We start from the raw sequence: 238,275 nt of genomic DNA, 5'->3' as shown, positions 1-238,275 counted from the left end.
CACAGTAAATGAATGTGTCTTTTATCTGGAAGCTGATCCTGAATTATCTCTCAGTTATTATCCACTGATTTCTGCTGGCTCTCATCCCCAAAGGTTGATACCTCACCTGTTCGTCTCTCCCTGTCAGTGCAGCCGTCATTCACCGTCGCCAGTGTCAAGACCCCATCAATGGTTCCTTGATGAAAAAGTGCGAAAGAATGATTTCCAGTCCATAAATCAATCTAATTGAAAGGTGGAGAGTCAGTCGAGACTAGTGGCTGCTGGGAGAAAGTCGCACTGGAATAAAATCCCTAAAACAGATTTTATTTTTATTTTCATAAAATATGATTTACAGATCTGGATACATTTATATTTACTATATACTATTTACTATAAACTTGCCATTGGATACAGGGTCCTTTATGTCCAGTGTCAGTCTATATAAAGGCATCATACTAATAATTTATAGCCTTAAATTATTAACTGTTAATATCAGAATCTGAAATACTTTATTGATCCCTGGGGGGAGATTTGTTACAGTAGCTAGAAATAATAATAATATAACAATATCTAACACAATATATATATATATATAGAATAGAATGTATATATAGGTAAATATTAAGTAGTAATATATAAGTATAAATTAAATGGAAATAGAAATATAATAAGAGCCAAAATATATAACAGCTATCAACAACATTTTACACAAATTTCACAACTTTTTAGCCGATAAATTGGATAAAAAACAAGATAAAGCCACTTACTTGCCATAAATACCAGTGTGTACATGTAATTCCCAGTAAAAAAGGAGAAAGTCGTTATAAGTTTAAGGATTTTTTTTAACTAATGGTTTTCATTTTCAGGGGTACTGCAGCCCCTTCGCTTCCTACAGTTTCAGCGCCAGTGGGTCGATTTCAAAGTCTCTCACACTGATAAAGCACATTGTGTCTTTCCTTATTGAGGTGCATTTACACGTCACTTAATCACTTCTTAAATAGTCCAACTCCTCATATAAAGGGGTCTGTAAAAGCCCAAAGATATGTAAGGATTTGTGAACCACAGAGGACCTCAGTATGTTCCCTGAGGTACTCCGTCACACAGTCCTGAACTCTCCTGCAGTACGTTCACAGATTATTCTCGGCAACGCGGCAACATATGTGTTTGTCTGCACATGCATAAAATAGAGTATCCTGTGATTCTGTGTGTTTGAATGTGTGTGTGTGAGTGTGAGGGATTGAGAGAGAGAGAGAGAGAGAGAGAGAGAGAGAGAGAGAGAGAGAGAGAAAAAGCAGTGTGTTACACAGTAAGAAGAGAGTGTCTCTCAGTAGTTCAATAATAGTCCAGTTTTTCTGAGAGGTGCTTCAGTATACTGCTGCCTGCCAAAAGGACAGCCAGCTTCTCATTCCACAGCGTGCACACACACACACACACACACACACACACACACACACACACACACACACACACACACACACACACACACACACACACACACACACACATTCATACACAGATCACTGTGTGTCTCATAGCAGAACTTGACACTGAGTTGGTGGAGGGGAGGTTGATGTGGAGAGAGAGAAAGAGAGAAAGAGAGAAAGAGAGAGAGGGAGAGATGAAAGCCGGTTTTTATTCAGCAGTGCAGCCCACACAACGGGCAGGAGAGGGCTTTGTTAAAAAACTCTCATCTCTATATCTCTCTCTCTGCCTTGCTCTCCTTTTCAGCTGTTCCTTGAATAAAATAATAATACATTCAGATTATATAGCAGGTTGTTGAAAAGCTCTCGCTCTCTCTCGCTCTCAACACATAGCCGGTTTTTAAAAAAGAGGCAGCTTTTAACAGTTTAAACTCAAACGCATGTACACAAACACTAAAACTGAGACAATGACATCGACCTCACCACTAAAAGCACAGCAGACGAGTGAAAGAAGAGAAGAATCAGAGGCTTTTGTGTTGGAACAAAACATTTTTTCATTAAAAACTTTGCATTGAAAATCTACCTTTTATTTTTTTACATCTCGCTCCAAAAAAGCCTGATCATCAATAATGTATCACACATTTTCTTCCATAAAATAAAAGTATTTTCCCCTCCACTAAGCGCCACCGCTCTCAGTTGCTGTTGCTACGCCCGTCAGGCTTTCTGCTCAAACACACGTATTCATGCAGCCAAGTTTTACCATTTCTGTAGAAGGAATGCAAATGAATGTGTGTTTCCATCCACTGCTGTTATACAAATATCAGATGCATCAAGATAAACATTTGGTGGTGCTGAATCTTCAGTCTAGCGCCACTGAACCATTGCGGTTGTATAAAATGTGACATTTATATTCGTATTAATTACAGTTTCATTATCGCTTATCAACTTTTCCACCTCAGCCAAGCCTAAAAAGGTTTTTTGGAAGTGCAACCGCTTCAAATTCATAGTCGTTTTTAAACAATGGTTCTTCCATTTCACAGAGAAGCAGATTTTGGGCAGTTTAACTAATTATGTAACTAATTACTAATACATTTCAGTAATAATATTACAGTTACCTCCCCAAATAATAATTAGTTAGAACCTTACTTTTGTTGTGACCCCTACTGACAACAATCCAATCACATCCTTGGATTCATTTTGTAATCGTGAACATACAACAACAAGCAGGAAGATGGAAACATTCACATTACTTTAAACTGAACAAATAAAACTGGATTTTAATCATGGACAGCTGCAGGTTATCAGCGACAAAGCAACTGAATATGTGGTGGAGGAAAGGTTTGACTCTCCGTCTTCCATCCTCGGGAGGTTGCACACAGGCAACAGAAGACCAGCAGGTATAAATAAATTGCAAGTTGTTTAAAAGATTGTGTCTCATCAGTGGTTTGAGCAGGTGTGGTTTTAATCCAGTCTGTAATGTTTATGGATTCAGGCTACAGAACAAGAACATTTACTCTATTCATCCCCAATGGGGAAGATATATGTGATATATTTAGCGGCACTTACCGAGCTATTACCCTGACATTCTCACAGAGGGGAAGTCTGAATTTTGGAAAGAAAGGACGCAGTGTAACTAATTACTATTGACAGTAATAAGTAAAGCGGAGAAGTAAACAAAAGCAGGCTTCTTATTTATAGCAAATGAGTTCAAAGAACAACCTGGAACCCAAAAACATGATAAAAACTGACCCCAGACCTGGCTGTTCACATATCAATAAATATACACAATCATATAAATAAATCACAGCACAGTACATGTAACCCTCCACCCACTGCTTACATAAGAAAATTCACTGCATTTGACCTGATTTACACGGATCCAGCCTATATTTGTCGGTAGAAACCATCCTCGCAGTTTAAGCAGGTTTCTTACAAGTCGCTGCACTCGCTCCGTCAGCGGAGACAGTCAGAAATCTCAGAGCGAGTCCTCGTCTCAAAATGTGGCTAAAAATAACCCGAGCTGCAGAGCCGGAGCAGACAAAGCCGGCGTTGCTGTTAGAAGTGACTTTTGTCAACGGTAATTCAAATTTAAAGCTGCTCTCTAAAGACTTGCAGCAAGTGTTTGGGTCTTAAACATGTGGGAGGGATTCTAGGATGTGATGGGAGCAATGGAGGGCAATGGGTAACAGTTAACCACCATGACTTCATACCAAACTCTTCGTGCTTTTGCAAAATCAGTTTCCCATCGTGTCACAATGTTCATGTTTTTTTGTTTTAAGCAGTATACTTAAACATAAAAACTGCTGGAGATGTAAAGAGAGACATTCATACCTGTACTAGGGCTGTCCCCTTATAGAAACAAAAACAGCATCAAACAGGAGCTGTGTCTTGATGCCGTTCTTTGTTTTTCTGACCTTTTCTCTTGTAACACAGCACTTCTGAGTGTGCTCACCACATACAGTATATATAGCTGCTAGATGCTAACTGTACGAGCTGCTGCCACTAGCTGTAGCGGTCCTATCAGCTGACTGTAACCGGACTGCGGCCTCCCAGTGAGCACAGACAGACAGACACTGCGGGGGGTCCAAATGAAAACCCTCCACTAAAACTGTTTTTATTGCATTTCCCACAATTCTTCATGAACGTTTGCACATTTAGAACATTTTTGATGACTACACTGACCTTTGTTTTGACATTTTCAGGAGTCGTGGACCGCTCTGGGCAGCATTAATCACTAAAATTATTTTATTTTATGTTTTTTAGTCTTTTCCCTGGTAGTTTGAAGAAGTTGCTAAATGTTTTTTTGCTGGTGGCTTTTAAGAAATAAAGTCACTAAGAGTATCTGAAATGTTGGGCAACAATGGATGTGGTGAATTGGGCGAAACCAAGTGTGCAGATGGCTTTAACAAATTGAAATAAATTGAAAATAAATCAGAAACGATAAGAGATAAATCCATTGACATCGCTCAAAAGAGGACATATTTAACATATTTTCCACTGTATATTGGGGGGCAGGGGCAGATGGGTACTTTCTCAGTACTGGGAGGGACACCTGTATGGTTCCTTCCTAAATTGTGTTGAAAAGTATATTTGTTTTTGGTAGGTGGAAGAGACTCGTGTGATGTTATATTTTGACGCTTTTTCCATTCGCATTTAACAGGCGGCTGATAAAATATATATATTTAAATAATCAGTTTAGCATCATAAACGTTTGACAACTTGTCAACTAGGAAAATGTTTAGCAATTTAATGAGGAATCAATGTTTAATAATCAAAACTGTCGTAGGAGTTCAGTTAGGATGAGACAGGCACTAACAAACCTCTGCAACACATTTCTCTGAGAAGCTTCTACCAGACGACAGGGAAAGGAAATTGTGTTAGTAAGAAATCATAATAATCTATGAACTTGGCACAAATCCAGATAACTAGAGTTCCTATTTGGAGAGTGTTATTTCTCTAATGTTTGTGTGAAGACGAGACAGTCGTTCACAGTTGCTACCGTCCTCTAGTTTTAAGGATCGAGAATCAAATACCTGCAGAATCAATGGAAATCAATGATTAAGGAAATGTACATTTGACACCAGAGACAAGAAAGGATGGAAGTCAAATAAACAGTCCGACAACAACCCAGTTTTCTAAGGATGCCTTTATTAAAGAGTCAACAACGTGCGCTAGCCGTCCGCTTCTAGAAAAATAACACAGTCATACATTCATCCATGTGGAAATCCAAAAAAAAGAACAAAGAAAAACAAGGACAGGTTTTTATTTTTAAAGCTCAAAATCCCTTTAGAAGGTGAGAGGGGAACCTGAATGATGCCATATATATGTACTGTATCTGTGTGTGTGTGTGTGTGTGTGTGTGTGTGATGAGTAGCCGTACCAAGTTATTTTGCAAGTCAGATTTTTTAACTATCTCTTAGCAACATGCCGTATGTGCTGGGGCTCGATTATTGATCAGTACCAATAACTGAAGCATTGCCCCACAAGGTGTTCTGGCTTCTTGACCAGAACGTTTCCATTTTTAACTCCTGTACATTGTGTAAAACAAGTTAAGTTTTAAGAGTAGTTGTAGATTTAGAGGTTGCAGATCAGTTTGGAGGATCTAATGGCAGCAATATTCATAGCGTATAACCTCCTAAAAGTGACTTTCAGAGGGTTATACACTAGTGTTCAGGTGTTACAGCTTATCTTTGGACTGTACGGACAAAGCAGGCATAGCAATACACATCGAGGTAGCGGTGGTGAAACAGGTGAAATGTGCCCTTAACATTACCCAAACTGTTACAGCGGCTACGAACGTGTTGGGTGGAGACAACCTGGGGGTTATTCAGACATTCCCAAAGCTGGATGAGATACACAATCTCTCCAGCATGTCCTGGGTCTTCCCCCGAGGCCTCCAACCGTGTCTGGAAAACCTCCGAAGGATTACGCCCGAACCACCTCGACTGACTCCTCTTCGACGTGAAGGAGCGGCGGCTCTACTTCGAACTCTCTTTCTAGAAGGTTTTTTCACAATCAGTACAGTTTATGAATCAATCATAAGCACATCATTGGCAATGGTTTTAAGACTCAAGTATAAACTCATTAGACACAAGGGAGCCTTTCTACCTTTGAATCCATATGTGTGAACGAGGTGTGACGGGCTAATGCTACCGTGATTGACCTGACAAAATCTGTGGAGTCTAATTTTGATGAATGTTACATTTAACCCTTCCCAAAAAATCCCATTGTGTTGCACAAGAGCTGTTCTTAATTCAGGAACCGTTCTGTATCTCCTCCTACGTTGATCCTGTTTCAGTGCGGACACTGAGTTTGTGTCTTCAGTGTTCATAACGTCACATTTTAAAGGCAGCCTTTGAGTGTTTGTGTTGTGTATCAGTGCACGTATGTGTGTGTTTATCTCTGCAGGCGGCCTGTTCTGATGGATTCAGGATCATGTGATGCAACAACCCTCCCTCCCTTCACATACACACACACACACACACTTCTAAGATCTATACTAGTGGACGAGGCTGTTGTCCTTGGTTGCCTTGGAGGCACAGTGAAGCCACACAGGACTATTAGCTCTCTCTCTCTCTCTCTGTCTGTGTGTGTGTGTGTGTGTGTGTGAGATTCACATTACAGAGATCACACAGGGTTATTATAGTGGACTGGAGGCTGCAGCCGCCTCAAACAATTTACAGTCAGAACCTGCAGCTGGTCAGTGGTCATATGTCTGCGTGTGTGAATAATGCATGAGAGGAAGCGCGTGCCTTTCTCTTCCTCATGCCTACTGCTATTAAAGTCTATGTGTGTGTGTGTGTGTGTGTCCCATCTGTCTCTTTAGAAGACACATCATCTTTAATGATGCTCAATTTGTTTCTCTATTGCAGTTACTGCCTCTCACACACACACACTGTCTTATTTCAATAAATAAGGGATTAAGCCCCTCGAGGTGTTCATTATCAGGAATTAATGTACGATGTGTACGAGTCCAGAACCGTCCGCCTCCACAGAGTCCGTTCATTCCTGATAATGAACACCTTAAAGGGCTTAATCCCGCTTATACGATGGTCAGCAGCTGAAGAAAAATTATTATATTTTCACGTGTTTTGCAGTTAAAATCTAATGTTTTTCACAAGCCACACCCTCCGTTTCCCTGGTAACACCTGAAGGTTTAAAGTATTATGTTTTTGGCCTTTTATGTCTTTTTATTGACAGAGATAGCTTGAGACAGAAAGGGGGGCAGAGAGAGAGGGGATGACACTGCGTATATGGGTCGCCAGCTCTACCGACTGAGCTAACCGGGCGCCCAAAACCTGAAGGTTTGACCAGTGCTGTAGTCAAGATCAAATACCAAGTACAAGACCAGGACTAGTTGAGTCCAAAAAGGGCTTGAGTACATGTCGAGACCATATGACCGAGACAGAAAAGTAAGAATGTGTTTGCCAATGAGATGAGAGGATTTAAACTAATATCTGTTTATTCAATCAGTGGATCAGAAAGAAAAAAAATCTTAAAATCATATATTACGGGACTCAGTCGAGAACAACTAGAACATTTGGTAAGAGTGTGAATACTACAGCATTGTGCTTGACTAATATCTGAAACAGTCATTACCATCCCTAAAGGTTCTTATGCAATAGAAACGTTGTTCACTAATCCAGGAAACAGGACGAATCCATCGCTCAGCTACGGGCCAGAGAGCGGTATGCTAAGAGTCAAAATCAATAACGCTGCGTACGATCAACAAACAGTAAATATCATCTGAAAGTATGTTTAACAACAAGACAACCTCCCTATCAGTCACTGGAACTACTTAGTAGGCGTCCTACATCAGTAATTAATGGGCAACCTGCAGCCAATCAGAACAGAGTATTCGTCCAGAGCCTGGTATAAATACATATCAATCAACAGAATTTAATTATGGATTCTGGCTGGATCAATAATCCCTGGGCGACACACACAAACACACACATCCTGCAGCGGGGTTAAAAAGGCCCAGGATCAGACAGCCATTATCAATATTGATCTATCAGAGTGATTGACTATCAGTCCTGTGTGTGTTTGGCGTTAATAACAGACGGTGAGCCTTAAGCCTTAGAGACAGCACTCGCACACACACACACGCTGTCTGCAGTATCAATCAATCTGTCCTTTCAATTAATCAATCGTCTTCTGTCTGCATCCCTGCGTTTATTTCCTATATTTCTAAATAAAACTAGGACGGGTGGAAGCACCCTTTAAAACTTTCTCAAACAGCCGACCGTTGTCACAGCGATTGATGAAGGGTGATTGATTATTAAACCCTCCGGCTCGGTGCATGCGTGGCACTGCGCGGCCCTGATTATGGGGTGGTGACACGCAGGCTGGTTGCCGTGGTAACCAAGAGAACTCAGGCTTGGTTTTTTTTTTGGTCTTTTTTACCCTCCAATCCCTCCCTCCCTCCCTCCCTCCCTTCCTTCCTCTGCTTTATCTGCAGTCTCCATGTATCTTGTTGAGTTGAAGGCAGTGAGGAATAGCAGCATTGTTTCCAGCTTAATAAATGAGATTTTTATTGTTTTGTTTTAATGGTTAATCAGTTGCAGCAGCACCAGACTCAGCTCAAATATAAAAATGGGTGAAATTATGAGGATTTAATATCATAATAAAATATTTTAATTAGATTTTTTTTTTGCTCCCCTTTCTGTTATTTTTCTCCCATTCCTATCAACCAGAAGTTGCAAACAGAAAACACTTTGGGACCCGGAGAGGTCACTTTACTGTGCCGAGTGCGGAGCATAACAAATCTCCACCTGGACTCTCTCCTTCCTTTCTTTCTTTATCCTCCTTCCCTGTCAGACACAATCACTCTCCTGAAACAGTACGTTGTTCCTTCTGTGGCTCCGACTCTTGACTGAACAGCTGTTTAATCCAGAATGTAAAGCTCACCGTTGGACTTTAATTCCTCCACGTACAGTTTGTCAATGATGCTGATTACGGGTTATTTCTCATCAAGAACCCCTTTTCAGAAATCAATAAACTCCCAAAACCCCACTTGCTCAATGTGAGACTGAGCTAACGAATAAAAACCATTGATTTATTAAATGCCTGGAGCCTTGTGGGGGATCACAAGAAAATGTAAATGTTAATTCACATTTTTCTAATATCCCAATGCATTAAAGATGGATTAACTCGTTTTTATTTGGCCTCCTGGAGGCGGTGCAACAGTTTAGCTCAGCTTTGAGGAAGTGAGTTTATTAGAGACCGTTTTTTGATGAAGACAAACAAGGTTTCTTGAAGCCACGTTTTTATGATTCACTTGCTGGTTTTTAACTCCAGATTTGAACCGGATGAAGGATTTTAGTCATTGGACGTCTGGATCTTAAGTTATCAGAGAAACAAGCTGAGCTAACGTTAGCAGCAGCTCGGCTCGCAGCCCTGTTCAGTGTTTTTGATTGTTTTAATCAGCAGGCCTGTTTGTTTTGGAGAGGAGGAGACCTCTGTGGATAATTCAGCTCCTGAACGATGAACACTGAAGGAATCCTAACCGGGAGAAGCTGACTGCAATGATGTAATGGTGGTGAAGACAACAACTCCCATGATCCCACGCTGCTTCACAATGTCATCAAACTTCACATTTTGTTACTGCTTTTCTCTGACAGACCTCCTATAGCAAGAGAAATCACATATTCTACGTTTAAATATTTATGAGTAAATGGGTTTTAAAGTTAAAAACACATCCCTACAGTAGGTGTTATTTATTAAGAGTTTAAAAGTGAACAACTGTCCTGGTTTTAACATTTGGCAGAAGACTAATTATGGATTAACGCATCTTTTATTTCAAACAGATTCCTCTAAAACTTCGATAATTTTTCAGATTGTGTACATAGCAAAACCAAAACATCTATTTTATATTTTGTCACCCAAAGTCTAAAGCAAGTTACAGGCGGTTTTTCCTGGCGCTGCATCCTAGGCTTAGATAGATAGGCTTAAGATTGGTTTGAAGAAAGACAAACCAGCACAGTGTAAAAGAAGAAGTGTGGAGATCTGGAGGTCTGGCTGTGTGAGACTGGTTACAGGTTACCTAATCCTTACGTTAAACAGTAGTAAGTAAGAAACACCTTTTTAACAACAGGTGAGATTTTAGTTTTAAAGTTAGAAAATGATTAAAAAGGTCAAGAAACTGTTGGAGAAACAATACGGTTGACTTTAATACACACTTTGCTGACTAACCTTTTCACCCTGCTCCCTTTGGGCTCCTTGTCAGGCAACTAAAGGTCAATTTAAGCTTTTGGAAAAACAGCAAGCATGTTGTGGTTACAGTAAGGGTTAAAAGTTAGATGTTAGTCACGTCTTTTGCACATTTGTCTTTCTGTGTTGTTGGTGGGATGTAAAATGACATCAAATTGATTGTTTTCAAATACAAAAGAGACGGGTGTCATCACTAACCACTGCCGCGCAGAGCTTTTCTGGCTCTGGACGTGACATTATGATTACAGACATGTTGAGCGGGTAATCGGGTCGCCATGGTTACGCCATGACATTTTGGGACGTTGATTCATCAACGGGTAAAAGACAGCTGGTGGTGAGGTCGCGGCGTCTGCCGGAGGGGGGCGTGCGTGTGTTTGCGGAGCATCTGGTTGGAGGTTAGGAAGAGAAATAAAGGTAGGGAGGAAGAAAAAGGGGTGAATCAATCAAAGGGAAAAGGGGGTGGAAAGAGAAAGAAAGAGGAAAGACAAAGCGCTGATGTCATCCCGCTGAAGAAGGAGACAGTGGAGGACTCAGGAGAGACCTTGGGAAGGGCAAAACACTTGGCCAGGAGCTACTCATCACACAAGATGGCATTTTGAGTGTGTGTTTGTATGTGTGTTGCAGGTAACGGTGGTTTTTTTTTGATCAAACATGCATAATTTCTATACTTCATCGCTGACAGTCGTATATTAACCAGAGTAAAATTTAACAGCCTCTGCTCATGCCAACCTTTTTGAAGTCACCGTGCCAGGCGACTTCAAGAAAAAAAAAAGAAAAAAAAATCATGATGAAATTCTGGTGAAATTTCCCTTTAAAATAGATTTCCCAGATCGAAAGGCAACACTTTCTCCACCTGTTCCTCACTCAGTCCTCCTCTTTGTCCTCTCTTTCTCCCCTTTCTTTCATCCACACAACATTCTCAGTTCGTCTTTCCCTGCCTCTCCCCTTGCCTTCCTCCCTTCCACTCACTCACACAGCCGCCATCGCTCCGCCTCACAATAAATATCACCGTATATTTTAATTCATCAGGTTAAAGTGTACTTATTAAGGAAGAGCTGAACGAGAAGCCAGAATATCGTAGGCAACTCAAATAGAAGCAAAGACAGTCTTTAGAAACCAGAATAGTCCTCGTAACTATTATTAGAAGTCTCTTATTATTATTATTATCGTTATTATTATTACTAGTATAACTGTTATTAGGATAAAATAAAGTTCCTTGGCCCTTGTTGATGCAGAGAGAGAGGGTGCGGGCTATCGACAGCAGAGCAATGGTTCCAATGCCTTTCCATTTCCCATCAGATTCCAGAGTTGAAGGGGAGGTTATTCCGTTTGTTTGCAATTTCAGTCACATTTCGTTTGGAAGCGGGATTCAGTCCATTTGGCTGAAGGTAAAATGAGTTGAAGGGGTAGTTCCATTCAAATTCCAGAGGTCTAAAGAGGGTTTAATTCCATTTTTAATCCATTACAGATTTGAAGTTTGGTTTAAAGGGAAAGAAAGCATTGTGTGTTGAAAATCAAACAGGGATTTTTAACGATATTTTCCCTTCTGAAATGTCACTTTGGCTACTTGTAATTCCATTATAATCATGCGCGTTTGAATCTCCAAGAGGAAAGAAGAAAAAAAGGTTTGTACTCTCCATTTTAAATCCCATCCTTTGCACTCTTGCGGCATGCAGAGGAAATGGCAGACGTTTATACAGACAGATTGGCCATAAATAGATGCCCGTTAACCTCGACGGGACCATAAATATGATGAGCTGAGAGATGCATGGAAACAGCACGGCGAGTAAGACCTGAAGAAGAAGAAATCCTCAGAAGCTCAAGAGCAATTGGCCCATAGACCACGATTAAACATGAGACAAACCGCTGACAAATCAATTATTACTCTTTGTGTTATGAACTTTTAGATCATGAGGGTTTAATGAGTGTAAAACTTTCCCAGAGACTAGAAAAGGTTGTTTCTACCTGATGTTATCGCTATGGAAAGTTTAAAGTGGGAGAAGCTCAAGGGAAAGAGACTAGCATATGCAATGAGCCGCACAAAGTAAATCCAGTAAATCCAGTTTTTATGATAAAATACGTCCAATTCAGGGATGTCATGAACGCTTCGCATCGCTATCTCGTTCGCTAACTCACTGACAGTTTATCTCACTAGCAGGTTACTTTGGTCGCTCCCTCACTTACTAGCTAGTTAGCCCATTTAGTAGCAGGTTAACCTGGTACCTCACTTTCTATAGTGTTGCTAGTTATTTAGCTCACTGGCTAACTTGTATAGTGCCGGACATTCTTCTGAAACTGATATTTGGTAGCTCTCTAGCTAGTTAGCCCATTTAGTAGTAGGTTTGCCACTCTCTATAGTGCTTGCTAGCTATTTAGCGCTTGCTAGAGTTGATATTTGGTAGTCCCCTCGCTCTCTAGATAGGTAGGCCATGTAGTAACAAGTTAGCTTGGTACCGCCCTCGCTATAGTGCTCGCTAGCCATTTAGCTTGCATTCTTTTCAAACTGATATTTTGGAGCAATGAGTGGACGATGAGCCTGCGCCATATTCCCTGGAAGATCCCTGACAGCCAGATAATCAGAGGACGTCAAACTGCCTTGATGAACATCTGCCATTTCAGGATCCCTTCTGTCCTCTGCCGGTGTTACCAGAACCACCACGGAACCCTGTTCGCAGAAGTGTTGCATTCTAGAATTCCGCCACAGAATTCCGGAATCCACACCGATGAGTTCCAAAGCGGATTCCGTTGGATTCCCACCCTCCACCTCTCTCTCTGTATCTCTCCCTCTGGATGCGTTCAGCCATTTGCAAACAAACAAACAAACCAAAAAAAACCAAAAAAAACAACAGTTCGGTTCTCCCTCTCTCCTATAGCTGTGTGGTGACGGAGTCCTCTATGACCTCACAGCTGTCCTCTATGACATCATCGCATGGTCCCACCCACCCGCCCATCATCATCACCCCTACTCTTCCCCCTCCTTCATCCAAGCCGCCCTCGCCCGCTCCTCCCACGCCTCCGCCCTGGAAAACGTCCTCGCTGGAGTCCAGGAGGCGCGAGCTGGACTCGGACATATTGGAAGCACAGTGCAGGGATTGGCAGGGGCACGGGGGCGGGAGGGGCAGTGTCAGGAGCGAGTCCCGCCCGTTTGTTCTCCGCGGGGAGAACGAGGGGTTATTGATGTCGACTGAGCGGCCCACCTGGTTCAGGTAAGTCTCGCTTCTGGTCACGTTACTGAGTCCGTAGTCGGAGTGGCTGTGGCTGTGGCTGTGGCTCCCCAGGGGGCGGAGCAACCCGTCGGAGATGGTGTAGGAGGGCGGGGACTGGAGGGGGAGAGGCATGGGTGGGGCTCTGCGTTTGGAGCGTGAGAACAGATAGGAGAGGCGTTTGAAAGAGTCTGTCTTTGCACCCGGAGCCGAGAAGCGTTGCAGGCGGGTCCGTGTACGAGCGAGTGACGAGGTGAACGACGAGGAGAATGACGAGGACGGGGAGGGCAGGACGGTGGTGGAGGACGGAGGGATGACGGTTGTCTTCAGCCCGTTGCTCTTTGGTTTCCCCTCCTCTTCCTCCTCCTCCTCCCCCCCCCATCCAATGCCCTCCTCCGCCTCACCCTCCTCACCCTCTCCCCCTCTTTCGATCTGCGTCATTCCAGATATGGAGCGCACCAAAGCAGACACGCCAAGCGTCGGCCTCGTGTCGTCCTCCACCGGCGTCATGAATGTCACGCCCTTTGACCTCTGACTTCCACCTCCACAGCCGTCCCCTGATTCGCTGTCATCCTCCGAGGCCATGGCGCCGTCGTCTCTCGCTGTCTCGCTGGAGGAGGAGTAATGTCGCCGGGGAGGACGCCGGTTGCCGAGGAGATCCAGGACCTCGTAGCGGAAACTGGAGATGTCCTGCTTCAACTCCTGGAAAGAGATTGAGAGGAAACTGTTGGTAATATTTAACATGTGAACCCTGCTGCTTTAGTAAAGGAAGACAGAAAGGAAGAAAAAGTCGAAGAAGAAATATAGAAAGAACACATGAAACTGTCATGTTGCAAAGTTTATTCTCAAGCTGAATAGATATCTGATGTTCAGAGGATAAACACGAGACAAAAAGCGGAGCAGAAGAAGAGGGTGAGGAGGGGAAGTGGGAGAGATGAGACTGGTGACTGAACGAGAGAGGGGGAGGTGAAACGTCAATTTGTAGAGGCAGAGGGTGAAGAGGAGGGTAAGGACTCGGGAGGATGGTGGTGAAGAGAGGGAGATCGAGGTCAAGAGACAAACAAAAGAACGAGAGAGAGAGTGAGAGAGTGGATGAGTGGAGACTAAAGAGAGAGGGGTCGGTCGAGGGAAGAGACTCCAGTAAACTGATTTTTTCTAACTAAATAAAATTGGTTAACTCACTTAAACTTGAAACACTGTCTAATGTTTTAATAAGGGCCCTTCTGGAGGTGGACTCGCTGCTGGAGCCAGCCTCAAGTGGCCGTTAGAGGAACTGCAGTTTATGTTACTTCTGTTTTGGTGTCAAGTCCCAGCAGCGAGAGTTGCCGCTTGGTTACGCCAAGCACTGGTCGCTAACTAGCACAACACACCTAAATATCTGGCTGACCTGTTGGCAGTCAAGTTGCATTGTGGGTAATGTAGGCAGCAAGTTTTGACAAGAAAGAAGAACAAAAAAAAGACGATATATCTGGTTCTGCTGCATCGATTTAAATCCAGCTTTAGGATCCATCAAGTCCACTTCCGTTAAAATTATTATTATTATTATTATTATTATCCTATTTTTTATTTATCCTACATTATGTTTTTTGTGACCTCCAAGCAATACCAATCAAATCCTGCTCTTTTGATAAGATAAGTCATTTTAATAAAAACATTTGTATTGTATTGTATTATTTTGTGATGAGTTTTTCAATATTTCTTTGTTATGAGTTTACGTTAAAGAGTAACTCAACGACGTAGTATTGGACTAAAATATATAAAGTTGGAAGACTTGGAAGATTTGAACCAAGGACACATTTAAAAAAAAAAAAAAAGAATATTATTGGTTAATATTGATGCAGCAGAGAGCTGTCATAATCACCAATACCAGTAAACAGACCTTTATGTAACAAATAAGGGAAGTTCCCCTTTGAAAACCCACAAATATCTGCTAATATGTGCTTTAATCAAACACCAATATCAGCATCAGCCTCAAATATTTTATAACATTTTGTAAACTCCACCAATCAATTTATAACTGAACATAAATAAAATGATCATGTGATCTGTCATCAGTTCACCACCATCTGAGAGTGTGTTTATTCCCTTATATTCTTCTTCTTAATGGGAATTAGATCATTTTTAACCAAACCTGCAGCATTTAGCCTGAAGCTTTCAGACAATTAACATAAATTCCTAAATAAACACTCACTCTGTTCACTTCTACACACACACACACACACACACACACACACACACACACACACCAAAAATAACTCAACCTGATTTATTTTCTTTTTAAAATATGATCACAGCTACTCCCTGTCTTTTTCTTTCTTTTTTTTCGCTTGCCATATGGGATCCAAATGTGGCACACGTGGTTTTATTCCTCAGAGAATAAAACATGGTTTTACTCCAACATGCACCTGATGTTAGTTACACACTCTCTGCCTATTGTGACCACTCATATCTCACTTAAAACACACACACACACACACACACACACACACACACACACACACACACACACTGATTCAGCCCGATGTGCACCTGATGTTGTTTTTGCATTGAAAAGCCCAAAGGAACTTTCCACTTCAAAAGCCCAGGCTAGGCTCCAGAGGCATCATGGGAGCTAAAACCACTCGGAATAAATTACGGCTCAAAAGATTTTTTGGGAAAAAGAAACTCTCCTCAAGGATTATTGACTGTGAGCTGTTGGTATTGATCAGAGCTGTAGATTTTTTGGGCAGCAGACGAGGAGAAAGAAGTGCTCGAGAGCTGGCAGGTGGTGGTTATTAAATATCTTTTAATCTTTTAATAAATCTTGGTCGCCATGAAGCACAGCTCTGAATTTGGTATCAATAAAAGCTGCAAATAAACAGCAGAGCACTGCGTCCAGCTACAGACCACAAATCATTTACTGTAACACGACACAAAGACTTATTCAATATTTAAACTCTTTCTGTTTTGGTTTTTTTCGATCCACATAAGCCGTCACCATGACAACAGCTGCACCTCGAAGGTCCGGTGTGTAACATTTAGGAGGATCTATTGGCAGAAAGGGAATCTAATATTTATAAGTATGTTTTCATTAATGTTTAATCACCTGAAAATAAGAGTCATTGGGTTTTTGTTGCCTTAAAATGAGACGTTTTTTACACCGCTCTAGATTTCTCCTTTTCCCTACACACTCTCATTCCTAGTTCGTCAAATACAGACGCGAGCAGTGTTCAGTTAGTCTGCCACTGCTGCTCCTTTTAAAGTACCCACCTTAAAGTTCTCCTCCGTCAGTCCCTCGTCTGTCTTGGCGCTGCGTATCATGGCCGCCACGTACCTCTTCACCAAGCTCCGGATCACTTCCTGTTGGGAGACAGTTGCCACGGTTACTTACTACGCTTTTTAATGCCTTATAGCTAAAACTCGATTACACGGCTTCAGGGTGTCCAAAACGCAGCCTGCCAGAGTTTTAAGCAAATCTAGAAAGCATGATCTCCTCTGTTTGAGCTTCCCAGCTGCCTCTCCGTTTTAGAATTGATTTTAAAGTTTTAACGTCTTAAGTTTGAAGGCCCTGCGTGGTACGGCTACCTGGCTGAGCCTCTAACTCATGACACTCTAGCCCATAGCCCGAGGTCCTACGGTGAAGAGCTTTATATCCATAGGGCCTCCGACCCTTTGGAATAACCTGCCTCAGGAAATAAGTACAGAAAATTCACTGGCCTCTTTTTAGACTCATTTTTACCATCTGGCCTTTTTTAAATTGTTTTTATCTGTTTCTGTTTTTAAACTTCTATCTGTCCTTCTATCTTTTATTTTATACTAAAGCATCTCCTGCTTGTTTCGTGAAGCACTTTGTAAAGGTAGTTTGAAAAGTTATTATTATCAATCAAATTTTATTTGTAGCTCCTTTCATACAGTTCAGTGCAGTTCAAAGTCCTTCACAGATGATTGGTAAGACGATAATTAGACTGACTGGAATAAAAACTAATTAAAGTAGATTGAAACATAAAATACATAGATAAAAATGACAATTAACTTTATTTTATAGACATAACAAGAGTGTTTAATATAAGTTATAATAAAAACTAGGTAAAATAGATTTAGGTGGCTGGCAAAATAACAAACAAATATTATTATTATTATTGTTATTAGAATGCTCAGTTCATTATTTTGTTGCTTTATTCAACATATTGGCTTTATTTTTGAGTCCCTAACAGTTTAAAAAAAAAAATTCTTATTTTTAATTCCATCGGTAGTAAGATTTCATTCAAGTTTAAAGAAAGAGGAAAGGATACATATTACACATAAGTCTGGGGCTGAATCTGAATGTTACATCTTTGGTTGAACACTTGAGAGCTTCTATTCAAAAATATTCATCTGTAAAGTGAGTTTAATTTTCTTTTGTGTTGTTCATGCTATGATGAGTCATGAGTGTCAATTTACATAAAATAGCTTGAATAGCTCAAATATTCTGGTGCACAGACGATCAAAAACTGTAATTTATTCTCAGTGTGTTTAATTTGAACAAACTTTTGTTCAAAAGCCTGTAAAAGAAGCCAACACCGACTTTAACGAGTATTTATCCTGATTTCCCGTTGTTGTTTTTTTTTCATGATTTATGAGTTTTGTTGTAAACATGAAGATCTGAAAACATTCAAATTTGTGTAATTGTATCATAATCATTTATATATTGTTCTCGAGGAAACTTTTGAAAATTAGAGTTCAAGTCCTGTGCTATATAATATTTTAACTATTTGAGACTAAATAATAACGGAAAGGAACAATTCCCATTCATAGTGTTTTTTATTGGTCATGAATAAAACCGGTGTGATAATTTTAAACTTGTTCCCTTGCCTTGTTTTGTCACCAAATGCAGAATAATTCCACCAAACTGATGAATTTAAATGTTATTGTCTCATTAAGTAATCTGCCAATGAGGCGGGTGACCCTTATTGATTTAAAGAGCACAGACACATTTCACCAGCATTTGGTGCTCAGTAGGCGGTAATTCAAACCCTGACACACTGCTACACACACACACACACACACACACACTGCTACATACACACACACACACACACACACACACACTGCGTCCTCCCACAGTCAACACCTGTGACTGCCAAACGGGATGGTCTGGCATGCTGTCACTCTCCGCCTCTGCCAAAACACACCACACACTCCGTTAAAGTGAAGGGCAGATTCTCCACAACAATCCTTTAAAAACATGGACGGGTATCAAAGTAACAATCAGCACTGCCAAAGACAAAGTACTGGCGATGCTGCGTTTGTAGTCGCTGCCAGTGCTGAGGTGTCAAAATACAAGAGCTGCGTCTTGGTTGATTTGCTGCACAAATTCTGACAAAAATCCGCCCAAAAAAAACAAAAAAAAACTGGACATCGGAATTACAGTCGCAGCTGCCAAAAGCAATGTTCAGTGTTTGTGAAAGAGGTGCTCAGTTTAACTCAGATCAGAAGACACTTTTATGGAGGAACTCTAAAAATACAAATATGTGTGACAATCAAACCTGCTGTCACTTTACTGTACTTACATTATAATGTATGTAACATGCAGTAAAACAGTAAAACTACATATGATTTCTCTGTTGTTGTTACTGGGTATCTTTACGTTAAACAAGTGATAAACAAATGAGCAGTCAGCAGTCCGTCTGTGCTCTCTGCGGCTCAGTCGCTGTGACATATTTTACGCTGAACAGATGATTGTGGGTCAGAAACGTCAAGAGTAGAGCGCTGGCTTGCATACGGCGAAATGCAGCTGTATGCAGTAGGACACCCTGGTATCTTTGGCATCTGACGTGTTAAACATACTACTTATCGTGCTAGTCCAGCAACTGGCGATTTGCATGTGTGTGTGTGTGTGTGTGTGTGTGTGTGCAGCGCTGGTTGCCTGGAGAGGCTCTAGGAAGTCAAGGCACCCAGCCGAGAAGCACATTACTGCTCGTAAAACCATAACTTGTTCTTTTTACACTTTTTCTTCTAAATAAACAAATAAAATGTGATGATTTGTGAGTTTCAGACGTGCTGGTAACAAAATCCCCCCTCTCATCCTCATATTCTCTGGGAATAAACCCCTAGTTAGCTGAGAGGATTGATACAACTCTCATATCTGTCAAACTTTACATAGCTTGTTAGCTTTTGACAGAGCGAAGCTAGTTGTTTCCCTCCATTTCCAGTCTTTATGCTAAGCTAAGCTAAAAGTCAGAGTGGTGTTGATCCTTTTATCCAACTCTCGGCGTTTAAACAAGCGTATTTGACCAAAATTTTAACGTGTTGGATCAGGTTCTGGGTTGCTGTGGAGACTGTATTCTGTATTTACATGCAAACACACCTCTACACACACTAAACAAACAAACAAACAAACAAACAAACAAACAAACAAACAAAGGCTGTGATGGGAGTACAGACCTGGTAATGCTGATTCTGTATCAGACTGTCCGCGTGACGTTCCTGCAGAAAGAAAAAGAAATCATATTAAAAGTTTCTGCATTCATCAACACAATACTTTGTTTCTCTTTCTCTTTGCTCTCATTTACCATTTTTTTTTCTCCTGATATTACACACACTTACAAAATCAAACATATCCACACTTGTTTTTCTAAAACAGTGATGTCCTCTTCTGAAAAATGATTAATTGCAGCAAAAACTAGAACAAAAGAGGTAACAAATTGCCTTTGGCTGACAGAATGACACTTTAACAGCCTGGATCCTCCATATTGGAGAGGTGCTGAGTAATGAACTCCAGTTAATCATTCTTTCTCTACTCAAAATATTAAGTTCTGCTCTTCATTTACATTTTAGACCTTTAATTCACGCTTTCATCCATAATCGCAGTCATCTAGGTGACAAATATGAGCGAAAATGTGAGTATATTCTCTTTAAAACGCTCCTCTCACCCCCTCAAATGATGGAACCGATTGAATCGAGAGTACTGAGAGCGTTCAGGTTATTTTTAGAGAGCTACAGCATCAAATCAGACCTATATAATTCACTGTTTTCACTCTGCAACTTACGCTGCAGACTGAGAGCGCCAATAAATGTTGTTCACGCAGCTTTTTCTTACTAAATACTTTACAAAAGGAAGATGATAAGGAGAGAAAATAACAGACAACATGATAAATGTGCATTCAAATCAGAAACTATTATTTCAGTAAAAAGGCAATTATTTCTATTCAATGCAGATAGATATGCTTCCACTACTTAAGTGACAACAAATTCAAACTCCAGCAACACAAAAATCTCAATAAAGTCTTTTTTAATTTTATTCTAAGAATATGTTTGGATCCAGAAGTGATTGTTATGCAGGAGCTTTAGATGTTGTGGTTTTTAAAGTGAAAAGTATGTTTGTATCCCTTTGATTAAAGCAGTAGTTTCCATCCTATTTTATTCTATTTGATCTTATAATTGACATTGCAATGTGGCCAAGTGCATAATCCAAGTTGCAGAAGCTGCAATTTTTAATAATATAAAGGTAAAATGTGTGACAAACAGCCTTATAATGAAGAACTGTGGCCTGCAAATCTCCAGATTGAAGGAAACATGTTTGTTTTTGTTAAAGACCCATGAAAAATATTTTTAAAAAATCATAATTCTAAGCGTTTTCTGTGAAAACGAAAATTGTGATGCAAAAAAGATCATTCCCATATCGCAATATGATGTTTTACCATATCATGCAGCCTGCTACCTTTACCTTTAACCTCTACCGGATGCTATTAAATACTATTAATTGTATAAAAAGTGGATAATGTTGCAGTCAAGAAACAGTGAAACATGCTGATGTTACGTTTTACTCTCTAAGCTGGACGTTTTATCCAGCTCCCTCAGCTCGAGTCCACCTAACTCGCAGTGTTTTATATAATAATAAATATCCTAAAGATCAGCCTCACACCAATTTGTAATCCCATTTGTGTCTTTGTTTGCCTCCCTAACTCCCAAGTGTGTGGATATATGTGTTGTTCTTTTTCAAATTCACTGAGCTGCTCCACAGTTTTTCCACGTACGAGTACCTCCTGGCAAATGCAGAAGTACCTCCAGCAGTACTCGTCCCCTGGGAATCCCTGGATGAAAGTATCTATTATGTATTATTTAAGTTACTACCTCCCCTACACTGTGGATGATGCTCGCTCTCTGTAAAAGGATGATACCTCGCTTCTGTTGCTGTGATGAAGATTTGTCAGCATTAGGAATGAAGTGATAAACTGAGGCCGCAGTAATGAGACGTTCGAGTGCTGCGGAAGTGCTTTCAGACGCATTTTAATAATCAAGACTGGTTTTGTATTTCTGACACGGAGGTAGGAGGTAAAGGACACTTGAGTCACACTGAAGATCTTTTGGTTATGTGACAGTCTGCTCCTGGACACTACTCGTCGATGGTTACTTAACAGTGTTGCGTTCAGGTGCTGCTGCGTGAGAGAAATCAAACACAGGTGAATCTGAGCTTTGAAGAAAAATAGCGTTAAACCCTTTGAACTCTTGAATGGTTCGCCGCTACCTACATTGGTATTTTTGCTTCCTGTGATGCCATTTCTTTGAGTATCTTGAAATGATTCGCAGCTAAAAGGTTCTATAAGTCAATAAAACCATAATAATTGAAAAAAAATTTGAAATTGAATCATAAATATAAAATAATTATCAAATTCTATTAATAAAAACAAAAAACATAGTGAGTCAAAGGAGTTCTAAATGTAGAAACCTGAACAATATATTTCTGCTCTAGCGACAATAGTTTTTATTCTAGATGGATTTAAACAGGATAATGCAAAAAACGAGGTCTGTTTTTCAAGAATTAATTAGATTTGGATTTTTATTGGAAAATATTCTGGATTTTATTTCTGTTTCTTTTGACGTTTGAACATAAAAATCCGAGTTTATTCATGAAATATGAAACTGTATCAGCTGTAACTCAGTGTTTTATTCTTCTTAAGATGACTGAACACTATCTTTGAGTAGGTTCTGGTTGTTAAACTTTATTTTCTGACTTACACAGTATGTGTGTGTTTGTTTTTTTTATAACATATACTACTATATGATATACTGAACCTTTACAATATCCATTCACACATCCATCATTCCCATCTCCTCTTGGGTTGTTTTGTTTCATTTCCTCTCTCCACGTTTTCATTTTATACTCAATTTCAGTCCCATATTCAGCATTCCACCTCTCTGCCTCCATTTCCCTTTCATCCTGTTTTACACTTGTCATACTCCGTCCACATTTCTAATTTGTCTTCCGCTCTCTCCCTGCTGTCCACTCGCACACACACACAGTAACACACACACACACACACACACACAGTCACACACACACACCCCACATCTTCCTTTAACAATCTATCTCTCCCCCTCTTCAGAGCTTTCATTGCCTTCCACATCTCATGCTGTTTTTATGCTTATACTGTCAACACACACACACACACACACACACACACACACACACACACACACACACACACACACACACACACACACACACACACACAGGCTCTCTCCCTTGATCAGATCTCTGCAGTGCTGTGTGGCTCTGTGAACCTATGTGGGCTGGTGGGCTTATATAACTCAGCAGCTGACTTCAGTTGAGGTGAACATGGCAGCTGCACTGTGTGTGTGTGTGTATGTGTGTGTTTGTTCGTGTGTGTGTGTTTATGTGTGTGTTTGTTCGTGTGTGTGTGTGTGTGTGTATGTGAAAAAGCCTTATCATCCTGCTCTGCCTGCTCTCACAGTCTCTCTCCAGATGACTGGACTGTTAAATGTGTTCATCAGGACGTGTTTATCCGCTGATGTTCCTTCTGTGCTCACAGACTCACAGCTGATGTCCGTCTCTGTGCGATTGTATTTCTGTAAACCGATACGTGATCCACTTCATCCCCACACTGCTCCGTTAGTCTGAGCAGGTCGGTCGATGAGTCCTTCTGCTCTGATTGATCGCAGGGCTCTGAATTTATTCATTTTTTTCATGCTACTTTATACTTCCGCTGCACTGTATTTCTACAGTTGACTCGACAGATGTTGATTTTATTTTGCTCTGCCCCTGTCTTCACTTCCCACAGTGCATTTCTTAGGAGCTCTCCAGACTTGCCTTTCTATACCTGTCCACAAGATACCCTCGGACTTTCCCACCTGTCACATGACTCCAACATCCACCTGCTCACATGTCCCTAATAACCCTGTCAGTATTTAGAAGAACCCAGTTTCCCCAGTCAGTTGCCTGAGTGTCTATCAGTTGCCCTCTCATACTGACTTCATTTGGTCTGCGCTTTCAGACCAAAATTATGGTCTTCCAACCACTCCCACTTTACACTAAATGTCAGCATCCAGAGCAATCTGGGGTTCAGTATCTTGCTCAAGGACACGTCCACATGCAGCGGGAGGAGCTGGGGATCGAACTGTCAACCTTCTGATTAGTGGACGACCCGCTCTAACTCCTGAGCAGCCCTGACAGTTTTAATTAGAGGTGTGAAACCTCCAGGGTCTGGACTAAACAGCCAACCAAAAGAGGGGCTCTCGGTCTAGATCTACATTCATAGAGACTCTGATGGTGCTGATGCAGATTCGGTGATGACGGCAGGTCACAGTTCTTTAGCGTGCTCGCAAAATAGCAACGTTAGACCAAAACTAACTGGATCCAATCTATGCCACAATCAATGCCACAAAAAGAGGCCCAATGTTGCTTCCTGCCTTTGCTTTCCAGCCCCTGAAACCTGGATCCTGTACCTGCCTGTGCCTTTCACTCCTGTTAACCTGTGCCCAGTTGTGATGGAAGACGTCCAACTGGTGTTTCTGTGGTCAAGAATCAACTTACAATCTCAATATTCTTCGGTTAATTTAGCAAAAACAAACCAAAGTTGTAAAACACAGCTGACTCAGGAAGTACTGAGGTATAAAACCCAGATTTATTCTTCCAACAATTCTGGTTTGTTTACAGTCTGTTATCATCTGAGCTTCTGGTGTTCCTGCTGGACTCGAACTGAAAAAAACAAAACAGACTCTTGAAGCATGTTTCTTTAACTTGTGAATGTACAGTTCACAGTAACCCATTTGCATGTAAAGCCTGTGAATTCTCCAGTGACTTGTTGACATGAATGTCAGCATATGGCCTTTTAGCCTGTGCAGCTTGTTTGCATGACTGTTCAGTGACAGGCACATGGCCACGCCAACATATTAAGCTACACATGAATAAATAAAATATTTGCATTTGTGTTTTATTCTGTCTCAACTTTGGGATTTAATCTGAAGTGGAGCAGTCAAGAGACAGAACACTGCAGTGTTCACTGGTTTGGTCACAAGCAATCACATTCAAGTTCAACTTCAATTTTATCGCCATTTCTTCACACACAGATGAATGAAACGTCATTCCTCTCTGGGGGAAAGCACACAAAGCGTAACATTGATGACACAAACAATAAAGCAACAACCACGACAGCCAGAAGCTGAGACGCCTGCTGTATATTCAAAGTGAAAGTTAAACTGGACATAAGACTATAAATACTAAATACTCTCTGTCAGATGTTCTCAACCCCTGGGCTGGAGACTGGTAGGCCTACTGGCTTTGGAAGATACCAAGCCGAAAGGAAAACAGAGGTTGAAACTTTGAAGGCTATTTTTTGAGGAGTTAACTTGGCACAGTGTGTGGTGAGTTGTCTTCATCACTCCTGTAAAGTCTACAACACTATACTGACTTTAAATTAAATATAGGTCATCAGTACGACCCTACCAGAGTGTGTTGCTGAGAGGTCTTTCTGCTTTTAAAAACAACAAACAAGGAACAATCAAAGTTTTGATTTCCTTTTAGTTTCAGTTTTATGTCTTACTCTACATCAGGATGTGTTGTTAGGATAAAGAGCTTTATCTTTATACCTATCGACAATAATTATGAGTTCCACAACAAAATTGTTACACGAAACAAACATGAACATTTTTGACCTTGCTGACTCCCAGTGTATGGAGTAAAGCAGTGGTTCTCAACCTTGTTGGTACAGATGTCCTGATCAATCTCAAAGATCAGTATTGCAGCAATATTGAGCTATAATAAACCTGATTGATCCTTTGATTTAGCCTCTGCTCGGAATAGAGAATAGACAGCGGAGCACGCTGACCACACCACTGCAAGCAGTAAAAGCAAAAAGCCAAAAACAGTAATTTCTTGATTGGTGACATTCCTACTTTTTAGTGTCAAGGACCCTGAGATTGATGACATCAGGTAGTATATATGATATATATGATATGTGATAAGCCTCAGGGATCCTGTCTGATTATATTTAGTTATTCCATCAATACTGTAGATGGGCAGATTAACAGTAAAGAGTGTGAAACTTATGAACAAAAGAAGAATAGTATTTCTTATACGTTCTCTCGTTGGGCTAACTTCTACTCAATAAAATAACAGTGAAATTAAAAGATTCCCCATTTTTCTGGAGACTCTGGAAGCCCTTCAAGGACCCCTGGAGAGCCCAGACCGCAGCTTGAAAACCAGTAGACACATGCAACTGATCAGATCTGCAGACTGCACAAATTTAACCCATGATTGTTTATTCTTTTTTATCTGAAAGATGCTGAAAGCAGATAAATATTGTACACATCGGGGCTTTAAAAGATAAAAAAAAAGCTCTGTCCTCACTTACCGTGAACTCTCTGAGATTTTCACATTTGTGCGAGTCCTCCCCAGGCGGCTGGCCTCTCCTGCACAGCTTGTTGTGGAGCCACATGAGCAGGTACCAGATGGACTTGGGGCTGGGGATGATGTTGAACGGGGGCGGCAGCGTGCCACCCTCGTCAAAGTAACTCATCCACAGCTTGGTGCGGGCGAACTTCCACTCGATGTCGGCGTGGTCCTGCAGGACAAAAACAAGGACGGCTTGTTGAAAAAGTCACGTAACACTGAGAGGTGATCTTTTTCATTTTTAACTGGAAGCAATTAAAGTTCATTAGAGCAGACAGGACTTGATTGTAGGGACCTTTTATTGTTATTAATGCTGTTTGGTGAAGCTTAAGACAGTTTCCCACAGCAATGTAGTTCTTTATAATAAAGGCGCTCATGATATTGGTTGGAACAGACCTTTTCTTTTTTGGTATCTGATCTAATAAACAGTTATTCTTATTTTTCATTAACTTCATCAGTTTTTAATGGTTAAAAATTATAGATGACATATTTTGAAGATAATAATAATATCTTATTGTCAACACTTTATAGATTAATCGAGAATTATTATCAAAAAAAGTTGAAGTTTTAGTTAAAATGATCAATTTACAATGATAAAAACAGAAAAGGCACAAAATTCTCACATTGTAAAATCTAGAACTTATTATTTTCGTAATAACTAGATAATTCTTTCAGTTGATTAATCCTTTCAGTGCTATTTAATGTGACTCACAGCGATGAGTTGGTAGGAGTTGTTCATCATGGCGATCAGCATGTTGAGCAGAACCACCAGCGAGATGACGTTGTAAGTCCCGAACATGGTCGCCCCGATGAACTCTGTGAACTCGTGCCGGGCCTTCACGTTGGTGACGTACAGGTTTAACAGCCCGAATATGGACCAGAACAGAGACTGAAGAGTCTCAAATAACCTGAAGACGAAGAACAAGAGAAAACGTATTGTAATGCAGTGTTTATCAAAAGTTTTACACCGTGTACCACCTAGAAAAACTAGGTACTAGAGTACCACTAGTCGACTTTCCAGCGACATGAACCTAAAAATACAGAGTACCCCAAAGCTTTATGTTACAAATGTAAAGTATGGGTCCCAAACATTTAGAAACTGCTGCATGCTAACTTGCATATGTTTAAATTGTATATATTTCAGCCACTGCTTGCCCAATTTTGAGGCAATATTGAGGCGGTATTTAGGATGCTGAATCCCCAAGTACAAAATTACTGTTTAAACCAGAAGTGGCCATATTTCCACCATATGCAAGTATACAGACATATTTTTCAGTCACCATTGAGTATATCCACTTCTAAATGATGTAGTTGTCCAGTTGTTTTAACCATCTGTGGGCCAGTACTGACAGCAAAATCTGCATCTCTTCTGTGGTTGATGTTCATTTTATAATTATCCTTTACTGCCTCAATTCAAGTACCAGATGTTGAGCAACAATATGCAAATACTACTGGGTCATAAATTACACAGATTTTACTGATTTCAACTCCCTGTGGATCGATTTGGATTCATGTGGAGTCGATTTTGAGGTTATTCATAGGCTTTAATACTCTGGACATGCATTATGGAATCCAGAAAGCTCAATTTCATTGGTGTGAATGTTCAGACGTTAATATTTCTTGAGTTCAAAGACTCATCTTATCTCCGTTTACTATCTGACCATCACACTTAAGCTCAGAACTACTCACAGATATATGCGGGCACTACATGCAGCAGGCTGATATTATAGGAAATGCAAAACTTATGTTTTAAGTCTACTCATTCAAAACCTTAAAATAAGAGAAAATTTAAGAGATTACTGCTGCAGGAGGCACAATGTTTGTGCTATCTAGCTGACGAATTACCGATCTCTCCTCTGTTTCTCTCACTATTTTTCACCCTCCCTCTCTTTCCTCCATCTCCCACTATCTGTCACTTCGCCCCTCTGTTTACCTCCTCGTTTTATTTCCTGCTCTGATCAGTCGTCTGTGTGTCTGTCTGTGTGACAGTCGCGGTTACAGAGGACGTTATTGAATTTTTGATGAAGCAACAATCGGCAGAACCCAAACATCACCAGAGAGAGAGAGAGAGAAAGAGGGAGAGAGAGAGAGAGAGAGAGAGAGAGAGAGAGAGAGAGAGAGAGAGAGAGGTTTTGTCTGCAGGGTGTTTGTTATATTTGTGCTGCAATAAATATTCAACAGTCCCAACAGTGTGTGTGTGTGTGTGTGTGTGTGTGTGCGTGTGTGTGTTGCTATAAGGTATGTGGCTGTGAATGATCACTATATCAATCAGTGTAACGAGTGTTTGTGTGCGTCTGTGTGAGCGATGGTGTGAATTTTCTGTGGACGGAGGTGAAGTGTGTGTGTGTGTGTTCAGAGGGCGAGAGACTGAGGTGAAGTGTGTGAATAAGAGAGAGAGAGAGAGAGAGAGAGAGAGAGAGAGGGGGAATTTAATCAACGATGAATGAAGCAACCGAGCGTGATATTGTGTCGGAGTTATGAAACGAGAAAGAGGACGAAGAGGAGAGGAGAAAGCGAGTGAAAACAAATAAACCTCTCTCGCTCTCTTTCACACCTTTCCTCATGAAGCACAATTTAATTAATCTCTAGTATCATTATCTCCCCTTCTTCACCTCCTCTACCTCCCTTCTCTTCCTCACACATTTTTCTGTAATTTTTCATTTTATCTCACCTCACTTGTCTTCCTCGTCTCCTCTTTCTTTTTTTTGTTTGTTTTTTTCTTTTGCTACATGTAAATATTTGCACTTAACAAGATCAAATTTACATTTTTTTTGTTGTTTTCTGGTGCTTTTGATTAAAAAAGCCATTTTTAAAATTCAATTCTTTCCTCCCCTCTTCTCCTCCTCCTTGTATTCTCTTTTCCATCATTCCACCTCCTCTCTGATCCTCTCCTCCACTCTCCTTGTTTTTCTTTCCCTTGAAAACAACTTTATTGATGAATCAGAAAAGGTGAAATTAAATAAAAAGTCAGGGACAATATTAAAAAAAAGTAAAAAGTTCTTCATGATGTGCTTTTATATTACTTCCTCCTGTCCTCTCTTCGCATTGTTTCTCTTTCATCTCCCCTTCCCAACTCTTGTACCATCTCCCTTCCTCGTCTCCTCACCTCTCCTTATCCCCTTCTTCCCTCTCCTTCTTCCTTGAGCAATGCATTTATTGATTTATCATTAATACAATCATCAGCATTGATATGAAATATGAAATATAGGACTCCTGTCCACGGTCGGTGTTTATATTATCTCACCAGCCAAATGTTTAGTTTTTTCTTAAATCAATTAACATCGCTGTACATGTATTTATCAACCATTTATTGACCAACAACAGATGTATTTTTAGGCTGTATGTACAGAGACACACATTTATGCAGGTGTTATCCCCCCCCCCACACACACCTTTATTCAGCAAACAACCCTCCCCTACTCTGCCTCTGGTTGGCTCTGACCCTGACATTTATTTCTAACCCAATCATCTCACTCCTCGTGCATAAACCCGACCAACCAAACGAACACAGGATCTTCGCTGAATGAACAGGGGTGCGTAGACTCACCGGGAGGTACTCATGTGGACAAAAATCAGACCGGTACTCTACTCATGAGCACTGGCCCATTTCAGGAACTGATCCAGGCACCAACTGTAGGTGCAATCTAGCAGAAGCTATCACCGGTTTTGCCTGTAAAATATCAAAATCAGTACTTTTATATTTTTCATCCCTGTTTCCTCCCCTTGCCTCCTTCACTCTCCTCTCCTCTCCCCCCTTTGTTTCCTCTCCTCTCTCATCTTTCTCTCCAGTGAGCCGAGTCATAAAATGCTACAGCGGATCCTCACAGCCACTCAGTCATTTCACCGTTATACTGGTACAGTTGTGTGGGAGGCAGGCCGAGAGAGAGAGAAAGAGGGAGAGAGGGAGGGAGAGTGTATTATTGTGTGTTGGTGTGTGACACAGAAACATTGTGTGCAGTGTTTCTGTGTGTTTAGAATTGGCAGCCCGACAGTGTGCAATTAAATCATTCCTATAGTGCTTATCTTGCTTATGAATATGTTAGATTTTCTGTGTGTGTGGTCTTGGCACCAGTTTACAGTGAAGTCGCTGCAGCTTGTTGTGATTATGAGCGACTGCAGACTCTGTATCGTACAGAGGAACAGTGGATCACTGTTATCAGGGTTCCCACTCCTTTTAACAAATCGTTTCCGGGGACCTTTCTTTGACATTTTCCAGAAGTTTTTACAGGACAGCACTCACTTACAAGCGGTCATAGGAGCTGCACTTTCAGGGCAAACTGACTGTATTAATTAAGTAACATTTAAAATCAAGTACAATTAATTTCATTTTACAGAAAATGCATATCCTGCAAAGTTAAAGTTTTCATTGAACGTACAATTAACGTCACTGTGCATGTATTTATGAACCACAGCAACAAGAAATGTGTCATTATTAGCCTGTATGCATGTAGATATTAAGATTTTGCTCGCAGTTCTGGAAAAAACAGACTGATTTTTAATGGTTTCGGACGACACCGACAAATTATGTCCTCCTGCTGATAATGGCGTCAGATCAGAGATCAATTCTTTTTGTGGTTCTATAAGGGCATGGACAAACAACTTATTTTGTCGTTTAATTTGGAGGACCTTTGACGATAATACCTCTCTACTTTTACTCGTGATGGATTATTTTTACATTGTTTTATAGTGAAGGATCTGTGTACTTCTTCCACCAATGCTGACAAGGTTGCACAAAAAAGTCAAATTACCAACTTCTTTACAGAGAGAACGTGAGCCAGATAAACACCACTGAAGCTTTATTTTGCTTTAGTGCATATCTTTGCAGATAAACGCTTAAGAAAGAAAAACACCAAAATAAAACACAGTAAATCGAATCTATGATGTAAACGTCTCAATCACACATCAAAAGTTGTATCTCTTCTCATTTTTTTTAACGTGTTTCTGGTCTAAACATTGTTCTAGAAAGTCACCAGTCAAACAAACGCGCTGAAATAACTTATTTACTTTATTTTTCTGGGACTATTTTGTTGGAAAGCTGTGTACGTTAGATTTGGGTTAAAAGGCCTCGTCTGGTGAGAATCCAAGATGTGTCCCTGCTGAGAGAGAGAGAGACATAGAGAAGGAGTGCAAATCCCAGAGAGAGAGAGAGAGCGAGAGAGATAGAAAACTGTGTGTGTGAAAGAAAAGTGGAGGAGTATTTACAGCGTTTGTGTGAAGGCAAAAAAAACAGGGAGAGCGAGGCAGAGACAAACAGAGAGAGAGATCATGCTTCATGGTGTAAATTGATCTGACACATTAACGGTGATAAGTGTGTGTGAAGTACTGATGAGCGAGGAGAGGAGGGAGGCAACGCAGAGGGGGAGACACCTGAGCAGAAACAGGAAATGATCTCGCAAAATAAGTCAGAAATGTTGATAAGTGTGTGTGAAATACAGAGCGAATGCAAAGCTCACACACACACACACACACACACACACACACACACACACACACACACACACACACACACACACACACAGAGGAAACAATCTTTGCATTGTAAACTCATGAATGCTGATTGGGTTCGCTCTGTTTGCACAATGCATCATCTCAGCCGTCATCGCGTCGATCTGCTCGCTCGTTTAGCTCCAGCACGAGGCTGATTTCTTTCCCTCCGACCCACCAGCAGCACGGCCGACGTACAGATGATTTTTTACTGTGTTTGTTTGTTTGTTTTCAGCGTCTCAGCCTGGAGGTCAGAGTAAAAAGCAATGACTTTGACTCCTGAGCTCAACACTATTTACTCCTTACTCACTCAGGTTTCCTTGCCACTGTTGCCAAGTCTTTGCTCGTGGTTGGAATTGGTCTGGGTAAATAATTTAATAGTGTCTGTTATGATTTGGCACCGGACAAAGAGGACCTGCATCCGGAAAGGCATACAAGTTTATGGATCTGTATCCAGATGAATCATATTATATCATATTAGAGACAGGGTTGTTTGTTTATTTACATAATATATTTACAATTAGAACATTAATATATTTACTTCAATCAAAAAGGATGCACCTTGCAGTGAACATATGACTGTACATTATTTATGAACGCCTTGTTTACATGTTGATATAATCTGGGCAGCATTGCATGTTCTTCAAAAAAAACTATATAGCTAGTGTGAATTGGCTTTATGTAAGTTCACGTAATTCACTGAAGTTATTTTCTTAATAATAATAATAAACACAAACAAGTCCTGTATAAGACTTTAGCCTGTTTTTCTAATTGCACTCTTCCGGTGAAAGCTAGTATTTTCCTGAAAAGATCTCTGACTGGATTCTACTAACCCGTGAAAAAAACATAAATGTTCGGAAGTCACAATCCCGACATGGGTGACAACTTGCCAAAACCACTTTGATTAAGGTTGTTAGGGCTGTAAAATATATACATTTATCGACTGGTGGTCGGGACCTGAAGGGATGGTGTGCAACGAGAGAAAAAAGGAACTAAAATAAAACAAAAAAAGACAAATACTTCAGGCACATCGGTGGTTGGGGGATACTTCCTGCGGCTATGTATAATCGTCTGAAAGTCACAAGATACCACGGGGCACCTCTTTAACAGAAACACTGGTGAGTCGCGGGACGCCACAGCTGTTTTCTACTATGAGACTGCTGCTGTTTTCTCAGCACGAGAGAGACAAAGGCTGTGTGACTTTTTCCTGTGAGGGAATTGTGGGATATCGAGTAGCACAACGCTGTGTCGAGGCCTCGGCGCCCTGAAACGCTTTCTCGTCGTGAAAGACTACTGGCCCTGAAGGTTGGTGCACTTTTGTTGAACACATTTTACCTGCGTGATATCCATTTAGAAGGTTCATCTACGGACTACAACACTTTTTAATAACACTGTGTGATCTGTTCGGGCACTGCAGTCCTGTCATTGTCCCAGGTGCTTCACTGTAATGGGATCAATCACAAATCAATACAGCTATTATCTAACACAAACCACACGCCTCATCAATATTCAGCCCACTGACTGCCTGGCTCTCACTTGCCTCCCTCAGAAAAGATACACTGCATGTGTATGCTCTGTGTGTGTGTGTGTGTGTGTGTGTGTGTGTGTTGCAGAGCTGCCATATGAGGCATAATTCAGACTCGGCCTCTCAATAAGCTCAACCCTCGACTCAACAGTCTCTCGCTGTAAAAAAAAATTCCCACATTAATATTCTTCCTGTCAACCGAACGAGCCCGAGCTCCTACTCCACACCAAAAATCGTTTCCATATCATTATCTGGTGCAACGACGCATGTGTGAAAGCTTAAATTATCGTCGATGCAGCATCTTGACACACACACACACACACACACACACACGATGATGATGATGTGGTGATGTGTGTAGTAAAATATTCAGTCATTGATCCAGACAGCATTTAAATGGGTGTTTGCATCGCTGGTGGCTGATATTGTCACAGTTTTTATTAGGAAACATCACCAAAGCATCAGTTTATCTACCATCCAGAAACTGACTAAAGTTAGTTTTGCAGTCCTGATGATAAACTACAAGCATTACTCCTTAATTCTAGTACAGTATAGTAGTATAATGAAATTTGCCCTCTCATTTAACCCTTCCTAAGAGCAGTCGCCACTTTACAGCACCAGGGGACCAATTCCCGATCTTAGCTAGTGCCTCGGTCAAGGGCAATAACTGGAGAATTATCCCAATAAAACTCAGACAGACACACGGGGAGAATGTGGAAACTCCACACAGAAAGGCCCTGCCCAAGTCGGGAATCGAACCCCGGACCTTCTTGCTATGAGGTGTCCATACATTTATGGCCATATATAGTATTTTGAATGCCGAAAAATATATATGAAATTCAGATTTAAGGGCCAGTGTGTAGGATTTGGTGGCATCTAGCGTCTAGACTGTAACTCCTACATAGAGTATAGCTGTACTTCGGCCTACTAACAGTGAGCTGAATAGTAACATCAGCAAGATAAGCAGGTATAATGTTTACCATGATTACCATCTTAGTCTAATGTGAGTTTGTTCCATTTCACATCCGGTGTGAATAACTACATCGACTGACAAGGCTGAAATGAAATGGGAGCTTTTAAAATGTTCTTCTGTTGCGCTTCACATCTCTAACCCACTTTGAAGCGACGTACCATCTGCCAACAGTCGAGTTAAAAACAAACTATGCACCCAGGGTTACATAGGGGATCTGAGTGAGGGGCTACAATAATTATTTACAGGATATTTGGTCATTTTAATCAATTTTAATAGTCTCTAAATGCCCAGATCTTCCAGTGGGAACCCTGGAATTAGTTAGAATAGTTTGTATTGCAGCTATTTAGTCATAAAGGTTCGGGTTAGGTAGATCAATAGACACACATTGTCCAGAGACGTGGTGCTTCAGCATGGCTAAAAAACATAAATAATCATCGCAAGGTGTTAAATCTGAAACAAACATCGCTTTTTCAAGAATAAAATGAGGGTCACAGGGTCACCAGGTGACAACAGAGTTAGTTATTTAACATACAAATAAAAGTTATGTAGAGCTATAAAAGAACAAAACAGGAACACATACTAAATCAGATTACAGCTAATGTTTCCGTTATTATATTTTATACACTGAAGGCATTTTTAGACCAAGAGAATCCAAAACAAATAAAGTCATAACTGCCTATAACTCACAATTAGATTTGTCTCTTGAGCAGGAGATAAAGCACACACAGATATGGCCGCTGACAACAACACCACCATTAATGAGCAACACTAGGGACATTGTTTCCCCTTTGATATCTCCAATGAAGTCTTCACGTATGTCCACTTTTACTTTATGTGAGTATCTAACCGGCGCAGTATCCTCCTCCTCCTGTTGTGTTTCACTCCTTTACGGACCATTAAAGACAGCACACATGGACACACACTGCGTTGTTATGGATGGTACTCACGTTGAGAAGGCGTTGTTCTGCCTCTCACAGCGGATGCCCTTGCAGTTGTTGTGTTCTTCTGAGGCCTTGGTCTCGTAGTAGAAATAGAGCTGGTTCAGGCCGTTTGCAAACGCCAGCAGGACCTGCGGAGCGGAGACATCATTCAGTATCACTTTAAGCATGGTGGTGTTGATTTATATCACAGGAGTAATGACAGTGTACGGAAACAGAAGTCATACGAGCAGGTTTTTCTGGATTACATTTTGTTGTAGTGATTGACCCTCTGGTCCTCCGGGGTATTTTAAAACACGGCTTTGTTCTCAAACAGGACACAAGCACTATGGTGTTACGTAAAGCTGCTACTCAGCGAGCATGAAGCAATGTGGCTCCTGTGCCTCGGGCTCACTGGGATTGATTTTGGGACTTCAGGGAGCTAAAGCAGTCCTCGTGTGGATTGTGTTGTAGGTTAGGAGCTCCCCTGGGAAGGAATTAATGAGTTCTGAATGAAATGAAACAGGCCTGTAATGTCCTTCTGCCATCACTGAAGGATACAGTGTGCTGAGGATTTCTGTCTCTCTCTCTCTCTCTCTCTCTCTCTCTCTCTCTCTCTCTCACCGTCATCAAAGACTCGGTTTGAAAATAGACACAAAGTTTTAATAGAAAAGTATTTAGACTGAAATCTGTTCAGAATCGACAGCTTTACTCATCTGGTTTGTCACAGATTTGTGATGCATATATTCATTTGCCTCCATACAGCTGGTTGTCATCGACACGTCACTCCTGAGGTCTTACCAGACAGTAAATAAACAGGAACTTGAGGATGTCCAGCAGCATCCTCCCCAGTGAGATCTGCAGTGGCCCGAGGTGGGAGTTGGCGGTGAAGAGGGAGATGAGTCTGAGGGAGCTGAAGATGTTGGCGATGGCGAACAGAGCTTCAGCTATCAGCGTCGGGTGCCACATCTCCCACTCCTCCCTGGGACGAGAGGAGTTATACTGGAGGAAGGGGAGATACGGGGAGGAAAGAGAAGGAGGAGGGAGGAAGAAAAGTTCTGTTAAGATTGTGGAAACACAAGAAGCATCAATGAAAAACACACACAAGCTTATATATCTGAATTACAAACAATTAGAAGGCTTCTTTAATGGAGCAAGCTGTTTCCAGTCTTTGTGCTTCTGGCCCAATATGAACACACAGAGATAAATTGAGTCTTTCTTCATCAGAGAAATAAATGACAGTATTTGCCATTTGCTCAAATGCCTATAAAAACCTAAAGCCAAGTTTATATCCAATTTTTCTTTCTAAACTTTATGTGTGTATTGCCCTTTAAGCAGGGACCGGTGGCACAAGTGGGCCACTGACTTATGCAGAGCTGGCATTAAGTTTGAGTCTCAGCTTTAAAGTCATTCCCAATTTACACAGTTCTAACACTGTTTATGGATCCCAGTATGCAGAAATATTCAAATACACTAAGAGATAAGTAATAGATTTATTCCAGAGGCAAAAAAAACTGCATGTGATTAGCATAACGCAAACTTGTGGGTATCCATAGGGACCATTTTCATTCAGATATCATGAGTTGGCCATGTTTTTCCTTCGCCAAAATTTAAATTTAGAACCTTGGAGCGTTATTTAGCTCCCTTACCGACATGCTAGCAGGACATAGCTGGTAGCAAGGTCAACTGGTTTCATTCAGTATTCAGTATGTTCACTATCTAGCTTTAAAACCCGAGCCAGTGCCACCACAGACCCCGCTTTGGACCGCATACTGACAGAAGAGATCAACACTGATGTTCCCATAACCTGAACATGTTAAGTTAGTAGTATACTGTAGGTCGATTGTATCATTTAACCCGCACTTAAATGGATTTATGGAGTATTCCCCGACAGATAAACGTCATAAATCTCCCTCAGGCTCGCTGCAGATCGCTTGAAGCTCCACACACCTTCCTCTGTGTTTCTGTTATGTGTGTTTCTCTGGATTCTTTCTCTCCTTCCGTCTATCAACTGTCTTTCAAGCTCTCATTTTATATCCCCATCACCCTCTTTTTCCCGCCCCAGCGTTCTCTGTTTCTGTTACTTTATTTTTTTTTCTTGCTTTATTCATGTGTCCGTCTGTCTGTCTGTCTGTCTGTCTGTCTGTCTGTCTCTCTCCATCCCGTTCCCACCGTCTCTCTCTCCACATCTCCCTCGGTTGTCTCATGCTTGGCTTCCTTCTCATTCTAAATTCAGCCATTAGACTTCCACGGGACGTCTGTCTTGTTAACTCTGCCTCTATTAGCATTCACCGCACACACACACACACACACACAAACACACACACACACACACACACACACACACACACACACACACACACACACACAGGGGCACTGCCAGAAACATGCACACAGATGCACACTCATTAATTTATAGACTCTCTCGCACCTTCTCTCAGATGCACTTGCACTGTCTGTCTGCATGTCTCTCTCTCTCTCTCTCACTCTCTTTCTCTCTCTCACACACACACACACACACACACACACACACACACACACACACAATGACAGAGCAAAATTTTGCCTCTCAGCTCTCCAGGGGTTGTTAAATGTTGATCAATATTTAAAGGAGAAATGAAAAATACAAAAAAGTAAAATATATTGTGCCAACAGCTGCTTCTGTGTGTGTGTGTGTGTGTGCGTGTGTGTGTGTGTGGTAATATTATAAGGATCCAGTTGTGTGTATGTGCACACTTTATATCTATATGTGTGCGCTTATAAAACTGCGTGTATGTATATATGTGTGGTTGGGACCTGTGTAGGAGGACCACCCGCCACCATCGGTGACTCACAGCTGCTGCAGATGGCCCGGCCGTCTGGTGTGTGCGCGCGTGTGTGTGTGTGTGTGTGTGTGTGTGTGTGTGTGAGTGTGTGTGTGAGTGTGTGTGTGTGTGTGCCATTCGCTCTTAATAAATAGATAAATCTTTGTATGCATGCAGAATGTGCAGCGATATAAAGTTTTATTGACGCTGAGAGCTTTGCTGTAAAAGTGAGAAAATGACTGCATCAAAGCAGCCAAGTGGAACTCTCCAGTTTGTTGTTTTACAGGTCAAAGGTCATGGTTGATGTTCACAGTTCATATTATTCAGATTGTTTGTTGTATTATTGCTCTTTGCACGTCAGTGTTCAGCTCTCTAATGAAGGTTCTTGCTGATGTTGCCAAAATTACTATAAAGGTGTTAAAAGGAATATTTTTATGACGTTGTTTCATTAAATTTCCTTTAATTTTTCAGCCATCTGTATCGTATTGTATCACGTTACTGTAAAAACATGAACCTGGTCATAGATTTTGGGCTAAAGTACTAAAAGTCTGCACAAAAAACCTCAAGGACATCTGACGGACTCTCCGTCGTGCAGATTCTTGCAGCTTTGCAAACAGGGTTTCAGTTTAATTTGAGCTCACTCTGGAAATAAACACTTTAAAAAATGAATGAAGATTTGAACACAGCTTCACTTTTTGCCTGTGGTAAGGACTCATGACCTCAGAGCCACTCTGAGCTGTGAGACTGTCAGTGGGAACAAAGTACGTTTACTCAAGTACTGTACTTGAGTAGTTCCATTTTATTTTAACTTTATACAACTTTACTACATCTCAGAGGCAAATATTGTACTTTTTACTCAACTACATTTGTGTGACAGCTTTAGTTACTTGGTGATTATGAATGTTTATAATAAGCTGAAGGGTTAAAAGTCCAGTGTGTAACATTTATCTACGGGAAGAAACAGAATATAATTGGTGTGTTTTCATTAATGCAAAATCACCCGATAATAAGAATCATTATCTTTTTGTTACCTTGGAAAGAGCCTTTTATATCAGCAGACGCTGTGGGTCGCGTCCCAGCCATGTTTCTACCTGAACAGACAAACCAAACACTAGCAGTAGATAGGCCCTTTTGTGATTTTTGTGAGTTTTGCAACCACCGTAGTTTCTCCTTTGAGCTCATAACGAGAGGGAGTTACACTCTCCAAATACAGACTGGATCTTTAAGCGTTTCTTTATGATGAAAACATTGCTCCATAGCGCTACTAGTGGTCACAAAGTTCGCTGCAAGGGGTGTGAACAGCTCTTAACTCACACGGGAGCAGAAATGGAAAGTGTTTTCCGTTCTGCTTTGCATCTGGTAAACCCGCCTTTAAGTGTCATAGCGTGCAGTTTAACCTACCAACAGTTGAATCTCAATCGAAATACACACCTAAAACATAGTTTCCATAACTGGAAAACTAGTCTAGGCGTGGGAACCCTGCTATTCAGTGAGATGTATGTACTGTATATGTATATATTCTAGCATTGTATTGTGTTTTGTTGTTTAATGTCACACTGTAAAGCACTTTGATCTGCATTTAATGTGTGAAAGGTGAAATATATAAACACACACACGATCTCTACCTTAACGTAGGCCACGATCTTCAGTGATATGGTCGCCAGGTACAGCGAGTTCATGGCGAAGTCCATCAGGTTCCACCAGTCATGGATGTATTCTGTGAATCCCCCGTCCCACATCTCCTTAATCTCTGCCCAGATGAAGCCTGAAACACACACAAACACAGACACTGAATATTATTTACAGGCACACACACACACACACACACACACACACACACACACACACACACACACACACACACACACACACACAGAGTCATGCATGTGTGAGCACACTAATGTCATCCATCAGTGGTTTCTGTTTGCTTGGTTTCTGCTCTGTGACCAAACTTTCTGTTGGCTATTTCCTTTTGGCAGCAGCTTCGGGCGGTGAGCAGAGAGCCAACACAACATTTGTTCTATACGAGGGACTTTAAACAAACTCAGGTTTTATTCTAAATTATTCATAAGTGATTCTGTATTTGATCTGTTCTCCCTAGAATATCAGCTTTTTATAGTTTTCAATGATTATATTTAGACAAGTAACATAATTAAGATTGTGGCTTTGGTTCAATACAAAAAAAATCTAAATCTGTTATCTGATTGACAATGTGCAACATATTCTACTCTCTCTGTTAGAGAACGATAGCAGCCTGCGATGGTTAATAGGAGCACTTAGAGCTTAAAAAATTACGGTATATTTCTATGGGTCATTGCTTATTTCTCCATTTTAAGTCTGATTAAAGGTCCAGTGTGTAACATTTAGGAGGCTCTATTGGTTATTAGTGTACAATCACCACAAAATAAGAATAGTTGTGTTTTCATTACCTTAGAATGAGACGTTTTTATATACAGATATGGAAGCCACTGAGTCAGACGATAATTATATTAAGGTTTTGTGTCTACTTTAAAGGACCTGTGTGTAGGACTGAGTGGCATGTAGTGGTGAAGTTGCAGATAACTAATAACAGGCTGCACAAAAGGCCCCATCTAGAGCCAGTTGACGTCTGTAGATAAAAACGTCTCATTCTAAGGTAGCGAAAACACAGTGATTCTTATTTTCAGGTGATTATTCACTAATGAAAACATACCTGTGAATATTATATTACATTTGTGCCCAAGTAAATCTATGTGTGGGAAAGACCGACTATAATGTTCTTGAGGAATAAAATGAATGCGTCATCTGATTGGCAATCAAACTAATTAATGCAAATACAGAAATAATAATAATAAAAAGTAAAATCACTTGACTTGACTAATGTTTGATTGGTTTTAAATGGTATTTATTGATAACAACGACATATACTTTTCACAGCTGACATGAAAACTCTTTCTCAGTTTAACTACGATAGATGTATTTTATGTATGTAATTTAGAGACTGTGAAGATATTTGAATGACACATTATTATTCTTTAGCATTTAGTTCCCAACCTGGGGGTCGGGACCCCACTGGGGGTCGCCAAAGCTTCATGAGGGGGTCGTGAGGCCTAAAAAACTAGGTTTATATCTCAGCATTTGGTTCACTTCTGTGAAGAAAAGTAAAAGTAAATTGTCTAATAGAACAATGACCAAACATCAGGGACAAGTAAGTTATTAAGTCTGTATGATTGTTAAAAATTATATAAAATTCATAATACAGACAGATTATTGTGTAAAAAGTTCCCTAAAGAGATAATAATCTGCTCAAAATTCCTCCAAATCCTCTCCTTTTACACAAACTTCCTGAAGTTACTGAGTTCATTATTTGGGTTCATTGTAGTTCTGAATGTAAAATATCCATAAAATATGTCACTCAGTCAGGAGCTGTAACTTTAAAAGGTTGGCCACTACTGATATAACACTTTGATAGAGAACAACTACAACTGAAGGAACGATATATGCTCTCACTCTAATAATAAACAACACAAGCAGCAAACGGTCAGTGTTGTTTCTTGTAGTCCAAAGTGTTTTGTAGTGTTTCATGAAGAAAAAAGGGGCCACGAGCAGCGAGCGGAAGAGACGACGAAGGAGAACAGATGGTTTTGTATTTTTCCAAGTGATTATGGTTATGATTTGGAAATGATTGGTGTCAGCTCAGAGAGAGAATATGGAGATGTAATCACTCATTTTCACACCCACCCACCCTCAGACACACACACACACACACACACACACACACACACACAACCACCTCCTACACACACTTGCAAGCATCCCACCACACACACCTACACACACACACACACACACACACACACACACACACACACACACACACACACACACACACACACACTTGATGAATAGCAATCAAAGTAAAAAAAAAAACTAAACAGATAAGAAGTATTTTTTTCCCATTCAATTGAAATCTGGTTGTTTTTTACTGTCTGAAAGAGATATTTCTTCATCAGAGTACGGCTGCTTCCTGGACACACACTGATTTATTAAAGTCTTTGTGCATGTGTGAGATATGAGTCATTTATTAAAGAAAAGAGGAAGGAAAGGAAACACAAATGAACGAATAAAACTGTGATATGATGACGTACAATATCAAAACTTTGTCACTGAATCCCAGAACGACTCCGCTGTTTAAGGTTTCGTTCACGGCTCCACAACTGATCCAAATCACAATAATGTGTAATAAAAAACATTGCATTGCACAAAACTTGCATTGTGGGTAATTTTGATTAAGCACAAATGACTTACAGTACATTTTAGCCTTACTGGATTGTATATATATATAATACTACTACTGCTACTACTAAAAATAATAACACGTATCGATTCATTCTTACAGAACAACACAATATAATAAAATACAGTAAAATACTGTTTTGTAGTGATATTATATTGTTCTATATACTGTAATTAGAGTACGATTACAGTAGTTTATTGTAAATCAAAATACAGAAACCTGCTGCCAGTACTGTAAATATAAGGAAATAGTTTACAGAGTAGTGCTGTTTGGTACAGAGTCACATAAGTCCCACTAATCATAACTCATATAGCAGAAAACTAGAAAACTTTGAGGCACATTTAACACATCGGAAGTAAAAAAATAAATAAAATCCTCTCAGGAAGCATCAAAGTTAACAGACTGAAGTATATAAGGTTGTTCGTACATACCCAGCACCCACGGGAGAATCATCCACTCGACGATGGTGGGTGGGGGTCCCTGCATGTGCAGGTTGGTGCGGGCGATGTGCTGCGAGGCCAGCAGCAGGAGGAAGAGGAAGGTCAGGTAGGACGCCGTGTGACAGATGAACTTGATGAAGGGCTTCTTGATGAAGTTTCCCAGAGCGCTCTTAGGAGCCAGCAGGTAGATCTGAGGAGAAAGGAGGCGGAGACAGAGGGAGTTAAAACGGCGGAGACAGAAGACGAGGGACAAGAGAGATCATGAGAAAGATTAGGAACCAAATCAATGCTGGTGTTATTATTGACATTCTCATCTAGTTCATGCTAGTTTTTGCTAACCCTCTACTTGTTATCTTTCTATACTGGTGCAGTGGTTCGGACTTTAGACGGCTTTAGAAGCACCACCGGACTGCAGTCTTTACCTTGATCCCACGCGCTGACAGTCCCCCCACAGACACACTCATCCTGGACCAGTTAGCCTCCCTGAGACATTAGCTTAGGTACAACAACATGAATGTGCTTCTAGTGACTGTAGAAGCTTCAGAGGACTCACTGTTTCCAGAGCGGACACAAAGAGTCTGACAGCAGCTGCTCATTAGCTCTGTTAGCTCTGACTACCAGCTCGCTGTTCCTGCTACGCTGCTGTGGTCAGTCTGTCAGTCACTCTGGTCACTGTTAAGGCCACGCCCCCTAAGGTCAGTGTCCTTCGCAGAGAGGGAGGGAGCTAACAGAACTGAACACAGACACAATTCCTCAAACTTATTAGTGATATTATTTAACCTATAATGAACCGTAAGAAAGGCAGTGACAACCATTTGCTCTAATGTCTCTAATGCAGTTCAGATTTTTTAACTTTTTGTTTGAACTGTGACGCATTGAGAAAGAGAGAGACTGTACATAAGTCCATGGCGTTCTTGCTCGTCACCTCGCGTTATTGGAAAGCTTCGTCTCACACTGCTGTTACTGCTCGCGTTATTGCTGCTATGATGCTTGTTTACTTGTTCTGCTCATCTACTCGCTGCTGGCATCCTCAACTTACTCTGAGTCATGCCAGTGGGGCTTTTAAAGGAATTGAGTAACAGAGAGAGAGAGCGAGAGAGAGAGGGTCAGAAACAATAAGGAAGACAGAAAGGGAGAGAGAGACAGAGGTGTGTTTACATGCATTATTAAATTGTTAATAACTTAATCACATTAAGGCAACACTCTGATTATTGCAATGTAAAGACTTTAAGTGAATTATCTTACTCACATTAACAATAAAGTCAGAGTAAACATAACTGAATTAACATTGGATTACTCCCTCTAATCATGTGTTTAGTTTGGTTTATTTTGGTATTTTTGAGTCCTTGAATGCACCACAAAGGGCACTGAGTTAAGTGAGAGGCAAAAAGGTGCAAAAAGATGGGACATTTGTCTGTTTTAACATCTATAATAGTCTGAAAATAAAATATTTTGGTGTAAAACTTGATACTTCTGTATATGAAATCATGAAATTGTCCTCCCAACAAAATGGTTTTAAAACAATACAACAATAAACATTTATATTTAGATCACCTTAACACTATAACTAGATGATTTTGGGTTGTAGGTGGAGGTAAACAAGCTGTTTATTGTTGTGGTGGCCTCTCAATTGTAAATATACATGATAACACCCGAATACATTAGATTAGATTAGAATCTAAAATACTTTTTTAATGAAATTTAGTCGAGTTTTAACATCTGCTCCAACAATGAACTGCTGATTCCAAGCAGAATCCACTGGCCTTTGATCCATGAACTGATTTCAGTTTATCAACATTGGTTTAAAACCACACACAGTACGCCTACAGAGAGCCGACGGTGGGCCACCTCCCTGCTACGCCCTTATTAGCTGGTGCTCGCTTACTTTTCCTGACTGAACGTCCACTTTTACAATTTCACAGGTTTCAGATTCCCATTAAACGTACTGCAGAGAGTTTGATCTGGTTACGCCTCTGTATGACCTACAGAAATGAACAAGACCATCAGCGAGAAGACTATTTCTATGTAATTATTCTTAAAGACTGCCGGGTCAGATTTGATCAGATTCAACCGAAATCAATGACAAGGAGGAGGTGGAAACACTACCACTTCTTTCCACAGGCAGCGCCAGAATCAACACAAAATCAAAGCTCCTCGTTCCTGCTTCAAAGGACGTCTTTCTGATGATTATAAAATCATGGATTAAAACTTTGATGATTTATTATCACAAGAAGAAGACACACACTCAGTGATTATTTACTCTAAATGAGTCATAATCATCTTCACAAGAGTGTTTTGAGCCTGAAGAACTTCCACATTTACACAGACTACCTTCATCTGTCGAAAACACGTAAACAGGGTTCACCCCGTCATTTTCCAGGAGTTTTCTTGACGGCACTTCATCACAAGGAAGAGCCTATTATGTCTCTTCCTCCCTGCTCATTTCCTGTTTACAGAAAGTCTGAAAGTGTGTTTGTGTGTCGACTTGTGATGGAGGAGAGAGGCTTCTTACACAGTATTCTCCTAATGACATTTCTTCTTAGTTCTTAGTTCCTCCTTTCACTGATGCCTAGCAAGGGCTCCTCCAGCCAAAAAACATCTTGCTTAATTGCGCCGAGAGCAAATTTACTTTGAGGAAGGAGACTTTTTCTTCTCCTTCTCTCTCCTTTTCCTCTTTCCATTATTCTTTCTTTACCTTCCCTCCACTGATGCTTCCTCCCTCACTTCCTCCCTTCCTCAGCTCCTTTCCTCTCTTCCTCTTTTCCATCCTGCCTTGCTTCCTTTGAATTTTCCTCAATCCCTTCCTTCCTCGCACACTTTCCTCCTCATTACATTTATTTCCGCCTTTATCTCCCTATAGTTTCCTTTCCCTTCTCCACACTCCCACTTTCTCCCTCCTCCCTCCGTACCAGTGAGAAGACAGGAAACAGGAGTCCGATGATGAAGCAGGTGACGAGTTTGACCGCCCAGTGTCGTCTCCTCCAGCCCGGGAAGCCGTCGTACCACAGCGTGGCCAGCAGCTGCTGGCAGTTCGGCTGGGCCACAAACTGAAGAGAGAGAGAGAAAGAGAAAGAGAGAGAGAGAGAGAGAGAGAAGGACACTGTTAGGAAATAGAGTTTGAGTGTCCTTTTCTTTAAATAAATGAGGGTAACATTGTTATCAAAAGGGGAAAAAATGAGCAAGAAAAACCCTGAAACCACAACACTTATCTCCCGCCATGACACAAGCAGTTTTAAAAGTGGCTCATATATCATTTTTTGGGAATAAAGCTGATAAGAAGCAGTGTAACCTTCAAAACACAAAAAAAGTTGTTTCTTTTCTTCTTTTTTTTATGCAGAGCTCACTGTACATAACCTTCAAGTTTGTCCAAGTGAAATATTAAAATTGTTGCAGGTGTTTCTAGTTCATGTCAACCAGCAACTACTTCTTACTGCCTTCTCATTGGTGGCTGATATCTACAGCTGGTGGTCTTATGAATGAAATATTCACATTTTCAGCTCCAGATCCATTTCAACATACATTTGTTTCATCAGCGTGCGATTTAAGACTCATCAGGTTGCTTATTTACACATTAAAACTATATAAGACTAAAGAACACGTGTGCAGTCTCTCAGGTTGGCATATATGTGTCATACTACAGGACAACTATAGTAAACTACTTGTTCTTTTGCCTGTATTTGTTAGCACTTTGTAACTTTTCTTTCGATTTAAATAAATTATATTTTAGCTTTTTCTTTCTTTCTTTTTTGTGCACAATGTTTTTATTGGGCAACATTTGTATTATAGTTTTATTTCCATTCTCAAAGAAAAAATATGAGTACATTGAATGCAGCGTTGTGGGTTACCGAGGGCTTTCTCTCACATAGCCAGACCTGTCTCCATACTGGCTCGACCCTTTATCATTCTGGTATTGGGTGAAATAAAAGGCACTGGTTTGTTTGCATTTCTTTAAACCAATCACAATCTTGGAAGGCACAAAGCTCCGGGATGTAGCGACGCCACCTTTGCAAAACAGTGTTGCAAGATAGCGTAACATATGGAAGCTGAGAGCTAGATTTTTCTTCTTATCTGGAGAAAACAAGAGTCTGATTCCCCAAGATAATGCGAAAATATATAATAAGTAAACAAACTTTAGTTTTCTGTAAGATCACAGGATAACTGCGAGAACTCGAAAACAAGTGTCTGGTTCATTTGATCACGCCTGATGTCAGCCTTCAAGTGTACATTTTGGCTGTTGCCAGATAAATATGGTAAATATTTTATTACCATTTTTACAAACTATATTCGTTCAGATGCTCCAGACTTAGCCCCTGGCGGGTAAATGCGTCCAGTTTTATCTTCCTCCGTGAGCTGTTATGACAAACCAAAGGTTACTTCCTGCCCTGAGAGAGAGGTAGCTGCTCTGTTGTTCAGGTCGCTTCCATTTACATCTCATTACAGCTCATCCACTAATACTGTTGGCGTCGCACCAGAGGCTGTTTGTCCCCGTCAGCCCTTCAGCTGCCCTCTGAGTCACCAAGAACCAGCTGAGTCCTCCTTTCTGTTTGTCTTTCCTTTTCTTTTCCTTCCCATTGTGTCTTTCCATTTCTTCTTCCCTCCAGCCCTCTGCTCCTTTCACCCATCCTCTTTGCTCCCATCTAATCTCTTGCTCTCCTGCCAACTTCGTTTTGTCTTATTAGTTTCTTCCCTCATGAGCGATTCATCTGGTCCTTGTCGAGAGGTGTCACACTCTAAACTGCGAAAAAGAAATCTCAAGACATTAAAAAAAGCCTTGTTTCCAGGAAATGAGTCTAAAAAGAAATATAATCTTGTCAAGCAATTTTTTGCATTAGAAAAGTGATCTTGTTTTAAGAAAAGATATCTAACTTTGTCTTGATGAGACATTACAGCTAATATTGAGCTACATTTAACAAGTTCCAACAATAGTTTTCATAATATCCCAGCAGAGGAACAAGATTATTTCATTATTTTAAGAGTAAGTTTAAGAGAAGGTCACCTTGTCCCAGTGTTGGAAATGAAGCAGCTGTTTTAGTTTTTATTGTTTTAATAAAAAAATACTGAAAATAAGAAGTTTCTGATGCCTTCATTTCAGACAAAGTCATTTATATTTATTATGTAATGAATGAAAAAAGAAATTGCTAATTCAAAATGAATGTTACATTAAGATAAAATTCTTAAATTCAGCTCAATAAAGTGACCAAAATACTTTAACTTTAATAAAGTTTAGTTCATTGCTTGTAATAAGCACAACTTGCTTACATTTTGTCATTTTTTCTAGTTTTAAGGCCCATTAGAGTCTTTCAATGGTTAGATGTTTATGTTAGTTTTAGGAATTGTAGCCAAGATAAACTTCCTTACTTCACTGGCAGATTTCCTGCTCAATACAAGTTTATCCTTGTTTCTAGAAGGGCTGCTTTTGCAGTGTAAAAAGATTTGAGAGACAGTCGGTAATCCATCACATCAGCTACGTGTGTGTGAGAATGTAAAAAGTGTGTTTTCCTAATAAACAAATGGGCCAGATAAACCTCCAGCTCAATTCCTGCACATCCACCTTCACACAAGGACACACAACAACAACTGTTCAACCAAACATTTAGCTAAAAGCTTAAAAAGGCAATCTGCCAAAAAAATAAAAGTTCAGGTCTGCGACTGAAGCTGTCAATCAATCGTGATGCTCGGGGTACTTTTTCTAAAAGGTGGCTGCAGATTTTCCACCCTTCCTTGTTTTCTTGCAAGTGTGGGCTTGTTTCATAAATAATTGATCCTGCCACATTTTATTAGCTCAGCCCAGGACTGAGTGTCAGATATATCTGTGTGCGGCTCTCACAGCTTCTGACTTTGCAGCATCACGTGGCGGCGTCGGGAAGAAGATACTAAATGTCACAAGAGATATTAACGGCGAGGCCCCGGAGCAGACGCCAGCCGTCCCTTGGTGTTCCTGCCGGTGGGTAACGAGGTATCAAACCCCTACAACGCTCCAGAATATGTTCTCACTTTCTATTAAATATGGTATGATGAAGGTTAGAGATTGGAGCTACGACGAATACATTATGGAAAACATTTTTTTAAATCGTTGAAATCCTTTCTCATGCTTTTTAATATAAGTGATAAGAGACTAAATCCACCATCCTCGTTCTGTGCTCAACTTAAAATGAGGCTTCAGGCTTCAACGTTACAGTCTCTTCAGTCACAGATTCCCAGTTTGTGTTTCCCCCGGACAATGTTTCCTTGCTGAGCGGGAAGAAATTCAATCAAATTCAATTAAATAATGATATTTATAAAGGTCTGTTGTCAAAAACTGAATATAATATTAATAGGTATACTTTCATTAGTGTATAATCACCTGAATATAGTCACTTACACTGACTCCATGTAGGGCCTCTCAGGTTTTTTGCAAGTCACGCGGCCACTTTACTTTCTCCGGCACACTTCACAGCCCATTCTCATTCCCAGATACAGACGCGAGCAGTGTTCAGTTAGCTGCAATCTGCAACTTCACTACAACTACTAAATCATCCACACTGCTCCTATCTTGATTGATGACTGGTTCCTATATTATTCTAAGACGTTTTGTAATGAGGCACCTGGTGAATATATTTTAAAATATGCACGAGGAAAACATATAACAAACATATAAATAAACATATATAAACTATATATAAACATATATAAACATATATATATGTGTGTCTTATTTGTGAGAAGCCATAAACGAGCAACAGTGTTTTTATCTTTTTAGCGTGGGAGGGTTTTCATTCTCAATTTAATCATTTTATGTCGCCCTTACACCTCCGATAACCAACAACCTGAGAGAGCAACAACAGATATGACCTAAATACACACACACACACACACACACACACACACACACACACACACACACACACACACACACACAGATAAACCTGGCGACAGAGCAAGTTGTTCAACCTCTTATCTGGTTATGTGTGTGTGTGTGTGTGTGTGTGTGTGTGTGTGTGTGTGTGTGTGTGTGTGTGTGTGAGGATATTGGATAACGAGTGGATTTAATTATAAAGACGAGAAAAGAGGGGAGAAATGTTAGAAGTCAAACCAAGGTGGCTTCTCCCTCTTCCTCCTTTCTTTCCTCCTCCTCCTCATCTCCTCTTCTCTCCTGTCACTAATCCTCTTCATCCTCAATGCTCCTCCTCTTCTTTTTTTTGCCCTTTTCGCTTTCCCACTCCTTCCTCTACTCCTCTTCTTGTCTTCCCATATCCATTCTCCTCCACCTCTTTTTTCTCTTCTATTCTTGCCTCATCCCCTTCCTCTTCTCTTTCCTCCTCTTCTTCCAAAACTCTCCTTTATTTTCCTCTTTTGCATTTACTTTCCTCCTCCTCTCCTCTTCTTCACCTCCTCTATTTCTCCAGTTTTCCTCTTCCCTCCTCTTCTCAAACACTTCCCCTCTCCTCCTTCCTCTCTTCCATCTCTCTCTCTCTCTGTCTCTCGCTCAGCAGCAGTTTGGTTTCCTGTTGCTATGGCAGCGGTATGCTAATGAGGGAGTTGATCTCCGGGCTCCTCTAAACTACAGCAGTCTGCTCCTTCCTCTCCTTTTCCTTTCCGCTTCAGTCTCGAGCTTCAGTCGGCAAACATCCTCGTCATAGTTTACAATTCAGACAAAAACACTCGACGCTGACGTAACGCCGCCGTTCAAAACAGCTTCCCGACCAATCAGAGAGCGGGATCAGATTGGGAAGGAGAAACCAAAGCACCCCAGTGGGAACAGAGTGAACAGGTCTGAGACATTGTCCTGGGTTTTTTTTGGGAGGGTGAGACATACATAGATTATTGAAGTGACCTTTTGAAACTAACAACCCGTGAATCAGCTTAAATTACACAACGCATGAGTGAGAGCCGAGTGGTGGGTGGTCAGTGAATATCAGCCAGCATCAGCCGGAGTATCTAGATAATAATAATGAACGTGTGGTGGGCGATCAGGGAGGTCAGTTGTGACACGGATGACGTCGTTTTTTTTCCTGTCTGAATCCGAGCGCTGCGTTTTATCTGTGTTGAAGTGGATGGAAATAGGGTAAAAAACTTGAATAAATGAGCAGAGAAACATTTCTAGAGAGGCCAGGAAGACTAAAAAAGAAATTTAATTAATATGTTTTAACCTTTGTCACCTTCTCTATGTGACCACATTGACATGCTTCATGTCATGTCAGCAGAAAAACAGAAAACCCTCCGATTAACTCGATATATTCAAAGATAGATTTGATTATTCACTCTTCTTCTCACTGGTTTCACTTGCAATCGTATGCCTGGCTGCCAAAACTAGATAGATAGAACCAGATAAATGTAAATTAGCTGTTTTTATTATGTTACATGAAGCTAAAAAAAGCTAAATGTGTTACTATGGTCATATTAGAGAGTATGCCAGTTATGTGTTGCACATGTAAACATCCTGGTTTCACAAACCTGGATATGCTACCTGAAGATACTCCGATAGAAACTAGCACTATACAGTACATAGAAAAGTTTGTTGACACCCAAATACTCCACCCATATGTTGGATTAAAGTCTTCACACCTTGTTTCTCCCCGAAAAACCCTGGAAAAGAGCCACTGAACCACCAAGATAAAAGTTCCAGTCCATCCTCGATTGATTACCACGGTCTGTCTGTCTGTCTGTCTCTGTCCCAACAGACCAGGTCAGTGATGTGAAAACTGCAGAGGATAAAGTCTTAAACTTAATCTCAGTGTGCCTGCAGCACAGAAACCACACTCTTTCATGCTAATCCAACAGCAGCTTTTACATAACACACGCACACACACACTACTTTCACTGCTAGCGATGATGTGCTGGTCGGGGTGAGAGGAAGAGTTGTCTGATGTGCCTTGAAGGAAAGAGAACAAGGGTGTTTTTTTTTGTTGTTGTACAGTAACACAACGTTAGACATTTGAAGAGTTTCACACACATTTTTACATGTTTAAAAAAGGCAAAACAAATAAATGTGTAAATTTTATAAAACTATAATTACTGTAGATAATTATTCCAGTGACTGTAGGATGTGATATGTTTTCCTGCACAGCTGGGTCAGATGTCAGATGTCAGCTACTCGAGAGCAAAGCCAGAGCCGGTTGGTTCACTATTTGCTGATGCACAGTCTCCTTTTTGAGTCAACAACCTTCAAATGTTTAAATGTGTAAGACAAGCTTTCACTTCTACTGTTCTTACAGACAGCAGACAACATAAAAAAAAACCCAACTTACACCCACGCAGCGACACATGCACCCACAATAACAACAACCAGAACAAGATATACCATGAAATCTGCACTGCTGGCAGCCCACTGAGTTTCAAGTGACATTTAAAAATCAATCACCAGAGACACGGGAATGAATCAGAGAGTGAAGTATTAGCTGTGGATTACAGCTGAAGGGAAGCATAGATGCCAGTTGATGGAGGCTCACTCACTCATATTAAATAAGATTTGCTTGCAACTTGCCGGAAATATTCTGGAGAGGTTTTTCTTTATTCACACTCTGCTGTACGAGTTGCAGCGATAAGGAACTAAAGTTTATTTTTGATTTTAAAAGAGACTCTGGGGAACTGGCACAGACAAGGAAATTAGCCGAGTGGAAAACCTGACTCTCCAAAGAAGGCCCCAAACCCCTTTTTATATTAAAGTCTTCATGGAGAGGAGTTCTGATGACTCATGTTAACCTACTGAATGAAACCGCAGCCCGCAGTGCTGCGAGATGAATAGGCTTTTTACGTTACATTTGCATTTCCGCTGTTGCAGCGACTTGCAGAGCAGGATTGTTCAGGCAGCTTCTGTCTGATGAATGTGGACGGGGGGAATCAAACCTACGGTAACTTCTGTGTCTTATTTTACAAAGGCAGGAGTTGGAAACATGTGACCAACTATGTGAAAATACATTTATATTCACAAACATCTCAGCTCAGTTTATTATGACTGTATACAAGAAAAGTAATCAACAGTAATAACAGTATTGCTGCATGTTCTCAGATCTCCTTTCAGAATGTGTGTGTGTACTTCTTTGTCGATCTCTGTGAGGAACTATTTCAGGATTAAATATTGCTGTCACTTAATAGTTGAGTAAACCGTTAGTTGTAGAGTCGTAGTCGATGGTTTTAGGGGATTGTTACAACATGCAAATAGGATCTTGACCAAGGTTGTGGTTTCTTGGCTGCCGTGATTGGTTTATCTCAAGAAACAGATTTATTCTTTATTTCCAAATGAACATATTGGTATATCTTCCTATTTACTGGGGAATCTTAAGGGATAAATAAAGGGGAAATACAGTAGTATCCAAGGGGGATATGCATTAGTATATGGACAGATACCGTCTGTATCAAGATTACAGACCGGATCTTTGACAGATTTTATTTTTGGTACGATACGATATGCAGATGTGGATGTGATACTGTTTCTGTACAGATTGTTCATAGTAAACATAAAGCAGTAACACCTACCAACCCGATGCACCACCCTGGTGGGATTGATAAGGTCAGAGCCCAGACGCCAAACCTCAACGCTACAAACAAACACAACCCATTCCACACGAGCCGGCTGCCCGAACTGTATACATGTGAATGATCACCTATCTGGCAACCTGTCCAAGGTATCCTTTTTTTTTTTTTTCACCAGCTTTCTTCCTGGTGCATGTTGGGATAAAAGCATCCTGTAATGATTCTCAACAGGATTAGCAGGTGTAAAAGGTCTCTGCTACACAAAAGCACCACAAACATCAGCTAACAGTTCAGTGTCACATTGCTCGGGTCGCTCCTCTTCATTCTGCCCCGGACATTAAACTACAATCTGCTGCTCTAACGGCTAATTTAATTCACGGGCAATCTGCCTTGACCACTAAACTAAGAAATATCCTAACCGCGGCTACGCCACGTAGCGGCGAGTAATTCAATTTCTCCGTGGTCTGATCCAATCTACCCTCTCCGCTAAACAAAGCGATATGCTAACCCAAAGCTATGCTAACACTAATTCAATCTGGCTGTGCACAAGCTTGTGATTTATATGCAAATATGGAAAACGTTAGTGTGTGTGCTCTGTGGAGCTTATTCAGTCTCTCGCTTATTCATATTTGATCTGTCTCTCGCTCCGTCTTTCTCATGTTAATCCACTCTGTCTCATAAACACATTCTCTAGCTCTCTTTCCCGGTTCTACCCATTCGTTTTTTGTCCGTCTTTCTCTCCACCCACTCCCCTCTTTCCACCGTTCCTGTCAGTCTCCTCCTCTCCCTAAATTCTGTTTTACTCAATTCATTTAAGCTGTGAAGCATATTGGTTTCCAGACCTTACATATAAACAGTAAATTAATATTAACAACAATAATACACAGAATTAACTATTTTCTGGAAACAGATAAAGTGAGAAACATTCAGAAAAGTTAGATTCTGTGCAAAACAATCTCAATTAAAGGACAATACATGGCCAAAAGTATACGGACACCCTGATATTACCCCCTTTTTTCAGTACTTTCACAGTCTAGCTGTTTGTTGCTAGTTTCTCCAGTGTTATCCATAGCTTTAAGATTACATCAACGAGTAAAATCAGACCGAAAGTGCATAAAACTATGCAAAGATGGGTGTCCACATACTGTTGACCATATAGCACACTATAGACAATAGACAGGCTGATTAATCGGTCGTCTGCCTGTCAGCGTGGCTGCTGTGGAACAATGTTAGTACTTCCCCGTTGTGAGTTTTAGTAAGGAGGTAAAAAGTCCTGTACTGTAACTCTCATACATCCCACTGTAAACACCTACATTTCCTTACTACTGTCTTTTCTAAACGTTAAGGCTTTCCTTTTTCAAAATGACAGCAAATATAACCTCAAACCGTTACTGGCTGGCGTTATACAGTTATATAGTTATATAAAGTACAGTGTCTGAAATGGGCCACTGAAAACGTCCTTGTTAAAAAGGATAAAATAATTAGGATTAGGCTTGTGCTGAATTAGGGTACTGGCACCTTTTTGGGTCCAATTCAGGCACTGGTTTTATACATATAATGTTATAAAAATGGAAATGAATGACGTCACTTCTGACAGACTATAAATACTCAGTCAAGTTCTGAAATCTACAGCGTAAATGTGTTTTTCTGTTCATTAATGTTAACCAATTACAATATAGACATGATGAGGTGATGATAATCGGATTCAAAGAGAAAAGGCAAACGTATTCCAACAAGTTAAAAATAAAAACAGTTAATCGATACACCAAAGTCAGCCCTCTGTCTCTGTCTTTAGATCCAACCTCTCTTCTGGCTTACAAACTCTAACTGAAGCTATCCGCTGTGCTCCGCTGTGCAGAGAGTCAGACTGATCAGATTAGAGAGATATTATGTGCAGATTGGAGTTCGGGCTCTCATCTGATTTGGCCGAGGCCGCACAATGTGTGTGTGTGTGTGTGTGTGTGTGTGTGTGTGTGTCTACGAAACAATGGAGTATTTGAGGAAAGGCGATCGACACGAATGATTTACGACGATAAGATAGAGAGTAAAAACTGTGTGTGTGTGTGTGTGTGTGTGTGAACCCTTTTAATTGAGAACACATGTTGATAGATTAATTAAAGCAATAATTCATTTGGATGTGGTGAATAAAACATGAATGAAGGTAAATATACTATTCAGCTGCTGCTACGGATTACTGAACCACACACACACACACACACACACACACACACACACACACACACACACACAAACAGTGCAAACAAATATGGTCACACACTTGAGTAGACACATGTCAGCGCACAGGCCGCACAATCCATTTATTATTGAGACCACTGTTAATGTTTAATTCATCAGGACTGAAGGTATCACAGGCCCGCAGACAAAAAAAGACATTTAAATGATTCAAACGCACACAAACAAGCACCGCTCTCCCTCTCACGCACACACATTAATGTTTCAGGGAGTTTATCGAGGGTTAAATGGCGGTTAAATGGTGAAAACGAGTTAAGGCTTTTTTTTTGTGCTAAACGTCCCCTTTAATCTGCAGGTAAGTCGGGAGAAGAGACAGATAGAAACAACGAAAACAACAAAACTGAGGAGAGACAAAAAATAAGAACCATAAACGTCAATGTGATGTTCTTTCTTTCATTTACAGAGGCTGGATGACTAAAAACGAAGGAAAAATGGGCTCCAGGAAAGAAATCTATACAGAAAGTATGACTTTGAAGACAAGTTTTGTTTTTATTTTTAGATTTCTGCCTGTGAAAGGATCTTCATTTGTGCCGCTCTGCATCACAAAATGACATTTACAAAAGGCAATGTGCTTACGAGTGGTTACTTAACCAATGAGTGAAGCTCTGAGGGTCTCAGGGTCTCTTGGTATCGATCATCTCTACCTCTACGGCAAGAGAAAAAATGGCGAACTTTGGTCATTTGGACTTTTTTAAAAATTCTTTATTATTTAAAGGACCAGTGCGTAGGATTTAGTGCCATCTAGAGGCGTAGTTGCATATTACAACCCCTCTCGCCTCACCCTCCTGTTTAAAAGCATGTCGGAGAAACTACGGTGGCTGTGAGACTCACAAGAAACACTCAACTCCCAATCTAGAGCCAGTGTTTGCCCTTCTGGGCTACTGTAGAAACATGGCGGACTCCAACTCTGCAACGATTCTTATTTTCAGGTGTTTATACACAAATGAAAACATACACACGAGTATTATATTAAAGTTCTGCCAATAGATCCTCCTAAGTCTTATATAATGTAAGATTTGTTCCCTCTTGCTGTTTTATGTGTATCTGTGACTTGCTCTCCTGTTTTTGGGATGTTTTCCCCCACATTCCCCCGTCTGCTCTCCCTCAAAATAACTCCATGTACTCCCACACTTTTAATATCGCTTTCCTCTCCCTCGCCGCCTCCCTTTTGATTGCTGTCATTCATCAAAAATGTCGCACACACTTCACCCCCGTCCGAACTTCCTGTTTGTGCTTTCTTCCTCCGTCTGTACTCCTGTAACTATTCTTTCTTCTCGTGTCGCTGACAGTACTTTTTTCCTCTCTCGCTTTCATCCTCACCTCTCGGTTCTGTCTGTACCTCTTACACAAAAATCCTCCACTTTATCTATCTTTCTTCTCCATCATTCTCCGCTCAGGTTACGTACACCGAGAGGGAAGCAAAACAGAGCAAACAAGGGAAGATATATTCCACCGCCCCGCTGTTTGTGACTCACTCGTTCTTTTGCTGACTCTATTTCTGAGTCGGTTTCCTCTGTTCCACCTCTCCACCTCGCTCTGGGTTTTTGTTTCTTCTCTCGCTGTTCATGTCTTTCCTCCACCTGCCATGTCAGCTCCATAACCACCAGTCTGTCTAGCGCTCCATCCCTCTTTCATCCTCACCTTCCCGCTCTCCCCTACAGGTTTTATCATCTGCTCTGTTTCCTCTCGCGTTCCATCAAAAGAAACCTTGTAAAACGTTTAAAATGTCACAAGAGTGTTTTACCGCTGAGTTTCCCATCAGCTCCGCTGTGGTGAACACAGACACTTCCTGAATGTCAGAAATAAACAGATCAGCAAGAAAGCCGGAGAGTATTTCGAGTATGGATCGGTGTTGGGGAAGCTGTTTGTTCTTTATTGTACTTTAGAGTCAGTGTTTATGCCTTTCTTACAGATAACAAATAAAATGGACTTTTACTGTACAGCTCAGCTGCAAACATTGTGGAGACTTACACATGGGAAACAAATAGCCTGTGTGAGTTATTATTTTATAAATTATGCACAATACTGCTTCATATTTCTGAATGCACACTGCGGATGTTGTTGTTGAGTTCCAGTAATTTCTGCATGAGGTTTGAAACATGTGGTGTAATCTAATGATAAGGGTTCCCACTCTTTTTTAAGAAATCCTTTTCCAGGACACTCTCCAGGAGTTTTTCTCGACAATTAAGGACAGCACAGTCATATAATGTACTATTCATGCCTTAATTTTAGTGTCTCAGGTTCATTACGACACCGCAGTCTGTTGCATGTCTGTTCAACTCTGTGTCTGGTGTGAGCAGCTAGAAGGGAGCGTTTAAAACGTTTTTCCGTTCCACTTCAAGTCTGGTTAACCCGCTTTGAAGCATCATACTGCACCAGCTGTCTAGTTTGAAAGAGAATATGAATCCAGGTTTATTTAAGTGATCTGAGTGAGGGGCTAAAGAATAATAAAAGATTTTTAGTCACTTTTAATGTGTTTCCATCGTTGTTGACATTTTTATCTGGGAAGTTTAACCAGATTGTGCCCTGTTTTGTAATTCACAGCATTATAGATAAAAACTCTCCATCTCCCTCTTCTCCTCCTCTGTTCTCTCGCTTCCGTTTCTCTGCAGCAGCAAAAGAGGAAAGTGAATAATTTGGGCAGGTTTGGAGAGCGTCCAAGCTCTCTCTCCCTCTCCCTCTCTCTCTCTCTCTCCATCAGCAGTGTTTTGGACGGATTAACACACACACACAAACACACACAAGCAACACTTAACAGTGCCAAGCAACACGGTGAAGAGAAATTGATTTATGGTTTATTATTTAGCAACAATTAGCTCTCTCTCCATCCATCTCTTCCTTGCTCTCATCACTCCTTCACTCTTTGGATCAGTCACTTCATCTCTTCCTGTGGTCTCTTCACTTCCTGTCCTTTATGTCTTTCTTTCTTTTCTTCAGTGTATGTCTTACTTATAATACAATGATGTATGATTAAAACACTGTCATATTATAAAAACATCAAACATATCAGATGTCATTTACTGGCTCGCTGACTTTTAGAACATATGGAGGGTGAAAGGATCTTAAGTGTATGAATAAGAAACGCCAACAAAAGCAATTTGTCTCAATTTAAAGTCTTTCAGCAAAGACTTGATTCATCATCGCATCTCAGATTGTTTCTCATTCTTCGTTTTATTTGATTAATCTTTTTTGTTCCCTTTAAGTAGGACGGCTCTTCAAGTCTCTAAACTGCCCACAAAAGAACGCACGCAAAGCTTTCAGCAATGAAGAAAAATGACGTTTATTGGATTTATATCAATTAAATATGCGTAAATACAAGCTGGGCTGGAGACAACAGCAGTTCAGTCGGTTCAGTTTGTCTATAAGGGACTTACATAAACATATTACTCATTACAATACTCTAAATATAGCTGATCAGACCAGAATTTTACTGTATTTTTAGCTGCATAAACAATATCAGCAGGGGAGGTGGCCCAATGGGAGGGTGAGGGTCTGGGGGTGTATTTTCAGCAGCAAAGACACTGATCATAGAAATATTGTAGGAACACTACAGGCAGCAGGGTGTCTCTACGATCCTCTCGCTCCTCCACGACTATCGCTACTTGAAGCTGACGCCGCTCTGTACAGTGTAAAGGCTACAATATAGAACTGCACTGAGTAGAGGTGTGAATTGTCACTGATCTCCGGATTCGATTCGATTACGATTATCACATCAGCGATTCGATTCGATTCGATTCCTCGATGCATCACGATGCTTCAAATAAATGTTTCTATTAAAGCCATATAAGATATTTTACTTGACGGAATGCATTAAGATACTGTATAGTTCAATATAATACAGTTTTCTATATTACTTCATATGGTTGTTTTCATCCAAAAATACAAGTAGTAAGATATGAACAATCTTTTTTATTTAACAGTCTGAACACAGCAGACAGCACACACACACACACACACACACACACACACACACACACACACACACACACACACACGTCTCCCGATCGTGTCATTGGACAGAGGGACAGTATTCAGTGTCTCAGCACTTTTCTCACCTATGATTGTGACCATGTCCAATGCTGCCGGAGTAATAGCTCCTCTGCTATTGTGTGATGGCTTTTTGCACATGGCGATGTGGCGGTGTTTGTACGAGGCTAACGGTGCGTTTTTATTTACTGATGCCGCGCTCACTAAATGACCGGCCTGTTGGTGATACTCATCGAGTATCCGGTGAAAAAAGTCCAGTGGCTTATTGACATAACTGGGGTGTAAGGTCTCCAGGTGCCGTCTTAATTTGTTTGGTTTCATGCTGTCCGCTGCCAGAGTTTTTAAACGTAAAACACACACAGGTCTTTCCTCATTTCCGACCGTATTCACGGTAAACTTAAAGGCTATGTAGGCTTCGTCGTATTTCCTGCTCTTATTAGGTTTATGCCGGTTACCGTCACTTGCTGTTCTTGCCTCTGACGTCTCCTCCGTTTTTCTTTTTACTCCTGTCAGAAACTTCTCCATCTCTCCTCCCCCGTCAGTCCCCCCTGCCTGTCGCGCCCCACTATTTGAGAAGTACTGGTCTAGATGAAACGGGTTAGGCTACTGAGAATGTTATTTTTCATTTGAATGTTTATGCCGCAGCCAGAAAATTAAAGAGCGACATCATTGCGTTATAATCGATTATGGTCGGCCACTGCATCGATGCAGCATCGTGATGCATCGATTGTTTGATTAATTTCAACACCTCTAGCACTGAGTATTTATAGTATATAGTGGAGAATAATATACAGATACAAGAGAGAAGACTGAGAGAAAAAGGCACAGTTACAACTCTGTCTGCTACTTCAGCACCACGGACAGCGCCACGCATTTATCAATACACAGATATTTGAGAGCCGAGGTCAGGGCTGTAAACCTCAGTCAGATAAATGATCAATGAGTCAGGTACGCGAGACTAATATATTCCACTAAACAACCCCTCTGCCCTCTGGAGAGAGGGAGGTTAACGAAAGGAGCTCGATTTCAGTCATTTTGCTAACAAATGGGATGGGGCGGCCTACTGAGTATCAATAAGGAAGGAGAAATGATTCAGTCCACATTTTCTTAACTGTGAGCCTAAAATCCAATTATTACAATCAAACATTAACTGCCATCATGAAGTTAAACTAATATTAAAAATGACTATAATCTTTAAATTATATAGTACAGCTCCATCACACGCAGCTTTAAAATCAGCCACACTGACAGTGAGACACCGACATTGGGTCAATCAGATCAGAAGATTAGGATGAGGACAGGATCGGGCTAGCATCTGGTTCAGGGGTCAGGTTATGATCTGGCCAAGACTGGGCGAGGATCATGTTAGGAGTTTACGACCTGGGTTGGACTGAACCAGGATCAGGTTACAGTGCCCCTCCCTCTGGAACCTCACACATCATCCCATGTCTTAAAAAGCTTAAATCTTAAATCTGTGATCTATTACCATCTTTTTTTTCTTTGTAGTTGTTATAGCAGTTATTGATGTCGCCTTTGCTGTTTCTGTTTCTGTCTTTTTGTTCCCATGTAAAGTGCCTTTGAAAAGTAAAGTGCCACATAAAATAAATGTATTCTTATTATTACAATCAGGATTTGTAGTGTAGTGTGTAAGTTGTCTATAAGGACTGTAGGCTGTGCGGTTACTTTAATTTAAGCTCTTTTCTCTCATGTCTCCAACATCTCTGTTCTCCTTCACCACTCCTCTCTCTCTCTCTCTCTCTTTTAGCCATTCATCATTCATTACACTGCGGCCATCACTTCTCTGTCACCTCTGACCCCCCTCGGGGTGCCACGGCTCAGAGCGGTTGTCGAAATACAAAGCTCCAGGTTTGATTCCCAGCTTCTCCAGAGAGAGTGTCGAAGTGCCATTGAGCCAAACACTGAACCCCTAACAGCTCCTGATGAGCAGCCTCTGCCATCAGTGTATGAACGGGTGAATGTTGGCATGCGTAGATTACATGAATGCAGTACATTCACCATTTATCCGACCTTCACTGCTCCTTCCTCTCTTTCTCTCATCTCTCCTCCTCTCTCACGAGGGATCTTGCACAGGCTTCCATGCGGTTGATCAATAGAGCAGCCGACCCTGGGGCTATATTGCTGCAGCATGTACGTGGTTGTGTGTGTGTGTGTGTGGAGTTAAAAGCAGTTCATCTGTTTACCTCAGGAGTTTCAGTTTCACTCAGTAAAACAGCATTTAGTGTGTGTGTGTGTGTGTGTGTGTGTGTGTGTGAGTGTGTGTATCTATATTTAGTTGTACGCATGTGTTTATCTTTGTCACTGCGCTCTTGCCTCTCAGCTAATAAACACCAATGATCCGTGCAGACAATTCCCATTAAAATAGCAGCTTTAATTAATAAAGGTGCAGTACGAATACTCTCAGCATGAACATACAGTGGGGTCTAAATGTGGGACTGGGTTTGATTCCAAAAGATAGAAACTTAAGGGCTCCACAGGATCTAACAGCAGAGCTCTGCACAAACCGACCCGAGACCTGAACCCAAACAGCGCCGTTGATTACGAGGCGACCCGATTGAACCAAACTGCAACAAAAAAAACAACAAATGTGAGACCTGAAGCAGACCCGGACTCCCTGCTACACTTCAATTACTCCTTTTTTCCTTTGGCACACACACACACACACACACACACACACACACACACACACACACACACACACACACACACACACACACACACACACAGGCTTTCACAGACGGAGAAAAATAACAAATCTGGCAACAATCCTGGAAAAAAACTCGCTCTCTTTTCCTCTGCTTTTACTTCCTCTCCTCCCTCCCTCCCTCTTTACTCAATCCACACCTCTTCTGCTCTTCCTCTTTCACCCGTTCACACTTCTTTTCTCCTGCTACGTTTTATTTATCAGAACAACCCCCGAATGCACCGCAGAGGTGTTTGCGAAAGGTATCCGCCACTTTCCCACACCTCTCTGCCAGCCAGCTGGACACTGTTCATAACTTCCTGTTTGTCAAACAGCCAATCAGAGAGTTTATTTCGGGTTTAAAGCCTCTCGGCATGATGGGTAATTTACCCATTAAGTTGGAAGCACTGAGTTGAAAACCCAAATACTTTTGCGTTACGTAAGTCCTCACACTTCAAAAACCCTCGACTCACTCTTTTACCTCTCCCTTTTCCCTCACCCCTCTCCCTCCCTCTCTCCCTCTCTCTCTCTCTCTCTGTCTCTTTCTGTTTAGGAAAGGTTGAAAGTCGGATCAATAAACATGACCACATCTACAGGGAGAGGAGACGAGAAAGGAGGGGAAAGGAGAGGGGAAGACAGGAAAACAAGGGGAGAAGGAAGGAAAGTACTTAAATGAAGGAGAGTCGAGGAAACGTGGGAAGAGAAAAGGAAATAGGGGAGAGCAAAAGAGAGGAGAGGAGAGGAAAAGAAATGAAGGAGAGGAAATGAGAGAAGGAGGAGAGTTGAGGAAACGTGGGGTAAGGAAAGGAAATGAGGAGAAGAGAGGACATGAGAGGAGAAAAGAGGAAAAAAGAATAGAATAGAGGAAATGAGAGAAGGAGGAGAAAAGAGGAAACGTGGGGTAAGGAAAGGAAATGAGGAGAAGAGAGGACATGAGAGGAGAAAAGAATAGAATAGAGGAAATGAGAGAAGAGAGAACAGGGGTTGGATCCAGGAGAGAAGAGGAAACAGGGAAGGGAAGAAGAAGTTGAAACACAAAAGGAGAATAGACAAGAGGAGAGGACGTAGGAGGGTAAAGGAGAAGAAATAATAAGGAGAGGGAGAAATTAAAGAACGGAGGACAAGTCAAATGGATGAGCAGGTTTCCCAGGAGACAGAGACACAAGGTTAAAAAGGCAGAATGGAGAGAGAGAAGCAGAGAATGAGAGGATGAGGAAGGAGGAGATGGAGGCTGAGATGAGTGTATTGAATGCTGAATTGGACTGTCGGTGTGTGTGTGTGTGTGTGTGTGTGTGTGTGTGTGTGTGTGTGTGTGTGTGTGTGTGCGTGTGTCCGGCAGCATGTATTGATCCCACAGAGACATAGAGAGTATATTGGAGATGTAATTTGCATTGATCACATTGGAGAATGCTGACACACACACACACACACACACACACACACACACACACACACACACACACATATATTCATAATTAGATCAAACACACGTAGACACAGTGTCATGTTCAATAGAGTGTTGTCAGGTGTAACACCCCTCTGGCGGCCATTTAGCTCTCGTTAGAAAACTCTAAAAGCTTGTGGTAGAGACACACTGACAGGAGACATTATGGGTGTTACTTTTTGTCTGCATTTAACATTAAAACTGTTAAGAAAATTCCATGTGTCAATATTGTGCTTGTGGTCGCTGCATATGTACATATGGTTCATGCTGGGTTGTGAGGGGTTACTTTAAAAATGTAATCCATTACTTGTTTAGAGATGCAGTCAGTAACCTAATACGTATCACAATATTAAAGTAACATAACTCGATTACTCTGTTACTTTTGGATTACCTCAATACCAAATATGAAGACTTTAAACATAAAGACAATAAGGTGACTTTTACTAAGTGTTATTATGTGAACTCTATAAGATACCACAACAATGTAACCTTAGAAAACCTGAAGATTTTTAGCATAAAGCGTATTAAAGAACATTTTCCCAGCTGTAACTGATTGTAGTTACCTTTTAACCTGTCTACAATCTTACAGCGTGTCTCAAACCAACCACACATTGAAGTCTGAGTAGGAATCTGAGTGCATTCATGTAGCAAAAATAAAGTATAGGCTATTCAAACCAGACAGAATGAACACTCAATACGTCCTATTTGTGAGCGTGCTGTTGATGTACACTATTCTCCCACAGTGCACTGCACAAAGGAAATGGAAGAGCTGCTCTCAGCTGGAACAATTAAAATAAATTGTGGGTGGTTGTAGTACGGCTCTGGAAATATCTTCGAAGCTCAAAAAAAAAGTGTTTGACATCTAGTCAAGTTTTAGTTTGATTGACAGCCGACACACATTGTAATTTCCCGTTAGTAGGAAAGTAAAGTATGTTGATATTTTTGTCCATTAGCAGTATGGCCATCAGTCTGTAACATCTGCTAATTAGTAGTGTCCTCTGGTTTGCAGCGTTTTAGTCATAAAATCGGTTATTTTAGACTTGTTCAAGACGTTTTCTGGAAAGATATTTTAGTATTTGAAGACAAACTGTTGAGAAACCTCACTACTTAATGACCAAAGCTATACAAAATCTATTTGTTATTCATGTTTTTTGAGAGTTTAAGCATCAATCAGCGGTATTAAAACACAAATGTTTGATATAAAATACAACATTAGTCCACACAATTACTCAATAATGCATTAATGTGTGAGCGTAGCGAACACAGTGTGACTTCCTGGAGGAAATATAAAGAGACAACAAAGGCAGGTCTCAGTTTCCTATCACCACCCCCCCACACACACACACACACACACACACACACACGCGCACACAGTCACAGCATTATATAATTTGCTCTAAAAGCCTGGTGTTGGTGAAACATTGTGGCGTCTCTTAGTGTGTGACACCTCGACCTCCATCATACAGAACACACACACACACACCAGCAGACACAAATTTAAATGCAGAATGAACACACACACCACACACACACACACACACACATATATATACACACACACTATAGACGACACATGAAGGAACACAGCAGAGAGCTGAGAGGAGGTTATCCAGAGTGACAAACAGAGCAGATACCGGAGATACCAAAGAAAGAGAGAGAGAGGCATCAAAGGGGTAAAAACACATCCAACGAGTCAGCAAGAAAAAGAAGAAGAGCAGAGAGAGAAAGAGAGAGAAGATGATGTGGCAAGATGGAAAAGACGAAAGGAAAGAGGTACGAAATGAAAGGGACAAAAGGAGGGGAAGATGTAATATTAACGGAGAGAGTGATGGAGGGGAAAGAAAGACGGAGCGCGCGAGAGAAAGAGGGTGACAGCCAAGGTAAAGAATGTGACAGGAAGCGAGAGAGAGAGAGAGAGAGAGAGAGAGAGAGAGAGAGAGAGAGGGAAAGAGGTTGCAGTACGTGGAAGGCTTACATAAGTGTCCTGGCAGTGTGCGTCAACTGTCTCCCGAGACTGACACACACGCACGCACACACACACACACACACACACACACACAAATTAAAAGATAAAATTTCATAAATGCAAGACGAAAAGGACAAATAACACACACACATGCCAAGAAACATCTGTACACACAAACACACAAACACACACACACAGAGGGCAGCTGGAGAGGCTAATGTGGCATCTGTTTGTTTGTCAACATCTGTCGTCGTCATGGCGCCCAGGGGCCAGTGATCCTGCCTGCATCCTTTATAACTACATGTCTCTCTCAGTGCATCTGTCTGTCTCCAGTGTCATTATATCTTTTTTTCGTGACACAGCGAGAGCGGGAGACGTCTGCATCTTCGTTACGTGAGTGCACACATAATGAAACCACGTGTTGGTTCACATTGCGCGGGGAGAGTCAGAGAGCGTTTAAAGAACCCAGATTGAGGTCTGAAACAGAACAGCGGTGGATCGTAACTGACTTAAGCACAAATCTGAGCTACCTGTACGTTACTTGACCCCGAAACTCCACCGGGCATTGGCTTCAGGATGACGCTGTTCGACTCTGTGATCCACACATCTTTAAATCTCACCGAGAGCATTTTGAGCATCTTCAGAGCGTGTTGCCTGCCTGATGTTGTTAACTTGTGTATTTTGTCCCTAAAAAGTATACAAAACAGTGTCTGTTTCTGCTTCAAATCTCCTCTGACTGACGTGTGGTCTGGTGCATCTCGAGCACCATCTAGAACGGGCGCGATCAGCTCCAGCAGCCACAGCCCCGTGTCCGTTGGGATTTACTCCACTACATTTCAGAAGGAGCTTTAGTTACTAGTTGCTAATTAAAGTGATTAGTTTGGGGTTGTATGAGGTGCTTATCCAGTGTGCCCCCTACTCTGGAGAAACAGACAGGAGGCCCGACAGGGAGGCGGCACATTTCCTCAGGTCATTCAGTATCCATCTGCAAACAAAGGTGTCCTCTTGCTTCCACACTGAACGGCATTTCATCATCTTCAACTATCCCTTTAAGATTTTTGCATTAAATAACTTTACAAAATATAATGTTTTGTTTTATATAATACTACCCTACTACCACTCACTGCTTTTCCCCTTCATCCTGCCCACTTATCTTTCCTCTCACGTCTTCTCATCTGTCTTGGTCCAGATAAATAGTCAGTCAGTCATTCCTTACCTACTATATGATTCTCTCTTTGTATCACTCCACCTTATTTTTTGTTGTCATCTGTCTCTCTTTTCTAAAAATCCATTAACTCCCCCACTCTCTTTTTTCTCTGTCTTACTCTTCCCATCCCCCCCGCCCTCCTTTTCTGTCTCTCACTTTAACAAACACTTCACAATATGTCAGAATTTTGCTGACAGCTGTCTCTCTCTCTTTCATTCTCTGCATTTTCTTTCCATTGTGTGTCCTCCTCCATCTCTGTCCATCTTTCGCTTTCCCTCCAAGCGTCTGTTTCTGTCAGTTCAGGGACTTTTACTGGCATGAGAGCTTATGTGAGACACTTCTGCCAAACAAGGTTCACATTTGTCGAGGCAGCTGCAGTCTACAGACTTTAAGACTGTGTGAGAATTTTAATGCAACCAAGATTTCAATGTGTTTACAAAGGAAAATGGTTGTTTACTAAATTTTATAGTGCTGGAAAGTAAGGCGGTAAGTATATTTAATTGAGTATTGTTGATATACTTCTACTCCACTTCAATTCAAATTCATTACTTTTTACCCCAATACATTTATTTAATAACTTACGTGGCTTTGCAAATTCAGATTCATTATATTAATAATACAAAATCTACAAATAAATGACAGTGTATGATTATAAGAGTTATTATAAGGACTTTATTAATCCTTGGGGGGAAATTCACAGACACTGTTAACAAATAAATAATCATAATCAAGTAATATAATTCTGAAATAGGCCATTTCTGTATAATGAGCACTTTTACTTTTGGTACTTTAAGTATATTTTGATACTATACTTTTACTTCAATCCCCTACTTTCATTCTGTGTTGATTCTGTTGCCACCTGTGGACAGTAGTAGTGTTTCCACCTCCTTGTTTCATTGATTTCAAGGGGAATCGGACCTGCCAGACATTAAGACTCACTACACAGATATAGCCAACCTTCTCACTGATAGTCATTGAGAGCAGTTGTTGGCAACCTTTTTCCTTAAGTGACATATTTTATGGATATTTTAAATTATATTCAAACAGTGTAAAACGAGTGATTTGGATGAATTTTGAGCAGATTATTTCCTTTTTAGGGAACTTTTTATACATTTCTGTCTGTATTATGTATTTTTTAAATCATTTCTAACAATCATACAGACTTAATAGGATTTTCTTCACAGAAGTCAACAAAATACTTGAGATTCTTTTAAAATATTACCATACGACAACAAATAGTTGATACTAATATAAAAATATTAGGTTGGAATATATCAAACATAGTTCTGGGTAATACTTTCTGAGTACAGATTGAATTGTGTCTGTAGCATTAAGTATAGAGAGCTGTTAAGTATGAAAATATGGCAAAAATTCTTACTGTTCTTTATGTCTTTGACCAGATTTTCCTACATTTGAATGGTAGTTTAGTCAAATCTATACCATATATTTAGACAATGAAAGTGTACAGCTATTTAAAGTTAACATTAAGTTTATTTAGTTAAATGTAAAGAAAATACTCCTGGTGCTGCAAGTTCTGTATCATGTTTGCAGTGGGAGCAGAACATTCACACAATATGCAGCCCTTATTATGCAGAACTAAATAATTCAATACAGTAACATAAAAATGGTTGTCCAAATGACACAATATACTATTTCCAGCACAAAGAACATGTAATATCTCACCCATCTTTCTCTCTCCAACCCTCCTCTCGCTTCTCAACAATTTAAGAAACCTTATTAAGAACTGACAGCTCTCTCTCTCTCTCTCTCGATCTCTCTCTCCCTGCTTCCTTTTCTGTTGCCTTCAAACTCCTCACATCTTCTCATCGCACTCCTTATTTCCTCCTTTTCTCTCCCCTTGGTCTAAATTTGAGAATGTGTCTTATTTTAGGAGAGTCACTGCTGCAGTCTCCGGGAACGCCACGGGATGTTTTGACTTTCTACTTTCTGTACGGGGTCTTGCTCAAAAGGACTGCTCTGCCAGAGCTGCAGCCAATTATACCTCCTCAGCAAGGTGTAGTAGACGGCAGCCAACTTCAGTGCGAGCAGACAGCGGAGACGCAGTTCCTTCGAGTTTATGTGAATCACGAAAGCATGACGGATGTTTAATTAGCCTATTACTGTCTAAAGTGCAGAATATGACCGATTCCTGGGATAATAATGAGATTAGCACCAGAGGATTATTTGGATCAGATACTTTTTCCAACATTTTACAGAAGCTTAAACTACATTTGCTACAACTTTGACTCCTACAAGTTATGTTTACATACTAAACATTTGTTTTGCCCATTAAGGGAAACGTAATTGATGGCTGGATTATGTTCACAGGAATATGAATGTGCCAGATACGCTAATTAACATTTCCACATTATGTTGACAAAAGGACTAAATCTGAGCTGCATTATGTTTCTCTCAATATGTATTTGTTGCTGCAAATTAGCAGAATACAGGAGACAGGGGTCCTTATTAACACCACGAGACCCCTAAATCTTGTATCCATGATGTTTTAATTGAACAAAATCCTTTATAAATCCATCCGTGCAGTGAACAATCCTAAAATACACAAACCAGGAAATTCACAATTGGGTTGCAGCTTTCCTGGTCAACAATCAAAGTCTGTTCAAAACACTTAAAAATCCAATATAATCCCAGTATGACACTAACTCGAGCTCATTGCAATGACTTACTCAAAAACAAGGCAAGCTTCTGCACTGGATGACAACAAGGGTAAATCAACCAGTTGTAAGTCAATGCTGACTTTCATTATGGAGTTTGTTTTTTAAATCTTTACTCTGGTAACTAACTAACTAACTAATTAACTTATTAATCGATAGGTCGATCAACAGAAATGTAGTTCATTATTTAACATCTCATAATGCAATGATTTGCTGCTCTTGTCTGTTTTATATAATTATCTAAAGTGCTTTTGACTATTTGTCCAAAAAAAGAATCAATTTAATTTAAATTGTTGGAAGTAATTAAAAGGAAAAACAACAATTCATCACCTTTAAGAAGCAGAAAAAATTAAATGATTCAAAGTTGACTGATTGTATCAGCTGTTTAATTTGTAAAATAACTTAAGTTGTGAAACAGCCTAGTTGTAGTGGAGTAAAAAGTACACTTTCTCTTGAATGGTAGTGGAGTAGAAGTATGTTACAACAAACACCTGCTGCACTCTTTGTGTCACTGTGACATGTGACTGTAGCTTTTACTGTGTTTGAAAAGATGTTCAAATGTATTCAAAGACAACCAGGACATTGAGGTTGGTTTGGTTTACAGATACGAAGTTTAAAAGTACTGTGAATATCAACATAAAAAACAAATAACAGATAAATACTTAAGTCACTGGGGGCAATTGTTCCACCGTCACAAACTGTGAGCAGTGATAGAAAATGTTCTGGTCAATGAGGAGTTGATGTTTTAGCTGCACATTGAATTATCTATTTAAAGCTCTATTTTTTTTTGTTTGTTCTCAATTTATATGCTAATTTCTTCAGTCATCTCTCCCTCTACCACTTCCTCTGCCTCTTTACTAAGCCTGCATTATGTATTAAATCATCACCTCTGTCACTACTACACAAGGGCAAGTAAGCAGTTTTTAACACGTCCCATTCACCTCAATGTTCTTCACCACAACTACTCAGCGCAGACACCCTTTAATGCTCCATCTATCCCTCGCTTTCCCTCCTTCCCTTTGTTCGGGACATAAAGTTCCTCCTATATCTTAACCTAAGTCACCAATCCTGCCTTACCTCCATCCTCCTAAATCCTTTAGCCTGGAAAAGCACTTCACTTCCACCAGTCTTCCCTCTCATACATCCCTCCATCATCTTTGTCTTTTGCTGTGTCACCATACCTCCAAAGGTGAAAAAGTCATTCACTCCTCCTGTTCTCTGTGTTCATCATATGCGTCTCTCTGAAAAGCCTCCAAAGTACATGTATGTTATCCAAAAGTGTCCTGATGTTTCGTCAGTTTACAGATTAACTCCGTTGTCTGTCTGAACCTTTAACTTCTTTGGACTGGTTGCACATTTGTTTGTTTGTTCCAAAAAGTTATTTACCATGCTCAAAATGCTCAAGTGTGGAAACATTTAGGAGGATCTGTTATCAGAAATGGAATATAATATTATTGGTATGTTTTCATTAGTGTATAATCACCTGAAAATAGGAATAGGAAAGAGTTTTTGTCTACAGAGGGAGCGGGTCCTCTTCAACGGGGGCCGTCATGTTGAACCACTTTGTTTCTACATTAGTTCAGAACTTACAAACCAAACAGTGGCTCTTACACTTGGAAGGCGAGCAGTATTCAAATGATTGGAATCTAAAAGTTCACCACTAGATGAAACTGAATCCTACACACTGGCCCTTTGAAGTATATCGGCTTATTAGCATGCACGATTTAACATGTGACTGTAGCTGATGTTAACATGCTAACAGTTAGTTTAAAATTAAAATGTTAGCACGTTAAGATGTAACATTCAGCATGTTTGGATAAATTGTATTGCTTTTATTTAGGCAATTTAAAGAAGTTTTTATTCCTCAAAGCAAAATATCCAAAAAAGTATCACTGTGGTATCAATATGGGAACTCCAGCAGTAGTTATAGGTGAACTCTATATGTGCACTTTGCCAGGATGATACACAGTGTAGCCTTTTCTCTATTTTATTTCTGTTGTTTGTGCCTGCGTGTCTATCTGACTCTTTAAATCTCCATTTTTAATCTCTACGCGGGGAATGAAAACACGTCACCGTACATCTAGTATTCCTTCTATCTACCTTCCCTCTTCATATCTTTACCTGTGTCACCTCTCCTCCTCCTCAGAGAGAGAGAGAGAAAGCACTTCACTTCCTCCTCTTATCTCCCCGTCTCCCTCAATCCATCTACGTATCATCCCGTGGTTTCTGTCATCCCTCCTCTCCTCCTCTCGCTCTGTCCTTTCACATCCGTCTGGCAGTAGTCCTCTGTTGCAGAAAGCTGCAAACAGCAGGGAACCGACAGGCAGACGGACGAACGGAGACGGAGATCGCCTTGGGGTTTTCTAACTCTGTTTCTTTCTCTAACTCTATCCCATCAAATCTCCATCTCTTTCTCACTCTTGCGCTTGCTTGATCCCTCCAGCTCTCCATTCTTCTCTCTTTCTGTGCCATTAAATCTCTCTTTCGCTTTTGCTCGCTTTGTATCCGCTCACAGTTGCTCCGGCTCATTATCTCACTCAGTCCAATGCTTTTCCCTCTATGTGCCATTTATCCCCCCCCCAAACATACCTGCCCAAAAGCCCTTCCTCTGTTTTCCACTTTCTTTCTGTTTCTATTGCGTAAATCCTCTTGCACTCTCACTCTCCTCCGACAAGCCCCAAGAGGAGAGTAACAAAGTCTCTCAATTCCTCAAAGACAAGGAAATGTACTGCGTTATTGTGTGTGTGTGTGTGTGTTTTGATAGATGTAAGTAGGGCAGAGAGTTCTTGTCCATTATCATGAAATGGCAACATACAGAAAAATGATACAGATCTAAGCATGACCCTATACCAGTGACATTGTGCCATATTGCCTATGATATACTGTATATGCAGCGCTCGGGCAGATTACTTTGAAATATAGTCACTGAATACAAATTACATGGCAATTTTTGTAATTAATGTAATCCATTGGATTTCAAAAAAGGACTTTTCGAGTACTTCAAAATCAAAATGTAAAATATATACCTCATACCTTATGTACCTGATTATACTTACTTATTTGCTGTAATTTGATTTTGTAATCCTGATTATATGTAATCAATTATGACCCAACACTGTATATATGGACATATTGTAGTTCACCATAAGACAATTAGCATAACATACTTAACTTTATATACACAACTATCTATATGCCTGTACTGTCTGTAACATCTGAATATGTACACCTTGTCAATGAGGATGTTGAAATGCAATGTTTAACAATGCAGTGTTAGCTTTTTAGTATTGACGTTAAGATAAGAACCTAAGGATATTTAGTTTAGATTAGATTAGATTAGATGTTCGTTATTGTTCCCAAAATGAAGTTCAATTTACTCAGTACCAACAGCAATAAATAAATAAAATTAACATGCTAAGTTAGAGCACTAAATGTCAAAGTTGCGCAATATTTCACTCCCAAAGTGTTGTAGCCTACTGACAGTTCAACAATGCCATCCCTAGAGCCACGCTGAAAGTGTGGCTATAAATAAATATAATGACTGTGTCTACTCTGTCTGCTGCTATTTGATAACCAACCTTGACACCAGTGAGGGTGCACATACATAAATAATACAAACTACATATGCGAGCACACATACGTAGCCTACTATACTCTCGCAGTTCGCAGCAATATATTCAGACACTCTGCTGTCAGGTGAACCAGCTTGCTCCTTAAAACTGACAACTCTAAGTAACTATGGAAACAATTCAGCTCGATGACGGCGTATTTGAGAGAAGTTTGCAAAAAGATCAGCCTATTAAAATGTCACTCCTCTCCTCCCTACCTCTTTTTGGTGGTATTTGATGGCCAGTTTGAGCTTGGCCAGGTCGTGGCACTGTCTGGGGTCCAGTTCCTCGCTCTGGTCATTGTCTCTGTGGTTCAGGATGGTTTCCAGCTCTCTAGAACTCCTGGCCTGGTCCAGAAGGTCTTTGGCAAAGCGTTTGCACTGCTGCGACAGCTCCTCGTACTCCTGGCGAAACTCATTCTCCACCTGAGGAGAAAAAAATGTTTCTTGTTACCGAAGATTTCTTAGCTTAAAGGAATTACTACAGTTTATGATTAGGTGTGAGGATTCTTGCGATTACATTGCTAGATCTTATAGCAAATGAAAAGAGAATGTACACAATAAAATAAAGGTAAACATTTATAATAGAACAAGTACAGGAAACACTTGAGGCAAAGGAGTAACATTAATTATATTTGATGTTTGCTGCTTCCACAGCAGTTTTAACAGCTCATCAAGTTTAGGATGTGGCATCCCTCCAGTAGGGTTCACTTGGGTGCTCGGAGAGTCGATGCCAAGGAGGACTGAGGCTGCCCTGGAGGCTCCTGGTGGACCAGCTTTTTATTGTGTGCCGTTTAATTTGACAATAAGCTGTATATTGTGGAAATAAAAAACTGGCAGAAATCATGGAGCCAATCACTCCCTGGTCCAAATACTTCACTGACAAGTCAGTGTGCAGCAGACTGAACCTTCTGGTTCAAACAATTCCTTTTTCCTTTTCCAGTAACCACTCAACCAGAAGGCATCAATGTCGATACCTTGCTGAGCTCTTTGAGTTCCCAGCCCAGTCTGAAGGCTGTGAGGATGGGATCTTCACTGGACAGCGCGATGAGGGACGGCGAGGCCAGAGCCTTGTAGATGTTGAGTCGAGACCGTGAATGCCGAAGACTGTCAACCTACAGAAGGACACAAAGAGAGATAAAGAGGAGAAAGAAAACCATATTGCACCATAATCGGTCAATCAGTCGATCTTAGAAATAGTTTACAAAACCCAGTTTGAGTCTTTGCTGTATACTCACAGTATTTACTTAAAGGTTATATATATGGGATATAGCTATAGTATACAGTGTCCTCAGCAAAGAATGACGATGAAGACATCATTTTCCAGGACTATTCCAGGACAGGACGAGTAGGCATCGTATTTGCACGTTCCTTGAATTACCCTCGGGATAAATAAAGTATCTATCTATCTATCTATCTATCTATCTATCTATCTATCTATCTATCTATCTATCTATCTATCTATCTATCTATCTATCTATCTATCTATCAGATACAGCGTTTTTTCCTCTTCATCTACGTTGGTGAATTAAGGATTTATTTAGACCAAAGCAGAGTTGGTGATTGTTGGAACAGTGGAAAGACTAACAAAGACAGTTAATGGATTACTAGATTACCATAAAAATAATTACTTACCTCTGAACTGGACACACACTCAACACAGTCACATCGTATCTGGTGTGGTCTGGGAATGGTGACCTATAGAGAACAACAACCAAACAGAGGATAAATCATCACATCTAATTACTGACTGAAGATTTAGCTGCTCTAGAGAGAAACTTGTGTCTTCACCTTCCGCTGGACGAGGAGCTTGATGATCTCGTAGTTATTGGTGTGAGCAGCGAGCATGATGGGAGTTATGTCTGGGGTGAATTCTGAAAACTGACTGTCCATCATCAGTGAGGGAACCTGGAGAGGAACAAAGAACAAAAAAAAGAGCCTTCATAAAACGCTCAAATCAAATAATCCCATGCCAGGCTGATATTTTGATTTGTTAGAAGTGCAGCTAAAACAGAGAAATATCTCAAATCCGAAACTCTAATGAGCTTTTATTGTGCAATTTAAAAGCCACAAAGCGTAAGGGGAACAACTCAAAGCAAAAGACAAATTGGCCGAATGACGAATCAAATTAAACTCACTTGAATCAGATTAAAACTAATTAAATTAACGTAATGCATTCGACAAAAGAAGTTTCCTGCCCGACGACGCAGCAGAGGTACATTTATTTTAAAGTCACATCCTCTACAAAACTCATTATATCCCTCATTGACACAACTCTGAACAGCTGCTGCGGTTTGGGAGAAACAAGAGAGTGAAAGAGCGTTTTATTACCGAGCGACAACCAGGTGGTCCGCCATTATGGGCGGATGGGAAAGAGAGGATAATGGATATATTATGATAAGAGAGTTTAAAGGTCCAAAGCAGTAGTTGCGCTTGTTTGAGTCCATTTACAATAAATGGTACAGAAGAGCAGACCGTTCTCCAAACCATGTGATATTTGGATCATTTTTTCCTGGTTTACCAAGCAGCCATTCATTCCCACACAATACAAATATATATTAGCATACTCTTGACACTTACAGTATGTCATCCATATTCCAATAAATGGAAACCAATGGCTGCCTGGAACGGAACGAATTACCAAAGTCAAAACTAAAACTCAAAGTCCAGTTACAAACAATAATAATATAAAATACAAGATAATTGTTACATGCAGCAGTAGGTGCTTTTGACTGCATGTGCCTTTCACTTGATTTAAATATTTTAGAGATATATTATTTTATATTTTAGAGAGTGTTTCACAAAAAAATAAAACAAATAATACAGAAAATGTGTGAAAAAAATACATTTCTGTGTGTTAAAAATATGTGTTTTCTTCTTCACTAGCTAATAATAGACTGCAGCCATATGCAATGTACTGGAGGAGGAGATCATTTCTCTCTTAATTGTCCACATTTTGGATAAACTCCTAATTAAAATACAAGAGATATTCAACACAGGTGCTGTCGAATGCAACAATTCAACAACAAAACAAACTGCAACCTCAGTAATTTCTGACTTGAGAAATAAATAAGATTGAAGTAACAAATTAAGACTTTAACCTTTTGTATTTAGCATTTAGAAGTATATGAATATCTATTAAAGTAAATTAAAGTGATTATTTACAGGCAGTTGTTGTGAAGTATCACAATATATTGTAATTTCACATTAAAATACTGTTATAAGTTATGTAGCCTAATATTATGACTAGTTACTGTAGAAACACAATAACTTACTGTGATTTTCGTCTATATTACTGTAAATTAATAATAAGATGAATTGTGAATTTACTGCATTTATTAGCCCATAATTTACTGTAAAAGTAAAATATTGTATTTCACAGTGTATATTGTCATTTATCTGTTCATACACCAGTTGACACTTATCATAGTTGTTGACAAATATGTTCATAAACACATTATAGTGTGTTATAAACTATTTATTAAATGTTTATATACTGCTTACAAATTCTAAATATGCGACCAGATCCTACGATACCGCCGCACACACACACACACACACACACACACACACACACACACACACACACACACACTCCAAGACATCAGAGGAAGGAGTGAGAGGAGCAGGCTTGAGGAAGTGAGGAAGAGGAGGGAATAAGGGAGAAGGGAGGAGTGGAGCGAACACGTGTGGACTCTCTTTCATCTCTCAGAGGGAGAATGAAGCAGAGTGCTTCTCTTCATCCATCTTATCTTATCTCCACTCTCTCTACCTCCTCCTCTGTCTTTCACTCCTCTCACCTCCTTCTCCTCCTCTTTTTCCACCTTTCATCCCCCCCCACGACTCCGTCTACCGTCTCCTTCTCCTCGTCTGACCCCCTGCCATCTTTGTTTTTCTACCTGTTTCCTCTTTCTTGTCCTCTTCTGATCGACTCCCTCCTCCTCTTTCTCTCCTCTCTGCTGCCAAAACCTTTTTTCCTCATCTGATCTCTCTACCTCTAACTCCCTCTCTTTTCTTTTTTCCTCCTCCTGGCGTGATAAGGAGTGTGAGAACAGCTGCCACGGGCTTGGCATCACACACTGATTAAAGAGACGGGGAGAGAACACACACTCAGGTAAATATGAACAAACTCAAGTCAAATACACTCCAACAGAATTATCTACATACTGTACAAGAGTGTTTATTCGTCTAAAACTTGATTAATCATGCATTAAATCTTCCCGTGTCTCCTGCTGCCGGTGTTGAGAACGGTTCAGAATACACTCGCACAAGGACCGATCCATATTAGAGAACTTAAACCTAAAACATTAAACTTTATATCAGAGGTCTTCCACCAAACTCTAACTCCACATGCATTACTTTACACCAAATGGACCAACTTGGTCCAAACTGATCCACTGATAATCAGACCTGACCTCAACTGGAGCCTTAAGCCTTAAATAGTTCAACAGTTTGTGAAATACATATATTTATTCACATTTCTGTAACTTCTTGGAGTCTCTGCTGGTTTCCTAGCAAAGAACTAATGCCGCACTCCCTAACAGTAAAACAGTGCCATTCTTGCTAATGTTGTCAAATCTATCTTTACTTCAATACTTTTTCAATACCAAAATCATATGTTAAATAACAATAAAAGTACTGAAGCTAAATTAAAAACACAGATTTTTAACCGAAAGGCTGCCCAGATGAAACAACGAGGAAGAAAATCAATCGGTTTTCAATTAATAATGTTAATTACCATTAACATATGTTCAGTGACTTTTTCTGCACCAACACAAAATATTTGTTCATTATTATTTAATTTTGTGTGTCTAGGACTCATTTTTACTAGTATTGTTTCAAAATTCTGTTTTTTTTTTTTTTACAGATTAAACAAACGAGATATGATGTGCTACTTAATGAGTTCTAGCTGTAGGGGTTTGGTACCATTCACATTTGAACCAGTAAGGGTACCTTGAATTCGGTACCAGTACCTAATGGCTTCTTCTGGTACTTTACTCTCTTTGTAATCCCAAAAATGTAACTCATTTAAAAACATGCAACTTGATAGCTCTGATGTAGTCGCCTATCTTTGTCTGTAGTTACCTCTCCGTAGTCTTGCTTAATGTTTAAAAAAAAAGTTTATTTCGCTTAAGAAGTAGGAAAATGTAGTCATAAAGGAACACTAGAATCTTTAGTTTATCAAAAAAAACCTGAAAATCACAAAATGTGGAGTTTACATGATTTTCACTAGACAGGAAGGGTATGAAAAGTTTTAATCTGAAAAGTAATTAAAGCAATCAGAGAATGTAGGGAAGTAAAAAGTACAACATTGATTGAGATGTAGAAGTATAAAGTTGCATGGAATGGAAATACCTCAAAACTAACTTAAAATTACACTTACGTACTCACTTAGTAAATGTGCTTAATAACACTAAACCATTCATATTTTGCAACCTGAGAGATAAAAATAAAGAAAAACTCCCACAAAGAAGCTGCTGATTGACTGGAACTGCGGACTGATCGGCCCCGTGAACTCTTCCAATAAACAATAAACAGTAAAACGTTTGTGCTGCAAATCATGTTTTTGTGTTATTAATCTGTTTTTTTAAGACTAAATAAATACAGAAAACACTAATTTATACAATAATCAAAACTGACTGCTAATATGTGCATCCACACAACCACGAGCTCACACACACACACACACAGAAGCACACACGCAGACACACAGATCAAAACAACCCAAAAATCATCTTCGACTCCAGCGACACAAACACACACATGCGCACTTAAATCTTTTTTTTCATACACTTCACACATCAAAGGAAAGTGTGAGAGGGAGCCTGAAAAACCTTTTCTCATCTGCATAGCTCTCTCGCTCTCTCTCTCTCTCTCTCTCTCTCTCTCTCTCTCTCCTGATCTCCCTCATTTCTCATTCCTTCCCTTTCTCTCCATCTGGATTTCCTCTCTCCCTCCCTCATACATGCAACTCTCCCTCCTTTCCTCTCTGCACGCTCAAAGCAAAGACTTTGAGATTTCATGCTCCTCTCCAATGTTTAACACTCCCTTCCTTCCTTCTTTCCTTCCTCGAGTGCGGCCTCTTTCCTTCCATTTCTGGCGAGCCGGTGATGTAGAAAACCGCATTTGGTTATTGGTAATCGGGGGGAGTAGGAGAGGACAGGACGGGAGAAAGAGGGGAGCGAGGGGGGTGTTGGGGGGGAGGATGAAGAGAGCGAGGTAATACAAGAGAGAGAGGGGGAGTCAGACTGAGTCAGACGGAGAGGGATGGCAGAAAGGTCAACAGTTTTGCAGAGAAGATAAAAGGCATCGACTCCACCTGTCAGCTGAGAAAGAGCAGTTTAGAAAACACACACACACACACACACACACACACACACACACACACACACACACACGTCAGCTCTCGATATAGGACTCACATGCACACACACACACACACACACACACGGACGGGTACTTTAAAGCAACTTTATGTAACTTTTCTACCTTAAAATAACAGCTTTAAAATCATGTGTCATTCTGTCGCTCCCACTCTGAGCCCTGTTCTCCTTCTTCGTCTTACGTAACATTTTACGGCACCAAGTCACACTTCATCACATTGTTGGTGCTTTCGCTGGTAGCGTAACGTGGCTGGTTTGGATTAACTCAGACAGTCGAACGCAGACATCATAGGTGAAGTCTCTCATGTGGATGTCAGTCGGAGTATCAGCGTGCGTACAACTCTGCAGTACATCACAACAAAACAAGGAGGCGCCACCTAGTGGTGTTATTTGGTATTGCAGCACACTTACAGACTGGAGCTTTGGACCGCGGGGAGGGGCAATGTAACCGTGCTCAGCAGCTTCTAAGAACACAGCTAATGGCAGAGGCAAAGAGACCACGGAGGAAGTTAGAAGTTAGAGAGGAGCCGTCGGACATGAGCAGACAGATCTCTGACTGGCTTTTAGTTGCTGGCGAGAGTTTGGTGAAATAAAAAGCTGAAAACTCGCCGTCGGTGGGCCTTCTTGCTGTTGTTTGGCTGTTAGCAAAGCTGTCAACTTGTTAGGATTTAGCACAGTGGTATTAAACTGGGGGTGCGAAATACATAATACATAAGGCTGTGATGTTTCCGCGTCCAGATTTTATTCTTTTCATGCAGTGAACGATGATTGGTTTGTGATTTGACAGTCCTATAAATACGTCTGTGTCTATTGGTTACAAACAGCCGATCTACCGACTGTACAGTCAATCTTTCTGTTCTTTTCCTCCAGTCTGTCTATAAACTGATACGACCGTTAACTCAGCCCGGGCGCTGCACCGTGGGGGTCTTCTCATGGATGTATTATGAGAACTTAGGTCTTAATTATTAATACAACCACAGGATCTTCTACGAATAGAGATGTCATTTTCCGAAGGGACGTGATTGGTCAGTAGGCGGTGCTTCTATGGCGTCGATGTGTTGAACGTCCAGAGCAGGAGCATATGTTACCATGGCGACCTGATGTTTCCTCGCTCACCCCAGCCTCAGGAGCTACTGAGCAACACTCACCCCCCTTTTTATACAGTTTATAATAAATGGTATAGTTATTATTATTCAACATCAAAAAGAGTACAGAAAAATGAGAAACAGAAACACAGCGAGAGCAGATTTGTTCCCATCCTCGTCCAACTGAGAGGCGACCAAAACCTTCCCACAATCCTCTGCTTCGGCCAAGGGTTGGTTGCCATGGTGACGTGGACACCTCGCAGCCTCACGCGGTCCAGGAATTAATGTACAAGGAGAAGTCTCTGTTCTCCTCTCTTATCTTGTCCTCTTCCTTTATTTGAAAATATCTCCCTGTTCCCTACTCTTTCTCTGATCTCTCTTTTCTCTTCCAATGTCTCTCTCACTCTCTTCATCCTGCCCCCCCCTTCCTTCCTCTTCTTCATCTCTTCTCCCTTATGACTTTAAATCTTGCTCACTCTTTCACTTCCTCGCTCTGAATCTCTCCTCCTCGATCCCCCTTAACACCTACACGTCAACTGAACTGTGCAACATGTTCTTTTACCCTCTCTCTCTCTCTCTCTCTCGCTCCCTACACACACACACACAAACACACACACACACACACACACACACACACACACACACACACAAACATACACACACAAACACAGCAGGCAGACAAATATACTGTCTGTCTCTAAATCCTATTTCACAGTGTGTCTATAAAATGAGCTGTTTAATCTCCCTCCTCTCAGCAGAATGTGGCATGGAGCATTACAATGAATGGATGTACTACTCATTAACATACACAAAACACACACACACACACACACACACACACACACACACACACAGCACATACAAATGGAAAAACACACAAATGGAAAAACACACACGGACGCACATTTACAGATGATTAAATGCAAACACATGCATGCATGAATGCGTCTGGATGCAGCACATTGACATACATCCATTGAGAGTACGTTCTCTCTCCCTTGTTTAAACACACACGCACACACACGCACACACACGCACACACACACGTAGACGTCCACACACACACCTGTTTTTCGCCACTGGGCCTCCTGTGCGACAGCAGCAGCTCCACGGCGCCCACCACCTCCTTCCTGATGGCGTAGAGCAGGGCGTCGCCGGTGTGGATGCCGTGGTCGAGCAGGAGCTCCATGATCTCCAGGTTCTCGTTCTCGATGGCGATGAGGAGCGCGCTGCGGCCCAGCGGGTCCAGGCAGTTCACATCCATGTTGTAGTAGACCTCCGCCTCGCGGAGGGCATGTTTGACGCCCGCATAGTCACCTAGAGAGGCAGAGGGAGGGCGGAGGGGTTGATGGTTGAAGGAACTGACAAGCAGTTTGAAATGTGTCAGTTTTCCACAGGGCACAATAACTGTGACTGTTGACATGGTGTCACAAAGTGGGAGCACCAATACCTCTGATTAAGAAATAACTTTCCAGGACATTTTCCACGACCTTTCCAGGACATTTTCCAGGAGTTTTCTTGACAATATAGGACAGCACTTGCTCACAAATGCTCATAACTTGTATTTAGGTAGTCAGAGTTTATTGGACATTGCTGTTCTCACCACCAACGGTTTTTCTGCAGTCTCTGTGGATTTGACTGCAGTTTACTACAGTTTTCCTCTATAACCCAGGTTTACATAGGCGATGTTGTGTTCCAGGACAACATGGATTATTTTCCAGGATATTTGGTCATTTTAAGCAATTCCCAGGTGTTTCCAGGACTAGACAACAAATCTTTAAATATCCAGATTTTCAAGGTTTTCCAGTCTGGATAGTTTATTTAACCTAATTCAGCCCAGGATGCAGAAGCAACGGGGGCCCTTGCAGATAGGACTAAAATAGTCGGCCAATGGCAAAGCCTACTTCCTGTGAGCCAGACTGAAGAATGAATAACCTCAAAACAATTAAAATAAATATTTATTAAGAGAAATATGACTTTTGTTGTGTGATTTCAAATACTTAACTGCATTCATTTGAGTTCCTATCACCCAAAACTAAATAGGAAGAATGTGATTCTCCTACTGAGTGAACAGTTTGAGTTTCAGTATCTTGTTCAAGGACATTTAGTCAAGACAACCGTCTGCTGAAGCACTTGTCAGCTGGTGCAGAGATGACACCTGTGAACTGTGTGGCTACCAACCAGCTGCTGCCACCGTTCAACAGATCACCCGTTTAAAAGGTGACTGGAGCTGTAATATATTGCTAAGAGAGATAAGAACGTACCTTTCTCCACAGCCGTGAGGTAGGCCCTCTCCTCGGCAGACAGCTCCACCTCAGCCCGGACGATCTGAAGCGGGATGCGATCGCGGTACGGCGAGTACGTCGCCTACAACAAACAATAACAACACAAAAAAGTTGCACATACAGAAAATGTAAGCCTGTAAAAAAATACAAAAACTTGCCAATAAAACTTTTTTAAAGCACAATTTTAGTTTTAATTTTAACTAAATCATTTGCAATAGTTGGTGTTCCTTTTTCACAAACAGTGACTCAGATATAAACCAGAATAAATCCATAAATGAGGAGGCTTTCCTGTAACTTCAGTGATTTATTAAATCTGACAGGCTTGTTTTAAATGTGCAGACTGTCAGTTGCTAATGGGTTGTGTGATCTAGAGAAGAAAATAGTTTGATGTGACTTAGATGATAAGGTTTAGGACTTTTAAGACAACACATCAGCTGAAATAAAGAGCATGTTCTGAAGCTATGATTACACTTTTATTACGTTAAACTTCAGGGGGAAATGAGCGGAGCTGCTTCCGCATACAGCACATGTCCGCATACTTAATGAGTGAGGAGATTGTATCTAGAAACTCCACTGATAACGAGATGAGACGCGTCAGGGTGTGTGTGCGATTCAGCGGGTGATGATGATTGATCGATCACATTCACCACTGCGTCACGGTAATTAATCAGGACAGCAGTGAAAGAGGCTTTTGAGACCCGGGACTGACACCGCTGTCCCCGGAGCCGCGTGGCTCAAACTGTAAATATTTGATTCTCACTGTTTGGTTTAGGGCTTCAACTGGATTATAAGTCAAATAAATCGGCTGTTTGTTGATTTGCAAAAATGAAATTCTCTGTCGTATCAAGTTCACTCTGTGGTGGATGTTTGATTTTATAAACCAACTCTTCAAACACAGTCAATTATCATCACATAAGAGCTGAGGCTATCTGTGAGTCTTTTTCCCTCTTTGTGTTTTCTTGTCCATCTATCCTTGTGAGGACCAGTGACTTGGCAATGGTATGAAAATTTAATTTCAAGATTATCTTGGCCAAAATATTTTATAATACACATCCTGATTAACTTTTGTTTGGAGGGGATGCAACAGGCAGGCAGGAAAGATGTGGGCTCCCCCTTGTCCGCTTGTTCAAAATAAATCAGGAAATCAATATAGGACTGTTAGATAGTGAGCTGGACAGCTTTATCCAGTCAAGCTAAGTGAGGATATTCATGATTATCACAAAAATGGAAATGATCATTGTGTGTTTTTTACTGCGATACACGATATCGTATATCATCCCAATCCCTACCAATGAGAGTTTTAGACCTTTACAGTGAGGATGTTTTACATTGTCAGAGGGCTGTGTGAGTGTTAAGACTTTAGGGGCTGCGACGACATTGTCTGTGTGTGTGTTTGACTCACCTTCTTGTAGTACAACTGTGTCATGGGATTCATCTGGCCAGCCTGGAAGAAAGAAAGGCAGACGTGAGAGTTACTACGGAGGATGACCAGGAGGAGGAATATCAACAGTACTGCAATAAATAGAAGTGGATGAAGTACAGGCTCATTAGAAAGAAAGCTTAAACATCTCACAGAGTCATGAGAGAGAAAGAACACAACGAAACGGAGCGACGTTTGCATCAAAGGAATCAAATCTGAACACACACGTATGATCCTCATAACTACAGAATTTGCCTGACAACCATCATTTTATAATTAAGTGATAGTTGTCTGTAAGTCTTTGGGCACATTGCAAACAGGAACTGCTAACAGCTAATTCGGTTCCTTGTGATGGTGCCAATTTACAAAATCGAAACACATTCAGGCCACAAGAAAAGGGCTGATGTTGCAGCACGGAGCTTTAGCTGCTGATGATTTGAGCTCTGCTGACATCTTAATGCAATGGAAGTAGTCTTGTGATGGTAAACGAATCAAAGCTTACATTAAAAAAAACTTCACAGAAACAACAACACTGTAAGTCATCATAATAAGACTTCACCTGACTGAGGACACATTTTGTTTTTTACTTTTAGAGGGAAATAGTTCCCCGTGAAAACTGCTCACACTGTGTTCTGTGAAGTATCTTAACTTGCACATTGCTGTTTAGATTTTTCTTTTTCCAGTGCTGCACATAAACAAACTCCAGGAGGTAGAAATCCCAGCAGCAGCAGCAGCAGAGATCTCAAAACCACAGCAAATAAAACTGAAACTGTCTGCATGGCTTCACCACTATGGGGTGAGTGAACAACTTTCTATTATTCATTTAGACCAAAATAACATTTATAAAACAAAGTTTAAGACTTAAAATTGTACATTTCACTTCACTAAAGACCTCAAAAAAGCCTCAACTTCACCTAATTCTATCTGACATTTGAGGACTTGCAGAGAACCAGCAGACAGCAGGAGCCCAGTAGCTGGGTTTCTACCAGAGATAAAACCCTCCAACCTGAACGTGAACTGACAGTGATGGACGGACAGACAGTTGAAGCAGTGCAGATTAGTGACTCCACATACATTTAGCAGACCAAGGCTAAGCCTCATCCCGCAGTATTAGTGGCTCTAGTCTTGTTAATACGTGTAATCCCTGTGAACCGCTGCCTCCTGGAGAAGGTCTAGAAGCTCTGCTTGTTTGCGCGTTTATGTTTATTTGCGTAGGTTTTATCATGTTGACTTATTGCACCATAATTGCCCCACATTTGTTTATGTTGGGAGCAGGCGGTTTGATTGTTTTACATTTTTCCACGCAGTGTGGGATTAAATTTCAAGCGGTAGGGAGCCGTCAAGATGAATCCAGGGAAAAAGAACTGCTGATAACCATCTGCATGTGTGTGTCAGTAAGAACGAGCTAATTGCTGGGTGTGGAAAATAATTAATAACACCCATCTTCCTCAGTAAATACTGCTATGGTACCAAAAGAACAAAAAGATTGAACTTGCGTGCATAAAAAATTTAAGTTCTGGTCCAAGAAACACTGCGATGAACTGTAGAAGACAAGGTTTACATCTGATTATTGTTATGACACGTGTTTGGAAAGTAAAACAGGGAGGCGAGGAGCAAACAGCAGTCGGCACAGATGTTTCCAGTGGTTTCATCACTGGTATAAGACACCCGCTGAGGGAGAGTTAAGCACAGATTGCAGAGGTTAGCATATTTAGCTATAGATCGAGTTTGGTTCTTGGACTTAAATCACAAAAATGAGGACTTGGATTATTAAAATAATTTCAACAGTCAACATTTTGCACATCTATTTCATGAGGCAGATGCGTAGGAGTAGGATGAGGCCAACCATTTTGCCTGATGAAGGTCTGGTACAGAGGTGCTGTTAATAAATGTAGTATTGCAAGTTATACAGTGTGCGTGTCTTTACAACTTCGTGTCTTGAAATGCAGTTTTCTTACGGAGTCAGCAACTAACAATTGTTATCGATTAATGTAGGATGGGTGATACGGCCAAAGAAATGTCAATTTTAATCTAACTTGTGGAAACCATTCACTAAATATTGCCCATCCTTAAATATTATTATTGGCTTTTTGAATAGTCAATTAAGTATTTTTTCTATAAAATGTTAGAAAGTGGGCAGAAATACACAGATTACACTTAAAGCCTTTTCATCAAGCTCATGGTGACATGTATGGCTAGTTTCAAACCCCAAAATGTACTATAAGACAAAGAAAAGCAGGAAATCCTTAGAACCGAGGAGCTTGAACAAGATAATGTGAGGTAATATTTTGCTTGAAAAATGACTTAAACAATCAGTTATACTAATATTTAATTAACTTTCTTTTACTCAGTATTTAATTTAGTGCTCCTCAACTACAAAATGTTCAAAATTCCAACCAAAAAGTGACGTAAACACAAACATAAATGACGTATCGCAACAAAAATGCAACCAAAAAAACAAACCTCAAATCAATCAATTTGCAAATATAGAACGGTAAACAGTTTACAGATTCAACTGTCAAAACTATATTTGCATCAACAGGAAACTCATATAATTGTACCCAGTTTCTGAAGGCTTTGAATGTGCTGTCTGGCTCATTATGGACAAAACCTTGCAGATGATGATAAATATGCTAATGTCACACAAGTGGGTTAGGACTCAGTCTGACACTGTAAATTGAACCTATTATTGCAGCTGCGATACAGATCTGCATTTCAACAAGGCTGTTCTGGGGGGCGCGAGGGGAAGAGGAGCGGGTGTCAAACCACCTGAATGCAGAGAGAAACACTTACGATGCAGCCCCGAAATCTCAACCGAAGTACTGAATCATCCTAAACAAAGCTGCACCGCCAACCCTGCTGCTCATTTATGAAGTTACACGTACCAGCAGTCAACACAAACACACGCACACACATAAAGCTAGTCACCTTACATGGTTTTTATTGCTACTTTGTGTGTGTGTGTATTGATAGTATATGTATATATGGGATAATGCACAACTAAGGTGTCCATTATCAGGAATTTATGCACCATTGGGAGGCCAGAAAGTCACAAGCCAAAGATAGACAATTAAGATCATAAATTAAGATCATTTATTTATTTATTAATTTCCCTGGTAACATCGAGGGGTTGACTAATACCTGAAACAATCATCACCATCCCATAGGGTTCCTATGTAATGCAAACATTGCTATCTACTCTAAAAAGTAAAATAGCAAACTTTAGATACGACTTGGTAACGGGAGAGACTTCTAGTCCGCTTCGCTCAGCTACGGGCAAGAAAGCTAACGCTTTGCTAAGTCAATAACACTGCGTACGGTTGACAAACAGTAATTATAATTTGACAAGATACATTATCCAGCCACGTCTTTGTCCCCAAATCAATATCAAGCCAGAAGGATGTGAGATGACTGCTCATCCAAAGTGTCAGTAAGTTCAGAGCTTCTCGCAGATTGTGCAGCTTTTTGAAGAACGAGCCAAATAAGACAAAAAGAGGGAATGAAACAAAAAAAAATCCATCCATTCTTTGTAAATTTGCCCTTCAGTGCTGTAAATAACATATTCATCTTTTTCATTTAATTAATTTATAGTGTAGAGGTATCTGCAGCCAGCTGCTGCCAAAGCTGTGCATTAATTTAAACCGTAATTATCACCCTGCAGCCAGTCTGAGTCGAGTATTCACACAGACTGTACCATAATTGTGCGTTATTTATGCATCTAAATACTTGAATCGTCTGAGAGGCATATATTCAAAGAGCGAGGTGAGTTTCCTGCTGCTTTCTTACAGTCAAACGGCTCTAATGAAGCTGGAAAGAAAAAGAAACATTCAGCGCTGACTCACTGCCCCAGCTGAAGTGTTGTTGGTATTTTCAAATAGAAGTCCTAGTCGAGACCCTAAACCTTTAAAATACTCAAAAGGCCACAAACACGCTCGTGGCTCATCCTCATCCTGTCGAGTTCAAACACAGTTCGGCTTCAGAAGAGGCGTGACAAAGCAACCACTGCCAGGAAGACACAGGTCCTGAATCCTCAATCTGACCTTGGACTCTCAGTCTCAGTCTGCTGCGGAACAGAAATCCCCCGAACGAGCGGCTGTCAGGTTATCTCTGCCGGCAGATAGCGGAGCGCCGTCACGGTCAGAAATGGGAGATTTATCGGTCAGAAAGTGATGTAAATATTTTACTCTGTCGTCTTTTTCAAAGTATTGTGTTTGCAGGAACAAAAATAAGATGTCTCCGCTGTCAGTGGACCCCTTTATCAACAGCTGACAGACAAATGAATGCCTCCAGTTACCGGCATTGTCAAGTGGACTGAAGATACTGACTCCAGTTTCCATGGTGCTTCTGAAGTATAAATGTTATCAGGGGTTATTTACAGCCGTTGCGAGATTGACCGCCATTCCCAAAACCTGTAAGTGTGTGAATAATTTTACTCGTTGTACTTCAGGTAATTTATTTCAGCAATAATGAGGCTGATTAAACTCCATTAGCCACAGAGGAAGAGGCAGGAGGAACCATCGTGACCCCAGCATCTTGTATGTGTCTGACCTTTTTGTAATGAGCTGCAGTTTGCCGTTTTAATTTAGCTGATTTATTTGCAGTAAATTAATTCACATCCAGGTTGACCTTCAGTGACCAGAGCGGGACTGGGGGGCTGAGGACTGGAGTGAAGAGAAGAGATCTGAGCTGAGCTAGGTTTTAACTGGACCAGACAAGATTAGACTGTGACAAACTGGAAATTACTTGACCTGTCGTTAACTCTATTAGTCAATCTGACTGGGAGCTGACAAGTGAGTTCCATTAATCAGCTGGTAGGATAGAGGACAAAGACAGACTGCTGGGAGGCCCAAAAACTGTTTATTTACAAGGTTTACTGTATGTTATGGAAGATTTAAAATGCATTCAGTTTGATTGCTATGTGGCAAAATGTCGTATCACAATTAAAATTACAATTCAGTTTGAGAAAAACTGTTTAATTATGACTCAATAAACGCATTCCTAAATTATTTCTTTGATTTGTTTCTATTTTGGCATTGAAAGTCTTGCACAACTGCTACAAACATCCTGCTAAAAATGTGTTAAAGCGAGAGCAGAACCTTCTCTATCTAAAATACTGCACGCAGCCAAGCAGAAAACTAGAATTAAACACTATGAAACAAAGTACACGGAGCAACTACATCAGCTGAAAACTACACAACAGTGAGGAGGTTCAAAAGGAAACATGCCAAAGGAAATATCTCGGTCTCTTGAGCTGCTCCAATACGTTCACCAGTGAGTCTCTAACTGTGTCTGCCTGCTGTTTGGTGCTGAGCAGGTAGCGTTCAGAGGGTTGCCTGCCAAAAACAACTCTACTCCGAGAGCTGAAACTCACTATTAAGCCGATTTAAGTGATCATTCTCTCTACCTCTACCACACTTTCTGATTAAATTATAGACGTTTCGCAGTTTTTTTGCCTAAACCATCGGCAATCCGGTACTTTGAACGGCCACCATCCGCTTGTACAAATTCTGTGTGGTACAAAGTAGTTCAGAACTTCCTTAAACAAAATCATTTAGTAGTATATGAATGAGATTGGGATGAGACAGGGTTTAGATTTGTGTGCTACTAATTAGGGATGTACGCACTTCTTCCAGACCAGATGGGGGCAGTGTCTATGTGTATGAGTATTATTGTCCCACATGTTCTCACGTATTGGTTGACCGGTTTATGTGAGAGGTTAAGCCTGCAGAGCACGCAGGAGAAGAGGAGGACTCGAAATAACAATTTTTGTGTTGATATCGAGACAAATACAGGGGATTTTACAACTGGACTATGTGAGCAAAATGCTGACTGTTTAGAAATCTGATGATTTCACATCAAAGAAGACAGAGAAAGGTATTAAAACGTGCTCGGATAAAAACCAATTACTGCTATTGCACTGAATACAAGCAGCTTTAAAACAACATACATAAAGATGGCTTTTCCAGAAATGTCACAAAAAGCTGATTTCAATGTATATTTGGTCATTTTTCACTCGTGTTTGTCAGCAGATAAAGAACTGAGAACACATTTTGTTGTAATTGTTGTTGTAAATTTATTCTATAAACATGTTTTCTACATATTTATTTTCATTTGCCACATACATGATACTGTATGTTGGTTTGTTTGTTTGTCTTGCAGGCTGTTTTGACGTATTATCTGTAAAACACTCTGTGGCTGTTTTGACAGTGAGGCAGTGCGACAAATGACGTTTTCATGCGTCCCAGTATGGATGTTTTGCTCTGGGAGGTCGCTGTGTGCCAGCAGAGACCTGCTCACAAGAAATGCCATTTTCCGACCGTCCGGGAGAAAGGAACGCGTCCTGCTTCAGACTAAAACCAAATGTAGACCTTGTGATTATTCCTAAAAGCTGCAGAGCTCATACTGCCCCTTTGCTCATTGAGATTTCTTTGCAAAAAGAAACTCACACAGAGCTGCTGAGTCTGCAGTTCTGTGTTTCCTGTTAGTTACATAAAGCAGAGCTAGTCCTGACCTCAGGGTCCTGCACTAACATTCTGGGGTTGAAATAAAAACGATCGAGGCCGTCTTTCCTCAATTCTTCCGAATGATAACTTCACTTAACCTTTATTTCCTTGAGAATAAAGCGTTGCTGAGGCTGTGAGCTTATCTCAACCTGTTTCACACAAACACCAAGGAGTTAATCTGTATCATCTTACATCATTTCATATATTCACTTTCCAGAAAACATAATCCGGGGTTTACAAGGTTGTATGGAACGGAGCAGCTTGAATTTGGTGGAAAAAAAACCTTCTGCAGTGGCACTGGAAGTGATAAAGATCCGCTCACGCCTGCAGGTTATGCCGCTGAGGGTCTGTCGACGCCTAAATTACGCGGATGAGATTAAATTATGAGGCCGAGATGAATCCCGCAGTGGCGTACGTGTAGTTGCTGGAATGCAGATGCGTTTAAGATCTGCATAGAGAGGGAGAATTTATGCTGACGGCTTTACAATGCTCCACTGACTGTGGTACGGCAATGCAGATAAACTCCCCGCTCGGCTCCTATCTCACTCCATCGCTCCCTCTTTCTTCCCCTTTTTTCCACAAGTTTTTCACCAGACAGAACTCCCCCTCTACCCAACAGAAATTTCCCAACAACCTTTACTCTCTTTTTCTCTCCCACATTCAAGTTAATTCCTGTCCATCCCACAGCTCTTGTCTTCGTTTCCCTCCAGCCTGAACACGGCGTCCCTTTTAACTCACCCGACCTACCCTCATCTGCTCTCTCTCTCTCCGGCCTGCTTTCACACCTGCATTTTGTGCGTCTAGCTATTTGTACCCGCTCTATATTTCTCCCTTTCTCTCTCCTGCTCCATCTTTCACTCTCTGCATATTTCAAATTTTCTGCTCCATTTTCTGTCTCTTGTTTCCATCCTTGGGAAAAAACAACAACAACAAAAGCACTCCATCTTGAACTCGCTCCTCCTCATAATTCTCATCTCTCCTCTCTTTCCGTCTCATTGCCTCTTCTAGCTCTTGTTTCCCCTCGGCTGCGGTAGAGACAATCCGACTCTCCACATCTGTCCCTCTCTTTTCTCCTCTTGCATTTTTTAAGCAGTTCTGGTTGTTTACAGCGAGGGTAGAGTATCAGAACCACACCATTATAATGAGCTGCCCTCTTTTTTTTTACAAAAATCATCATGAACGGACGGATCCTGCTAAACCAAACATATGCAACTAACAAATGCATGTGAAAGAGGTCAACTTCAACTCAACCGAACACAAAGATTTCACAATAAAGGGCGAAACACACTGGTAGATTAATGTTCCATCATATGATGTCTGTCATTTAATGCTTATAGCACACAGTGATGCATGACAGGCTGAAGAAGTCGGGGTAGAGTAGCCGGGATGTGCCGATAATAGTGTGCCAACAATTGCTGCTCTTCTGGAGCGTTGGAGTAAGTGCTGGGAAATAGGATAGGGACGTATATACTGATGCTGCATCAATCTGCAGTCACGCTGCTCGCTGCCAGCAGACTCAAGCAACTGTGGCCCGACAGGCTGCCGTTCATTGTGAAGTCGAGAGAGGGTCTACTCTGTACCAATTTCCACTGACGTGTGGGAGCCAGAAGCCACAGACAACCAACCAATCATGTGGATAGCAGCTTATACGACCATCCAGCTTTGTATTTTGGCCTCCATGTTAGAGCAGCAATGCATCACCAGAGAGCAGAGGTACTGAAATTTGAAGACATTTTACAATGCTCGGTTGTATCGGCGCAATTTAGTTGGTGCCAAAAGTATCGAAGTCCGGTACCCATACCTAACCTCCTGTATCCTAGACTAAAAGTTCTCTATCATCTCTGTACACAGAATCCATTCACTTGTTAACAAGGCTTTTCTTGTACAGTATTGTATTAATCAAAGGCAAACAGTATAAACGTGATGGCCGTCACAGCTGGAACCCGCAGGTAGAGAAAAACACATTGCTCCTGTTTGATTGGCGCTAAATCATCGCAGAGGGTTTTATGACACTTGTAGTAGCTGTTAAAGACTTTGATGGACTTGGCTCCGAGTGTATTAATGACCCGCCTGCTGCTCTGACTGCCTGCCAAACCCCCCTCAGATCCTCCGACTCTGTTCTTTAAGCCCAAACCTAAATCCAGGACCACGTCCTCACAAGCCTCAGTCAGCAGCAGAAACCACAAGTTTAAGACGGTTCTTATTGGCCTCACTCATGTCTTTTATTTTTTCCTCTTGTCCTGTGTATTCCTGTTGTTCCTTTTATACGTGCGTTTGCTTAAAGTTTGTTGTCTCATTTATCGCTAGTTTGCTTGATTTTCACAATTTTTTGACATTTTATTGACTAAACTCGATTAATGTAAAAAATAATCATCAGATCATCTCACATGAATAATAATCAGCCTTTATACTTTATAGCTTCACAACACTGCATTTTGATCATGTATGGACCTTTTCGGAGGAATTTCAATTCCCATCACCTTTTTAATTAAGCACATGTATCAGCAGCAGCCATTAGATGTACGTCTGAGGGCCAAACGGCAGCAGAAAACAGTGGAATAAGCAGAAAGTGTCCTGTCGTCTTCAGCCAGTCAGCAATAAAGCTGGAAGTCTAATGAGAGAAAGTGCTGCGAGCAGAACTTAAGAGCCAAGCGTTTACCGCTCTTTATTATCTGTGGGTGGCTCTCTCTCTCCCTCTCTCTCATTTTTCCACCCATCTCTCTCTTCTCCTATGGACAACCTCATCTGCCTCATTCTTCCTTTCCCTTCCATCTCTGTGCTTTCATAACTACGTTGTGCAAACTTGTTGGTCACATGCAGCTTCTACAGTAATCAACTTTAAATATATCCATAAATGCAAGCAGGGTTCGTGCTCCTCGGGTGCTCAGTGAGCCCTCGTGAGATTTCTGGCTCATTAACTCGGTGCGAATGGGAAATCTGCCCTATAAAACATTTCAGAGGGGCAAAAAGTCCACTAAATTTACAAAATACATAGTGCAAGATAACATAAGTTAGAACTTAAAAGGTCCAGTGTGAAGGATTTAGTGAATAAACTGTTGTTGTAACTGGTATTTGTATAGACGACTATATTTCTGGTATCGTAACGTGCCTGCCTACTAATGTTATGTTCCATTTCTGCCAATAGATCCTTTAAAATGTTACACACTGGACCTTTAACTGAGGGAAATGGTTGCCTAGCAGTGGCAATACAAAGTTGGAAAGAGAGCAAATCCCCAAAAAAGTCTCAAAAATAACAATATAAACAGTTTAATGGTAAGGATATTTATGATGTGAATAAATATGCCCTTCACATGTAGACTTCTCCAGTAGGGGTGCAGGAGGATTGGATCAGAGATACCAAAAGTATTTTTCATTTTTTATCATTCGTAACATTATATTAACTCTCAAACTCAACCGCGAGGGCACCTACAGAGTGTACATTGTCTCTCACTACAGAGTTATCTGATCGTTCACCTTCAAAGCAGGATTTAATGACAAAGGTAAAGTTTTAACAAATCATACACCTAAATCATCTGAAATCTCAAACTCCGGCAGTACAGATCTTATACACAGTAATACTTTTCAAAACTTTTATCTAACTCCACAGTCTATTTCATTTTAAAAGCCCTGCACTAGTACAGCTTTGTGGATAACTGTGGATTTCACTCCCACTTTTTAAAGCTTTATTTTTCTGTTCACTGGACAATGGTCTAAGGACACAAGTAACTTGTTTGTGCACTGAGTAAGAGTCTTTTTTCTCTGTTTTTGTAAAGTTTAGATGCAATTTGGCAAATTACTGCCCCCTGCAGGATAACAAAAGAATTACATCAATCAGAGATAATGTATGAACCTAAAAGAAGCCAAATATTTGTATGCAGCACCAAGTGGAGAGTGTTTTTTTCAGACTGGGCTCTGAATGCTGTCATGTACTTGTACCGCATTAAAGTCATATTTAATCTTCCTCTTCTCTCTTCCTCTTCTCCTCTCAACCCTTATTCATCCTCCTGCTTCTTGTGAACCCTCCTTCACTCCATTAATTTCACCTTCTTTTTTAATCTTTCTCTCCCCTGTCACCCTAAATATCAACTTTCTGCCACCTCATCTTTTTCCAATCCTTCCTCGCGTTTTCTCCTCCATTGATCTCCCACACCTCTCCTGTGATATCACCTCTCCTTCTCTCCCCTCTCCCGCTCCTCTTCCATCTCCTCTTCTTCCACTTCACTTTTACTTTCTCTTTATTCATCCCTACAATATTCCCCCATTACTTTAGCCATTTATCTCGCACTCTCTAACTCCACTCCATCACTCTCGTTGCCCTCTGGTAGTTTTTCTCCGACTGTCTCGCTCCATCTTTCCCCCACTTCATCAAACTCTCTCCCTCCATTTTTTACTCCCACTTTCTCTCTCGGTGTCGCTCCCTGCCTTGCTAATTTTGTAGTTCTTTACTAAACCTCTCTCTCTCTCTCTCTCTCTCTCTCTCTCTCTCTCTCTATTTCTCCTTATCTTGTTTTTTCTCTCAATTTCTCCGTTTAACTCTTTTGCGTCTCTCTACCTCCTCTTATCATCGGTTTCTCTTTATCTCCATGTCTCTCTCCCTGTTTCTCTTTCACGCCCATAGACTCTCCTGATCTTGGATTCCTCTCACAACCTCAGCCGTCTTCTTCTTCTCCTCCTCTTTCTCTCCCTGTTCTTCCCCCCTCTCTCCAGTCCCCAAGGACCTCCTGTCTTCCTCCCTCTCCTCCCTCCATCTTGCACATTTCCTCCTGTCTATGAAGAGATGTGTTTGCATGAAAGAGAAAAGGGCAAACACACTGATGTGAAAATATGACGCACTGCTAAAATGATATATATAAAGTATGTGTTTGGATAAAGTTGTTTAGTTTCACATCCTGATGGGGCTAAATCCTGGCTTACTGGTAAAAGAGACCCATCCTAACACGGTCTCTGGAAAAAGAACGACTAACCGAGCCCAATCTGGTAGCAAACAGTAATAGCTGTCGCTGCAGGACAGCCCAAACACACCATAATCAAAGCGAAAGGAAGGAAATGTTAATTGCCCAAAACTGCAATCAGGTAACCATTCCCTGAGATTCCAGACCCTGCTGGGTGACAGCTGCAGGAATGCAAAAACATCAAATTAAAGATTTTGTGAATTAGAGGGTTTTTACACCAACAGAAAGCCTGCGGCAAAACACGACTCCTCACTCATTGCCGTGAGACCGCAGGGAGCGATGCGGCGAGGGGTGGCGTCACAGGCGGCTACTTAGCTGTCCTTTCGCAATAAAAGGCAAAAAGGTTAATAAATAAATAACATTTAAATAAAGTTCAATGTCTGAATGTTGGAAATCTATAAACTGTAAAATGCAGCAACAAACAAGTGAAGGAGAAGTCTTCAGCTTCAGAAATATTTCCATGTGAAACAGAATATTTAGGGGGAGTGTCAGACTGTGGCGAACACAATGCAGAGCTATAACTGTAACTGGCCTCCACCCAGACCTTCATCAGCACATTAAATGAATAAGGAGGAGTGCGTGAGAAACATGAATAAATTAGACCTCAACCATGCTTTCTTAAAAACACGCCTGTCTGTGATATCGCTCTAGCAGCCAGTCTGACCAATGAGCTAACAGCATCGTATGTTTTATATGACGGAATGAGTCAGCTATGAGTTAGAATGAGTCATCAAAAATATAGTTGTGTATTACAGGACGAGAAAGTAGAGGGTTTTTTTTTTTTTTTTTTTTTTTTACATATATTTGATATATAACAGGAAAGTATTCAACCGGAAGTCACAGTGCCTTTACCTTCTGTTAAAGCTGCTTTTTCTCATTCCAGAGGTCTTAAAAAGAAATTTGGCAGAGCTGAAACTATTACTACTAACTATTTTATAATGGATTAGGTCATTTTTCAGGTGACAACATCATCCATACTCTCCAGTTTCAGCTTCTGCAGTGTGAAGATCTCCTGCTTGTCTCTGTTTTATATCATGTTAAACTGAATATCTATAGAGTCAGTGAATCAACAACAAATCAAGCAATAATATGTCACTTTGGGTTACTTGTGAAACTAATAGTCTGATGTATTATGTTTTACATTTATGAATATGCAAAAGAACATAGATATTGTAGATGTTGTCTTAAGAATAAAGGATTTATTTCAATTTGTTCAGATGATAGTGAGAAAACCGTATCGTGAACCCAGCATTGTGAATTGTGAACTGTGAGTGCATCGTTACGTCCCTGGTCATAGCATGAGGTTTTTCCAGTAAATGGCTTGTTGCTGCCTCCAGCACTACAGGCCTTAATAACTTGTTGCATAATTTGGCTCATCTCATTAGTATTAACAGAGAGGACGTTCGACTGCTGCTGTGATAAACTCTGCAGAGCTTTACAGTCCTGACTCACGCAAGAACAGAGACACGAACCACCTTTTGCCATTTTAAGTCGTCAAAATAGACTTGTTGGTTTCTACTTCATCTTCTTCATCTGTGGCAACATGAACACACCAATGTGAGGCATTGATCCTCAGGCAGAAATAGTCTCTCCCTACTTTGGTAGCGAGGGCATCACTCACCCTGTGACTCTAGGCTATTAATGTGAGACATAATGAAATGAAATGACGGATACAGCTGCAGGGCAGAGGTAGAATGGATTTTCCTTTCTAATGGGAGCAATTAGAAGAAGAAGGGAATTTAAAGAGGAGGATCATAGACCAGAGGATGATATAAGCAGAGCAAAGCAGAAGAGAGGATAAAAAGGGAGGTCATAAATAAGAGAAAGTCTCCCGCTTGGTTTGGAAGAGGTGTTTAAGGGCACCCAGAAATAAAAATCTACAACTTATTCAGTTCCTTTTCAGTGCTCAGACTCAGCCGAAACACTCAAACTTGTTTGTTTTTGCTCTAAAAAAAGGAATTTAAAAAAAGGTATAAAGGGAAAATGGAAGACTGATGGATAAACAGAGGCGGAGAAGATAGTGTTAACATTGGGAATGTCATGTAAAACAAAGAATAAAGGAAAACGGAGGATAATCACTGGAGTAGAGACGGAGAGGGGTAACAGAGGAGGAAGAAGAGAAAGAGGTGAATCTTAATGAGCGTCCTCGCTTCATGTTCGGGAGAGATAACCCAGGAAGAAAAACCCTGCTCTGGTGTGTTGTGTTCGAGGACTGTAGAGTTGCTTTGATGAAAAAGGGCAAAAGTGGTGAAAGGCGGGGCAAAGGGGGATCTTAATTGGAATCTTAATTAGTCCCCAAACAACTTGAACTCTGAAAATCTAACCTGAGGAGCCCGAATCTGCTCGGCTCCGGCTGCTGAGCTGCAGCTTTGATGGAGGGTTGAGGTGGGTGGGTGGGTGGGGATTCTGAGCGCAGCCTGCAGGGGGTTTCCTCCGGCTGATGGAAGGGTTTAAGGTGTCGGGCGTTGCCAGAAGGGAGGTTTGGCAGGAGCAGGCGTGGGATTCGGCATGCAGACAGGAAATCAGATAGTTAACACTCCGCTGAGTGCAGAAGCTGAACATGCTGAGCCAATCCATATGCTGAGTGAGGCCAGCCATTAGAGCCAGAAGAGACACAGAAGTTCTGGCTCTCTGGGACGATCCTCGGTGCGGCGGGAGTTCCTTTTCGCAGACTGTTACTTACAGTATGTGGGTGACCTGCAGTAGAGTCGGGGCGTTAAACAAATTAACTTAAACAACATGATGAGCTTGTCTGCGCTCTTTGCCATTAATTACTCTCTCAGTTATTATCAATATTTTAAGGTTTCAAACTGGAATAAATGCGACTCATAAATGAATGTAGTTATTTAGATGAGGCTAGGTCACATGTTTCTGCACTTTAATATTTTGACATTTAATGCTGTGATATGCACTTCTTAATCTGGTTAACTTGGACTCCAGTGTAGGCACGTTAGGAAGAGATCTACTCAGCGTGGGGAGGAGGAACGATTGCAGCAGCTCTTTCAATGCAAATGTGGTGGTTTACAAGGTAGCGTAGAGTCTACAGGGGTTGGCTGAATTTGCTTGTTCAGTTGTTGTTTATTGTGCTGTATCGATCTGCTCTGTACATGTGACATCTATTGTATGTCTGTGCGAGATTTCAACCAGTTAATGAGAGTTTATTTAGTGGAGTTTGACCTTATTTGAACGGAGGGTCTAAGGGCAGAGGGTGTCGTAAACCGTACAGATTACAATGTCCCTTCAGGAAAATGTAGGATTTTGAGTTACATGAGAACCGAAGGCACTCGGTGGAACACACAACAAAAGAAAAGGACTCCTCGAAAAGAGCTTTACAGAACACATAAACAGTTTATCTTCTCGTTTAACCTCCGTTTAACAGGCCGAGTTAATTACACACAAACTTATTTACAACCGCAGCCTGGCACGAGGCAGAAGGACCACAGAGGAAGAGAAGGAGACAACGGAGAAGATTCTGGCAAATAAAACTCTGTTGGCAGATGATGCAATCCTTTTGTTGTGTAACGCTCTAAATATAGATCCAAACGACGTTCGGCATTTGGGGAGACGAGGCCGCCAGCTGAACTGAAAATATCTCAACCCCGGCGCTACCTAAAATCCTGGGGGAGCCTCTGCCTGCGCCTCCCTCCGCCTCTAATCCCTCTATCCCCTCCACCCCATCCTCTCTTTTCTTCCTTCATCCCTCCTTTGGTTTCATTTCACCGTGACTAATTTCACCCTCCTTCACTTCTCCTTCAGCCGCTCCATTCATCCCTTTCTCTTCTAATCCCACTTCTTTTTGTTAATTCTTCTCCTTCTTTACCTCCCTCGCGCCATCTTTTTGTAATCTCTCCTTCCTCCAGTGCTCCCCTCTTCCAGTTCATCCATCCTTCCCGCCAGCTTCTCCGTCCATCCCATAATCCCTCTCTGGCGGCCCCTCCACCCATCTCTCCATCCATCCCGCCTCTCCGTTCTCATCGTTCTTCCACTTTGATTTCCGAAACTTTTATTCGTCCTCTCTTATTTCTCTGTCTTAATTTCCTGCCATCCTTCACCTCTCCTCCCTTCATCCATCCTGCCATCTGTTATGCACTCCCTCCATCATCCTCACCTCTTCTCCTCCACCTCTCTGTCTTCTCATTTATCTCCACTGTCATCTCCTCCCTCCATCCTTCATCCCCACTCCTCGTCCGTCCTGCCGTCCCCCTCCTCTCCTCATCCCTCCTTCTGACATTTAACCACCTCTTCTCCCCGTCCTCCGTCATGAATCCTTTATTCCTCGATCTTTCTCTTTCACCCCTTTCTGTCATGTTTCATGATTTATCCCCAAAATCCTCAACTCATCCTCTTCATCCCTTTCTGACTCATCTTTTCATCCATTCATCCTCTCTCCTGCTTTCAGCCTGTGTTTGATTTAATTAACATTCCTCTACTCTTCCTCCATCTCCATTGTTCTCTCTCCTCCTGTTTTCTTGCATTTTACGCATTTCGCTGCCGCTCTCACCCAGAGGTCGCGGCACTCAAAGTAAACACGGCTCGCAGCGAAGTCGGCGTTTTAATAAACGCCTCAGACTTCCCAACAAACAAGCAACCACAACAAAAACCTTTCCTCTGACAAACGACTGGAGTGACTCTCGTTTTTCATCAAATATGTCCTCGCTCTCATTTAAATTCCGATGCACTTGAAGAAACTTTGTCTGCCGTGGAGAGCGAGTCAGATTTAATTAAAACTCGACTCATCTGTTTATTCACCGCTTCAGCCAGTTCCTGATGTGACATATTTTAGTAATTTTGGTGGGTAAAAAAAAAATAAAAATCTTGGCAGTCTTTTCAGTTGGCACAAAAGACAAAAAGTTAATTTTGGATGCTGGTGGTGGAGCTCTAGATGATTCACTTTTAAAGTGGCCTTGATTTGAAAAAGATATATGTGTTTTAAGCTGCAGCACATTGTCAGGTTAAAGTACGAGACAGAAAAACCTAATGCGAGCTCTGTCCACAGTGTTTTTGTCCCGGGACGTCCTCACAGAGATCAATTTAACTTCGGTCTATCCTTCTCCTTCAACCTAATCTCAAATCAAGTCAGTTAATCTATCAAAGGATCGCAGACTGAGCAACAAACTGTACAACAAAGTAAGACTGTTACCGAACAGGTCCCAAACACTACAAGCTTATGGCTCAGTCCCAAAAGAACTCAAAATGGAAATCACTTAATTCCAGTGAAATCACCACAATTAGTGGATGTGCTTGTGGGTATGAAGTAACCTAAAGTAAAAATCTTTACATTTTGGTGAACTTTATTATCAAACCTATCCAACGCCAAACTGTACAGACAGCACTGACCTTGGAGTGAAGGGAGAGCTGGAGAGTCCAAAATGGAGGACCCTGCCATAACTTATCATCTGTGTCGCACCATCCAGAGATAAACTGCTCCACTAAAGAGGACAGTTATGAGACAGGATGTCCTGTTACCACCTGGTTAGTGCATTTGCCATTCGCTTGCTGGCTACAGTAGTTCACCTCCTAGCCATGTACTAGTCACTATGTCACCAGTCCTAAGTCCCAGTCTAAACATGCACCACTAAAGCACAACGGCCAGAGCCATGACAAGAGACTTTATGTAATGGATGCTTTATATGCTTTAAAACCTTCCTTATGTCAGTTTTGTCTTTATATATTAAGTATTTTCTAAAATGAATGTGTTAAATAAAATCTGAGACAAGATCATATTACAGCAATGGAAAAACTGTACACAGTAGACAGAGTTTGAACCAATGAGTGACACTCTACTCGGGATGTGCTGATCAGGAAAATGTAGGTCAGTGGTGGAAAATGGAGGTGATTATTTCTCCAATATCTGAGCTGGAAACAACATTTAACCAGCACAAAATTGATGGGACACGGCACTGACATTTGCCGATAGGTCAGTGTCAACGAGGCAAATAATGGCCGATACCGGCGTCCAACCGATAAATCGGTGCATCCCTACGCTCTACATCTCAGTCCTGACAGGAGTGAGTGGTTAACTCACTCATTTAATGCTTAACAACAGAAAAAAGGATCCCTCTTCCACCACCCTGACCCTAAGGACAAACATGCATCAGGTGCTGTATGTACCAGAAGGTAACGGCACTACAAAGCAATAAGAAATGTAGAATAATTTCTTCTCCTCCTCCTTCCTTCCTTCCTTCCTTCCTTCCTTCACTCTGTCCTTCCCGACTTTAATTTAGTCATACGTAATTATACGATGAGCCATAATTGAATTTGTTGCGCTACATCAGTCTTCTTAATTGGCCTGGTCTCCATGATTCAGTGCTGTTCAGTGTGTTTGCGGAGGTTTTACGTGGCCCTGCATGCAAATGTGAGGTTGTGAGAGTACGAGCATCGGTGAAAAGTGTGCGACTTTCTCTCTAATCAGTGAGTCTAACTCTGCTCTGATCTGCATCATTGGACCTGGCATTAAGGGAGCGAAATGTACACACACACACACACACACACACACACACACACACACACACACACATACAAACACACACACATAAGCATACACAGAGGGAATTTTGCTAAACAGTGATAAATTGAGCTATTATCACATCTACGTGAGGCGACAGGATGTGTAGTTTCTGTGTGTGTGTTAGAAGAAGTGAGGACACCTGGGATTGCAGTAACACTTTCAAATTCTTAGAGCGTTCAATTGTCTGTGTGTGTGTGTGTGTGTGTGTGTGTGTGTGTGTGTGAGAGAGAGAGAGAGAGAGAGAGAGAGAGAAAGAGACTTAAAAACAAAACCGATACTTTCTGTTAAAGTGGCCGCTGCTGTTTTCCCAGCATCCACAAACTCTCTCTCTCACTCTACACACACACACACACACACACACACACACACACACACACACACACACACACACACACACACACACACACACACACACACACACACACACACACACACGTACGTCTCTTGTGGTGCTTAGTCATGACAGACGGAGGCAGAGAGATCGCCATGGAAACACTACTCAGAAGGCAGCTGTGGTTTCTTGAAGCAGCAGGTTTGTTTGTGTGTGTGTGTGTGTGTGTGTGTTTGCTTCGCTGCTGTCACTTTTCATTTGAAATTATAACTTCTGTTTGATGTAGAAATAAATTAAACACTCAGACTGTTTTTACCTGATTGAATTTAAAATGTATAAATCTATAATCCCGACTGAAGGACCTTGCCTTGTGGTCCAGCAGAGGGCGCATTATTGCTGGAAAAACAGTTTCCAATCCATTTTTATTCGACCGATCCTTTCAGCTGTAGTTCTAAATAATGTTAAATATTTGTACAAACATGTCAGTTTGTTTTAAAGTTGCTGAGGAGCATTATTAAAAAAATCATAAGTTATTAAACTCAGAAGCGAGATGATAAAATGATCAACAGCGAGTTATATCAATATCAGAATTGAAAGCAATCCGTGTGACTAACGAGTTCAAAAAGTCGGACCTCACAATAAAAGCAGCATTAATCACTTTGTTTTATTGGCTAGAAACATCCTGCGTTAACTTTCATGTTTCCAATAAAAAGGACAAAATGTGTTATTTGTTCAAGAAGCTTTAAAACCTTCAGTGTCAGAGGATGAAGCAGCACCTCTACAGGACTTCAGTTCAGCACCACGGACAGCTCCACAACATATCTGTTGTCCTTATTTCCTCATTTTTGTTCATTTAATTTTACTATTTCATTATTTCTTTAGCAAGCAAAAGTACCACTTGTTGTCAGTTTATAAGCCTGTCCAGCTGTGTATGCCGGTTTAGACGCGGCCCAAGTGGCAGTGAGAGCGTTTGTTTTTCCTCAAAGCGTAACTGTTCCCAAACTTTAACCACGTGTTTATTATTGGAACCATATCCAGGTAGTTCCCTTAACCTTAATAAAGTATTCATTTCAACTCAAACACACACAATGTTTCTCTAAATCTAACCAAACCGGCCGATACGATAACCACTACCTGCTTCTCAAGGCCGATCCCAATAACATAACAGATCATTTCACACCTTTCTTTTTAAAAAGTAGTTTATAACCTGTAGTTTATGCACACCTGGTGGTCAGAAAGGCTCAGATTTAGTGAGCAAAGGTGGCTGATTTAATGTTCCATAGCTCTCAACTCAACCAAATCTGACTAATCTCTTTTGTTTGCAGAGAATAAACTGTTCTGACAGATGTTTGTTTATTTCTTTTTTTCTAGTAGTGTCCATCAAAAACCTTCACACACTTGGTCTTTCATAAAACATAAAGCCTGTCAAACAATAAGCATAACAATAGCATAATAATAATAATTATAACAGTGTTGTGTGTAAAGAACAGACAAATGATGAATCAGAAAACACTTTGTCATTTGATTGGGAGAACTTGTTGCTAAGTTCCAGTGAAGAAAAATCTGAATGCTACAGCAAACAATGATTTTTTATACGATGGTATAAAGTGTTTGTCCCTTCGTCCGATAAACATCAGGTGGAAAGACTGAAAGCACAAGAGATCCGGCTGCAGCAGTTGAAGGCACAACACACAATATAATAGATATTGTTAACTTTGGGTTCTTTTAAACATTAAGATGATCTGAGGAGTTCAAACGCTGCTCGTGTGTCTTCAATTAATGATCAGTATTGTTGTGTTATCAATGGGATCAGTGTTGATGTCACTCCTGTGGAGGTGTAACGGGGTTGAATATGTCAGCCCCCTTGTTTACACACTCACAGTGCTGTTATGATTACTGTGAAAACACACACACACACACACACACACACACACACACACACACGTAGGCAAGTGTCCATAAAAACAGGCCACAGGCTAATTAGTCTCCCCTGTGCACACCCTGTGTGTGTGTGTGTGTGTGTGTGTGTGTTTGTGTGTGTGTGTGTGTGTGTTGTGTGTGTGTGTGTGTGAGTGTGTGTGTGTGTTGGGTTAATTAGCCAGGAAGACAGCAGGCAGACGGTAGACGGCTTCCTTTGATCTGACGCAGCTAAGTACTTCCCGGAGATACACACACACACACACACACACACTTTCTCTACAAGGATGACAATAGCAGGTTTTATTGCGACATCTGCAATCACGCCTCGAGTCAACACACACACACGCGCACACACACACACACAAACACCATATAAAAGATTCCATATTCTGTCGTTGTTACTCTGACAGCAGAAGAACAGCAGGTTTTCTAATTATGGAGCTACACACTCAGAGTTACACTGTGTCCTGAGTTACCTGAGTGTGTGTGCATGTGTGTGTGTGTGTGTGTGTGTGTGTGTGTGTGTGTGTGTGTGTGTGCATGTTGCATGTTGATGTAGATCTACAGCACACAGGTCAAAGTGAAGGGCAGCGAAGCACTTTGCACTTGAGCTTGAGCAAGTGAATTAAGCAGAGATGGGATGAGAAAATATGGTGAGAGAGGGAGAAAACAGACGAATGAAAATATTCGGGAATGGAGAGACGGAAGGGGAGAGAGACAGGAGAGAAAGTCGGAGGTATTCAGCGTGGTTATGAGTTATGGTTTGCCTCATTCTCTCTGTTCCCCCCCTTTCAACCCTCCCTCCATCTCCTCCTGTGAATCTCCTCCTCATTATTAAACTTCAGCCTTTAACACCATAAACAAAGTATTCACCTCAACTATTTGTAGAGTATAAATAACTTGAGTGTTTTGTATATTATGGCTCCTTTTATTTTAATGCTGTCGTCATAAAAATGTAGAGCAGTAAAAAGTAAAATACTTCTCTCTCAAATGTAGCAGAGTATAAAATAGCTTAAAATAGAAATACTCAAGTAAAGTACATCAAAATTGTACTTGAGTAATTGTACTCAGTTACTTCCTACCTCTACTGCTCAGCCACAGCCGGTTTCCACTGACAGGGACAGAGAAGGACGGAGCCCAACTTCACTTTCATTCAAAAACCCTGATTACATAAGTAATAATTGTTAGTGCTGTCAGTGGAGTCTGGCCTGTGTGGTACAGCGTGTAGTCTGCCACTGACAGTATGTAATTAGTGGACAGAGCTTCCGGGTCTGTGAAATGAAACCAATGTGGAAGTTAAACCTGCATTTTTTATAGTGGCCAGCAGGGGGCAGCTCCATTGGCTGCAATAAAGAAGTCTGATAAAACTGAGTCTTATGGAAAAATGAGGCGACTTCTCAGTTGATTTATGAGCTCAGTAAACAGTTTCCTGATGACTTTATGGTCTCAATCTCTAGTTTCAGTCTTCTTCCATACAGCATGATGTTCATTTAGTAACTGATTGTCCCATTTAGAGTAAAATAGACCATAAAGCAGGGTATGCTTTAGGGCGGGGCTACCTTGTGATTGACAGCTCATTCTCAGTGAGTCCGTCCAGCTCAACGCACCAAACTCAGATCAAACTGTCAAACAGTGCTGATCAGATCTGGATCCAGATTCTGTTCCTGTGTTGACTATTTCTCTCTAAAATCTGTTCACAAACATATTTCAGTGAACTGTTTAGCTGTAATATGAGTAAGGCCTCCAGGCGAGCCGCCATCGTTTCTTTCTACGGACGAGTCGAAACTGCGCAGCTCAACTCGCAGTGCGTGACCTTGCAAAAAACAAACATGGTGAAGGCCATAATGCCGAACCCAATAGGTGACATCACAGTTGGTTCAGACTTAGTCACAGCAAGAATTTATGATTCTATGAATGTCCGAGCTGAGCCTGTGACAATCTGAAAAGATAAAAATCTAAAAAAAATAGCTCTCCCAGATGTGTTTACTTGTATTTGTTACGTTTCTCCTTTCATTTATTCAACTCTTACTTTCAATATGTCACATGTGTCAGACAATGGATCAGTGCCGCCACGTCTAGATAATCAGGACAATAATATCTGAGCTTTAGAGAGAGATGATATTTTATATTTCTAGCTGCTTGGTGCGCACAGAGGCAGCTCATCCACCAGGCAGTTAGAGAGCTGAAATCATTTGAAGAAGCACAAAGATAAACAATATGAATAATTAGCCCTATACATCATCAGCATGAACGTGTCATGAGAGTGTGAACAGTCTGTTCCTGTTACAGCACAGAGGCATGATGGATCCTGCAGACGCTGCCGACGGTTGTTTTTCATACCCTGATCCGTATCAGCTTAAGTAACTTTTAATGAAGTGGGTTTTGAGATTAAATTCTCTCTCTTTCGCTCTTTTTCTTACAAAAGTAAAGCGACGTGGTCTTCTCTGTCCATTAGGTAGCTATTAGCCCAGTGGAGCTCATTACAGACTCTGCTGGCAGGCAAGCGACAAAAACATCAAATCCCGATCGTAGGGAAGGGAAGGGAGGCTGAAAGGAAGAGTTATCGAGGAACAAGAGAGACAGAAGACAGATGTACTGAGTCAGCTGTCCTTTTACAGTCTATCTAAGGTCCTGTCAGCTCGCGGTTGTCAGAATGTCAAAATAAAATTGCCCTGCCAAGACAGAAATAATATCTAGTAATCTAGTCGAAAATGATATCAATGTGGGAAAAAATGACTGACAGTTTAAAAATAACAGAAAGGAAAAACGTTTTCTTTGACAGAATAATGACTTTTAAAACTTTCTATCACAAAAACTAAATGAGGTTTTGCTCCCGAATTATACCCGTGTTTTGTAAAATAACTTTTCACATGCGGAGAAAATGGGAACTGTAAACAGGGGTGGGAAAGAGATTAAAAAACACAAGAAGAAATAAGAGAGACAGAAAAACAGACAGATGGAGGAGATTCACTTCCTCCTCCAATGTGAAAAACAGTCCTCAATAAGAGCCGTTCCAGACTAAAACTGTGAATATATCAGCATGTCTTTGCTTCGGTGACATGGAGGAGAAAAAAAAAAAAAAAAGACTCTAAATATTCATGGGTGAGGAAGAAACTGCCAGATAAACGTCTGACTGCCACTTGAAGAAGAGACACAGAGTCAGTGAGTCATTTAACCGTTCACTCACTGAATTAATGTTCTTCAACTTCTCCGAAATGGACAGTTATACAAACACTTTGAGGAAAATAGTGACTGTTAATTTAACAAGTGTAACCGAAGCTTTGAAGATGAATGCCAGAAACAGGTGACAACAGAGAGAGCGGGAGGAGAAGTGATAGGAAGGAAAAAACTGAAAGAAAGAAGGAGAAAAAGATCAGTGAAAAAAGAAAGAGGGACGGATGAAGAGGAAAGGCAGAATGCTTTAGATATATGCATGTATCACTTGTATCACTTTTCTTTAATGTGTGATGCTTTTTGCGAACAAATGTTTGTGTTGTCGTGCTAATGAAGCCTAATTGAACCCAACCGAACCGAAATGTGAGAAGAGAACGGTTCCGTGTGCGAGAGCTGGAGGTGGAAGGAAGGGAAAGTGAGAGCGTTTCAGACTCCTCTCGTGTTAGCGAGACACAGCAACACCTCATAATTGTGCTGGAGGGAATGCGGGAAGATCGGAGACCTTTTCCCACATTTTCTGGGATCGCTCCAAAGCACAACGATGTTATAGATACATCAAAAAATCATGGAGGTAGGACTACTTCCAGAGCCATTCTTTATACTGGGACAGACTCCAGAGGATATAGATACTAAAAACTTGGTGCAGTGAGGATCTAATGGCAGAAATGGAATATAATACTCATAGGTAGGGTTTCATTAGTAAATAAACACCTGAAAATAAGAATTGTGTGTTTTTGTTACCTTAGAATGAGCGATTCATAAACCAAACACTGGGTCTACATTTTTTGCGCATTTCATGGCCACCGTAGTTTCTCCCTCGCTCTTGGAAAGAGAGTAAGGACACAACTTCTCCGTTATGTCAGTGGAGGGGAGGACGACTGGTGCAGTCTACATATAATGGAAGTGAATGTGATTGCGTATAAGTGTGTGTATAAATATATATGCATATGAGAAGTATATGGTTGCATATTGATTAGAATGAGGTTAATTGGGTGCCTGTCTGTGATGCCTCTATGAATAGGAGCCAAATGCAATGCGTACATTTGTTGTGTGGTTAACGTATCGTGTTTGTGTGATTGTTGATGAAAAATAATAAGAGGGGGAGAAAAGAACTCGCACCTTCAACCATTAATGCTGCAGAAAATTGCTTTGACAAGATGCTTTTGCAGTTTTTCAGCTTAATATCCGCAGAGCGCTGTGCTCAACGCTGGTGACCACAATCACTGCCAAACCCTAAACAGGCAGTTAATACATTTAACCTGGACAGCAAAGGTTCCCAAAAAAAAGGAGTAGTAACCCAATCAATGTGTCCGTAATCTTCGTCTTCGTGCCTACATTTGTGACGGATAAGAAAGTGCTGTTTATGTCAATCTGAGAGCACAACAAGGTATTTTGTTTAATTTAAAACAATGGTTGTTTCAATGAGAAGACAACGCTCGGTTCTACTGAGATTTGTTTCTAATCTTTAGTCCCTCCTTAATATAAATGAGGTGGAGAAAATATTAGAAACACCTTTTATTATAACGCCACAATTCAAAAGCACAAATTTCCAAAATTAAGTTGATTCTTAAAACGATTTGAACAAACATGAACATTATATTGCAGAGCTGTTATATTAGACTGCACAATGGTATTTTCCTTTTGTTCAAGATCGTAGCATCAGATCTAGCTGCAGTCACAGCAGTGTGCAGGTTACCATCTAAGCACTTTTTGACCATAGTGGCAGTGTGATAACTACCAATACTAAAACCATACACTCGATACCATACTGTAAGGAATATAAACAGCTTTAGAAATTCAGATTTTCATTCAACAAAAGAGACCAACATCCGCAAATGTTCCAGACTTTATAAAATATAACTTTGCCAGAATTAAATTGGATAGATTTTGATTTTAGTCTGCAGATGTATTGAGGGTTCTGCATCATAAATGTCGCTCCAGTGTGGTAAACAGCATAAAGTGCAATTCATGTGTACACACAGTTAAGGCTATCCAACCTGCACGACCATTCTTTATGACCGGACCACTCTGATCTGCTGCAGATGGTGTGTTCTTCAGAGAAACCACTGCAAGTGCTGCCTAGCGTGTTTGGTAAGTAAATTTTCCCGTACAGGAGAAACCAAACAACAACCTTAAAACTGAAACTGACGGAAAAATGAGACAAAAACACACAAAAAAAAAGGAAGAAAGAGAAGAATAATGGGAGGAACAGAGAGGCAAAAGAATCCAGATGAAAACGGTGGAGGGAGGAAAAGCAGGACGTGAAATGTGACAGCGTTTCCTGTCCCGAGGGTCAGCAGTTGTTGCCTCGGCTCCCTAACGACCGCGGCTGTCATGGTTACCAGCATGGCTGTCCTGACAACAAGCGTGGCATGTCATACAGCGCAGCGCCGTCTGGGGAAAATCTGTCTGGGCATGATACATCTCACACACACACACACACACACACACACACACACAAACCAACACACACACACTAAATGACATACATGCCAAGAGAAACACACATACCAACATACACTCACAAATATGCTGCCCTGAAAATAACACAGACGCTCAAAATATCCACACTAATACACACACACACCCACACACACACACACACACACACACACACACACACACACACACACACACAGGGGGTAAACTACTGATGCTGAAACGTGAACAGAAACAAACAGAAATATACACTCATACACATTAGCATACACAAAACACACACACACAGCTTAACATTTCCACGTCATACAGCCGGTGGGGCGTCGCACAAAAATCTCACACGCATACATTAAAACACACAAGCATTCAAAATATGTACACAAACACTGATCTGCACGTCCAACAATAACAAATGTCACTTCCCCTGTGTGCGTCTCTTTGATCTCTCTCTCTCTCTCTCTCTCTCTCTCACACACACACACACACACACACACACTGCAACCGTACATGCCTCCTCTGCAGTGCTCGAGTGCGTAGATACGAACACACAAAAGCATTAATATTAAAACATGCAGTAAGAATGACAAATTCTCCTTCGCTCTTTCTCCCTCTCGCTCCCTCTGGTCATGTGATCTAATCAGAGTTAATGTGTTGCTGTAGCGGCCTCAGAGGGCTGTCCATCAGTCACACAGACCCGCCAAAGACACCATGGATCCCTCCCCGGGGGGGGCGGGCGGGCGGGGGGCGTGGTAGATGCACACACACACACACACACACACACACACACACACACACACACACACACACACACACACGTTGGTACACAAACACATAAATTTTAAGCACACACACATAAACAAACACTCATATAATGTGCCAAACACACAAACATATCATTGATACAAGCACACACCAGCAAAATAACGCACACATACACACAAATAAACATAATGGGATTGCATGAAGGCACACAAACACACACCCACACACACACACACACACACACACATTTAGCTGTGCTGCATAGGTCAATGAGTAGTTAGGGAGATGGACTAGATGAGGAAAGGAAGATGTGAAGGAATCAGTGTGTGTGTGTGTGTGTGTGTGTGTGTGTGTGTGTGTGTGTGTGTGTGTGCATGTGTGTGTGTGTGTTATTGGTATTGATCCAAGCTCCCCGCTGCAGCTCTAAAATGTTCTGTACATTTTCCCTCCTGCAGAGCTGCAGCATTTACATTTCAGATGCTGAGTTCAGGGTCTTGTGCTCGCTGTGGGACACGCGGCCGCTGAAGAGATCAAAGCGGTGACATTTAACCAACACGGACTTATGAGGTCCCAATCTGAGGCTGTAGGTTTTCCATTGGGGTTGAGTGAGTACTCAGCTGAAACGAGGATCTTTTTACGATCATCATCAGAGTAAAATGTGTCAATATCCATTTTCTAATGAACAATAAATACGGCAGCTTTTATAAAAAGGCTCTGTAAATACTTACCTTACTAGTGTGATCAGAAACCTTGCCCTGAAGCTGAATTATGATAAATATAAAGAAGGATCTGATTAAGCCCCGCCCATTTGGCTGCAGATCATTAAGTTGGTTGAACAGATACAGATGATGTACTCGCTCATCCACAGTTTTATAAGTGGTGATTTTTAAGTCCATACGAATGCTTCTGCAGCATTTTGTTGTACTTTTTTGTATTCAACATTTTGCTGCTTTATTCTGATTCCTAGTTTTATGTTCTTCTTGTTATAGAACATATATATGACTGTGTTTTGTGTCTGTTCAAACTAAAACAGAACAAAATGACTGAACTATAGTGTTAATATTTTATTATGGGTTTTGTTTCCATCCTGTTTGTAATTATTCAGGTCACACTGATCAATTTAAGATTTGTATCATTTCTAATTATTTCTTTATCAAAAACGACCCTAAAAATAAAGTCCATTTACTGAAAAGAGGAATATTAAATTTCAGACCTACCCAGTTCCTTGTTTGTTAATTTGTTGGTCTGAATAAACACTTTGATGCATTTTCTTTCCACCACCTTCTCTTATTATTCATAATTTGCATGACAACATCGTTGACCAGATTGAATTGAGTCGTATCTAGCTTTTAGCTTGTTTTAAATTTCTCCTTTAATCAATTGGTAACAGAGATACACTGAACATTTCTGAAAGAGGCCAAAAGGAGATTGCTTGACCTTTTGTTCCCCTTTAAATGTTCCCCCGAGGCCTGAATAAATATGATCTGTCACAGGCACAAAATTCATCTCCTCCTTTGACTCATACACACCCTCCAGCTGTAAGGTTAATGTGTGTGTTGTCGTTCACTGGGAGACGGTGGAGCTCAAATCAAATTTCACCAGCGATGACACAAGCTGAGGTGTACAAGACGAGCTTCTCGCAATAATGTCAAACTGAGATTAAAGGTTGAGGATGAAGACGTAAAAAAACGAGTGACCGAAAAGTCAGATTTCTGACGACTCAGACTACAACTTCAGAATATTCCAATTTGGCCTTTATAGCTATAAATGATGCCGTCAACAAATACAAACTGTTTACCGAAAGAAATACCACAAACTCACTGAGAAAATGTTTAGATTTTCTTTTAAGCAAAGCTGCAACCAACAATTATTGGGATTACTAATTAATCAAATGGTTTGTTTTGTTTGACCCACAGTCCACAACTAGGGAATGTTATTTTCTGTTGATTGACCAGTCGTTTAACTAACAAATAGTTTCAGCTCTACTTCAAAGAACGGCTTTAACTAAAATGCAGGTTACGTTGTTCCTCAAAAAGGTCAATAATATTAATCTCAGGCACATAAACTCCTGGTTGCTGGTGTAAAACTTCCTCACACAAGTACACAGCAAGTACAGTTTTAAGCTCATATCTAATTCCAGACGCTGAAATTTACTGAAAATGAACTGCAGGGCTAGATTTACCTATAGGCTCAGATTTTAAGCCTACACAAGTTTTTAACGTCGACACAACTGTTCATGACTCCACGACTCCTTCCTGTTGCAAGTTTCCAGGAACGTAGACACACAAGTTTGACCACGCTGCAACGCAACTGTAATAGAAACATGCCAGGTATTGATAAACGGGACTGATAAGCTTTGAGTATTTTTCTTTAAAGGTATTTGTTTATAAATCAGCATTCTGAATACCTTTACAAAGTCAGATCAGTGAAAAATCTGTCTATTTTTATTCCAGCGTAAAGTTAACAATACATATCCCTATATTTATCCCTATATATAACTCTAAAATCAGTATCACTCACATATATGTCGGGCTTTACTAATGACAAATACAGAGCATGCCGTCTAAAAGAAATATACAGGTCATGATGTTTCTTTCTTTTCTGTAACATAGACAAGAATCATATTAGTAATTCTATCCACAGTGAAGCCTAGTTTAAAGATAGCCATGAAAAATACAGGCTTCTGCACGTCACTGGTTGAATTATGCATCATGAAGATCAGATGTGTCTGGGTGGGGTTTGTGGTAGTGCAGAGACGTCGCAGGATTACACAGAACAAGACAAATGATGGACAGCAGACACCACCCACGGCATGCTCCACGCCCCAGTCACCCTGTGAGACGTGAAGAGACACCGGCGACGGGAAAACTAGAGGTTGTTTCTGACGGTCAGACATAAAGTGGAGAGTCGGACTGGACACACACACACACACAAACACACACACACACACACACACACACACACACACACACACACACACACACACCCCATCTCCTGGAAATGGGTAGTTCTGGTTTGCTGTATTTAGCCGATTCACCCCTCTTCTTCTCCGTTTCATCCCCTCTGTGTGTGTGCGTGAGTACGTGTGTGCGTTCTTGAGCTCAGATCAATGTATGGATCGGTCCGCAGCAGTTAATTGAACCTTTACATCAGTTCGGGGGTTATTTTTTCAATGGCATAGGCTGACCAGCAATAAACCTACAAAGACATGTTTATGGGCTATGAAGAGTAGTGATGTGTGGGGTGAAATATCAATACACTGCAATCAGGGAGGGAAGTGACCAGCAGCCTCCAAACAGAAGCTGCTACATTACATTTCGTGATAGATCTAAGTGTGCGGGAATCTTCACTTTCAGTTTGGACACGTCGAGCACCGTAGCAAAGATTTAGCAGATGTCCTCCTGCATATTCCAAAATGTAAAGAATGACATGTATCTATTAGAGTTGCGGCGTTATACTGATATTATTGTATACCGTGGTATGAGAATGTACGATTATCATACCGTGTGTTGAATTTGAGTTAATTTTGGGTTAAAAGAACTACTTCGTAAAGGTTACGCTGACCTTCATTGTCTATACTCATATCATACTGAGATATCTTTAATGTGTAAAGAGGCCTGGACCAAAATATTATGCAACTTAGGGCTTTTCTTTCAGCATCTATTCATCACCAAGGTCATTGATTAATACCAGATAGTAGATAGATAGATAGATAGATAGATAGATAGATAGATACTTTATTTATCCCGAGGGAAATTCAAGTACCCCGTTGTACCCAAAGGGGAAAAGGGTGCAACCAAATCATTTGCTACCAGTGGAAAAGTTACAATGACATCCTTAATCTGGAAAACTTTAATGACGGACCACACAGTTATTTTCACATTTCACAGATTTTAATTAAAGACCGCCGACTTGTGTCCTAACAAATGACGTCCTTGGAAATTGAAAACCCTGGTGATTGAGAGAGTGCTTGACATTTTGAGAGCTCATTAAGCAGAGTAACTGATCTGTGGCTTTTTAATCATAGCTGCCATTGATTTAAACATTTTACTACCAAAAAGGTTTAATTTTTCAACTTCTTTTTTTTTTTATTGCTGTCAAATGAAGGAAACAATATTTCATTTTACGGATGACGACCACAGGATAGTTTGTCACTTTGAAATAATCATTAACAGACTTCATCATGTGGTAATTGTGGCAGGTTTCAGAAGTTGTACTGGCAGAGGTTAATTTTAGGTTTATACATTCCTAATTTCCAAATCATGTTTAGACCCACGGTGTACATTAACCAGTCTTTTAAAAGTAATTAGTATCTGTTAGTATAGTTTTTTTTTTTTGGACACAGTGTGGCTAGCTGTTTACCCCTACTACCTGTCTTTATCCTAAGCTAAACCAGCCACCTGCTGACTGTAGCTTCATTTTTCACAGACTAACAAATCTAAAAAATAAATATTTTCCAAAATGTCAAATTACTTTGTTATTGTACTTAAGTAACTTTCTACGGTATTTCAGAGTCTAATGTGAACAACTACAATCTGTGTGGGTCTTTTAAATACATATTGTAATGATAATAGTCTAAAATTATGTAAAATTGCATAGTTTTTAGTCAACTAACATCAAAAAACCCCACAAACAACATACAGACTGGTGCTTTTTACAAATAAGAGAGCTAACAAGTCAAAACAGATACGAGATGGAGACTCAACCACATTTTAAATTTCAGTTAGCTTTGCACCAAAACAGCCAGTAGAAATGTCCTTCAGAGAAACCAAGAGAGAACGTTTTACTTTTATACTTTTACTCGAGTAAAGAAGTTGAATCAGTACTTCTACTTGAGTAAAGAATGTGTATATTTGCCACAGTCCTTGAAAAACGTAGTTAAGAAATCCATTTGTGGAGGCGACTGCACCGCAGTTCCTCACTATTTTAGCAGCTGTCAGACACTGAATGTTAACGTTTGCTGCTCGGGTAAGAGCAATTATTATGGCTTGCCCTTTTTCATTTCATCTAACCTGCCCTACTTTATTCGCCTGCCTCTTACCTGGTCTTGTTCCTGCACTTCGCTGACTTTCCGTTGTGTGGTATGAAATGACAAATCAAAGGGGGAACCTGTTTTGTAGTAACCGCAGTTCACATTATGAGAGCCTTCTGTCTAACAATACATTTCCGTCTTCTGGGGTTAATGTATACACAGGCAGACAGAAGTTATGGTCATGAGCTTTAATGCATTCAATTGTAAAAGGACTTGAAGAGGCCTTTTTATGTGATATTGATTTTTCCGACGCTTAAATTAAATGTCAAAACTCTCCGTGGTTTACTATGATAGACTGCGATGAGCGGTTGCTTACTAAAGCAGTCCTTAAAGGGTGAGATGTCATAAAAATTGAACTGACTGTGTGATCAAAACTGTGCAGCTTCAAAGACACCGGGTGCAGCCGGTTTCCGCACATTAGCACATTGTCTTCCCTTGATGTCCTCCATTAAGTGATGAAATCTGCTACAAGTACACATACAAATGGGAGCCCCTCGAGTACTCAGGATGGGGAAAAAGCACAACTGATCAACTGAGGCTCAAAGTTGGATGGCCCTTATAACCAATAAAAGGAAGTGTTGCAATGACAAACTCTCCTGGATTAATCCTGAGAAGAAGTGACCATAAAATTGCATTAAAAAGGACCAACCGTGGAGCAGCGGCAGTTTAAATTTATGTTCAGCATTTCTGTGAGATACTATCTTTTCAATGCTCCTCATTTTCTATATGATAATCAATTAGAGCCAATGTTTCTAAATCTGTTTCTAATTAAAATTACACCAACGCTTCAGGTTTTTACAACCCGCACACAGTGGAGCTTTTAAATGAACCCAAATGATTCACAAACATTATGTTTAAAGGGATGGTTCAGATTTTCTAAAGAAAGGTTGTATGAGGTACTTTACATAGTCAGTGTGTGAGCTGCCATAGACAGAGGTCAGCGTGCCCCCAGTTTGGTGAAGCAGACAGGAGTCCCTGAGGGAAAGTAGAGCAATGCACATATTTTAACTAGGTAAAGAAAAAAAAAAATCAATATCAGTTTTAACGTATATTATGTTAAGGACATTTTTACTGCTTTAAATTTTCATCAGGCTGCCCTTTCCTCCCAACAGTCCACTTTAAAATTCCGAACTATCCTTTTAAATTGAAGCATTACATTTTTAGACAGGGTTCTGTACTATAGCCCACTTAAAATACACTTAAAGCTAGAAGCGACATTATGAACCCTCAGGTAAACGAGGGAATTAGGGCATTATTCCTGTCTCTGCTTAACATGCATTCAAACCAGATTTTTTTTTGCGTTCCAAAAGTGAAGAAATTAACTTCAACCGAAGGCTCCAACTGTTTTATTCTCGGTGAAGTGGTTTAGCAAGATATTTCTGTGGCTGAGCAATCACATTTTCTTCCTTCAAAAGCCAGTCTGTCAGGTAGTGTCCTTGAATAACAACCTGCGTGTCTGCCTGCTCATTCACTGTGAACTGTACTGGATCGGAGCATCAGCTAAATACTTTACAACACAAAGAAACACATTAGTGTATCTCAACAGGAATTTGACACTAAATCTCATATTCTGCAGTTGCTTTGAGCTGTTAAATGATTTCAGGTTTCTTTGTTGAAACTGACTGTATGAGGACATTATGAATAATTTAACTATTAATCCTTAATTGGCTGAGCTGTCTATAAAAGGCTAAATACAATGTAAATCAATATTACGTCCCTATTACGACAGGGCAAACGACCAATAAAAACTAAAATTGCTTATGAAAGTGCACACAAGCCTGATGAAGTCAGGACGGGCGTCATATTTCACAATAAGAGCCGGACCCTCATTCCTGAGTGAAAAGCGCAGGTTACCTCTTAATTGTGATCAAAAATAGAAATAAAAATGATTTCTTTATCATGAGACATGAGTGGAACATCTGAATAATAATAATGTAGGCTACTTAATTAAAACATACTTGGTTAAGGATGGAAAATCTGATTGTTTCAGTTGGGAATTTAACTTACAGTACTCTTTTACTTATACTCCACTACATTTTAGAGGAAAATATAATAGTTTTTACTCTTATCTTTATGAGATTTAGCTACTTTTTACATAGAAATGAGATGTAAGGTTTATCAAAGGTTTATAATAAGCTCCGCCTGAACCTGCTACAATAATACAATTCTGTTTACCAGTAATAATAATAACTCATTATATGATATAGCAGCATTACAATGACATTGGCCATTCTTCTAGATAATGACTTACTTTACTTTTGATACTTTCAGTACATTTTGTTGCTAAAACTTCACTTTTGAATGCAGGACATTTCCTTTTACCTCCCGTGTAGTATTTCTGCTTTTGAAAGATTTCATCCACCACTGCCAACAAACATGGAGGGAAACGTAGTGGCTGGATCTCACAGACCACTTGGACGAAAAATAGTTTAGGGTTTCAAATTTACACAAATTTCATGCGAGCTCATTTCTTATTACTGCAACCAGCTGAATGTTGCTGATGTTTAAAGCTGTTTTGCGAAGCTTGCCGTCACACTTTCTACGGGGCTGTATAACATTTAACTTTTATGTTCTGGTGTAATTTCAATTCTGCACGGATCAACATCTGGTGTTTTCCTCAAGTTGTGAAACCTGGTGTCTTGCTCACAAAGGCTGAATAACCAGAGCTACATCTCTCTTTACATTGGATTAGATGAATCTTTATTGATCCCTGAAGAATAACCGGGTTGTTGTGGGAGCAGCAGTAATAGAATTCAGGAAGGGAAAAAAGGCACAAAATCACATAAAGCACTCAAACAGAATATAAAATGATCAATAAAGAGGAGAGAGTCATTTTAGCACAGTCTGGTGCCAAGAATTACACAAAGAAGAAAGAGACGTAAACGGGAGATGCTTCAGCTTGACGAGTTTTGCCCACTTTCGGAGCCCTCAGTAATCGTGTTTCAAATGTTTTACTGTCCGGATAGTGGCTAAAAGCATCGACGTGCATCAGCAGACTCTAATTACTGAACTCCCCAGTTGATCCTGTACTGTCCTCAGAGGTCGCTTCATAAAACCGCGTAAGAAACAGTTACTACAAAAACAACATTTATATAATCATCTTAAAGACTTAAAGCACCTGAAAACTTAATGGACAAAAACGATCGCACGACAAAATCTATTAGTAAGTGTGGTGGTGTGGTGAGATCATTTCATCGACTAATGTTTCCAAGGTGAAAAAATTAACTTTCAACTTCAACTTTTAGGCCAATAAGAAGTCTGTAAAGTGCTCAGACAAATGGAAATGCTATTGAAGATCATGTGATATGATCGAAAGCTCCAGAAGAGCTATCAATGGTGCTTGTGGTCAGATGGAACTGGATTTGTAACCCAGGCTAGAATTGTAAGGGTGCCTCTATACATTTTTCACAGAAGAGGATTTGATGCTTCTCTTCACTTTATGTCATTGTACATTGAATATCTTTTAGTTTTGTAACGATGACTGGACAAAATTTGGAAATTGTGATCACGATCTCCCCATTTTCTGACATTTAGAGACTAAACTTTATTGGATAATTGAAAAAACAACAACCTACAAACCCCAAAAAGCTGTCGTTATTGACATTATCTTTCACCATCTTTGTGCAACTGAGCTCCGCCCACTTCAAAACCAGGACGAAGATCACAGACAAAAACGCCCATGTGAAATAACCAGTATGAATTTGGCAGATACCATTGTTTTCCATCCAGGACCCAAGTCATTATCAGAAGAAACTGATAAAGAAAATAGGTTTTCAGGATTAATCCCAGCAGCAGTTCACATTCCTGTTGAGCATCCTTGATCAAGGCTCACTCACTGACTGTATGTCGGTGTGAATTAGTCTGTCAGCTAAATGACTCAAATGTAAAGCAGAGCCTCTCAGGTACAGCGGCTGTGTTAACACCCTGTCTCTCTGCCAGGATCCCTGCTGCGACGATGTTCCCTCTGAAGCTGTGGAGAAACCCTCCGACTGCATGAAAATGCTCCTGTTTCACACTCCATCTGGCCAGCAGGGCCCTTTTGCTAAATCACTGGTTTGGCCGGAAGTGCAACAGCGAGGGGAAACGGAGGTTGCTGCCTGTCAGTGGCCATAAAGACGGTGGATGTATAGGGGGACAGAGAGAGACTGGAAAGCCTACGTGTGGCACTGTGTGTTTGCATGCTTTTATAGTCAGGTGAGATCTACTGTACATGTGCATGTGTGAGAGAAATCATGAAATAAAAATGAATGTGTGACAGTATAATGACGCCTGCATGTGCAGAAATATGACATTTCAGTTGGGTGCATAACAATGAAGCAACCATTTGTTGAAAGTTTTAGTAAAAATAAGATGCTGTGTTATTAAGGACCTGGAGATGACTGTAGAAATAGGTGAAAAGTTAAAATTTCTGCAGTAATACATTCACTATCCTTCGTCATTCTTCCTCTACAGCCGCTTACGGTGTTCTAAAAGCATGCAGCGTGTCTTCTCTGTGTGTGTTTGATGAAGTATGTTATAAATATATCAGAACTAACATTATAATGTGCTTCTCATAAAACAAACAAAACATTTGTGTGGAATCAAAGAGCAACCATGAATAAGTTTTATGGTTCAGAGAAACACAGTGACAGATGCATGCAACTAACAATTACTGTATTTTCATTATTGACTAATCCACCATTTTTATTCTCCAAAATGTAAAAAACAAAACATAGAAAATATTACCAACAGTCTAAAACTCAAAGATAAAGAAGTCCACATGTAAAACTGAAAATCTTTACAATGGAAGAGTAAGAACTGATGGTTTTTTGGGAGTTTTGCTTGAGAAATAACTGCTGATTCATTCTGTCACCATCAACTAATCGATGAATCAACTGATTGTTTCAGCTGTAATCAGACATTAATAATTAAAAATAGGTTTAAAGGAGTGACCAGTAACCGCTGTTTATATATTTATAACAGATTTCCAGAGCGGTTTTTCATGATGAAATAATAATGCTACAGCTCCCCAGAGAGACCAAAATCAGGTGATGTGAGTTCATGAACTTATTGAGGAGGCGCATTCATGATAGAAAGTGAAAACATCCTAAAATGAAGGTGAAACATCTTTGTAGTGCCATCAAAAGCCGGAGGTAAATAGCGTGCTAAGACAAAGCATTAAATGTGATAAACAACAATGACTTCAGCAGCCCATCCTCTCTCTGTTCTCTCTCTCTCTCTCACACACATACACACACACACACACACACACACACACACACACACACACACACACACACACACTGAGTGTTAATTTTTAATCCTATTTGCAGGCTGCAGACGGCCAGGAGGAGACAGGACAGGGAAGGAGGGAGGGAGGGAAGAGACGGAGATATATAGCGAGAGAGATGGGAAATGATGAGACAGACCATGTTGGGACACACACACACTCACTCAGCAGAGGTGAGAAGCTGGGTGAGAAGTAGAAGAGACAATGCGACAGGCAGGGGGAGACGAAAGTGGTGAGACAGAGTGCCACGGAGAGTCTCTCTATGACAGACGACTGCTGCCGCCGCCGCCGCTGTTCCTTCAGGGAAATTTCACCAAATATTACAATAAAACTCCCCCAACGTTCGAGTACATTTCTCACATCTGTTTGCTTTGGTTTATAACAGTGGGCTTTGTTGTACTTTCAAATCTGTGCTGCCAATAACAATTCAACCTCCTGAAGATGTAAAGCCTTGATTTCAGAGTGATGTGTCAGAATGTTTCTGTGTTTATCACCAACAATTACAGTCACTTATCAAACAAATACGTCACATATTCACCAGCTCAGGCTTCTCAAGTGTGAGGATTGCTGCTTTTTTGTTGTAGATCATTTTAAACTAGACATTGACGGTCGACAGTGACGAATCAATAATGAAACTGAATAATTGTTAACAGCAGCCATGGTCCGTAGATGTTAATATCATAATAATAAGCACACATGATGATCATCTTCTGCTGCCAAACTCCATTTAGTCATAAAAGGCTACATCTCCGCTAATGTACTGTACATATATTGAAATGGAGCAAAGTAAACAAGAGTTAATGGGAGAAAGACGTCAAGGTCACCATTAGAAAGGTTAGCAAACAGCCATTTATCGAACATGTTAAGAGCGTTTCCCAAGCTGCATTGTAAAACTCGGTCCATGGTGCTGAAGAGGTTAAACAGATTCTTAATTTGTTATTTGTTCTGTGATATAGTTACTAATTTACATAAATGTTTTTGCCAATTTTGTACACCTGCTTGTGGGACATCTGGGAACAGCAGGGAGTTTGTATTTCTCACCATAAAGTATTGGAAGAAAATACAGAAACTCAGATATTGTGTCTTAGAATTTCGTCTATTTATTGATCACAACGCTTTTGGGTTACAATCACAACAGCAGGCACAATCGGTGCCTCAAACTAGCAAGCAAGCAATCATAAAATTGAGCCAACTCCCCCAAGAAAGCCTCATTGTAATCCTGGAATCAGTAATAATCCAACAAAAACAGTCCTGTTTCATTGCCAAAGGTCCAATACATCCAGTCCAGTAAGATTTATTTCTCCATCTACATGAGCACATAGATACATGCCCATGAACAGCTGTTTTTTAGAGTGTTATCTTTTAAACCAAAACCATGCATATACTGCAAATGGTTGATGAACAGCTTTTAATTTACTTTGGGTAAACGTTGTTTTTAGATGTTTTTAGGTAATTTTACATACATGGTAAGAGGTTGAACTACAATGGATTCACCTCAGCTGAAACAGGGACAAGCACTGTTGATGAATATTTCTGGGGGTTTATAGTGCTTTATAGTGGAGGCACTCTACCTGACCTCTGCTAACGTCTGAAGACAGTTTATTAAGTCTAATAAAAGCGTCAAGGAAAACAAGCAGTGATGCTACAAGAAACAGATCTATAACATCATGATTATTCTAATTATTGATGAATCTGCAGAATATGTTCTCTATTAATTGATTAAGGGTTTCATCTATTAAACCTCATAAAAGAGTGGAAACTTTCACAAAGCCTGATGTAACGTCTTCAATTGTTTTATTTAGTCCGACTTACAGTCCGAAATCCAAAGAGAATCATTTACTATCTGGTAAGACAACAAAAAACAACATATTTGAGAAGCTGGATACAATAATTAGGCTATTTGGTATATTTGCTTTAAAATTATTACACAATTGATTATCCAAATAGCTGCAGATTAACCTCACTAATCAACTTCCTCTGGGAAACCCTGCTGCTGCATTGTTAACAGCTACACTAAAGACAACCACATAGACAATACAGAGCAGAACAAAAAAGAAGACAACACAACAGGGAAATTAAAAACAGAGCAGGGCTGATGAGGCTAATTTAATACACAAAGTCTAATAGCCAATATTGATTACTTTAAGGGCACTCTTACAAATCAAATGAGAGTAGAGTATGACATCAAAATGTGTCCACCAGCCTCTCCATTAAAGAGCAGTACGGTCACCGCGGTGATGGTGGAGGAGGACTGTGACAGATTGGTCAGTGTGGCACCAATTTGTCAAAAGGTCTGGGCCCGAATTCCCCTAAAAACACCTCTGATATCTCTGTTGAGGGTTTTACAAAAGAATCTAAAGATATAAAACAAGTTTGCATTGCAAGTAGTTTGCCGGTTTGAAGCTGCTCAGCGTCAGTCTGAGCAGCTGTCTGAATGTGAAGCAGAGCCGAGCGTGTAGGGTGAAGCCCTGAATTGGATAAATAAAGATTTCAAAGAAACGCTGGGTCCTCAAAGGTTGTTATGTGGCGGCATTACTGTCTTTAATTCTCCTGTGCTGGTGAAAAGCCGGCTCTGTTTACTGATTTTCAGTGTAAACCTCTTTAAACGGCAGAGGAAGACGCCGGACCCTAAGCGGAGAGATTTAGATTGTTTCTGTGATAAATCCCTCTGCAGACCTGAAGAATAAGCTGAATTTAATGCTGCTTTCCAGTCGCACCGGGTTATTGATCTCGCCCGCTACGTGTGAGATGTTGCAGTGGAACGGATTCTAATGAGAGTCATCCTTCATTTTGGTTCCTAAAGCTTCGTTTTTTTTTTTTTTTACAGGGATCACCAATTAGCGCAGGCGCTGCTTCTCAGAAGCCCTCGGCTTTGCATTTATAGCACTGCACACTTACTCTGGGTGTAGGTGCCTTGCTCAAGGACATTTTAACACACACACACACACACACACACACACACACACACACACACACACACACACCTACACACACACACACACACAGAACCACGACACTTATCAAGTGTGGTAAGACTAGGACATTAAAGAAAAAATCAAAGTGAACGAAGAAAACTGTTAATGTTATGGCATCATTTTTTTTAAACAGAATTAATTTTGTTGAGACAGAGAAGCAGCTTGTTTCTTAAGCACTGACTGTAAAGAAAGCGATGAGAACAAAATGTGTTCATTGATTAGTTGATCAATAGAAATCAATAAAAAAAAGGCCAAATCTCTGGGTTTGCACCTTGTGCTCTGGGAGCATTTTAGTGTTTTAGAGACTAAATATAATAATACAAATTCATAGATTAAACAACCATGAAAATAATTAGTTTGATGTACTCTTTTTTTCAGTCCTGACTCAGTCCTTCCCTGAAGATTTAAACCAGCAAACATAACTTTAACCCCTTTAACTCCTTTCAGTATCCGTCTTGTTTACTTGTAAAATCCGTCACATTGCATCCTCAAACTGCAAATATCAATTCATTTCTCCTCAGTAAGGAGCATTCAGCAGGTTTGTTTAATGACAGTTCAACGGGGAATCAAACCTGCAACCTTCTGCTCTCAACCAACAGGCTGCATAAGGTAGATAAACAATGTGCTGTTGTTGAAGCTGGGGGTTAAACATCTCACTTACAGGGACTCTCTCTCGTCTCTCCCACTCTACATTCAGCCTGATTTGTATTTCTGACCCATCCTCTCTCTCTCTCTCTCTCTCTCTCTCTCTCTCTCTCTCTCTCTCTCTCTCTTCCTAAATCCCCTCTGGCGCTATCCTTTCATTTTAATTTTCAACCTACCTACATTTTGATATGAGCCGCCTCTTCCTTTCTTTCCATCTCCTCACCAGAATCTCTCCCTTCCCCTTACGTTGTCTGCCTCTCTCTGTAAACCGACTCTTCTTCCCCTCAGAAAAAACATTTTCAGAATATTGCACTTTCTTGTAGGACTTCAAGTCCATTGTGAGTTTGAGACCACTGCTCTAAACACTCAAAACACCAACAAATGGTTGCACCAGTCCAACCTCCCCCCCACCAATTCCTGATCCGATACCAATCGTTCTGCTTTACCTAAATCTAAAATTGGTGGAATAAATCAGATTAATTTTAGCCACTGAAGACAATTTGTACGTGTCTGATAGAAGAGATGCTGAATTTTAAAATTACACTGACAGAGAAATTATATTTAATGTGGATCAGTCACATCATGGCGGAACCCGGTTAGTATCAGCACTGATACCAAGTCGGCAACACTTTATAGAGTTTACGCCTGGGCAGAAGCTGTGCAGCAGGTAAAGTTAATGAGACGATTGTTATTCTGTACGTAACAATATGTAACATCGGTCCCCAGTCAGACTTCGCCCAGTTTCACATAAAATAAGGATTTGATGTCTCAGCACAGAAGTGAAGGAATTACAGACTTTCAGGTTTACAGGTAATTTTTCTGAATCTCAAACAAATCACAACAGAAAGCAGAAAATATGTTCAAACTATCAGAACAAGAAGAGATTTTACACTGCATTTCTCTCTCTCTCTCTCTCTCTCTCTCTCTCTCTCTCTCTGCTGTTATTGACGGTACGTTCAAGTCAGAGAAGAGGACGATCATTATTCCATTGTGTTGTTGGCATTTGAGAGCCAACCAGCTGCACAGTGGTACTGCAATTACACACACAAGGAGAGAAGCATCAGTCACTCCTGATAGCATGCCCATAGTATACACACTAATAGATACTGACATACACAACTAACAGGGGAAACACACACACACACACGCAGAGAAAGAAAAGACAGGTATGCTGCCGCTCTCCTCCACACCTAAAAATATAATTCAGCCCATTATCTCTAAAAGTAATTGCTGTGTTTTTGAAATGGCCCTGTGCTCATTGTTCTTCAAATCATGGATGACTGCTTCTCCTGCACATTAAGGCTAAAATAAATTGCTTTATTTCAACAACGAGACACTCATCGTCCTGCTGCTGGTTTGTCTCTGTCAAATAATGGATTGGGGTTGTGTATTAGTTTTAAACATGTCAGACTGGAGTCAATAGAGGTCTCTGCACTTAAGAGGATCATGTGGGAGAATGTGGTGACTGTTGCCCTGTTTCCGACAGTTATTATTAAGTCAGAGCGAGTGTCCGCTGCACCTGCGGCTGATGCCGCGAGAGACGTTGTTTTTTTCCCTCTAAGGGAAAGAGGTTTTGGGCTATTCTGTTCATGTGAGGTGTATCTCAGAAAATCAGTCACTTTGCATATTTTAATTAGCTACATAACCTAAAACTCACAGTGGCCCTGTGAGGCTGTAATATCTCATTATGCAGCAAAAAAACTCCAAATCCAGATTGTTGGATGGTGGAAGAATAGAGGGAAAACTCTAAACCTCAACAAAATGATCAGTGTGTGCTGAGGGTGATGCTATAGGAGAGGGTAGTTACCAAAAATCAAAGGGTTTATCCTTTTTACGGCAGCCATTTTAGGACAAAAAGTTACTCTAATGGCCACATTACTTAATGACTGCATGGTCATGATCACAAAGTAGTCCTCTGTAATAATTCTGAGCAAATCCCACACATGTAAGAGAAAGGGATTTGTGTAACACTCAAGCAAACCAAAGCCAGACATGCTGCTTAACATGTTGACTACAGTAAAGAGAAAAGCCCAGACGCCAACCGTTTCTTCCTCTTCAAAGAAAATGAGTTGTTGGATTAGCAGCGCCGATCGGAAGGAGCGGCGTGTTTGCTACATGATCCCACGCGGATGCACGTCATGAATATTAAAAAGCCTGTGAGCAAACACACAGAGATGAACATACAAATGCACATGTACAGAAAACAGGCGCATATTTAAACAGCCCTGCAAACATGAGCACACATGCTCAGCAGACATAAGGATGGATATTGGTAGCCAGAGAGAGAGATCACGTACGGGAACGAGGCTGCCAATACTTTGGCGTGTCAACCGGTCAATGTTCAGGTTCATGAGGGTCGATGTGAAGAGGAGCCGCTACCTTCCAGGTCACCTGACTCATGAACTCTATCAACCTCCATCAATACATTCACATACAGAGGGAGAACTGTGTTTGTGCATGGTTTTGCTTTTCCAATATGTCTTAATTGTTCCAATGTACTGCGTCATTGGATCATTAAAGGGTCACTTCACTTAAATTACATCTTTGCTTTTTGTATTTTTCAATGAATCAAACTTTTATGCACTTACACACAAACTAACTTTTACGCACAAAACTTCAAACAAAGCTGACCACTGAAAAACTGATTTAGAGATGACTTATACATTTACAGGTTGATATATTGGCATGACCTAGAAACAATTCTCTCTCTATTCCCTTTCTACTGTCACCTCTGTACTGTGTACTATGTAACTATTGAAACCAATGATGCATTTTTTTTGTTCATTCAAGTTCCTTCAACAATTTTTTCAATTATTAATCTGCTGATTAGATCTAGGACTGCACAATTCATTCAAATATTATCACATTTGCAATATGGCCAAGTGTATATTTTTTGATGAAGGTAAAAAGTGTGACAAAACAGCATCATAATAAAGTACTGCAGTGCTTCAGAGATGCCTTGGTCTACAAATGTTGTTCTCCAGATTTAAGATTAAGATTTGTTTGGTACAGACGGCAACAAATCATCATCATGATTTTAATAGTTTTTTCAGTGAACATTAAATTTCTATTTCTATTATCCTAAAAGACAGGAAAACACAATGAAAAGAATGTTCGAATCAAATTAAAAAACATAAAACTAATACCTGAAACTGAGGCTGAAACGGATCCAGAATCACTCCTTCATCTTACAAGTACAAAGCTAATTCTATTATTTGGAAATCTGCATGTAAAGAGAGAGAGCAGATGTGAAGGAGGGCCGCTGGCAGGTTTCTATCCAAAGTGTCCTTGAGCAGGACATTGAGAGCCCACCTGCTCGCTGTCCATCACTCTGGATAAACAGGCTGTACATACCAGGAACATAAAACATGATGTACAGCATGTCCCCTGGGAACCTCCCTTTTACTGCCCTGGCTTCGTTGTCCTGTTATTCTAATGCAGAAGATACGGTGACCTGCAGAAAAGAACACACAGACTAACTCTTATCTCTTTAGCACCTTCTTTACTTTTCTCTGCGACACGTCTGGCTCTCATTCTTTGAACAGCTGGCCTTTTATAATTCTTCCATTATATCGGGTCTAGTCTAATGGAATCAAAGCTTTGAATACCACAGTCCTCTTTTGTACCTGGTTATATAATGAAGGTGGAGAAAGAAAGTTAAATTTACTCTGAAATTCATGAGCAGCTCCCAACTCATCTTCTCTGTCTCTTTAACGCTGATTGCAATAGAAGCAAATCCTTAATTGGAAATGAAAAAAACTTTGATATACTGACTGTAATTTACATTGTGCGTGCTAACAAGCAATCCCAACACAGATATAAAAGGTGTTTCTCACTGAGTATGTGGCAGTCTCTTAAGAACAGAGAGCACAGAGAGGTTGGTTGAGTAAAGTTGTGCCAGCTCAATGTTCACAATAACCTTAAATTGGCTATAATTGATATTTTTATATTTTTACATGCAAATGTCAACGTGAAAACAAAATTAAAAGGGTCCCTCGTACGGAGACATATCAGCTGAATCTGCAGCTCCCCTCGGCTTTCCAGAGCTTTAAAGTGAGTTTCAGTTCATACACGTTCAGCCAACAACGTTACTGTTTTGGTTCACTCTCATCGCTCTCTTAGCATCGTTTTCGGCCACAGTAGGCAGCAGTTTTCAGAGTAAAAGATCTAAAACCCCCACTGTACACTACCTGCTCAGTACCAAATGGCAGACAAACATAGCTGAATAGCTCAAAAGGGTCACTGCAACCTGTATGCACTCTGACGGAGCTCTGCTGTTTATATTCGATAGCTAAGAGCCATGAACAGCCCTCTCTGTGACCTAGTTTTCTTTGGGTATAATGACTGTCAAGTAAAAACCCTTCGTAACCACGATTGTGTAGAGTCTTGCTTCCTGGCAAATCATTTATTAAATACACTCATTTCATCAAGACAATGGAGACTAATGAGAGTGTTTATTTATTCATCAAAATAGAAAGTGACCTGGGGTGCCCCGGTGGCTCATCTGGTACAGCTGGTACCCCATGTACCGAGGCTGAGTCCTTGCTGCAGCGGCCATGGATTCAATTCCAATGGGGGGCCTTTGGCTGCGTGTCATTCCCCTCTTTCTCTCCCCCTTTCCTGTCTATCTTGAGCTGTCTTATCCTATTAAATAAAGGCAAAAATTGCTATGTTGCAGCACAGACTGCCAGCCAGACATAGACATCGAAGCTGGTTACACAGAATAAACCAAGCAAGGACACAACTGGGAGATTATCTTGGTTTGGCCCATTAACTCGGACCGGATGGTGGCCTGTTTGAGTCATACTTCAGGTTGCTGTGGACGTCAGGTTGAGTTTCTCCATAAGTTTATTCTCTCTCAACTCCCCCACCGATGCATTATCTTCCTGTGCAGCCCCAAAGGGCCACAGTCTGTTGTAAGGGAGGCGTGTTTTAGCCCAATTTGGTCTGAATCGGCATATAATTCACATTTGGAACCAGAAAAAGTAATTAAATGATAAATGTAAGTAATATTATAGTTTCTGTTTTATTTCTTGATCTCAATTTTTATAAAGCTGTCTCTCTTTTTGACTTTGACTCACTCTCTCTCTCTCTCTCTCACACACACACACACACACACACACACACACACACACACACACACACACACAGAAACACCTTCCTCCAAAGCCTAGATGACTAAGCTGCAGAGGTCAAAGGCTGCACATCAGATGTCTAGACAGCATTCTCCAGACAATTTGACATTACACCCCTTCATGATGTTATTACAGAGGTGTGTGTGTGTGTGTGTGTGTGTGTGTGTGTGTGTGTGTGTGTGTGTGTGAGAGAGAGAGAGAGAGATTTTGACGTGGGTGGGGGGAGTGATAGAAAGTAACGAATAGAGTAAGAAAGTACAAGTGTGTGTATGTGTGTTATGTAGTTGTACAGCTCAGCAGAGGAAGCCCGGTGTGCAGGTTCAATTCCCACCGTTGACACCCACACTGCCGGTTTATATAAACAGGAAATGTCAAATAAAATAAATTTGTTATTAACATGTTGCTGGTCAAAAAACAAGCAATGCAACTGACACAATCACAGACGTAACTGACTGCTGTCCTCAGTGTATCATGCTGGATACCATAATTGATGTCCTGTGACAGTTTTAATTTGACGTTATTATGACGGGTTAGAAATGTCAGCAGCTCGCTCACACTGTGTGCTGTGTAACATGGCCAACTGTACGGTGTACTGCTTACATCTGTTCACATCTGTCAGAGCACATCTGACGTGAATGTCATAGAGAACCTGCTCTTACAGCTGAATGTATTAAGAACCGCTCATTTTTGTTTTGCTCCGTTCCGTAATGATTGTGGTGAAATGCTGCGGATGTCAGCCTGACCCTGAGAGAAATGTGGACTCATCTGTGGGCTGCGTTCAATACAATGAGTACATGTTCAACCAGGGCACTTCTTCTACGTCAAACCCTGATCAAAAACTACTTTCTCTGTCTATTCAAAAGAAAAAAACAGTTTTCATTAGTTTTGTGATGAAGCTAAAGATTGTTTTCATCATCAATTAATCTGCAGAGGATTTTCAGTCATTTGGTCTATAACATCAGATAATTGAAAAATGCCTGTCTGTCCTAAAGCCTAATAGGATCAAATGTCTTAATGACCAGAATACAAAAGCCTAAATACAATAATAGAAACAGCAAATGTTTACATTTCAGACCATCAAAATGTTAATAATTCATCCTGTTACAGCTTCATTAGATCTACCGATGTTTATGGAAGGATAACATATAGTTTATAACTTCTAACACCTTAAAAAAGATTGAAACTTGCCGCTGATATTTCCTCTAAAATAACAAACAACTGCACTTACAGCTTTTGTTGATAACAGGATGTGTTTGCTATACTCCTGATAGGATTTAAGGCCCCTACACTACATCACAAAGCTCATTGCTCTGATTGGTTGTAGGTCTATCCAATTGTGTCCAGAGGCATTTGGTGTAACCTTCCTGCATCAGAAGGTTTGTTACAGAGAACCATCTGGGAAGTCGTTATTGGAAAAAGTTTGGAAAAGGGCAGACAATTAAAAAAAACAATACTCTGCATGTGATTGGATGAATAATCTGTCTATCACGGGTGAACTTCAACAAATCAGATCAACAAATTATATAAACATCAAACTCTTTTGCTAAGGCCAGTTGGGAGAAGAACAAAAACATCTTCTTCCATCAAGAAAACTCTTCAGTGGTATTCTTTGGTCTTCTTTCAGTGAATAAATACTTCAGTTCTGATACTTACTAAACGTATGCTAACAGCAGCTACACCAACTATCATTGTTGATTAACAAACAGTCACACATACAGTAGCTACCAGTCATAAACGTGAAGGTTGAAGCCTGGCGAGATGGACTCTCACGCGATCTTCCTAGTCCAGCTGCTTCGTAAGGTAAGTTCTCGTCTGAGGCCACTGGTAACGCCCCTCGGAAATCAAAGATGAACGAGAGGTACCAGACTTCGCATTTGTGAATTAGTCTGGCAATCCCAGGACAGTGGACACCAGTACAGGCACTAAAAAGTGGATTTCCTTTCTGTTACATCCCCAATAGAAAAGAGTATTGCTTGATTACAGAAGTCCATTAACTCCATTTGTTGGAATGGAAACCACTGTGGTATCCACAAACCATAAAAACATCCATAAAACCCTCCATAAAGGAAGATAATAGTTCCTAATCAATATAAGCCAAAATTCAACATATTGTGTTGGATTGTGGGGAAACATTAGCTCATTAATTGCTTGCACAGGAAGCACTGGGACCCCTGACGTGACCCCACAGTGCTGCTCTTCCTAGAATAATGCTTGCAGCTGGCTGCAGGATGCTGCGGTTTGATTTGCGTCTTTATCGACAGGCAGGCGTGACAAAGAACGGCAGAATTTGAGGGTGAAGAGAACAACTCATGCATTTCAAATTAGCATTTTAGTTTCAGGACCATAATGAGAGAACAGAGGAAGAAAACAGCAGACGGCCGGCAGCATTCTTGCTGTTCCTCTACTAATTGCTAATTTTGCAGTTCACCATTTTCATTTTTGAAACAGAGTGTTCTTTTTATTGTTGTGGTGGGAGATTGAGCTCAGCTTGTCCTGGCTCTACCTTGTTCCAGTAAACGGCCACTAACACCACTAAACACTGCTGAATGGAGACCAGGAAGGCGTCCTGGTGTCCCTCATGCTTCCTGATAAAATGTTTAATGAGCTAATGTTTCCAGGCAACAACCACATAGACCACTCTGGTGTGATTCAGGTTGAGGCAACAGGACGGAGACAACAGGAAAATGTCTACAATATAACAGATACAATATTCATATGACAGTAACGGTCAAATCCAGTGAACTTCCATTTAACTTCATGTTAAAATTAAAGTCCAGTTTTTGTGACTTGTTGATTACAGATACTAATACGCCAAAATCCCAAATGAACTTGTATATTTGTTTTTTCAAATGACATGATAGTTTTTATTTTGTGTGCTACACTCATTTATCTACTTTCAGTTGGATTTTCTAATTGCACTTTAAGTAAATTCACTTGGTTTAACTTGTCAAAATGTTTGTTTACACCTGTTTCTGTGTTTCTCTGTTTTTCTCTCACATTTATTTCAGTATTAGTGCAGTTTAGTTGTTGCCGTCTGGTGAAAAGCTGCATTGTTATGACCCCTCTTTAACAAGAAAATGTGGCTCATTTAAAGGTGCTGCTGCACTGTGATACACTGAGTTTCTAAACATAACTGGTTGTTATTGCTTTTGGCCTGTTAGTGGGACTAAAATAGAATAGAAATAGAAAATCATCAACAAAAAAGTATGTTTTACTGACGTAATGTGTCATATCCTATCGAGTTTTTTTTACAAAAACTGAACTACAATGAATGATTATTTTCATTACTGATTAAAGGATTATTTTATCAAGTTACTGTTCAATCAAAATAGATGATTAATTTTCTATAGATCAACTAATCAGCTCATCACATTAAGATTTCTGTGTAAATCTGAAGGACAGTTGCGAACAATGCCTTTGTGTTGTTGCTAATATGTGATTGTTGCATACATTCGCCATACTGTAGTATGATCTCAGGAAAATAATAATGATATCACTTTAACTGTATCAAACTTGAGATGGACTACAAGGTGTGAGTCAGGTCGGGTAGAATCTTTTTTTGTTTTGTTTGTTTGTTTAGCAGCCTCACAAACACTGTAAGCCTGTGAGAATCCACATACATGTGTCAGTGGCTCCCTCTGTGTGCGTCTGTGTGTCCTCCAGCTCATTAGCAGACGCTTCTGCAGGGATCATGTTGATGCTGCTGTTTGAAAGGACTGGTGATGTCATTCTACGCACTGATTGATATGACTCTACTACCAGCTCTCTGTTTGTGTGTGTGTGTGTGTGTGTGTGTGTGTGTGTGTGCGTGCGTGTGTGTGTGTGTGTGTGGGGGGGGGGTCTTTACAGCACATAAAGCACGTATGACAGAGGGAGACACTGTGAAGAAGCTACAGTGTATCAGTCTGTGTGTGTGTGTGTGTGTGTTTTCAGAGTGATCAGTGACTCAACTCGCTGATTAATAGCTACCACTTCCTGTGCCATCAAAACAACTGCATTAACTTGGCGTGTGTGTGTGTGTGTGTGTGTGTGTGTGTGTGTGTGTGTGTGTGTGTGTGTGTGTGTGTGTGTAGAAGCGCTAGTGTGCAGCCTCTCTAAGTACAGTATATATCACTGTTAGTCAGGCTTACACAGAAATAAATGCATCTATGACTGTGTGTGTGTGTGCACATGGTGGATGTGCAGTTCTCATCAGGTTTGTTCAGTCGCGTGTGTGCACTCGCATATATGAATATATAGTATCTATGCGTGTGTGTGTGTGTCTTTGTATGTGTATGTGCATATGTGCATGCATATGCCTGTGTGTGAGGTAATCTATCGTGATATAGGTTGCAATCATTTCCCTTTCAATTTCCTCCTGAGTGGGTCATAGTGGCTGTCAGTAGAGGACAAGAGAGGAGATGGGAGGAGAGAAGACATGGAGAGGAGAGAGCAGAGGAGAGGAGGAACGAAAGATATGAGGAGAGAGGGTAACAGAGGAGAAAGAAGGAGAGGCAGTAAGGAGACAATAGATTTGGTTTTCAAAATCCCTTTATTTTTCCATTTCAACTATAAATCCGATCACTTTGCATCATCACTTCAGGACAAACCAGGAACAAATTTCAAAAATGTTCAATCAACTCCCTGTCTGCCCCCACAGAGCACAGAACCCCCCCAACAGCCCATATGCGACTGAATGTCTGAATATTGTCCATCATGTGATAATAAGCACGTTCCACTCTCAGTCGTGACTACAGCAGTCCTTCCAGGACCCGCAGCAGCTCCACACTGCCAGTACCCTGAACCCGGTTTCTGCGAGTCAGCCAGCTCCGGATCCAGGTGTGCTCTGTATCTGTTCGTGGCTATTGCCCCATGTACAACCCTCCACTGGAGGTCTGCTGCCCGCTTTTCAATGGGCAGCTTGTACAGGGACCGCCAGCTGCCTTTCAGGGAAAAACCTGGACCAAAAAACTCAGTCCACCTCGACTCATTCACCCCTACCAAGGAACGCAAGTTCAGGACTTTCACACAGGTTTGATATACTGCCAGTTTACCTACAGCCTGAAACATGTCCAGGTGAGGAGTTGTGAAAGACAGCAGCTGAGTGCCTCCCTCCTGCCATGCTCCCACAGCGGGAGTGATAACCAGAGAGGGGGAACTGTACTCCCCCTCCTCATCCCACTGGTCACACAGAGCTCAGTTTGTGATAAAAGCCCTCAGGGATTGTTGAAGGGCAGCACAGACCTCCTCCACCACTCTGTTGATTAACCTGATAGAGGTGATGTTACTGTTCCTCCTCAGAGTGTCCACAGCTGTCATCTTCATCAGATGGCCCAGTTTAGTGCAGCCAGCTTCTCTAAAGTTGACTCACAGACTGCAGTGTTTGAGTTCTTATAAAGTCGTTAAAAAGCAATGGCTCCTCAAACAGCCACATGCCCGGAGTTTCACTTTATTCACGATCAAACTTAAAAACCTGCCATGCCTGCAACACAGAGCTGTAGAATGACGTCAGGCCAGTAAGATCCACGTTCTCATGGTGTAGGAGGAAAAGCTGTTTGTCATAGCCCAACTGCCCAGCTCTCCTCATAGCAGTCGAGCCATATCACACCATCCTGGGCCGCAGCTGTACAGCAGTCTTTGTGCAGTCCGCAGTATAAATTAATTAGTCCCTGCCCACCTTCAGCCACAGGTAGGTAGAGGATAGCTGCACGGAGTGCTTGCCAGACCAGAAGAAGTCCAGTATGGATCTCTGAACGTCCTCTATCAGGCCTCTTGGTGGTGTCAGAGCAGTGAGTCTGTGCCAAAGAGTCGAGGCAACCAAGTTATTGGGAACCAGAACTCTTCCCCTATACGACAGCTGGGGTAGCACCCATTTCCATCGCGACAACCGAGCACACACTTTCTCCTTCAGTCCCTCCCAGTTCTTAGCCTGAAACCCATCAATTCCCTAAAACACTCCCAACACTTTCAACCCCTCCTTCCCCCCCTCAAGTCCTCCAGGCAGACTTGGTACTGCCCTATCCCTCCACTGTCCCACTAACAAGGCTTTACTCTTCACCCAATTTACTCGAGCAGAAGAAGCCCTTTCATAAAGCGACAGAGTATCCTGCAGCCATTTAATATCTTGCTGGCTGGAAACAAGGATATTGACATCATTAGCATAAGCAGAAACTGTAGGAGGATGCTCAATTCTAGAGGATACAGGCAGTGCAATACCACTAAGCTTACTTCTCAGCTTAACCAATAAAGGTTCAATTTCTAAGCTATATAACTGCCCAGAAATAGGGCAACCCTGCCTTATCCCTCGCTGCACAGAGACTGGCTGACTCAGCCCTGACCCCATCTTCACCGTACGTTGTGCACCCCTATACAATAAACTAACCCAATCCACAAAACCATCACCAATACCAAAAGCCCTAAGTGTGGAGAACAAATAAGAGTGATCCACCCTATCAAAAGCTTTGTCCTGGTCCAAAGAAACGATACCAAAATTAATATTATAACATTTAGATACATCGATAACATCACGCATGAGAAAAATGTTGTCCATCATTGTCCGGTCTGGTACACAATAGGACTGGTCTCTGTGAACAATTATTTCAAGTACAGTGGGGAGAACAAGTATTTGATACACTGCCGATTTTGCAGGTTTTCCCACTTACCAAGCATGTAGAGGTCTGTAATTTTTATCATAGGTACACTTCAACTATGAGAGACGGAATCTAAAACACAAATCCAGAAAATCACATTGTATGATTTTGAAATAATGAATTTGCATTTTATTGCATGACATACGTATTTGATCACCAACCAGCCACTAAGAATTCCGGCTCTCACAGACCTGTTAGTTTTTCTATAAGAAGCCTTCCTGTTCTCCACTCATTACCTGTATTAACTGCACCTGTTTGAACTCGTTACCTGTATAAAAGACACCTGTCTACACACTCAATCAAACAGACTCCAACCTCTCCACAATGGCCAAGACCAGAGAGCTGTGTAAGGACATCAGGGACAAAATTGTAGACCTGTGCAAGGCTGGGATGGGCTACAGGACAATAGGCAAGCAGCTTGGTGAGAAGGCAACAACTGTTGGTGCAATTATTAGAAAATGGAAGAAGTTCAAGATGACGGTCAATCTGATAAAAGACACCTGTCCATACACTCAATCAAACAGACTCCAACCTGAAGAGAGCTGGGATCACAGACTCAAAGAAAACCATTAGTAACACACTACCCCATGGATAAAAATCCTGCCACACCATGTCCCCCTGATCAAAGCATGTCCAGGCCCCTTTTCCAATGACCATCTGTGAAGAGGATGACTGGGAGAAGGTCATGTGGTCTGATGAGACAAAAAAGGGTTTTTTGTCTAAACTCCACTCGCCGTGTTTGGAGGAAGAAGAAGGATGAGTACAACCCAAAGGGGACAGGCCACCGTTTGGGGAGGTGATGGATCTTGGCCACACCTCCTTCCTCGTAGAGATTGAGTGGGTCGTGGCTGGGTTTCAAAAGACCCGAAACACACAGCCAGGGCAACTACGGAGGGGCTCCAGAGAAGCATCTCAAGGTCCTGGAGTGGCCTAGCCAGTCTCCAGACCTGAACCCAATAAAAAATCTTTGGAGGGAGCTGAAAGTCCGTATTGCCCAGCAACAACCCCAAAACCTGAAGGATCTGGAGAAGATCTGTATATAGGAGCGGGCCAAAATCCCTGCTGCAGTGTGCAAACCTGGTCGAGAACTACAGGAAACGTCTGATCTCTGTAATTGCAAACAAAGGTTTCCGTACCAAATATTAAGTTCTGTTTTTCTGATGTATCAAATACTTATGTCATACAATGAAATGCAAATTAATTACTTCTGGATTTTTGTTTTAGATTCCGTCACTTACAGTTGAAGAGTACCTATGATAAAAATTACAGACCTCTACATGCTTTGTATGTGGGAAAACCTGCAAAATCGGCAGTGTATCAAATACTTGTTCTCCCCACTGTATACCCTTCAGTCTGTTAGATAAGGTTCTGAAGAGAACCTTATAATCCGTACAAAGAAGAGAGACTGGCCTCCAGTTTTTGAGTAAAGCCAGGTCTCCTGTCTTAGGCAGCAGGGAAAGCACTGCTCGTTCACAGGAAACAGGAAGGGATCCTGTTCTAAAGCACTCCAGCAGCACAAGATGTAAATCAGGTCCAAGAATACTCCAAAAGTGTTTATAAAAATCAGTTGAGAGACCATCAATCCCTGGTGCCCGTCCTGACGTCATCTTTTTGACAGCAACTGTCAATTCAGCTAGAGTCAGCTCACAGTCCAAACCAGCTTTCTCTCCTGGGCTGAGCTGTGGAAGCCCTTCCAGGAGCTCCTCACGGCAATCCATGCTACACTGTTCTACCCCAAAGAGGTTAGCATAGAAGTCCATCGCATGATTCCTCATTTCACCAGGACTAGTGGTCACTCTGCCCCCTGGAAGATGAAGGCAAATCATCTGTTTCCTCTTTGCCACAGACCTCTTCAAATTGAAGAAGAAAGAGCTCGGGCCATCCATGTCTTTTAACTGGAGGAAGCGAGACCTGTCAAGAGCTCCCTTCACCCTCTCTTGCAAGAAAAAGCTCAAAGCCAACCTCTTCTCCTGCAGCAGATGACCCACAGTGGGATCAGGAACCCTATGTAAACCCTCCTCAATGTTCTTAATGTTTGTTTCAAGTTCCTGAACAACTGCTCTGATCCTAGCAGTGGAATGGGAAGTATACTGCTGGCAAAAAACACGAATTTGTGCCTTGCCATTCTCCCCACCACATCTTCAAAGAGCTAAAATCAGCTCTTTTAATTTTCCACTTCTGCCAAAAAAGCTAGAAACTCCTGCAGGAGTTTATTGTTAAAACACCAGTAGGATTTAACTCTTTCACCTGGTGAAATGATCAAGTCTGTGCTTACAAAATGGTGATCAGTAAAGCCGACTGGAATTATCCTGCTCTGCACTAGTCTTGGAAACATAAATCCTGTCTAGTCTAGCTGCGATTACCCTGTTATTGTTCACCCTCACCCATGTGTATAGTCGAGACTGTGGATGTTTAACTCTCCATGTGTCTAATAAGTCCAGATGTGTGATGGTACTGCAGAGGCTCTGTGCTGACTGCGGGTATGGTTCCTCACTCATCCTATCTACAGTTAAATCTAAATGTACAGTTAAAATCCCCACCCATGATGAACTGGTCCTGATGATACTTCTTCAGTTAATTTTTTAGCAGGTTAAAAAACGCTACTCTCTCTCTTTCTTGATTTGGGGCGTATACATTAACAAAATAGAACACAGAGCTCTCTATTTCTGCTCTAACAATCAATAACTGACCCTTCACCACTTCAGTAGAAGATAAAATAGTTGTGTTTGCTGGTCCTTTAAACAAGACAGCAACCCCTGCACTGGTATTAGTACCATGGCTGAGGTAACATGAGCCTTCCCACCATAAGCCCCAATCTATCTCATCCTTTGGAATTGTATGTGTTTCTTGCAAAAACAACACATCCACCTTTTTTTGAGTAGAGACCTCAGAAATTAGAGCCCTCTTATGTCTGTCCCTCCCTCCATTAATGTTCAGAGACCCTATTTTGATGTTTGGCATAGAGAGGTCAAAAAAGAGAAAGAGACAAGCTGAAACCAGCAAAGAACAGTAAAGAAATGAAACCACCATGTGATAATGCATGATCTTTCTACTTTTTGGCTTTTCTAGCAGTTGTACCTCTCTTTACCTTTCTCAGAGTTGTTAAGTGTTTCTTGAGACGGTAACGTTTCTTTTCACCCAAGAGGTCAAAACCCACCAGTTTTTTTTTAATACCCCAACAGATTGGATGAATTTATCAGTGTCACCAAAGTAGTCACTCACTTTAACAGATTTTTTGAATGTTTCATCCAGAAAGTTATGGATCTCCTCTAAAGAGTAGAGATCAGTGTTCCTGTTGGAAAAGTCACCAATGGATGCTGTGTCTGACTCAGACTCAAATTCCATGTCTTCTCCTTCCAGTGTTTCCTCTATGTTGATTTTGGAGCAGCAGCCCGCCGGTGTTCAGACGGGCCTGCCCCCACTGCTAAAAAAAAATCCTAGCGGAAACACTGCCTTCATATGAGACCTGACAACAGACTTCATCCTGTCCTGCAACACTGGTGGAGGGTGCTGACAGCGGGGAGACCTGCACAAATAAGTCCCTGATAAACACTCTCAATCAGCTGATGAACAAGTGGCTCGTTTTTCAGAAAGACAACCACCGCTTTGTTCATTCGGGAAGCGTAAGACAGCTGGTCATGTCCTACCTGCTCACCGACAGACAGCAGCACCTCCTCAACAGTCACGGAGCCATCCGGCGGGACTAGCCGCACTCCCTGCCGGATAGATGGAGGAGGCGTCTGGGAGGACGCCATTCCTCCCGGAAAAACACCTGGCTAAAACTCTGATCACTCAGCCAAAACTCACCAATAGTAACAATAAATCTTACCTGATCAATGCATGTACAGTTGGAGAAACAAGAAAAAAAACAAAAAAAGCAGAAAACCAGTTCAAACCTCCGCGCCACTCGCACGTCCACCACCACCACTCATGCTCACATTCACCAGAAACGGAGAGGAGAGGAGAGGAGAGGAGAGGGGATAAGACATGGGGAGGACAGGAGATAATGAAAGGAGAGAAGGAGAGGATAGTTTAAACAACAGGAGAAACGGGAAAGAAAGGGAGACTGGAGAAGAGAGAGGAGAGGAGAGGAAAAAAGGAGATGAGTCTGGCAGGGACCAAGAAAGGAGAGTAGACAAAGTGGCGAAAAGACGAGGACAGGGGAGGAAAGAGGACGCAAAGGAGAGAAAAGGAGAGGAATGAGGGATGGTAAGAAGAGGTGAGAAGGAGGGGTGAGGAGAGATGATAAAAGAAAGGAAGATAAGAGCAGAAGATGAAGGAAAGGAGGAGGAGTGAAAAAGAAAGAAATGAGTTGTGAGTTATTGCTCCAACAGGAGGAGAGAAGAGTAAAGAAGGATTAGAGGAGGCAAGTAGAGGAGGGAGGGAGAAGAAGGGAGGGAGGAGATGCTACGAGAGGTGGGATTAGAACAGAAATAGAAAATCAAGCAGAGAGAGACGAGAGGAAGGAAAAGGAGGTTGCGTGAGAAGGACGAGACACTCGACATCAAGTGGAGCAATGAGAGGAGAACGAAGGGGCAGGGGAGGAAGGAGAGAGGAAGGAGAAAGAAAGAAAGAAAGGAGAAAGTAATTAGAAAAGGAAGAGGATGAGATGAGCAGAAAGACGGCGTGAACAATAAAGAAAGGAGGAAATGAGACATAAATGGAGGAAACTACGAGCGAAAGAGTAGGAGACGCGGAGAGAAAAACTCTGCGGAGGTAAAGAGGGACAGCTGTAGGAAAAGAGAGAGAAATGATGGAGGGATAATAAAGAGAAGAGCGTCCACAGTGGGATGAAGTGCACTGCCTGCGTTTCACTCTGCTGCACAAAACAATCACAAGCCAAGCACCTCTCTCTCCATCCATCCATCTATCTGGAAAATAAAAAAAAATGAGTGGAGGAGGAAGAAAGAGGGAGAGAGAGGAAGGGAGGAGTGATGGAAAGAGAGAGAGAGAGAGAGAGAGAGAGAGAGAGAGAGAGAGAGAGAGAGAGAGAGGCTTGTGATAGTGAGAACAAAAAAGTCCTCACCCACACAGGTCAGAGCAAAATCACAATCCGAAAAAAAGAAGAGGGATTTTAAACTTTCTCTCTCTCCGTCGGCCCAAAAGCTGCTGCTGATCACACATACACACACATTGAACTCACAACCCAACACTGATAGTAATCACAGTAATAAAGCTCAAACAGACACAAACCATTATTTTCATCTGTCCCTTACTTTTTCCAATAATATATGACTTCTTTATTCTATATAATATATGAAACTATTAAATAATACTCATCACATGTCCACTGTAGCATCTCTAAACAGCCCCACAGACAGTGGATATAGTGGACAGAGCTTTCAGGTCTGTGGAGTGAAGCCAACACTGAAACCTGCATTCTTTTTAATGGCCAGCGGGGGGGGGCAATAATAGAAGTCCAATCCTACTGAGTATTATGAATATTATGGAGAAATTAACCTACTTCTCACTTGATTTATTAGCTCAGTAAACAGTTTCCTAATGAGTTTCAAGCCTTTTTCTAAATGATGGCCCCATGTTGAGTAAAGTTTCTCTGAATGCTTGGAAGGCTGAGCTGTATTCAAATGGTTGCAATCTGCAACTTCACTGCTAGATGGCACTACATCCCACACACTGGTTCATACAGTATAGGCCAGGTCACAAGCTCTTAAACCGGCATTCTTCACATCTTCATTATGGACTTTAAAATATTTGAAGTCATCGATCGAGTATCCGAATGTTACTATTGCTCAACAAAACCCCCTCGGGAGGACTTTGACTCTTCCTATTCAGTCAGAGTTGATTTCTTTAATAATAAATCCACCCTCAACCTCAACGAGTAGTTCTCCTTTTAAGCACGACCCTCACCTTTCTCTAACCTTGAGTGAGTTGGGTTCACTAGTAGCACTATGGAGCAAAGTGTCTCTGGTTCGTACAGCACTTTGGTCAACAAGGGTTGTTTTTATATGTGCTTTATAAATATGATTTGATTTAAAGCTCCACAGGGAACCTTTAACCACATGTTAACCATGAGGCGTTGATCAGAAAACTCTAATATGAAATCATTCTATAACAGTTATATGAGTGTACAGTATACCATAACCACATACACTAATATAATAATAATAATAAACACACATGCTGGGCTCCAGGTGCTCTGATTTCATGTCTCTATATTTCAGACAGGCGGTGAAGCTGCAGCCATCTGCTGATCGTGTTCAATGATGCAATGATGTAAAGATAAAGTCAGACTACAGGTGGAGACACCCTCCCTCTCTCTCCAACACGTCCTCATACTGAATCAGTGACTCCCAAAACTGTATATGACAATGGGGGGGGGGTTCCAGCAACAGGCAGGCGTACTGGACCTTTGTCGTCATGGTTTCTGTTCAAATAAGCACGTTACAGAAGTTACGTATGTTACGTTAATTAAAATGCTGACCTTTGGTTTCACACGGGACACAAATGTCGGTCTCCTGGGTGAATGTTCTGTGTTTGACCCATCTATCCACTGGAGCTGTGTATTAGCAAGAGTCTGGTGAAAGGATATGTATCACCAAACAGGGGTTACGATTCAATGTATTGAGATATATTGTGATATTGTAAGCAAGGCGATATATATTGATATGAGATATTTAAAATCTAATTTTAGGAAAACTGTCCGAAGAGCAAAAAAGTCTTTGTTAGATCCGAGATCATAACCCTCGGTTTATGTCGGGGTGCAGTGTTTCTGAGAATGGAGACAATATCACAAAACAAAATATCGTGATATTATGATTTCGATATTTTCTTACACCCCTACTTTCCACCCCGACCTCACCCGACTTCCTCCTTTGTTCCCGCCTAATAATAAACGTAAACACGGGTCGTAATAAGCTGCTTGCATAGACGACCAATACAGTCATATTTCTGGGGAGGACTGTGTCTCTCCCACTGTAGGGCACAAACTGGTGGGAATTGGCTGATACTGGGAACCAGTCCGAACCATTCGATTAGCTGAAGATAGTTTAAAAGCTGTTATTTTGAGGCAGAGCTCGTTTAAAAATCCATTTTTCTCTCCTGTCTTACATCCCCTCTTAGTGTGAAACTCTCGCTCCCTCTCTGCACTCCACCAAGCTAAGCCACCGTCTTCTGTTTAATCCCTTTATTTAAACAAACATTCATGTTAAAGCCCCCTCTCTCAAAGTGCTTTTACTCTTTTACTTTTTTCTCCACTTTTATTCTGTTTCATCACTTTTATCTCTCTTTTCATCCTTTAGTCTGCTCAGCCTCGTGTCGACTGTTTATGTGCTTAACAAATGCTGTGTTGTTTCACATGATACCGGCATAAATAAACTCGTATTATCCACTGTGTGCTTTAGGAGGAGGAAGGCACACAAACATGCCTACATTAGAACTCATCCCAGCTTGGCACTAGCTGCAGATTTCATCCATCGCTGCAGCTGCTGAGGTAACGTTTGGATGGAGCACAGAAAAAAAAAGATGAGAAAGAGGGACGGGGGGGGGTCGCTGGAGTGTGATCTGTTACGCAATCAACACCATCAGAACAAACATCGCGGCTGAAAAACAAGAAACATACTGACATTTTATGTCTTGGGAGATGTTGGGTGTCAAACAATAAGAAGGTGGTTGAACCTCCTGACTCCCGGTCTGGTCCCATCGGCGGTGAACTGCATGTTGTGATGATCTGATGTGTGTTCTCATTATTCAGTCTTTTGTGCCGGCTCAAAGCAGTAGAGCCAAATTTTCATTATTTTCATCGGCGACAGATCTACTGATGATTTTTCTATTAGTTCTTTTGTGTAAATAACGTCAGAAAATAGTGATGAAAGTCCAAAGTGACGTCTTTAACGGTCAAAACTTAAAGAAATTCAGTTTTAAAATGATATAAAGCAGTAAACCTTCACATTGGAGAAGCTGGAACCAGCTGACTAATTATCTGTCGACTAATGATTAAATAAAATAAACACTTTAACCCAACAGAAAGTTCACCTGTAATGTTTTAAACACACACCAGAACTGATTGTTATTCTGCTAACTGTTGTCATTGTAATCACTCGTGATAATTAGTAGGACCAGAATTATTTTACTGTCCCCTCGCTGTCTCACATTAAAGTGTCCAGTTCCAAAAGCAGAGAACTCAAATTAAATAGGAAACTACTGGCGAGTCCACGTTTTGTAATTAACTAAAATCTCAAGATACAATTAGACACAATTATTGTTCATCCACTGCTGGATGCTCATATTGGAGATCTGCTGTTTGCCATCTGTGTAGAGCTCTGCCTGTGTGTGTGTGTGTGTGTGTGTGTGTGTGTGTGTGTGTGTGTGTGTGTGTTGCGGCAGCAGAAACTTAATGTTTTGGCTGACATTTAAAAGGGAGGATGTACTTTCCTTCAGGTGGACAGGGGAAACACTTAGGAGGGCTGACGAAGGGTTTAATATGCGGGGAAAAACCCCTGTGGGCCCGCGCGCACGCACCGACGTGCACGCACGCACACACAAACACACACACACACACACACACACACATTCTGCAGCTCCATCCATCTCTTTCGTTTTCTCCTTTTTGTTTCTTCCTTTCTTATGCGCGCTCACACACACACACACACACACACACACACACACACACACACACACACACCGGAGAACTGCACTGGCGCAAACATGCACGCACACGCGCAAAAAAAAAAAAAACCCCGCACAACCTCCATCTCCTGCGCACGCAAAACGCAGAGAACAGAGCCTACAGAGACCCACACAAACTCTGCAGCCCGCCCCTCTCTCTCTCTCTCTCTCTCTCTCTCTCTAACTCACACACACACACACACACACACACACACACACACACACACAAGCTCGCACGCACTTTCTCTGCACCCCCTCTCTTTCCAGCATTAGTCAATAGAGTCAGGATACATAAACCACCCACCAGTCACCCAAAGCATCTCCCAGCCAAACCCTCTCTCTCTCTCTCTCTCTCTCTCTCTCTCTCTCTCTGCAACAGCACATATGCAACCTGCAGCAGCTTCAACACATCCACAGCAACAACAAAAAAAAAAAAACCCCATCACCACACTAGTCTCAAATTCCCAACCAAACCACATCAAACATCTGGAGTTGGCTGAATCCTGCAGGAATTCTGGGTAAACAGCGCATCCAAGATCGCTTATTATCAGCATGTAGAAGCAGTTCAGCGCAACCAGCTCCAAGTGCTACGAAGGTGTAATACAGTCAGGACATCACGGGGGAGGGATGGAGGGCACATTTTTTTCTAATAAACACAACATTCAGAGAGATAAATCGGCCTCCTGAGGGGTTAAAGCACATCTGGGAGACTGTGCGAACAGTCACAAGCACTTGAAATAGATTTCAGTTGGAGGCAAAACCAGAAGAAAACGCACCAAAGTCTTAAAAATAATCTTCACACAGCTTCATTATCCGGTTTCTGCTCTGTTAAAAACTGATACTCCACATTATGGCCGACGGTTCGTTTTTTTGGGGGGAAACCGGGGTTAACATTGACTACAGGTAGCAGAGCCGAGGCAACATTTCAACGGCCACAGCTGTAGTTCATTAATCAATTACAGATGCTTACAGGTGTTAATTCCCGCCGTGTGCGGGGTTTTAATCCGGATTTGAAAGCCAAAAAAAGAAAGAGAGAACAGTCGGTGTTCGGGGTGTTTCTTACCTTTATTTTCGGAGACCCTCTCGCTCCGTCTGTGTTGGGAAAGATAAAAAATAAAAACAACCGTTGCTCTCCAAATTAACGATTAGTCCCCTCTCCCCGGGGGTCTCGCGCACCTCACGTGCGGCGGTTTCCCACTCTCTCTCTCTCTCTCTCTCTTTCTGTGTGCTCTCTGCGCGTATCTCTGTCTGTCTGTCTCTTCTTTTCTCGCGGGATTTCCTCCTCCGCCTTCCTCTTGTCTTCTTCTCCTTCTTCTCCTCCTCCTCCTTTATTCGTCTTCAGCTCCGAGGTATCAGCTCGTTCTCCTCGCGCCACTTGGACGGAGACGGAGCGGCTCGCGACGCTTCTGCTGCTGCTGCTGCTGCTCCTCCGCGCGACCCATCCTGGTGTGAGCGGGTTTCTGCTGCGGCGGGAAAGAGGAGAGGAGGGAAACAAGCTCTCTCTCTCTCTCTCTCTCTCTCTCTGTCTCTCTCTCTCAGTCCTGAAGCTACAGGTGATGGAGGAACATGAGTTGGCGTGTGGCGGCGGCGACGCTCCCTGCAGGGCGTCCTGGTTCCTGGAGTACGCACCAGTAACTGCGACGTTGCTGGTTTGAGACCACAAGCCTATATCCTCTCTCTCTCTCTCTCTCTCTCTCTCTCTCTCTCTCTCTCTCTCCACGTTTTCTCACAGTTTAATGACCACTAATGGTGAAATTTCAGGAGGGAATATGTGTACTTTTTACACCTCTATATTTATTTGTTTTATATATTAGTTATAAATGAACATTTTCCATTAAAAAGAGGTTCAGTTCATAAAATGGGGCATTTGTATTGTTTCAATCAGTGGAAGGATGCAAGCATAGGCTACTAGGTTACTCAACTACATGCTTTTTTCACTCCAGTAAGCTACATTTATTTCTAAGCTTAGTTTGAAGATTAAGATTTCACACACAAAATATACGATGAGCCTACAAAATATAATGCAACAGTAGCCTATATTACAATTGTTAAAAAAAGGGGTTAAATTAGTTAAAACCTCCACTAACTGCAACAACAAAATGCTACTTATGCATTCATGATGAGCAACAGTAAAAGACACATTCACTATTTGCTATTTTTATGCTTTATGGGTGCTTTTATTTTGTTTATTTAAGTGCATTTTGCTCATAATACCTAAAGGACCAGTGGATTTAGGGACACATATGGCAAGATTGGTAAGAACCCCTTGATTCAACCATCTGTCCACAGCCGGTGTTTGGCGTACCCCGTAGAAGAGGACCCCTCTCCCTCTATAGATAAAAAACGACTCATTCTAAGGTAACAAAAACACAAGACTGATTCATTTCAGGTGATTATACACTAATGAAAACGTACCTGTGAATATTATATCCCATTTCTGCCAGTAGATCCTCCTAAATGTTACACACTGGAGCTTTTTACTGAAGTATCTGATTGCTTATTGCTTATACTTTAATGCAGTAATAACAGTAAAAACACTGACAGGGGCCATTCTGCATAATGAATGCTTTTACTTGAAATTCTCTACACTTTGCTGATATGTACCTTTCCTAATAGTAGTAATTTGACTATTGATCTGTTAACGCTGCCATAGACTTTCTTTTAAATCCAAATTACTGTCATCTATTATATGTAATCTATTACCCTCAGTGATCCATTTAACAGCATATTGCCATGGAAACTGCTGACACCAAAACATCTATTAACAGCTGTATAAAGTACAATAAAAAAATATATGTTATTATTCTCCATCAGAGTTTTGTTGATATTAACACCCCTTCAAAGGTTTCTCTATCAAAGTGTTAATTAAGTTTCTGACCAGCGTTTCAGAAACTTTCATCTATGCCTGTCTTCCTAATTAGAGCTGTCAATCATTGCTGGGGGGGTCCCAGGTGCACAGGCCAGCTGGAGATTGGAGGGTGCAGCCTGAATGCTGAGGAGGCTTTGAAGCAAAGGTCCAGTTAGACCTGCACTGAAAGTAAATGATGACCTCAAGTACTTCATGAAGGGAAGGTTGTGGAGCAGCAGTGTCCGGACTTTAAAGAAGCAGGCGGGCGGACAGAAGTTTACTAGTTTTAGACTTGAAGACGCAATCAGGACAGGGGGAAACAGGAAACTTTAAACGAAAACGCCTCCCCCAACTAATGCAATTTTTTTTTTAAGCTTTCACCATTCTTTGCTCCCCTACAGCTCCTTGTGTTTCCACATTCATTTGATAACTTGTTTACTATTCTCATGCCTTTTCACAGCACTTCTACCACAAATCTGAGGTGCTTTGAAAAGGTTGCTGATATTTCTTCACCTTGACAGATGAGGAAACCCTTTGGGGGCAACACTGCAGAGCAGCGAGTCCAAAGAGCAGAAAGTGAGAACAATTACTCCAGCAGCTATCAGTTGCTGCATCACTAGTGCAGAAGCAGACTGTGTATATATAACCTTTATATGTGTTTAATTATTTGGATATAAAATCTGAACTCTCATCTTGACCTTTGAATATAAAGCCAATATATAATAATATATTCAAACAAACACCAGAAACAACGTTTTCTGAGAAAGAAAGTTCTGTACCATGTAGAGTAGTGTTCACACTCATTGTTTGACTCACATCCTTGAAGCCTAAATGTGTTTAATGCTGTTTCTTCCTTATTAAACATTTGCAGAGCAGATTTGTTGGATAAATCAGAAACCTCTATTGTTAAAATCCATATTATAGCTCAATGTTGTCTTTTTCCTCATTTTATTAGCTGACTTTTGTTGGTGCATTGCAGTGTGTCTTAGGACATTGCCACCATCAGTCGTCAAGAAGTAGAATAGAGCAATGAGCGTGAGGCAGCTGGACTTGCCAGTCTTTAATCTGCGTTTGTGGTCAGTTCTGTACCAATTAGCGTCAATGTCAGTAGCTTTGCAGATATTTTGACATAAATTATTGGACAAATTCTAATTTTGGCCTGATGATGGCGCTAGTCCAACAGTCAGGGATCCCTAACGTCTGTAGGATTCGTCCTATGGGGACCATGAATGTCTGAGCATCACTTTAAACTTAAAGATTTGGTAAACATATGTTCATCCCACTGAGCTCAATGACGTTATGTTGTTTTAAAAGAACATAACTCAATCTCAGTCTCACGCGGCATCAGATTTCGATAAGATTTAACTTCTTATCATTCATTTAGACACAAGAACTGTGAAGTCCTGATTCAAGAACGACAAATAGCTCCAACATCAGTCGGTCCGTTTGTTCACCACTTTCGTCCAGACTGAAATATTTCAACAACTATTAGTATCAGTGTAGAAGATAATGCTCTCATAAGAAGTCTGATATCACAGTAATACAGTTATAAACACCCACCACTATGTAACTGTAATGGGACATTCAACTATCCCAAATAAAATGTCATTGAACTGAATACGCAGCGTGTACTAATCTTGTCTGGTGCTAAATGTTCCAAAGGGAATGAATGAATGTGTGTATGTATGTGTGTGTGTGTGTGTGTGTGTGTGTGTGCTCAGGAACACGTATAATCCATCATAACGCAGACACCTGGTGCCTCTGCCATTACTCCTGCGTGGTCTGGACTGTGTGTGTGTGTGTGTGTGTGTGTGTGTGTGTGTTTGTTCTGCCCAGTGTGTGGGAGTCGGTATCCATGGGACACCTGATTCAATTACTGGATCGTCATAACGAGATGAATGGAAAGGCAGAGAGGGGAGGAAAGGGTGAGAGAGCTAAGGGAGGAAGGGATGACGGAAAGGAGGAAGAGCAAGGGGGGGAAAGGAGTAAAGGGACATAGGAGGAGTAAAAGAGGGCAAGAAGAAGATGTAAGAGGGAAATTAAGTGAGTGAGGAAAGAATGAAAGGAATGGACGAGGAGGAGAAACGGTAGGTGGATAACAGAGCAGGAGAAGAGGAGAGTGGATGAAAAGAGAGATGGATGAGAGGAGGGAGAGAGACTGTGTGACATTTTCCAGAACAGCCGCTCGTTGATGTGAAAGCACTGCGACGAGTGTGTGTGTGTGTGTGTGTGTGTGTGTGTGTCTGTGTGTGTGTGCATGTAGACACTGTTTAAGCTCAGACTAATCCATTCGAGCCAAATTCTACACCCACACACACACACACACACACACACACACACACACTGAACCTACAGTATGAGGCATGCTACCATATAAGTAGAAGCCAAGAAGACAACCAAAAGCTTTATTTTACCTTTTGTTTTCTTCAACTTTTCTTTTCTACTGAGGTTTGCTGTTCATAGTTCCTTCGTTACCATTACTGTCATCTCCAGACATGTTTTAGTTCATGAAAATACTCATTATTTGAATAATAATTTGCCACACATATACCATTAAGCAATGGTTTTTAAATTGAAAAAAGGAAATATTTTGTTATATGTGTTATATTTAACAAATAAATATACATTTAATTTAACCAGCATGCCCAGAGGTCTTTCTTCAACCTCAGTTTGTTTAAAGGTCACGTCACCCAATGAGTCTTTGCATTACAGTCCATATAACAACAATAACCAAACTGAGGTGGATAGCTAGTAGGAGTAGAAAGCAGAAGAGTAAATTTAAGCTTATCCAGAGAAGGTGGAGCTTGATGAGCAAAGACTTTACCCCCCCGAAAGAGTTTTTAAACCTAGGAACAGTTAAATATCAGGAGAAGATAAAGGACTCCCTGTTATACCTCTTATAAACAGGTTATAAATGGTTGTAAAACTCCAATAATAGAAATACAGAGACCTATTTTGGCTTTAAAATGGGCAATCACAGATGGAAGATAAAAATATTCTTTGTATTGAACCTGTTTTAGTTTAATTTCAAAGTCACGTTTATACACAATTCTCATAAAAGTAGGAAAAAGTCATCCAGTATCAAGCTGATGAAGCCATTTTAAGTGTGTTTTTGGGTTGTTTAAGGGCTCCAGGGACAGAACAATGTGTTTAGAAGACGCTTGCCAAAGAGTTTTGTTTGTGTTTGTAATAAATTAGAACGGGGGACAGACAGGGAAGTCACACAATAATTTAAAAAAATGTTTATTATGAACTGAATTTTAAAACAAATTATGATCGGGAAGCTGAAGCACACACAGTTTTAAATGGAAATAACCTTAGATACTCCGTATGTCCGCACTGATCCTGTTAGAGCTGGTTTCAGGTATATGTACCATTAAATACATCTTAAATGCCCACATTCCTCCTCTTTATGACTCCTGTAATTGTTTTTAATAAATGTTAGTCTGTAGCTTGACTGGGGTCGTCTGGCCTTATATCTCTGATTAGGAATGTTCTCTATTGATTAGCTGAGCTGATCCTTCACCTCCCCCTGCTGGTTAGTTTGTGTACTACACCACATGAACATCCTCATCCACATCTTCTACTGTTCCTGAATGTTCCTATTTCCTATATGGATATCAGTATCTATTTTTATTACTTTTTCACCGCATTGGTTGCAGTGTTGGATTATCTGGGAACTAAAATAAATTCTATATATTGTGTGTGTGTGTGTGTGTGTGTGTGTGCATGTAGAAGGATGTATGCACACTCATATAGACCGCTAATCGAAACATTCATAAACACACATTTCTCTCTGTCTGTGTGTCTGTGTGTGTGTCTGTGTGTCTGTGTGTCTGTGGGTCTGTCTGTAGGTCTGTCTGTCTCTGGGTGTCTTACTCTTCCTCTCCTCTATGCACTCTTTACCTCTTCACCCTCTTTCTTAAATCTCTCTCTTATACTTATGAGGCCAAATACTGAACATTCAAATGTGTCTGCTTTGCCTCTCTTACATAATCTCTCTCTCTCTCTCTCTCTCTCTGTATCTCTCTCTCTCTCTCTCTCTCTCACTCACACACACACACACACACACACACACATACACACACACACACACACACACACACACACCGTGATAAACGGCAGCTCATCCATTAGCGGTGGTGTTTAGATCAATTGTCTGGTACCTTAGGAGATGTGGCAACATTTATATTTGGCCTCTCCTCCTCTTCTTCCTTCTCCTCCCCTGCCTTCCCTCCTCTCCTCTATCCATTCCTTTCCCCTGTTTTTTTTCTACACCTGCTCCCATTTTTTCTCTCATATTTCTCTTCTGTCTCCTTTGTTTTCTATCAATTTAATGGTCTCACCCAGTAAAAAAAAATTTTTTTTTCCCTCAGCTCCTTCGGGCTGCCAACAGCGCTCTCAGTGAAATAAAAAGAAATAAAAAATCGTCATTAATGTGAAATTAAAGACATTTTTAATTACACAGTTATACTACAGACAAGAGAATTGTGTAATTCTCAAGAAACATAACAAATGTTAGATGCCAACTGTTTGATTTCTGGAGAATGACACTTTCTTATTGTTCTAAATGTATTGTGTATTTGAAACAGCTCAGCATTTTTGATAAAGTTGATAAAATTTTGGGCTTGTATCCATATGGTTAAATGCACCATGTTGCTTATGATAAAAACAACAACTAAATATATGTAATCTAATGTAATGAAATCCTTCCTCTAATTACCATCTTCCTCCTCCTCCTTGTCCTATCACTTAGGCACTCCTCCTCTCCTCTATCTCCTCCCTAAAACACAGCTTTCCTCACCTTTTCCTCCTTTTTTTGGGGCCTTTAAGTTTTCCTCCTATCCCCTCCCAGGCTTACTCCTGCATCTATGTGATCTTCATCCTTTCCCCTCCTATTTCACCTCCTACCCCAACCTTTCATCTCCTGCTCTCCTTTCGTTCTCTTCGTTATCCTTGACTTTCACTCCTCTTCCTTTTTTCAACTCCTACCCTCTCTCCTCTCCAGTCTCTCTTCCATTACCTTCCTCTCCTCCTCTTCCTTCCTCCTATTCTTTTTTCGTCATGCTCTCCTCTCTTCATGCTGCTCCTCTTTCCACTTTACTTCAGCTTCACCTTTTTTTATTTACTTTCCTCCTGCTCCTTCTCCTCAGTCACATCTCCATCCTCCTTCCATGTTCACCTTCCCATCTTCCCCTCGTTAACGAGTCGGTGTCAGCCGTGACGTTCTGGTTAAACTGTGAGATTTGCCTCGCTAACCGTTTCGCTTCGGTCAGACAAGCAGCAAATTAGGCCTGCAAGTGTGTGTGTGTGTGTGTGTGTGTGTGTGTGTCTTGTGTACATGCATGAGAATGTGTTTCTACAAGTGTGTGCATATGTTACAATGTGTTCATGTGCATTAATGTGGGTGGATGTTTTCTATATCCATTTCTTTTTGTGAGAGAAAGTGTGTCCTCGATTGTAGAAACGCTAATCACTTAATTAAGGAGAAAAGAATAAAGACGCAGCATTAGACAACAAAATGATAAAAGTTAACAACATAAAACGCAGCTGGAGAGGGAGGTATGTGGAGGGAACATCCCTCATCTGTAAAGTGATCTGTGACAGAATTCATTTCAGTGATGATGAAAAAGGTTTTGGCGAGGACTGGAGGGAGCGGAGCGTTGATTAAATCTCCATTGCAGTGATTATGGCGTCGTCAGTGAGCTGCCAGGAAGAGATCAGCCAAAAGCGACTATTATCATCTGCAGCAGTCAGTCTGGGTTCAACTCACTCCCCAAACACTGTCCTGACAAGAGGCACTGCTCACTTCATGCTCCTGTTATCTTACACACTTTCAGATTGCCCAAAACTGCCCCTGTAAAGCATGACTTCAGCTAAAATATCATCTTTGCCCTGTAAGATATAAAGGGCAGCAGTGCACAGAAAGTTGTGATGCAGGTCATGGTTAGGATTAGCACCCCAGAAGACATATCATTTTTTTTCTGCCATACGGGCATCCAAGAGGAAACTTTTGCAGCGTTTCTTTGAACATGGGGGGCAGCAGTGCTGGGTCCAGTAAGATGATTGGAAGTGTATTCTTTTGAATCTTTCAGTTTGAATGCAGGTCCTGTTGAGTGGTAGCAACATTTCCAGTGAACAAATGGCCCTACTCAACCTTCCAGGAACCCAGAAACCTTCAGAGAGCCTACTTTCCTTTGACTTTTGGTTTATTGGCCGTAATTCCTGCTTCCCAAAATGTGTCTATATTAGGAGGCAGAACTCTAAACTTTACTCAAACACTGGAGGCATGGCAGAATACAACATATTGTACAGTGCCCCTCAAAATAAAATCCTGGACAGTCAAAACTCAAAAGTTGCCCAGCAGTTCAATGTGGAGAAGGTGAGAACGGTTCAGCTATATTTAGATTTTTTCGGACAGGTAGCGGCAACCAGGAGACAACCGATCGAAGAAAAGCTGCTCTCTGAGGTCAACAGCTTCCGAATTCTCTGAAAAACTGTAACTCAAACAAGGAGACTGTCCCAAGAAAAATGACATTTCAGCAGATTCCCCAAAACTTTTTTAGTGACAGGAAACAGTGTGACGTTACAGAGCCACAGAGAGAATAGGTTAGGGTGGCTAGATGGCTCAACAACACATCAGACTTTAACATCGCCTCCTGTTTTGTTCCCTATCGACAGTCAACGTTGGTTTCTTATAACCATGACTACAGTGTTTCCCTGACCTACTCCTTTTAGTGCCTAAACCTGACCAAACCTTAACCTTAGCTGTATCAGATCAGGAAACAGGTATATTCAACTATGACTTGTCGGTGTGGATTTCAAAGACACAGCTAAACGATGTTTAGGGGCATCAGGTCGGTTTGTTGCAGTAAATCTGGCTTTCAGTGTTGCGTTTATTCGCCATTGTCAGCCCTCACAAATATTGCACTAATCAACTAAACTTATATTTCTTGTTTTTAGTTTAAGGTGTTTTGTTCCTTCGAAAAAAATCTATTTTAATTTAACTTTAACAGAAACATGCTCAATTAAATCTGGTTAATTTTGGGTTCCAGTGTACATTTAGATTCACTCTAACGTGGCTCTACTCGAATGAAGTCTTACTTGAAAATATCCTACTAATCCCATGTATTTTACTATAGAATAAGTTGCATATTGTGGCTTTAATATCAGTTCAAGCCTGCCTGATGCTCTCTGTGTCAGTATATACCCATAATCTCCTTACTGAGTGGCCTCTGGGGTGTATTCAGATGGTCACAATATCTTCAGCAGAGGGCAGAGGTTGAAGGAAATGGCTCTTAGCTCCATGACGTCTTTACATAACACCATAAAGCTGGTCTCATGTGAATAAAAGACCTTGCAGGGCAAATTCTGCCGTCTAGAGGATAAGAAACAACTCCCTCTCTCCTTCTCTGTCTTCCGTCTTTTTCTCCCTTTTCTTTCTTCCTCTTCCACATCTTTTCTCTCCCCACGGTTGTTCTACCATTTTTCTGTCCGCGTCTCTTTTTTCGTGTGTAAAAACCCAAATTGCTGGATTATGACAAAGTCACCTTGCCCTCGCACTTCAGCTCTCAGACGGGGAAACAAACACACACACACACCTCCTATTACTCCGTTTAAACAATGTGTCACGCCTACTTTTCAGTGTCTCCTTTCTCTCTCTCTCTCTCTCTCTCTCTCTCTCTCTCTCTCTCTCCTCTCTCTCTCTCTCTCTCTCTCTCTCTCTCTCTCTCACACACACACACACACACACACACACACTTGTAGAGACCTGGGGAGGCTGCATGAGTTCAGTATGACCCTGATGGAGGGAAGAGAAATTACAAAAGATTTTAAAAAAGAGCAAAGACGATTTCATGGTAGATTTTTTCTTCAAGCTAGTCGAGGGCAATTCCACAGGCTGTGGTTATCTTTCTTTTCGGGACTGGTGAGATGCACTTTTGCAGGTTGATTTTATAATGTGCCACTATGTCATTGGGTTTTACTTTTTTAGTGGCATCCACTCAAACTGTTGTTGGCAGCTGCTGTTTACCGCTGTAGGTGTGGTGGCAGGTGCCTAAAATAGTGGCAGCCATGGGCATTACATCAGAAGCTGGCAAATTTATTACTGAGGTTCCTCGCCAATGGCTGCGGTAGACGCCACCAGAAGTGCCACAGCTAAAGTATGTTGCCACTCTAAATGGAAAAAAAGCATCAACTTTTGTCATCTGTCACATGACAGGAGAAGAATGAAGAAAGAACTTGAGAGAGAAGTTGAAGAGAAGTGTTTTGCAAATCGCTGCTTAAAGATGGCGTGACTTTCAGATTTCTGGTGTTTAAAATGAGCTGTTATTCCAGTCCACCGCATCGATCCGCCATGTTTCTACCGGAGTTGGGAGGTAACAAAGTACAAATACTTCATTACTGTAGTGTAGTATTTGTAGGCATCTACATTTTTTAAAAAAGTTTTCATGCACCCATTAATATCAAGCTTGGCCGAGCCTTAGTGGGGGTCCCGACCCCCAGGGTGGGAACTACTGGCCTAGAATGGACAAGCCAGACACTGTCTCTAGATAGTTCTCTCCGGTCTCTTCTATTCTATTCACAAACATCCGACCGTCCTCCTTTCACTTGAGCTGGTAAACAGATTAGCATCCTGTCCTGAAAACACTGCAGCACCAATCCCATCAGCCCCCACTTCCTGTGCCCGTTACTCTTTCATCCCGTCTGTGAGTCTGTGCCCGGACTCAGACTGTTTGATAACAGCGGCAAAAGCGATGAGGTAGGGAAGAGGAGAGGGGGAGTGTTTTCATCAGACGAATGCTGTTTCAATTTTTCATTTCCGCAGGGTGTAAGGCCACACACCGATGAAGTATGGAGAGATGGCGAGGTGATGGATAGAGGAGTGTGTGCGCACATATGTGCGTAGAAAGAGAGAGAAGTGTAGGAAAAGAGAGCTCGAGATACCTGACTGACACAAACACACAGACAGAGGTTCAACTAAAGTGACTCAGAGGTTGAAATAATCTTATTAGTTGAGTCACCCAAGTGGCTTTAAGCCTTAAAGAGTAATCTTTGTGATTATTTTATATACAATATGTATACATACATTTAGGGTGGCATTGTTAGCCATGCTTAAAACCAAGAAATCGGAGCAATAACAAGGGAGTGAACAGGGTCGAGAACAATATAACTGATTAATACATGTTTTATTTTAACAAAAAGATCCATGTTAAAAAAGCTGCTGGAGGAAGCTGAGCTACACACACTCACCAAATTATAGTTAGTAAAGACGATGACAAATGTGTCATCTCCATGCAGACGTGATTCTAAATTGTGGAAAATGAATCTGTACACTTTGTATTAGTCGATCTGTGCAAATAGTTTTCATATTGTCAGAAGTTGTGCATGAAGGTGCTGAACTATAAAATGGACACAAGATGGCGACAAAACACATACAATCTCATTGCCTGTGTGTGTCATTCTCAGCTAAACGCATTCAGGAGCCGAGGAGAGTTCAAACATCACAAGCTTTCATTGTTGCATTTTCTCTGTTCAGTTTAACAGGACCAGGGATACATTAGAGATGCTGCTTTAATACTGATGTGTAATACTGAAACACTGATGTGTTTCTGTGGGTCAGAGATGTTCACAAGTCTTTTTTTGCAAGTCCAAGTCAAGTCTCAAGTCTTTGTGGGGTGAGACTTGGTCAAGTCTCAAGTCTTTGGTCACAAGTCCAAGTCAAGTCTCAAGTCTTTGGTCACGAGTCCAAGTCGTTGTATGTCTCTTCTGGTTGCAATGAGCCTTCTGTCATCTGCTGCTATCCGGTGTACTAAGAATGCAGTTTTCCGGTTTTGTCAAACAGCTACCCCTAGAGTCGCTGCGGAGTACTTGTATTTAACGTTAACTGTCGTAAATACCACTCACCAGAGCCGTCTCTATATACGGCTCTGCGTCTCTGCACTCACAGCCTGATCCCCTCCCCCCTGTATACTGGTACGTAGATAGATAGATAGATAGATAGATAGATAGATAGATAGATAGATAGATAGATAGATAGATAGATAGATAGATAGATAGATGGGGAAATTCACTTGTCACAGCAACATTTGAGTGAAATAAATACAGATATAAAAAAGAGGAACATTTGCATACAGCAGGTCCAAGGTCTTATTGTCTCTGGTGGTGCATGTGACAAACTGGTGGAAGGTTGGGAGTGTGGACGAGAGAGAAACGTGGTTGAAGTCCCCTGTGATGATGATGATAATGAAGGCCTCTGGGTGTTTCGTTTGTAGTCCTGCAGTCGCAGTGTGTCTGGAAGCCGGGCATGGTACTGTTGGAGTCTGGTATCTGCTCGTGTAGCCACATTTGTTGCACAGTGATGACTGCAGGGATGAATAGTTTAAACCTCCTCTTCTTCATCCTCTGTTTAACCCCCGCTCTGCAGTCTCGCCGTCTCCTCCTCAGCTCCTTCGGTATGGAGGGTCTCTCTCCAGTCATGACGCTAGGGTGCCTCAGGGCGATCATCTGGTCACGGGTGTAAACAATACGACTCCCCGTCGCCATGGAGACCCGTGCAAACAAAAAATAAAAAGTGCTCAAAAACGCCAAAAAAGTATTTAGGCGACGTGAACAAAGTAGTAAGAAAGTAAGAAAAGAGTTAAAAATAGCAAAAAACACTCTGAAAGTGTAAACACACATGTTCAGTAGGATGGAAGTTCGGACATCGATCAGGCAAAGATAGACTCCGAAGATGTCTGTTGACCAGGTAACGTCTGAGTGAATGCCGTAAAGCAATTGGTGATTTTCGCGAGATTTGGCGGGGCACCACCTTTCAGACTTGCATTGCTGGTTCTGCCAGCGGCGTCCCTCTACAGCTTTGCTATCGGGATGATTTGCTATACTACAAGTTTGTTTACCATTGAAATGACTGTTATATTAAAGTAAAAATCTTGCATAGTGTGCCTTTGACATCATTCCAATTAGTGCAAAAAAATCACACTTTAGCTAAATGCAAACAACTTGTAAGCGAAACACTTAAAAGTACTTTAAACACTTGTATATGTTACTTCTGTGTTATTTGCAATTACAAATTTGTTCACAAAAAAAAGCAAAACTGTTGCTGCCATATTATCTGAAATATACTGTATGCTGCACACACCAGCCAAAATAACAATGGTAATCTATTGAGTGGCTGGTAAAATTTCAACATTCACTAGTCTAGCCATTTTGCCAGTGGACAAAAAAAGTTAAAGGTTTGCACTCTGCAACCGTATTGTTTAATTACACTGGATCTCTAATGACACATTCCTCTATCCTCTCACTCAAACTCAGTGTAATGGTAACCAGGTAAACCTGTAACATTAACGTTACGTGGGCAACAATTAACCTGTAACCTGCCTGTAAGCCGACAGTATAACTATGTATTTTTCTACGGTTAACGTTAGCCAGTAGATGGTGGCAACGTAGATGATTAACGTTACCCGACCTTTTTTTTTACTTCATGTCAACGCCACTCAGTGCAAACAAGTGCGACATGCAAACTAACATTCACTCATCTATTTAAATATTCAGTTACAAAGCTAGTAGCAAGCTCAGTGGTTACATAGTTGATGCTGAGCTAACTGTCCATATGCACTAATGTGACTGATCTATCCAGGTGAGTTTTCAGGTGCCTGATAAAATGTGATGTGGTGGATCCAGCATCCTTGATTCGGGTACTGCAGACTTTGCAGTCAGCGCTCATTTTGTTGGTGCCGTCATGTTTGAAGTTTTTATAACCAAATGTAATCACAAATGGTACAGCAGCAGCTACAGGTGTGCCGCTGGTCGCCATAGTCGTCATCTGGGCGTGCACCCGATGCGTGATATGGTTACCACGGTTACCGTGAAAAAAAGGAAGGAATCACATTAAGCTTGTCAGAGGTTTCAGAGTTTCCTCAATATTAATACGCCAAAAAAGAAAACATAATGATTTTTCATGAGTCCGAGTCGAGTCTGAAGTCTTTTGAGCACGAGTCCAAGTCAAGTCTGAAGTCTCTGTGTGTGCGACTTAAGTGCGACTCAAGTCCTAGTTGCAAACTCGAGTCCCCATCTCTGCTGTGGGTATTTGTAGAAGAACATCTGATCTACCGTTATTGTGCTGATTTAAGATGGTGATGGTGGATTTGTTCATATCAAAGGAGACAAAGAGCACACTGACTTCAGCACCAGTTTTATTGCAGAGAAACATTATCTTACAAAATTGTATTATTTCAGTAATAAATAAAGAACAAAAACCAAAAGTGCAAAGAAACGTTTTATTCTTTTTTATTCTCTCTTTTCTCTTTTATTGAGCTGCTAAAGTAACTTTACGTTGCATCTTTTAATGTACATCTCTCTCTCTCTTTCTCTGCTACTGTGGTAAGTCAGAAGCAGGAGCTGATGGTATAATTTCTTTTTTCCCACCTTCCACATTTTTCTCTTCCACACAAGAAACACCTTAAGATACATATTACAGGAGCCCATACACACATTTTTCATAATTGTACCTGCACAAAATCTTGTTCCAGTACAAGAACAAATGCGATTTCACTATTCTCTGATAACTTAAGATCCTGACGTCCAATGACTGAAATCCTTCATCTGGTTAAAAACGACCAAGATCTGAAATGTGTATCATAAAAAGTCAATGTATGACAGCTTCTGGCAGACAACCACAACACTGACGCATGCACAAAGAGGATATGACGCCATTGACAGGCGACTGGCAGCATTACTTGAATAAAATTAACATTTCAACACAACTCAACTACTTATATAATATAGCTTTAGATTTTATAGACATTTGAATTACATATTATGGCTTTAAGCCAGGGGCAACATGGCCTGGTACATCTTTCATCCTGTTTCAACCTTGTAACTAACACATGGTAATTTCCCAGCCCTATGGAGAAACAGCAGAGGCAGTGAAAGACTGCTCGGCAGACAGAACCAGAATTAGGACATCAGCAGCACACACACATCGTGGTAGCTCAGCAGTGATGATGTATGCACCCCCATACAAACCACTAACCCTGCATATTTCAGAAACATGACCACAGTTATCGCCGCGATGGTAAGAAACGCCCTCTTCTTTGATTGGCCGACCCATTTCCCTTCTCCCCCCACCTCCCCGGGCCCCGGGCGGATGAGGGCAAAGAGAAGGATATAATCAGTAACCCAATGGCAAATAATGTAAAAAATGGGATCATGGGTAAATCGCTGTTGCATGAAACCAACAAACACATCATTCCCAAACACAGCAGCCAAACGCAGCCAATGCTGATATTTCTGACCCTGATGCTTCTCTCAGTTTTCAGACTCAGGTAGGTGACGGGGGTGTACGACTGCTAGGTACTGCTCCGCACAGGTAAGGCACTGAAACAACAGCCGTCCAAGATAAACAATGAACACAATGTTAAACCCTGCCTTCATCATCCCTTGCCGCTCCATGAAGATTCCACAGCAGTAAAACACGGAGGCGAGACAACCGATCGGCTCTGGGGCGATTATATTGTAGGTGAGGAAGTCTGAGTGGCTCACTGTCTTCGCCGTGGACAGTTGGCGCTGTTTCCACCACCGCTGGATCCCCACACGGAGGATGAGGGCTAAGAGAGGGAGGAGGAGAAGCAAGGAGGTGCAGGTGAAAGTGGTGAAGGCTACTGAGCTGACGACAGACTCAGAGCACGTATAGAAGTGGGGGTAGATGAAGGAGCTGGACATGACCAAAGAAATGGAGATGGAGGCGTTGTGTGGAGAGCGTGAGTCGAAAGACATATCTGCTCAAACAGAGGCCTGTGGAAGAGGGGAAAAGGAAGAAGTCAAGACATGGATGAAGAAATAAATGCCATCCCATGATGTTAGAATACTATTTATTTGCAGCAAATCGTTTTGAAGAAACTTAACTTAATGTATCTGGAAAGTTCTTTGGTTTTCCTACACCTGCTATAGTAAATACAGCATGATTAATTGTTTGAATGTCTAAACCTAACCACACTAGACTCCAGATGAGAAGCCCGGTCTCTGGTGGCATTGGTGGCTTTGTTCACTTCTGTTCATACCCCAAAAAATACATCCCCACCAATACTCTGATAGCATTTCCTTCAAAACATAATTTATAGGAGACATGGTTGGATAAATGACAGACCAGCATTTCTTAATATATCACGTTCTGCTACCAACATATTATTATTAACATATTAACATATTAATACATGCATCTGAATGTGTAAATAAGTCAAAGGTGAGCAGGGCTGAGGGATTTTTGCATACAGCAAATGAAATAAAGATGTGGTAACAACTGTACCATAAATGACAGTAGGCAAATATTGCTGTCACATTTTTCAGAGCACAGGGTCAGCTGCCGAACAGCAACGCAGGTAGATAATTCAGTACCTTGCTCAAGAGCCCTTTAACGGCACTGATTCTGGTCAACAAAGGACTGTGATGTACTTAATCCATAATGAATATAATCATTAATTGCAGTGCTATAGGAAATGAGCTCCACTTCAACCAACATCAACAATAAAATCCTGCTTTTACATTAATGCATGAGTCATAATCATCTAAAAATATCATATGTAATAGTGTACTTCAATTACATTTTCTTGATAATACTTTTGTTAACAACTCTTTTTATTTGGGTTCTCAGAGCTCCAGACAGATGGAAACATAGAAACAATATTCCCAGTACAGATATAAAGAAAAACAAACAAACATAAACAATAAAGCAGAAAGAAAACTGTTCATTTGTATTCAGCACTGTCAAACATGCATGGGGACTAGATTAATTAGTGATGAATTATACACATCTGGCGTGACATCAATCTCATAGTTGTTGGTTAGATTTCCATCAATACCGTGAACATCTGACAGGATTCAAATGACTGGTGTATATTCAAATCAAACTGAGCCCAGAGCACCTGTCTGCTGCTTACGTGTCAAACTGTGTGTACAAAGTTTAGTTTTTTTAATCACTGTCATAACCCGGCTCCTAGGCCATGACAAATATGGAGGAGGGCACAGCAGATGGCAATAAGTTCAGTAATTTATTACAGTAAATTGAGGTGTGAATGAAGAAACAAAACAGAAGTCAAACACATGAGAGAGAGAGCCAGAACAAAGCTGGGCTGGGGTTTTTGTCATGTAGGAGAACCTCACCCAGGTGCTCCAAATGTGGCTGGTTGCTGATGGTACCTTCAAGGACAGACAGGGAAAACAATAACTTGTGCACATCAGCATGTTAGGCAGGGACATCATATATGTGGACTGAAGATAGAAAAGAAAATTTAACAGAGTTGTCCTGATGTCTCTTAGTGCCTGTTAATCATCTAGAATCTAGATGGAGATAACTGAAGCTCTCAGACAGTGCAGTGTGCTGTGTCCATCAGTCTATGTCTGTGAAAACCTCACAACCATTTTCCAACCTTAAACTATCACCTAGCTCCAACCATTTTATTTATGGAGCCGGTTTAGAGGCACACATGTCCCAGGAGTTTATTTTAGGGCAAATAAATCAGCGTCACAGGATTCAAATGACCTGTAACTAAAACTGGTGCTTATTCAAATCAAATGGTGTCAGGCTGCCCAGAACACCTGTCTGATCTGTGAACCTGCGCGCGTGTCTGCTTCTACCCTTGTGATGACTTCAGAGAAGTGTGTGAAAGGTCTGTACATTTTGTCGTGTTCTGGGTTTTCAGCAGTTGAAGGTGTGTAGCATCAGGTGGCATCTGAATTAGTTTTTTAGTGTGTAAATAGACACATCTGAGCAGGACTACGGCATATTTGCTTGAAGCTAATGCAGTAATGATGTTACTTAAGGGACCCCTTTTCTATTGCTACAATTAGTACACTGACGACCCCTGGCTCATGGTAGATTATATTCAATGATGCACAACAATAACAGTACAGAACAACTGATACAACTGTACAATGAGCTCAAATAGAATTTTGAGCAGATTATTTTCTGTAATTTAGCTTATTTTTGGATGTTTTTAGGAACTTTTTATACAATTTTCTCTCTGTATTATGTATTTTTGCATTTTTAACAATCATACATACTGAGTAGGCTTCCTTTTTGATGAATTCAGTGTTCTTCTCCATAGAACAAGGCTGTTTAGCAAAAAGCAATGGGTCTGTGAATATAGCTTGTGTTCAAGTTTTCACCGTGTCCTTATCCTGTGAGACATAACTTAATAATCTAAACTTTAATAATAACAATTCCATCTAGTTTTCTTCATAGAAATGGAGAAAATACTGAAATATAGGCATACTGTGTACTTTCAAGAAAGAAGTTTTCTTACAACCCTTGAGGTCAAGAAGGCCTGTGACCCCCTTGTGAACCCGTGGCGACCCCTAGTGGGGATCCTGACCCCCAGGTTGGGAACCACTGCTATAAATGGTAGTAGAAAAATGTTCTAGCTGCAGAACAACAACACTGATTCGCCTTGCTCAAGGGCACTTTCGTTGATTCTGGCTGATAAAGGACTTCACCCAACTGTGCATCATCTATTGTGCACCAGTTTCCCCAGTAGTGGAGTGTAACTAAGTATATTTACTCACAAGTACAAGTACTTTCCTTAAGAACAAATGTGATGTACTTGTATTTTAGTCAAGTCTTTTCTTTTCATACTATTTTCTACTTCTAATCACGTACTACATTTCAGAAGTATATCTTATACTTTAAATGAATTACTAGTTATATAGTTAAATAAATAATTTTGCACAAAACATATGAAAAGCTTATAAAACATGATGCTTTGTTATAAATTAAACTACCAAACATTATATTAAGGTACAGCTGAAATGATTAGTCATAACCATTCATGGTTCCAGCTTCAGAAGCCAGAGGCAACTCTTGATCTCTATTTATCTATGGGTCATGCATTTGTCCGTCAGGTGTCATCACCACTTTGTTTTTTTATTCAAATAAAACATTTGAATTTGGATTTAACTAAAAGAAAGAGAGACACAGGTGGAGTGAGTTCACAGAGGGATGAGACAGTGGGAGGAAGATCAGAAACAAATACTCATAAGGTTGGTGTTATTTTAATATCATCATCTTCTTAAATCATAAATAGTGGATGGACAGAAAACAGACTTTATCTTGTTTGGAAACTTGCACAGTTGATACTGTATATTTTATAAACTCAGTGGATTTCCCACAGACACCTGAAGGTCAATTTAATCGTTAGGGTTGGTCAGGCTTAGGTTTGAGACTTTGGAAGCAGAGGGCATTTAACAGGCAGGTAACGTTATGAAAGATGCTTTTTAGTTGCATCATGGAAGATGTAGAATCCAGCGATTTCGAACCCTGACTGACCAGGGATTAAAAGTCTGCTTTTTTAACATCCTCTCTTAACATAATATGGAATGCTAATTTCCTTGGCAAGTTACAAAAATGTCAAAACTGATCGTATCAGTAAAGTATTTCATTTGTTTCCCGCCAATTTCGTCAATCTTGCAATAGTGACAACAGCACCGACATGTAAAGTCAGCAGTGACATGAAACATGAAATCTTTTACAAAATATATTTCTTAGAACTTAAACAACAGTAGCTTATATAAAAGTATAGCTGAAAATATATACATATATTTTGTTGCAGGACTGTGGAGTGTGTGTTAGCCAGAATGCCAACATTAGCCAGCTAAAACCCCAATATCACAATATATTATACATGCTTTGCAGTATTGTTATTTTTGACTTTGTCGTGGTGGTTGTTGACTGTTTGTAGACGACTCCATTTCGAAGCTAACAACCTGTAAACATGACATTTACATTTAATCACGTCATAAAGTTGTTCTAAAGTTGTTTTAACATTCTCAGGAGATGTGTGCCAAGATTAGCATTCATTTTGAATTATTTTTCTGTCCACTTGTATTTAACTAAAGTGTATTCGCTTGTCTTTTAGCTCGGTTTTGGTCTCCACCAGCTCCTGAGTGAAATATCTGGCTCTTCAGCTGCTAATCGCTCCACTTCACTGGCTACACTCTCTGGTGCTGAGCAGGTATTCAGTGCGTTTATATGACCTTTTCTTTTGCTGAAAATAGTGTCCTGCAATGTCTGTTTTTATTAGAAAACTTATGAAACCCAAATCAGATCTGTGTTTGTGAATTTAAATGAAAAGACAGTGGAATCGACATAGTTTTTTTAGAGTTTAACTTATTTCTGCAACACGTTTATTTTTCCTGCTTTTAAAAATAAAGATACTCTGAATCAAACTTACGTTAGCTTTTAAACAATTGCAAAATGCATGCTCTAATACTTTCCCAAACGATATCGCCCATGCTATGCAAAGAAAGTCAAATATGACATTTATATGAGGATTAACCTACTTTAAACTCAGCAATAGTCAAGTCCTGTCCATTGTTATGTCTGTATCTTCCAAAAACACACATTTGTGTCATAGGACTTTACAATCTGTACAATATAAAACACACACTATCTAAGTTTAGATGTCTTTTTCTCTTCCAGATATGTCAGTAAACTCTTCTTCCTTCACCAATGACTCCCTTCTTCATCCTAACCATTCCTCCATCCATTCTGCAATATATTGCCTCATCACCACACCAGGTTCCTCAATCTACATCACATTCCTCATCGCAAGCATCCTCCTCCTCGTCCCTCTCTGCACCTTCATCCTCTACCTGGGTCTTCAACGATGGCGGCAACAGTGCTCCACCTCCACAGCAGCAATGACGAGTCACTCAGACGCCTTCACCTACCACATGGTCACCATGGAGCTGATTGGTGTCTTCGGGTGCACCGTCTGCTGTAGTGGTATTTATGTCAATCATGTCAATGTATTATTGATGGGGCTCCATCTTTGGTCCTTTCACTGGTATGGAGAGACGTTCTTTCACACTCTGACCTGTGTGGAGCGCTACCTGGCTGTTGTTCATCCAATCACCTATCTGAGTCTGAGAAGAGAGAGAGGGATCAGAATCAGAAATATCAGCATTGGGTGTGTTTGGCTGCTTTCCTTTGGAGGAACATGTCTGATAATTTTAGAAAATGTCTACATAATGGTGGAATTCAGCGTTTTGATTATCTCCTTGATCATCATCTCCTTCTGCAGTCTTTCTGTTCTCTGCGTTCTAATCCGTCCAGGGCCAGGTGAACAGGGAGGGGACAGGGAGAGAGTTGACCAATCAAAGCAGAGGGCTTTCTACACCATCATGGCCATACTGGGAGTTCTGTTGGTGAGGGTTTTTTGGAATATGGTTTGGTTTGTGCTTAATATCGTAAAAGCAGCTAGTGAGTGTGCGATGAGTGTGTCTGGTTACTGGTTTAATCTCCCCAGCAGTCTGGTGTTACCTCTGCTGTTTCTACACAGAGCAGGGCTATTAGGGTGCAGTAAGAACAACACCAAATGATGATAAGAATTAGATTTGCAATTTTTTGATGAAGGTAAAATGTGTGACAAAACAGCATTATAATGATTTAATGTAGTGCTGCAGAGATTCCCTGACCTACAAATCTTCTTCTCCAGATTCAAGAAAATATGTTTGTTTGATACAGACCCCAAAAAAATTTCACATCATCGTGATTTAAATAGTTATTTTTTTTGTGAAAATTCAATTTGTGATGCAAAAATGATAGTTCCAACATTAATTGTGATGTTGCAATATCTGTCAAAATAATTGCAATGTGATGTTTTTACCATATAAAGCCCTAGTTTTAACATAATTTAATTGATTGTGTTTAAATGTACTGTATCTGTTGAAGTAGCTGAAATAAAGCCACTGGATGTAGAAGAAAAAAATCTTTTGAAGAATAGGAAAATAAATTTCAACAACTAATTATAAAATAATAATGGTAAGCATTTTAATTTATTTTCCCATGTTTCTAGTTCATTTCTGTATATATATATATATATATATTTAAAAATATCCACTTTCTGAATTAATTAATATTTCTTTCTGTATATTTAAAAAAAAGGCCATTATTTTTTCCTTATTCTTTTACTTATTACTGTTTTTCCTTTCCATAGTAGCATGCTATATCTTAACATTTGTATTTGGACTAATATTACCCTCTTATACCCATTATTAATAACAATATGTAACCCATTTAATACCTTTTTTGTTATTACTTAATTATTATTTCTTGATTATCAAACTATCACCATGTTATCACCAAGCTGAAATGTAAAGTGCTACCCAGGGTTATTGCAATAAAAGAATAAATGTAGGATTTCTAGTGACATAAATATTGATGCAGAAAAGCTCTGTATAATGTTTAATCCTCACAGGTTCTGTGTATATGTGTGTCTTGTGTTCATAGCATTCACATACATGCATTTCCTGAATGTATTTATGTAAATACGAAACACTGTATATTATATAGGCCTACTATTATTTTTTTTCATTTGAGCATTACTGTAATTGTTTATTTATCAATGAGTCAAAAGAATGCAGGGAGGACCAAAATGCGGTGAGAAGCAGGAGACTGAAAAAACATTTTAAGGAGCTTCTCTTTGCAAGACAAAAAATACCACAGACATGTAGATATACTTTCATATACTTGCATGTGAACGGGGACCCAAGATTCAGCAAACAGGAAATACAATAAAGAGACAGATGAAGTCAGTGATTAGAGAGGGACATTATTGGCGGCAGTCCTCCCACTGCTGTGGGTGGGGGTGAAAGAGCACTTAGGATAGTTCCCTTAGGGGCTCCCAGCAGCAGGAAAGCACCTTGGAGAGTGGCCCCTGTTCTTTATGCAAATAAGACATATTTAAATTTGAATTTTACTTAGAGAGAAAGAGGGAGAAAGGGTTGGAGTGAGGCTGCAATGTACAGCCAGTACAGTATATCTGGAGGAGGTACTCAGGCACAGGAGTCCATAGAATTAGACACAAAGGGAGGAAGATCAGACACAAACACAAATACGGTTGGTGTTCTTATTACTTTTTAATAATATCAATTTCTTAAATCTTCAACAGGACAGAAAACAGACTTTATCTTGTTTGGAAACTTGCACAGTTGATATTGATATTGATGTATAAACTGAATGGCTATAGAAACTTTAGACAGACACTCGGTTATATAATGTCTTCTGTGGCGCTGGAGGAGATTCCTAAAGCTCGAGAAGATCTCCTTTTAGCTTAATTCACTTATTTAAATTATGCATTTTGTGTTTTGCTTTTATTATTTCTTGAATAAATGCTTATGTACATATATGCTGGCCTGGTTAATCTTGCACAAGAGTAGATGATGACCCTAACCCTAACCCTCTGCTATGCTGAGATCCAAATCCTTCAACTTAAGCTACTGATATGGTAATTGTTGGTAATTGTTATTATTATAGTTTAGTGTATTTTATGAGACAGAGAATCAATTAATTATTGGTTATCACATTCCATTATTTAAAGGTGCTGCCCCTGAGGAACTTTAATATCAATTAAAGTTATTATGTATTATTATCTTTGATCATTTTGATAGCTAAAATGTATTGAATGCAACCTACAGAGTTTTGTGTAGGCAGAACTGGTGCAGTGCATTGATTTGATAGTGTCAATATAAAAAAACAGGACACAGGATAGTCAGACAAGAACAGTGTTACTGGAAAATAGTAATTAGTTACAGTTACTAATTGATTTACTTTTAAATGTCTGCTTAAGTTCTCTCAGCTGTCAAATTTATCTAGTTGTTAATAATCCTGAGCACCAGACGGTCAGCAATGCGTAGCATTCTTAGACCCACACAAATGTAAACAGTAGCCAAATTTTGCTATAGTAGTTAATTACCTAATAATTAATTCATGAATGGACTGAGCTGTTCTGGGCACCCGTATGGTTGGTGCTCTTACCCGGAAAATCAACGGGATGCACTCGGATGCGTCCACTATTGTCAGGTAAGACAAAAGCAATCAGTAACAAGCCCATTTAGATTTCTGTAATTGTCAGTATGTTTTTAATATGAAAATTGAATTAGTTACATTACTTATTACCGCCAAAAGTAGTGGAATTACAGTAACTTCACATTCATTTATAACATGTTATTCAGAAACAGTTAAAAAATAAACCAGATAAACAGTCCAAAAGGAAAACAAATCCAAAGGCGGCAGTGAGGACGACCATAATGCCAAACTCGAGGCTTCTGTCCACCAAGTGTGTGTCTTTAACCTGCATTGAATAAATGTAATGTATTTTACTTTTTTTCCATTTTCATTATCATGTCTTTTTCTCTTCCAGATATGTCTGTAAACTCTTCCTCCTCCTCCGATGACTCCCTTCTTCATCCTAACCATTCCTCCAACAACTCCTACATCATTTCTATTATGCACTGTCTCATCACCAGACCGGGCTCCTTAATCGTCACCGCATACAACATCACAAACATCCTCCTCCATGGTCCAGCTGTAAAACACATTTGGACTGGCTTACTGTTATATAAACATTATACTTTTTATTTAATGTTATATTATTATACTAATACACTAATTTATACTGAGTCAAAAAGTCCAGGACCATTTTACATTTCCGGTCTGTCCCTGGTCTGGTATGTATACAGTTATTGTAAACTGTGTATAGGGCTGCAAATAGTTCAAGAGTGTATAGGAGTTAAATGAATATTGGAATAAATAGAATATGAGTAATGTTATAAGTTACTTTATTTACACACAGCATGTGGTTTACTACAGCATCCATATATACACACATATATAAATGTATATGAACAGTACATACAGCCAGCATACATCTGCCTTTGACAGTAAATGGATATTATTTAAATGTTGTACATGCATGTATATTACACTATTTGATATACAAATGTTGTATTTGAATAAAATAATAGAGGAGAGAGACAGACAGAGAGGGAGAGAGAGAGGGGAGAGAGAGAGAGAGAGAGAGAGAGAGAGAGAGAGAGGGGCTGTAATATACAGTCAGTACAGCTGTGAGCAGATACTCAGACACAGGAGTCCACAGAGCGGAGACACCGAGGGAGGAACATCAGAAACAAATACTGATACGGTTGGTGTTCTTATTCATTTTTACTATCGTCATGTTCTTGTCTTCTTATGAAATAGACAGTAAACTACCTTGGCATTGCATCGTTGTGGCACATTCAGTACAGTGTTTTATAAACTCACTTGTACAATGCCATCTGTGATTCTGTATGAAAAGAACTCAGAGTTAGACTTCAGACTACAAACATTTGAAGAAATGTGTTGTAAAGTACGACAGGGGGCATGGACTTTTGAAACAGTGGGCATTTAACGTCTACTTAAAAATTATTTAGAGTTACATTTTGGGAAATCCAGAAAATTTGAACCTTGACTCTGAGCAGGTATTAAAGTCCTTTTAAGGTTAATATAATAATTTACAGTCACCAGTTAGTGTCATAGACAGGAAAGGGGCTAGAGAGAGAGAGGAGATGATACACAGCAAAGGGACACAGGTTGGATCTGAACCCATAGCTGCTGCAGCAAGGATTCAGCCTTTGTCATTATAGAAACTTAATCACAAATCAGATCTTTATTTCTTTGTTTATATTTTCTTCTTTTAAAAATAAAGATTTTCTGAATGTAAATTACATTAGGTTTAAAGCACTGCTAAACACAGGTTATAATGATTGCCCAAAGGATAAAGCCCATGTGCATGTAGAGATACACCAAAGAAGACATCAAGATATGGGGATGAACATAGGGACCACTGGGACTTTATGTATGAATTTGTTCATTTGGTGAGATTTAACCTGAACTATTATCATAATATTCCTGTGACGTGTCTGCAGGTCATCGCATTGTTCACTCTCTTCTTTTTTCTTTTGGAACTTGGAGGGATAAATGTTCATTATTTCCCCAATTTCATTTCACTTTACAATATCCATTATTGTTAGACCATTGATTTGATACACATGGAATAGATGTAATGAATACATTTTCTCATTTTCATTATCATGTCTTTTTCTCTTCCAGATATGTCTGTAAACTCTTCCTCCTCCTCCAATGACTCCCTTCTTCATCCTAATCATTCGTCCAACAACTCCTACATCATTTCTATTGTGGACTGCCTCATCACCAGACCAGGCTCCTTAATCTACAGCGCATACAGCATCACAAGCACCCTCCTCCTCCTCCCTCTCTGCACCTTCATCCTCTACCTGGGTCTTCAACGATGGCGGCAACAGCGCTCCACCTCCACAGCAGCAATGACGAGTCACTCAGACGCCTTCACCTACCACATGGTCACCATGGAGCTGATTGGTGTCTTAGGGTGCATCCTCAGCTGTTGTGGTATCTATAGCAATCATGTCAATACATTATTGGTTGGGCGCTATCTTTGGACCTTAACCTGGTATGGAGAGATCTTCTTTAACACTCTGACCTGTGTGGAGCGCTATCTGGCTGTTGTTCATCCAATCATCTATCTGAGCCTGAGAAGAGAGAGAGGGATCAGAATCAGAAATATCAGCATTGGGTGTGTTTGGCTGCTTTCCTTTGGAGGAACAAGTATGATAACTTTAGAAAATGTCGACATGATTTTGATTTTCAGCGTCTTGATTAGCTCCTTGATCGTCACTTCCTTCTGCAGTCTTTCTGTTCTCTGTGTTCTCATTCGTCCAGGGCCAGGTAAACAGGGCAGGGACAGGGAGAGGGTTGACCAATCAAAGCAGAGGGCTTTCTACACCATTGTGGCCATACTGGGAGTGCTGATGTTGAGGGTTTTTTGGAATCTGCTTCCGAGTGTTTTCAGTGTGTCAACAGGAGCTATTGATTGTGTGCTGACAACTTCTGAAGTCTGGTTAAATCTCCCCTGCGTTTTGGTGTTACCTTTACTGTTTCTACACAGAGCAGGAATATTAATGTCTTGCAAGAACAACACCAAATAAGGATAAAGATCTTGTATTGGCATGAAATCAATTCTGATATTAGAAAAAGATAAAAATAAAAACAGTAATACAGATTTGAACAGGTATGACACTATTGCAAACATTGTAGTAGGCATGCCAGGCCAGTACTTAGTGGTGCAACTTTGTTTTTGATTTTGTTATGTCTTGTCCAAAAGCATTTTCTAGTTGCATTTTATTTAGCAGACATAAGCAATGCGTCTCTGTTGATCACAGTCTGCCATCGTTGCTGATGTTCTTCTGTATGTGCATGGATATTTGGCTGAAAACTCAGTAGTCATGTGCAAAGTGAGGCGATTTCAAAGTGAGTGTGTTTATTTTAAAATATTGCTCTCTGGAACCCAGTTTCAAAAGTTTGTGTTTCTAGGCTCCCAAAGGGGCAAATACTGTTATTGTGTAAACAGGGCCTTAGTTATACAGAAAAAAGGCCCTTTAAAACCCCCCAAAATCTAAAAGAGGCTTAAAAGCTGGATAGAGCTGCAAAGTTGGTTTAAAATACTTTTTGCAGAGACCCTCTTCTCATTAAAAAAATGGATTGGTGTAGCCTTAATATTTAGTAGATTGTACTAGAGGTTATGATATTGGGCTAAGTAGATTAACAAAATAAAACGATTTGAAAGCCATGCTAGCAGCACTCTTATGTTGTGAATGCTAACACCAATATGGCGCAACATTCAGACATTTCTTTGTTAAATTGCATTAAAAAAAATACATCTGAGGCTGTAGGCAAAGTATTAGAAAAAGTGAAATTTTGAGCTGATGATGGTGTTAGATGAAAGGATCACCAAAATGATGACAATTCATCCTGAGAGAAACATGAATGTTAGAACTAAATTTAATTTAAATCCTTCCAACAGCTGTCAAAACATTTCATTCAAAAATGCAAATGTCAAGCTCATGGTGGCGCCTGAGGAAAAGTCCGGGTATCACTAAAGTCAGCATAAATGTCTGTATAATATTTAATGCCAATCGTCTAATAGTTGAGATATTTCAGTCTGGACCAAAGTGGCAGACCAACCATCAGACAGACCTCCATCCCTGCTCTGTTTGCTTTGCTGCCTTCACAGTTATGATGAGAATAAGTGGAGAGAGATCCTTCCTACTGTTTGTCAAACTCACTACACACTCATGTATCTACCCCTCTCAACTGAATGCTTACATCTAGATATCTGTATAAAAAACTCAAGTGTGTTTTGATTGTGTGTTAAACATGTTATTTTATCAAATGTATTATATCAAGTTTCTGTCTATCTGTGTGCATTTCAGATGTCATTGTTTTATGGGTTGCTGACAGCTTAAAGTGGTTCTCGTACATTAACAAAGGTCCATGTTAAATGTAGGTGTAGTACAGAGTTGGACTGGCCATTAGGAGCACCAGGAGAAACCCTGGTGGATTTTATTGTTAAACAATGGTAAACATTACCTTTTATTTAATATTATAATGTTATACTAGCACTCTAATTTATACTGAGTCAAAAAGTCCCGGACCGTTTTTCATTTCCGTCTGTCCCTGGTCCAAATTAAGTATGTATACAGTTATTGTAAAGTGTGTATAGGGCTGCAAATAGTTCAAAGTGCATATATAAATGTATATACACAGTATATACGCTCGTACATCTGTCTTTGACAGTAAATGGATATTATTTCAATGCTGTACATGCATGTATATTACACTATATGGTATAAAAGCATGGTAGATTATTTGGTAATCGCGAGGAATTGTTTCTGGACCTCATGTCTTATTTAGCTGTATGCAAGTGTGATGCTGTAGGTAAACTGTGGAAAGGTTGAATTTACAGCACACATAAGTTAGTGTATATACAGCAAATTAAAGAGTGTGAAACACAAATGTGATTAAAATAACAAATCCTCACGAAACACTCTCAGAGCACACATTTAATGGCTGTACTTGATTTGAATACGCACACACTCTGTCTTCACATCATTTGAATGCTGTCATCTGTTCATCTAATGGGTCAATAAAATAATAAAATAATCTACACAGGCACCCTAGTTGCCACTCCAGTTTGGTCTCAAATGCTGTCACATTATTCTAGATTATATTTTTAAACTAAAATGTTAAAAAAGTTAATTTAATCATCTGTTACAGCCACATATTAGAATGAGGCTTACTTTCAATGAAAAAAGAGTTTATTGATTTCTAACGCCACCTTTAGATACTTATATTCACTGTTTTACTAATGTGCCACAATGATGTCATGTTTTTTATTTCAAATATCTTCATATGGGAGCTTTTCTAAGCAAATACTGATACCAATTAGTTTTATGTTTAAAGATTGTAGTTGCACACAAATGGTATGTGTACAATACCTCTACAGTACAGTAGAGCACAGTATTCTTTATTAATGAACAGGTTAGTCAGTTCATTACCACTGATTTTATTCAAATAAAACATTTGAATTTGAGAGAGAACGAGAGAGAGAGAGAGAGAGAGAGAGAAGGAGAGAGAGGCTGTGATATACAGTCAGTACAGCTGTGAGCAGATACTCAGACACAGTCCACAGAGCGGAGACACAGAGGGAGGAACATCAGAAACAAATACTGATACGGTTGGTGTTCTTATTCATTATTAATATCGTCATGTTCTTGTCTTCTTATGAAATAGACAGTAAACAAACTTTATTGCATCATCGTGGCACATTCAGTACAGTATTCAGTTGTACAACATCATCTGTGATTCTGTATGAGAAGAACTCAGGGTTCGGCTTGCGACTACGAACGTTAGACATTTTGAAAATGTGGGTTGTAAAGTGGGGGCATGGACTTTTAAAGCAGTTGGCATTTAACCGGCAGGTAACGTCTAATTCAAAATAATTTTTAGTTATATTTTGGGAAATCCAGAAAATCTGAACCTTGACTCTGAGCAGGTATTAAAGTTGGGATATATCAGCCTCTGCTGTACACAGTTTAACTCTTATTTGTCTTCTCTCACAAGTACCCCAACTTTCTGGAAATGCTATAATTAGTCCTTGTATGGTTAATATAATCATTTGCACTCACCAGTATCTTGGTGCTGAACAAGTAATGTACAATATAGTTTTTTGGGCTTTTCCCCTTTCTTAGATAGGACAGCTGAACATAGACAGGAAAGGGGCTAGAGAGAGAGGAGATGATACACAGCAAAGGGACACAGGTTGGATTTGAACCCATAGCTGCTGCAGCAAGGATTCAGCCTTTGTCATTATAGAAACTTAATCACAAATCAGATCTTTATTTCTTTGTTTATATTTTCTTTCTTTTAAAATTAAAGATACATTAGGTTTTAAAGCACTGCTAAACACAGGTTATAATGATTGCCCAAAGGATAAAGCCCATGTGCATGTAGAGATACACCAAAGAAGACATCAAGATATGGGGATGAACATAGGGACCACTGGGACTTTATGTATGAATTTGTTCATTTGGTGAGATTTAACCTGAACTATTATCATATTATTCCTGTGACGTGTCTGCAGGTCATTGCATTGTTCGCTCTCTTCTTTTTTCTTTCGGAACTTGGAGGGATAAATGTTCATTATTTCCCCAGTTTAATTTCCCTTTACAATACCCATTATTGTTAGACCATTGATTTCATACACATGGAATAGATGTAATGTATACATTTTCTCATTTTCATTATCATGTCTTTTTCTCTTCCAGATATGTCCGTAAACTCTTCCTCCTCCTCCAATGACTCCCTTCTTCATCCTAACCATTCCTCCAATAACTCCTATGTCTTTTCTTTTGTGGACTGCCTCATCACCAGACCAGGCTCCTTAATCTTCACTGGATACAGCATCACAAGCATCCTCCTCCTCCTCCCTCTTTGCACCTTCATCCTCTACCTGGGTCTTCAACGATGGCGGCAACAGCGCTCCACCTCCACAGCAGCAATGACGGGTCACTCAGACGCCTTCACCTACCACATGGTCACCATGGAGCTGATTGGTGTCTTAGGCTACATCCTCTGCTGTTGTGGTATCTGTAGTGATCATGTCACTACATTATGGATTGGGCTCTGTCTTTGGAGCTTCAACTGGTATGGAGAGACATTCTTCCACATTCTGACCTGTGTGGAGCACTACCTGGCTGTTGTTCATCCAATCATCTATCTGAGCCTGAGAAGAGAGAGAGGGATCAGAATCAGGAATATCAGCATTGGGTGTGTTTGGCTGCTTTCCTTTGGAGGAACATGTCTGATGAATTTAGAAAATGTCTACATAATGGTGGATTTCAGCATCTTGATTTTCTCCTGCAGTGTCGTCTTGTTCTGCAGTCTTTCTGTTCTCTGTGTTCTCATTCGTCCAGGGCCAGGTGAACAGGGCGGGGACAGGGAGAGGGTTGACCAATCAAAGGAGAGGGCTTTCTACACCATTGTGGCCATACTGGGAGTGCTGATGTTGAGGGGTATTGGGAATTTGTTCCAGTCTGTTTTTAACGTGTCAACAGGAGTTATTGATTGTGTGCTGATGACTTCTGAAGTCTGGTTAAATCTCCCCTGCATTTTGGTGTTACCTTTACTGTTTCTACACAGAGCAGGAATATTAATGTCTTGCAAGAACAACACCAAATAAGGATAAAGATCTGATATGATTGGCATGAAATTAAATCAAATCTGAGAGAAGAAAATAGAAATACTGAAAATGAGGGACTTGAGGACTTGAACTGTCACGTATGGTCTTGTAAATGTTTTAGCTAACATCAATCAATTTTGTACATCTTACATAAAGGTTAGTGCAGTTCGAAGTGCTTCACAGATAAATGACAAGCTGCTGTGGACCATAACAGAAAGAAGTCAAAACTAGATTAAATACATTTAAAAATACAATACAAAGATAAAAATAGGTTTTATTTAACAGGTATGATAGTAAATAGTAAATAATAAGAGAAGCTACTAGATATGTGATAGAAGATTGAGAAGACAAGACTAAATAAAAAGCAAATAATAAATCAATAATAAAATATTATGATAAAAAAAACAACAACCCACTATCCCGTTACAGAATGAAATAACTGGATCTTCACACCAGTTTAGATATATGTATAAAAGAAAACTTATGTATGTTTTTATTGTGTCTTTCTGGTAACTAAACATGTTGTTTTATCAAATTTATTATATCAAGTTTCTGTATATCTTGGGCATCTGTTTCCTGTATTAAACACTCCCTAATGTTAGTTTTGTTTCATTGAATAATCACGATTAAACAAGTATGAAATGTGGCTTGAATGGTTTCATTTTAATAAATGGTTTTATTTAAAATATTTCAGATGTCATTGTTTTATGGGTTGTTGACAGGTTAAAGTGGTTCTCGTGCATTAACAAAGGTCCATTTTAATAGTAGGTGTAAAACACAGTTGGACTGACTATCAGAAGCACCAGGAGAGATCCTGGTGGCTTTTACTGTTATATAAACATTATACTTTTTATTTAATGTTATATTATTATACTAATACACTAGTTTATACTGAGTCAAAAAGTCCAGGACCATTTTACATTTCCAGTCTGTCCCTGGTCTAAATTAAGTATGTATACAGTTATTGTAAACTGTGTATAGGGCTGCAAATAGTTCAAGAGTGTATAAGAGTTAAATGAATATTGCAATCAATAGAATATGGGTAATGTTATAAGTTACTTTATTTACACACAGCATGTGGTTTACTACAGCATCCATATATACACACATATATAAATGTATACGCACAGTATATACAGCCAGCATACATCTGCCTTTGACAGTAAATGGATATTATTTAAATGTTGTACATGCATGTATATTACACTATTTGATATACAAATGTTGTATTTGAATAAAATAATAGAGGAGAGAGACAGACAGAGAAAGAGAGAGAGAGAGAGAGAGAGAGAGAGAGAGAGAGAGAGAGAGGCTGTGATATACAGTCAGTACAGCTGTGAGCAGATACTCAGACACAGGAGTCCACAGAGCGGAGACACCGAGGGAGGAACATCAGAAACAAATACTGATACGGTTGGTGTTCTTATTCATTTTTACTATCGTCATGTCCTTGTCTTCTCATGAAATAGACAGAAAACTAACTTGGCATTGCATCGTTGTGGCACATTCAGTACAGTGTTTTATAAACTCAGTTGTACAATGTCATCTGTGATTCTGAATGAAAAGAACTCAGAGTTAGACTTCAGACTACAAACATTTGAAGAAATGTGTTGTAAAGTACGACAGGGGGCATGGACTTTTGAAACAGTGGGCATTTAACGTCTACTTAAAAATTATTTAGAGTTACATTTTGGGAAATCCAGAAAATTTGAACCTTGACTCTGAGCAGGTATTAAAGTCCTTTTAAGGTTAATATAATAATTTACAGTCACCAGTTAGTGTCTTGGTGCTGAGCAGGTAATGTACAATATAGTTTTGGGGGCTTTTTCACTTTATTAGATAGGACAGCTGAACATAGACAGGAAAGGGGCTAGAGAGAGAGGAGATGATACACAGCAAAGGGACACAGGTTGGATTTGAACCCATAGCTGCTGCAGCAAGGATTCAGCCTTTGTCATTATAGAAACTTAATCACAAATCAGATCTTTATTTCTTTGTTTATATTTTCTTTCTTTTAAAATTAAAGATACATTAGGTTTTAAAGCACTGCTAAACACAGGTTATAATGATTGCCCAAAGGATAAAGCCCATGTGCATGTAGAGATACACCAAAGAAGACATCAAGATATGGGGATGAACATAGGGACCACTGGGACTTTATGTATGAATTTGTTCATTTTGTGAGATTTAACCTGAACTATTATCATAATATTCCTGTGACGTGTCTGCAGGTCATCGCATTGTTCGCTCTCTTCTTTTTTCTTTTGGAACTTGGAGGGATAAATGTTAATTATTTCCCCAATTCAATTTCCCTTTACAATACCCATTATTGTTAGACCATTGATTTGATACACGTGGAATAGATGTAATGAATACATTTTCTCATTTTCATTATCATGTCTTTTTCTCTTCCAGATATGTCTGTAAACTCTTCCTCCTCCTCCAATGACTCCCTTCTTCATCCTGACCATACCTCCAACATCATTTCTATTATGCACTGCCTCATCAAAAGACCAGGCTCCTTAATCTTCACGGCATACAGCATCACAAGCATCCTCCTCCTCGTCCCTCTCTGCACCTTCATCCTCTACCTGGGTCTTCAACGATGGCGGCAACAGCGCTCCACCTCCACAGCAGCAATGACGAGTCACTCAGATGCTTTCACCTACCACATGGTCACCATGGAGCTGATTGGTGTCTTAGGGTGCATCTTCTGCTGTTGTGGTATCTATAGTGATCATGTCAATACATTATGGGTTGGGCTCTATCTTTGGAGCTTAACTTGGTATGGAGAGACGTTCTTTCACACTCTGACCTGTGTGGAGCGCTACCTGGCTGTTGTTCATCCAATCATCTATCTGGGCCTGTGAAGAGAGAGAGGGATCAGAATCAGGAACATCAGCATTGGGTGTGTTTGGCTGCTTTCCTTTGGAGGATTATGCCTGCTGACTTTAGAATACGTATGCTCAATTGTGGATTTCAGCCTCTTGGTTTTCTCCTTCGTTGTCATCTCCTTCTGCAGTCTTTCTGTTCTCTGTGTTCTCATTCGTCCAGGGCCAGGTGAACAGGACGGGGACAGGGAGAGGGTTGACCAATCAAAGCAGAGGGCTTTCTACACCATTGTGGCCATACTGGGAGTGCTGATGTTGAGGTGTTTTTGGAATCTGCTTGTGTCAACAGGAGTTATTGATTGTGTGCTGACAACTTCTGAAGTCTGGTTAAATCTCCCGTCCATTTTGGTGTTACCTTTACTGTTTCTACACAGAGCGGGAATATTAATGTCTTGCAAGAACAACACCAAATAAGGATAAAGATCTGATATGTAGATTACATAGATTAACAAATAAAAAGATTTGACAGCCATGCTAGCAGCACTCTTATGTTGTGAATGCTAAAACCAACATGGCACAACATTCAGACATTTCGTAAGTATAATGTTAACTATGTTTAAGCTTACTGTTTTAGCTAATATTTGTTAAATTGCATTAAAAAAAATACATCTGAGGCTGTAGGCAAAGTATTAGAAAAAGTGAAATTTTGAGCTGATGATGGTGTTACATGAAAGGATCACCAAAATGATGACAATTCATCCTGAGAGAAACATGAATGTCAGAACTAAATTTAATTTAAATCCTTCCAACAGCTGTCAAAACATTTCATTCAAAAATGCAAATGTCAAGCTCATGGTGGCGCCTGAGGAAAAGTCCGGGTATCACTAAAGTCAGCTTAAATGTCTGTATAATATTTAATGCCAATCGTCTAATAGTTGAGATATTTCAGTCTGGACCAAAGTGGCAGACCAACCATCAGACAGACCTCCATCCCTGCTCTGTTTGCTTTGTTGCCTTCACAGTTATGACGAGAATAAGTGGAGAGACATCCTTCCTACTGTTTGTCATACTCACTACACACTCATGTATCTACCCCTCTCAACTGAATGCTTACATCTAGATATCTGTATAAAAAACTCAAGTGTGTTTTGATTGTGTGTTAAACAAGTTATTTTATCAAATGTATTATATCAAGTTTCTGTCTATCTGTGTGCATTTCAGATGTCATTGTTTTATGGGTTGCTGACAGCTTAAAGTGGTTCTCGTACATTAACAAAGGTCCATGTTAAATGTAGGTGTAGTACAGAGTTGGACTGGCCATTAGGAGCACCAGGAGAAACCCTGGTGGATTTTATTGTTAAACAATGGTAAACATTACCTTTTATTTAATGTTATAATTTTATACTAGAACTTTAATTTATACTGAGTCAAAAAGTCCCGGACCGTTTTTCATTTCCAGTCTGTCCCTGGTCCAAATTAAGTATGTATACAGTTATTGTAAAGTGTGTATAGGGCTGCAAATAGTTCAAAAGTGCATATATAAATGTATATACACAGTATATACAGCTAGCGTACATCTGTCTTTGACAGTAAATGGATATTATTTCAATGCTGTACATGCATGTATATTACACTATATGGTATAAAAGCATGGTAGATTATTTGGTAATTGCGCAGGAATTGTTTCTGGACCTCATGTCTTATTTAGCTGTATGCAAGTGTGATGCTGTAGAGGGAAACTGTGGAAAGGTTGAATTTACAGCACACATAAGTTAGTGTATATACAGCAAATTAAAAGATGTGTGAAACACAAATGTGATTAAAATAACACAACCGTGCACACAGAAACACTCTCAGAGCACACAGTTAATGGCTGTACTTGATTTGAATACGCACACACTCTGTCTTCACATCATTTGAATGCTATCATCTGTTCATCTAATGGGTCAATAAAATAATAAAATAAACTACACAGGCACCCTAGTTGCCACTCCAGTTTGGTCTCAAATGCTGTCACATTATTCTAGATTATATTTTAAACTAACATGTTAAAAAAGTTAATTTAATCATCTGCTATGGCCACATTTTAGAATGAGGCTTACTTTCAATGAAAAAAGAGTTTATTGATTTCTAACACCACCTTTAGATACTTATATTCACTGTTTTACTAATGTGCCACAATGATGTCATGTTTGTTATTTCAAATATCTTCATATGGGAGCTTTTCTAAGCAAATACTGATACCAATTAGTTGTATGTTTAAAGATTGTAGTTGCACATAAATGGTATGTGTACAATACCTCTACAGTACAGTACAGCACAGTATTCTTTATTAATGAATAGGTTAGTCAGTTCATTACCCCTGTTTGATTTTATTCAAATAAAACATTTGAATTTGAGAGACAGAGAGAGAGAGAGAGAGAGAGAGAGAGCAGAGAGAGAGACAGAGAGAGAGAGAGGCTGTGATATACAGTCAGTACAGCTGTGAGCAGATACTCAGACACAGGAGTCCACAGAGCGGAGACACAGAGGGAGGAACATCAGAAACAAATACTGATACGGTTGGTGTTCTTATTCATCTTTAATATCGTCATGTTCTTGTCTTCTTATGAAATAGACAGTAAACAAACTTTATTGCATCGTTGTGGCACATTCAGTACAGTATTCAGTTGTACAACATCATCTGTGATTCTGTATGAGAAGAACTCAGGGTTCGGCTTGCGACTACGAACGTTAGACATTTTGAAAATGTGGGTTGTAAAGTGGGGGCATGGACTTTTAAAGCAGTTGGCATTTAACCGGCAGGTAACGTCTAATTCAAAATAATTTTTTGTTATATTTTGGGAAATCCAGAAAATCTGAACCTTGACTCTGAGCAGGTATTAAAGTTGGGATATATCAGCCTCTGCTGTACACAGTTTAACTCTTATTTTTTAATTCTTCTCTCACAAGTACCCCAACTTTCTGGAAGTGCTATAATTAGTCCTTTTATGGTTAATATAATCATTTGCACTCACCAGTATCTTGGTGCTGAACAAGTAATGTACAATATAGTTTTTTGGGCTTTTTCACTTTATTAGATAGGACAGCTGAACATAGACAGGAAAGGGGCTAGAGAGAGAGGAGATGATACACAGCAAAGGGACACAGGTTGGATTTGAACCCATAGCTGCTGCAGCAAGGATTCAGCCTTTGTCATTATAGAAACTTAATCACAAATCAGATCTTTATTTCTTTGTTTATATTTTCTTTCTTTTAAAATTAAAGATACATTAGGTTTTAAAGCACTGCTAAACACAGGTTATAATGATTGCCCAAAGGATAAAGCCCATGTGCATGTAGAGATACACCAAAGAAGACATCAAGATATGGGGATGAACATAGGGACCACTGGGACTTTATGTATGAATTTGTTCATTTGGTGAGATTTAACCTGAACTATTATCATAATATTCCTGTGACGTGTCTGCAGGTCATCGCATTGTTCGCTCTCTTCTTTTTTCTTTTGGAATTTGAAGGGGATAAATGTTCATTATTTCCCCAATTTCATTTCCCTTTACAATACCCATTATTGTTAGACCATTGATTTGATACACATGGAATAGATGTAATGTATACATTTTCTCATTTTCATTATCATGTCTTTTTCTCTTCCAGATATGTCTGTAAACTCTTCCTCTTCCTTCAATGACTCCCTTCTTCATCCTAACCATTCGTCCAACAACTCCTATGTCTTTTCTATTGTGGACTGCCTCATCACCAGACCAGGCTCCTTAATCTTCACGGCATACAGCATCACAAGCACCCTCCTCCTCGTCCCTCTCTGCACCTTCATCCTCTACCTGGGTCTTCAACGATGGCGGCAACAGCGCTCCACCTCCACAGCAGCAATGACGAGTCACTCAGACGCCTTCACCTACCACATGGTCACCATGGAGCTGATTGGTGTCTTAGGGTGCATCTTCTGCTGTTGTGGTATCTATAGTGATCATGTCACTACATTATGGATTGGGCTCTATCTTTGGAGCTTAACTTGGTATGGAGAGACGTTCTTTAACACTCTGACCTGTGTGGAGCGCTACCTGGCTGTTGTTCATCCAATCATCTATCTGGGCCTGAGAAGAGAGAGAGGGATCAGAATCAGGAACATCAGCATTGGGTGTGTTTGGCTGCTTTCCTTTGGAGGATTATGCCTGCTGACTTTAGAATACGTAGGCTCAATTGTGGATTTCAGCCTCTTGGTTTTCTCCTTCGTTGTCATCTCCTTCTGCAGTCTTTCTGTTCTCTGTGTTCTCATTCGTCCAGGGCCAGGTAAACAGGGTGGGGACAGGGAGAGGGTTGACCAATCAAAGCAGAGGGCTTTCTACACCATTGTGGCCATACTGGGAGTGCTGATGTTGAGGTGTTTTTGGAATTTGTTCCAGTCTGTTTTTATTGTGTCAACAGGAGTTATTGATTGTGCGCTGACAACTTCTGAAGTCTGGTTAAATCTCCCGTCCATTTTGGTGTTACCTTTACTGTTTCTACACAGAGCGGGAATATTAATGTCTTGCAAGAACAACACCAAATAAGGATAAAAGATCTGATATGTAGATTACATAGATTAACAAATAAAAAGATTTGACAGCCATGCTAGCAGCACTCTTATGTTGTGAATGCTAACACCAACATGGCACAACATTCAGACATTTCGTAAGTATAATGTTAACTATGTTTAAGCTTACTGTTTTAGCTAATATTTGTTAAATTGCATTAAAAAAAAATACATCTGAGGCTGTAGGCAAAGTATTAGAAAAAGTGAAATTTTGAGCTGATGATGGTGTTAGATGAAAGGATCACCAAAATGATGACAATTCATCCTGAGAGAAACATGAATGTTAGAACTAAATTTAATTTAAATCCTTCCAACAGCTGTCAAAACATTTCATTCAAAAATGCAAATGTCAAGCTCATGGTGGCGCCTGAGGAAAAGTCCGGGTATCACTAAAGTCAGCTTAAATGTCTGTATAATATTTAATGCCAATCGTCTAATAGTTGAGATATTTCAGTCTGGACCAAAGTGGCAGACCAACCATCAGACAGACCTCCATCCCTGCTCTGTTTGCTTTGTTGCCTTCACAGTTATGACGAGAATAAGTGGAGAGACATCCTTCCTACTGTTTGTCATACTCACTACACACTCATGTATCTACCCCTCTCAACTGAATGCTTACATCTAGATATCTGTATAAAAAACTCAAGTGTGTTTTGATTGTGTGTTAAACAAGTTATTTTATCAAATGTATTATATCAAGTTTCTGTCTATCTGTGTGCATTTCAGATGTCATTGTTTTATGGGTTGCTGACAGCTTAAAGTGGTTCTCGTACATTAACAAAGGTCCATGTTAAATGTAGGTGTAGTAGAGAGTTGGACGGGCCATTAGGAGCACCAGGAGAAATCCTGGTGGATTTTATTGTTAAACAATGGTAAAATTACCTTTTATTTAATATTATAATGTTATACTAGCACTCTAATTTATACTGAGTCAAAAAGTCCCGGACCGTTTTTCATTTCCAGTCTGTCCCTGGTCCAAATTAAGTATGTATACAGTTATTGTAAAGTGTGTATAGGGCTGCAAATAGTTCAAAAGTGCATATATAAATGTATATACACAGTATATACAGCTAGCGTACATCTGTCTTTGACAGTAAATGGATATTATTTCAATGCTGTACATGCATGTATATTACACTATATGGTATAAAAGCATGGTAGATTATTTGGTAATTGCGCAGGAATTGTTTCTGGACCTCATGTCTTATTTAGCTGTATGCAAGTGTGATGCTGTAGAGGGAAACTGTGGAAAGGTTGAATTTACAGCACACATAAGTTAGTGTATATACAGCAAATTAAAAGATGTGTGAAACACAAATGTGATTAAAATAACACAACCGTGCACACAGAAACACTCTCAGAGCACACAGTTAATGGCTGTACTTGATTTGAATACGCACATCATTTGAATCCTGTCATCTGTTCATCTAATGGGTCAATAAAATAATAAAATAAACTACACAGGCACCCTAGTTGCCACTCCAGTTTGGTCTCAAATGCTGTCACATTATTCTAGATTATATTTTTAAACTAACATGTTAAAAAAGTTAATTTAATCATCTGCTATGGCCACATTTTAGAATGAGGCTTACTTTCAATGAAAAAAGATTTTATTGATTTCTAACGCCACCTTTAGATACTTATATTCACTGTTTTACTAATGTGCCACAATGATGTCATGTTTGTTATTTCAAATATCTTCATATGGGAGCTTTTCTAAGCAAATATTGATACCAATTAGTTGTATGTTTAAAGATTGTAGCTGCACACAAATGGTATGTGTACACTAGCTCTACAGTACAGTACAGCACAGTATTCTTTATTAATGAATAGGTCAGTCAGTTCATTACCCCTGTTTGATTTTATTCAAATAAAACATTTGAATTTGAGAGACAGAGAGATAGAGAGAGAGAGAGAGAGAGAGAGAGAAGGAGAGAGAGGCTGTGATATACAGTCAGTACAGCTGTGAGCAGATACTCAGACACAGGAGTCCACAGAGCGGAGACACAGAGGGAGGAACATCAGAAAGAAATACTGATACGGTTTGTGTTCTTATTCATTATTAATATCGTCATGTTCTTGTCTTCTTATGAAATAGACAGTAAACAAACTTTATTGCATCGTTGTGGCACATTCAGTACAGTATTCAGTTGTACTACATCATCTGTGATTCTGTATGAGAAGAACTTTCATTTGGCATTTAACCGGCAGGTAACGTCTAATTAAAAATAATTTTTCGAAGATTATTAGATAGGACAGCTGAACATAGACAGGAAAGGGGCTTGAGAGAGACGCAGCAAGGGCCGATCTGGGGTGTCTTGATTTTTTTTTCTTCTTTTAAAAATAAAGACACTCTGAATCTAAATTACGTTAGGTTTTAAAGCACTGCTAAACACAGGTTATAATTATGTTACAACGGATAAAGCCCATGTGCATGTAGACATACATTGTTTTATGGGTTGTTGACAGGTTAAAGTGGTTCTCGTGCATTAACAAAGGTCCATGTTAATAGTAGGTGTAAAACACAGTTGGACTGACTATCAGAAGCACCAGGAGAAATCCTGGTGGCTTTTACTGTTATATAAACATTATACTTTTTATTTAATGTTATATTATTATACTAATACACTAATTTATACTGAGTCAAAAAGTCTAGGACCATTTTACATATCCAGTCGGTCCCTGGTCTCAACTAAGTATGTATACAGTTATTGTAAACTGTGTATAGGGCTGCAAATACTTCAAGAGTGTATACGAGTTAAGTAAATATTGGAATAAATAGAGTTTGGATAATGTTATAAGTTACTTTATTTACACACAGGATGTGGTTTACTACAGCATCCATATATACACATATATAAATGTATACGCACAGTATATACAGCCAGCATACATCTGCCTTTGACAGTAAATGGATATTATTTAAATGTTGTACATGCATGTATATTACACTATTTGATATACAAATGTTGTATTTGAATAAAATAATAGAGGAGAGAGACAGACAGAAGAGAGAGAGAGAGAGAGAGAGAGAGAGAGAGAGAGAGAGAGAGGGGCTGTAATATACAGTCAGTACAGCTGTGAGCAGATACTCAGACACAGGAGTCCACAGAGCGGAGACACCGAGGGAGGAACATCAGAAACAAATACTGATACGGTTGGTGTTTTTATTAATTTTTAATATCATCATGTTCTTGACAGAAAGACAGAAAACTAACTTGGCATTGCATCGTTGTGGCACATTCAGTACAGTGTTTTATAAGCTCAGTTGAACAATGCCATCTGTGATTCTGTATGAAAAGAACTCAAGAGTTAGACTTCAGACTACAAACATTTGAAGAAATGTGTTGTAAAGTACGACATTGGGCATGGACTTTTGAAACAGTGGGCATTTAACGTCTACTTAAAAATTATTTAGAGTTACATTTTGGGAAATCCAGAAAATTTGAACCTTGACTCTGAGCAGGTATTAAAGTCCTTTTAAGGTTAATATAACAATTTACAGTCACCAGTTAGTGTCTTGGTGCTGAGCAGGTAATGTACAATATAGTTTTGGGGGCTTTTTCCTTTATTAGATAGGACAGCTGAACATAGACAGGAAAGGGGACTAGAGAGAGACGCAGCAAGGGCCGATCTGGGGTGTCTTGATTTTTTTTCTTCTTTTAAAAATAAAGACACTCTGAATCTAAATTACATTAGGTTTTAAAGCACTGCTAAACACAGGTTATAATTATGTTATAACGGATAAAGCCCATGTGCATGTAGACATACACCAAAGACGACATCAAGATCTGGTGATGAAGCTTTTATGAGATTTAACCTGAACTTTTATCATAATATTCCTGTGACGTCTCCACAGGTCATCACATTGTTTGCTCTCTTCTTTTTTGTTTGGAACTTGGAGGGATAAATAATAAATAATTATTTTCAGATAGCCCCAATTTCATTTCCATATACAATACCCATTATTGTTAGACAATTGATTTAAAAGACATGAAATATATATATACATACACATATACATTTTCTCATTTTCATTATCATGTCTTTTTCTCTTCCAGATATGTCTGTAAACTCTTCCTCCACCTCCAATGACTCCCTTCTTCATCCTAACCATTCCTCCACCAACTCCCACCTCCCTTATGGACAAGATTGCTTCATCACCAGACCAAGCTCCTTAATCTCCTTCTCGTATTTCATCACAAGCACCCTCCTCCTCCTCCCTCTCTGCACCTTCATCCTCTACCTGGGTCTTCAACGATGGCGGCAACAGCGCTCCACCTCCACAGCAGCAATGATGAGTCACTCAGACGCCTTCACCTACCACATGGTCACCATGGAGCTGATTGGTGTCTTCGGCTACATCCTCTACTGCTATGGTATCTATAGTCATCATATCGGTGTATTAATGGCAGGGCACTATCTTTGGACTTTCATCTGGTATGGACAGATATCCTTTAACACTCTGACCTGTGTGGAGCGTTACCTGGCTGTTATTCATCCAATCACCTATCTGAGCCTGAAAAGAGAGAGAGGCATCAGAATCAGAAATATCAGCATTGGGTGTGTTTGGCTTCTTTGCTGTTTCGGAACAAGTCTGATTTTCGCAAATGCCACCTTTAGTGTGGAGTTGTGCGTCTCAATTTTCTCCTTCTTTGTTGTCTCCTTCTGCAACATTTCTGTTCTCTGTGTCCTCATTCGTCCAGGGCCAGGTAAACAGGGAGGGGACAGGGACAGAGTTGACCAATCAAAGCAGAGGGCTTTCTACACCATGCTGGTCATACTGGGAGTGATGTTGTTGAGGTGTGTTTGGGATCTGGTTTGGTTTGTTCTTGATGAAGGGCCAGAGAGTAATAGGTGTGTGTTGTTGATGTCTGGAACCTGGTTTAATCTCCCCTGCAGTCTGGTGTTACCTGTGCTGTTTCTACACAGAGCAGGAATATTAGTGTGTTGTAAGAACAACACCAAATGAGGATAAAGATTAGGTTCAGTTTGCATTAAATTAAATCAGTTCAGATACAAGAGAATATAAATGGGAACAATAGATAATTAAAGCTGCAAGCAGCGATGAGCCCTCGCAGTCAACTCATTTGTTAGCATGTCATGTTTAGACCTCACCATGAAAATTTCATGTAAATCAGATCCAAATTGCCATGCAAGGCATACTCCTTCTATCCAGGCGCTACGAGTATGTAGATGTGTTCAGGATGGGTCTCTTATCAAACATGTGAAGTTTGGTGGAGTTTGGATGAAGTATACAGAAGTTAGAATATTTTGTCCTGTTTCTTGGTGAAACATTGATTTGTGATGCCATGCCACAGACATAGGTCAGACTACATCTCAGGACTTTGATAAATGTATATCTTGAACTTGTTTAGAGTGTACTGACCAATTTTGAAGTTTATCTTATAAATCGTTTAGGAAGAGTTCATTAAAATACAATGCCTTGAAATTGCATTAATGGCTGCAAAAATTAGACGTTAAATTCAATACGGAATGAGTCCAAGAGCCTTTTTTGTAAGTTTAGATATGATCTATGTGTGTATCAGTTTACATCCACAACTGTGAAATGTGCCGTTTTGGAAGTACTGTCGAGCCATTTTGCCCCGCCGAAACCAAACCCTTAGAATAGGTACATTTTTGGTTGCGTCACATTTTTGGTTTATTTCATGAGATGTTGTGGCGGCCAAAAATGCTATGTATTTCTAGAAAAAATAATTATTCTTAAATATACCGTTAGATTACGAGATAATTGCAAATTGCTAACCAAATTGATTTCTTTGGCCGGTTAGGGTCAAAATATCTTATCAATATTACTGTCTTGCAGTTGGTTTGCTGAAGACAGTTTCCTTAACAATTAACCCTAATTAGACCACTGAAAGTAGAGCTGTATAGGTGGGTGATATTGCTTATTTTTATCATTGTTAATATACAATTTATTAGTGCCGCCTTAATATTTATTTAGTATTATAGGTTTTGCACCAATATTATGCATTGTAGATTACAAAGTAATAACTGTCCAGAGCCTTGCTACCAGCTCTGTGAGGCTGTAAATGGAAATGACAATGCTAACAAAGTTTAGCAGGTATAATGTTTACCATGTTCACCATTTTAGTTCAGCTTGTTTGCTAACATTTGCTAATTTGCTCCAAAGAAATGTCTGAGGCTGATGACAATGTTATGGTCAGGTTTAAATAAAAAAGAAAAACATTTTTTGTTGCTATTTTGTTGACGCAGATTAAGCATATGAGTAAGCAAGCAGTGTGACGATGAAAGCGAAGAAATTAGATATGGAGAGTGAAGATCAGTAGCTATTGAGGTTTAGAAAAATAGAGAAAACGTGGCAGAAATCACATATTGTATATTTAAACTGCTTGCAGAAATGAAACCCACTAGTTTTTGTCCAACCCCTTGCTGCACTCATATATCTGTACCTATAACCTAACCTTCTTGCTGTTAGCTTTTTTAAGTTTGGGTTTTATCTTTTTATGAAGTTTCATTATTGTGGATAAGCAGTGACAATCCCACGAAAGAATAAAACATGATTCTATAGATTTTTACGCCTTTAGTGTGTTTTCTCTTTAATTAGTTCAAGTTGCTGCATCAGCTTCCTGTAAAAAACACATTGTTATGTAAATGTCAGATTTCATGTAATTGATTCTTCACTGAACAATCATGATTAAAGAATTATGAAATGTTGTTTGACTGATTTCATTTTAATAAACTTACATGGTTTTATGTGAAAACATTGCTGCACAGCAGACAAAACACAAGCTTAAAGTCTTTCAGATTTATGAAGTGTGTATTTCAGGTTTCATTGTTTTATGGGCTGTTGATATTTGAAAGTGGTTCTCATGCAAATATGAATTGTGTGGAGGAGCAACTGAAATGCTTTAGTATTTAAGTATGTATACATATTAACTTTAAACTGTCCGTAAAGCAGTGGAATTAATGCTGGAATACATTTATATTCCAATCTAGATGAAAACACACCAATTTTCTAAATGCTGCACTCATTTGAATTTAATGGTTTCATTTGATTTGAATACACACATACTTTGTATTCACGACATTTGAATGCTGTCAGCTGTTCTTCTAATGGGCCGATAAAATAAACTACACAGGCCATCCAAGTTTGGTATCAAATGCTGTCACATTATTTCAGATACATTTTTAAAATAACATGTTAAAAAACTTATTTTAATCATCCATTATGGCCACATTACAGACTAAGTGAGACTAATAACAAGTCAAAAAGTCCAGGACCATTTTTCATTTCCGGTCTGTCCCTGGTCTCAACTAAGTATGTATACAGTTATTGTAAACTGTGTATAGGGCTGCAAATAGTTCAAGAGTGTATAAGAATTAAATGAATATTGGAATAAATAGAATATGGATAATGTTATAAGTTACTTTATTTACACACAGCATGTGGTTTACTACAGCATAAATATATACACACATATATAAATGTATATGCACAGTATATACAGCCAGCATACATCTGCCTTTGACAGTAAATGGATATTATTTAAATGCTGTACATGCATGTATATGGATGGACCTCATGGCTTATTTAGCTGTATGCAAGTGTGATGCTGTGGAGGGAAACTGTGGAAAGAATTGAATTGAATTTACAGCGCACATAAGTTAGTGTATATACAGCAAATTAAAAGATGTGTGAAACACAAATGTGATTAAAATAACACAACCGTGCACACAGAAACACTCTCAGAGCACACAGTTAATGGCTGTACTTGATTTGAATACGCACACACTCTGTCTTCACATCATTTGAATGCTGTCATCTGTTCATCTAATGGGTCAATAAAATAATAAAATAAACTACACAGGCACCCTTTTTTTTAATTAATACCTTAAAAAAGGTAATTTAATTGTCCATTATGGCCACATTTTAGACAAAGCAAGGCTTAAGTTCAATGAAACTGACTTTATTGTTGTTATTTCTAATGCCACCTTTTTTTAAGATATATTTTCCTACTAACTGTTGTAGTGTTCCACAATAATGTCATGTTTTTTAGTTCAAATATCTTCATTTGGGGACTTTTCCAAACAACTATTGATATATGTGATTGTATTGTGTTCTTTATTCATGAATAGGTTAATCATTTGTCATTTCATTGCCACTGTTTTATTTTATTCAAATACAACATTTGAATTTGACAGAGACACACACACACACACACACACACACACACACACGAGAGAGAGAGAGAGAGAGAGAGAGAGAGAGAGAGAGAGAGAGAGAGAGAGAGAGAGGCTGTAATATACAGTCAGTACAGCTGTGAGCAGATACTCAGACACAGGAGTCCACAGAGCGGAGACACAGAGGGAGGAACATCAGAAACAAATACTGATACGGTTGGTGTTCTTATTTATTTTTTAATATGACATTTTTAAAACATGTGTTGTAAAGTAGGGGCATGGACTTTTAAAGCAGTGGGCATTTAACCAGCAGGTTAAGTCTAATGAAATTTTTTTTTGAGTTGCATAAAATTTGAACCGGTCACAAAGGACCACACGTTGGATTTGATCCCATAGCTGCTGCAGCTTCAATTCAAATCAGATCTGAATTTGTACAGGTAAATGAAAAGACGATCAATGTGGTGTTTAGAATTTAAAGTATTCCTGGAGTGTGTTTATTTTTTTCTTCATTTAAAAATAAAGATATTCTGAATTTAAATTAGACTAGCTTTTGAAGCATTGCTAAAGACAGGTTATGCTTTCCTAAAGGATAAAGCCCATGTGCATGTAGAGATGCAGCAAAGAACACATATTGGGATGAATATGTTGTAAGATTTAACCTGAACTTTTATCATAATGTTCCTGTGACATCTCCGCATATTGTTCACCCTCTTCTTTTTTCTTTTGGACATTGGAGGGATAAATAATAAATAATAATTTTCAGATAGCCCCAATTAAATTTCCATACACAATAACCATTGATGTTAGACCATTGATTTAATAGATATGCGATAGAGGTAATTTATACCATTTTCTCGGTTTCATAATCATGTTGCTTTCTCTTCCAGATATGTCGTTAAACTCCTCCTCCTCCTCCAATGACTCCCTTCTTCATCAGAACCATTCCTCCACCAACTACAACCTCCTTTTTGGAATGTATTGCATCGCCACCAGGCCAGGCTCCTTAATTTCCACCTCGTACTTCATCACAAACATCCTCCTCCTCCTCCCTCTCTGCACCTTCATCCTCTACCTGCGTCTTCAACGATGGCGGCAACAGCGCTCCACCTCCACAGCAGCAATGACGAGTCATTCAGACGCCTTCACCTACCACATGGTCACCATGGAGCTGATTGGTGTCTTCGGCTTCTTCCTCAGCTGTTGTGGTATCTATAGTGATCATATTGGTGTATTAATGGCAGGGCACTGTCTTTGGACCTTCATCTGGTTTGGACAGATGTTCTTTCACACTCTGACCTGTGTGGAGCGCTACCTGGCTGTTGTTTATCCAATCACCTATTTGAGCTTGAAAAGAGAGAGGGGGATCAGAATCAGAAACATCAGCATTGGGTGTGTTTGGCTTCTTTGCTTTGGAGGAACAAGTCTGATAACTTTAGAAAACGCCTCCTTGATTGCGGATTTGTGCATCTCTATCTTGTCCTTCTTTGTCATCTCCTTCTGCAACGTTTCTGTTCTCTGCATCCTCATTCGTCCAGGGCCAGGTAAACAGGGAGGGGACAGGGAGAGAGTTGACAAATCAAAGCAGAGGGCTTTCTACACCATGCTGGCCATACTGGGAGCTCTGTTGTTGAGGTGTATTTGGAATGTGGTTTGGTTTGCTTTTTATATCATGACAGAAAATAGTGAGTGCGTGTTGATGATGTCTGGATTGTGGTTTAATCTGCCCTGCAGTCTGGTGTTACCTGTGCTGTATCTTCACAGAGCAAGAATGTTAGTGTGTTGTAAGAACAACACTAAATGAGGATAAAGACAAGATTCAGTTTTCATGACAAGAAATTAGTTCAGCTACAAGGAATTATAAAAATGGAGAACAATAGTAATTGAAGCTGCCAGCAGTGATGAGCCCTAGTAACTCATTCGTAAGCATTACATGTTTAGAATTTTTTGGGATATGGGTCCAAGAGGCTTTTCTGTACGTCTAGACATGGTCTACGTCTGCACCAATTTTCCTCTCCAATGTGACTTATTTGGCCTCATTTGGGACCCATAGAATAGTGCATTTCCGCTAGCGCCAAATTCTGTGCCGCATACAATGAGTTACGAGATGTTCGGCACCAAATTGTAGATGGATTTCTTTTCAGAAGGCAGGTCCTTGCTTCTTACTGCACAGGCCCTAAATATACCCTTAGATTATAAGGCCACTGATAAGATTGATTGCTGCTCAATTGATTTTTGGACTTAGGGGCAAAAAATTCTTGTGTGGTTTGCAGAAAACAGTTGACTTAACACCTAACCCTGATTAACCACTGAGAGTAGAGCTGCATAGTTGGGTGATATTGCTCATTTTATTGTTAATATACAATTTTCTAGTGGGGGTTTAACATTTATTTAGTATTAGAGGTTTTGCACCAATATTGGGCTGAGTAGATGAACAAAGTAATAACAGTTCAGAGCCTTGCTACCAGCTCTGTGAGGCTGTAAATGCTAACACCGGCATGGCAACATGGATATGATAATGCTAACAATGTTTAGCATGTTCACCATTTTAGTTTAGGTTGTTGGCTATTTGCTAACTGTCACAAAAAAAGCTCTGAGGCTGATCACAATGTCATTCAGTGTGCTGGTTTTTTTTTTTTTTAAATGAAGAAATAATGAAAGTGAAATTTTGACTGGATGACTAAATTTGATTATTCTAATTTCTTGATGCAGATTAAGCGTACCACTAATCGTGTAGTGTGACTGTGAAAGCAAAGAAACGTGTCCATGCATTATTAAATCCTCTCTTTGTTCAGAGACTTTACCTGTTTTTGGAATCTTTTTAAGTTTGCATTTTATCTTCTTCTGTAGTTTAATTATTGATAAGCAGTGACAATCCCACGAAAGAATAAAACATGATTCTATAGATTTTTACGCCTTTAGTGTGTTTTCTCTTTAATTAGTTCAAGTTGCTGCATCAGCTTCCTGTAAAAAACACATTGTTATGTAAATGTCAGATTTCATGTAATTGATTCTTCACTGAACAATCATGATTAAAGAATTATGAAATGTTGTTTGACTGATTTCACTTTAATATACTTACATGGTTTTATGTGAAAACATTGCTGCACAGCAGACAAAACAAAAGCCTAAACTCTTTCAGCTTTATGAAGTGTGTATTTCAGGTTTCATTGTTTTATGGGCTGTTGATTTGTTGATGTTGATATTTGAAAGTGGTTCTCATGCAAATATGAATTGTGTGGAGGAGTAACTGAAATATTTTAGTATGTATATTTAAGTATGTATACATATTAACTTTAAACTGTCTCATGTTGTATAGCAGTAGAATTAATGCTGGAATACATTTATATTCCAATCTAGATGAAAACACACCAATTTTCTAAATGCTGCACTCATTTGAATTTAATGGTTTAATTTGATTTAAATACACACATACTTTGTATTCACGACATTTGAATGCTTTCAGCTGTTCTTCTAATGGGCCGATAAAATAAACTACACAGGCCATCCAAGTTTGGTATCAAATGCTGTCACATTATTTCAGAATAATTTTTAAAATAACATGTTAAAAAACTACTTTCAATGAAAAAAAATATCAATTTCTAATGCCACCTTTAGATATTTCCAACTAGTGTTTTACTAATGTGCCACAATAACATCATGTTTGTTATTTCAAATATCTTCATGTGGAAGGAAATTGTAATATATTTGATTGTTTGTATTTTAAACTTTATTCATTAATAGGTTATTCATTTGTCAGTCAGTTCAGAGCCACTTTGTTATATTTTATTCAAATACAAGATTTGAATTCAAAAGGGAGGGAGAGAGAAAGAGACAGAGAGAGAGAGAGAGAGAGAGAGAGAGAGAGAGAGAGAGAGAGAGAGAGAGACACACAGAGGGAGAGGCTGTGATATACAGTCAGTACAGCTGTGATCAGATACTCAGACACAGGAGTCCACAGAGGGGAGACACAGAGGGAGGAACATCAGAAACAAATACTGATACGGTTGGTGTTCTGATTCTTTTTTAATATCGTCATTTTCTTGAAGCCTCAATAATGTGTGGACAACTGAAATAGACAGAAAACAAACTTTATTGCATCATCGTGGCACATTCAGTACAGTATTCAGTTGTACAACGTCATCTGTGATTCTGTATGAGAAGAACTCAGGGTTTGGCTTGCGACTACAAATTTGACTATTTGAAAATGTGTGTTGTAAAGTGGGGGCATGGACTTTTAAAGCAGTTGGCATTTAACTGACAGTTGCATTTTGGAAAATCCATCAAATTTGAACCTTGACTTTTTCCCTTTCTTAGATAGGACAGCTGAACATAGACAGGAAAGGGGCTAGAGAGAGAGATCATACACAGCAAAGGGACACAGGTTGGATCTGAACCCATAGCTGCTGCAGCAAGGATTCAGCCTTTGTCATTGTAGAAACTTAAATATAAATCAGATCTGTATTTGTACAGTTAAATAAAAAGACAATGTTATCTTTATGGTTTTTAGAATTGAACGTATTTCTGCAGTGTATTTATTTTTTTCTTCATTTAAAAATAAAGATACTCTGAATGTAAATGTCATTAGGTTTTAAAGCACTGTTAAAGACAGGTTATAATAATAAGGATAAAGCCCATGTGCATGTAGACATACACTGAAGAAGACATTAAGATCTGAGGATGAAGATTTTATGAGATTTAACCTGAACTATTATCATAATATTCCTGTGACGTGTCTGCAGGTCATCACATTGTTCACTCTCTTCTTTTTTCTTTTGGAACTTGGAGGGATAAATGTTAATTATTTCCCCAATTCAATTTCCCTTTACAGTACCCATTATTGTTAGACCATTGATTTGATACACACGGAATAGATGTAATGAATACATTTTCTCAGTTTCATTATCATGTCTTTTTCTCTTCCAGATATGTCCGTAAACTCTTCCTCCTCCTCCAATGACTCCCTTCTTCATCCTCACCATTCCTCCACCAACTCCAACCTCCCTTTTGGCATGCATTGCCTCACCACCAGACCAGGCTCCTTAATCTCCACCTCGTACTTCATCACAAACATCCTCCTCCTCCTCCCTCTCTGCACCTTCATCCTCTACCTGCGTCTTCAACGGTGGCGGCAACAGCGCTCCACCTCCACAGCAGCAATGACGAGTCATTCAGACGCCTTCACCTACCACATGGTCATCATTGAGCTGATTGGCATCTTAAGCTTCTTCCTCAGCTGTTGTGGTATCTACAGTGATCATATCGGTGTATTAATGGCAGGGCACTGTCTTTGGACCTTCATCTGGTTTGGACAGATGTTCTTTCACACTCTGACCTGTGTGGAGCGCTACCTGGCTGTTGTTTATCCCATCACCTATTTGAGCTTGAAAAGAGAGAGAGGGATCAGAATCAGAAATATCAGCATTGGGTGTGTTTGGCTTCTTTGCTTTGGAGGAACAAGTCTGATAACTTTAGAAAACGCCTCCTTGATTGCGGATTTGTGCGTCCTATCCTTGTCCTTCTTTGTCATCTCCTTGTGCAACGTTTCTGTTCTCTGCATCCTCATTCGTCCAGGGCCAGGTAAACAGGGAGGGGACAGGGAGAGAGTTGACAAATCAAAGCAGAGGGCTTTCTACACCATGCTGGCCATACTGGGAGCTCTGTTGTTGAGGTGTATTTGGAATGTGGTTTGGTTTGCTTTTTATATCATGACAGAAAATGGTGAGTGCGTGTTGATGACGTCTGGATTGTGGTTTAATCTGCCCTGCAGTCTGGTGTTACCTCTGCTGTTTCTTCACAGAGCAAGAATGTTAGTGTGTTGTAAGAACAACACCAAATGAGGATAAAGACAAGATTCAGTTTTCATTAAAAGAAATCAGTTCAGCTACAAGAAAATATAAACATGGAGAAGAAAACAAAACTATACCGTAAGATTACAAAATGATGATAAGATTGCAAATGGCTGCCCAAAGTGACTTATTTGGCCTCTTTGGGGCAAAATATCTTAAAAACAATATTACTGTCTTGTAGCTGGTTTGCAGAAGGCAGTTGCCTTAACACCTAACCCTGATTAAACCACTAAGAGTAGAGCTGCATTGGTGGGTGATATGGGTCATTTTTATTATAATATTTATCATAATATACAATTTTCTAGTGATGCCTTAATATTAGAGTAGATGAACAAAGTAATAACAGTTCAGAGCCTTGCTACCAGCTCTGTGAGGCTGTAAATGCTAACACCGGCATGGCAACATGGAAATGATAATGCTAACAACGTTTAGCATGTTCACCATTTTAGTTAAGGTTGTTGGCTATTTGCTAACTGTCACAAAAAAAGCTCTGAGGCTGATTTATTTATTTTTTTAAATGAAGAAATAATGAAAGTGAAATTTTGACTGGATGACTAAATTTGATTATTCTAATTTCTTGATGCAGATTAAGCGTACCACTAATCGTGTAGTGTGACTGTGAAAGCAAAGAAACGTGTCCATGCATTATTAAATCCTCTCTTTGTTCAGAGACTTTACCTGTTTTTGGAATCTTTTTAAGTTTGCATTTTATCTTCTTCTGTAGTTTAGTTATTGATAAGCAGTGACAATCCCACGAAAGAATAAAACATGATTCTATAGATTTTTACGCCTTTAGTGTGTTTTCTCTTTAATTAGTTCAAGTTGCTGCATCAGCTTCCTGTAAAAAACACATTGTTATGTAAATGTCAGATTTCATGTAATTGATTCTTCACTGAACAATCATGATTAAAGAATTATGAAATGTTGTTTGACTGATTTCACTTTAATAAACTTACATGGTTTTATGTGAAAACATTGCTGCACAGCAGACAAAACAAAAGCCTAAACTCTTTCAGCTTTATGAAGTGTGTATTTCAGGTTTCACTGTTTTATGGGCTGTTGATATTTGAAAGTGGTTCTCATGCGTAGATTAATTCCTGATTGTGGAGCAGTAACTGAAATATTTTAGTATGTATATTTAAGTATGTATACATATTAACTTCAAACTGTCTCATGTTGTATAGCAGTAGAATTAATGCTGGAATACATTTATATTCCAATCTAGATGAAAACACACCAATTTTCTAAATGCTGCACTCATTTGAATTTAATGGTTTAATTTGATTTGAATACACACATACTTTGTATTCACGACATTTGAATGCTGTCAGCTGTTCATCTAATGGGCCGATAAAATAAACTACACAGGCCATCCAAGTTTGGTATCAAATGCTGTCACATTATTTCAGAATAATTTTTAAAATAACATGTTAAAAAACTTACTTTAATCATCCATTATGGCCACATTACAGACTAAGTGAGGCTTACTTTCAATGAAAAAAAACATTAATTTCTAATGCCACCTTTAGATATTTCCAACTAGTGTTTTACTAATGTGCCACAATAACATCATGTTTGTTATTTCAAATATCTTCATGTGGAAGAAAATTTTGATATATGTGATTGTTTGTATTTTAAACTTTATTCATTAATAGGTTATTAATTTGTCAGTCAGTTCAGAGCCACTTTGTTATATTTTATTCAAATAAAAGATTTGAATTCAAAAGGGAGGGAGAGAGAAAGAGACAGAGAGAGAGAGAGAGAGAGAGAGACACACACACACAGAGGGAGAGGCTGTGATATACAGTCAGTACAGCTGTGATCAGATACTCAGACACAGGAGTCCACAGAGCGGAGACACAGAGGGAGGAACATCAGAAACAAATACTGATACGGTTGGTGCTCTGATTCTTTTTTAATATCGTCATGTTCTTGAAGCCTCAATAATGTGTGGACAACTGAAATAGACAGAAAACAAACTTTATTGCATCATCGTGGCACATTCAGTACAGTATTCAGTTGTACAACGTCATCTGTGATTCTGTATGAGAAGAACTCAGGGTTTGGCTTGCGACTACAAATTTGACTATTTGAAAATGTGTGTTGTAAAGTGGGGGCATGGACTTTTAAAGCAGTTGGCATTTAACTGACAGTTGCATTTTGGAAAATCCATCAAATTTGAACCTTGACTCTGAGCAGGTATTGAAGTTGGGATATATCAGTCTCTGCTGTATACAATTCATACTTTTAAGGTTAATATAATATTTACAGTCACCAGTTAGTGTTTTGGTGCTGAACAAGTAGTGTACAATATAGTTTTGGGGGCTTTTTCCCTTTCTTAGATAGGACAGCTGAACATAGACAGGAAAGGGGCTAGAGAGAGAGATGATACACAGCAAAGGGACACAGGTTGGATCTGAACCCATAGCTGCTGCAGCAAGGATTCAGCCTTTGTCATTATAGAAACTTAAATATAAATCAGATCTGTATTTGTACAGTTAAATAAAAAGACAATGTTATCATTATGGTTTTTAGAATTGAACGTATTTCTGCAGTGTATTTATTTTTTTCTTCATTTAAAAATAAAGATACTCTGAATGTAAATGTCATTAGGTTTTAAAGCACTGTTATTGACAGGTTATAATAATAAGGATAAAGCCCATGTGCATGTAGACATACACCGAAGAAGACATTAAGATCTGAGGATGAAGATTTTATGAGATTTAACCTGAACTATTATCATAATATTCCTGTGACGTGTCTGCAGGTCATCACATTGTTCACTCTCTTCTTTTTTCTTTTGGAACTTGGAGGGATAAATGTTCATTATTTCCCCAATTCAATTTCCCTTTACAATACCCATTATTGTTAGACCATTGATTTGATACACACGGAATAGATGTAATGAATACATTTTCTCAGTTTCATTATCATGTCTTTTTCTCTTCCAGATATGTCCGTAAACTCTTCCTCCTCCTCCAATGACTCCCTTCTTCATCCTAACCCTTCCTCCACCAACTACAACCTCCTTTTTGGAATGTATTGCACCGCCACCAGACCAGGCTCCATAATTTCCACCTCGTACTTCATCACAAACATCCTCCTCCTCCTCCCTCTCTGCACCTTCATTCTCTACCTGCGTCTTCAACGATGGCGGCAACAGCGCTCCACCTCCACAGCAGCAATGACGAGTCATTCAGACGCCTTCACCTACCACATGGTCATCATTGAGCTGATTGGTGTCTTCGGCTTCTTCCTCAGCTGTTGTGGTATCTATAGTGATCATATCGGTGTATTAATGGCAGGGCACTGTCTTTGGACCTTCGTCTGGTATGGACAGATGTTCTTTCACACTCTGACCTGTGTGGAGCGCTACCTGGCTGTTGTTTATCCAATCACCTATCTGAGCCTGAAAAGAGAGAGAGGGATCAGAATCAGAAACATCAGCATTGGGTGTGTTTGGCTTCTTTGCTTTGGAGGAACAAGTCTGATAACTTTAGAAAACGCCTCCTTGATTGCGGATTTGTGCATCCTATCCTTGTCCTTCTTTGTCATCTCCTTCTGCAACGTTTCTGTTCTCTGCATTCTCATTCGTCCAGGGCCAGGTAAACAGGGAGGGGACAGGGAGAGAGTTGACAAATCAAAGCAGAGGGCTTTCTACACCATGCTGGCCATACTGGGAGCTCTGTTGTTGAGGTGTATTTGGAATGTGGTTTGGTTTGCTTTTTATATCATGACAGAAAATGGTGAGTGTGCGTTGATTACGTCTGGATTGTGGTTTAATCTCCCCTGCAGTCTGGTGTTACCGCTGCTGTTTCTTCACAGAGCAAGAATGTTAGTGTGTTATAATAAGAACAACACTAAATGAGGATAAAGACAAGATTTAGTATGCATGACAAGAAATTAGTTCAGATACAAGGAATTATAAAAATGGAGAACAATAGATAATTGAAGCTGCCAGCAGTGATGAGCCCTGGCAGTCAACTCATTCGCCAGCATGTCATGTTTAGACCTCACCATGAAATTTTCATGTAAATCAGATCCAAATTGCTAAACAAGGCATACTTCTTCCATCCAGTTTGAGGTGCTATGAGTATGTAGATGTCTTTAGGGTGGGTCTCTTATCAAACATGTGAAAATTGGTAGAGTTTGGACAAAGTACACAGAAATTAGAATAATGTCCTGTTTCTTGGCGAAAAAAATTGATTTGTGATGCCATGCTACAGACATAAGTCAGACTAAATCTCAGGACTTTGATAACTTTTCATCATGAACTTGTTAAGAGTGTACTGAACAATTTTGAAGTTGATCTTATCAATTCTGTGGGAGGAGTTCGTTTAACCCAACTGTGACCCATAGAATATGTACATTTTCGCTACCACCAAATTTTGTGCTTTATTCCAGGAGATTCGGAGAATGTTGCAGCCGCCAAAATGCGATGTATTTCTTGAAATAATAATAATTCTTTTAGATACAATTGGGTCCTTGAAGTTACTACATGGGCTCTAAAGATACCATTAGATTACAAGATGATGATAATTGCAAATTGCTGTCCAAATTGATTTCTTTGGCCTCTTTGGGGCAAAATATCTCAAAAACTATTTATGTCTTGTAGCTGGTTTGCAGAAGACAGTTGCCTTAACACTTAACCCTGATTAGACCGCTGAGAGTAGAGCTGCATAGGTGGGTGATGTTGAAGAATGTTTAGCAGGTATAATGTTGACCATGTTCACCATTTTAGTTCAGCATGTTGCTGATTTTCTCAAAAAAGAGGCTGATGACAATGTCATGATCAGGTTTTTGTTTTTTAAAAAATAGAAAAGTAGTGAAAGTGAAAATTTGACGAAATCACTAAATTGCTAATGCTAATTTCTTGACGCAGATGAAGCATACGGTAAGCAATCGGCAATGGTGAAAACAAAAGAAATCTGTTCACGCACTATTAAATCCTCTTTTTGTATGAAGACTTTTCCTTTATTTTGTAATCTCAGATAAGACAAGATGTTCCTTTATTGATCCCCCTTAGGAGAAATTAAAGATTGACACAGCAGCACAGGGACAAAGTAGTGCAAAAGAGAGTACAACAATACAAAAAAAATACAACACAAAATAAAATATTACAAAATATAATAGAAAATATAAGACTCTAAATGAAAGTATATACACTTTGCAATATTCAAGTAGGAATGGTGTGCAAATATATGAGCAGAACATTAAACTTGACTAAAACTAAACTGTGCATGTGGAAATTAAATATAAATAGTGCAAAAAATCTGTGCGTTGTAGGTTGGAGTTTAAAGCAGTCTTAGTCTGCGGGGTTGGAGGTACTGGGTGCTGTGGCCTTATGAAGTCTGGTCTAGCTAGCCTAGCTATGGAGACTGAAGACCAGTAGCTATTGAGGTTTAGCAAACTGTAGAAAAAGTGGCAGAAATCTTATATTGTACGTTTAAACTGCTTGTAGAAATCAAACCCACTAATTATTGTCCAACTCCTTGTTGCATTGATATATATATATGTGTATGTATAACCTGAATTCCTGCTCTTAGGCTTTTAAATTCGGTTTTTATCTTCTTATGTAGTTTCATAATTATGGATCTCATGAAAGAATCAAATATGATTCTATAGATCTTTACACCTTTAGTGTATTTTATTTCCCTCTGGGAACTAAACATGTTATTATATCTTTAATTAGCACAAGTTTCTGCATCAGCTTCCTGTAAAAAAGATACATTTGATGTAAATGTTTCTTCACTGAATAATCATGATTAAAGAATTATGAAATGTTGTTTGGATGGTTTCATTTTTATAAATGTACATGGTTTTATGTGAAAACATTTACCTTTCACAAGACTGGAGACGCTGTTAGCAGCAAAGCTTCAGTCAACTGATTCATAACTTTAGAATCAGACCATCGACTTGTTCATGTTACATTTAGATCTATCCAGAGGTCTGTGTACTGCTGTAGTTGCATCTATAACGTTAAAACCATTAACTCATATAAGTAAATCTTTACACCCCTAATATGCACACACATATATAAATGTACAGCTTGTGTAGATTTGGCAGTAAATGGATATTATTTAAATGTTGTACATGCATTTATATGGTACACAAGTATAGTATACGACATAATCTATAGATGACATTGTATTACAGGATTATTGCAGCAGAATGGTTTTTGGACTTCACATGTCCGAGTTAGCTGTCTATGAGTGTTCTTCCAGTCAGTGCGAAAGTTCTGTAAAAACAAAGTGTGATTAAAATAACACAACCATGCACACCGAAACACTCTCAGAGCACACATTTAATGGCTTTATTTGATTTGAATACAACCAGACTTTGCCTTCACACCATTTGAATGCTGTCAGCTGTTCATCTAATGGACTGAATCAAATAAAGAGTTTGATATATGTATTGAAATAATGATGAACCACTGTAAGTTCCAATGTTCAAATTATTGGTTTTACAAGGAATTTGATTACAAGTTGTTGAGATAATACAGTGGGACACAAATGGAATAAATGTAGGAAACTAGAGACAGGTACGAGTCTGTCAATGTAAATTTACATACATGCATTTATTATTTATCATATATAATGTAAAAAAGTCTTTCATTTGAACTGTTATTGCAATTGTGTATCTATCAACAGGTTATTCATTTGTCTGTCAGTTTTTTCACTGCCACTTTCACTGTTATTTTTTTTATTCAAATAAAACATGTTTGAATTTGAATTTAAATGAGAAAGAGCGAGAGAGGCAAAGTAGGGCTGCTCTATACAGCCTGTACAGTGTATCTGGAGCACATAGTCAGGCACAGAGGGTGTCCACAGAGGGTGAGGCTGACGAGGAAGGAACGTCAGAAACAAATACTCTTACGGTTTGTGTTATTACTTTTTAATAGCTCCTTAATGTTAGATTAGTGAATACCTGAAATGGAAAGAAAACAAACTTTGCCTTTTTGCTGAACAGGTAGTGTACAGCTGGCTCTCTGCCATATCTGGAAATTTAAAATTTTCATGAGAAACGTATCAAACCCAATCTGTAAAGTTAAATAAAAACACAATGCAATCAATATAGCTGGGGGATTAAATGTACTTTTGCCAAATTAAAAAAAATTAACAGAGATACTTTGAATCTCACTTACTTTAGCCTTTTTGCCCAAAGGATAAAGCCCATGTGCATGTAGAGATATACCAAAGAAGACATTAAGATATGGGGATGAACAAAGGTACCACTGGTAGATTTAACCTGAACTATTATCATAATATTCCTGTGATGTCTCTGCAGGTCATCACATTGTTCACTCTCTTCTTTTTTCTTTTCGTATTTGGAGGGATAAATGTTAACTATTTTCTGATAGCACGGATTTCATTTCCCTATACAACAAACATTGTCATTAGGCTATTGATTTGATAGTTATACAATAGATGTAATGTATACATTTTCTCTGTTCCATTCTGATGTCTTTTTCTCTTCCAGATATGTCAGTAAACAATTCCTCCTCCTCCAATGACTCCCTTCTTCATCCTAACCATTCCTCCACCAACTCCCACATAGTTTTTGGAATATATTGCTTCATCACCAGACCAGGCTCCTTAATCTCCACCTCGTACTTCATCACAAACACCCTCCTCCTCCTCCCTCTCTGCACCTTCATCCTCTATCTGGGTCTTCAACGATGGCGGCAACAGCGCTCCACCTCCACAGCAGCAATGACGAGTCACTCAGACACCTTCACCTACCACATGGTCATCATTGAGCTGATTGGTGTCTTTTGCTTCCTCCTCAGCTGTTGTGGTATCTATAGTGATCATGCCAGTGTACTTCTTTCGGGACTCTGTCTTTGGTCCCTCACCTGGTATGGACAGATGTCCTTTCACACTCTGACCTGTGTGGAGCGCTACCTGGCTGTTATTCATCCAATCACCTATCTGAGCCTGAGAAGAGAGAGAGGGATCAGAATCAGAAGTATCAGCATTGGGTGTGTTTGGCTGCTTTGCTTTTTCGGAACAAGTCTGAAAGCTTTCGGAAATGCCTCCTTTGTTGCAGATTTGTGCATCTCAGTTTTCTCCTTCATTGTTGTCTCCTTCTGCAACATTTCTGTTCTCTGCGTTCTCATTCGTCCAGGGCCAGGTAAACAGGGAGGGGACAGGGAGAGAATTGACGAATCAAAGCAGAGGGCTTTCTACACCATGCTGGCCATATTGGGAGTGATGTTGTTGAGGTATGTTTGGGATCTGGTTTGGGTTGTTATTTATGTCATGAGAGAAAATCGTGAGTGTGTGTTGATGACGTCTGCAATCTGGTTTAATCTCCCCTGCAGTCTGGTGTTACCTGTGCTGTTTCTACACAGAGCAAGAATATTAGTGGGTTGTAAGAACAACACCAAATGAGGATAAAGATTAGATTCAGTTTGCATTAAAAGAAATCAGTTCAGATACCAGAAAATATAAATATGGAGAACAAAACAAAAATATACTGTTAGATTAAAAAATTATGAAAAGATTAGAAATTGCTGCCCAAAGTGACTAGTTTGGCCGCTTATAGGCAAAATATGTTTAGAGCAATGTTACTTTCTTCTAGCTGGTTTTCCTTAACCCCTAACCCTGATTAGACCACTGAAAGTAGAGCTGCATAGTTGGGTGAAATTGCTCATTTTATTGTTAATATACAATTTTTTAGTGGAGCCTTAATATGTATTTAGAATTAGAGGTTTTGCACCAATATTGTGCCGAGTAGAACAGTTCAGAGCCGTGCTAACAAGGTTTAGCAGGTATAATGTTTACCATGTTTACCATTTTAGTTTAACTCGTTTGCTAACATTTACAATTAAAATGTCTGAGGCTGATGACAATGTCATTCATTTTGCAGGGTTTTGGTAAAGTTAAAATTTGAACGGATGATCAAATTTGTTAATGATATTATTTGATGGTGATTAAGCAGCATGGCAAAAAAAGCAAATAAATCTGTCCATGCACCATTAATTACTATATTTTCATCTAAGACTTTTGTTTTTTCAAATCTAGCTAACCTAGTTATTGACCTGTAGCCACTGCTATTGAGGTTCAGCAAAATATAGAAAAAGTGGCAGAAATCACGTTGTACTTTTTTGTAACTGCTTGCAGAAATCAAACCCATTAGTTACTGTCCAACTCCTTGTTGCACTCATATATCTGTATATCCTGAATTCTTGCTCTTAGCTCTTTACGTTTTTTTTTTTTTTTTTTTTTTTTGAATGAATCAAATGTAATTTCATAGATCTTTATGCTATTAGTGTATCTTATGTCCTTCTGGGACCTAAACATGTGGTTTTCTTTTTAATTAATTGAAGTAGCTTCCTGTAAAAAACACAAATTATAATGTACATTTAAAATATTGTATTCATTTTTCTTCACTGAATAATCATGATTAGACAATTATGAAATGTTGTTTGTATGGTTTTATTTTCATAAATTTACAAGGTTTTATGTGAAAACACCCTGGCGTTGATCTTCTACCTGTAATGATGTTATGGTATTACAGGGTTATTGCAGCAGAATTGTTTTTGGACCTCACAATTTATCTATGAATGTGATTCAGTTTACAGCATTCAGTACAAAAGGTCTGTGGAAAAAAAAAGTGTGATTAAAATAACACAACCATGCACACAGAAACACTCTCAGAGCACACATTTAATGGCTTTATTTGATTTGAATACAACCACACTTTGCCTTCACATCATTTTAATGCTGTCAGCTGTTCATCTAATGATCTGAGAGGGATCAGAGTTAGAAATATCAGCACTGGGTGTTTGGATGCTTTCTTTGGGTAAAACAAGCCAGTTAATGTTAGAAAATATCAGCCTAAATATAGATTTCAGCCTATTGATTACCTCCTTGATCATCATTTCTTTCTGCAGTCTTTCTGTTCTCTGTGTTCTCATTCGTCCAGGACCAGGGGAACAGGGAGGGGACAGGGAGAGGGTTGACCAATCAAAGCAGAGGGCTTTCTACACCATCATGGCCATACCAGGAGTGCTGTTTTTAAAGGTGTTTTTGGAAACTGCTTTGGCTTGTTGTGAATGTGTCAACAGAGAATATTGATTCTGTGACACTGATGTCTGGACTCTGGTTTAATCTTCCCAGCAGTTTGTTGTTACCTCTATTGTTTCTACAGAGAACCAGTATGTTGTGTATAAGGAAAGCACCAAATTAGAAAATGTAAAAAATTATATATGTTTAGATAACAAGATGATGATAAAATTACAAAAAAACGCAGACTGAATACATTTTACACCAAAAGCAAAAGGCAGGGGATTGGTCGTAGTGTGATGCATTGGCAGATGGTAAAAAGCAGTTAACTGTGTATACATTTATTTTATTTCACATGAAATATTATAAAACAATATACATTATTATTATTTAAATGAATAATACCTGGAGTAAAATAACAGATATTAGGATTATATGTAAATAGTACCCATTAGAAGATATATATATATATATATATATATATATATATATATATAATATTATTATTATTATATCTATTATTATTATTATTATTATTATTACTATTATCAAAGCTAATATATATTCTTAGGCTTCACCATCTCCTATATGTGTTATTATGGTATGCCTGTGTATTTTGGATAGCATTCTCTTTTTCCTAAAATACTCTTTTTTCTATACTAATATCTGATATGTACCCCAAGAGTTATTCTATTTTGTATTTTTGCATTTATCTAATGAAAATGTATGTATTCTGGATCTACTGTTGTATTGGGACACTGGAAAACATAGTGAATGGACTAACCAGTTTTTGCCCAGTGTCATGAATTGTATCTTATTGTCTAATAATGTTTATATTTAATAATGAATGGTAGAATTATATTTGCTATCGCCTATTATATTACAATTAGAATGTGGATCTGTTGGATTATCTGCTAATCAATGCCTGATTATTTAAAGGCACACCTAATGGCAAGTATGTTTGTTTTAATGTAATAAATCAGTGTCAATCCAAATATCCTGGCAGGTAGTTGAATATTTTGTTATGTTTGGTTTACTTTGGTTTGCCTTGATCCAGCCGAGGTTGAACTGTCTGGAGCATTTTAGCCAAAAATACATTTGTTTCGAAACCTGAAAAGTTCTCAAACAGGTCTACAGATTGTTCTGTAACGCATTCAATTGCAGTGGTTCTTCTCAAAACTGGTGGAAACATGAGCTGATTGCTAGCTCCAAGGTTCCAAGAATCTTACACAGCACTGGTTCAAGAAGCAGAGTTAATTTGGTGGAAAATCAGTAGAAGACAGGTAACTGGTGTTCCCACAGTGAAGTACCCTATGACTTGACAGGCCCAGTGAGCAAGGGGATGGTTTGATTTGATTTGGTTTTAGTATCAGGATGAGGAAAACTTATTTCAATCCATTTGGGTGTCCCAGGCTGGTTCACGGACCAAGTCGCAGGAGCCAGCTCTCGAAGTGGATTCATGTGTCTGTTCTGATCTGCGCTGAGATGCTGCAGTGAGGAGGTCAGAACTGCCAGCTGATCTTTGACTCCGAAAAAGAACTGACAATCAGCGAGGAGTCACTGAACTGTAGAGGTGAGATCAGCTAGTCCGTTTGATAACTCGATCTTGAAGTGAACAAATTTGCTTGCCCACTGTCAATGTATCGATAGAACTATGATATACTTTTCTCTAGCACTCACACGTGAAAGGAGATTTGACATTCAAAAAACATAAACGTATGTATATTTGAGAAAACAGGTAAAGTTGATGATGGCTGGAAGTTCCTGCTGTGGGTGTGGAAGAAAGAGCTCACTCACAGCAGAAGGATGAACATGTGACAGTGTCAGCAGGCAGTCCTGACTAATTTGTCACTCAGTTTGTCTCTGTAGCATAATTATTTATGCAAATAATACATATTTGAATTTAACCTCCAGAGAAAGAGAGTGATGGGTGGAGTTGGGCTGCAATATGTAGCCAGTACGATATATTAGGAGCAGATAGTCAGGTGTTATAGTCCACAAAGGAGAGACACAGAGGGAGGAACATCACAAGCAAATACTGATAAGGTTGGTGTGCTCATTACTTTTAAATATCTTTATCTTATCTAAAAGACACTGAAAATAAACTTTATTCTACTGTTCTGACACTCTCATGTTTGATACCGTATTAAATATAAAAATAAATAAACTCAGCGGTTTTCCCACAGACTCTCTACTCCTTTAATACTGAAATGTGTTTTTTTAGGTTAATTTAATAATGTTAAATAATTTACACATAAAGCAAGGGTATTTGGATTTAGGCTATTTGGGGGCAATACAATGAACTTTAAACACAACATTTGTATATGACCATGTTATGAAGTTGTTCGTAGAGACTAATGTAGAGTAGCGCTGCAGAGTTGGCTGATAATCCTTTCACATTTCACAGTCATTTTTATCATTGTTAATATACAATAGATTAATGCAGCCTAAATATCTAGATTAAATGAGATGTAATAATGAGCTGAGTAGAATATTAAAAGATAACAAGACTTAAAGTAAAAATGTTTGATGTACACATATTATATCTTCCCAACGTCCAACTCACTGCATATATATCCTATTATATGTCATAAACTGAATTCATAATCTTGGATAATATATTATCAACCCGTGGCAGAATCACATATGATTTTGGTAGATTTAGTGTGTTTTTGTCGTTGTCTTATGGTGACTACGCATTATTTTCTCTTTGCTGTACATCAGTTTCTTGTAATAAACACAAACTCTGTTTGATTTAGTGAGTAATTGTGATTAAACATCTATGAAATGTGGTTTCAATGGTTTAATTTAAATAAGTTTACAGAATTTTATTTAAAAAATTGTTCTGCACACCAGGCAACAAACAAGCAGGAATTTCTACTCTGCTATCTAATTAATGAAGTGCACATTTCAAAATCAGATGTTTTAGACTTTAAACTCTGTTTTTAGAGTTGTTCCTCTTACATTTAAGATTAGCTCATGTAAATCCATCATCATGATAGCAACAATGTAGAAAAACTGGCAAAGTTGAAAATGATCAATTGTGAATGTGTATGTATCCAGAGGTGATAGACATGATGCAAATGCAAATATATTTTCCACCCCTTCAGTGTTTTTTTTTGGAGCAATAAATACAGTAAGCAGACAAGTTTTACATAAACAAGTAAGTCAGAAAAAACAACTTGTGATCATAGGATGTATAAAGCAATATATAGTTATTTCTTCATCAACATTTTTGGGACAGGAAGGGGTAAGAAGAAACAAGAATAAAGAGAGATGGGGAATGAGAGAAGCAATCTTGTGGATGGAAACTGGTTCATGGTCAGTGCCCTAATCTCTAGAAAATCTGTCCTTTAATTGTTTTGTTTTCTCTTCCAGATATGTCTGTAAACTCTTCCTTCTCTGATGACTCCCTTCTTCATCCTAACCTTTCCTCCATCAACTCCAACCTCCCTTTTGGCATGCATTGTCTCATCACCAGACCAGGCTCCTTAATCTTCACCGCATTCCTCATCACAAGCATCTTCCTCCTCCTCCCTCTCTGCACCTTCATCCTCTACCTGGGTCTTCAACGATGGCGGCAACAGCGCTCCACCTCCACAGCAGCAATGACGAGTCACTCAGACACCTTCACCTACCACATGGTCACCATGGAGCTGTTTGGTGTCTTCGGGTGCACCCTTTGTTGTTTTACTATCTACAGGGTTGATTTCAATGTATTAACTGCAGGGTTCTATCTTTGGTGCTTCACCTGGTATGGACAAATGTTCTTTCACACTCTGACCTGTGTGGAGCGCTACCTGGCTGTTGTTCATCCAATCACCTATCTGAGCCTGAGAAGACAGAGAGGGATCAGAATCAGAAATATCAGCATTGGGTGTGTTTGGCTGCTTTCCTTTGGAGAAACAAGTGTGATGATTTCAGAAAATCTCAGCAAAATTATGGATTTCTGCGTCTTGATTATCTGTTTGATTGTCATCTTGTTCTGCAGTCTTTCTGTTCTCTGTGTTCTCATTCGTCCAGGGCCAAGTGAACAGGGCAGGGACAGGGAGAGAGTTGACCAATCAAAGCAGAGGGCTTTCTACACCATCATGGCCATACTGGGAGTTCTGTTTTTGAGGTGTTTTTGGAATCTGGTTTGGCTTGTTTTCAATGTGTCAACAGGGAATATTGAGTGTGTGACGATGATGTGTGGACTCTGGTTAAATCTCCCCAGCAGTTTGGTTTTACCACTATTGTTTTTACACAGAACAGGTACATTGTGTTAAAATTACATTACCAAATGTGAACATATAACAATAAATACTGTTGCATAACAAGATTATTATTGTTATTATTATTATTATTATTATTATTATTAGTAGTTAGTAGTAGTAGTAGTACTATTTATGCTAATCTATTCGCCTCCTACTATATATGTTATTATAGTATGCCTGTGTATTTTAAATATTATTCTCTTTTTCCTAATATATTCTCCAAATATATTTTAAAAAATTAAGTTTCTGATATGTATCTTATGAGTTGTTCTTGTATTTTTTATCTTTGTATTAATCTGATGAAAATGTTCATATTCTGGATCTACTGTTGTATTGTGACACTGAAAAACACACTGAGTTTTTGCACCCTGTCGTGAATTATATTCCTTTGTGTAATATATTGTTCATGTTTAATGTTGAATAGTATGATTATATTTGCTATTGCTGATTGTACTGCATTAGTATTTGAACATGTTGCATTCTCTGCTAATCAATACTTGATTATTTAAAGGGACACTTAATGGCAAGTAAGTTTGTTTTTAATGTAATAAAACAGTTTCAATCCAAATATTCTGATGTGTACTGGAAAATTTTTGTTGTTTTTGGTTTACTTTGGTTTGTCTTGCACCAGCTGTTTCCTCAAAAGTGAACCACTGCTTTGCACAGTTTCAGCTGTCTCTGCTGCAGTCAACTTCAGATGATGTGGAAGACTATGATTGGTTATACACATCCAGTCAGATAAGTTTGTGAATTTTGGTGGGTGGTGAGTCAGATTCCAGTACTAGTAGAGATGTGTTAGAAAAGGCATGTCCATTGGAATGGACAGGGGATCCCAACAAATTCATAATTTTCTCCAAATCTTGGCCAGGGACTGGACGGTCAAAGAAGTTAATCAAAGAATGGGACAACACTTTCACACATAGGCCTTTTTTGGCAAAAGAAAACTGACTCCGTTCTGGTTTGCGCACTGAGGGTTGAATTGTGATGAGGAAGACTTATCTTAATCCTTCTTGGTGTCCCAGACTGGTTCACAGACCAAGTCACAGGAGCTAGCTCTGTAAGTGGAATCATGCGTCTACTATGATTTGCGCTCCTGCTGAGGGTGTAGAAGGAAGAGATCATTCCCAGCAGCAGTATGTACCTTGGAGGGTGTCAGCAGGCAATCCTGACAGGCTATTCATTTGTCACTCAGTTTGTCTCTGTTGTTTTATTATTCATGCAAATAAAACATTTTTGAATTTTACCTACAGAGAGGGTAAGGGGGAGAGAGAGAGAGAGAGAGAGAGAGAGAGAGAGAGAGAGAGAGAGAGAGAGAGAGAGAGAGAGAGAGAGAGAGAATGGTGGGTGGGGTTGGGCTGCAATATGTAGCTGGTATGGGATACAGCAGATACCCAGGTGTCCACAGAGGAGAGACACAGAGGGAGGAACATCACAAGCAAATACTCACGAGGTTAGTGGGTTCATTACTTTTTCATATAATTATCTTTTTAGTGTGGACAGCTGAAAGATACTAATTAGTTCAAGTTGCTGTATCAGTTTCTTGTAATAAACACAAACTCTGTTTGATTCAATGAGTAATCATAATTAAGTAACTATAAAATGTGGTTTGAATGGTTTGATTTAAATAAATTTACAGGATTTGATTAAAAAACCTCTGCACTTCAGGCAACACACAAGCAGGAATTTCTACTCTGCTATCTAATTAATGAAGTGCACATTTCAAAATCAGATGTTTTAGAGTTTAAACTATGTTTTTGGTGTTGTTACTCTTACATTTAAGATTATCTCATGTAAATCAATCCTCATGAAATCAAATGTAGAAAAAAACTAGCAAGATTGAAAATGATCAATTGTGAATTTGGTTTTTTGACAATTTCATGTCAAGGATGTATCCAGAGGTGATAGGCATGATGCAAATGCAAATATATTTTCCACCCCTTCAGTGTTATTTTTTGGGAGCAATAAATACAGCAAGCAGACAAGTTTTACATAAACAAATAAGTCAGAAAAAACAGCTTGTGAGGATGTATTGAGCAAAATATAATTATTTCTTCATCAACATTTTAGATGCAGGAAGGGGTTAAGAAGAAACAAGAATAAAGAGAGATGGGGAATGAGAAGCAATCTTGCTGATGGAAACTGGTTCATGGTCAGTGCCTTAATCTCTAGAAAATATGTCCTTTAATTGTTTTGTTTTCTCTTCCAGATATGTCTATAAACTCTTCCTTCTCCGATGACTCCCTTCTTCATCCTAACCTTTCCTTCATCAACTCCAACCTCCTATTTGGCATGCATTGTCTCATCACCAGACCAAGCTCCTTAATTTTCACCGTATACAGCATCACAAACATCCTCTTCCTCCTCCCTCTCTGCACCTTCATCCTCTACCTGGGTCTTCAACGATGGCGGCAACAGCGCTCCACCTCCACAGCAGCAATGACGGGTCACTCAGACACCTTCACCTACCACATGGTCACCATGGAGCTGTTTGGTGTCTTCGGGTGCACCCTCTGTTGTTTTACTATCTACATGGTTGATTTCAATGTATTAACTGCAGGGTTCTATCTTTGGTGCTTCACCTGGTATGGACAAATGTTCTTTCACACTCTGACCTGTGTGGAGCGCTACCTGGCTGTCGTTCATCCAATCACCTATCTAAGTCTGAGAAGAGAGAGAGGGATCAGAATCAGAAATATCAGCATTGGATGTGTTTGGCTGCTTGCTTTTGGTGGAGCAAGTCTAATGATTTCAGAAAATCTCAGCACAATTATGGATTTCAGCTCCTTGATTATCTGTTTGATTGTCGTCTTGTTCTGCAGCGTTTCTGTTCTCTGTGTTCTCATTCGTCCAGGGCCAGGGGAACAAGGTGGGGACAGGGAGAGGGTTGACCAATCAAAGCAGAGGGCTTTCTACACCATCATGGCCATACTGGGAGTTCTGTTTTTGAGGTGTTTTTGGAATCTGGTTTGGCTTGTTTTCAATGTGTCAACAGGGAATATTGAGTGTGTGACGATGATGTGTGGACTCTGGTTAAATCTCCCCAGCAGTTTTGTTTTACCACTATTGTTTTTACACAGAGCAGGTACATTGTGTTAAAATTACATTACCAAATGTGAACATATAACAAAAAATACTGTTGCATAACAAGATTATTATTATCATTATTACTATTATTATTAGTAGTAGTATTTATGCTAATCTATTCACCTCCTCTCATGTGTGTTATTATGGTATGCCTGTGTTTTTTAGATAGCATTCTCTTTTTCCTAATATATTCTTCTGATATATTTCAATTTCTGAATGTTTCTGATACGTAGCTAATGAGTTATTCTTGTATTGTTTATATTTGTATTTATCTGATGAAAATGTATGTATTCTGGATCTACTGTTGTATTGGGTCACTGGAAAACATACTGAATGGAATATCCAGTTTTTGCACCCTGTCGTGAATTATATTCCTTTGTGTAATATATTGTTTATATTTAATGTTGAATAGTATGATTATATTTGCTATTGCTGATTGTACTGCATTAGTATTTGGACATGTTGCATTCTCTGCTAATCAATACTTGATTATTTAAAGGGACACTTAATGGCAAGTAAGTTTGTTTTTAATGTAATAAAACAGTTTCAATCCAAATATTCTGATGTGTACTGGAAAATTCTTTTGTTTTTGGTTTACTTTGGTTTGTCTTGCACCAGCTGTTTCCTCGAAGTGAACCACTGCTTTGCACAGTTTCAGCTGTCTCTGCTGCAGTCAACTTCAGATGATGTGGAAGACAATGATTGGTTATACACATCCAGTCAGATAAGTTTGTGAATTTTGGTGGGTGGTGAGTCAGATTCCAGTACTAGTAGAGATGTTTTAGAAAAATTATGTCCATTGGAATGGACAGGGAATCACAACAAATCAATAATTTTCTCCAACTCTCGGCCAGGGACTGGATGGTCAACGAAGTTAATCAAAGAATGGGACAACACTTTCACACATAGGCCTTTTTTGGCAAAAGAAAACTGACTCCGTTCTGGTTTGCGCACTGAGGGTTGAACTGTGATAAGGAAGATTTATCTCAATACCTCTGTGTGTCCGAGGCTGGTTCTCTGACAAGTGGAATCATGTGTCTGCTCTGATCTGCTGCAATGAGGAGGTCAGTACTGCCGGCTGATCTTTGACTCTGAAGAAGAATTGACGATAAACTATGGAGGTGAGATCAGCTAGTCTGACTTCTGTGCCGATAACTTGATCTTGAAGCTGCCACAAAAGGTAGCATGGAGAGTAACTGATCTCTCTCTGCTGCATGAATCTTTTGGCTAAATCTTGTTATTCAGAGAGGACCCAAGTGCAGTGGGAAGCAGGAGACTGAAGAAGTGTTTAAGGAGTTTATTTTCTTTGGAAAACTAGTTACTATCTAACTAATTCAGCTTTGTGACTGTCACTGAATGGCCAGAACTAACATGTACTTTTCTCTCGTACACACACTTGAAGAGGGATATGACATTCAGCAAACAGAAAACACTAACATAGATACAAATGTCAGAAAACAAGTAAATGATGACTGGAAGTTCTTGCAGTGGTTGTAAAAGGAAGAGCTCACTCCCGGCAGCAGTATGAACCTTGGAGGGTGTCAGCAGACAGTCCTGACAGGCTATTAATTTGTCACTCAGTTTGTCTCTGTTGTTTTAAATATTCATGCAAATAAAACATACTTGAATTTAACCTATAGAGAGAGGGTAAGGGAGAGAGAGAGAGAGAGAGAGAGAGAGAGAGAGAGAGAGAGAGAGAGAGAGAGAGAGAGAGAAAATTATGGGTGGAGTTGGGCTGCAATATGTAGCTAGTATGGGATAGAGCAAATAACCCAGTGTCCACAGAGGAGAGACACAGAGGGAGGAACATCACAAGCAAATACTCATGAGGTTAGTGGGTTCATTACTTTTTCATATAATTATCTTTTTAGTGTGGACAGCTGAAAGATACTAATTAGTTCAAGTTGCTGTATCAGTTTCTTGTAATAAACACAAACTCTGTTTGATTCAATGAGTAATCATAATTAAGTAACTATAAAATGTGGTTTGAATGGTTTGATTTAAATAAATTTACAGGATTTTATTAAAAAACCTCTGCACTTCTGCTATCTAATTAATGAAGTGCACATTTCAAAATCAGATGTTTTAGAGTTTAAACTATGTTTTCGGTGTTGTTACTCTTACATTTAAGATTAGCTCATGTAAATCAATCCTCATGATAGCAAGTGTAGAAAAAACTGGCAAGATTGAAACTGATCAATTGTGAATTTGGTTTCTTGACAATTTCATGTCAAGTATGTACCCAGAAGTGATAGACATGATGCAAATGCAAATATATTTTCCACCCCTTCAGTGTTATTGTTTTGGAGCAATAAATACAGCAAGCAGACAAGTTTTACATAAACAAATAAGTCAGAAAAAACAGCTTGTGATCATAGGATGTATTAAGCAATATATAGTTATAGTTCATCAACATTTTTGGGGCAGGAAGGGGTAAGAAGAAACAAGAATAAAGAGAGATGGGGAATGAGAGAAGCAATCTTGTGGATGGAAACTGGTTCATGGTCAGTGCCTTAATCTCTTAGAAAAAAATTGTCCTTGATTTGTTTTGTTTTCTCTTCCAGATATGTCTGTAAACTCTTCCTTCTCCAATGACTCCCTTCTTCATCCTAACCTTTCCTCCATCAACTCCAACCTCCCTTTTGGCATGCATTGTCTGATCACCAGACCAAGCTCCTCAATCTTCACCGCATACAGCATCACAAACATCCTCCTCCTCCTCCCTCTCTGCGCCTTCATCCTCTACCTGGGTCTTCAACGATGGCGGCAACAGAGCTCCACCTCCACAGCAGCAATGACGAGTCACTCAGACACCTTCACCTACCACATGGTCACCATGGAGCTGTTTAGTGTCCTCGGCTACATCCTCTGCTGTTGTGGTATCTATAGCAATCGTTTCAATTTATTAATAGCAGGTTTCTATCTTTGGACCTTCACCTGGTATGGAGAGACATTCTTTCACACTCTGACCTGTGTGGAGCGCTACCTGGCTGTTGTTCATCCAATCACCTATCTGAGCCTGAGAAGAGAGAGAGGGATCAGAATCAGAAATATCAGCATTGGGTGTGTTTGGCTGCTTTCCTTTGGTGGAACAAGTCTGATGATGTCAGAAAAACTCTGCTTAATTGTGGAATTCAGCATCTTGATTATCTCCTTGATCGTCATTTTGTTCTGCAGCGTTTCTGTTCTCTGTGTTCTCATTCGTCCAGGGCCAGGTGAACAAGGTGGGGACAGGGAGAGAGTTGACCAATCAAAGCAGAGGGCTTTCTACACCATCATGGCCATACTGGGAGTTCTGTTGTTGAGATGTTTTTGGAATCTGTTTTGGCTTGTTTTGAATGTGTCAAGCGAAAGTTCTGATTGTGTGTTGATGATATCTGGAGTCTGGCTTAATCTCTTCTGCAGTCTGGTTTTACCTCTGCTGTTTCTGCTTAGAGCAGGAATATTAGTCTTTCGTAAGAGCAGCACCAAATGAGGGATAACCATTATTTAGCATCAGCGTTAATTACGCAGTTGTTGTTATCATTGTTAATATACAATTGATTAGTGCAGCCTTATTATTTAGTAGATTATATCATAGTATATAATATTGATTAATATAATATAATATTGGAATGAGTAGATAAATAAAGTAACAAGGATCTACAGCCATGCTTGCATCTGTATAATGCTGTAAATGCTAACACCAGAATGGCAACATGCTTAAAATGACAACAGTAACATGTACTGTAATTGTTTAGAACAATGGTTGTCAAGGGACAAAACAGAGGTCCTTGAATGGCTTGTGGGGTTCCCCCAGCAAAAAGAGGTATGTCATATTTGAACTTTTATCACATTTTATTGTAAGTTGGAAGAAGGGAAGAAGACTTTTTATTGATTGTAATTTATAGTGATCCCAGTTGAACCCACTGATTGATTATGAAGACTTTATAATCTTGAATACAGGATCAAAGTGGTGCACCACTCAACAGACAGACCCCCATGCCCGCTGTGTTTTCCTCGCCGCCTTTACAGTCATGACTGGAATAAGTTTCTTTACCTTCACTATGGTATTGCCTCAAATTTCCATCTAAATTAGAGAATCCAATCATCAAATTTACATGCGACATTGTGAAAAAGATACATAGTAATTTAGGCACCAGTGGAATTTCCCTCCCCTCGTGTCCCCTATGGAACAATCCCTTATTATCAACAGGTTGGAACCCATTATCATTTAAAGCATGGCAGAGTCTGAATATACATAGGCTCAGCCAAGTGCTGAGGGATGGTTCAATGCTTCCACTAACTGCGCTCAAGGCAAATTTTGGACTGAGTAGCAGCTCTTTTTTAACATACCTACAACTTAAAGCCAACTTAAACAGATTATCAATGCCGGGCACTGCCATTGGTTGCCACAAGGAGTTGGATGAGAAGTTGGAGGCTATCGCCCATGGGAGAGGAGTGGTATCCAAACTTTATAGGCTTTTATGCCTTTCCTCCCCCAATTGCAATACCTTGACTCAATTGCAGTGGCAGCAAGATCTGGGAATTAATTTGTTATCTTCTGAATGGGATAGCTTGTGGAGGAACTCAATTAATATGAGCAAATGCGTAAGATATAGAGGAATACAGACTAACTAACTAACTAACTCCGGTCAGACTAAAAAAGATGGACCAGAGCCTATTGGCTCAATGTTGGCACGGATGTGGAGAAGAGGGAACGCTCCTCCATATGCTATGGCACTGCCCAGTCATTGAGTCCCTATGGAGAGAGGTGGCACAGTTCCTGTTAGGGATCCTCAAAGTTGACCTTCAGCTTTCCCCTATAACATGCCTGTTCGGGGCCCGTGCTGAGAATATCCAAAGCAATAAACACCAAAGAGTGGTTGCCCTTGCGTGCCTTTCAACAAAGCGTATGATTTTAATGAATTGGAAGGTGAGGAAACCCTCCTGCTTCTCCAGAGATAGATGGCTGGAGGAATTCCTTTTTCTCTTAAGCATGGAAGGAGCCACCTCCATCCTTAGGGAGTTAGATGAGGATACAAGCGAGCTCTGGGTCAGCATAAGATCCTTCCTCGGTGTACAAGCACACAGATGCTTTTGTCCTGTTTAATTTTTTCTGTGCTGTATGCAGAAGGTTACTTTGTTCTATACGCCAAATTACTTGCGTATGCACTGCGTATTTTTTGTTTGATTAGATCTAGTTGCTGTACATCCATTTCATTAGTTTTTTATTTAATTTTATGATTCAATGAATATTCATAGTCAATACTTAAACAACTATTAAATGTGGTTTTAAATTGACATTTATATAGTTTATATAGTTTTAAAAGGATAAAATTCTGTACCAGAGCAAAACAGAGCAGGGAATTTCTAATCTCTCTCATTATTGAAGTGTACATTTCAGATACCACTGACTGGTTGACAGTTTAAATTGTTTTTTGGTTGTTCCTCTTTATACATTTAAAAAAAAAAACTATCATGGTTGCAAAAAGGAGAAAAAAAAAACAATATGTGGAATATGATCACTTGTAAAATAAATGTCCTTGATAATTTCATGTCAAGTATGTGCCTAGAGATGATAGTCGTCAAATGCAAGCACTACATTTTCCAGTATATTAATATTTAAGTGTTATTTGTTGGCATTTAGAAGGAAACTGTGCTCAGGGTTCAGCTTAATTTGCATGAAACCAGCACCAGTTGTAATACGGTGTCTTGTACAAGGACATCCCAGCAAGGCAAGTCAAGGCAAATTGCGAAAGCAGTCTCAGTGCTGTGGTGTGGTCGAAATCTAGGCAAATAATACGGCATCTCTTTGCACTGGCCAACTCTGTTAAGCAAATTTCCATAACTTATAATTGTATCTGACAGTCAAATGTACTAAATTGGGTGCCTATTCAAATAATCTCAGAACACCTGTGCTCTGGATGGAGACAGAAAGACAACAAAAAGGACATAGGAGGCGGATAGAGAAGTTAAACTGAGAAAAAGACAAAAATCAGAATTATTCTTTGCAAAAAAGATGCTACTCCTCTTTGCTAATATCTGATGGGGGAATTTTTTTGTTTTAAAGTCCCCAAAAACAATTTGTGACCCTTCTAAACAAAAATACCTACTTCCACCCCTTTGTTATTAGATACTTTGGTCAACCATTTGTGGGTTTTTTTAATGTCAGACCGCCTTTTCATGTTAGTTTAACAAAATAATAATAATACAATTAATTTGTATTGCATTAATCAAAATAAACGTCACAAAGTAGGGATTCACGATGTATGTCAGGGGTGATAAATTGTCTTCAATAATGGGAAATAATAATAATCTATTCTTGATTCTTATGCAAATAGTTTGAGAGGCTTTATGTTGTGAAACCAAAAGTATGTTTGAGAAGTTTTGAATGTAATTTCCTAGAATAAATAAATGCGCAATTAAAGACTCAAAACTGTTGTTTCATTTTTGTTACATAAGAATAGTGATGTCAGTTAGATTTGGTTAGATCTATGGAATATTAAATCATCCATCTTTGCTCACTACATTTTAGCCTCATACCCTCAGGTGTGCATTAACTACACGTTGTGAACTCTTTCAAAAATGTGAAATTATTGGCTGTATTGTAAGTATCGACCATGAGAAGCATGTAATTATTAATTAATTATCAATGAAATCATTATGGCCAGAAAAAATGGCCTCACAAAGTGGGTCATAAACAAAAGACAAAACACAGAAGCAAAACAAGAACACATCATAAACAATTTTATTTATTTTATGAAATATATATTCTACAGTCCTGTCAATGAGACCTTACAGAAAAGCAGCATACCTGCTGACTTTTGAAGTTCAGGCTCTGCTTGGTTACAGGAGAGTAACCCTTAAATGTGATCTGGCACCAGGCAACCATTATAATCATGCTAAAACAAAATTATGTCTCTTTAAGGTATTAGGTAGGAAGCTATGGCTTTTGAAAGACATTAACTTTTCCTGGAGTTTTTGATTTTGGTCAACGCCACTGGGCTCAACTCTAAATTAATAAACGTGTGTGTTTGTGACTTGGATTTATAGGAATGTGAAAGAAAGATGAGAGAAGTCAATGTGAGCTGTGGCACAATACATTTTGTTAAGCTATTAGTCTTTCTAGATTATTACAGCTGCACATCAGTAGCACTGGTAGGGATTCGGTGTCTTGCACAAAAGCATGTGAACAGGGGTGTGTCCATACTTTTTTAGAAGACGGAAGAGACGCATTCTGTGAGGAAGAGGAGTTGACTGACATGACTATGGACAGGTAGAGTGGTAAAGAGGGAAACACAGAGAGCGAAAAACAATAAAAACATGCTTTAAGCTCATTCACATCATTTTCTCATTATGTTAATAGTAGTGTAAATCAGGTGGTATTAGATTTCCTCGAACCTATATGTGCAATTTTAAACCACCACAGCCGTCTAACAACAGTCACCCAGATTTATTTCACAATAAAATACTAAAATTAAGATTATTTAAGGTTATTTTATTGATGTATATTTGCAGAGAGGATTTGTCATTTTCTGATATTACAAATCATAAAATGACAACATTTCTCCCATAAAGACACAGTTATTAAAACCAACATGTAAAAATAGTTCTGAACCACGTTGGACGACAGCTTTCCCTTTTATACACTTTACATATAAAGTCGTGCGACATAAACCTTTAAAGGGCTTTTTAACATCTAAAATAACAAAGAATATAATCTTACATTTTTATTTGTTGTTTGTCTAGTCAAGCTGTATTTCAAACGAAAAAAAAACATTTTTTTCATTAACCTGAATTATTTTATGTAAGGCAACAATTATTAATTTACATCTATAATAAGACAACTGGAATAAACTCACCTTGTCTGTAGTTTTTTTGTTCTGATCTTTCAGATGTTCTGTCGCCTGTGTGTCTGAACTGTGAACTGGTGTTTTGTCCACATACAGTACATTTTAATCCTTGTGTGTGTGTGCGTGTATGTGTATGTGCATGTGCTTGTGTGTGTGTGTGTGTGTGTGTGTGTGTGTGTGTGCGTGTGTGTGTGTTTGTCTCGGTTAAAGCATTTGTGGTTTGTTCTTTTGCATGTAATGCTCATTCAGTTTGCATTGCTTTTGATTTGCAGCTTTAGTTTGGAGTATGTCATCTTTCTTCTTCCACAGGCTACGTCAAAGACTCTTCAACACCGACATGCCCTCAATAAGTATGTCTCTGTAATCTTCCCCAGTAATTAAAAATCCATACACAGACTGAACACAAACACATGTGAGATTTATTGTTCTTTAAATTTATTCCATCATTTAAAGTCATACATATATAGAATTGACTGATGAGTGTACATACATGAGAGGATGAAGGTAAAACAGTAATCATCTGTTTTTTTATGCTCATACATTTATCATATTGTACAACTTTCATGCCAACACAGGGCAATAAACAAGGAAGCAGACACATACAATTAATAAATAAGAAAATAAATGGAAACCACTTTGTTTTACAATGTGTTAAAATATGTTGAAGTATCTCCAGATGTTTCTTGCTTTTAGATTATGCTTCTTAGATCATTTGCAAGTACCGGGGTGCCCAAACTTTTTCCTGTGAAGGGCCAAAACTGAAGCCTGATGATGGGCCATGGGCCAACAGGAACCACCTATTATATTTCCTCACGTTGTGCAGGCCTGCTGTGAAGCAATCTCATCTTATCTTTGTTCAGTGTTGTTCTTACAACACAGTAGTTTTCCGGCTCTCTGGAGAAACAGTAGAGGCAACACCAGACTGCTGGGCAGACCGAACCAGAAAACACCCACCCATATATTACACCTTTCAATCTCCCCCAGCTCTGGTGAGACACTCAGAACTCTGCCAAGTACATTTCCCACAAACCTGAACAACAGCAATCCCAGTATGACCATGATGGTGTAGAACGCCCTCAACTTTGATTGATCAACCTGCTTTCTGTGCCCAACCCCATCCCCTGGCCCTGGACGAATCAAAACACAAAGAACAGAAAGGCTACAGAAAGAGATGACAGTTAATGTGAAAGTTGAGAAAAAGTAAGACATGACATCGAAGGACACATCATTTGCAATAGACATGAAACCTGTCAACACAAAGCACAGCAGCCAAACACAGCCAATGGTGACATTTCTGATTCTGATCCCTTTTGCCTTCCTCAGACTCAGATAGGTGATCGGGTGAACAACAGCCAGGTAGCGCTCCACACAGGTCAGGATGTGAAAGAACATCTGTGCATTTAAATTGATGGCTAAAAGGTAGATACCCACCATCACCATTTGAGTTAGCTCAGTATGGACACCATAACACACTAAGCTGGACCCTACGACATTAAACAGCTCTGTGACGACCATGTTGTAGGTAAAAATGTCAGAGTGGCTCATCGTCATGCTGGAGCGCTGTTGCCGCCATTGTTGGAGACCCAGGTAGAGGATGAGGAGGCAGAGAGGGAGGAGGAAGAGGATGGTGGTGATGGTGAAGGTGGTGATGCTTAAAGTGCCCACTCTGGAGGACAAACACTTTTGCAGTTCAAAGAAGTAGTTGGTGGAGGAAGAGGGAGAAGATGGAAGAGACGTATTCGGTGAGGAAGAGGAGTTGACTGACATGACTATGGACAAGTAGAGTGGAAAAGAGGGAAACACAGAGAGCGAAAAACATTAAAAACATGCTTGAAGCTGAATGCTAAAGTTAGCATGCTAACATTCCCACACTGGCAATGCTATCAAAGTGATGTTTAGATTCTTACTATGGTCACCATAGTAGTTTAACATGTTTTATAACTAGGTTCAGGAACAAAGACCACTCCTTCCACTCATCTCGTTTCCGCTCAAAATGTACTTTAGGTACTTTGTACCTTATCTGTTCACTCCCTCCTCGACTCGGTTTCCACATTCCTCCCCTCCGAACCCTTTCATTTTTCCTGTCTCTCTTTTCCAAATCCAGGAACCACTGGGACTCTCGACAAGAGATACGAAGAGACAGCTCCCCATTCAGAGTCTCACCACCCACTCGGTTCCCTGTTACCATCTCGCCGAACCCCTCCATTCATTCATCCATCCGTCAACAAACCCACCTTCCTTCCATCCGTTCATCCCTCACCCATTCCTTCCGATATAACTTCATCCCTCAACCCTCATCAATTCTTCCCTTCATCCTTCAACCTTTCATCCTTTCATCCCACAATCCTTTCTTGATCCATTGATCCCTCCTACAGTACACCACATCGGTTTACATTTATCTATTACGTGCAATAAAACTTTATAAATTGCAAACGTTCATTGCCGTGGTCTTTGTTAGTGAAGCTAGTTTTGCAGATATTTGGTCATAAACTAAAGTATTAGAGAAATTCAAACTTTGACTTTACTCTGACTTTGTTGTGTGTAGTTTTGGAACCAAAAGCTTTGGGTTAAGGTCAGAGAAAAGCTGTGGTTTTGGTTAAACATTAACAAACTTAAGACTTTTTCTGGATTAAACCACAACCTTGATCTTTCCTTAATTTAAACCAAGGGATGCCAGAGCCTAATCACAAACATTAAAAAGTATCAGCTGAAATTGTATTGCAGGATGGAAAATTAATTAAACATGCTGTCAGTAAATAGTTCACTAATATCTAAAGAGTCAACATGGTTTGATTTGCCAGACACGTTCATTCACATCATTTTCTCATTATGTTAATAGTAGTGTAAATCAGGTAGTATTAGATTTCCTCGAACCTATATATGCAATTTTAAACCACCACAGAAGTCTAACAACAGTCACCCAGATTTATTTCACAATAAAATACTTAAATTAAGATTATTTAAGGCTATTTTATTGATGTACATTTGCAGAGAGGGTTTGTAATTTTCTGATATGACAAATCAGAAAATGACAACATTTCTCCCGTAAAGACACAGTTATTAAAACCAACATGTAAAAATAGTTCTGAACCACGTTGGACGACAGCTTTCCCTTTTATACACTTAACATATAAAGTCGTGCGACATAAACCTGCAAAGGGCTTTTTAACATCTAAAATAACAAAGAATATAATCTTACATTTTTATTTGTTGTTTGTCTAGTCAAGCTGTATTTCAAACGAAAAAAAAAACATTTTTTTCATTAACCTGAATTATTTTATGTAAGGCAACAATTATTAATTTACATCTATAATAAGACAACTGGAATAAACTCACCTTGTCTGTAGTTTTTTTATTCTGATCTTTCAGATGTTCTGTCGCCTGTGTGTCTGACCTGTGAACTGGTGTGTTGTCCACATACAGTACATTTTAATCCTTGTGTGTGCGCATGCATATGTGTGTGTGTGTGTGTGTGTGTGTGTGTGTCTCGGTTAAAGCATTTGTGGCTTGTTTTTTTGCATGTAATGCTCATTCACTTTGCATTGCTTTTGATTTGCAGCTTTAGTTTGGAGTATGTCATCTTTCTCCTTCCACAGCCTACGTCAAAGACTCTTCAACACCGACATGCCCTCAATAAGTATGTCTCTGTAATCTTCCCCAGTAATTAAAAATCCATACACAGACTGCACACAAACACATGTGAGTTATTGTTCTTTACATTTATTCCATCATTTAAAGCCACACATATATTAAGATTATAATCGATTGATGATTGTCCATACATGAGAGGATGAAGGTAAAACAGTGATCATCTCTTTTTTATGCTCATACATTTATCATATTGAACAACTTTCATGCCAACACAGGGCAATAAACAAGGAAGCAGACACATACAATTCATAAATAAGAGAATAAATCAAAACCACTTTGTTTTACAGTGTATGTTGAAGTATCTCCAGATGTTTCTTGCTTTTAGATTATGCTTCTTAGATTATTGGCAAGTACTGGGGTGCCCAAACTTTTTCCTGTGGAGGGCCAAAACTGAAGCCTGATGATGGGCCAACAGGAACCACCTATTATATTTCCTCACGTTGTGCTGGCCTGCTGTGAAGCAATCTCATCTTATCTTTGTTCAGTGTTGTTCTTACAACACAGTAGTTTTCTGGCTCTCTGGAGAAACAGTAGAGGTAACACCAGACTGCTGGGCAGACCGAACCAGAAACTACCCACCCACATAGCACACCTTTCAGTCTCCCCCAGCTCTGGTGAGACACTCAGAACTCTGCCAAGTACATTTCCCACAAACCTGAACAACAGCACTCCCAGTATGACCATGATGGTGTAGAACGCCCTCAGCTTTGATTGATCAATCTGCTGTCTGTGCCCAACCCCATCCCCTGGTCCTGGACGAATCAGAACACAAAGAACAGAAAGGCTACAGAAAGAGATGACAATTAATGCGAAAGTTGAGAAACAGTAAAACATGATATTGATGGACACTTCATTTGCCACAGACATGAAACCTGTCAACACAAAGCACAGCAGCCAAACACAGCCAATGGTGACATTTCTGATTCTGATCCCTTTTGCCTTCCTCAGACTCAGATAGGTGATCGGGTGAACAACAGCCAGGTAGCGCCCCACACAGGTCAGGATGTGAAAGAACATCTGTGCATTTAAATTGATGGCTAAAAGGTAGATACCCACCATCACCATTTGTGTTAGCTCAGTATGGACACCACAACACACTAAGCTGGACCCTACGACATTAAACAGCTCTGTGACGACCATGTTGTAGGTAAAAATGTCAGAGTGGCTCATCGTCATGCTGGAGCCCTGTTGCCGCCATTGTTGGAGACCCAGGTAGAGGATGAGGAGGCAGAGAGGGAGGAGGAAGAGGATGGTGGTGATGGTGAAGGTGGTGATGCTTAAAGTGCCCACTCTGGAGGACAAACACTTTTGCAGTTCATAATAGATGTTGGTGGAGAAAGGGGGCGAAGACGGAAGAGACGTATTCGGTGAGGAAGAAGAGTTGACCAACATGACTATGGACAAGTAGAGTGGAAAAGAGGGAAACACAGAGAGCGAAAAACATTAAAATCATGCTTGAAGCTGAATGCTAAAGTTAGCATGCTAACATTCCCACATTGGCGATGCTATCAAAGTGATGTTTAGATTCTTACCATGGTCACCATAGTAGTTTAACATGTTTTATAACTAGGTTCAGGAACAAAGACCACTCCTTGTACTCATCTCATTTCCTCACAAAATATACTTTAGGTACTTTGTACCTTATCTGTTCACTCCCTCCTCGACTCGGTTTCCACATTCCTCCCCTCCGAACCCTTTCATTTTTCCCGTCTCTCTTTTCCCAATCCAGGAACCACTGGGACTCTCGACAAGAGATACGAAGAGACAGCTCCCCCACTCAGAGTCTCACCACCCACTCGGTTCCCTGTTACCATCTCGCCGAACCCCTCCATTCATTCATCCATCCGTCAACAAACCCACCTTCCTTCCATCCGTTCATCCCTCACTCTGACTTTGTTGTGTGTAGTTTTGGAAACAAAAGCTTTGGGTTAAGGTCAGAGAAAAGCTGTGGTTTTGGTTAAACTTTAACAAACTTAAGACTTTTTCTGGATTAAACCACAACCTTGATCTTTCCTTAATTTAAACCAAGGGATGCCAGAGCCTAATCACAACAATCACAAAAGTATGAGCTGATATTGTATTGCAGGATGGAAAATGAGTTAAACATGCTGTCAGTTAATAGTTCATTAATATCTCAAGAGTCAACATGGTTTGATTTGCCAGACACATTCATTCATAGCATTTTCTCATTATGTTAATAGTAATTTAAATCAGGTGGTATTAGATTTCCTCTAAACTATATTTGCAGTTTTAAACCACCACAGCAGTCTAACAACAGTAAATCAGCTTTATTTCACAATAAAATACTTAAATTAAGATTATTTAACGTAGTTTTATTTATGTGAATTTGCAGAGCGGGTTTGTTATTTCCTGATATGACAAATCATAAAATGACAACATTTCTCCCGTAAAGACACAGTTACTAAAACCAACAAGTAAAAATAGTTCTGAACCACGTTGGGCGACAGTTTTCCCTTTAATACACTTTAAATATAAAGTCTGTGCGACAAAAACCTGCAAAGGGCTTTTTAACATCTACAATAACCAAGAATATAATCTTACATTTTTGTTTGTTGTTTGTCTAGTCAAGCTGTATTTAAAAAAAAAGATTGTTTTCATTAACCTGAATTATTTTATGTAAGATGGCAACAATTATTAATTTACATCTATAATAAGACAACTGGAATAAACTCACCTTGTCTGTAGTTTTTTTATTCTGATCTTTCAGATGTTCTATCACCTGTGTGTCTGAACTGTGAACTGGTGTGTTGTCCACATAGAGTACATTTTCATCCTTGTATGTGCGTGTGTGTGTCGGTTAAAGCATTTGTGGCTTGGTTTTTTTGCATGTAATGCTCATTCACTTTGCATTGTTTTTTATTTATAGCTTTAGATATGAGTATGTCATCTTTTTCTTCCACAGCCTAAATCAAAGACTATTCAACACCGACATACCCTCAATAAGTATGTCTCTGTAATCTTCCCTAGTAATTAAAAATACATCTGAAATGTACCCCAAGAGTTATTCTTGTATTTTGTATTTTTGCATTTATCTAATGAAAATGCATTCTGGGTCTACTGTTGTATTGGGACACTGGAAAACATAGTGAATGGACTAGCCAGTTTTTGCCCAGTGTCATGAATTGTATCTCATTGTCTAATATAATGTTTATATTTAATAATGAATGGTAGAATCATATTTACTATCGCCTATTATATCACAATTAGAATGTGGATCTTTTGGCATATCTGCTAATCAATGCCTGATTATTTAAAGGCACACCTAATGGCAAGTATGTTTGTTTTTAATGTAATAAAACAGTGTCAATCCTTATATCCTGGCAGGTAGTTGAATATTTTGTTATGTTTGGTTTACTTTGGTTTGCCTTGATCCAGCCGAGGTTGAACTGTCTGGAGCATTTCAGCCAAAAATACATTTGTTTCGAAACCTGAAAAGTTCTCAAACAGGTCTACAGATCGTTCTGTAACGCATTCAATTGCAGTGGTTCTTCTCAAAATTGGCGGAAACATGAGCTGATTCGCTAGCTCCAAGGTTCCAAGAATCTTACACAGCACTGGTTCAAGAAGCAGAGTTAATTTGGTGGAAAATCAGTACAAGACAGGTAGCTTGTGTTCCCACACTGAAGTACCCTATGACTTGACAGGCCCAGTGAGCAAGGGGATGGTTTGATTTGATTTGCTTCAAGTATCAGGATGAGGAAGACTTAACTCAATCTATTTGGGTGTCCCAGGCTGGTTCATGGACCCAGTCACAGGAGCCAGCTCTGGAAGTGGATTCATGTGTCTGTTGTCAATGAATGGCCAGAACTAAGATGTACTTTTCTCTCGTACTCACAGTTTAAAGGGGATATGACATTCAGCAAAGAAAAACACTAACATAGATACATATGTCAGAAAAGGAGTAAATGATCGCTGGAAGTTCTTGCTGTGGTTGTAAAAGGAAGAGCTCACTCCCGGCAGCAGTATGAACCTTGGAGAGTGTCAGCAGACAGTCCTGACAGGCTATTCATTTGTCACTCAGTTTGACTCTGTCGTTTTAAATATTCATGCAAATAAAACATATTTGAATTGAACCTATAGAGAGAGAGTAAGGGAGAGAGAGAGAGTGATGGGTAGAGTTGGGCTGCAATATGTAGCTAGTATGGGATACAGCAAATAACCCGGTGTCCACAGAGGAGAGACACAGAGGGAGGAACATCACAAGCAAATACTCATGAGGTTAGTGGGTTCATTACTTTTTCATATAATTATCTTTTTAGTGTGGACAGCTGAAAGATACTAATTAGTTCAAGTTGCTGTATCAGTTTCTTGTAATAAACACAAACTCTGTTTCATTCAGTAAGTAATCATAATTAAACAACTATAAAATGTGGTTTGAATGGTTTAATTTATATAAGTTTACAGAATCTCATTAAACATCTCTGCACTTCAGGAAACACACAAGCAGGAATTTATACTCTGCTATCTGATTAATGAAGTGCACATTTCAAAATCAGATGTTTTAGAGTTTAAACTATGTTTTTGGTGTTGTTACTCTTACATTTAAGATTAGCTCATGTAAATCAATCCTCATGAAATCAAATGTAGAAAAAAACTAGCAAGATTGAAAATGATTAATTGTGAATTTGTTTTTTTGACAATTTCATGTCAACTATGTATCCAGAGGATATAGACATGATGCAAATGCAAATATATTTTCCACCCCTTCAGTGTTATTTTTTTGGAGCAATCAATACAGCAAGCAGACAAGTTTTACATAAACAAATAAGTCAGAAAAAACAGCTTGTGATCATAGGATGTATAAAGCAATATATAGTTATAGTTCATCAACATTTTTGGGGCAGGAAGGGGTAAGAAGAAACAAGAATAAAGAGAGATGGGGAATGAGAAGCAATCTTGTGGATGGAAACTGGTGTTTCATGGTCAGTGCCTTAATCTCTAGAAAACCGGTCATTTAATTGTTTTGTTTTCTCTTTCAGATATGTCTGCAAACTCTTCCTTCTCTGATGACTCCCTTCTTCATCCTAACCTTTCCTCCATCAACTCCAACCTCCCTTTTGGCATGCATTGTCTCAACACCAGACCAAGCTCCTCAATCTTCACCGCATACAGCATCACAAACATCCTCCTTCTCCTCCCTCTCTGCACCTTCATCCTCTACCTGGGTCTTCAACGATGGCGACAACAGCGCTCCACCTCCACAGCAGCAATGACGAGTCACTCAGACACCTTCACCTACCACATGGTCACCATTGAGCTGTTTGGTGTCATCGGGTGCATCCTCAGCTGTTGTGGTATCTATAGCAATCGTTTCAATTTATTAATAGCAGGTTTCTATCTTTGGACCTTCACCTGGTATGGAGAGACATTCTTTCACACTCTGACCTGTGTGGAGCGCTACCTGGCTGTTGTTCATCCAATCACCTATCTGAGCCTGAGAAGAGAGAGAGGGATCAGAATCAGAAATATCAGTATTGGGTGTGTTTGGCTGCTTTCCTTTGGTGGAACAAGTCTGATGATGTCAGAAAAACTCTGCTTAATTGTGGAATGCAGCGTCTTGATTATCTCCTTGATCGTCATCTTGTTCTGCAGCGTTTTTGTTCTCTGTGTTCTCATTCGTCCAGGGCCAGGTGAACAGGGTGGGGACAGGGAGAGAGTTGACCAATCAAAGCAGAGGGCTTTCTACACCATCATGGCCATACTGGGAGTTCTGTTGTTGAGATGTTTTTCGAATGTGGTTTGGGTTCTTTTGAATATGTCAAGCGAAAGTTCTGGTTGTGTGCTGATGATATCTGGAGTCTGGCTTACTCTCTTCTGCCGTCTGGTTTTACCTCTGCTGTTTCTGCTTAGAGCAGGAATATTAGTCTTTCATAAGAGCAACACCAAATGAGGGATATGCATAGTTAGCATCAGCGTTAATTATGCAGTTGTCGTTATCATTGTTTACATACAATTGATTAGTGCAGCCTTAATATATAGTAGATTATATAACAGTATATATTATTGATTAATAATGTAATATAATATTGGAATGAGTAGATAAATAAAGTAACAAGGATCTACAGCCATGCTTGCATCTGTATAATGCTGTAAATGCTAACACCAGCATGGCAACATGCTTAGAATGACAACGGTAACATGTACTGTAATTGTTTAGTACAATGGTTGTCCTTGAATGGGTTGTACGGGTTCCCAAGAAAGAAGACTTTTTATTGATTGTAATTTATAGTGATCTCAGTTGAACCCACTGATTGATTATGAAGACTTTATAATCTTGAATACAGGATCAAAGTGGTGGACCGCTCATCAAACAGACCCCCATGCCTGCTGTGTTTTCCTCGCTGTCTTTACAGTCATGACTGGAATAAGTGGCAATAACATGTACTGATGATTTAAACATGTTAAAAAATGATACCATCCCAACATTTGACCAACTCCTTGCAAAATATCGTATCATATATCTGTATGTATGAACTGAATTCATAATTGTGGATAAGAAATGATCAACTTGTGGCAGAATCAGATATGACTCTGGATCTTTATCCTATGTTTTTATTTTAATCTTTTTGTCATTACCTTAACTAACATGTTATTTTTTGTTTAATTAGATCTAGTTGCTGTACATCCATTTCATTAGTTTTTTATTTAATTTATGATTCAATGAATATTCATAGTCAATACTTAAACAACTATTAAATGTGGTTTTAAATTGACATTTATATAGTTTATATAGTTTTAAAAGGAGAAAAACAAAACAATATGTGGAATATGATCACTTGTAAAATAAATGTCCTTGATAATTTCATGTCAAGTATGTGCCTAGAGATGATAGTCGTCAAATGCAAGCACTACATTTTCCAGTATATTAATATTTAAGTGTTATTTGTTGGCATTTAGAAGGAAACTGTGCTCAGGGTTCAGCTTAATTTGCATGAAACCAACACCAGTTGTAATACGGTGTCTTGTACAAGGACATTCCAGCAAGGCAAGTCAAGGCAAATTGCGAAAGCAGTCTCAGTGCTGTGGTGTGGTCGAAATCTAGGCAAATAATACGGCATCTCTTTGCACTGGCCAACTCTGTTAAGCAAATTTCCATAACTTATAATTGTATCTGACAGTCAAATGTACTAAATTGGGTGCCTATTCAAATAATCTCAGAACACATGTGCTCTGGATGGAGACAGAAAGACAACAAAAAGGACACAGGAGGCAGATAGAGGAGTTAAACTGAAAAAAGACAAAAATCTGAATTATTCTGAGCAAAAAAGATGCTACTCCTCTTTGCTAATATCTGATGGGGGAATTTTTTTGTTTTAAAGTCCCTAAAAACAATTTGTGGCCCTTCTAAACAAAATTACCTACTTCCACCCCTTTGTTATTAGATACTTTGGTCAACCATTTGTGGGTTTTTTTAATGTCAGACCGACTTTTCATGTTAGTTTAACAAAATAATAATAATACAATTAATTTGTATTGCATTAATCAAAATAAACGTCACAGAGTAGGGATTCACGATGTATGTCAGGGGTGATAAATTGTCTTCAATAATGGGAAATAATAATAATCTATTCTTGATTCTTATGCAAATAGTTTGAGAGGCTTTATGTTGTAAAGCCAAAAGTATGTTTGAGAAGTTTTGAATGTAATTTCCTAGAATAAATAAATGCGCAATTAAAGACTCAAAACTGTTGTTTCATTTTTGTTACATAAGAATAGTGATGTCAGTTAGATTTGGTTAGATCTATGGAATATTAAATCATCCATCTTTGCTCACTACATTTTAGCCTCATACCCTCAGGTGTGCATTAACTACAGGTTGTGAACTCTTTCAAAAATGTGAAATTATTGGCTGTATTGTGAGTATCGACCATGAGAAGCATGTAATTATTAATTAATTATCAATGAAATCATTATGGCCAGAAAAAATGGCCTCACAAAGTGGGTCATAAACAAAAGACAAAACACAGAAGCAAAACAAGAACACATCATAAACAATTTTATTTATTTTATGAAATATATATTCTACAGTCCTGTCAATGAGACCTTACAGAAAAGCAGCATACCTGCTGACTTTTGAAGTTCAGGCTCTGCTTGGTTACAGGAGAGTAACCCTTAAATGTGATCTGGCACCAGGCAACCATTATAATCATGCTAAAACAAAATTATGTCTCTTTAAGGTATTAGGTAGGAAGCTATGGCTTGTGAAAGACAAGAACTTTTCCTGGAGTTTTTGATTTTGGTCAACGCCACTGGACTCAACTCCTAATTAATAAACGTGTGCATTTGTGACTTGGATTTATAGGAATTTGAAAGAAAGATGAGAGAAGTCAATGTGAGCTGTGGCACAATACATAATGACGCATTTTGTTAAGCTATTAGTCTTTCTAGATTATTACAGCTGCACATCAGTAGCACTGGAAGAGATTCGGTGTCTTGCACAAAAGCATGTGAACAGGGGTGTGTCCATACTTTGCAAGGTGTAATCTTACATTTTTGTTTGTTGTTTGTCTAGTCAAGCTATATTTCAAACGAAAAAAAAAAATTTTTTTTTCATTAACCTGAATTATTTTACGTAAGATGGCAACAATTATTAATTTAGATCTATAATAAGACAAGTGGAATAAACTCACCTTGTCTGTAGTTTTTTTATTCTGATCTTTCAGATGTTCTGTCACCTGTGTGTCTGAACTGTGAACTGGTGTGTTGTCCACATACAGTACATTTTCATCCTTGTGTGTGCGTGTGCGCGTGCATGTGTGTGTGTGTGTGTGTGTGTGTGTGTGTGTGTGTGTGTGTGTCTTGGTTAAAGCATTTGTGGCTTGTTTTTTTGCATGTAATGCTCATTCGCTTTGCATTGCTTTTGATTTGCAGCTTTAGTTTGGAGTATGTCATCTTACTCCTTCCACAGCCTACGTCAAAGACTCTTCAACACCGACATGCCCTCAATAAGTATGTCTCTGTAATCTTCCCCAGTAATTAAAAATCCATACACAGACTGCACACAAACACATGTGAGTTATTGTTCTTTACATTTATTCCATCATTTAAAGTCAAACATATATCAAGATTAGAATTGACTGATGAGTGTACATACATGAGAGGATGAAGGTAAAACAGTAATCTTCTCTTTTTTTATGCTCATACATTTATCATATTGAACAACTTTCATGCCAACACAGGGCAATAAACAAGGAAGCAGACACATACAATTCATAAATAAGAAAATAAATGGAAACCACTTTGTTTTACAATGTATGTTGAAGTATCTCCAGAAGGTTTTTGCTTTTAGATTATGCTTCTTAGATTATTGGCAAGTACCGGGGTGCCCAAACTTTTTCCTGTGGAGGGCCAAAACTTGATGATGGGCCATGGGCCAACAGGAACCACCTATTATATTGCCCCACTTTGTGCACCCCTGCTGTGAAGCAGTCTCATCTTATCTTTGTTCAGTGTTGTTCTTACAACACAGTAGTTTTCTGGCTCTCTGGAGAAACAGTAGAGGTAACACCAGACTGCTGGGCAGACCGAACCAGAAACTACCCACCCACATAACACACCTTTCAGTCTCCCCCAGCTCTGGTGAGACACTCAGAACTTTGCTAAGCACATTTCCCACAAACCTTAACAACAGCACTCCCAGTATGACCATGATGGTGTAGAACGCCCTCAGCTTTGATTGATCAACCTGCTGTCTGTGCCCAACCCCATCCCCTGGCCCTGGACGAATCAAAACACAAAGAACAGAAAGGCTACAGAAAGAGATGACAGTTAATGTGAAAGTTGAGAAACAGTAAGACATGACATCGAAGGACACATCATTTGCAATGGACATGAAACCTGTCAACACAAAGCACAGCAGCCAAACACAGCCAATGGTGACATTTCTGATTCTGATGCCTTTTGCCTTCCTCAGACTCAGATAGGTGATCGGGTGAACAACAGCCAGGTAGCGCCCCACACAGGTCAGGATGTGAAAGAACATCTGTGCACTTAAATTGATGGCTAAAAGGTAGATACCCACCATCACCATTTGAAAGAGCTCAGTATGGACACCATAACACACTAAGCTGGACCCTACGACATTAAACAGCTCTGTGACGACCATGTTGTAGGTGAAAATGTCAGAGTGGCTCATCGTCATGCTGGAGCCCTGTTGCCGCCATTGTTGGACACCCAGGTAGAGGATGAGGAGGCAGAGAGGAAGGAGGAAGAGGATGGTGGTGATGGTGAAGGTGGTGATGCTTAAAGTGCCCACTCTGGAGGACAAACACTTTTGCAGTTCAATGAAGTAGTTGGTGGAGGAAGAGGGAGAAGACGGAAGAGACGTATTCGGTGAGGAAGAGGAGTTGACCGACATGACTATGGACAAGTGGAGTGGAAAAGAGGGAAACACAGAGAGCGAAAAACATTAAAAACATGCTTTAAGCTGAATGCTTAAGTTAGCATGCTAACATTCCCACATTGGCAATGCTATCAAAGTGATGTTTAGATTCTTACTATGGTCACCATAGTAGTTTAACATGTTTTATAACTAGGTTCGGGAACAAAGACCACGCCTTGCACTCATCTCATTTCCGCTCAAAATTTACTTTAGGTACTTTGTACCTTATCTGTTCACTCCCTCCTCGACTGGATTTCCACATCTCTCCCCTCCGAACCCTTTCATTTTTCCCGTCTGTCTTTTCCCAATCCAGGAACCACTGGGACTCTTGACAAGAGATACGAAGAGACAGCTCCCCACTCAGAGTCTCACCACCCACTCGGTTCCCTGTTACCATCTCGCCGAACCCCTCCATTCATTCATTCATCCGTCAACAAACCCACCTTCCTTCCATCCGTTCATCCCTCACCCATTCCTTCCGATATATCTTCATCCCTCAACCCTCATCAATTCTTCCCTTCATCCTTCAACCTTTCATCCTTTCATCCCACAATCCTTTCCTGATCCATTCATCCC

The 238,275-nt window shown here is 39.9% G+C and overlaps 2 protein-coding genes across 12 annotated transcripts; one reads left to right on the top strand and one right to left on the bottom strand.

The window, feature by feature from the left end:
• Positions 1–8,430: 8,430 nt before the first annotated feature.
• Positions 8,431–146,426, bottom strand: trpc5a (transient receptor potential cation channel, subfamily C, member 5a). Its single transcript, XM_051400051.1, has 18 exons — positions 145,811–146,426; positions 83,831–83,872; positions 82,408–82,510; positions 81,210–81,460; positions 74,467–74,583; positions 74,311–74,373; positions 73,653–73,790; positions 72,895–73,101; positions 45,293–45,430; positions 42,375–42,573; positions 39,293–39,432; positions 35,665–35,865; positions 34,894–35,015; positions 26,677–26,872; positions 25,927–26,136; positions 19,718–19,759; positions 16,565–16,654; positions 8,431–14,017 (listed from the first exon to the last, which is right to left on the bottom strand). Exons 2-18 carry the CDS (start codon positions 83,861–83,863, stop codon positions 12,980–12,982), a joined length of 3,288 nt encoding a protein of 1,095 aa, XP_051256011.1. The 5' UTR covers positions 83,864–83,872; positions 145,811–146,426; the 3' UTR covers positions 8,431–12,979.
• A 24,118-nt stretch (positions 146,427–170,544) lies between these two features.
• Positions 170,545–199,387, top strand: LOC127363544 (uncharacterized). Of its 11 annotated transcripts, none has more exons than XM_051400112.1 (3): positions 174,958–174,967; positions 192,777–192,831; positions 197,539–199,387. In XM_051400112.1, the coding sequence occupies exon 3, from the start codon at positions 197,541–197,543 to the stop codon at positions 198,450–198,452; it is 912 nt and encodes a 303-aa protein (XP_051256072.1). In that variant the 5' UTR covers positions 174,958–174,967; positions 192,777–192,831; positions 197,539–197,540; the 3' UTR covers positions 198,453–199,387. The 11 variants fall into 11 exon arrangements, 10 of the variants coding, with proteins under 10 accessions (XP_051256076.1, XP_051256072.1, XP_051256071.1 ...); XM_051400111.1 differs by lacking the exon at positions 192,777–192,831 and adding an exon at positions 182,362–182,416; XM_051400119.1 differs by lacking the exons at positions 174,958–174,967; positions 192,777–192,831 and adding exons at positions 178,393–178,437; positions 188,511–189,161 and having other exon boundaries at positions 198,193–199,387.
• Positions 199,388–238,275: the final 38,888 nt, after the last annotated feature.

The sequence above is a fragment of the Dicentrarchus labrax genome, unplaced genomic scaffold (assembly GCF_905237075.1).
Source record: "Dicentrarchus labrax unplaced genomic scaffold, dlabrax2021, whole genome shotgun sequence".
In the NCBI taxonomy this organism is placed as follows: domain Eukaryota; kingdom Metazoa; phylum Chordata; class Actinopteri; family Moronidae; genus Dicentrarchus; species Dicentrarchus labrax.
The sequence above is the reverse complement of the archived record's forward strand: the minus strand, read 5'-3'. Positions and strand labels throughout refer to the sequence as shown.

What these genes read in the sequence shown, in the direction of transcription:
- LOC127363544 (XM_051400116.1), top strand. Translation starts at nt 197,541, where the DNA reads ATGTCCGTAAACTCTTCCTCCTCCTCCAATGACTCCCTTCTTCATCCT.
- trpc5a (XM_051400051.1), bottom strand. Translation starts at nt 83,863, where the DNA reads ATGAATCCCATGACACAGTTGTACTACAAGAAG. An exon ending in TCAAATACCACCAAAAAGAG is followed by an intron (nt 45,431 to 72,894) that starts GTAGGGAGGAGA and finishes CTCTCTCTTCAG; the next exon opens with TTTGTGGCCCAGCCGAACTG. An exon ending in TACAGAATCAGCATTACCAG is followed by an intron (nt 16,655 to 19,717) that starts GTCTGTACTCCC and finishes GTCTCCCAACAG; the next exon opens with GAAGTGATCCGGAGCTTGGT.